The sequence below is a fragment of the Halichoerus grypus genome, chromosome 14 (assembly GCF_964656455.1).
Source record: "Halichoerus grypus chromosome 14, mHalGry1.hap1.1, whole genome shotgun sequence".
Taxonomy (NCBI): domain Eukaryota; kingdom Metazoa; phylum Chordata; class Mammalia; order Carnivora; family Phocidae; genus Halichoerus; species Halichoerus grypus.
In genome coordinates this window covers 40,097,609-40,385,966 of record NC_135725.1, presented here as the reverse complement: position 1 = coordinate 40,385,966, position 288,358 = coordinate 40,097,609, and the positions used below count along the sequence as shown (strand labels likewise).

General features: G+C 37.9%; 1 protein-coding gene, 2 long non-coding RNA genes and 1 pseudogene across 12 annotated transcripts; 3 read left to right on the top strand and 1 right to left on the bottom strand.

The window, feature by feature from the left end:
- Window positions 1-61,615: 61,615 nt before the first annotated feature.
- LOC144380168 (uncharacterized) lies at window positions 61,616-73,344 on the bottom strand. Its single transcript, XR_013444004.1, has 3 exons — window positions 72,831-73,344; window positions 66,197-66,321; window positions 61,616-62,037 (listed from the first exon to the last, which is right to left on the bottom strand). It is a non-coding gene; the product is annotated as an uncharacterized LOC144380168 (long non-coding RNA).
- A 76-nt stretch (window positions 73,345-73,420) lies between these two features.
- Window positions 73,421-234,957, top strand: MPDZ (multiple PDZ domain crumbs cell polarity complex component). 10 transcript variants are annotated; one of them, XM_078062314.1, is made up of 48 exons: window positions 73,421-73,568; window positions 99,966-100,042; window positions 102,411-102,577; window positions 125,734-125,943; window positions 126,354-126,493; window positions 127,147-127,360; window positions 128,090-128,218; window positions 130,215-130,424; window positions 132,967-133,081; window positions 133,630-133,718; window positions 141,285-141,468; window positions 142,462-142,533; window positions 144,211-144,320; window positions 146,781-146,927; window positions 147,801-147,965; window positions 149,784-149,969; window positions 151,319-151,528; window positions 153,224-153,340; window positions 155,706-155,873; window positions 162,829-163,113; window positions 163,371-163,494; window positions 173,089-173,287; window positions 179,262-179,366; window positions 181,614-181,706; window positions 190,762-190,939; window positions 193,732-193,842; window positions 198,371-198,469; window positions 199,206-199,277; window positions 201,761-201,926; window positions 203,687-203,883; window positions 205,222-205,313; window positions 205,536-205,626; window positions 207,751-207,831; window positions 216,931-217,023; window positions 217,109-217,183; window positions 219,049-219,208; window positions 221,165-221,310; window positions 222,263-222,346; window positions 222,490-222,683; window positions 224,749-224,896; window positions 225,806-225,892; window positions 226,714-226,804; window positions 227,698-227,741; window positions 228,602-228,724; window positions 229,945-230,049; window positions 230,611-230,723; window positions 231,528-231,651; window positions 233,533-234,957. In XM_078062314.1, exons 2-48 carry the CDS (start codon window positions 100,027-100,029, stop codon window positions 233,677-233,679), a joined length of 6,276 nt encoding a protein of 2,091 aa, XP_077918440.1. In that variant the 5' UTR covers window positions 73,421-73,568; window positions 99,966-100,026; the 3' UTR covers window positions 233,680-234,957. The 10 variants fall into 10 exon arrangements, with proteins under 10 accessions (XP_077918440.1, XP_077918439.1, XP_077918442.1 ...); XM_078062313.1 differs by having other exon boundaries at window positions 142,462-142,551; XM_078062316.1 differs by lacking the exon at window positions 199,206-199,277.
- Window positions 163,561-167,053, top strand: LOC118520731 (large ribosomal subunit protein uL6-like; annotated as a pseudogene).
- LOC144380169 (uncharacterized) lies at window positions 193,856-196,368 on the top strand. The gene is made up of 2 exons (XR_013444005.1): window positions 193,856-195,309; window positions 195,493-196,368. It is a non-coding gene; the product is annotated as an uncharacterized LOC144380169 (long non-coding RNA).
- Window positions 234,958-288,358: the final 53,401 nt, after the last annotated feature.

The following is a 288,358-nucleotide window of genomic DNA, read 5'->3' as shown; positions in this document are numbered from 1 at the left end:
CTAGGGGTGCCTGGGTGGCTCAGTCGGTTAAGCATATGACTCTTGATTTTGGCTCAGGTCATGATCTCAGGGTCCTGGGATCTAGCTCCGCATCAAGTTCTCTACTCAGCAGGGAGTCTGCTTCTCCCTCTCCCTCTGTCCCCCCTGCTCATGCTCGCTCTCTCGTGCTCTCTATCTCAAATAAATAAATAAAATCATAATAAATAAATAAATAAGTAAATTAATTAATTAAAACAGAGTTTAATATCAAAAAAGGAGAATGAATGTGAAAGGAACAAGAGAGGGAAGTAAAAAGTATTATATATAATCAAACTTTTTGTCATCCCAATCTTTTGCAAATTAAATTTTAGGAATAGAAGAAAATGGGCCAAAGTTGTGTCATAACAGGCTGTTTTGTTTCCTTCTTCATCAATCCTGTTTGTAGACTGAACAAGAATAAATAGAGAACATATTGTATTTTAATTCAATATCACATCGCTATGTCTCGTTCGACTTTTAAGAAATATTTCCAAATTTATGCTTATTTTGTCCTAATTTCCATTAATTATCCATTTATTAAGCATCGTCTATATTTAAGATGCCATGCTAGGTGATTTGCAGAGCAGTTCGTCTACATGTTAAATTTAAATGTAGTTATTATCCCCATTCATAGGTGAAAAAAGAGACACTCAGAGATTAAATGACCTGCTCAAGATCACCCTGCTAGTGAATGGATCTAATTCTTCACTTCTCTAAGCCTGTGGGTCCTCATCTATTAGAAAAGGGTAATAATAACTACTTTGTAGAAATGTTCTAAACCTTACAAAGAATAGCTGAAAAGGTGCACTGGTGGGGCCTGGCACATAGAAGGCTGTCCGAGAGCTGAGAGCTATCCTATCATACATCCCAGGTGTCAACTGAGGATAACTTGTACCCCCAAATTCCATTATTTGTCCTGCTGGAAATTCATTGTCCTCCCTAATATTTCCATAATTAACCAGTGGTGGATATTGCCCTCTGTGATTTCCTGATTCTGGTAAACTTGTTGTTATAGTTATTCCATCACTGGAACAGCATAAACTCAAATATTCGACATCTCTGTTCTTATTATTTTTAAGATTTTTATTTATTTATTTATTTATTTATTTGAGAGGGAGAGAGAACGAAAACAAGCAGGGGTAAGGGGCAGAGAGAGAGAAAAAAGCAAACTCCCCGCTGAGCAGGGAGCCCCATGCAGGGCTCAGTCCCATGACACTGGGATCATGATCTGAACCAAAGGCAGACGCTTAACTGACTGAGCCACCCAGGCGTCCTTAGACATCTCTGTTCTTAAAATTCCCTTAGCCATTCCAGCCAATATAGCTCCAGTTCTACTGCTCAAACCATGTTTGTTTCTTACACTGAACAGGAGAGCTCTCCGTTTGTCCCCTAACTACTGTCCCCTCAAGGCTTCAACCCCAAGCGAGCTATCAAGGCATTTTCCTAAGGCAAGCAATTTCTTTTTTAAGAATGCCCTTGTAACTACCTGACTATTATTTGCTAAAGTACCCAGAGGGCCCCCCCTTTATGCACAATGGAGTGGATGTGTGGCCTTGGCACTGAGGCTTGCTGGGTGAACAAGAGTGGACAAGTCATTCTGGCATTCCTCTCAACTGTAAAATAAGAAAGTCTGGACTAGATGGTCAGCAAATCTCTTTTTGCTCAGTAATTTTATTCTGCTCAGAGCTTTCAGATAACTTCCTTTCTCATAAATTTCGGCACACAGGGTGGAGTTTGGAGTGGAACTTGAGAATATTTCATAACCAATCATACGTGAAAGATACTTTATGCATAAGGAAAAATCATCAATGTTGTTTTCGCTGGTTCACCAAAGAATGAAATGAAAGCCACAAACTCTCCTTTAGCACTTCCAGTCAGGGTGGACTACATGACCGCACTAATAAAAACAGGGGCAAAGGAGATACAGTGTTTTGGAAATGATGGGAAAGGGCAGAAATGTAATTGTTAAGGATAAAATGTGTTAAAATAATATTGATGAGATCAGGAAATGTTTTCCTATCTAGCCACTGAAATTCAGAGAGATAACCGTTGTTATGCTGAAGCATTTGGCGGAGCTCGCAGCTCCTACCGCGATGCATTTTTCTGGTTCAAAAAGAAATACGTGCTCATTGTAAGGAAACTGGAATATTCAAAAGAATAAAAAAGAAAATGTAAATTACACATTATATGGCCAGCTAGAAATAATCACTGTTAATGTTTTGATTTCTGTCTTTCTATTGGGCTTGATTGGAACCATGGTAGATGCACACCATTCTTTTCTGCATTATTTTTCTTAGTGTGGGTGGCAATTATATCTTTCACATCAACCTAGCACTGTTTTATGAAGCGCTGAGTCATGACTAAGGTCGTATGAACCAGAACCAGGGTGGATTAATGGTTTAGTTCACAGAATTCAAATTATGACTTTATTTTCAGATGAAATAGTAACGTTGAGCACTTGCTTTCAGAAACTCTGCAGGAGACTGAAAACCATCTTAATGTTTGAAGATTGTTTTCATTTATAGTAGCCATACTTTTTAGTTGTATGTCAGAGGCACTTGCTACAATACACCTGAGCGAGCACCTCATAGCTGGCCCCCAGAAGAGCCCATTTTTGAGTGGGAGGCTGACACAAGGAGGCTCAGAAACAAAGCAACTGGGAGCATGGGGAGTTCAGGTTCAAACCCAGTCTCAGTAAAATATAAGCAGGAAAGACTTTCATTTTTCTCTGGTCACAGCTTTTCGCCACTCTTCTTGGTCTCCCTTCTCCCATCCCTTAGCAATGTCTTGAGTGAATGCTATTTGATACTTCCATCTCAACTCCTGACCATCTCTTCTCATCTTCTTCCTTACTTCCCCAACTGTCCTCTCCTCCAGCTGCCTACCGGGGATCTGATTTCATAGAGTGAGGGCAGGTGGTATGGCCCCAACTCTTGCCTGCATGCCCTTCAAGATGCAGCAACTCTGATTGAGACAAGCAGGGAGAAGGAAAGAGACAAGTGTTTATTACTGTCTCATTTCTTTACCAGCTGCTTCCATGGACCTATCCCTGTTGGTTGTTGCTTCTCTGCATGGTCATGACTGGCATCCTGTACCGCACACCATGTTGGCTCCCTATAGGATGTTGGTTCCCTACGGGATGCTGGTTTGAGTTCTCTGGGTGGAGTCACCTGAGGCTTCTCCCGAAGCACAGTCATCTGACATGGTATTCTGGGGCAATGTGTTGGTTTTCTAGGGCTGCCATAACAAAGAATTGCAGACTGGGTGAGTTAAACAGCAGGAACTTTTGTCTCAGTTCCGGAAGCTAGATGTCTGAGATCAAAGTCTCAGCAGGGTTGGTTCCTTGGCTTGTGGCTGCATCACCCCTATGATTTTCGTCTTCATTGTCCACATGACATTCTTCTTGTGTGTATGTGTTTCAAAGATCAAATTTCCCCTTTAGAAGAACACTAGTCATATTGGATTAGGGCCTACCCTAATGACCTCATCTTAACTGATTACACCTGCAACAGCCCTATTTCCAAATAAAGTTACATTCCAAATAAAATACTGGGAGTTGGGACTTCAGCATTTCAATTTTGGGAAGACTAGATCAACCCACAACAGACAACATTAACCATTCCCCTGCCAACCAGCCCCTCTCTAAGCTCTTGCTTCTGCAGGAGTGCATGGGATGACCACCATGCTGTTCTACCTATGTTTTTTAAGTGTCTAGAATTCACTACCTATGCTCTATGACTCCCAGTCATCCCAATTCAGGGAGGCACCTTATATACACCCAGCTTGAGCTCCCCTGCCTTGTGATTGTGACTGAGCCTGTCATGCCTCGCAGCAGATATTCTGACAGGAAATCTACTTAAAGTAGTCCCCAAACTTTGTTTAACCTTCCGTATTTATTAACTCCTTTTTCTAAATCTGGTACCCCAAAAAGATTGTCATGAAGTAAATATTTTGCTGCCCCTCTCCCTAGATCTTGTCTGTGGGAAGTAGGAGAAATATACAGAAAGAAATAAAAGCAACCAGGTAGCTTAGTGATGCTTTGGTTAATTTGATTAACGCAGGCTTTCCTCTGCTCTGGTGTCCCAGCATGACCCACGGACTTATAGGATATGCTCTTTATAGACCAGAACATGTTTTTCATTTCTTCATTTTAAACTAAATCTTCTTTTCCATATATTGCCCCAATACGCTTAGAGTTCAGAAAATGGGTTCCATTATAATTGGATTACCAGTAAGCACTATGGCAGGTTGTAGGCAGAGGCTTAACTGACAGAGATTCACAGCCTTAGATCCCATTACCTGCACCAAATAACTGATAGCTGCCGTGATAGGCACTTCTGGGCACTTCCGGGCATAGGAATTATATTTTTTTCAACTCAAAAAAGGGTAGAGAAAAGCAAACCCAGTGGAAGCGAATTTTATTTTCTCAGCTCTCACCATTTCTCCCAAGCAGTGGTTCTGACATCTATTCCCTGAATCAAGAGCATCAGCATCACCTGGGGTCTTATTAGAAATGCAAATGCCCGGGCCCCACTCCAGACCTACAGAATCAGGAACTCGGGTGGGGTCCAGCCAGCTGTGTCTTAACAAGCTCCCCGGGGATTCTGATGCTCGCTCTTGACCAGGGCTGCACATGAGAACATCTGGAACTCTGAATAAAACAACTGTTAGAGCCCTCTATCCAGGGTGGGTTCTGAGCAGGGGTATTTTTAAGAAGTTCCTCCAGGAATTCTAGTGGGTAACCAGGAAGAGAACCACTGCTCCAAAGCAACAGATCCGACCTGGCTCTAAAGAGCTCTTCTGAGGCCCCTGGCCGGTGGGAACGGCCTGCTTCCAGAGCTTTGGGCCCCCACCCTAATTCACCTGGACCAACTGAACTCAACATTTATCTGTTTTCCACACTTGGCTTTAGTGCAATGTTTTCTTTGAACAAAGGTTTCTGTGGCTAAACAGTACAAACATTAATCCTCTGAAGGATAATAAATTGTAAAAGCCAAGAGCCCCTTATTTCCTTCTAATTCCATTTTATGGAGAAGGTGAGACAGTAAAATAAATATATCTGGAGCTTATCAGGAAAGAATAGCAGCAGGAGGCTCCTCGTGAGGTTATAGGAAATCTGAGGTTTTGGAACGGACCGAAGTGCATGGAAACATTTGTGTGGGAAGTTCAGGAATGTGGTGTGCTGTTCCAACGGCTCAATGCTCCACTAATCTGATCCTCTAAAACTCCTTGCTCGTTGGAACATAAATTATACTATCACAGATTAAAAACATGTTCACCTTTTGAAAAGGAACTCATGGTATGAAAGTACGAAGCGAACGTTTCTTTCCTGATTTGGGTGAGCCAGCATCATCAAATCTATACGTAAAACATTAAATACGAAATACAGAGATGCTTAAAGTAATGAGATGGACCAAAAGCATACGCAGCACACACAGACCACATTGGATGTTTCAGTAGCAAATGAAATGCTGTGACTGAAACTGTTTGAGAATTTTAGGATATCTATTTTAAATATATTTATTTTAATCGAGGCAGTTTTGGTCCATGACGAAGGAAGAAATCTAAAAAGCGAATAACTTCGAGGCACCTGGGTGGCTCAGTCGGTTAGCGTCTGCCTTCGGCTCAAGTCATGATCCCAGGGTCCTGGGATCGAGCCCCGTGTTGGACTCCCTGCTCAGCAGGGAGCCTGCTTCTCCCTCTGCCACCCCACCCTCTCTGGGGGCTCTCTCTCTCAAATAAATCAATATAATCTCTTAAAAATAAATAAATGAAAGGTGGATAACTTCATTAATCAAGGTAGATAGGTATTTTAGAAGACAATTTGACCATCTCTCTCTATATATCACACACACACACACACACACACACACACACGGGCGCACGCACACACTGAAAGACTTCGCCAACATTCATGATTAAGAGCTTTCAAAAATCCTCTAGGTCCCTAGAATAGGAAGCCCTACTAAGAATAAAGTCTAACATGTTACATGCAGCTACTGTTGTTGCTGAGGGACATGAGTTCTGAGTAAGCACAAAAACTGAAAAATATATGAATCTGAAGAGTATGAAAACAAAAGCCTGATGAGTGTCATAAATGTCAGTTGAACAGATGGAGAGAAAAATGAACCTTCACGGTGGGGAGGCCGAGGTGGCTGTCAAAGGTGATGAAAACAGGAAACTCTAGTTGGTGGGTGTGTGGTTAGAATTTTAATAATAACAGTGATCATCATAGACACCTCCTTCCTCCTCTGCCCTCCCTGCAATTGTATAAATAAGGAACTAGAGTATGTCAAACACTCCATAATACACTATAAAATCACATTGTCTCTCCAGCTCTCCTTATGGGCACCCTGGCTCTAAGAACTTAACAAAGAGGCAGCCGTACCCCCGGCAGAGAGGAGAGTTGAAGAGTTTTCCTTTACTGGGACTGAGAAGTCAGGACTGACGACAAAAGAGAAAAAGTACAACACTTCTTTCGGCCTAAATCTTTGATATTGGAAGATCAGAAACACTGTGGCTTGATCTGAGGGCTTGTTGTCATGGCTTTTAAACTCCTTAACTCCTCCTAGACATCACTCTCCAGGTTTCCAACACTCCACTGCAAGCATAGGAGAGTTAGTTGGAGGAGGAAAGCAAACATACTTCGAATTCTGTTGATTCTCAGAGTTACTAGTAGGGCTTCAGTAAAAATTCCCAATGGCCCCGTGGTGTTTTTTTTTTTTAATGAAGTTTTAGATCACACATAATCTATGTATATTTTAGGTAAAACTTCCTACAATATCTTCAAACACTTCCAGCAGTGGAATCTGTTTACCTATTAACTCTTATGGCCAAGCCACAAACTATAAAACAGATTAAATTAGAACCACACTGGCCAATACAGGGACAGGGAAGAGCAGGGAGCTCAATCTCAGGCTGCTGGGTCACCCTCCCTTCACCCCACACAGTGATCCTGAGCATCCTCCATGAGGCATTGGAGGTTAGCAAGACACTTTGAAAATCATCATTCTAATGTATATATGTTGCAGTCATGAGTGTATGTGAAATATATTTGTAAAATTAGTACAAATGATAGGTAGTTCACTAATAGTAACTACTCACCATGTCAAGCAGTTAATTATCCCAAGTACCTGCTTTGAAACAATCCATTTATCTGTCTCTCATTGAGCGGGCATCATCCCCATAGAAACTGCTTTGCCTGAGGCCTTCAGTTTTCGCCCTATTTTCATTTTGAACAGACATTTTTCTCTTTTTTTGTTTAGTTAGAACCTTCATTTATTTTTCTTTGCAGTTGAGGTGCAACTTACAATAGTAAGGTGCACAAATCTTAAGTGTATGATGCTCCATTACTTTTACCTATAGACACACCTGTGTAATTCCCACCTAGATTAACAGAGAGGACATTTCATCATCCCGAATGTTCCCTCCAAGTCAATACCATCTCCAGAAGGTAACCATTCTTGTGATCTCTAATTCAGAAGATCTGTTTTGTCTATTTTTGAACCTTATATAACCCTAATCATATAGGCTACCGTTTTTGTGACTGGCTTCTCTCACTCAGCATGTGAGACTCTTCCCTGTGATATTGGTTCATGAAGATGACCTTGACTTCTATTTTCCTAAGATCAAAACTGATCTGACATATATACATTTTCCCTACAACCCCTCATCTCAGCTTGTAACCTCATTAGGATGTAGAGGTGAAAAGGATGTTAGGACTTTACATTTATCTAGCCCAGTAACACTAAGAGACTGGACAAAGCTCGTGCCCCTTGTTCTTGGGCCAGCTGGGCATAGAGAAGTCTCGACTTCCTGTCCGGTAGCCTCTCCGTGACCTCATGCTCCTGTCTCTGTTTCTCTTCTCTCATTCGTTGCCCCCACTTGGTTTTTGAGGAGCAACAGGAAAGCTGTCCTCCCTATTAGTCATCCCTGAGGAATCCCCAGCTTCAACTGTTTCTCATTTCTCCACCATTGATCTGATTCCCTCTATGGGCTCTTTCCTCTCCTCTTCCAAATTTGTACTCATCTCTAATATCCTTACCAAGTTGCCACTCCCTGTTCTTTTTGTTTTTTACTGCCTGCTTTTCACCCTACATTTCTCTCTAGTCCTTGGTACTTTGAAATCTCCCTTCTAGTGCATCATACTATGAGAATTGCCACCACCATGCTGATCACTGATACTTCTCCAGGTCTCTTTTCCAACCCGTCTTTCTAGCTACCTGTTTGCAGATTTCTGAGACTTCTCATTTCCGTCTATAGGAAATATTGTTCTAACTCTTCATAACTTTCCAATTTTATTGTAGCTTTATCGTTTTTCTCGGGATATGTGTTCTCTATTTGCACCCCCTGCTGCTTGGTTCTTCCATCATCTAATTTTTTGGAATGGTAAAATTATGAACACATCTGACAGCATCAGCAACCCAGGGTGAGTTATCATAAATAAGCAATAATATGGCGGCAAACATTTATATAACATTTACTATGTGTCAAGCATGATTCTAAGCATGATTTTACACATATTAATGACATATTAACGCAATCACCCTCTACAGTAGGTAGTGTCGTTAAGAATCCTGCTTTACAGATGAGAACACTGAAGCGAAAAGAACTAACTCAACTAAGGTCATAGAGAGGGTTAGGATTTGAATTCAGCCGGTCAGGCTCTGGAGCCTTGATCCCCCAGAGATGAAGACGGTACAGGTACAGAATGCAGGCAAAAATAGAAAAGAAAAAGTCAATTTAGGATAAATTTGGGATACATTTAGAAGTCAATTTAGGATAAGTCTGGAATAAATTTTTAAGAAAAATTTAGAGAGACTTCCAGGATGGGCAATAATACAGCAGATATGGGAATTTAGTGTGGCAAAGCCCCCTGGAAGGACATAACAGGTGGATAAAGTGAAGATTCCATAGGGTTCAAAATAGCTGCCTTCAGGGGCGCCTGTGTGGCTCAGTCAGTTAAGTGGCTGACTCTTGATTTTGGCTCGGGTCATGATCTCAGGGTTGTGAGATCAAGCCCCACGTGGGGCTAGCCCTGCTTAAGATTCTTTCTCTTCCTCGCCCTCTGCCCCTTCCCCCTCCTCTCTCTAGAAAGAAAGAAAGAAAGAAAGAAAGAAAGAAAGAAAGAAAGAAAGAAAGTAGCTGCCTTCATGTACAGAATAAATGAAATTGAGCTTTCAACCAGTGTTCTAAGGACAAATTGCTGATGTGAACATGAGACTCAACTGGAAAAAGGAATAATAATGTTTGGGGTTAGTCCAGAACAATTGCTTAGACCAAGTTGGTTCTTACAGATTACATAATGAGAGCCTATATATATATATTTTTTAATTAAAAATGCTAGTTCCTTGCTTTCTATAATACATCAAATTAGATTAATTAAATGGGCAAAATAGTTGATTTGGCAGAAATCAAACCACATGTAATTTCTTCAAGAACATAGACAGTATTTAGTTATTTCTTTATCATCCATGGTGACTAGAATATTTTCTATACAAGATTTGCTGTGTCCATATGAAAATATAGTGGGATTAAAATAGTGATGGATGGTTGCAACCTATTGGGAAAATGATAGGTAGTCAGTATTTATTTAATCTTTACTATGTGTTACGCCCTATTCTAGGTGCTTTATGTCATTCAGTCCTCAAAAAATTCTTGAATGGAAGGTGCTATTCCCATTTTTAAATATGGAAATTGAGACTCAGAGTGGTGATGTAACAGGCTCATGATGACACAGTTAAGTGGTGAGGCCAGGGCTTAAACTCAATCTGTGTGCCTCCAAAACCAAAAGAAAAGTAGCATCCACCATGCTAGAGAGAGACTACGAGAGACAGAGAGAGAGGACTGAAATTTGCACCTATATATAGAAGCAATACTATTTAACTGATACCAATGAAATGATAATTCAGAGCTAAGAAATGTTTCATTTGTGATTCTCAGAAAATAGTCCCGCTTTCTCTCACACACACACTTCTATTGCGAGGCTCAAGGGCTACAGGAAAGGATCTTTGGTCAATGATTATCCCTAAAACAAGTCCACTAGGAATGAATAATGCCGAATATTTTGTCCTCTGTGCATTGCAAACCACTTTATCTTATTTAATCTCATTTTATCCTCACAATCATGAGAAGTAGTATAGAGATTATTGTGCAGAAACCAACTCATAGGGAAGGACTCATATTTCATATCTTACATCAAGACAGTAACAGCAGGTCTCTGCAACAGAACCCAGATCTGCTGATCTTAAGTCCTGACCTAGGGCTTGCTCCTCAGTTTCATTTCAGCTGACTCCCCTTCCTCATGACATGCCTCCAATATTTACTCATCTCTGTGCCTGACCCCAAGAAGTTCTACAGAAAATATAAATTGAAGGAAGACAAGCTATTCTGCCTTCATAGGCTGATACTTCCCGGAAAAGTAGATGCGTTTTACCACCTAATAATGCCATCACTTTATTACCGTAGTGAGAATGCTATGCAGAATTGACAATGCTTTCCAAATGGAGGCTTTTGGACGAAAACGGACATGAGTTGCTACGTTTGAAGTTGGTTCATTGTGCCCCTCTTAAAAGATCAAGCTTTGGCATCAGGCAGACCTACATCCGAATCCTAACTTCAACATGTACACCCAGTGACATGGACAAGTTATTGTCAAATTCTCCAGGCTTAGCTCCTCATCTGTAAAAATTTACTAATAATATCTGGTTTTCAGGGTGGTTGTGACTATTACGTAAGGTCTGTAAGGTACTTGATGCAGGACCTGAGATAGTGTAAATTCTAAATAGTGGTTATTATACCATCAGCACTATCAGATTCATTCTGTATTTTATCTTAGCTTTACCATAAAGAAAGAAAAAACTGCCAATTCAAGTATGCCTTGACATTAGTTATAAGATGCATCAAATTTGAGTAATGTTAGGGATGTGAAAAAAGTTCCATCTTAGCTATATAAAGTATAGTGTGTGCAGGTGTGTTTGTGTGTGTGTGTGTGTGTGTGTGTGTGTGTGTGTGTTCAAAGAGTTAAACTTCAGACTGCGTCAAGTTTAATAGTGGAAAGTTTTAACTAAATTTCCCTAAAGAAAGTTTAAAAGAATTCTCCATTCAAGCAAGTAAAATTCTTTTAACAGTACAATGAAAATGTTCTGAAGTAGAGAACTATGTATGCTTCTCCAGTTAGTATATTTTTAAACTTATAAATGATGTTTTAATAATATGTATGTGTTCACAGATTTCTGTGATGGGCTAATAATGTATATTGCAAATACAAATAAATATTTCTGATGTATCCCTTGAAAAAGTAAAATGTATTTTTGTTTATAACCAGATAAATACACTTGTAGATGTTTTCCTGTAAAAAGAAGTGATATCTAGTGAATTTCAGGAACTTTATTGGAATGACGAAGTTCAAGCTGCTGCCAAAGCCAACACACAAGGTTTATATATACAGAGAGAAGAACAGACTTCACTGTGTTGATGAGATTTTTATTTCTTGGTTCCCGTTTTCCATTACTGCTTGGTCAATAGCCATGAAGGATTCAGGGTGGTTTTGCTCAATAAATGTCTCAAGTCTCATATCCTTCTCTCCTAACTTTATTCAAAGCCAAGCACAAATCTTAACAAAGATTAAATACCTAGAGAACCTAGCAAGTCACTAGAGAACTATACTAAGATCACTGTGCATATTTGAAGAAAATCTAATGTATAAGCTATCTTTGGAACAATGACTTTAAGGTTTAATAATATCATGACTTTAGTATAACTAAATCAGTCATGACACAGTTAATTCAGAATTTCAGACACTTGCACTATTGCAGTAATTGATCAGATCAAATACATCGATCCAATTCAGGATGTGTTTTTTTGCTGGAAGTGAAGATTAATGATACATCAGCAGTTATTTGACTACAATGGCTTACCATTTGCAAAGAGAACTCATTTATTACGGGCACTTGAAGTGAGTGTAAAAGGAAAAGAGCTCTCAGTCCAATAGCTCATAGTAAATGACAATACATTCAAATGTTAAATGTTTTCTAACCTTCTTAGTTTTGTTTTTCATTAATTTCTTTTATTTTCAATTTCACTTTCGAATATTCTTGCTACACAGAATAGAATACAGAGATGGCTAAAGTTGCTATTCCTATTGCAATTCCAGATTTGAAAGGTAGGACCTCTTTGAAGGTACACTTAAAAAGGTGTATCATAACTCTTAAATTTAAGACGACTTTGACTGTAAAATGGAATATTGATTTTATGTACCCTTAAGAACAAAAAATACTGGCAATCAAGCTATGATGCACCATCAATTTCAAGATGCATTCATTTCAGAGAAGTTAAAATGTGAAAATATGGACGACTTAGAATTGATAAAATATGGTAGTTTCCATGATAAAATGTAGCCATTTTATCTCAGGGGCATTCAAAGAAGACCACATATTATGCTACAGAGAAAATCTGGCAAGTTGATAACTTTAAGAGGCATAATGGAGCTCCTATATCGCTCTGGTTGCTTTGGGATTATACAATGAAATAGATCCCTAATTCTGTACTCCAGAAATTCAAGGGATCTCCAATACCACCCTCTCCCCACCTGTCAATGCAAACTCCAGAGCAAAGGAAATATTCACAGCTTGCAAGATAGGTGTTTGAATGTTCCTTGCCAGTGTTGCACAAAGAAGTTCAAGAAAGAATTCTAATGTTCATTTCAACAAATTGCTGATAAAGGTATTACAATGGGGGATCTGGGGACAACGAATTGCTGAAGTCTCAGAATAATCCATGACCTATAGGCTCTCATATTGTGAGACAGTATGAGATGCTGTCCCTCCCTCCCCTCTCTCCACCAGCGCCAGTTTTTTTTTAAGATTTTGTTTATTTATTTATGTATTTATGTATTTATTTATTTAAGAGAGAGAGAGTTGGGGGGGGAATGGTAGAGGAAGACGGAGAGGGAAAACCTCAAGCAGACTCCACGCTGAATGGGGAGCCCTACATGGGGCTCAATCCCATGACCCTGAGATCATGACCTGAGCTGCAATCAACAGTCGGATGCTTAACAGACTGAGCCATCCACATGCCCACCAGCTCCACTCTAATTCATTAAGCCACATTATGACAGAGTAAACTACTGGGACAGGGAGATGGAGGACAAATACCAGAAGCTATGTTCCAAAGAGTTCTGGGGTCAAATCAAGATAGTTAGTCCCAAAGTTCAAGGACTAGACTGAAAACAGTAAAAAGAAAAAAAAAAATCGGTCATGGAAACAGAAAAGTGAAGAAGCAGTAATAGAAGAAGCAAACTGAGTTTATCTGAATGCATTTTAGAGATACATGCCAATATCTGAGAACCTTCTTACATACTGCTAGCATGTTTGGGGATGGATTAGCCCTGTTTTTCTACAGAGTGAGACAGGAAGCAATCAGCCCCATCGTCCTTGACTAGACCCTTCTTAACTTCCAGTGATAAATGAGGTTTCCCAAGGGAAGGAAATTCTAAGGGCATTATCTCTCCAGGGTATACCAGAAAAAAAATTATTCTAAATGTTATAGACATTCAAGAGGTTCTGTTCATGCCCAGGCATTTTCATATCTGGATACTTCAGTTGAGGAGAAAGACTAGGAAAGTGTAATCTAATGTCATATTTATGTTGTCTGCCAAATCTTTTTAAAACTATTTTAGTGGGAAATCAAAAAGTTGCCCCCAAACTGTGCTGGATTCTTTGCGTTTTATTTTTTAGTCTCATTGAGCGTTGTTCTCTCTTTTGAAAGGAGAAAAAGGAATCAGGAGAAAATGTGCAGGAATGGTGTGCCTACATGATCTGCACGTAACCACAAATTACAAAGAAACCCAATTTCAAGTGTGCCAAGCTACCCAAAAGTGAAATAACTGAAGCCAAACTGTGAGGCAAAAAGGTTTAGGTAGTTTTTAAGTTTAATCTTCAAGGAGTATGTGAACACAGAAGAAGGACAGAATAAAGTTGTGTGCAATTTACTTTTTTTTTTTTCAGTTTATCTTTAAGCTGTTTCTTATTCCAGAATGTATACATACTTTAGATGTGTGATTCTACCATTTTGGATAGATTTCAGAACATTAATTAGGCTTTGGGGCCTGAGGATTTCACATGTATGTGGAGTGTCTGTCCTTTAACTCGGTGGGTGCTCCTCAGAGAGCAGCTGCAACAATTTGGAAGGCATTTCCATTGTGAGTTGCTCGCTGTGGTCCTGAGGACTGGAACTGAGGGAGTTTACCCGCCCCGCTCCCTGGCTTTATGCTATGTGGGCGCACCTTCCTTTATGGAAAGAGCTTATACTCTGAATAGGACCAGAAAGCAAATTTTGGCTCATGGCCCTCAATTTGTTATTAGTAAAATCAGTACTATATTCCTATATAAAGAATTTTAGCCCTGATAAAAATTCCTCTTAAGACTGGAGCAACTTTTTTTTTGTAATCACATGATGAAAGGGACAAGATTTCTTGCAATTCGTTAACGGTAATCCTCCTAAAAAACATCTGTACAGACTAAAATGAAACTGATGATTGTCTCTAAGAAACAGAGCCCTCCTGGGGTTTGTTCCACATAAAAGCAATTGTCTTAGTCTTTAAATATAGAAGATATTCCTTTAAACACAGTTGGAATTCATGCATTCCATGAAGGGCAGTCAGTGTCTTCCCCCCCCTTAAATGTAATGGATCTCCTTAATTTTGACAGGAAACCTCCTGTCATAGGTCAGCGTTTAGTTATTTGGTTGTTTGAAGTTTACTGAGCACCTATTATGTTCGAGATGCTTTGTCATACTTTGATTTTATTTGATCTTCTCAACTTTGAGATACAGCTATTAATATCACCATTGTTAAAGAAGAGGAAACAAAGTTTCAGGGAGATGAAAGAAATTGTTCAGAGAAAAATGGAAGTGAGAGAATTAACATTTGGACCCAGAGTTGTCCAATTCCATAATCTGCCCTGTTTCCATAAACTATTGCCTTTATCAAGGCATGTTTCAGTGCGATTTTGTTCAGAACCACAGGGCACAACTACCCTTGGGCAGCCCCAGGTAAATCCTTCAAGATGTAAATTTAGGAATAAAAAATAGGGAGAATGGAAGGGAAGGAGGGAGGGAGAGAGATAGAAAGAGAGAGTATGAGAGAGAGAGAGAGGGAGAGAGAGAGAGATCAAGAACTGTAGGGATTTGTTCATACTAGAGAAAACTAAGAGCCAGCCCTGAGAGTTAGCCTCTAGGCTGTACACCTGACGAAGAAGAAAAGCAGAGCCTGAAGTGTTGAAGACCAGCCCTGCTCTGGGATACTTACGGTCTCTAAAGCAGTAGCTTGCATGCAAATAAATCTCTGCTGTCCTTCCACTTAGCAGAGGTCTGACCGGGCAGTGGTGTGTTCCGTAGCCCTTCTCAACTTTAATCTGCACAGGAATCGCCTGGGTATCTTGTTCAACTGTAGACCTGACCTCTGTGAGTCTGGAGCAGATTCTCCAAGATTCCCCAAGATTCTCCATGTCTCACTAGCTTCCAGGTGAGGCTGATCCCACTGACTCAGAGACCACACTTTGAGAAGCAAGGGTGTAGAACAATCCTTCAGCAGGGTGTCAGACCACTACTAGAAAGCAAGCTCCACCACTTCATAAGCAAATGAATTAAGGTGAGCGTCCTCTGTTTCCTCATCAGTAAAGTGGAAGTGCTAATACTTCGTTGGCACACTGTGTCAGGCCCTGTTGTAAATGCATTATGTAAAGTCACTTATTTTATACTTACAATAATCTGATTTTACTCTTCATGATGACGAAAGTGTTAACAAAAGAAGCTTAAATAACCTGCACCAAAACTACACGGCTGGTACGTGGCCAAGACGGAGTATAGGTCCAAGGCAGCTTAGCTCAGAAGCCCACTCATTACCACAACACCGTAGAGGAGCACACGGTGGAGGTCTTGCTATCATGCATGGGAAATACCAGTTAGTGCTCAATAAATCCTAGTTCCTCTTTCCTTCCTTCCCTCCTCATCCACCAATGTTGGTTGTCCTTAAGCAGAATCTACTCATGACATAAAACTCAGAAGCTGATACCACTTCCTATGATTTGTTTTCCACAATGAGCCTCTCTCGCAGACTTCTCTTTAGTTAAGGAAAGCCTTCAGTGTTCAGAGATTTGCGTGAATTGCTACTGTTGACAGAAGGAGTTGCTTTGATCTCTCCTGCATTATTGCTTGATCCGTTTGCTGCTTTTCTTTCCAGAGGTACCAAAAAAAAGTCCGCAAGAGATAGGAAATAGCATTTGCTACAGCTGAGAGCTGTATAACGGTATCTTACCTTTAGCAAAATAAAAATCTAGATTTATCAAACATAAAATAGCGGTAGTTCATTTAACAAAGAGATTTACCAAAGTCTTCTTTGAATAGTAAGCTCCCCTGATGTTTTTAAATTTTCAATTAAGGATTTTTTAAAATAAAAAAAAACACCCTTTTAAAAAATGTAACTATTGTGTTAAAAATTGGAAGCAATGCAAAAACTACTTTACATACACTGGTAGGCAGATAAACTTATCCTACCATGAGAAGAATTATGTAGGAAAGATGAATGGATGAAATCTATTTTATATTCTGTAGTGGCAGGATAGTTTGCTTTAAGAAATAGCTTCAAATATTTCCTATTTAAACCTAATTAATAATGCATTCCAAAGCATGAAAGCTCTTTCTCTTCCTGGTATTAATACTAAAGAATGATGTGGCACTTCTGACAGAGGGAACTTTCTATAATCCAGAGCTTATATTTCTGGAAATACTTCTTTCATATGCTAGAATAGTTTTGTTTCTTTTTCCCCACAGTAGATCTGCCCCTTGTTTTATCTGTCACTTGATAAAGCACACTGTGGGAATTCTCAATTTTTACAGTAACTATGTTCTGGGTAAATGCTTATGTGGTTAAAGAGGTAATGAGGATCCAGTCATCAGGCTATCATAGCATCTGGTTGACCCTAGGGGAAAAGATGACAAATAATAAAGAACTTGTCTTTTAAGAGTGTGGGGTGTGGAGATGGGCCAGTTACTATCAATACCAGGTTTGTTTGTTAATTTAAATTTTCAATGATTAAAACAGTATGGTACTGGTGCATGACTCAACAGACAGGGCAATGACATACAATAGAGAATCCAGAAATAAATCCAAATACAAAAGGAATTTAGAATATAAAAGTGGAGGGAGGACATCTTAATCCAGTTGAGAAAATATATATTATTTAAAAAATGGTATTGAGGCAACTAGTTTGCCAATCGCCTGAAAAACATAACTTGGACCCATACAGGGCACCTTACACTAAGTGTAAATTTCAAATAAATCATAGATTTAACTGTGAAAAGATCTACCACAAAATTTAAGGAAAAAACAATGGAGAATTCACGAAGAAGTGTGCTATAGGAATAAAGCATAGCAGCCTCTTGAAGACTTGTGACAAAGGAAGAGATGTTCTTCTTGACTCTCCCATCCTCATCACCCACACCAATGAGCCAGAGAACTCTGATGGCAGATGTAGGCTCTGAAGTCTCTTACTTCCTAGTTCCTGAGCCAATCTTGACCAAGACAGAAAGCATATTAAAAATGCCTGTTCTTGACTCAATCTTTTTTTTTTTTTAAGATTTTATTTATTTATTTGACAGAGAGAGACACAGCGAGAGAGGGAACACAAGCAGGGGGAGTGGGAGAGGGAGAAGCAGGCTTCCCGTCGAGCAGGGAGCCCAATGCCAAGCTCGATCCCAGGACCCTGGGATCATGACCTGGGCTGGAGGCAGACGCTTAAGGACTGAGCCACCCAGGCGCCCTTTGACTCAATCTTTTGTTTGGTCTACATTTGGGTGCATGTCTAATGTCCCCATACCCACCAAAACATAGCCTTTCTTTTAGCTTTGATGTATTTGATAACCTTCTACATTTTTTCTTCCATTCTTCCAAGGTAAAGTCTTTACTTAGATTTTAGGAAAAATATGTAACGTGACACTGATCATCACTGTCACTGGTACACGTAAACAAAATAAGAATCTGAATACTGATCTGATTCTCCAGGTCAATATCAATCTTATTCCTCTTTGTTCCCAGCGAATGAGCTTCCTACAACAAAAACAAAATAATTGTCCATCTTAATGAATTGAATCCAAAGACCCCAAAGTGCATCTGGCTATTCAGTTGTTCATACAAAAACCGTTCATGCTAATATTTGGTTGATTACAACATGGATTATTTGGTCATAACATGTAGACAGCTATAAGATGAGGTTGCATGTAAAATTTTGCTACCTTTTTTAATCTTCTAGAAAATAAAAAGTCCGGCCTAAATGAAACCTGGTTCCCTTAATGAGTTCACTCAGAGAGTCACCCTGACCTGCTTTGTTTGATTAAAAGAGCATAAATTGGGATGCTTGAAGGTTCAGAGGCATTTCCTATTGTAATTTAAATAAAGCAGTCTTAGGGTAGTAGACTTTACTGATGAGAGCTTAGAAAGGGATTAGTAAAAGTTTCCTGAGTGAACCCAAATTCACCAAATATCCAAAGTTTTTAAATGTTACTAGAATCTACTGATACCTTTTTTTTTTTTTTCTTTTTGTAGAATAAACATTCAGGGGCTAAAGAGTGCTTGAAAATGAAGGCAGATGCAAAATTAAAATTTAGAACGAGTAAAAGAAGTTATTCGTTTTTAGAAATCACTGCACACATTAAAAAGAGCCCTACAGTTCATGGTAAGTCTAAATTACAGTTGGAAGAGTGCCAGCTAGTTACAGAGCACAGAAAAGGTGAAAATCTCCCAAACTAGAGTACAATTAATGCTGCCTGGGCTCTCTGGAATCCTTTCCAAATGTATTTCCAAATAAAAGTACTCTGTTTCTCTGTTGGATGCCAATAAATGGTAAAACTTAAACTTGGGAACTCAGTGCCCAGCAATAGCCAAGAGCTCATTTACAAAACATCATGGAAGGATCCTTTTTTCCATGTGACATGAGGGAGAAAATGTTCACTTTCTTAAAAGGGTCCTTCCACTTTTTGGACATTCTACCCGCTACTATCAACACTTTGTCTCGTGGTAACAGAGTAGTTAGTAATGACTAGTGGACAAGTTTTACTACGACACTACATCATGAAGTTTCCACATCTCCTGACTGTACTAGGTGTCTTCTTTGGTGGGTGTTAGACTTTTTTTTTTCTTTCTTTCCTCAAGTGCCTGCAACATGCTCAAGTGATAAACAATGCCCGAAATCACTGATCTTTAAAGCTGCAAGTGAGCCTGCAGATTCTAGCATACCTCCCTCCTTTAGCAGATGTGGTAAATGAGGCCCAGAAAGTTGAGTGTCTTAGCCAAAAACACACAACTAGCTAGTGGAAAAAGCAGGCCTTAATTTCCAATTAAGACATAAATTTTGTTCTTAGTAACTAATATTTATTGGACACTTTCTCTGAGTGACACTGCTCTAAATTCTTTACACAAATTTCCACATTGTATTTGCAAACACAGACAACACACACACACACACACACACACACACGCACAACCCACAAGGCAGTTATTAGTATAAGCCTTCCTGGACCAATGAGTATATTGAAATCAAGTAACTTGCCCAAGGTCACACTGGTCCTGAATAATGGAGCAAGGATTTGAATCCAGGCCTTGTGAGAGATACAGCATTCCTGTATGTGACAGCATTCCTTCCTCAAGGAACAATCTAGAAAAGAAGCTAAAATATGCTTACTGATAATTCTAATGTAAGTCAGATACGGCTACATACAAGACTATTCACGTTTCTCACTCTGGGACACAGGAATTGATCCATAATTGGGAGGGCCGCCATGCCTTCAGCTTCATTAGTATTGAGCATACAATAATCTCAGAACCATACAAGGTGCTCTGTGGGCCATTTTAGCACTTGCCACACAGAATGCAAACGATTTGTCTTACTGTGTACCACAGCTATCTAATTCTTCAGTTGATATTTGAAAATTAGCTTCACTTCACTTGTCTTAAACTGAGGATCATGGTCTTTGATATCAAAGAACAACAAAAATTTCTCCAAGCCTGAGTTATCTGTGGCAGCCTTGGCAAACAGCAGAAAGAATTTGGGCTCTCTAGAATTTACCTGAGAAACATGAAATAGTATAGAGAGTTTACACTTCTAGAACTAAAGGAACCCTCATCTTAAACACTTTCTTGAGAAACATTAAGGGTTTTTATCCCCCGTATCATATCATTATGGTAGTTTTGCCTTTTGAAGAAATAATGTTTCTTAATTGGTTTCTAAAAATACATATGGGGCCCCAGACACTGTTGTTGCCTAACCAACAGTCAACTTCTCCCCTTTCATTCTGTATAAACATGCAGTAGAGTCCGAAAATGCTAGATACTTCTTTTCCCAATCTTCTTTGCAGCTAGGGGAAACCAAATGTTTTTCTGGGTAAGAAGCTAGGTCAGACAACAAAGGATTGGTCCAGGTTAAAAAAAAAAAAATTATGAGAAGAAGGATTTGGACTTGGTTCAAGGTTGCTATCTATCACTTTGGTTTACAGCTGAACTAGCAAAGAAGTGGTACAAATCACACACACCAGATACGTATACAAGAAAGGGCGCATGCAGTTTCCTGAATGAAGCCTGTGTGAGGAATGGTGCTCAATGAAACCCACACAGAATGACAACCACCAGTTCCCGGGAGCCAAAAAACTGCAGTCTCAAGCCCTTTATGTGATTAGACTGGGAGAGAGGCTACGTTGGTTATAGAAGGTCTACTTACTACTTTATAAGGCAATTCTCTGCGACATCATAGTTTCATACTATGATGGTTCTGTTTTTAACTGCATCGTGTGGCCTATAATAGACCTGGCCATAGCCTTCTACAGAAAGGACAATATTCTTAGTGGCAGGTAGAGAATGACTTGTTTTCTGGGAATGATTTTTTTTCCTAATAAAAAGGGAGATACATGTTAAACAAATTCTACTCCTCAGTTTCCGTCCTGCCTTTGAGATAGAACATGAATCCTAGAGGTCGAGCAGCCATCTTAGGAGTGAACGGACTTGAGAAGAAAGGCCAACCTCCTGAGGAGGGCTGAGGAGAAGGTTAAAAATTCTAGATTTTTTACAACTTTGTTAAACTTTAAAGTCATCAGCCAGGATTTCTGACCTCTAAACTTCTTAAGAGAATAAGGGCTGTTCTGTGACTTCCATTTAAAGCCTCTTAAGTGATGTCGTTGGCATGTTAATTCATTGAGAAAACAAGCCCTCAGAGAAGAAAAAAATACCTTAAGAGAAATGTTCTCCAAGAAGAATGTTCTCTAAAGAGAACCTTACCTTCTTTGCCTCATCCTTTGGGTCTCAGCATAAATCGCACTTCTTCCAAAAATCTGTGATATTGAATTAGGGCCCTATTTGGATACTTGTTCTTTTAGCCCTTGTGTCATTTACAATTATTTCTTAAATGTCTGTATTTCTTGCCAGGCAGTGCAACTGTGAGCTTCAGAAAAGCAGGGACTATAAGGGACACAATCTTTTTTTTTTTTTTAAAGATTTTATTTATTTATTTGAGAGAGAAAGAATGAGAAACAGAGAGCATGAGAGGGAAGAGGATCAGAGGGAGAAGCAGACTCCCCGCTGAGCAGGGAGCCCGATGCGGGACTCGATCCTGGGACTCCAGGATCATGACCTGAGCTGAAGGCAGTCGCTTAACCAACTGAGCCACCCAGGCGCCCCTATAAGGGACACAATTTATACTGAATTCATCACACAAGCCTAGCATTTAATACTTCACAGTTTTTGTTGAATAAATATTTCCAATGATATTATTTGAATCTCTGAAAGCCAACTCTAAATAAAAACCTTTAAGTACGTAGAGCTATCTTCAGTGGTTCCTTTATTTTCGTTCTGTGGCTTCCCTTTTATAAAAATGTTCTATTCCCAAAAACCTCGTTTTGCTGCAGGTCTGCCTGACTTCCTCAAAACTTCATGCTGTCCGAGGATGATAATTCTGTGTTTCCTTACGTAAGCCTACCTTTCTTCATCACCAGACCTAGTTTAGAGTTCTGGATTTTTCATGGATAGGCTGGCTGATAATAGGTTCTTAAAAGCTATTGAATAAATGAATGTATGAATAAGTCACTTAACTCAGGGTCTGTCGCTAAGTGGGTTAATATCTCTGAGCTTTATTTCCTTAATAAATGGTGGTTTAACCAACAAATCTTCATTTGGCAACTCAGATGCACAAGGTACCTAGTCATTGACATTAAGTATGTCTCCATGTCAATTTAATTGGCTTTAATTCAATGGTGGAGTTTCATGTCTTTCAAGAGTTTTATTTTTCTCATTACTTGAAAATGTTCTGAGTTTATGGGATAAAATTGGTTAGCACATTAGTATATATTTGTTTGTTATATTAATTAGGTAGTACCTTGGTCTCTGAAGGATCAAGAGAGCTTAGTCTAGGACCAGACTTTTGCCACTGGAAGGGAGCTTAGGAAAACTTAGGTTGCAATTTCCTCAATCTATAGTCATTTTAGCAAACTCGGGAATTTGAACCCAGATGTATTCATTTTCTATTGCTGCTACAGCAATTTTCCAAAAACTGAGTGGTAACACAAATTTATTTTCTTATAGTTGTGGAGATCAGAAGTCTGACAGAGATCTCACTGGACTAAAATCAAGGTTAAGGCAGGTCTTTCTTTGTTTCTTTCTAGAGGCTCTGGTAAGAATTCATTTCCTTGCTATTCCAGCTTTTTTAGAGATCACATTCCTTGTGGCAGGCTTCCTCTGTCTTCCAAGCCAGCAATGTCTCATTTCTCTGACCCTTCTTCCGCCATCATCTCTCTCTGACTGCAGCTGGGAGAGATTTTCCACTTTTAAGAACGCATGTAATTAGATTAGGCCCATCCGGATAATCCAGCGTAATCTTTCCATCTCCTAGGCCTTAATCACATACTCAAAGTCTCTTTTGCCATGTAAGGTAACGTATTCACCGATTCTGGACATTAGGACATGGACACCGTGGCACCATGGGAGGTATGGGGGAGGCAATATTTTGTCCACCACAGCATGACCCCTAACAATACATTAACTTATGTGCACAAGACACAAACTGTCTTCACATAAAGACAATATAATTGTTGAGAGGGTACTGGTAGGAATTTGAAGAGCCGGGTTCAAATTTCAGATAAATATTTCAGAGAGGAGGTTGCAGGCAGAGGAAACAGTGTGATCTAAGAGGTAAGAAAGCACAGAGTGTATTTAGGAAACACGAATTTATTCAGTTCAACCACAGTACAGCAGTAGAAGAGTCTTTGGGAGAAATAGAAAGAGGGACTGAGTACAGGCTATGGGCAGGACCAGCATCAGAAAGCAATCGAGAATCACTGAAAGTTAGTGACAATAACGGCATTTGGGTTATCCAATGGGTTAATCTGGCAGCAGAATGCAGAGAGAACTGGAAGGGAGATAGCACAGGCAGACAGACAATCTAAAGGTTATTGCCTTTTTCAGGGCAAGAGGTTTGGACATGGGATAATAGAAGTAGAATATGAAAAGAATGGGATGGCTGGCATGTTAATAGAGCTGAATGGTTCTTTTACTTAGGTTTGATGTAGCTCAACACTCAGCATCCCAGTGATGACCATCTCTGGGACATCAATATTGACGAATAACATGTGAATGTAATTTTTAATGTCATTTTTATAAGGAAACAATCTAGAATCTTTTTTTCCAAAGTATCGTGTTCATAGTTCCTGGACAACTGTAATTTGGGGGTCCTGTACCAAATGACTGGAGAAATGAGTTCCAACCACATACAGGTAAGAAACAGAGCTTCAGGTAGAGCTTTATAGCTGGAAGATGTATTGATGTCAAGATTTTCCTGGAAGGGGTATCAGCAGGCTTTGGGGAGCAAGAGGTGTGGTATAGGGTAGGGAGTAAAATATGGAAGGAGGAGAAGATGAAGTGTTGGTAGACTGGTGAAACAAACACAATGGCCAATTTCTAAAATTTAAGAAAAAATGATTAGATTTTAAGATTACTCTTAAAAGCAATCTGCATGTAGAATAACAAAACCCAGATTAAAGATGTTCCTGCTAAAAGAGATTAATTACATGAATTAGATTTAGTCTGAAAAAAAAAAATTAGTTCAGCCAAGACTAAGGCCATTGTGGTACCCCGTCAGGCTGGGATCTTAGAATATGATTATATCTTCCAGACTTCAGCTCTCTGGAATCTATTCATTCTGACATGCTGTTATTTTCCCGACCTGATATTTCAGAGTTAACTTATCCAGAGAGAAGCTGGCCTGACTCTTCTCTGTGAGCCTTGGCAAGTTTGTAGTCTGTTGGTGGTATGGCTGTAGGCCCAATTCTCATCTAGTGAATGTAGTCAATGACTATATGTTTTTGGTATGCAGGCCTGTTTGTGTGTACCAGAGAGAGAACTTCAACATAAAGGAAAAAGCCTTAAAGGTATTTGAGCCTTACAACTACTGTGAAGTGTGAGGTGGGCTACCATCTTATTACTGCACAGTTTTCTCTCATTTTGCTAACAAAAGCCAGACTCCCATTTCGATAGTTATGGCGCAGAGACGATGAGTAAGATGTGGAGGGAGCAAATGTGCCCAAGTGCAACAACAAACAGTGATACTTAATCTGTGGTACTAGTTGTCGATGGGTGCTATTAAGAGATAATAAAGAGGGGCTGAAATGTTGTCTGACTTGTTAATTCTGTGTGGCTCAGGTCAACTGGTTTCCTTCTAGAGAGTTCACACTACCATTCCACCTTGCTGGAACTGAACCGAAAGTTCAGCTGCAGACGAGTATCTTCAGAAGATTAAACACCTTTAAAAACTGAAAAATTGAGTCAAATATCCAGATGTTTGACCATATGGCACCAAACATCTGCATATTCATTTTACATTGATTCAACCAGCTTTTCTTGAAATGTTTGTGTAGGTGAACTAACTCACTGAGAATCTGAGACCTAGAGATCATCTAGTTGCTACGTTTTAGAGCTGACAGCAGAGTGGAGATAGCCTGTCTAGTAGTGGAAAGATGAAGTTGAGGGGGGGCAGTGATTAGGGCCCTAAGAGATAAAGCAATTTTTATTGAATTTTGTCAATTTGAGTCATGTTTGTCATTAAGTAGATACAGTGACAATGTTCTTAATTTTTGGTAATTGATCAGTTAGGTTTTGGGGGTGTGGCAAAAACCAAAAAGACACTGACAAAGGTCCCAGCATCCTCAGTTTGCCTCAGAAGGAAAGGAATAAAGACCTTTTTCATTTACCACTAAAGCTCGTCTACATTCCTAGGACAAACCTTCCTTCCCATAGTATACATATGAAAACGATTTAGAGTGTCTATCAATGGAAAATGTATTAGGTAAGTCCCTTGGACCTGAAATTAATAGGAGAGCTTTAAGATTAATGGGACTAGAAATATCATTGCTTTCCTTTGGCATGATCTTTACAGTCTCTTCTTACTTTTAAGGTAAAATATATTGCTGTGAATCTACTGTGTCTCCCCCGTTCAAATGATTTTTGTGATTTCTTAAGACCATGAAGACAACAAAATTTAAGGAATGTTTCGTTTTCTCTGTGCCTCCCAAATCAAATGATACCTAATCTTGTTCATGTGAATACTCTTAGGGACTAGTAATGCCTAGTAATACAGAAGTTATATATACAGATGTTCCATAAAATTCCAAAATTTAATCAGATAATCTAGGGAATTTGAGTCTATTTTGCTAAAAATACTATCAGCTTCAGTGTTATTCATTCGAAATTAAGAGCCTAAATGGAGTTTTTCATACAATCAGTCTTCAGGTATTTATTGAGGATAAAGCTGTAAGTCTAAGAATGCAGACTTCTTTTTGAAGCATTTTCTTTTCTCTTTCTCTGACTTTACAGTCTTGAGAGAGTAACTAGATTCAGGTAAAAATGATACACAGTAATAAAAAGCCTAATAGTCAAATTCTGAATTGTACATTTTGAACTTTAAAAAACTTTAGATTTTGAAGTAAACTAAAATCATTTTGGCAAATTTCTAGATTCCAAGTGTCTGTGTGTCTCTTTCAACATAGAGTGCTGAATGTACACAATTTACTCACAGAATGGGAATGACCACATAGCTGCCCAGGGTAGACTCCTGACAGTTCTGCTCGAATCAGGGTAATCTTACCTAAATGATGAGTCTCAATTAAAAATGGTAAGGTTCACTGTGGCAATTAGAGTTGGGAAAGGAACAGGAAAGGAATTACCATTTGTTTGGCATTTAAAATTGCCAGGCATTTCCCATAAATCTTCTCATTTGGTTCTCATAATAGCCTTATGAAGAGATTACTGAGATCCAGAAATATAAAGTAATTTTCCCAAAATTACATGCCTAGTAAATGGAGGGTAAAAATTCAAATCCAGATCTGTCTAATTCCAGATCCAGTATTCCATTACAGCTAACTCCTAGTAAATTTTCATGTATCATGTTGTAGACACATGAGTACTTAAAAATATAATTATCCCATAGTTGAAATGAGATTGTGGGACAAAAAGAGATGAGATGAATACAAGTTTAACTTTGTCATTGATTCAGTGAATAATTGTGGCTCGGGCACTTAAATAGAGTGGCCTCCTCTTTCTCATTTATAAAAGCAGCTAAACAGAAAATTTAGGTCGGTCATTTGGAAAATGCATGGCTTCCAAATCAAATGATTGCTTTCCTCTCTTCTGAGATGACAAATTGTAATGACTAACCCTATCCTTATGCCAAAGGGAGAAACATATTTCAAGCCAAAACTCAAATTCAAAATAGTATATTTCTCCCATGTCCATTCCATGATATGTAAGCCTAAGTAACAAATATGTGTTTTTTGCCCATTTTCCACCACCGTACTACCTCTACAAAGTTTGAGAAGCAGGGACATATTATTTCAGAAGACATTCTTAAATCTTCATATGTAATACTCTTTTTTTTTTTTTTACTTTCTTAGAATTTTATTTAAATGCTTTTAAAGAGCTATTTTTTAAAGCAGTTTTACTCTTTCAATTCTAAAGAAATTTTTATAGGCTGGGTTGAAAGACTTCAGGAAATTTATAAAATAAAGATAAGAAGAGTAAAAAGTGATCATATAAGATTATTAATATTTGTAGAAAGGGATCTTTAAATATATAAATCCTTTTCTGGAATAAAGGCTTCTATCAATCAATTGTCCAATGTGTCAATGGAACAATAAATATTTAATAGAGATTCCATTATTAATATCTCCTATCTACCCATCATTCTTACTACTTATTCTATTACTAAAATGAAAGAAGTCTTTTACTTCTATTTTGACAATCTCTTTCCTATTTCCAAGACCATTCAAATGTTTTATAAATGAAGACTAATTTCCTGTCTCCGCTTTTGCAAATGTTGCCAAAATACCCAGAGTCCAAAATCAAATAACAAAACCATAATGCTGAAAGGGGCCTCAATGAGTCACTTTCCCTTGTCCTAGCCCAACGTCTAGTCATTCTTCTCCACCCAAACCAGCCTTCATTTCCCCTACCCAGATGGTTCTCCCAATCCTCCAGCAAGCCATACTCTGAGCCTAGAAAGGTAACTCCTTTCTGGCTCAATAAAGTTATTTGCTTTTATAATTCAAAGATTTCACAGATTTCAGGCTTATGCTCATTATTTCTGTTCACTGTTTGTATGGTAATTTAAAATATCTATGCCTATATCTTTACCTCCAGCAATGGATTACTCTATCAAATCTTAAGAGCTCCTTTTCTCGTGTAACAGATGCTCTTGCTTTGAATGGAGGAAGTCCTAACCCTACGTCTTTCAAACTACCTGGAAAAATAATTACTCATGAGTTTTACCCTTCTTACAGACCTGCAAACTCAATTCTTAATACAATGTTATACAGCATAAAAGTGTAGATATTGTAGAAGGATCTTGGTGGTGTTTATTTTTCCTTTTAACTGCGGGTGCTATCTTCTTGTGCTTTTCTTGTAAATGCCACGGGTTAGGCTGTGGTTACCTATGTGAATTTTAAGTCTAATATAGGTCTATTTATTTTTGTTGTATTTTATTTATAACTTTCCTCACTTTGTCCCCCAAAGTCCCAGAGCCTATAAGCACATATAACATATGACAATACGAGGGTATAAGAAAGTAAAAAAGACTAAAAAATCAAGAGTGCTTAGAAATGAAGTTATTGTAAAAAATGTAAACTGTAAAGACCATCACACTTGCTGTAGGATCATAACTTTGGCTCTATGTTTTCTTACAAGCTGAGGTTGGAGGAGAGAGAAGAATCCGGTTACGAAACAATCTACTGTATAATGAAATTAAGTAAAAAGAATTATAATGAGGAAGAAGCAAGCCATTACTGATACAAAGATTGAAAGTTGGAACCCCATGAAGCAACAATCAGCTTTCCCAACACATCCTCACTCTTAACACAAGTTCCCAAAAAGCTATTTCCTATGCTGGCCCTCAGTAAAAGCCAAAGGCATCCCAACAGAATAAATTAAAGTAAAAAAGAATGGCACTAGGTGTCACAATGATGTGATTGAAGTTTATTGATCCCTGAAGTCCAATTTAATATAAGTTTTAGAATATCTGGAAGATTGGTCTTTGGCAACTGCTATGCGTCAGACTTCACACAGGAGTGCTACTTACTACAAACACTACAAATACAGTGATGTGTGTGTCATGAGTTGCTGAATACATTTTTGTCTATTTGTTGTGTCTCCGTTAAAGATCTATGGTGTAGGTTTAGGATGTAGGCTTCATAGACAGCAGTGTCTACATCTTGTAGTTAACATGGGCACATCGTTATGTGTTAAGAATATACACACCTACTTGGCATTGCTAAGTATTTTCCAAAGGTCTGGATTTTTAGTCTATAATATTAGGTCTTTCAGATAAACCCTGTTAGTATTATGGCAGTTCAGTAACCTAACAAGTCAAAAAGATTATCATAGAGGGGTTTACTTAGATAAGCAAAGGCAAGAGGATCACAAAGTTCCTGTTAGTCTCTACAGGAAAAAAGGCAATGTGATCTTCCAAAAATACTTTAGATGTTACAGGGACATGTTAAAACACAGGGTGTCTGGGAATGTCTTGTCTATCCTGATGAAATCAACAGAAGGAGGCCAGGGCAAGAGAATCTTTATGGCCTGCAGATACGTAATTTGTGCAGTTTTTGATTTGAAAACTGGAATGGATTTTTAATTTATGATTGAAAAGATTGAGTTCACCTTTGAACAGCTTAGGTAAATTAGATTGCCCCCAAGTCACACTTGAAAAGCACCACAACCACCACCATCAGTTTCAATTTGTAAAATGGAGCCAATGAAATTGTCGCTAGGGGCACATTCACACACCTAGCCCTTAAATTATGCATAAATAAGAACCACCAACACCTTCAGCAGGCAAATTAATTTCAAAGTGCAAGGATTTCTATTGAGAATACTCTGTTCAAAAGTTCAACTCAGCAATGCCAGCAGGATTGCACTAATGAATCAACTCTAAAACCACAGTAAAAATAGAAAGAGATCAGTGTTTCGTTATGGCCAATATTTCCCTGTAGGATGCTTGGAAGCCACTAACGTGTGCTTCTCTAAAAGAGCTTAGTGAATTTAACTTCCTAATATGAGATACTATATGTTTATAGGGCCAAGGAAACCCAAAAGAGGGTAACAAATGTAATTCAAGTTAAAATTCTTAATTTCCTTTCCTTCTCTAACAAAACTTACAAGAAGGTTATAAAGAAAAAAATGCCAATTGCACAAAGATTTAGAAGGTAGTATTTGGGTCTGTGAGTTCTCATTTAATTAGTTCTATAAATCAGACTCCATAGAATAACTCTGAAAAGCAAACCTTATCTTATCCAGGAAAATCCACTGTATATATTTAAAACCTCATAAGATTCTATTACTTTTGCAGTATATTGTATTAAGTAAGCCCATTTAAAGTATACACTTTAGCTTCCTTAAGCCAATGTTTTTACAAGTTCATGACCATGATAAAATATATTGCTTTTCAGAATAAATATCCTTTATGCCTATCATAACTATGTTCTACCAATTAAATTACACCAACATTTATGGGACAGTGTTCTCTAGAAACAAAGACTGTGTTTAATGGTTGCAGTGACACCTACTGGTCTCGAGGTACACCTAATTCTTAAAGATACGGTAAATAATAATGTCATAGGTCCATATTTTCATTCTCGGGTCCCAAATTCGCCATCCACAGCAAATTCTTTCTTTTCTTCAGCTAACTCGTTTCAGTAGCTTTTTGGTAAGAGAAAATATATACAAATAGCATTTTCTTTTACAGAGTAAGAATTTGGCATGCAGTGGTTTGTGTTATCTTCGTTGAATATGACGAAGAAATGCCCTTTTTGTTGGTAACAGATTGTCACAAATCATTTCATTTATGCTTATGCAAAACCAGATGTCTCTTCTTAGCTAGGATGCCCATGAGAGACAGTGTTTCTGACAAATGGAGGAGAAAATGAAGGAGAAAGAAGGTTTTTGCATGAATTGCAGATTTATAGGATGGCCTCACTTACCATCACCTCTGAAGGCCCCTGGATACGACCTATATATTCCACGTTGACAGTGTGGTCTTTTCTCAGAGGTCTGGCTCACCTGACATCTGTAAACTTCTCTTGTTCATCCTCAGCTCTGTGAGGCTTCCCAAAAGTGACAACACCCCTTCCCTCTGACCCACATTCCCCACCAGCAAGCAACATTTGGCCATGTCTTCCATCACACCAGTCAGCCACACCCTTCATTCCCTCGCTCCTCGAGACCAAGCTATATAAATTATAAAATCCCAAAAAGCTTTCCTGACCAGTCTTCTAGCAGCCCTTTCCCTGCTTTTGAACTCTCATTATTCTCTGGTCTCCAAGACACCACCAAGAAATTGTTTGCATGCTCATCTCTAAACACTACCAATAATAATTATAATAGAATCCATTTCCAGATGGTCCCCACAGTAATCCTTCAGGTTAGGTCCTATCATCTCCATTTCTCAGACAAAGATACTGACGCTCAGAGGAATCAGACGCTTTGTTCAACGTAACACATCTTGACAAAGTTAGGTTTCTCAATCAATCTGTCTTGAGTTCCAAACATCTTCTCCCATTGTGATATATAAGTTTGTTGTCTGAACGTGCTTTCCATCCCAACTCCAGCCTTAGGGGCTGTCTGTTGGCAGCATTCCAACCTCTGGCAGCTATAGGTTGCCCCCATCTTTTCATCCCAACAATGACAACTGTTCAGCAAGTGATCACTCTTTCTGCTAGTCAGTGGAGTTTCAGAAATATCCTGCTTTTGCCCAAAGGTTAATGGTCCTGGAGCGTGATGGACCTATTGTGATTTTGTTGACAGTCTCACACGGCAGGTTTTGGGTGTCAAGTCTGTCTTTGTGGCTCCTTACTGTTAGAGCAGTGGCCCACCAAGAGACACTTTAAATAAAAACTGCCCAACTGTATGAGGCTACAATGACAAATACATGTTGTCACGTGTTTGTCAAAACCCATAGGACGTACCACACCAAGAGTGAGCCTGAATGTACCCTATGGGCTTTGAGGGATAATGATATGTCAGTGGAGGTTCATTGATTGTAATAAATGTACCTGTGCAGTGTGGGATGTTGACAAAGGGAGAGGTTGTGCCTGTGGACGGCGGGGTGGGGTATACGAGAAATCTGTACTTTCTGCTCAGTTGTGTTGAGAACCTAAAACTGCTCTGAAAGACCTTTTATTAATTAGAAAAAAAATTGCCAGTGCCTGACCCCACTCCAGGCAATTAACTCAGGATCTCTGGGGGTCAGACCTTGGTGTTCGTATCTAGCTAAAGTTCCCCGGGTGATTCTACTGTGCAGCCGGGGTTGAACACTGTCGTGCTGTCTCCTGTGGATCCAGAGTGCAGCTGGCCCTCAGGTTGCTCGGCTTGCCTGACATACCAACACTCTGAGTCCTCCCTGTGGTGACCTCAGCTTCAGTCTCCCTTGAATTATAATGACAATTATAATATGTGTTATATTGTTATATCTAGAATATGTAATTATTATATAAAATAATCAATCCACGTCCTGGCAAATACTCAGATGTGCAGCTAACATGGCATACAACCTTCCATCTCCACTCATCTCACTTCTACATCTTTGCCCCAGAGCCCCTCACATCTGACTTCTGTGTGTGTTGCCAACTAAGAATTGGATTAGAGTTACCAACCACTCCACTGCGGGATTGATTTCCAGCCCCAGAGTCAGCCCTGAATGCTTACTGCTCTTGTCCCCTGTCTTACCGTTACCTTTCATCAAATCTATCCACATGTGTTCAAGAGATCAAGAATATCCTCCAGTGTTTCTTCCTTGACCATGGGAGCCCTGGGTATGCTGTCTTGTCTACTGGTAACCTGGTCAATGTTAATTCCAGCTTTAGTTTTCATGAAAATGTTCATTGACCTCAGTACTAAAGACATCACATGCCCTCTAAGTGCATCCTCCATATGTATATATATGGTGTATGTATGTATATATATATATGTATATAAACCTGGCTCCTGCGCATGCGTGACCATATTCAGTTCTACTCCCTTTTGCTGGATTGCAAGCTCTTGGAGGGCAGAAGACACACCTTATTTAATTTCTACCACGTAGCACAGTGCCTGATAAACCTAACTAGATATTTAAATATCGTAAATGAATAAATTAGACTTTCACTTTCCCTCCTGAAGTTCTGAAATATATTTAGAGAATTAACACTACCTACTGTCATCATTAAAATATGAACTTGGGCTATTTTTTCCAATTTGTGGCAATGAGGGTTTCTACTAAGTTATTCCAAGGCTTCATTTGAACACCCTTTTGACTAAGGTCAAATTGTGAGATAGGTACATAAATTATTTAGTTACATAAACTATTTGGCGTCCTTAGCACCTCATTCTAGGCAACCAAAAGGTGCACGTGAGGGCCATAATATGTCATTTTATTAAGTACTTCATTTAATTTGAGAATAAATGATAAGTTACTCCCCAATAAGAAAAGTTACTTAATGTCAACCTCTTTGTAGGGTTTATTATTATGTATTTGTTGTAATAAGATTTATGTGCCAGTTACAGGGCACATAACAATAATGACAATCGTGATGATGATTATTATTATTACTATTACTATTGACATTATCTTTACTTCTCCATAAAAATTTTTAAATGATGATTTAGTCTACAATTCAAATATGAACTCTGTCTTCAATATACATTTTAATTGGAAAAGTTTGAAATTTGCTAGATCCAACAGTCTTAAAATATAATCTTTCATTCCCAGGCATACATTATTTAGAAGTGAATTGGCCAACATAGCTCAGCAAATATTTTTATTACGTCAGGAAAGCTTTAATAAAGCAAATTGTATATATTTATCATCTATGCCTATCACCTAATACCCAAAGAACACCATTATGTTCTACAGATGGTTTTTATAAGGAATGGACAATCTTTAAGTTTAGCTTAACCACCAGGTCTCCATAATTTATGCCAACATCCTAATTCTCAGAGAGTTTTGTCATTTCCGCCTCAGCAGTGGAAGGGAAAGATCAAGTCAGCTCTACTTGATATAGAGGAGTCAGACTTTGGATCAGACACTGGGATTTTTAATTTGCCCAATTTGTTTTGATGCCCTCTAAGTAGAAGATTAATATTTTGGAATAGGAATGATGCAGCCAGACAGACCAGATGTTTATTTCTGTCTGTTTGGGGCTGTGATTGTTTAAATACAACCTACAAAAAAGGTCTAATGAATACTTGCTGTGGTGATGAAAGTTCCAGCAGTGTTTCCAGGGTTGCATGATTTGGTTTGAATTTCAGCCTGATGTCAGGATGCTGGCGGGGTCCTATTATGCTGTTTTATAAAACATTTTCTATGCGCCTAATTTGGTATACATGTAAATGTATATATGTACACACATAAATGTTTGTGCTTGTTATTTAAGGAATTTCAAGTAAGCTTTAAAACATTGAAACCATCTGATTTGCATTCTTCAACAAGAACCAACATTTGCATTTATTTATGGAAACATTTTTGGCATAACACTTTCTATTAAATTATAATAAAAAGCTTTCTCTATCACCCTGGGGAATATGGCAATCAGCCTACCTCCTACCCAGATCAGTCTTCTCCCACCCACTATATGCATAACTTAAAGCTGTAGTCTTGCCTGGAGCTGGTGTTGAGGAGAAACAGAAAGTTGAACAAGGGAGTATGGGTTAACATGGCTGTGATTCCCATGGTCTCAATCCACAGGTGGACCATCTATCATTTAGGTAGCTCTATTTTCATTCCTGTAAAATGGACAATAATATACTGTGTATTTATGTTTTATATTTAAAATTTTAATAACACCCGAGAAACTGATTGAATACGATCATTCTTATGGCATAAGGCTGGGGAGCCACACTCCTGTCAATCTTTAAATTTCCTGATCCACATCCAACCTATCTTTCCAGTCTCAACTGGATCAACTGCTAGTCCGCCAAATAAACACTATGATTTTAAAATTATAATTATCATTAATTACCACCACTAAAGTAATAACGATAATAATAATAATAATATTGAGTGTTGGTTATCTTTCAGGCAACACCATGATTTAGATGTATACACACTTAACATCCATTATTTCACTTAACTGTCAAAATTTTAATGGGTATTATGATGCCCATTTCACAGGTGGCAAGTCTGTGATTCAAGAGATTAAAGAGATTAATTCAAGAGGTTAAAATTACTTGTCCAAGATCACCCCATTAGAAGGTGTCAAAACAGGAAATCTAAACCAAGAATGTCTTGGGTACCTGAGTAGCACAGTCAGTTGAACATTCAACTTTTGGTTTTTGCTCAGGTCATGATCGGAGGGTTGTGAGATCGAGCCCCGTGTGGGGTTCCACGCTCAACATGGAGTCTGCTTAAGATTCTCTCTCCCTCTCTCTCTACCCATCACACTTGTGTGGTTCTCCCTCGCCCTAAAATAAATAAATAAATCCTTAAAGTACTCATTTTATACCAGGAGTGCCTGACAATAAGCCTGTATTCTTAGCAATTATCCAGCTAAGAACACAATGATAATAATACATTTTTATTAATAAGAATTAATACAATGTGTATCTTTTCCATTGGTTGAGCATGTATTGTGTCCCAATTATCATTTTAAGTGCTTTTGTGTATGTAGACAATGTCTCCGTTAATTATATATCTTCAAATTGGGCATTATTTATTGCACATGGGGCTTTTTCTCTGCCCATAATGACATGTATTTGGGGATTTTATTGGAACACTTTTTCCTGTTTAATTACTTCCATCTACTTAAGAAATTGATAAGATTGGCTCCCTCAGAGGAGAAGGAAAGAAAACAATTCACCAGAGACTCCTTTTGTATATTTTGAATTTTGAAACAGATTTTTTAAATCACAAAATTAAAGTTCTAAAATAATAAGGACCAAACATGGAAAAAATACTGCTTGACTATAAAATAAGAATACTATGGAGGGAGGCAGTAAAATACAAAGTGGGCAATATTAATAGGGAAGCTGGGTAGAGAAAGGACCACAATGAAAGCATTTGGTCATTACTACAATTCAATTAGGAATAAAAATTTTTTAAAAAGTTAAGACATAGCTTGGAAGCTACAATTCATATCCACAAATAACTGATACATTAAAGTGAAAATTATAAAATATGTAGAATAAATAGCAAAAGTGCAATTTTTAAAAACTTTAAAGGAAACCTATAGGCGATAAAAGTAAGGTACTCCCAAAAACAGACAGTAATAAACTAATAAAAAGTCAAACATAAACAAGAAAATATTAGAGAAATTTATTTGGAAAAGCTAATGCAATAAAAAAAAATTTAGTACATCAATCAATGAAAAAAAGTTTGCACAAATAAAAAATTTTAGTAGTTACAAAAAAGAAACACATAGATACAATACAATGGGAAATTTCATGTTATTATACCTGTAAACTTAAAAGAAATGACAGGTTTCTTTAAAATAATCACTAAAGGGCACCTGGGTGGCTCAGACAGTTAAGCATCTGCCTTTGGCTCAGGTCATGATCCCAGGATCCTGGGATCGAGCCCCACATTGGGCTCCCTGCTCAACAGGGAGTCTACTTCTCCCTCTGCCTCTGCCGCTGCTCATGCTCTCTCTCTCTCTCAGATGAATAAATAAAATCTTTAAAAAAATAAAAATAAAATAACCACTAATGTTGACTTAAAGAAGAAATCCAGCAAAGTTGAATAATCAATAACCAAAAAATTAATAGTCAAATCCTCCCACCCCCACCATGTACCCAGGCAAGATAGTCACTATTTTATGAAAACTGTTTCAGAATTTTTAAGAAGGAGGAAAAGTGCAAAAAGAGAGAGAGAGGGAGGAAAAGTTTTCTAATTCATTTTATGAAACTAGTTTAAGAAGCAGACAATTGTAAAAGAAAATAAAATTATAAGCTAAACTCACTTCTGAATATAAATATAAAAATGCTAATGAAATAGCAAACAGGATCCAACAGTGTATTAAAAATAATACTAATGTATCAGAATCAAGTAGGATTTATTTTAGCAATGCAGAGATGGCTTAACATTAGAAAATCAAGAAATGTTATTTAATATATAACCATATTCATGGAGAAATGGAGAAAAAATCTCATATAATTATCTCTATTGGTGCAAAAAATTCACTTGATAAAATATTACACCCATTCACAATAAAAATTATTAGAAAACCAAGGATAAATTTCTTCCATCTAATTGAGGATATCACCAAAAATCTATAGTAAACATCACATTTAATGATCAAGCAGCCACTATAAATCAAGGATGACCCTGCTGCTATCCAATACTATACTGGAATTTTTAACCAATGCAGCAAAATAAGAAAAAAAGGAGATAAGAAATAGAAAGATAATGAGAAAATTCATTATTTGCAAACAACAGAAATGTCTAACTAGAAATCCAGGAAATCTTTAGAAATTATTAGAATTTGCAAGTTCAGCAAAATTGTTGAACACAAGGTCATCATACAAAATCAATAATGCTTCTGGGGCGCCTGGGTGGCTCAGTTGGTTAAGCGACTGCCTTTGGCTCAGGTCATGATCCTGGAGTCCCTGGATCGAGTCCCGCATCGGGCTCCCTGCTCGGCAGGGAGCCTGCTTCTCCCTCTGACCCTCCCCCCCTCTCATGTGCTCTCTCTCTCTCATTCTCTCTGTCTCAAATAAATAAATAAAATCTTTAAAAAAAATCAATAATGCTTCTAATCACGATCACTAACAAAAAAGAGAATTTAATTAAAAAAAAAATGTCAACCAAAAACATAATATGTTAAGAATGAGTATAACGAAAGATATACATGACCTGTAGGGTAGAAATGACAAAATATTATTGAAGAACAATTTTAAAAAAATGAAATTAATGGCAAGAAATGATGGACAGAAGTACTTGGTATGTCAACAGGACAAATATATACAAATTATAATAAAAATTGTCATAGGATTTATCTTGGTACTTGACATACTTTTACCAAAATTCTTATGGAAGCAAAGTCCAAGAATAGCCAAATACTCTCCTGATAAAACAGAACAGTAACATTGAGACATATAAATCTATAGTAATTAAGATATAGTAATACCTGTACATTGATAGACTATAGGTAATGAAACAGATTTAAGAGCTTAGGATTATAGAGGAGACTTAATATATAATAGAAGTATCATTACAAATCAGCAATGGAAATACACCATATATATCAATATATGGTATTGAGACTATTGGTTTGCCATACAGATTAAAAAATAAGTGTAGCTCTTTTCCACAAAAAAAATTTCAAATGGAAAAGTAACTACATGTAAACACATATGCACATCTTTAAAATTGTAGGAGTAAAATATCTTGGGATTTTGGATTGAGAAATTATTTATTAAACAAGATACAAAGAGATAAAACTATAAAAGAAAGATTATTATACATAAAACATTTAAATATTTGTACAGAAACCACCCAACATACAATGATAACCCAAAGAAAGTAACAGATGAAACATACTGCACCATAATCAACATTCAAAGGATTGGTATGGGACTACAATAAAAAGACAAAAAAAAAAGAAAGAAAAAAAGAATAAGAAAAATGGTCAATTCAGAGAAAAGAAAACCCAAGAACCTATAAATATGTAAAGAAATGTTCATCTTCTCTAGTAATTAGAGAAATACAAATTTAAATATGATGCATTTCATATTCATCAGACTGAGAAGAAATTCAAAGTCAACAATAGTTTGTGTTGGCAAAGAGTGGGAAAAGGGAACTACCATACATTTCAGTAGAGGCATAAATGATTCAACCATTTAGTTATCAATGTGTATGAACAGACATTTCTCTAAAGAAGACATACAAATGCCCCACAGACACATGGAAATATGCTCAACATCACTCATCACCAGGGAAATACAAATCAAAACCACAATGAGATACCACCTCACACCAGTCAGAATGGCTAAAGTTAGCAAGTCAGGAAACAACAGATGTTGGTGAGGATGTGGAGAAAGGGGAACCCTCTTATACTGTTGGTAGGAATGCAAACTGGTGCAGCCACTCTGGAAAACAGTACGGAGGTTCTGTTAAAGTAAAAATAGAGCTAACCTATGACCCAGCAATTTTACTACTGGGTATTTACCCCAAAGATACAAGTGTAGTGATCCAAAGGGGCACCTGCACCCCAATGTTTATAGCAGCAATGTCCACAATAGTCAAAATATGAAAGAGCCCAGATGTCCATCAACAGATGAATGGATAAAGAAGATGTGGTATTTATATACAAAGGAATATTACTCATCCATCAAAAAAAATGAAATCTTAGCATTTGCAATGACATGGATGGAACTAGAGGGTATTATGCTAAGTGAAATAACTCAATCAGAGAAAGACAAATATCATATGATTTCACTTTTATGTGGAATTTAAGAAATAAAACAGGTGAACATAGGGGAAAGGAGGGGAAAGTAAAATAAGACAAAATCAGAGAGAGGGACAAACCATGAGAGACTCTTAACTATAAGAAACAAACTGAAAGTTGCTGCAGGGGAGGTGGGTAGGGGGATGGGGTAACTAGGTGATGGGCATTAAGGAGGGCACGTCATGTAATGAGCACCAGCTGTTATATGCAACTGAGGAATCATTAAATTCTACCGCTGAAACTAATAATACACTATATGTTAATTAATTGATTTTAAATAAAAAAATATAAAGTTATTGATTGTCTCATACGGTAAGAAACAAATTCCCTCTGACCTAGCAATTTGGCTTCTAGAAAAATACACTCCAGAAATAAGGAAATTTTTCCAAGAATGTTTACTGTAGCACTGTTTTTTAAAAGTAGACTTTGGAAACTACTCAAATCTCCACTATTACAAGTCAGGATAAATAAATTTAATCTCAATTAAAAGGAATAAACAATTCTACATGGATGTCAAAATATAGATGTTTAATAAAAAATAAGTTGCAGAATAAAATATAAGTGAATACATGAAAACAGAGCCTGAATATGCTCTGAATTAATGACAGGGTTTACCTTTGGGGTGGTACAGAAATTTTTCTCCATAGATGGAAGAACACAGGATTTCATCTTTGTAATTTTGAATCACTTAGGCATACAAAGAGTAACTACAGCAAAAATGACAAAACTATCATCATTAGTTAATTCTGAGTATGGATAGAGGAGTCCTAGAATATACCCTTTTCAAAGGAGAAAAATTGATATCTTTTTCTGAGTTTCATATTTTTAATTTTTATTTTATTTTGCAATAGGCACTGCTGCTCCTGATGAGTGATTTCAGCATTTTGTTTTTAAAGACAGTAAATTTAAATTATTATTTTTTTCTGAAGTAGGCTTCATGCCAGTGTGGAGCCCAACCCGGGCCTTGAACTCAAAACCCTGAGATCAAAACCTGTGCTGAAATCAAGAGTTGGATGCTCAACCAACTGAGCCACTCAGGCACCCCTAAATTAATTTCATTGAGTTTTAGTAGTTAACCCTAAAGATAACTGGAGAAATAAAGGCTGAAATTCATCAGCTTAGAAATTAATATTAAATATTTTACTCTAGCTTTTGAAAGTTTGGCACAATAACAAAGTGAAATATTCTAAACATATTTTGGGGACATATTCATTTACAGGTATAGTGATAAAGCTTTTTCCTGTGTCCTTGAAAGTGAAACGTGTACTGAGTCATGGTCAAGTGTGCTCAATACTTTACATGCAGTTTATCATTCAATTCTCATTAACACCATATAAAAAGGCACTTTCATGTCAGTCTAAAAGATGAGGAAACTGTTTTTCACATCTATGAAATAAAGTTACTGATAGTTAGGTTATCGATTTGTTTTGAAGGTTGAGTTGATGGTTATAATGGTACTTTCACATAGTAAGCTGGTATTACTGATTTGAAAAGTAAAGCTTAGAAAGGTAAAATAACTAGCCTGCAGGCATAGAGATAGTGAAGATGAGAGTCAGGGGGGATGAGGAGGACTCACTCAGTAACTATGCTTAGCCCCTGTAGGAAGATAACAGTTTATCTGCTTGCTCTCTTCGTCCATAATGATGAAATAATATTTTCATTTATTAGATTCACAAAGAACCAAATATTTCCTTTAGAAATATACAGTTTTGGTGAGGTTGGGAGAAGCTAAGTACTTTTAGGGAATGCAAATTGGTATGAGTGGGAAATTTAACAGTCTCTATCAAAAATTAAAATTTACATAACTTTTGACCCAATGGCTTTCCTTCTAATTTTCTGCTTTTATTATAGACATGTGCACGTAGATACTCACTGCATCTTTGTAGTAGGAAAAAGACTGGAACCAACATCGATGATCATCAGTGAAGGATTGTTTTTATATGATACATTCACACAGTGAAATACTCTGTACCCACTAAAAAAGCCTGCAAAGGGCAACACAAATGACAATGTAAGACCAGCCTGTGACATTGACATGGAATTATCTCTATTATATTTCACTAACTTTAAAAAGAAAGATGAAAAAAAGAATACATAGCATGCTAGCATTTCTCTAAAAACAGTCGTAAATATGTATGCTTAGATATGCCTACCTTTTCTCTATCGCTAGAAATATACATAGGAAACAGAGAACTGAGTTTCCTCTAAGGTGATGAACCGCATGAATAGGAATCAAGAGTGGGAGGAAAATGCATTTTTAACTCTACCTTTTTACCACTTTCAATTTGCACTAATTGCGCATGAACTAACTTTGTAAAAATGTAACAAATTAAAAACAAACAAACATAACAAAACAAGAAACAACCGCCCCAAAACCACCACAAAAACAATTATGCTGCACGGAAATACTTTGTATCTAAAGCCAGCACTACTCTCCTATGTCCTTCCTGGAGGTAAGATGTGGACTGGGAAAACCATGGCAAGGAATTGAGTCTGTCTAGAAGGAGCTTGAGGGAAGGAGCTGGAATGACAGGGAAGGGAGGAGCAAAAGGGAACATGGCTTCACCTGTGCAGGAGAAGATACGGATGGGGGGAAGGTGGAGTAGGGAAAACTCCCAGAATTCAGTCTCAACCCCAGCCCAGAATCTTGATGATCTTGATGGCAGGACAGATGGCAACAGTGAAACTTAAAACGGGAGGAACAGCGGGCATGGAAGCAGTGTCTGGGGAACGTGGGTGGAGTGATAGTGTCCTCACAGAAAGCTAACTCTCCTACCTTGAAGCAGGTCTTCGTATTTCTTTTTTTTTTTTTTTTTTAAGATTTTATTTATTTCTTTGTCAGAGAGAGAACAAGCAGGGGGAGCGGCAGAGGGAGAAGCAGGTTCCCTGCTGAGCAAGGAGCCCAATGCGGGGCTTGATCCCAGGATACTGGGATCATGACCTGAGCCAAGGCAGACGCTTAACCGACTGAGCCACCCAGGTGCCCTGATCTTCGTATTTCTGTGTCCAGATGGTTTTGACAAAAATACCAGACATACTTGATAAATCTATAGCTGGGAACTCAGAAACCAGATGGCTTGAAACTGGACACCCAACAGCCTTATTTGCAGCATCTGATATCATGGAGGAAAAAACAAGAGCACGAATTGTTCTAGGAGCATCTCTTTCTTCCTTGAGTGTTCCGCTTGAAGAGGAAGTACAGTGATGGGGTGGGGTGGATGTGGAGCTGATGTTTCAGGAGCCCGGACTGGGGGGCCAGCCATGCAGGTGTCCTTGGTGCCACCTGACACCGACACTGGCATGGCTTAGGGAAATGTGGTTTCAGCCTGCAAAACTGATCATGATTTTTTTTCTTACTGTTTTTAAATTTGCCACCCCATTAAAAAAAAATAAGAATTTCTTGAGCAGAGGACAAAGACATCACACCTTAATTTGGAAGCTATAGAGAAAACAATAATAAATAATAAATAGGAGAATTAGTTTAGCTGTTCCTAGATGGTAAGAGTTAAATGTGTTGCCCACAGCAACACTAGAATATGCAGGGCTTTCTGCATGCGTGTGACGTATATTCTGCAGAAACCTGACTTTTTGACAAAGCCGACAAACATTTCATTTTTCCATTGTGAGAAAAAGCTGATTGCAAATACAAAGAGAGAGAGAGAGAAGAAAGAAGAACGAAAAGCAACTTAAGAAGGCCTTAGCTGAGGTGTGGGGGGGGGGGCACTTTGTAAAAAAATAAAGCTTAAGCAAATAAACAACTTTAAATAAAGTTAAAAAAAGAAAATTTTAACTTTCTTGAAAACTTAAAGTATTTGCTCATAAAGTACATGTCAGTTGCCTTTTCTTTCTTTCCTTTCCAAGTAATAGAGTTGTTGTTAGTCATTCTCCATCTCTTCTTCTACTATTGGTAAATGCCATTCTCTAGTTCTACTCGACTGTTGCTTGGGAATTTTCTTGATTTATATTTACTTTTCAAAAGAAATTAGGGAAACTTTCCAAGAATTGCCCCAGATTCCAACTTATTGAGCCATCTGCCAAATTAATTTTACTTATCAAGCTCCTTTGTTTATTCTTTTGAGATGCTACACCGAGAGGCGATCAGATTTATTATTTTTCTCAAAGAAACACAGATTGAGTTTTAACAGATGTTCAGATGTTTTAATTTTCTGAGTTGCAATTCCCACTTGGCTTTAATGAGTTCATTCAGTAATGCTGGCTTTTACTAGATACTGTATGTTCTCACGCTTGGTTTCTAGCTCTAAACCACAAGACTGAAACAAGTTTACTGTGGGAATGGAATTTTCACGTGCCAGGAGGAGTGGGAAGTGAGGAGGGATGATAAATAAGAAAACACTTCAAAAAGTAAACTCTTCAATATGGAATTTAACAACTTGCCTCTTCTCAAACAACTGCTAAATCTTCTTTGGTATTTGTAACTACCCTTGATTATAAATCATGACATTTGTCTTTACTAGGAATTTGCCTGACAAATTTTAAATAAAAATGTAAAGTTTAATATTTGCAGATTCTATTCTTAAGTTAAATCAGATCAAATCAAATAGAATTTCATTTGAAAGTGCAGAAACAACCTTTATAGTCTTCAGTTTTCAATGCCAGACTCTTCAGGTTAGAACTAAACAGTGTTTGTTTTCTTATGTTAATGACTCAGCAATTACATTGGTTATGATTCTAATATTTCAAGTGCTTGGCACCAAATACACAATCATTCATAAAAATAGTAAATAAAATTATTCTTTTCCCTAGGGGATATTGTGCTCAGAATCATACTGTGATGGAATTGATTTATGGGAACCAAAATGAAAATCCAAGCTTGATATAATACGATATAGAACAGGTGTAAAATATTGGAATTACCAGTTGCTACAAATTGATAGTTTTAGGTTTTGACCTAATATACATTGTAATCACCTAGGAAAGATTTCTATTTCAAGCTATTGCCAGATTCAAAATCCAAGATTGATAGAGTTAGAATAAGAAACACAATTGAAGGAACAAAGTAATTTTTTTTTCAAGAAATAAAATGGTAGAAAGACACTCCAGTCATTGTATACTCTCTTCACTCTGGCTCAGACATAATTGCTAGACATTATTACATTGTCTACTTTATCCCTTGCTTCTTGCTTTTTCCCCCCAACCCCCACTCTTACCCAGGCAAACATGGCACCCTGAAAGGGTATATAAGCTACTTGCTTCTGAACTCCAAACTGTGGAAAACAACAACAACAACAAAAAAGACTGGCTGATGAAGGGCTACTAAGATTTCCAGTTATTCAAGGTGATTCATACTTAAACAAAATATGAGTTCTCGTCTAAGTTTATTGTTTTAGATGGCTCAAGGTAGCCAAGTGAGAGAGATTTTTAAAAACCGGAAATAAAATATTATCAAAATAAATTTAATTTGGATTATTCCAGGGATGAAAGGATGGTTTTTGATAGCAAACTTCAGAATATGAAATAATACATCACTGAGTTCAACTTAAAAATAATCTCAATATGTATCAAAATGCAAAGGCTAAAATTCAGCAACCCTTCCTGATAAAACTCAGAAAAGCACAGAGACGGATACTTCCTGAACATAATGTAGAACACTTATCTCACACCAACTGCCAAAATCCTAATTATGATGAAAGCCAAGGGGCAGTCTCAATAATATGAGAAAAATGGCAAGGGTATGTGCTATCCCTGGGTGCTGCTTTCTCTCAGTCAAGGTCCTGGAGGGAAACAGATGATGCACTCAAGCAGGGTAGCAGGGTTAAAAAAACACCAAAGGATTCTGTAGCATCCTAAATTAGCAAAGGCAGGGAAATTAGACTTCTTATAAGGCTGAAGGGGCAAACGGAGGGACCCATAAACAGAACCGGGATAAGGTAGCTATGTGGACAGGACGCCTGACAGTATGGAGGTTCCTTAAAGAGTTAAAAGTAGAACTACTTTATGATCCAGCTATCGCACTACTGGGTATTTACCCAAAGAATACAGGAACACTAATTCAAAGGGATACATGCCCCTCTATGTTTATAGCAGCATTATTTATAATCGCCAAGGTATGGAAGCAGCCCAGATGTCCATGGATTGATGAATGGATAAAGAAGATGTGGTATATCTATAAAATGGAATATTATTCAGCCATAAAACAGAATGAAATCTTGCCATTTCCAATGACAGAGATGGAGCTAGACAGTATAAGGCTAAGTGAAGTAAGTCAGTCAGAGAAAGATAAAACAAATAAGCCAAGGGAAAAAAAATAAGAGAGATAGAGGGAGAAACAAATCAAGAAAGAGATTTTTAAATATAGAGAACAAACTGAAGGTTACCAGAGGGGGCGGGATGAGGTGATGGTTTAGATAGGGATTAAGGAGGGCACTTGTCATGATGAGAACAGAGTGATGTATGGAACTGTTGCATTACTGTGTTTTACACCTGAAGCTAACATAGCGTTGTATGTTAACTAACTGGAATTAAATAAAACTTTAAAGGATACTTAGAAGAATCAATGAATCCTCTTTCGCCATCCTTCATGTTAGTTGACATCATAGAGGGCAAATAGAGCATTCATCTATTCATTAAGTATGTGTAATTCTTATGTGTAGGAAACTTTTTAGACCTAGGATACAGAAAAAATTTAGAAAAAATTCCTTACCCTCAAGGAGATTTTATTGTAGAGGAAAGAGAGAGAAAGAGGAAAAACAAGAAACAAAACACATGTTACTAGCATAGAACTTACCAAACAGAATAATGAAGAAGAATATATAAGTATAAAGCAATGTTACAAACCAATCAGAAAATGATTATTAAGCAAATAATGATAGATAATTAATCTATTTTTTAAAAATTCAATGTTAGATAATCACTACACTTGATTTCAAATGCATTAGAATTAAATATCTAACAAATGAAATGATAAACAAGCTAGAAGAAATTATGTGAATATGTAAATAATCTTAAGAAAGTGGAAGTAATTTCTTATCTTAAAAGAAATGGAAAAATCATGAAGGAAAATATATGTGAATTCATCAAATTTAAAGCTTCGTTTTCCTAACCATAAATTAAATCTCAAAAGCAAAATTAGAAATAGAAAAGCATTTGTGACAAATGTAGTAGACAGTGGACTATTATCCTTTATGCATGAAGAATTCTTCAAAATAATAATTCTAATAATCTAATGGGAAAATAGGCAAGTGTTATAAGATGCCAAATGTCAAACCTCATTAAGCCAACTGTAAATTAAGACAACAAACACTATCGTTCTTTTATCAAATAGTCAAGGTTAAAAAATATGTAATATTAAATCTATTGTAGTTGCCTAATTTCAAGAGAAAGTATAAACTGGAAGTATATTTCCGCAAAGCCATTTGGCAACATATGTAAAAATTTTAAGAATGTTTATCCTTTGAATTTCATGTTAGGGAATTAACCATAAGAAATTATTTTAAATGCATTAAAAACATAGATATTCACCCAACCTTACTTATGGGACAAAATTAGTAACAATTGACAGTATGCATAATAGTGTAATGGCTAAATAAATTATGATGTGTATACATGTTGTATAATTATATGGGATTCCACGGAACTTTAATGACAACAGCCATAATACGAGGCTAAGTTAAAATTCAGGGTACAAAATACGTACACAGCAGAGGCGATCCCAGTTTTGCATGTGTGTGTGCATACGTGACTGAAAAAATTAGAGCTAATAGTTCTTGAGCACTTACTCTATTCCAGGAAACTGTTCAAAGTGTTTTTACAAGGTCGGCCAGTTATCAATTGATTGCCTCTCAGCTCCAAATTTACCCTTTTTGCCTGCTTTGTGAAAATGAAACCAGACCCTTTAAATATTTTTCCTTTGCCACTGGGCACAATGTCAAGCTTTGCCAGTAGAGGGTGCTGGAGAGACATTGCAGGAGGAAAGGCTTTTTCTTTCTCCGTGGTTTCTCCAGCAGCGGGCTCCTGCCACACATGGTGGCCGGCAGGTCCTCGGCATGTCCCTCCCCAATAGGCAGTTTGTATCAGAGCCTCCGATGAGCCACTTCATGAACAGCTTTCCCTGGTATTCTAGAGGGTAGATTTCTGGTCAGTTCTGCCAATGTGCTACCACAGCAAGTTCTCTTCTATTTTATGTGCCAAATCAGCCCCTTCTAATAAGGTTTGGATGAGGGGCGGGGAAGAAATTCTTCCTTGGGTGCTCTAATTAGGTCATTTAATGCCCATAAAAACTCTCAGCAATAGCTTATCATCCCTACGTTACCAATGAGGAAACTGAGGCATTGTATAAGGTCATATAGATAAGAACTGAGGAAATCAGAATTTAATCCAAGCACTTTGGCTCCATTGCATGTATTTACAACCACTGCTATACTAACTTCTAAAATACTGAGTATATACACACAGATACATAAAAACACATTGGAAGGAAAATCTGGTACATGAATATGGTGGCTATCTTGAAGTGGTGAACATGACAGGTGTCTTATTTTGCTATTGTACAATCCCCAAATTTCCTCCAACATGCAAATATTAATTTTATAATCAGAAACATCTGCACACTTGAGTTAAGAAAGAAATTCTGAGGAATTCTCTCTGGACCAAAAATATTTCCGTCTTTACATGGAGCCATGCTACCGATACAAAAACGTGCAGCCTCTGAAACTCTGCGGGCAATCAAAGCCACTCTTCATTTCCACAGCCTCTACTTTAACCCCTTTCCTGATGTGCAGGTGCAATATACATCACTGAAAACATAATTCCAAATTTCCATAAGATCTGTGCTTACAACCCATTCAGCATGGAGGCAAGAGTAACTATAGCTAAAGTTTAATTTGCATAATTACAATCCCATTCAAATAAAAAAACATTCATTATGGTTATGCCTGGCCTGGCTCCAGTGTGTATCATTCCCCAGACTATACAGTTAATATTATTAACAGTGCAGAGCAAATTTATAATAAGTTTCAGGAAGCTCAACTATAAACATTATTTCCCAATTTTATATTATGTAAAGTTATTCATCATTTCTCAGGGAAGATTTTTAAAAACCTACTTATCCTGAATTCTTTATATCACATTTGGTGACTTGCTCTCTACCTTCCATTAACTATATTGCAATATGTGACATTTTCCCCGTTTTATTCCTCAAACACAATTCCTTCATGGGATGCTTGCCCGTCTAAGAGAATCAATCTCCTAACTTGCCTGATATTCTTATCCCCAGAAGGTTCAGTGTCAACAGCGTAACTATTACTCTTTATTTGATAAGAGAAAAAGGTCATCTACATTTTTCCTGCATACTTCTACATACATTCTGGCAACATAGTTGGAATAATTATGTCTAAGTTGAAAACAAAACATAAGCAGACATTTTAAAGAAACTTTTAATCACTTAAGAGAACTTCAGGTCAGGGGCACCTGGGTGACTCAATCGATTAAGTGTCCAACTCTTAATTTTGGCTCAGGTCATGATCTCAGGGTTGTGAAATCAAGCCCTATGTCCAGGCTCTGCGCTGGGTGTGGAGCCTGCTTAAGATTCTCTTTCCTCTCCCTCGGGCCCTCCCTCTGCTTGCTCTCTCTCGCACACTATCTCTCTCTTAAAAAAAAAAAAAAAAAGAGAGAGAGAGAGAATTTCAGGTCCAAGTTTATTGTCTTAAAACAGTGAGGATGATTAAACTTGTATATTACATATGCAAAAAGCAGATTTTAGCTTTTTCTAGTCTAATTTAGAATTCTGTACCATAGATCATGACGTTTTCAAGAATCTAATTCAAACATAGGGAATCTTGATTATTTATTCTTTATTATTAATCTTTTGTTTGTGCTTTCATTATACATTCGATTATTTAATCAACAAATATATATTGAGTTAGAAATGATGCCTGGAGAAGAGAAATATGTATTCAGTTACTAGATGGTTAATACAAACATAATTTATAGATAACAAACATGAAGACAATATAATAGGATATTTATAGTAATATCTCTATGTTAAGAAACTACTAAAATGGCTTAGTCATCTGTGACTAAAAAACTGACTTATTTCTTGCCATAGCCATATTTTTCTTCCTTTTTCATTGCCTACACTCTGCTTTTGTGGGTTTATCCATGGCTCTTGTCTTTCATCACCTGAACTAGAAATTTTTTCATATGTAAAGACCTTATTACTATTTGCAGAAAATCCTTATTCACCATATCTGCAATTACTTATTTTAAATGTAAAGTATTTTTCAATTACATTGATGCAGAGGTTTGGCTTCCTCCAATATGCTATGCTAAATGACTGTATTAGCTTCCTGTTACCAATAAAGTTTTGGTTTTTAATTGATGTAGTTGTCCCTATTATGGGTGTTCATGTATCTTGTTGTCTTCTGGGTCATCCCTTTTTCTAAGGATCTGAGTGGCATATTCCTCTTTTTTTTTTAGTTGGAATAATAACTTCTAGATTGATTCTGTATCATAAGGGATTTCCCAATGCTCAGAAATATGAATGTCATACTTTCCGTGGTAGATTAAAGGTGGCTACCCTTTGCACCCTCAACCAGATCTCTTGGAACATTTTCTCTGGAAGCACCGGTCAGTCAGGTAACTAGCCTAACTACTCTGAGGCCATCCAACATTCTGGAGATGCCACTTGTAGATGCTCTGGTCAACTGTCCCAGCTGAGCTCAGCCTTACAGTCAAATCTGCCAACGGAACAGATATGCAAATGAAGCTACCTGAGATCCTGCAGCCCAGTCTTCTCATTGGCTGAATACCACGAAGTGACTTCCAAATATTTATGATATGTGGAACAGAATAATCACCCAGACCAGCCCGAATTTCCTACCTGTAAAATCATGAAATATTAGAAAATGGTTATTGCTTAAATCAGTAAGCTCTGGGGTAGTTTGTTATGCAGTTATTGATAACTAGAGCTTTCAATCCTGATTGTGGAAGTTTGGTGGTTTTATTCTTTAAACATTTCACACCCGTTTTCATGTCAGCAACACTAATATGGTAGAGATTATGAAAATTCTACTTTCTACAGAATGAATTGGGATGCAGAAACATTTGTTAATCAGGTGAAATAAGATTTAAAAATGTCCAGTTGTCCATTTTATTACAAGAGTTTACAGATTCAGTTCAACAAGAAAAACATCTCCTGGCAGAAGAAACTGATTCTTCATAGGATGAAGGATGAAGGTGCTGCCCTTGTTCAGCTTTATTTATAAATAATAAAACACTAATACGTTTTTCCAGGGTTAGGGCAGGGGATATGAAGGAGCATTAGGGAGACAGAAAAGTTCAAAGCACATCAGGCAATTTATGTATATATCAGATAACAAAATTCCTGATTTCTTCAAGTCCTTTGTTTTTGTGATTTTTTTCCTAAGCAAGCAGTGTGTTTCTTCCCCGCACCATCATCACTATTTCATACTTGCATATGTGAGATAATATCTGGCCTCCTACACTGAAGATAAGAAGTGAAGAGCTGTGCTAGAACATCAGCTATTATCTCTATCTGAATTTGAAAGATGAGCTCATTAGAATCCTTATCAAAGAACACAGTTCATTGCTAAGGTCACTGTTCTTCAGAGTAGTGATTCCCAAACCAGACTATGCATCAAAATCACCTAGGAAGTTTTTCAAAACACTTTTTTCCAAAACGTCTTATGTGGCATCTGAGGATATGTGTGTATGTTTGGACAAGACTCTGTCAGTGTAAAATAAAAACAAGAACAAAACAAAATTTAAAAAAAGAAGAAGAAAAACTCAAACTGACTGAAGCAAGAAAAAAAGGATTTATTAATTTACATAACATGGATCTACCCTTACATGTTTCTACAGGGGTGTACTTTCTACTTCTAAATAACACACGAGTAGTTTCAGTTCTTAATACTTTGGTTGTAGGACTTATCTATTGACTTCCCATTTTGGAAGATGAGAATTTAGTTTATTTACCAATCTCTGTCCCTCCTCACCCATGTTCCCTCTCTCATACTTTCCAATATAGTTCAATATTCAGGGTTATATTTCTCTAGCTATGCAACTGCCATTCCTATGTAAGCTATGTGAACAATCATTTTTAATTCACACACAAACTTGCTTGTAGAAGTGTTAATCTTCTCTCAGTCTGTTTAAATACATTGTCTTCAGTGAAGGTTGCTTTTTTTTTTTTTTTTTATGGACTGTCCTCTAAGACAGGTGTCATCCCGGAGTCTCCCTTTGCCTCTCTTAACCAATCTCTAGCTTTCTGGCTCATATGTCTTATTCTTTCTTGATTTATTCCTTTATTCTGCTAAATGGAAGATGATATTTTGAGACACTGCACACTTGAAAAAATATTGTTAGATACCCTTAGTTGTAATAGAGAGCCGAGTTTAGATTTTTAAATTGGAAATCTTATTCTCTGGGAATTCTAAGACAAATCCCCTTTGGCTCCTGGCTCCCAATATCATTATTACTTAAGTTCAATGCCTTTGTGCTCCTTGATCTTTTATATGAAATATGTTTTTCTCTTCAGGGGCTTGTGGGCTTTTATATTTTCTCTCAAATGTCTGAAATTTCATAATTGTGTGCTTTAGTTTAAATGTATTTTGATCCATTTTGCTGTCAGAAGACTTTATAGTCTGAAAACTCATGACCTTTAGTTCTGGGAAGTTTTCTTGAATTATTTATTTGGTGATTTTTCCTCCATCTGTTTCTTTTGTTCTTTGTCTTTGCATTTCCAATTACTATGAATTTGGAATTCCCAGCCTCTAATTTTCTCCTCTTTTCTCTATTAGTTTTCATTTTATGCCTTGTGCCTTATCTCCTGACAGGTCCCAACTTAATAATCCAAAATTTCTTTTTTCTTCTTTTGGTGTAATATTCTTTTAATTTAATTTAATTATATTATGTTAATCACCATACATTACATCATTAGTTTTTGATGTAGTGTTCCATGATTCATTGTTTGCGTATAGCACCCAGTGCTCCGTTCAATACATGCCCTCTTTAATACCCATCACCAGGCCAACCCATCCTCCCACCCCCTCCCCTCTAGAACCCTCAGTTTGTTTCTCAGAGTCCATTGTCTCTTTTCTAATGCAGTTTTTCATTTCTATCATTGTTTTTAAATTCTAAAACTTTTTAAATTTTCTTTTGTTTTAAATCATGTTATTTTTTGTGAATGAAATCTTTTCTTTTTTCCTCTACCTTTAAGTGGTTTTTTGGTTTCATCTTTTGTTTTTTTCCATTTTCCTTTCCTTGTATATTTCTTCCAAGTTGCTTCTTATTCTATATGTTTAGGGTTCCTTTTCCTGTTCAAGGCTTTCATTAAACACCTGATATTTCAGGGGCACCTGGGTGGCTCAGTCATTAAGCGTCTGACTCTTGGTTTCAGCTCAGGTCATGATCTCATGGGTTGTGAGATCAAGCCCCAGGTCAGGCTCCGGGCTCAGCAGGGAGTCTGCTTGAAGATTCTCTCCCTCCCCTTTTGCCTCTCCCCCTACTCATGCATGGGTGCACACACACTCTCTCTCTTTAAAATAAATAAATCTTAAACACCGGATGTTCCAGATGTTTATATTAGCAGACTCTCCAGTGCTGGATGGTATGACCATTAACCAAAACTCCTATTTTCCCTCCCTTTTAATGTAAATGGCTTCCAATGACAGCTGCCAACATTTTTTTCCCAACCTTGTCTCTTTCTCCTCCCTTGAGTATGTATTGACCAACAGAGTCCATCAGAATTGATGCCAGTTCTAGGCATAAGCCTTAAGTGGCCTGACCATTTCCATTTTGACTGTCTTGAATGCTCTGACAACCATATAAATAAGCCCAGCCTAGTCTACTGTATAATGAGAGACCTCATGAAGGAAAACCATGATGATTTACATGATACCAACTGTCAAACATGGGAAAGAGGCCATATCGTGGCTGTTTTAGCCTCTGCTAAGTTCTTGGTTGAAGTCAGCCCCCTCAGTGAATCTGGCTTACACCATAGAGAAAAATCACCCAAATGAGTGCAGCCAACCTTTAGAATGATGAAAAGTAATACATCAATATATATTGTGTTAGGTCACTAAACTCTGAGGTAATAGATAAGTGAGGTAAAGGGTACTATATATCTCTATTTTATAACATTAGGCATAGCCATGTGATATGCTATAACCAAGGAAATGTTAGCCAAAGTGATGTCTCTCACATCTGAGCTTTAAGAGTCAGTGCACAATTTGGCATGCTCTTCTCAATCTGCAAAAGTCAGCAATATTCCAGTTAGAGGTAGTCCCCAGTAGCCTTATGTCTCATATCAAAGTTGACTTTGAGCAGAGTGTGCATTGTTATAAACAATTGCCATTTGGAGATCACTTGTTACTCCAGCATAACTTAGCTTTTCTTGCCTGATACAGACACTAAATAGCCAATGGGAAAGGTGTGCATAAGACAAATGTGGGCAAAGTCACTGTAGGCAATCTAGCAGGTGTTCCCAGCTCCTTCAAAACCAAGGGTTTAATTTCCTTAGCTGTTAGGAGTGCCATCAGTTGACAGTCACCATCCGGAAGTAGCCCTCTCTGGAAATTGCCCCCAGTTGAAAAAAATTTCCTCATCAAAGTCATGCCCCCTTCTTAGGGGCAACCTGCATCCAATGATTGATCCACATGAAGGCATAAAAGCCCATAATGTAGGGCAACTCTGAAAGACCATCCCGGCTTCAGATCTCCCATGGCATCAGCTTGAGATGTGGTCTTAGCCCAACTCCCTCCCTCCGATCCTGCTTCTTCCCTTCTCTTCCTTTTATAGATGTGGTTCCTGTGAGCACTCCCTAGTTAACTTCCTGTAAGCTAATCTCCATTTCAGAGTCTATTTCCTGGAGAACCTAACCTATGATCTTTTTTTTTTTTTAATTTTTATTATTAAAAAAATGAGTTTAGGGAGCATCTAATATCAATATCTTTAAGAATTTCATCTTAGCTTGCTTTGATTCATCGATAAAGAATTTTCTAATGCCAAACTTAAGAGTGTAGGTCAGGTTGCTATTGCTCTGTGAGCTGAATTGAAGAGGAGACTATCGGGCATTATCAATTACCTTCTCACTATTCATATTCAACATCCCTATTTTTCAGTACAGTACACTGGCCCTCAACTGTGCCCAATATTCCCCAGGCCAGAGACCTTTGGTTTTTCTCATCAGAAAGAATAAACCCCCAGTCTTTTGTCACGATGGAAAAGACACAACAGTCCAGGTGTGAGGAATGGGTTAGGGAATCTTGGGGTCTACTTCTGCTTAAAGATACTTTCAGCCAATCTACTATTTTTCCACTTTTCTTTTACTCTCATTTCCAGAACTACCTAGCACCATCAATTCTCAACTCCACAATGCAAATCGAGTGGTTTTGCAGCTCCCTATCTCTTTCCAACATTACAAATTTGTTACTGTGGATTCCTTTCCCAATATTGTTACCCTTGTTTATCTATGACTCCTTTTTATATGGTCATATCCATTTATTCTCATTTAAGAGGGGCTCAGTAGCAGAGGGAAATATGTATGTTTTTTATCAACCATCTTTAATCAATTAGAAGGTCCATGTATTTGTCCTTCTAAATATGCATTTGAATTATTGGATCATTTCCCCCCTAAAAACTTCTATGCAGATCTTTATTAGAATTACATTTAAATTCTGGTTTAACGTAAGAGAACTGACATGCTGCTCAGTCTTCTTCTTTAACAACAAAGCATACTTCTTCATTTATTTGAGTCTTTTTTTTGTGTGTACATTGAGTAACAGTCTTTTTAATGTGTGTCCTATGTTTTGAGAAGTTTATTCTTAGTTTTTTTTTTTTTTTTTTAAGATTTTATTTATTTATTTGACAGAGAGAGAAAGCACGAGCAGGGGGAGTCGGAGAGGGAGAAGCAGGCTCCCCGCCGAGGAGGAAGCCCGATGCGGGACTCGATCCCAGGACCCTGGGATCATGACCTGAGCCGAAGGCAGACGCTTAACCATCTGAGCCACCCAGGTGCCCTATTCTTAGTTTTTTTATTGTATTGATTTTATAAATGGAATCTCTTCTTCCATAATATTTACTAACTATATTTGTTTACAAATAAGGAAAAGATTGAACTGATTAAATTAATTTTGTAGTTAGAAGTCTTACCGATGATGATTTGTTCTGTAACTGGAGTGTTTTCATTGGAGGGATGGCAGAACTCCCTGTCTCAGGGACAATACAGCTGACATCTAAGAGATGGCAGATAAGTCGTAGGGGTCACATTAGATGTGTTCCTACATGCCTCCATTTCTAACCCCTAATCTAAGATACTAGAACTCAGTCACAGGATTCCACTATAGTCCATTGATTTTTACTGAGTCTAAGGACTATGGCTGGGGAGTATTTGGATCTTTCCACAGCAGCTTGCTATAGCTTAAATGGAAACTTAGGAATACCCAATATTTCCACAAAAGAAAAAAATATTTGCTTCTTCCTCCTAGCCTACCTGTGAAAGCCTTCTAACTCTCCAGTATAAGCCAACCAGAGATAAGAAAACTGTAGTCAGTTGTTTCTGAAGATTGACACAAACATCACCCCATATCACATGACCTATGTCATGTGAACTTCAAACTTCTCCAGTAAAGAGGTGGAGTCTCTTCCCCTTGTCTCCCAGTGCCCAGGCCATACCACTTGTTAAACATTTTGAATAGACTTCTGCTTAGTCTCCTATTCAGCCTCAATCAGTTGCTGATTCTGGATCATTGTGGTACATAATCTTCCTTTACTGGAAGGAAATGTAGCCATTGTAAATGGTTCATGAAAGCATCCTTTCTGGTAGCTCCTTAGGTAAGAAATAGCATTATTGTCCCTGAAGGATTTTACTAGATCAAAATTTAACTTTTAATTTTAATTTTTATTATTTTTTAAAGATTTTATTTATTTATATGACAGAGAGAGAGAGAGCACAAGCAGGGGGAGCGGCAGGCGGGGGGAGAGGGAGAAGCAGGCTCCCCGCTGAGCAGGGAGCCTGATGTGGGGCTGGATCCCAAGACCCTGGGATCATGACCTGAACTGAAGGCAGACGCTTAACTAACTGAGCCACCCAGGCCCCTAGATCAAGTTTTAAAAACATTATTGTAATTTTGAAAAACATTTACTCCTCAAAAAATAGATAAATAAACAAAAATTTTAAAAAAGGAAAACATTTACTACTCAAAAGACATCTTGGTGCTTTCAACTCAAGACTAGCTAGTATGTTGTGTAATTGCTTCCCATCTCTCATTACTCATATTGGATCTGAATTCAAAATAAATAGGTATGACTGTTTTAAATAAAATAGAACCAAATCATATTCTGTTTCATTTAGTTAGCATCTGAAAAATCTTTTGTGTTTGTTTAGGCTGCTATGTATTTTATCAAAGTTTTGCTGTGTTTCGTATGGTAAAAGCTGAAGCAGTTGTTATAAGATTGTTTTGTGCAATAGTAAAAGTATTTTAATGTGTTGTAATTGCAGAGTCTTCTTAGCAGTTGTTAAAAAAAATTCAAAAATGATAACATTGTAATCCCTGGTTCTACATTAAGCGCCATACTCATCCCAAGATACTAATGCATAAAATAGAATAGTAATAATAGGTACTTGAAAATTGTACTCAGGGAAGAATATAACCTTTTAAAATTACTTACAAATGGAAATCCATGCACTAGGATTGCCAAAACACATTCCATCACAACTAAAACTAATTTTCTATTCCTGCAAATACAATTATAAAATATCAAATGAATTCCAAATAGTAAACTTAAGATAAAGTTTTCTAATTTCACGTTCACGTAATAACATGGATGGTGTTTTATAAACTTTAGCTACCACAGTAGTTTCTAAACTTTTTTATAGAGCTGGAGTTTTTCTTTAAATAAAAACTTATCCAGAAGACCAAATGATACAAAACAGATTAGAAATAAGTCTTCTCTAGTTAAAGTGATGGAGGAGGGACCCAGAGGCCTGCCCAACAGACTCTCTGACTCCCAATTCTACTGATCGTTTTTTTCAGACAGGTCTATGAGGCACTTCTCAGAAATTTCTTATGCTTTTGAAACACTTAAAACCACCGGTATCTCATTTATTAGGCGTTCATAGCATATAAAAATTCTTTAATAATTTTGAAAGTAGGGGACCCCCCAGTACTGTAACAAAGACATAACAATTTATTCTCTCACCAAATATAACCATCTAGACAAGCAGGCAAAAGTCAGTATGAAAACTCCATAAAGGTCAGCAGGGACCTGAGCTGCTTCTATCTTTCTGCTCTGAAATCCTTGGTGTAGGCTTCTATACTCAAGATCACTGCGTGGCCCAAGATGGCTGCTAGATATCCACCCGTCTTACTTTATTCCAACAATAGAAAGGAAGAGGAGACAAAGAATAACAATAACAACAGAAGAACACTCTTGCTGTCTATCTCCCTTTAGGGAAATTTTGCACAAATTCTTCCCAGTAATTTCTACTTATGGATCCTTTGCCAGAATTCAAGTACCTGGTCATATCTACCTGCAAAATACTTTTCCACAAGTCAAATCTGGAATTTGATTTTACCTAACTTACAAGCCATTAAATTATCCTGTTACTATTTCATGGATGCTGACAGAAGACAAGAGGCTTTTGGGTCTTTATTAATCATTACACAGCATATTTGTATAGATTACGTTGGCCCCTAGGTCCCATGGGAACGATGCCATGGGCTTGGATGACAGCCTGCACCTGCAATGGGTTGTATTACAGAAGAAGAGCACTGAGTTTGGGGAAACACAATGTAAGCAAGCCTGTTCTTGGTCCTGCTTGCTGCAAAAACAACCTTAAAAAATGGTTGGGGTCAAGAGCAGTCAGGACCTTGCATCCTTGGCACACCCAACAAGAAAATGCAGGCATGCTCAGGGTCCATGGCTCTCCCAACATACATTACCACCCTGAAAAAATTCAAGATTCCTTCACTAAGAAGGGAAGAATAAAATTGTACATAAAATGAGTAGTCTCTGTCACATAATCTTACTGTATTTTGTGAGATTTCTATTATATATATGTAAATTTTATTTTAGTGAAGCTTTAAATAACCCAATATATTCTAAGGTATTAAAATAAGGTATTTTATTATAATCTAGTGTTCTGGCTAGGTTGCAACTGGAACTTGGATATTTAGGGTAAATATGTAGAAGATACTCCTTCCCAAAAAATCCTTTGATTCATGAGTTCTTTGATTTTGGATAAGAAGTTTTTTGTGCATTTTTCACTTATTTTGTGGGAGGGGATTTTTGTGGTGATGTCTTTGAGGTGAGCAGAGCAGAGCTGAGCATCATGGAGAAATTGGAATGGCATCTTTTCATGTACCCAGGCTCACTAACTGGCTTAGTTTCTCTAATCTTCAAGGTATCCCTACTGACTAATTATTGTTTATTTATTTATGCCATCTGTTTCCTACTGGAACCATGACTGACGCATTTGTCAAACATATTTCAGTTTTAGGGCCTTTCTTTTGGCTGGTCTCTCAACCTGGATATCTACAATATTTGTTTCCTTAAGTTATTCAGGTCTCTGCTCAATGTTATTTCATCCCAAATGTCTTCCAGACCACACTATCAAAACAGAGAACTCATGCACCCCTGCCATTCTTTTCTTCCTATCTTGCTTTATTTTTCTTCATTGCATTTATTACAACCTGAGATTTTTAAAAATACATATATGTTTCTTTATCCATCTCCCCACACAAGGGTGATCATATCTCAAAATGCCTGGGATTTGTCCAGTTTTAGTGCTAAAAGTCCTACATCTGGAGAACCCTCTCAGTCCTCATCAAAAAGGGACAGTTGCTTCTCCTATCCCACAATAGAATACAAGCTCTATGATAGCAAGACTTTAATTTTTTCACTATTGTATGTATCCTCAGCACTTAGAACAGTGCCTAGCACTTGGTAGTAGCACAATAAATATTAGTGGAAGGAAGGAAGGAAGGAAGGAAGGAAGGAAGGAAGGAAGGAAGGAAGGAGGGAAGGAAGGAAGGAAAGGAGGAATCAGTGTGCAAGATCACAGGGAAGGTGTGGTGGGACATAATCCCCAATAAAAGAGTTGAAAGGACCTTAGAAGTCAGTGCAAGCCTCATTTTGTGTAAGGGGACCAAAAAATTAGTGGGTATATTAAGTTTCAGGCAGAAAAATATAGCCTATGCCAGCTAGTTTAATAAAAGGAATTTAGCATGAGAAATGACCTACAAATATATTGGAAAGACAGAAAAACCAAAGAGGGGATGGTGAGACCTCCCAGATAGTAGCTACAGCGGGAAGCCAATAGTGTCCTCAGTAAGGGATTAAGGAACAAAGGAATAATGCAGATTTACCAGAACTCAAGAGCAGGGTGAATGGAAGCTCATGGATCAGTCCAGAGGGAGCAGAAATCTCCAAGGAACAAGGCATTTCTAGATGCTGCCCAAAGCAAAGAGAAAGAGGTCAAAAACAGATTTCTCCCTTTTCTTCTGTCCTTTTGTGGAACTGAGCAGGAAGCCAGTTGGCCAGGTAGCCTGAAAAAAATGTTGTTTTCCGAGATAGGTAAGAAATGCCTCTTTTGTGGTTCCACACAAATTTTAGGATTGTGTGTTCTATTTCTGTGAAAAATGTCATTGGAATTTTGATAGAAATTGCCCTGAGTATGTAGATTGCTTTGGGTAGTATGGACATTTTAACAATATTAATTCTTCTAATTCATGAGCATGGAATATCTTTCCATTTATTTGTGTCTTCTCCTATTTCATCAATGTCTTACAGTTTTCAGTCTTTCATCTCCTTGGTTAAACTTATTCCTAAGTATTTTATTCTTTTTATGCAATTGTAAATAGGATTGTTTTCTTAATTCCTCTTTCTGATATTTTATTAATGTATAAAAATACAACTGATTTTTATACATGGATTTTGTATCCTGCAACTTTCCTGAATTGACTTATTAGTTCTTACAGTTTTGTTTTGTTTTGTATTCTTTTATTGCTGGAGTCTTTAGGGTTTTCTACATATAATATCATGTCAGCTGCAAATAGTGACAGTTTTACTTCTTCCTTTTTGATTTGGATGGCTTTAATTTCTTTTTCTTGCCTAATTGATCTGGCTAGGCTATGTTGAGTGAAAACGGTAGAAGTGGGCATCTTTGTCTTATTTCTGATTTCAGTTCAGCTTTTCAGCATTGATTATGATGTTAGCTCTAGGCTTGTTATGGCCTTTATTATGTTGAGGTACATTCCCTCTATACCCACTTTCTTGAGTGTTTTTATCATAAATAGATGTTGAATTTTGTCAAATGCTTTTTCTGTATCTATTGAGATGACTATATGATTTTTATCCTTTATTTTGTTAATGGGGTATATCACACTGACTGATTTGCACATGTTGAACCAGCCTTGCATCCTTGGAATAAATCCCACTTGATCAAGGTATATGATCCTTTTAATATATTGTTGAATTCGGTTTGATAATTTTCGTTTAGATTTTGTAAGGATTTTTGCATCTGTGTTCATCAGGGATATTGGCCTGTAATTTTCTTTTCTTGTGGTGTCCTTGTCTGGTTTTGGTATGAGAGTAATGCTGGCCTCCTAAAATGTTTGGAAGTGTTCCCTCTTCTATTTTTTGGAAGAGTTTGAGAAGGATTGGTATTAATTCCTTAAATGTTTGGTAGAATTCACCAATGAAGCCATCTGGTCCTGGACTTCTGCTTGTTGGGAGATTTTTAATTGCCAATGTAATCTTATTACTAGTAATCAGTCTGTCCAGATTTTCTATTTCTTCATGATTCATTTCTCATGAAATAAACCCAAATATTAAGATGTCTCCTCTCTTTGTGTCCTTTTAAGCCATACTAACAACTTCATACACTAAGTATTCAGGACTAAATGACCAACAAAGGCAAACTGTGGTCATTGGGTGCTATTTGTAGCAATTGCTTTGTTTTTGACCTACTCTTGCACTGCTCCAGTTTCTTTCCTGCTCCAGTTTTGGTCCTGATCCTGATACCCAACTACCTTTCCTGTTTGTTAGTTACCCTGTTTCTGCCTTTAGACTTGACCTTTATACTTGCTTTCCCAGGCTTGAGTCAGTCATGCCTTTGTTTCCTTCCACTTGAGAATACTTCGATGTGCTGACTGTACCCTAACCTTGCTGTAATCAGCACTGCATTTTTTTGTACCGTACCCTTGTGTGTGGAGACAAGGAGATGTGGGCAAAACTCCCTCAACATAATTAGATTTTATATGAAAAACAACTATAGAATTAGAAAAATATCTGGGAAAGCAAATTGTTTAAGCAAAGTCCACAAAGATATAGGCAAGGATGATGTTGTTGAAACAATCTTTGGGAATAATGTTTAAAAAGTTAGGCAAATTTCATAGACTTATAAAAGGCCAGACCACTTTCTTCAAGGTGGGACAACTCTAAAGGGCCATCTTAGTTCCAGAATTCCTGTAGGATCTGCTGAGCGCTTTGCTGCAATGCTGTAACATTCTACACCTCCCTTTTCCCAGTCCTACTACTTTCATGATCCCCTCACCTAAGTGTTGATCCCTAGGGCATTCCCCAAAAACTTCACACTTCCCAGGGAATCCAAGTGATGACAAAATGTATAAACTTAAATTTTACTTTGATAAGGAGCTACAACCAAAAAGTCAAAATTTCAAAGTACAATCATTTTGATAGGGAAATGGCTTGTTTTTGTGTAAATATTTTGGAGACACTGATCTCTAGAAAGAAAAACAATACCGGTGGAGAATAATTAAAAATTTTCAACATTTTTTTTATAGAAAAAAGATTGACATGATCAAGAGAGAAGAATTACATGAAATCCAAGAGAAGAGAAAGCTTCAGGAAGAAGATATTCTCTGTGAATTTTTGTTGGATCTGAACTAGGTCAAGTCAGGCCATTTAGCGCAGAAGTCAGTTGGATAAAAATGGCTATAGGACAATTCCAAAAGTGTAATTTTGGTGGGCGGGTCAGAGTTGGGGGTTTTCTATGATCCATATCACTCTGCAGAGATGTTGGACCTGGAAAAGAAACATGACATCAAAATGTGTCAAAACGCAAGGAGATAACTAGAAAAGAAAGGAAAAAATAAATCAGGTTGGAGAAGCTCAGCAAAAAGAAACTGTAGCCAATTTCATTAGTTTCTCTGTTTTCAAGGAGGGGAAAGGAAATGTTCCAGGATTTGATTTTTGAGGTGCATATGTCCAGTTCACACTGCGTGTGTGTATGTGCACAGAATGCCATTCAGCTATTGTCCAGACACACAGTCACTACCCAAACCAGGAAGTCATGCAGGATGCTTGTGGGGGTGGGGGTGGTCCTGGGGTTGACCTTGGTGGTGTGGGGTAGTGGATGTGATTGTGAGGCTGGTGCTCATTGCGGTGTCAGTTGCAGCAGTGGTGGTATGGGGAAGTATTGACAGTAGGGTCCTTGTACATAACATGTGTGGGTATTAGGAGATATGTCAATGGAGTCCCTGAGCAGTTTTGCTGTACATATCACCCCCAGGTCTGTAGTCAACTCTCTGTGGTGGGCTCATGGCTTCCCCTTTTCCCTCAGAACTTTAAGTTTGGATAAATTTTACCTTATGCTAAATATACTAAATATTATACTAAATATTATTCATGTAAGCCCACTTTTCACATATTATCATTTATGTTACATGGAATATAATTGCAACATAAGATAAAAGAGAAAAGCCTCAAAATTGAACTGCTGTCAAATATAAACAAACCCATACTTTTTGAGTAAACTAGAGCAAGCTTCTCAAGAATTGAACTATTTCAATAGTTCAAGACCATGGCATATAATTGCAGAGATAAAGAACCAAAATTCAGACACTATTATGATGCGGCAGAGCCCTCCAAAGTAGAAACTCAAATATTCCCTTGAAATTGTATTACTGATGTGTTAGTGTGCTCTTATCAAATTTTTCACCTTCCCCTTTTCCTTTTCTTTTAAAATATTTTATTTATTTATTTGGGGGGGGGGGAGAGAGAGAGAAAGAAAGAGCGAGCATACAAGTGGGGGCAGGGGCAGAAGGAGAAGCAGACTCCTGGCTGAGCAGGGCACCCAAAGCCAAGCTCAATCCTGAGACTCTGGGATCATGACCTGGGCTTAAGGTAGACACTTAACCTACTGAACCACCCAGGCACCCCTTACCTTCCCTCTTTTCAATTTTGCAATCAGGTTACTGAACTAAGATACTAAGAATGCACCATGTTTGTTAATTTCATGCTTTTTTTTTTTTTTTTTTTTTTAGAAAATACAATCTCTACCTTCATTAAATATGTAATTCTCTTGCAAAAAGAAAGACCTTTCAAAGGTGAATTATTTAGTGTATGGATAATTTGAATCCTACACTTTTGTATACTTGATCACTCACTTGACACCTTATCATAAAGTAGGTTGATACGTAGCCTCTGGCTAACTGACTGCATTTTTAAAGGGAATGTCATGGAAAGAAACACATCTCAAAGCCACCGCTCTTATTGCTCTTATGTATTTGCCTCTAAAATATAGATTCCATAAAATCTGCAAATGTTGTTACCTGCAAAAAAAATACAAATAACTTTAGATTCTATTAAAAGAAAAAATAAACTACAAATTCCATTTGGATTGACTTTGGATTTTCTAATATTCTTAATTTCCATAAATCTAAGTAATTTTTCTATTAGCTAAGAAAAGCTATGAGAATTTTGAGGAAAAAAAATAGTAGTGAGAGGCCACCAGTTATTACAACCTATTACAAAGCAATAATAATTAAAACAATGTGATATTAATGCAAGAAATGAGACAGATGGGACATGATCCAGGAACAGGCACTATTATAAATGACTTTAATCTACAATAACAGAAGTGTTGGGTTGTCTGGCTGGCTCAGTCCTCAGTCGGTAGAGCATGTGACTCTTGATCTCAGAGTGGCGAGTTTAAGCCCCACATCAGATGCAGAGCCGACTTAAAAAAATGTTAAAAAAATTAATAAAAGTGTTAGTGATGTCAATTGGGGCATTTTTTGTTGTCTTGAAGCTTTGATGAAGTCCTAAACCTCAGGACCCAAGGGATATTTGCTCCACATATTCTAAACAGAGAAACTAGACACATGCCTACCAGCTTACTAAGAAACAACATGGATCCTGGCACACTTTCAGGCTACATTAAAAGAGAGTAGGATTTCAAACATTGTCTTCAAAGTGAGGCTTCCTTTGGAGAAAATTGCACACTTGGGAGAGAGTACTATGTTTTCCTACCACTCTTCATAGTAGCAGAATCTTGCTTCTTCACCATCTCCCCATAAAAGTGAGGGAAGCTTCAAGAGAATCACTCACCAAGTCTGGTTTGACTGATAGAGAGGAGGCATTTCATCACCCAGCCTGGATGCTTGCTGAGCTATAAAACTTAGGTCTTGCCTGGTGCTGCTACTAAAATAGAACATGGTAAGACTGTCTTAAGGGAAACTTGTTCTGGGTCATCTGGAGTTTGGGGAGCATAGAGAACACTGTTTGACTCTTCCATAGAAAAGTCTGGATATGAAAGGCTGTCTAGAATTGTCTTGATGGCAGGGCCAAGAACAATCTACAGATATGCAGTCCATAAAGACAACTTGGATGTAGTGAGTCTAGACTGCTGCCATTTTGAAAAAAATTCCCAAAAGAACTGCCTGCTTGGATAAGTTGACCCTAGCAGGAAGAGGCTGCGTGAGGGTGTATCAGGAAAGCAGGAGTTGAGGGAGAGTGTTACAAGGTCACAGAATGTACACCATCCCCATAATGGACAGAGGGCTGAGAAACCAGAGTAGAGGGGGTCTCCAAATAATTCACTAAATCACCCCCTAAAAGAGGGAGTTGGCCTTTGGTTATCTGCCCTTGAAGACTCTTTTCAACATTCAGCCAAGTAAAAAGATGTTTTTGTTCCTTTTCATCTTATCCCCAGCTTCTTACTCTTGGATGAGCCAAAAAAGCAGTGAGTGAGTGAATGGAGAGGAGGGAGTAAATGAAACCAACAATATCCAGTTAAACTTGGGGGCAACGAGGAGACACTTGAAATTGAAAGGAAGATGAATTTTTAAAAATTTTGTTGGGATAGGATTTTTTAATACTCAAAAATAAGGACTATTCACTATTATCCAAAAATGGCTATAAAAGCAGTGGGATCCATGGTGGTTTAAAAGTACATCTGCAAATTTTTTTTTTTAAGATTTATGTATTTAAGAGAGAGACAGCACAAGCTGGGGAGGGGCAAAGGGAGAGGAGAGAGAGAATACTCAAGCAGACTTCCCACTGAGTGTAGAGCCCAACACGGGGCTCGATCCCATGACCCTGAGATCATGACCTGAGCCAAAATCAAGAGCCAACCGCTCACCAACTGAAAGCCATCCAGGCACCCCTTCTGCAAATTCTTTGACACTCCTTCTTTCAAGAGACAGAGTCTATGTTTCCTCTCCTTGTGATCGCTACAGTGAATGAAATATGGCAGAAGTTGCCCTGGGTGACTTCCAAGGCTAAATCAGGTAAGAAATAGAGCTGGCCTGCTGGCTTCTCTTAGGTACCTACTCTGGGAGCCTTTAGCTACCATGTAAAAAGTTCAGCTATATTGAAGCCATCATGTGGAGAGATCACGGGCAGAGATCATATTAAGAAAGAGACAGAGACAAAGAGACAAAAACAGAGGCTCTTTGACGGCAGGACAGCAGCTAGGGAGATACAAGTAAGGTGAGTATGGCACTTGTTTTTTAAGATGGAGGACATCAAACAACAACAACTAGTAATTAGCATAAATCATATTTTAATGCAATATTTTTCTTATAAGTTAATGTACATGCTGAATAAAACATCAATATTTTACAGAAAGACAGGCTCAGTATTCCTGATTGTTCTTTTGGCTTCCAACTCCACGAGGGCTCAGCAGGGCACTGTTACTCATCTGATTGACTGGAAAGGACACAAAGCAACTTTCCAGGGCAATGGACATATTCTACATCTTGGTTTGGTTAGTGTCTATGTGGATGTATGTAATTGTCAAAACTTAATGAACGGTGCTCTTAAGATCTACCCATTTTATCGTTTGTAATTACACCACTCTATATGTGTATACATATTTAGAAGGGGCATGTGATCCAATTCAGTCTAAGGAATGTTGGAGGAAAGTTGCCGGAGGTTTGAGGGACAGAAGTTTTCTTACTGTGAAAGAGAGCAGCGGCAGCGCATGGTCTCTGGGGAGCACTCCATGGGAATGCGAGAGCTGGGACTGTGGTGGTCATCCAGCTGCCGGCCTGAACAGGATGCCGATGCATGGAGATGGCCGAGCTGAAAGAATCGGAGAGAAAAAGGGCCAGAGCCGTAAGGGAACTGTGCCTGACCACTGCATTTACTCTGAACCTTTCTAGTTATATAAACCAGCATCCTTTTTATTTTATAAGCCAGTTTGGGTTGGGCTCTCTGCTGCAAATTCAGAGGGACACACAGAGAAAGCAATAAACACAAGCGGTGAAGTCGTAGGGGCCCGGAGTAAGCAGAGTCATGAAGTGAATGGAAGCAGAGTGTAGACAGTGCTTGAGTCGCACCCCCAAGTAGGCACTGAGCTACCACTGGATAAAGGACAGGGGATGAGACAGATAAGATCTCTGATCTCATTGAGTTTACATTCTAGCCGGGCTGAGTGTGTGGGGGGGCAGGAAGGGGTCAACAATAATTTTAGATAGCGATAAATACTATAAGGAAAATAATACAAGGTAATGTGATGTGGAAGAGGCTACTAATTTTACTGGAGAGCCAGAAAAGCCTTCTCCAACAGAGGTGGACATTTGATCAGTGACATGAATGAGGAAAAGATGCCAGCAGTCTGAAGCTCAAAAAAAAGAAAGAAAAAAAAAGTTTTCTAGGTAAAGACATAGCAGAACATTCCTGGAAGACAAAAAACAGATGAAAGCATAGAAAAGATCCCTAAGATCTTTAATGTGTATATAAATCACCTCGACATCAAGTTAAAATGAAGATTCTGATTTAGTAGTCTGGGGTGATGCCTGAGATTCTGCATTTCTAACTAGCTCCAAAGTGATGCAGATGTTTCTGGTTTATTGACCATACTTGGAGTAACAAGGCCCTGGGAAATTGCTTTGTGGACAGCCTGGTCCACAAAGAAATTAAATGTTTCTTTAAAAATCTTTATAACAATGGAACACTAACCCAACATTCAGGCATCTAATTATTAGTAATTAATTTTAAGTGCATTGGTCAATGATACTTTGGAAATTAAAAGCAAAAGACAAAAAACCCGACTCTTCACAGGTAGTCCAAGAAGCACTGCCTTAGGGCCTAAAATATTACAGCGATGGAGGGGACTATACCATTCACTAAAACTGAAGAGAAGCTGGGAACATTGAAATATCAGGTATAAGGAAGAGCTAAAATAAAATTTCAGGTACAAAACATGGGGATTAAAAAAAACTGACATCACCATCATCACCACTACCGTGTACACACATGTTGACAGGCACACACACAAATAAACACACACACACACATACGCATGCATACACACACATACGCATACACACAGGCAATTTCCATACAGAACTCCTGGTCACTAGGAGTCTATTTCTCAAACATCCCCAAAATACCCTCTTTAAATACATCCAATGGTTCTGAGCAAAGACTTCTTTTTCTGGAATTTAGGGGCTCCTGAATATAATGCTGCTCCCTTAAAAGTGAAGCCCATAAATCAACAAGCCTTCCTCTGTGCATAGAACACAGAGCTGTTCACTGCCTCACTGTTAAACAATAATTGTTTAAATTGGTTCCTTGAAAATCTGGTGATCCTTCATATTCTGGTTGTGCTGAATCATAATTATGGTAGAAGTGCAAAATCTCTAAGAAAACCTGGTCTTGAGATCTGCATCATCTGAACTGACCTTCCACTTCTCTCTGTGTGCTTGTGGTATAACCGGAAAGATGTCACATTTCTCCATTTGTTTCACCTATGGAAACTCTTGTCTTCCTAATAATCCTAGCTATTTTTTAACAAACTCCCTCCAACTGAGGTAATTTTATTGTGTTCCTTGACACTTGAAAGTACCTGTCTAGTTCACTGTGAATGGCTGAATATGTATATTTCATCAGCTTAAATGATTTTAGTTGCAAATAACAGAAAACCCAATTCAAATTACTTTAAGAACTAAAGGTGATTTATTGGCTCATCTAAATGGAAATTCAAGAGATGGGGTGGGCTTCAGGTAAAATGTGATCCAGTGACACAATGGTCATCTCAAAAACTCAGTTTCTTTTCTATATTCTTATAGAACATAGAGGGGTGTTACCTAAAAGCCAACTTGAACAAATTTTCTCATTATTGTTAATTGCTTGTTAATTGCTTATTTTTCTTGACCTTTATTTGAACAACTGACTTACAGTCCTACTTTGTAGGAGAGATTCCAAAATGTCATTCTAGCTTACATGAACTTCAGTCAGAGATTCTGGAACAGTATTTGGATGTATTCCACCCAAAAAATAACCTAGTCCCAAACTTTTTGCCCAGGATTTCCTCACTGCACCAGAATTCTGTGGGTATAAAAGCAAATTAACTCAAGGTCAGATGGTCATGACCTCCCAGTGCCCTTTCTTTCTTCCTCAGAGAGATGAGACTCAACTGGACACATTGTAGGTTTCACTGTCTCTATTCTTCTATAAACAGTTGTTACACAAAGAGAGACAGATTATTCTACATGTTCTCAAAATAGATATAATTTTGCATTTTTCTCATGCCTGGGATTCTTTCTTAGCCATTCCCTCCTCCTAATGGCTTTCTCCTAGACACATATATATTCATTATCCTAACATTCTTTCCTTTCTTCTCCATATTCTCTCCTTTCAATCTTGTTTGTTTTCAATGGTGAAAAAAAGTTAAAGATTGTTTCAAATGGTCTATTTTTTCTAACATTAAACAGACTGGGAAAAAAAAAAGTATTCTCCTTTATTTGAGAAACTAGAGGCCAATTAAAACTATAAAATCAGTCAGCCAGTAGACAGAGGATAAAAATCGTTCTGCAAAGTGTAATAAATTAGAAATGGGTATTTGTTACATAGCTGATAACCCTTAGGTAGAGGGAGATGCAAACATGCCACCTACTTTGCACTTAAATGAAACATTAATAAGAGTCAGAGCTACTTAAGGTCTGGAAAGTCCATTGTCCCACAATTAGAATTCCCCCAGAGTCACTTAGTCCTTGGGAAAGGATTCGGTTTATATGAAGCTTTGACCCTGGAGCCCTGCAGGTATACCGACCAGTAAGGGACTGCCCCTCTTCCATACCTAGGCTATCCACTGTTAGGAAGGCAGAACAGAGACTGTGTGCTTGAAAGGCAACTTAAAGAGTCCTTCCTCTGTATCCCCATGGATCAAAAATTGAATTTCTACGATTTAGCTTTCTAACAGACATTAAAGATTTTTGAGCAGACAACTTGGGCCTTTCACCAGTTTTAGAGCTACAGAGGAGGAACAACAAATGGAAAATAATATTATGTATTTATGTTTGTACTTGTTGAATTTAATACAAAATAGTTTAAAACAATCCTGGAAGTCCCCCAAATCTTTTTCCTTGCAAACATGGTCTGAACATTACTCAGAATTGAGAAAAACAAATAGCTGTAGAGAATGCCTCACTGAGGATATACCTGGGACGCACACAACGTTCCTAATTCCTTCATCTTCAGATCCCAGAGGCCATGACCAACACTAAAGAGAAAGAATTCTTAATCTGTGGGTTTGGGGTGAATTTCAATCTACCCCATAGAGAAGGTCAGCTCTATTTTATCTTTCTATTTTGGCTTTCTTAGTAAGATTTTATTTAAACCTCTTGAATTTGTTCTTAAACAAGAGGAATACACCATACTGTCTTGTTACTTCTAGAAAAGCTTGGGCCCTCTGGCTTAGAATAAGCAGAAGAGAATAGAGCAATAAACTATAAGGGTTAACCTCAAAAGGGGAAGCTCCCAGATGAAATCATCCCCAAGTGTGAGATAATTTTGTGGAAGAACTAACCTAAACAAGATGCATTTTTGTCCTCGGATAACCCTACTCTTTAAAGTGGGCATGTAGGGGGTGCCTGGTGGTTCAGTCAGTTGAGCGGCTGCCTTTGGCGCAGATCATGATCCCAGGGTCCTGGGATCGAGCCTACATCAAGCCCAAACCGAGCCCCCCATCAAGCCCTGCATCAACTCCCTCCGCCTGCCGTTGCCCTTGCCTGTGCTCTCTTTGTCCAATAAATAAATAAAATCTTAAAAAAAAAAATAAAGTGGGCATGTAGGATTTGCTTTGCTAAATGAAATCAGAACAATAGTGTCTTTTTAAACAAGGTAGAATCGTTTGTTTTAATCTCATTTATACACTTGCATTAAATCAGAGAATTAAATTCCTTAAACTTGCCTCTCATTCAGTGTTACGGGCTTTTCTATAATTCAATGGAACAGACACCATTTTACCTTTTAAGACCCTCAGAACACCTGTAGTAGCTAGTTACGGAATTGTTCTCCTCCCGTGCTTTCCTAGCAGCTAGCATTTCATGCACTTACTTCCTTTGCATTTGAGAATGACCAGATTTGGAAAATGACAAATGGAAATGCTTTGCTATTCAAAGAGGAATCCTTTGGAATTTCTAAGTAACAAGGGATGCTTTGAGATGAGTCTATGGCAAGAACACAAAAGTTCTATTGATGAATTGTTCATTCTTGCAGTCATATTTGTCCCATTCCATTTGAAGACGAACTAGTTATGAAACATTTTGCTAGGCTCTGGAGATGAGACTGTGACTTGGTCCCTGCTCTCCTGGAGTTTGTGGTCTTAAGGGGCAGAGAACCACTGCATAAGTCATTATAAAACTAACTATATAATTACAAGGTAGGACGAATACTATGAAGCAATAGTTTAGAGTACAATGAGAATGTAGCACAATCGTTTTTTACTAATTTTTGGAAATCATGGAGTAATCTGAGTTACTGGCCCTCCTTAAGTAAGTTCATTTTCCCCTCCAGCTAATCATGGATTGGGTAAAGATACCTAAAATTTTATCTTTAATCTAGATTTCTCTATATATCTGAGTGTTTATTTGACTTCCTTGTTTGCCTGACTCAAACCTAGGTTATCCAAAACGGAACCATGATCTTTCTGCTCAAGCCTGGTCATCTTTCACAGTTCCGTGTCTCAGTGTATGGCCCTACCATGGACATTACTTGAGGAGCTCCATCATTTAAAGGGTAGGGAGTGGAGGTTAGTTGGCAAAGGAGATTGAAGAGTGGCCTGATGTCAGGGGCAGATCTGTCTTGAAGCTAGTGAAGCTTAAGATTCTGGGTATTTGTCAGGGATGCCTGGCTGGCTTAGTTGGAAGAGCATGTGGATCTCGATCTCAGGGTTGTGAATTTGAGCCCCACGTGGGGTGTAGAGATTACTTAAATAAACAAAACTTAAAAAAAAAAAAAAGATTCTGGGTCTTTCTTTTGCCTGGGAGGAGCCCTAGCAATGTGTTTACATGGTCACATATTTCTGTAAAGTTTTCAAAAGAAAGATATCTTTTTCTTTTCTTAAATCAGAGCCCCAAATCGTGTAAGCTTCAGGTCCCACACACTGGCCGCTCAATAAGAAGAAGGAGCAAAACTGAGGGTGTGATTATATGGAATTATGGGGTGGGGGGCAACACTTCAAGGGAGTGTTCAATAGTTACGAATGCATCTGAGAGGACAGAGAATATAGGGAGAGAAACAATTCCATTGGATTTAGTTAAGGGGAGATTATTGGTGTCTAGCAAAAGCCCTTTCAGTGCAGTGATGGGGCAGGAACCCAAGATGCAGGTGGTTGATGTCAAGAAATTTAAATGTGAAGAAAAGAGGAGAAAATGTAACTGGGGAGAGATGGGCTGGGGAGTAATGTTATTGCCTGCTTGCCTTCCTCCGTCTCTCTGTCTCTCTCTCTCTCAATGGGGAGAGTTGAGAGTGCTGATTGAGAGGTTACACAAGACAGAGATGTGTTGAAGATACAAGGGATGAGTTTTCCCTTCATCCTAACTTCACTTTCATTTTCAAAGGACCCAGAGGAGATGAATATCCACAGATGGTAAAGAAATCGAGTGAGTGCTTTTATTTCCCCAGTAGGCAAAACTACACTGATGCCTATGTTTGAGAAAGCACAATGGGTCTTAGACTGAGGACACTCTCTCCACCCAGGGCACTTTAGCTCATTTTACTCCCAGTCATTTGCAGACAACTGATCTATTTTGAAGCTTTCTGAAAATATCCATTTAATAGCTCAAATCAGCTTCCCTCTGGAGCCTCGTATGTTTTAAAAACTGTATTTCCCCTTAAATATTTGGTGAATATTGGAGAAATACACTTTTTTTTAGTAGACAAAAAATTTTACAAGTCTGCCAAAGAAATCAGAACTTTTAATTCAGGATATTAAAAGAAATTCTTGTAAATATTTTAAATTGGACTTCTGAGTATCCTTTGATGTATACCCTAATATTAGACGTATGTACTGTGAGAGGAAGCAATTTTCTTCCGCAGAAAAGATTCCTGGGACTCAGGAATTGAGGGTATCAGAAACACAATCTTAAATGGCACAAAATAGAAATGAATATGTTTCTCCTGGCACCATGCAATTCTGAACCCTTCTTTCACGTTTATTGTTTCCGTCTTTTAATTGGATATGTCTGAGAAGCACACTAATGTTCTAAAAGTTACTTAGAATGTGAGATTATTAAGCCCCCACTCCCCATGCCTCCTCATTAAAGCGCTTCTCATCACCTTCCCATACCACTTAAATAAGTTACCTGTACAGAAGGCATCCACAAGGCAGTCCACATAATGAAAAAAAAGAAAAAAATTAAGTCCTCAAAACTGGAAATAGCGGCTACCAGTTCCCACAGGTTGCCAGATTTAGAAAGGAAAAATACAGACCCCCAGGTTAAATTCGAATTTCAGATAAACAATGAACAATTTTTCAGCGTAAGTATGTCCCAAACATTGCACGGGCCATACCTGGCCAAAATAATTATTCCTCGTTATTGGACATTCGCACTTAACGGGGCGCCCTGTATTCCCCCAAGGCAACCTCACAGAACCCAAGTCCCGCACCCCAGGCCCAGCGGGCGCGGAGCTAGTTTAAAACCCAGGACCCGCGGGCTGGGCCGCGCCCCCTGATTGGCCGAGGCGCGCCCGCCGCCCCGCCGGCCGCAGGCGTCACGCAGCCCCGGCAGCCCCGGCCCCGGCGCCGCCGCCGCCGCCGCCTCCTCCTCGGCGGCCCCGGTCGGCGCAAGTGCGGCGCGCGCGGGGGGAGGGGGCGCGGCGGAGCGCGAGGCTGGCGTCGGGCCGCCGCCGGCCGGGCGGGATTAAGTTTCTCGGTCGCGCGTGAGTGTGCGCGTTTATCCCGAAGCTCCTCGCCGGGCCGTTACTTCAGGAGAGAAGAGGGCGAGCGGGAGCGAGGCGAGGCTCTCGAGTCCCCGGCGACCCCGGCTCCCCAGCCCTCCTCCCCCTCCGCGTACCCGCCCGGGGCGGCCGCCGCTAGCCGGGTAAGCGGCGCCGGGGCCCGGGCCAGGAGGCCGGAGCGCGCCCCCGCGCTCTGCGCGCGCGCCGGCAGGGAAGGTGCGCGGGCGCTGGGGGCTCGGCGCGCGGGGCAGGCGGGCGGGCGGGGTGCGTTCGCCCCACCCCGCGCGGCCGGGCGGTACCGGGAAGCCGCTGCTCCTCTGGCTCTTTTAAAAGGACGGGGTCTGGAAGTTTCCTTCGCTACTTGCATGGCCCCCGAGGGCTAGTCCCAGTCCTTTCAGCCCTCCCACCCCCCCTCCCCCTTTGCCCTTGCTTACTCTAAATGGTTTAAAAGTTTTTTTCTTTTCCTTCGCCTGGAGGGGCACAGGAATGGTGCCGGGGAGGAGAACCGCGGGCCTGGCGCGCGGGCCGGCGCTCCGGGGCGCAGGAGCCTGTTGCTCGCCGCTGGTGTGGCCGCGCCCCGGGCCGGACGCCCCCTCCACCGTTACGCTGGGCCGGGCGCTTGGGTCGTGGGGAGAAAGCCCCCCCCCCCCAGACTGGCGTCTCTAGCCTTGTCTGTCGGACCCCGAGCGCGCCGCTAATTGGTACCCGCCCCCCATCCCCCGCGGCGCCTGTGCCCTTTCATCCGCTGCCCCCCATGGTGGGAGCAGTTCGCTCTCGCCACCCTCTTCAACTACCCCGCGCCGATGGGGCGCCTTTGTCTGCGATTCGCAGCGGGGGGGATGCCGGATGTTCCTCGGGAAGCGCTGTTCGGGAGACGCTTTGTGTCTTGGGAGTTGTGTGTGTGTCGGGGGTGGTGATGGTGTACATTTTTGCTTGCGTTCTCTGCAGAGGCACAAAGGCCGGGCTATTCTTTCCCGCAGATCACATGGAAATTCAAGCTGGGACTGCCTAACGTAGGAGGGGCCGGGCGACAGCCGGGGGGAGGGGGGCGGGTGGCGGCCGCTGCGCAGTGGCTGGGGGCGAGTCGGGGGCGGCGGGACGTCTCCATCCGTCTCCGCGGGTGGGGCTTGCAGAGCTTGCTCAGCTGGCGAAGAACCCGAGCGTGGGCGCTGCGTGCCTTGTGTGGGGAGGGTGCGGGTGGCAGCTAGTGTTTCTTAGGTAGCATCAGATAAGAGGACCATGACTTCAGCCTAGAAAGAATACTACCCATGTTCGTTTGATGTCCAGAGGGGGAGAATCTGAAAAAGTGTCTAGACGCTGTCACCCAGCTTTGGTGGACAGCTGTAGTGTAAACATCCCTTTTGTGTTTCCGTAGACATTCCTCATTTAGATTACCTTTAGCAGGATTAAAAGAAAAAACACGATCTGAAAAACTAACGAGGTGATGGTTTAGGGCTTGGGAGTTTTTACATGCTGAATTTGGGTATACGTGACTACAATGAACTTTTTTAAAGGGTCGAATCAACTGTATTTAATATACGCTTTACCGCCTCGTAGAATTTAGATTAAACCCAACAAAACTTAAGGTTCCTAGGTTTGAGCTTCTAATACAGTGTTAAGCTCTGGATGGATGCACCTGTGCCCTTGCCTGAAGGAGGGACTGAGGGTTTAGAGGGTGGTGGAGATAATCTTGTCTGGGATGCCCAGATTTCTTGCTAGCTAATGAGCTAGTTTACAAATGGGCGGGTATATCTAGATGGGACTCTGTCCTTGCTCAGTTCATATTAGGGTCTTTGAAAGTGGAGGTCTCTAAATTTAAGGGCCATGGGCCAAATTGGCCAGCAGCGCCTGTTTTTTCCTCAAAGTGTAGGAGTTATAAGTGTTTTGTGCATTTTTATATGGTTAAAAAAATCAAAAGAATAGGGGCGCCTGGGTGGCTCAGTCGTTGGGCGTCTGCCTTCGGCTCAGGTCATGATCCCAGCGTCCTGGGATCGAGCCCGGCATCGGGCTCCCTGTTCGGCGGGAAGCCTGCTTCTCCCTCTCCCACTCCCCCTGCTTGTGTTCCCTCTCTCGCTGTCTCGCTGTCAAATAAATAAATAAAATCTTTAAAAAAAAAATCAAAAGAATATATCATGGTATGTGAAAATTATTTGAAAATCAAATCTCAGTGTGCATAAGTAGAGTTTTATTGGCACACGGCCACACTCACTCCTTTTGTGTATGGCGGATTCTTACTGTCTTTGGTTGCTTTAACAATAGCAGTGGGAGAGTTGAGTGGTTGCATAGTTGAGACATGGATGCATAGCCTTCAAAGTATGGAATGTTTACTCTCTTTTTCTTTACAGAAAAACTTGCCAACCTACAGCAGGCTTTAAAAGTATTGCTTAGGGTGCCTGGGTGGCTCAGTTGGTTAAGCGTCTGCTTTCCGCTCTGGTCGTGATCCCAGGGTCCTGGAATTCAGCCTGGGGTCAGGCTCTCTGCTCAGGGGGAGTTTACTTCTCCTTCCCCTCTGCTTTTCGCTCCGCCTACTTGTGCGCACGCTCTCTACCCCAACCCCTTTCTCTCCCTGTCAAATAAATTAAATCTTTTTTTTAAAAAAGTATTGCTTAAATGCCCCTTCTTTTGATGGGTGCATTGTTTAATTTCATTGTCTTTCACGCTGTTTCTGGTGTCCCCTGAACTGGCTGAGTTTTCCCCAATAGGTAGACAAATTAAGTTAATGTATTGGATTTTCTCATTTCGAAGTTTCACCCCTCAAAAAGATTTCTTAACCTTTTGGTATCTTTCTTTGTCAGAATCTAGGATAAAGTGGGTTTTCTGATTGGCAGAAATTACATGCTTAGTTACTTTAATATAGATAGCCACATTTCAAGGTGTTCTGCGGCGAGTTCTAGTGACTTCTTGCCGCCCTGCTACTTGAGCAGGTTTGAGAATTACAGTTTTGTTTATTTAGGTAGAGAGTAGCTGGGGCTAGGGGATGTCATGGATTCCCTTTTGCAGGGAAGCACTTGAGGGAAAGCTAGTTTGTGGGGGAACTTGACTCTTCACCATTCCTCTTCCCTAAATCTTTGCTAAAACAAAAAATGGTGAAGTTTATTCTCCACATATTACTGAATTGATCACATGTGTACATGCCTCTAACATGTGTTCCTTTTCTTTCTTTAGCTCCCATTGGTATTTCTTCTTTTCATTTCCCCTCTCATTTCTGGTTTTCTTTCTCACTTTACTATGCTCCTTTTATCACATAAGCCTGTTGCTTGTGGCTTAGGCAGAGCAAGATGTCAGTTACAGTGTTTGTCTGCTCCAAATTCCTATCACATAGACATTGTCCTGCTTGACCCTTAAAGACCTCTTTGCATTTCAGATACCTTTTAAATGCACATATGTTATGAAGGAGTGAAGGCTGTCCTCAGAGTTAACTATCTCTCTGCAAGGTGGGGGTACTCAGATTTGTGGAAATCCTTGGAATGTAATTTTGCATTAATGCAGGCTTTTAGCCTTCAGCTGCTGTGGTGTGGAGGCTCTGCTTTACAGAGGAAGTGGACTCCTTGTCTAGAGTTAAGATTAAGGGACTTAGAAGCTGGCTTGCAACAATGATTGCCTGGAAGATAACTAACTGCCCTGAGTTAAAGGCAGATGATTTTCTTCAGATTACATCCCAAGTCTGACATCATAGACTTGACTCCCTTAGGTTAAGTAGCAGGTTGGCTCCATTTTGTATATTTGTAATATGTACACAGTACTTTGTGAATTTCATAAAATATCTTGAAGAAAAGTTGATATATTGGACTGGAAATGTCCCCATACATGCTGGAGCAAACAACATATCTGCCAGAGAAAGATCCTATACTTCAAAATAAAGAAGCAGAAAACTTCCTATAGAATTCAGCACTGCTTGATGGCACATACGAATGATGATATATTTTATCATTATTATATTTCCCAAGCAGTTGTATGTGATTTTAAAATACATTTAGCCTGAAGTAGGAATTCATTTGATAGAGTTACATTGTTATGTACATTATCAACCCCATATTTATAACAAGAAAGGTACTATTTTCTCTTTTGAAATAGTGTCATGTGTGAGAGAGCCTCTATATAAACACAGTTGGGAAGTGATGGTTAGTATGGTAAAGTTGATATACTATGATTAAGTAATTATAGTGGGGTTCCGTGTGGGCGAATAAGAATAAGGAGATGAAGAACTACTTCTACTTATATAATCTATTGCCTTCCTGTGAAATATTTTCTGAGTAGATCTGAGGTAGTTGTTTATTTAGTAGATAATAATAGATGGATTAGGAGGTATGTTGCATTGGGTTAAGCACTGGGGAGAACATAAAATAAGATATTGCCCTAGAAACTTACTGTCTTGGTTGAAAAAAAAAATCCCACAAAGGAAAGAGTATGAAAGTTTTACACTCGGTAAAAGTTATACCATTTCAAAGAAATTAGAGATCAACAGAGGACTGCTTGCTGGCAGTTTGTAGATGGCCATCTCCCTGTGTCTCCCAGTCCTATTGGAGTAGGGGAGCCCCAACGACCTCATTTAACCCTAATTACTTCTTTAAAGACCCTGTCTCGAAATACAGCCACATTCTGAGGTACAGGGGTTAGGACCTTAACATATGTATTTTGGGGAGGTAGAGAGGAGGACACAATTCAGCCCACAATGAAGTTCTTAAAGAGACCTAGGTTATAAACTGGTAGAGACCTTGAAGAATGGACTGGTGTAGGGTTAGGGAGGGAGGTCATATAGGAGGCTCTTGTGTTAGTCTAAGCATTACTGTGGTAATTTGATGTTTGGGAAAAGAGAAACTGCTATTTGAGGAAAAAGATACTTTATCTTTGGCCTGAAGCCACTTGTTTTCTTTTTCCTGGCTTTCACTGAGAAACTGGCCCTTGCTTTTTATGGACAGAGCATTATGTTAGTTTCCTTTTTAAGTGTTTCACAAAAGCATTACTTTTTAAAGATATTTCTTTCAAAAATCAGTAAAACATTAAATTTGGCAAAAATGAAATGTTAATGTTTGTAAACATTTCGTCTGAAATGTTTTGTCTGATTGAAACAGCAAAGCTTATTCTTTAAATTACATTGACCTGAAAACTTTATATACTATGCATGTTTTGTGGGCAAGTAGTTCGCATAATCATTTTTTTCCCCAGAAATTTCTTTTTTTGGAAAAAATTAGGTTAAAAAGGTAATTTATATTGTATGTTGTAAAATAACAAAAACTTTTTTAGGTTGTTGAGATTAGTTGAGTTAGAGAAATATTAATGCAGTTTTTCCAAATATGGCCCGCTGAATTAAAAAAAAAAAAGTAAATTGAGACTTAAATTCTTCCTTATTTTCTTCTTGTTTGTGGTGGTTAAATTTGTTTAGTATAGAGAATTCTGATCTTTATTTTCCTTTTAGTTTTGTTTATATCTTAGAAAACAATATTCATTGTTACTTTCTTGTAAAGAACTCTACCTTCAGATCTAAGGTGCTATACATAAATGCATGAGGGGAAAGTGAAAAAGGAAACTCTTAGAAGAAAAACAGACATTAGCTACAAAAACAATTAGGAAAAACCTATTTAGGTGTGTTGATAATTTAGTGTTGATAATTTGAATATGTTTTGGGATACTTTACCATTTACTTTATTATTTATATTTTAAAACTATATAGTAAAATCCATAAGATAGTTATTTTCTTGGTAACTTATTTAATAATAGAAACACATTTTTTTAAAATATGGAAGAGGTAGACAAGTGCAAAGAAGCAATAAACTTGCCTGTGATTCTGTCACCCATATATCAGCCCCCCCATAATGCACATGAATAAACAGCACTGTTGATCACTGATTGCTCTTTTTCTCAGTGAAGATAATATGATCTGAGATTATTAAACATCCATATGTAGAATTGAAACTGATATCATCTTTGTGAACCAATGTCTGTTGACTCTTTTGAGGAGATGTAATATGGCTAACTACAATGTGGCACATAGGACACCAGTGGAGAATCAGTTGTTTAATCTTGATCTCTGCTTGAAAGTTAATGTTACAGTCTTATAGTTAATTTTGGAATAACTTTACATTATGTAATTGGGTGGCCCCTATCATGTCTTGCTTTGGGGAACTGGCTATAGAAAACGGTCATGAGGATCTCTCATTCTGTGCTCTTAAAAGACATCACAGACCTAACAAAACTGTGATGACAGAATCCTAAAGATTAAAGGTTATTTTGTAGTTTAAAAGGATCCTCTCTGATCTTTATAAGGTATGCCCAGCTTCCCTTAACCTTTGCTAGGCCCCCTTCACTGGTTCTGTTTGTCTAAGTTTGTTGTTGCTGTGTAGAGTTCGTGAAGCTCTAGGTTAGCCCCCCCCACCTTCTTTGCTAACCCCATTCTTCCAAGGATATTTCATTTTAGTAAGTCAGGCATGAAGTCTGCCTCTGGGCAGCATTTATGTCCTTCCTACTGTAGGGCTGCAGGGGCCTCAACTATGGGATTCAGTGGTGTTTTGTGTGCACCCCCCTTCCCACCACAGTCATGTTTTTCCTGGAAGTAGTAAACAGTCACTCTATTGCCTTTTAGAAAAGCACAACATGAGAAATGTCTCTTTGTTCTGATATAATCTGCTGAATGTATATTTTGTATCAGGCTAAATCACAGGGTATTTTTAGATGTTTTATGGCTGTGGTAGGAAAACAAAAGAAGAAACAGCCCCGAGGTCAGGCTTATTGATCCCTGGCCTGCTCTGTGAAGTTCAGTGAACATCTTTTAGGTGTTAAACTAAGAACTTTCAGACCTCACCCTTTTCTCAGGAAGGGAAGAAGGATCATTTATTTTACTGATGTGTAATTTATAATTGACATATGATAAACTGCACATATTGAAAGTGCACAATTTGTTGAATTTTGGCCTACATGTAACCATATCCATAATCAAGATAGTAAACATATTCATCACCCCTAAAAGTTTCCTGATGACTGTATGTCATACTTTCCTGTCTCTCCTACCTACCCATCCCCTGTCTCCAAGGAACCGTTGATCTTTCTGTCAGGATAGACTAGTTTGCATTCTCTAGAGTTTTAAATAAATGGAATCATACAGGATATTCTCTCATTTTATCTGACTTCTTTCACTCTGTATTTTGGGATTCATCCATGTTGCTTCTCTTCATAACTTAATAATGTTTATTGCTGAGTGCTAGTTCATTGTACTGAATGGATATACCATTCAGAGGTTTTTTTTTAAAAATAGTTTAGAATTCTGTTGCATTTTGTCCATTGTCTTGTATTTATTCTTGGTTTCAACTTTGTTGTGTCAGACTTCTGTATTTGACAGTATTATTTAGTCTTAAATTCATGCCTCTTGGATACTTAAAATTTTTTAAACGCCCTTACATAAGGTTACTTGAGGTTTCAAAATATGTAAATCATATATAATTTTTTTAAAAAGCTAACAAATGTAAAATAGAGATTTAAAGTTTCCTGATCTTTAAAGATGTCAGATGATTATGTAAAAACAAAACAAAACAAAACAGACAAAAAAAAAAAAAAACAGTCATGTGAGTGTTGAGGCTTTCTGTAAACTTTTGTATCCTACCTTGTGAAGTCAGCTTCAGTATTGAGCTCAAAGCTTTAAGACTGCTTGGCTAATTCTCTGACTTACTTGCATAGTTTTTATAGTCTTTATAGTTTTTGATAGATTTATCTGTCACTTCTTGTGACAAATTTATGTGACAATCATATAGTCAATATGATAACTTAAGTTGTAATTTGGTGCCTGAATTATCCAAATAATTGCCATTCATTATCTGTTACACCTAAGATCGTCAAACATATCAAGAATTGGAGAGAAGATGATCATCATATTGTGAAGACATGTTATTCTTGTTGGCATCACTCAGATATTTTGGGCCATTTTTAACACTTAGATGTTTGTCTGTGCTTGCTAATGACTTAACTGAAATTAAGTGGCAAAACAAAAAACCAACAACAACCAACCCAAACAATGTCAGTTAAGGCAGATGTGGTCTCTGGATTATTACAAAAGTAAAAGTTGGTTTATAATCTTAATATTAACAGTTAGTCCTTTGAGTACAATAGTAAAATACAGTTAATGAATGTAGTTAAATGGTATATGAGTTAATTAAGAAGCAAATAGTCATGTTTATTGAAAGAAAATAAGACCTCTTAAAATGTTTTCAAAGAGAAAATACCAGTTATCAAAGATAGCCCTAGTGAGTCCTATGGAATTATATGTGGTAACTAAATAGTGTAGCCTATTACAGTTATCTGTGAATTAGTAATTGGGGGGTTGAATTGGTGCATGCTTATTTATCTTATATGGCAAAGGTTCATGTTTGGATAGGTTCTTATGAATTTGGATTTCTATATATAATTTCCCCTTGTCTGTACTACTTGGAATCTTGCCAGCAGGATGTAAATTGTCATCTCTTTTGCTGACGTTCCTCAGTGTATTCTCAGGAAGGTAGACTCTCACTGACTGACAAGCTTATCTGCTGATTTAGACAATGACATCTCTTGGCCGTCAGGAATACAAGGTTCTCTCTAGCAGTTCTTTAGTACAGATTATGTAAAACATTGCTTTTATAATTGTGAACAAATTTTATTTTCTTCTTGAGTGTATGCATATTCAATTAACAGAAGATCCAAAGGTGAATTTGTTTTGGTTTAGTATGAAGTAGAATAAGAGAGGATCATGGCTGATTTCATATTTTTTTAGATATATTCTTCTCCCTACATGTAGACTTTATTTCACCTTGGTTTTGATTCTATTGGGATTTTTAATTTACTTCACAGATGATTGTTTGATATCTATCTAAGATATTTTGATCTTAGGGTGCCTGGCTGGCTCAGTTGTAGAGCACGTGACTCTTGATCTCAGGGTTGTGAGCTTGAGCCCCACGTTGGGTGTAGAGTTTATTTAAAAAGAAAAAAAAAAGGTATTTTGATCTCTCCCAATTTTTTTTTTTTTAATTTTATATATTTGACAGAGAGAGACACAGCGAGAGAAGGAACACAAACAGAGTGGGAGAGGGAGAAGCAGGCTTCCCACCAAGCAGAGAGCCCAATGTGGGGCTCGATCCTAGGACCCCTGGGACCATGACCTGAGCCGAAGGCAGACGCTTAACGACTGAGCCACCCACCCCCCCCATCTCTCCCTATTTTTAATTTGACCTTATTAAGGTTATCTTCCATAAGTAATTTGTTTTCACATTGGTCTAGGAGCCAAAGTGATGTCAAATAAGCTTTATTTAGTGTCGATATCATAAATAACCCTGCCTAGGGTGTTGGCTGTAGTGGGTGCTTTATCAATATGGTACTTAGAGTGATCAAGCATGAAGGGTTGGTCAGTCCTTCTTTCCTTCTTTCCTTCCTTCCTTTCACCCTTGTTTGTTCCCTTGTTGAAGGGCTTTATTTCTAATTGATTTTTACCTAAAATAATTCATATATATTGCATTATACTTTAAAATGTTCATGCTCTCCAGGCTTCCAACTTCATTTCTCCCTTCTTGGCAATCCGTACCTTCCTTCTGATTAATCCCCTTTATCTTCAGCAACACCTAGAGGCCAGTGATTGCCTACTCTTAGGTCTTCCAAGTTATTTTCTCCTTAGATGCACATGTGTAGTTGATTCCTTCTTTCAGCAGATATTTGGTGAGTGCCTTATCTGACCCAGCCACTATTTCTGGTTCTGGGGATATAGCCCTGGAAGAAAAAGGGACCATCACTACCACAAAATAAAACAAAACAAAAAAACCAACAAAAATTCCTATCCCCATGGAACTTAAATTTTAATATTTCCTATTTTCTAGAAACAATTCAAACTGGATATGTTCACAAGGAATGCATTTCTACCTGTTCCTCTAAAAAGAAAAGACATTTCTCTTTCTACTGTTTAAGCTATGTCCTGGTATTTCTTAGTTCCCCAAATTAGAAACATTGGAAGTCAACTTCCATTGCTGTTACTCACTCATTCTGCCTGCCCCCAGCACATATCTAGTGGTCATTGAATTTTTTCGATTCCCTCTGATGAATGTGTGTATATTTCCTTGTTTTTCTGATATCTGCCTTAATCTTGGCTTATATTATTTTTTGATTGGCTTGCTTTAATAGCCTACCATCTGATTATACTATCATAGTTCTTTCTCTTTTTCATGAGTTATTTACCCTATTATCATGATTGTTTTTACAGAATATGAATTTCAGTTACCACCTTTCCCCCCGACCCATTCCACATGCACTGCCATGCCTTCAGGACAAGGGCCCGAGGAGGCCATGAAATGTGGCTTTCCTAGCTCCTGTTTAGTTTGGTAGCCCAGTGCAATAGAACCCCCGTCATTTCAATTCTCTGGTTTCTTTATGATGACACTGCCTTAGCAGATGTCCTTCCCCCAGCAAGACATGCCTTTCCCTCTCCTGGCTGTCTCCCACATTCTCTTAGGTTGTGCATCCTTTGGGACAATTCACATGGCACCCCTCCCAGTTCTTTCTGATGCATGCTGACAGCATTGGATTTCTCTGTACTCTCACAGAATTTAGCACATCATGTTGCAGTGTAATTACTTAACTGTTTTCCATTAAATTGAAAGCTCAAAAGTTAGGTACCTGTCTATATTCTGCTCTACCATATGCTTCAGTGATAGAGGCAGATACAGACTTTGGGGGCCTAAAGTTTGTAGAATTTGGGATGTCCCTCTTAAATTAAAAAAAATAAAATTATGAATACAAAATTAGATGTGAAAGTGCCTATTTATTTGAATGAGAATAGAAGGATGCTGTGCAAGTATTTCATGTTAAATCTGCTTAGGGGAATAGAAGTGTGTAGTTAAAACTTGCTGAAATAATGCTGTGTATTTATGTAGTTTTATTTCGCTGTTGATTTTCTTAAAATTAGGAGACATTATGAGTTAGCCATTCTGATGCTAATACTGCTGTTAATAATAATACTGCCTAATGCTCCCACAGCACTTCCATTTCTACATACTTACACATACTTTATCTTACGGGATTTTGACAACTGAGTCACAAGGAAAGTGACTCAGACTTAATGATCTTTACTGTGTTTGGCTGCTTGGTGGGTGACAAAGATAGAGTTGAAGTTCTTCCTTTGAGATCGATTTCACTTTGGTGGGGGAAATGATTCAGTTCTTCCTGTGCTTTTGTAACCTCAGTTAACACCCTGCTCCACCTCCTGTTTGGCTGGTGAATGTTCAGGACTTTTCTCAGAGTTTTGTAAATGATCTTGCTGCCCCTCCATCTTTTCTGTCTCTTCCATTTCAGCTTCCTCGCCTCATTATTTTTTCTTCCTTTCCTGCCCTGTTTGTTTATCTGTGTCTTGCCATACATCAAACCTGTTTTCTCTCCATCTGTCTTTTCTGGTAGATAACATAATACTCTTAAGTGTCAGTTCTTTGACTAAGCTGACTTCTAAGACTGCAATGTTTGGATTCATTTCTACTCCTTTGAAGTACTGTAGGGGGTGATTTTGATTTTGGGTATTCAGTAGCACAAAAAGTGCATATAGTTTTCAGCAATGGGAACATAAATGTTCTAAAAGCTATGTACTTTCTTTACTGCATTTTGCAAGTCCCAAATCAGAAGTGATCAGTTTTCATTTGTGTTGAGGATTTACTGATTTAATAAGCCTGATTAATCTAATAGCAAATTGGAAATAGCAAAATGGAGAGATTAGTGTCCAGACACTAATAGAAGACCAAATAATAATAGCAATAGTTTTTGGTATGCTTATTGTTTCCAGGTGCTTTGCATGTTATTGTTAATGCCCACTTTACAACAGCCGCTCAGGATCTCACAATTAGTAAAATGGTAGTTTTTTTTAAAGTGAACTTTATAAGGCAGTCTAGGAACTCTGAAGGCATAGGTGCCTGGGGCTACATAATCTGAAGGTAAATAATTATTTTCTTACCTGTAGTAGTAGTATTAGAGTACAGAGCTATGTAGTGGAAAGGTCTTGGTTTTGCTATCAGTCAGACTTGCGTTAACTTTAAATAATAGCTCTGTTGCTGACAAGCTTTGTAATGTGGGGGAAAACACTTTATCTTTCTGATCCTCAATTTTCTTAAAAATGTGTATATCTAATAAGAAGCTCTTGGCAGATTAAAGGAAAGGCATGTGTGTGAAGCATATATGCTCTGTTTAAGAACACAGATATAGGAAAACTATTTCATAAATGGTTTCATTTCATACAGTAAAAATAATGCTAGTTCATTGCCTAAAAAACTCACTCATGGAGATTATTTAATTCCATGGAAGAATTACTGTTATAGTAGATGCAATAGCACTCAATTCTTATATGCAGTTTTATTATTAGTTTTTACTGAATAGCATTTTTTAAAGCCCCAAATAACAAATTATTGCTTTAATTTATAGATTACGACCAAGCTTACATTTTAGACATCAATGGTGAATATATATTTGGAAACTTTGTCTCTTGAAGGGAGCATTTGATGGTCAATTTATATCTGAGGAATAAAGTTGATTTTTTTTTTTTAATCAGCAAAATGACATGGAAAATTAAACAGTTTGTTACTTAGGGAATCTAGTAACAGACATCCAATCTGATTGAATAAGGCTTTTAAGCCTATTATTTCTTCCTTCTTCTCTGTCCCCAAATCCTCTTGTAACTGAATTAGATTACTTTTGGCTGATACTTTCAGATAATTGTTGATGTTTTATTACATAGACTTTTCAGTACCCCCACATAATAATGGCTATAGAAATATGATTGCTTAATAAAAGTCTGAGTTATGTGACCTTGAGAAAGTTAGTAATCTCTTTGGCCTTCTGCTTCCACATCCATAAAATGTGGTGTTAGAAAGTTATGGGAAGAGTAAAAGCTCACGAAATTTTCTTACATCTTCAAATAAGGTATTTGAAATTATAAAGCATTAATAGTTGCAAAAAATGGATTGATTTCTTCTTCCAGCTGAATTTATGGGTTCTGAATTGCTCCATGAAAAGAATTGCATAACTGGGCTCAGAGAAAGCATGCTCTTTCACCAGCCCTTCTCAATACATGCATGGTACTTCTCTGTGCAAAGAGCTGGCAAACAAACCAACAGGGGGTACCGACTACTAGTCACCCCAAGTGTAGTATAGGAGAGAAAAACAGCCACATTAAATATCACTCCAATATGCTATTCTCTTCCCAGAGGATTTCCTATCAGGAACTTGAGCCTGCCCTTTTCTGAGTGAAGTTTGTAATCTTTATCTCTATTCCTATCCAAATTCAGCAGAGGGAATTCATGAGGGCCACAAACTGAATTTAGGAGGCACTGATTGATGGGGAGGGATAAAAATAATCTAATTATGTGTAGTACTTAAAGCTCTGTAACAGCCAAGTAGGCAATATGATAGATGACAGTCCTCATAATTTTTGTAGAAAAGATTCCCAAACAGAAGAAACAATTAGGAACAATAATGGGGAAATGGCAGAAGTAGAGTTACTGAAAAGTTATGGGGAAAAACCCTAGAAAATGGATGTTGGGTGAAGAGGATGAACTTGAGGTAGTTGGCTGGGGAGATAAGTTGAAGCAACAATGAGGTTATAATATTCTGTGTGTCCTGTCCCCCCACCCCTGTCGTCTCTATATCGTCCTTAAGGGCTTTACCCTGAGGAATTGTTCCATTACAGTTGACAAAGCCATGTATTGTCCTGTCTCAGTATCATCACTGAGATCTCACAAACTCAATGAAAGTCCTATCTCTGATAGGGCAGACGAGAAATGACAGATATCTTCTGTACTGTCACCTCTGTGTTTCAGGGTCCCATGGGGATGCTTTGAGTATCCATGCTTTTTCTAAGCACCAAGGATACAGTTTGCCCCGGGCTCCCTGGAGAATTGCCTCATTCCAGGCAGGCAAAAGGGCAGGAGGCAGGAGCCCAAAGTAATTTCTTTGGAGAATTTGTTGCCGGTGTAGGAATTGCACCCGAGAATTCTGTGGCACAAGGTTAATCCTTCTGTGCATTTTTGGTTTCCCTCAAGAAAATTATGTGACTGGAGTGAGTGCTTTATGAGCGGCAGCTGCCTCTGGAGTCTGATGCCAACCCATTGTTGTTCCCCTGCAAGGGCAGCCCTTGGAGGGGTCCCCCTGCCTGGTTCTGTCCCAGAAATACGCTAGCCTGTTGCATCTTGGTCCTTAACACTGAACATGTGGTAGCAAACAGTGGCAAACTGCCCAACAGTCTAAATTCCTCTGAGCTTAGCTAGGGAGTGAGAGAACAGAAGAGGCTACATGTGCATTCTCGGGAGCATCGGAATCTTTTCCCCGAGTCACCATGTTTGGTGTGAGTTAACAATTGGGGGAAGGGTCCCTGTCCTTATAGGGATGTACTAAGAGAGAACATTATGGATGGAAAATATGTAAAAAAGGGTGCCCAGAGAGAAGGTATTGTGGAGTCCATAGTTCTGTGTGTGTGTTTTCGTTGTTTTTTAAAAAAATTGTGAGGGTAAGGAGAAAGGAAATAAATATAATACAGTGGACTATAAACAGAATTGATTTGTCTAATATATTTAAAAAGAAAGAAGGTTAGGGGGTGCCTTTGTGGCTCAGTCGGTTAAGCATCTGCCTTTGGCTCTGGTCATGATCCGGGAGTCCTGGGATCGAGCCCCGCATCAGGCTCCCTGCTCAGTGGGGAGTCTGCTTCTCCCTCTGCCCTTCACCCCACTCATACTCTCTCTCTCTCTCTTTCTTTCTCACTCTCTCTCTCAATTAAATAAATAAATCTTTAAAAAAATTAAAAAAAGAAAACAACTTACGGGAGAGCCTGGGTGGCTCAGTCAGTTAAGTGTCTGCCTTCGGCTCGGGTCATGATCCCAGGGTCCTGGGATCAAGTCCAGCTTCGGGCTCCTTGCTCCTCGGGGAGCATGCTTTTCCCTCTGCCCCTCCCCCTTCCTTGCTCGTTTTCTCACTCTCTCTCAAATAAATAAATAAATAAAATCTTAAAAAAAAACAAAAAGAAAGTTCAGCCTTTCAGATAATCAGTTGAATAATAGTAGCAGCCTAAGGTTCTCATCCCAGACACACCATTGATTTGTTAGTAACCACACCGTCGTGAGCTTTAACGTGTCTGTGAGCTGCATGTTTTTTGTTGTTCCTTTCAACACTAACATTGACTTCATACCTGGGTGTGAGCAGTAAATAGGGGAGATTAACTCAAAAGCATCACAAAATATAATTTGTGTGTAATTCTGGAAGTGGTTATGAATCTGGTAAATGTCTTTATAAAGTAAGTGTCTGTGTGCTTTAGGGAATCTGCAGTTAAGGACAGAACATGCATACTTTTTGAAAGGACAGTGAACCCTTTACATCTGGCCAACAGTCTTAAAAATAAAAGACAGTAGCTTTCAATACAAAAAAAAGTTTAATGAAAATGTTTGTTAGTATAAATATATTGTTGTGTAAGTATATCAAAAATAAAATATTCCATCTTATTTATTATATGTATTTTCCTATTCAGTAGTTTTTTTTTTCTCTATTAGGAAATTACTATGCAAAGGAATGAGATGATACTATTTTCACCAAAACTTGTTTAGAGTATGTGGATTCTTGGTCAAAGGAATGATTTTGATTTATGTATGTCTACATAATTGTGGATTAATTTGCCATTTCTCCATTTTATAGTATTAGTTTAGATATATTATGTGACTATTCATTATTTTGAATTGTTATTTGAATATACATGAAAGATAAATAAGTTTTCTCTTAATTGGAACATTTATATTTATGTGTACTCTCTTGGGTTCACCCATCATTTCCAAAGGTGGGGATTTTGGTTTGTACTGTATGTACTTTCAGAAGTAGAACAGCTATGGTCATCTATCACTTTCTGCCCTGCTGCTCTCTCTTTCACACAAAGTTGGCTAATCCAGAGCCATAAGCTTCTGCTTCTAAGGCTCTTACCTAAAACAGCTTGGTAAAACTAGCAGCTGAGTAGCCATCAGGAAATCAGAATAAAGCTTTGTTTTTAAAATGAAAATTTTAAAAATGAAAATTCCTTATGAGATATTAATTTTTGAAGAAATCTTTTCATAATTTTTCAATTCCTTTTGCTGGAGTTAAGTAATCTAGCCTGAACCAATTATTTTTCTGGCAGCATTTATCAATGGCAATTTTTTTTTTTTTTCCAAGTAACTTCATAGTTTGAGGTGAAATCTTTTTTTTCCCCCCCCCGAGGAAGAATGATAGGATTTCAAAAACATTGTGAATTATAAAGAAGGAAATGATTTAATCATCTCTAGTTCTATCCTCTGTGATTAGATATTAACATTTTCACATGTTTACTGCCATCTGTTATTTTTCTAATTTTTATTATGAAAAATTTCAAATGTGTGTTTTATAATGTACATATTACAATAAATTATTATTATAGAGAATCCTCATGTATCCATCATTCATTTTTAACAGCCTTTTGTTCATGGCCAGTCCTGTTGCTTCTGTCCTCTTCCATTTTTTGGAAGCAAATCTTAAACATTTCACTGTTTTATCCATAAATATTTCAACCCATTTACTTCTTACATATATACTTTAAAAACATTCTAAAAGTTACAGTTTCCTTAAAAAAATAGAGAAAGCTAAAGTTCCCTTTTGATCCCTCTCTGATCTGAGATTACCATTTTCATCTGTCTGCCCCTAAAAGTAACTACTACTGTAATCGATTTTAGAATGTGTCCTTTTAATTCATTGTTGAATATGATGAAAATATGTGTGTATATATATATATTTATAGGTAAGCATATATTATATATATTTTAAAATACAGGTAAACAATATCAAACTATTCCTCAACTCTCAATTTCATTTTTGAAATCTGGATTGTGAATTTATTCTTAATAAGTGAGTCTAACCCATTCATATTTATTGTGAATACAGATGTTTGGATTTATTTTAGTCCCTTTGTTTTATATTTTTTGTTGACTGTGCTTTTTCCTTTTTTCTTTTTTTCTCTGTTCCCAGCCTCTTTTAGATTGCTTGAATATTCTCTGTTGCATCTTTTTTCCTGGTTTATAAATTATAGATTCCATTTCTGGTTGTTATTTTTTTTTTTAGTGTTATTTTAAATTTTTAATGTGCATATTTGGCTTGTTTTTCTAGTGGAGTTTGAAATGAAAGTATTGTTATTCTCCTGTGACTGAAATTTGTTAGCTAGGAATATTTTAATTATTTGTAAATGTTTTTCACAGTTACTGTGGTTTCATTGATAGAATGGAACCTTGTCAGTTAGGTCTCACAGGCCTTTTTCAACAGTGGATTTGTTTTGTTTGGTTGGAACCTAGTGGCTTTTCTCCAGCTTTGATTAAAACTGAATACTTCATATTATTTTATTCACCTGCCATAGTAGCTGCTTCCCTGTGCCTTGTTTTTCTGATGTAACTATCCCTCCTATAAGGTTCTTAATTATTTCAGTGGTCCTGTTAAACTTGCCTTGGTCTGTAAGCTGCCTCAGATCTTTATTGGAAGTAGAGTGTCCAAATGAAGTAGTTAAAAGAGCAAGGGTACTTCTACAGCAGGATGCTTGAAGGGATTGGTTTGTGTGGGATGTGGTAGTGTGGTGCTCTGCCCAAGCAGGCTGTGGTAGTTAGGTGTGTTTGAATGGAATAAAGAGCCTCTTACAAATTATCTCTGTCAGAATGGGGTTCGCTGTCAGAATGGATGTCAGTGACTCTGCATCTCAGGGACCAGTTATTCCGTTTACCACGCATTGGCTATGTTGGATCTCCCCAAGGAATACCTGCCGCTCTTACAATGTCAGCTGTGTTCTGTCTCTCTCATCTGATTTATTTTGCTCTCTCATAAATCAGGCTTGTACCTTATCTTAGCCTTTCATCCTTTACTTATCTTCGGTTTATTCTTGCAGTGTTTCTCTCCTTCAGTTCCCGAGAGAGAGTCTAGCCTAGTTCTGCCTTTCCAGTCAGCACTTGGATTGTCTTCCTTTGAGTGAGGAGCCCAACCCTTGTTCTCCTGGTTATGGTTGGAAAAGAAGGACGTAGCATAGTGTGTAATAGCGTATTCCTTGGAGCAGGGGCAGTGGGAAGGTTGAAATCTGTATCCGTCACTTTGGGCTACCATAACAAATACCACAGATAGGGTGTCTTAAACAACAAATTTAATTCCTCATGGTCCTGGAGGCTGAAAGTTGAACATCAAGGTCTAGCAGGGTTTGGTTTCCGGCCTTGTCAATAGTCAGCTTCTCACTGTGCCCTTAATGGCTTTTCTGTGGAAAGGGGGAGAGAGGGAAGGAGGAAGGGTTAGATAGATAGCTCTTCCTCTTCTTATAAGGCCATCAGTCCTATTGGATTAGGACCATTCCCTTATGACCTCATTTAACCTTAAGTAGATCCTAAAAGCCCTATCTTCAAATACCATCACATTGAAGGTTACAGCTTCAACATGAATTTTGGGGGGATACAGTTCAGTGCATAGCAGCATTGTAAGGTACAAGAACTCAGCCTTTTAAACTCTTGCTCAGGACACATCTTTATATCTGGAATAATATATATTTTTTTTAGTGGTATGACTATTTCTGGCGGTCATACCATTGCCCTCTTCTTATATTCTCTTGGTGATGGGTATTCCCATCCAGTCATAAACTCAAGCAGAAACCTGGGGCTCATCCTAGACTCATCTTCCTTACTTCCACATTACCAGGTCCTGTTGCTTATAGCTTTTCATTCATTCTTGAATCTGTCTTCCATTTTCATTTATTCACTTTCATGTCTGTTTTTGAAAATACCTCTTACCTGGCTTTCTTATTTCCAGTTTCTCTTGTTTTTATAGTCTTCCACACCATTACCAGAGTGATGTTTCTAAAACAAACTTTGACCATGTCACTCACTACACCAAAATAAACTTCAAAATTAAATGTCTAAACTCCTTAAGAATGGTATGCAGGGCCCTCAGTAATTTAGCCTGTACCCACATCTCTAGCCTTATCACTTCCGACTTTCCTTTTCTCCGTTCCCAATCCAGGAATAAGAAGCTCCCTGCAGTGCTCAGAAGGAGCTGTGTGCTTATTATGATGATGATGATGATGATGAGATGATGATGATGATGATGTTAATCACCATACATTACATCATTAGCTTTTGATGTAGTGTTCCATGATTCATTGTTTGCGTATAACACCCAGGAGCTGTGTGCTTTTGCTTCCACGTGGGGAGCTCTCCTCATTCCTGCTGTGACTCCGACCTGTTCTTCAGGACACTCTGCAGGGGTATTTGCCCCCAGGAGCCTTCCCCTTTCTCTTCAGTTTGAGTTTGGTGCCCTGCTTCTGTCATTTGTATTTTTAAGTGTCCGCTCACTTGCCTTTTTCTTTTATTTCCTTGGCCCATGAGTTCCTAGACTGTTTCTTCCTATTTCTAATTCTGCCACCAACAACATGCAGGTCATGTAGTTGCCCCAGGTATTGTTGAATCGGTAACTAACAGAATTTGAGTTCTTTTCTCACCCCGTGGCCCCCGTAGCATTTTTTACTTTTGGCAGGTAATTTATCTTCCTGTTTTATAAAAGAAGGACAAGACTGTCAGTTGGTATTTCAAGTATGTTGGAAAGGTAAGGTTATTTGATACTTGATTTTTTTTCATTCTGGGAAACAGAATAGAATTAACAAATTCTATTATTATTGAAGGAATTCAGAAAGATTCATAAATATGAACTTGAAAATAATTTTGTTCACGAATACTTTTTGAATCAAGCCTATAGAAATGAAGGAGAAGTTCAAAAGAACAGATACTAAGAAGAGGTGGAGTGTTTTCTGTTCAAAGAGTGCACTAACATTGGTGCCTAGTGTGATGTTTCTTTTAGAGTACTAGTTCAGTAACATTTCCCTAGATTGTGAATTGTGATTAGAAGTGTAAGTTTTGCTCTCATGGCCAATTGATGTTATGACAAACTACCTGCAAATGACTACAGCCTTGCATTTGTCTAACTTTCAGGTAGTGCTGAGGCAGCTGTGAACGAGACAGATGTGAAATTTAAATGCAATAAATAGGGGCGCCTGGGTGGCTCAGTTGGTTAAGCATCTGCCTTCTGCTCAGGTCATGATCCCAGGGTCCAGAGATCGAGCCCCTCATCCGGCTCTCTGCTCAGCGGGAAGACTGCTTCTTCCTCTCCCTCTGCCTGCCGTTCCGCCTGCTTGTGCACACACATTCTCTCTGTCAAATAAATAAATAAAATCTTAAAAAAAAATGCAATAAATAGATGCTGAGTGACTGTGACCAGCCACAAAGCATTGCAGCAAACTCACTTAAAGGTATACCCCTTTTGGCCATAGCAACTTTTTTCTGGATCTCTCTTGAGGCAAGGGAAACAAAAGCAAAAGTAAACTATTGGGACTTCAACAAAATAAAAAGCTTCTGCATAATGAAGGAAACAATCAACAAAACAAAAAGGCAACCTATGGAATGGGAGAAGACATTTGCAGCTGACATATCTGATAAAGGGTTAGTATCCAAAATATATAAAGAACTTATAAAACTCAGTACCCTAAAAAACAAAAAATCTAATTAAAAATGTGCAGAAGACATGAACAGATATTTCTCAGAAGAAAACATCCAGATGGCCAACAGACACATGAAAAGATGCTCATCATCACCCACCATCAGGGAAATGCAAATCAAAACTACGATGAGATATTATCTCACACCTGTCAGAATGGCTCAAATCAACAACACAAGAAACAACAGGTGTTGGTGATGATGTGGAGAAAACACTTGTGCATGGTTGGTGGGAAGGCAAACTGGTGCAGCCACTGTGGAAAGCAGGATGGAGGCTCCTTAAAAAGTTAAAAATAGAAAAACTTTACCATCCAACAATGGCAGTACTGGGTATTTATCCAAAGAATAAAAAAAAACAACAACACTAATTCTAAAGGGATACGTCCACCCGGCTGTTTTTAGCAGCATTATTTATAATCGCCAAGGTATGGATGCAGCCCGTCAAGCCCAAGGATTGATGAATGGAGAAAGAAGATGTGGTATCTATATACAGTGGAATATTATTCAGCCATTAAACAGAATGAAATCTTGCCATTTGCAATGACATGGATGGAGCTAGAGAGTATAATGCTACGTGAAATAATTCAGAGAAAAATAAATACCATATGATTTCACTCATATGTGGAATTTAAGAAACAGAACAAATGAGCCAAGGGAAAAAAAGACAAATCAAGGAACATACTCTTAATTGTAGAGAATGAACTGATGGTTAACAGAGGGGTAGGGGTGAGGGAAGGGTTAAATAGATGATGGCAATTAAGGAGTGCCCTTGTCCTGGTGAGCACGGGGTGATGTGTGGAATCACTGTATTGTACCCCTGAAACTAATATAACACTGTATGTTAACTAACTGGAATTAAAATAAAAACTTAAAAAAACACACAAAAAATAAAGTTGTACCTCTTTTACAGTTAGAATTGTTTAAGATAACTAGAAAATTTTATGCATTTGGGACAGTTTCTCTTTCTGGGTTATTTTTAGCAGAAAACATATTTTTACTTGTTAGTTGCCATATAATCTGCATTGGACAGAATGATCTGTTTTATGTTTGAAGCACTGATTCTTTACTACTTACAATCTGTGCCCACACATTACCAGTACAACTTGTTGAAAAGTACAACGATTAGTCAATTAATCAGTCCCTGTTTCTAAATAAAACCAAATTTGACTTGATATTTATCCCCTTCTGAAACTGGAATTGTCAACTAGTTGTTGGACAATCATTGGGTCACAGCTAAAATCTTTAGAGCTTTGGGGCACCTGGGTGGCTTAGCCGTTAAGCATCTGCCTTTGGCTCAGGTCATGATCCAAGGGTCCTGGGATTGAGCCCCGCATCGGGCTCCCTGCTTGGCGGGAAGCCTGCTTCTCCCTCTCCCACTCTGCCTGCTTGTGTTCCCTCTCTTGCTGTCTCTCTCTCTCTCTCAAATAAATAAAAATCTTTAAAAATAAAAAAAAATAAAATCTTTAGAGCTTTGCAAAGGACTTGGCAACTCTGTCATTGCATCAATGTTCTACAAGAAGCATAAAGGCCTTAAATTAAAAATGATTTTTAAAATTTGATTTTTTTCCCTAAGGCAATATATACATAAGTAGGGTTGCCATATAAAATAATGGATGCCTGGTTAAATTTGAAATTTAGATAATCAACAAATTAGTGTTTAGTTATAAGAATGTCCCAAGTATCGCACAGGATATGCTTAGACTAAAAAATTAAATCATTTATCCAAAATACAAATTTATTTGAATTTTTCTGTATCCTGTGTTTTTACTTGCTAAATGTGGCAATGTTATATTGATATAAAATTTAAAAAACCCAAAAGACGGGGCACCTGGGTGGCTGAGTTGATTAAGCGTCTGCCTTCAGCTCGGGTCATGATCCCAGGGTCCTGGGATCAAGCCCTGCATCGGGCTCCCCACTCAGTGAGGACCGTGCTTCTCCCTGTCCCTCTGTTTGCTGCTCCCCCTACTTGTGCTCTCTCTCTCTCTGTCAAATAAATAAATAAAATCTTTAAAAAAATAAAAATTAAAAAACCCAAAAGAAATGCAGTGCAAAATGTTTCTCTTAGTGTCCCGTAGCCCCCCACATCCTACTATTAGTGTCTTTGGAAAGCTTGCAGAAACAGCCTGTGCTTTTATAAACATGTACGTATTAATTTTATTTACGCAAGTATTTCCCTTCCCTTTTATACAGATACTAACAACTTAATACATTGTCTTTCACAGTCCTTTTTTTTTTTCATTCAACAATGTATGTCCACCATATGATTTTTGCAGTACAATATGGAAAGCATGGTGTGTGATAGAGTGAGTGTGGGCTTTGAATTCAGGCAGCGTTGGATTCAACTCTATGCTCTGCTTACGAGCTGTATGACCTTGAGTAAGACCTGAGTCTCTCCCTTCCTCTGTTGTTCTCTGGAGGATGGAGAGAACAATATGCGAGGCAGTGGAGGATCCCGTGGAGAGCGTGAGGATCAGGGTCCCTGCTGCCGGGATGTCATGTGTGCAGCCTGCCCTTGTCCAGCACTTAGGGCTTCATCGGCACTGAGGTCACGGAGCCACTCATGGTGTGCGTCCTGTAGTTGTGAGCATCACGGCTGCTGTAACAGCTTCAGCTATACCCACATAGTGATGTATCAACAGGCAGGAGTACATGGGCAGTAACCACACGGGCTCGTGTACAGTGGCTCTATTTTTGAGTCTATTTGAATACGCATATTTCCATTGTGTTGAGGAATTTAGCACCTTGAAATATAACAGCCATGTTTTTTAATGTACTTTGAATATTAATATAAGGAGGCTTATCTTTCTTGGAGATTTTTCTTAAAATCTTGGGTTTCAAAGGTGATTTATTTAAACATATATGAACTTTATATTAGTGGTGACTATTACTGATCTTTCTTTGATGCACCTACCCATAGTTTCTAAAATACTTAGTTTTGAGTTGTTCATACCTTTGTACGGATTGTTGGTTGTGTTAAGTTGTCTACACCAGTCCATTCAGACTTCGTGCACATTGGGTCTGTTTCTTCCTCTGGTTTCTCCTTGTGTAGGGCAAAGTCAACACAGTTTTGAACTTGGAAAGAGGAAGGAGAATGGTAAGGTGAATCTTCCTCCTGTTGAGAGGCAGCATATTGTAGAAGTTAAATTGTTAATTGGCTCTGGAGCCAAACTGCCTGGTCCACATATACTGGTGGTATGACCTTGGCAAGTTGTGTACTCTTTCATTGCCTCAGTTAACTTGTTTGTAAAGTGAATATTAAAGGCCTTAGTTGGATAATATGTTTTGAGTGGTGCCCAGGATGTGGTAGCTGTTGAATGTTTGCTGTTGTCACCCTTGCTTCTGCCCTGGCATTAGTGCTGCTACTTGTCCACATCTCATTTCCTCTCTTTACTGCCCTTCTGACTCACCATCTTCACTGCTAGCCTGAATTGTCCAGAAGAGCCCTGAGAACTTGGCATTTCTTAGACATGTATTAGATTTTCTTTACATCTGACCCATTGGCCATGACCCACTGTTGTCACCCAGGTACCCTTCTGTTTCCACACGGTGTTGAGGGGGGTGAAGAGGGAAGGTTGATGGTGGGGTGAGAAGGAGAACTCATGCAGTTTGATGCATGTGGATTCTATCCCTCCATATCAAAACATCTGTGGTTACAAGTGAGTATCTTTATACTTAGAGCTGAATCCTTGGGATGGGGTATAGGGCATGGAAAGGAACAGTTGTTTTTTTTTAACCTCTTGTCTCTTTGTCATGGCTACTAATTGTAAAATCTGGAAAACCTCAAAAAAGCCACATGTATTTATTTTAACGGACATCAGAGCAGAGAAGAGAAACTGTGAAACTCATTTTTTTTTTAATCTCTGAAATCCAGAGGAATGGAGCTCTCATGTGGGAGCTAATTAATGTCTGACTTGCAGTTGAATGGACCTTTTTTTTTTGAAAAAAAAAAAAAAAAAAAAAAAAAGACCAAAACCTTTATGATAAGAGTTTCTCTGGGGAAAAGAAAAGTAATTCTCTTTCCACATAACTGACTTGTAGGTGAACTTTGGGATGACAATATTTTTCTCAGTGGGGAACTGCTTACTCTGTACTTTCTCTGCAGACTCCTCATAAATCAATGGGTCTCTAAATCCATAGGCTACCTCCCCCTCCAGGTCATGAATATTGCTTGTCTTTCCAAGTTAATTTTTCAAAAGGGGGAGAAGATAGAGCTGACTTTATTGTGCCTAGCAAGCACTGATTTGTATAGTTTTACCCTTCTAAAACTTTGAATGTCATTCATTTGTGGTTGGAGTTTTCTAGTTTAGGAGAGACAGACAGTGACTTCACAGGGCATTGCGGCTAATAAAGGGGCCAGCTGAAATGTTCCTTCAGGTGATCAGACTCCCTAAGTTATGTTCTTCCATTGCTAGCATTCTTCCTGCTGGGCATATATCAGTTACAGACCTTCCTTTTATTGGGGTATCTTTACTTTTATTTGTTAACTGTCAGAAGTTAGTAATTTTTTGAGGGGGACCTAATAGTATACTGTCTTATGAAGTGTCCTTGTCAATAAGAATAAAAATATGACTAGTTTATTTTAAAGATCTCCCTGTATTTTTCCCCATGAAACCATGCAATGCCTGACATTGAAATGCACATCTGTATGGGCTCAGTGTTAATTCTGAATATATATTTTACAGTGTGAGTTATACTACGATCTGGAAATTCGTATACTCTTTCTCATTTATTGCAATATACTCAATGAGTAAGTTTTCTAGGAAACTAAGGTTCAGATGGTATGGCCCTTTGCCCATACCTACACTGTTATTTAGGTTTCAATTCCAAGTTATAGCTCGTGCCCTTTTCTTGACACCAGGGCATTTTATAAAACAAGTGCCAGTAATAGAGTTGTTTGACTATTTCAAATGGAGTTGATGTTTTAAATAGTGTATTCTAAATCAGGATAAGGAAAGTCAACAAGAACTGTTCTCTGTTATTACACAGAGCTAATCACAGGCATTGATGGATAGTCAGTGCATCTGCTCATATACATCACGGATTTCCTTTTGTCCCAGATGCATTTTCTGTTAAAGAGACAACAAGGGCAACTGTTCCTTCTCAGACAAATCCTATTTTGTCTTTCAAAAGTGAGGAGATTGGGTGTGACCTTTTTCCCGCCATTGAAGCAATGACTGAGGTTTTTCTGCAAGGCAAAGGATGGGTGTGACTAGGGAGAGGATATATAAATTGTTGGACAGCAAAGATTAGGTATGGTTAGTGATTTGGACACTGTCATTGGAAATCTGTAGCTGGTACTTTAAAGAGTCTGGATAAGTATTGCCAGAGAAAGATGAGTCCGTGTGAGTCGAAGGAGTTGAGAAGGTTTATTTTGAATGAGGGAGAAGAGAATATTATAGTCAGGAGGGTAATTTGAAAACCTTTGAAAACCCTTCCTTCATTTAACATTATGTTTTTATTCAGTTTTTCATCCTTGATTTAATGTATTAGTTCCCCGTGGTTCACATCCTGCACGAGTGTCATAGTTCGTTTCTAATTGATATGTGTGTATGGTCTCCCCAGTTAGGACTGTGAGCAGTCAAGGGCAGGATCACATCTTCTGCTTTTTACGTTTCAGTGTTTTTGCCCACTGAATTTCTCATGCACAGTCAAGTAAGTTCCTTACTCTGTGGGTGAGAATCTGTACGTGAATCTGAGATTATAGTGGTCTGTGTTGAGAAGTTCTTAAAGAAGTATTTTGGATACGTCTGCCATCTTATTTAAAACAGATCGTATGCTTTTTACCTTACTATGCAGGTATTACTTGCAAATATAAGATAATTTTGAGTAAGTCCTAAAATGATTCCTTTTTTTTTTTTTTTTGCGTATTAAAAAAACTATTTTAAGTTAAATCAACAAGATTTTAATGGTCAAAGGAATTATGGTAGCATCAAGTACTTTTTAGAGTATATAGTTTTAATGTTGTGATAAAACATAACCATTCCATTTTATTTCTTTTCTTCCCAGAGTTCTGTTTTAGCTGCTGTTTAAAATCACTGTAGTGAAGAACACTGAACTTCGGAAAAAAATGTTAGAAACTATAGGTAAGACCTATTCCTTCTTATTTTTCTAAGAATCAAAACTTTTTCCATTGGGATCTTTGAAATGGTTTTTCTACATAGCAGGATTTCGTCTGGTGGCTTAGTTTTTAAAAGTTTTTATCCATTAGCATTATAGCAGGGAAATGTGTTTCTATATTTGGATGATTTAATCTGAAGTGTTATAAAAACAAACCATTTGTAAGCACAAGATAAAGACATATGAAATGTTCTACCAATTATGAGTTTTAATGAAGTTTAATGTAAACCTTATTCTAATTTATGGACCCACTTCTGGTTAATGGGTGTTTCTGGACAGCACCAGAAAGCTTAACAGTATTTTTAATACTGAAAGAAGCTCATTGCCTTCTTTATTTGTGGCAGTTGAAATACTACTGAACTTTGCTTTTAAGTTGATGATGAGCCATAACAATAATAAACATTTAGGCTGACAAACTTCAGTGATGATTTAAGGCAGTTTGATTTTACATGAGATAATGTAGGTTGAAGTACCCAAATTCACATGTTAATCTTTTTCCCCTGCTCTTTAGTTTTAGAGGAGCTGGTTTATAGAACTAGTTCTGGGCATATCAGTACACCCATCCCTCTCCTGGTGGCCTAATGCCTCATGTTTTCCCTGGAAGTTTTGGGTATGACTACTGGAAGGTATCTGGATTTCACCTTGGTGCCTTGATGATTGTGGCTGGTGCCTTAATACCTGCGTGCTTTGGGAAGCAGGATGAGAGTAGGTGGAAGGAAAAGGAAAAGGAGCTGTTTTTGTGATGGTGGGGATCATTACTCTGACTTTTCTTCCTGGTACAATGTGCATGATAAAAGTACATGGGTGTGTGTTACCTTCATCCCCCATTTTATACTAAAGTCCCATGCCACAAAGACTACTACTGGTCCACAAAGCAGAGTTCCTCATAAGAAAGTGGACAGCAAAGGGGAAATAGAGAATTATTGAAACTGTCACCTTCCAATCTTTATTTTGTAAGTTATTACTTATGTGTACACCTTCCAAGAATTGACATGGAAATTAATACTAGATTTGTATTCTGAGATACCATGGGAAATAAGACCCAGAATAAAATTCTCATGTCGTTATCATTATTTACTTTTAAAATTGTGCTTATGATGGGGCGCCTCGATAGCTCAGTTGGTTAAGCATTCAACTCTTGATTTCTGCTCAGGTCATGATCTCAGGGTCGTGAGATTGAGCCCCGCATTGAGCTCCGTGCTGGGCTTGGAGCCTGCTTAAGATTCTCTCTCTCTCCCTCTCCCCCTCCCCATTCATGCTCTCTCTCTCTCTCTCTAAATAAATAAATAATAAATAAAAATTGTGCAGATGAGTAAATTCTGTTTGTTTAAATGTGTGTGAACTCATGGTCAACGTTAATTCATGCCTTAATTTCCCCATTTCTATGTCATCCCACATTTGGTTCTATAAAAAGTGTCTGTGGTGATAATTCCCACTCTTTGGTTACTATAATATGGCAAATGAATGTTAATAGATGGCCTTATTACCATGGTGAATCTGTTAGAACATGTATTTGAATGGTCTTCATTCCTTTGAAACGAATTTGGGTTCACTTGTGAGAGAGTGAGAGAGTTTTAGGGAGATGTTTTTAACTGTGATTTGTCATAGAAAATCACCATCTGGTGGAAACACGCATGTAAGATGCTAGGATTATTAGGGATACATTTACTCAAAATACTTACTTTTGCAACTTTTATGCCTGATATATAAGGTGATCAATAAATATTTGAATTATTTTGGTTTGATGCATATATAGACATGCTATTTAATTTTGGGGAAAGACATTTAAAGTATTAAGAAGTGTTTTTGAAGGGTTATACATTGTTGTGATATATTTTCAAGTAGATTCTCAAGTATAGAATGTTTGTTCCTTAATATATGAAATTGTATTTTGGATGTTATGACTCATCGGTGACATCATCCACATCCACTTATTAGTGAGTTATATTTCTAATTTTTCTTATATGTAAATAAGATTTTTTGAAAAGTGAATATATCAGCATTTACAAGATCACGAAGTGTTTGGTTTTCAATAGTTTTTATATAAAAGAGTTGACAGCTGGCGTTGGAATTCAAATACACGCCATCTGAGTTGGAGCAACACTTACTTGCATGTGGCGTATACTATAACCAGTTCTCTGCTTTCAGACAGACTCTCTCACCAGAGACTCCAGGGTCTGAGGGACCTATTTATAGGGACATGTTACAGTCCTTTTTTCTCTGAGTCAATTTTATGCTCTCGAAAGGAATAGTTTTAGGATTTCTATTCTGTAAGCGGGGTTTGATGTGTGTCTTTTGAGTCCTGTTCATGACCAGTGCTGCTCTTTGGTTTAGACAAAAATCGAGCCCTGCAGGCAGCAGAGCGCTTGCAAGCCAAGCTGCGAGAACGTGGAGACGTAGCCAATGAAGACAAGCTGAACCTTCTCAAGTCAGTCTTGCAGAGCCCGCTCTTCAGTCAGATTCTGAACCTTCAGACTTCCGTACAGCAGCTGAAAGAGCAGGTAGGACACGATTCTCCCAAAGCCGGTGTTCATGGCATGGCATAGATCTTGTGGAGTCTTGCGTTTTTCTGAAAGGCTGATTTTTGTATGTGTTAATGAATAGTTAATGAAGTCATTTAAACCTCCAAATGAGACATTCAGATTCACTGTGACTCCCCCCGCCCAGTTATTTTTGTAATGGTTGTTGCTGTATATTGTAGATGATATGACATTGTGTTGAAAGCTGTGTGGATGCTGAAGTGTGAGTCCCTACAGGATATGGGGATGATAAAAATAAGTTTAGGGTAGATGGCTGTAGGCTTGGTTTACATCCCCGCTAAGGCTCATTGTTCACGTGATCTTGTGCATTCAGATTCAGACATTCAGCACGCTTATAAAATTTCAGATAAGCCTGGATCTGCATGTGTAATCATGTGTGTGAGGAAGGGAAATCACCTCTATTTTGACAGTAAAAGAAATAATTACATTGTCATCAGTTAGAGAAATTGCAATTCTCACTTCTTAAAAGAGTGTAAGTAGCAATTGCTTCCAATGACAGCATCAGATGGTGGTAAACATTAGAACTTCTAAATGTAACACTGTTTTTTTTCCCTGTAAAAATTAAGAGCATTAAAATTTCCTAGCATTTATATTAAAATTGAAACATTGCAATGACAGAACAAACACTCAAGTTAGATGCTCTTTGAACTAACTTAATTTAATCACATTTCTCAGGTTTTTAAAAAAATGTTTTTAAAATGGTTGTTATCCTTACAAGGCTTGAAGTCAATCTCATTTATGCCTTCAATCTAAGTTAGTTCTCATTCTAATGTTTTTAGCATTAATTTACTCACTATGGATGACTTGCTAACAAATATTCTGCCTTAAAAGGTTAAAAATGAATTTGAAGACTAGTTTCATAATTCAGTGAAAGAATAGCTCCAATTAAAAAAAAATGTGCCAAATGCAAAAAGAACAAATAGTGGCAATAGAGAAGGAATTTGTTTAATGCACATAACTTCTTAATCTAGATATTTTGGTAGCAAAAAATAAAGAAGAATTTTTAAAAATATTTTTCTCTAGTGAATTTTTACTTAATGATTTTAAAAATTGTGATCGTGAATTAAGAAAAAGAGTTGTTTTTGTTATATGTAGTTGTGTTTGGGGTTTTTTTTTTTTGCAACTTATTGAAAAGATTGGTTTTAGGTACTCCTTTTTAGAATGAATTGACAAGAGTTTGGAGAGATCAATGTTCTGAATATAAGTGTAATTATGATGTGGAAGATTATTTGGTTTTTCAGAGAGAGTGAAGAAGTTGAATAGATGAATAAGGGGAGCCCTTATTAGATTATGTGAAAATATGATTAGAATGAGAGGAAAAGTTGAAACAAAAAGTGCTAGTGTGTTAGGAAATACCACTAAAGAGATAACTGGAAATACCCCTTCTAGCCCTGAAAGCAGGGGAGACATAAGTTTACTGGTTGTTGACATTGTTTTACCATTTCCAAATGGAAGTAGGATATGGGCTCTAAAACTTTGGGTCCCATGTGATTCAGCTGAAATCTCCTTGGAAACCCTTGAGCATAATGTTATCAAGCCAGGTAGTCTGTGACCAAGTACAGTATTAGTGATAGATGTTGATATATTTTAAGACTTGGTACATTGTGAGGTTTGGGTATTCTCTAGGCATGTCTCACATGTCTTTGGACTTTTGGCTAGTTGGTCACCTCTTCAGATACTGAAAGGGACCAAGAAAACCAGCTGGCTCACACCCTGTTTATTGCAACTACTTAGTGAGTTTGAGTGACTTGTTTATAATAAGGGCAGAGCCAGAACTGGAACTCGGGTTTCTTGGCTCCCAAGGCAGAGTCTTTCCCCTTTTGTGATTCTGCAGCCTGTCTCTCATCGTTGTCGTCTTGTTTTTTTTTTCCTGAGGATAGAAACTCGGCCCCTAGAGGTCAGGAGTTCAATTTTGGTGAAAACCATCGATATCTCTCATAGTTTCTGTGACTCTTCACTTTAGTCTTCATTCTTACTGACTCAGTTACCTTTGTTTGTTGAACCGTGTTTTTCTTGTATGACTAGACTACATTTCAAAACCTTGTATTATTTTCTGTTTTAAAGTTTAAACATAAATATTATAGACTTACCATGTTAGAATTAGATATTCTATGTAGTTTACTACCTATTAATTTGTTAATATTTATAATTTAATATTTACTTAATGAACCTAGGAGTGAAATTTGTTTTGTGCTTTTAAACTAGTAGCTACACCAATCTGACCAGTGGCTAGCTTTTATTTATATTCTTTTACCTGAGTTGTGTTTTCAGATATGTAATTTTATATGCACAATGGGTACAAGTTAGTGTCTCCATCTTTTTTAGTATTGGTAATACAAATTTGAGTCCTCCAACTTTACCATTACTCTCCTACATTTTAGTAAGTGAAAGGAGTGAATAATTGAAAAGCCTGAGGTAAATGCAGCATATTGGAGAACGTGATCATATTGTTGCATTAATGACAGATGCTGACATGCCATGTTGAATTAAGCTGACTATTTTTCCCCCTCAGATCCTTCTCATTACTTCTATTCAATAATGCGTAATTTTTCCAATTTGCTTCTTCAGTATTAAGACTGCCCTTAGAAATCAAACTGTTTCCCTTTGGCAAATTAAACACTTGACAGGTGTGTAACTGAGAGGGCAAAAAAGCCATGCCCTGAAGGGATGTGCTATTTAAATATTGTCAAAAATATTAACAGGTCTGAGAGCATAATTGATGCCTCTGTTTAACTCTGCCACATTGTGTATTGTTCTAACCGCCAGCTAAAAGGATGTGTGCTATTAAACCTGAATAATCTCTAATAGCTCCAGTTCCTTTCCTATTGCATGATTCCTGTTTAAGTGAAGAGAAGAAAAAAAAAGAACTGTGACTGTGTGTCAATGATCTGTCAGATGCAAAGTCTCAAGTAGTGTCCTCACTGTCACCTCGTCATCACAGCTAATAACTGCAGGGCTCAATGCGTATTCATGACAGAAATCCAGCTATTGTGGAGGAAATAAACACGTTAGCAGTTTAATAATAGAAACTTGTCAGCCATGAGGATATTGGATTTGCATATTTATTCTGTGATGTTTCTCCAGTCCAGTAGAGGTGGATACGACTTTCCTGATTAATTAATTGGCTTGTCTTATGAATTAACCAGAGACATGAAATTAAATGTCTTTTTACCTTGAGTTATTTGTAGGAAAACTGTGAATTAAAATTATTAATTTCAGTAGAAATTTAGGACTAATACTTAGAAATTGACATTGCTGAGATTTTTTCTTTTTTAAAGCTATGGCAACCTAGACCAATTCTAAGATTGAAGAAATAATGTACATAATTCAGTGCTGACGTGGGAAACAAGCCTCAGGACTCAGCATATTATGGAGGTTTCTCCATGTCTGTGATTTCTGGCCTTTTTGGAGTATGATATTCTATTATTTTGCTGTTGTTCTTGTTGTTTGATATTTCCAGGCTCCTTGTTCATTCACCTTTTTCCCAGAAAAGTGTTAGCTTATATGCTTATTATCCAAATGCATAATGTATACATATATACATGCAAATTTAAGCCAGATTTTTTTTCTAAGTTTCTCTTTGGAAATTTTATGACCTCTCTTGAAGTAATTGGAGAGATGTTGACTTAACGTAGAATAAGTTTGGAAATTATTGTTCATGTTGATTAGAGTAAGTGGATCCTTCTTTTTTTTATTTTGAAATACAGTGTTCATGGTATAAAATTTTTGTCTTGTATTTCTATGCTTTTAAGTTTTACCTGTTCACATTCCCAAAAGAATTTCAAACAACTTCTGAACGTATGGACTAGTGGGTGATTCAAAGGTAAATCTAAACAAAGACTAAATAAAAATATCAGAGAACTGGATATTCCAAGGACCTTGGGTTACTAAAATTGAGTATTATCATTTAATTTCCATTTCTCAGGAGCAAAGTCAACAATAATTATATAAATATAAATATGTATATAAATATACACATACACATGCACAGAGAGAGAGTGAGAGAGTGCTGGAGGGTTATATATTGCTCAGTGTGAGACATCATTCAGTGAGCTAAATTTTCCTTGGCAATGGGAGGGTTTTCTCTTGGGTGCTTTTTTAGAAGGCTTATAATCATTTATTAATAAAGTCGATAAAAATACTATGAATAAATAGGACAGAGGTTCTCATTACCTAGAGGAGGAAAGAGAACATACATTTGTTTTATGTAACTAAGTAAGTGAGTGGGATAAGAAAGTGAGCAGGATAAGGAATTATTAACTTTGACTACAAGAAAACTTTACATTGAAGGTAACATATAAGATGGGTCTTGAAAAATGAGTAGGGGGCACCTGAGTGGCTCAGTCGTTAAGCGTCTGCCTTTGGCTCAGGTCATGATCCCAGGGTCCTGGGATTGAGCCCCACATCAGGCTCCCTGCTCGGCGGGAAGCCTGCTTCTCCCTCTCCCACTCCCCCTGCTTGTGTTCCCTCTCTCGCTGTATCTCTCTCTGTCAAATAAATAAATCAAAAAAAAAGAAAAGAAAAAAAAAATGAGTACGACTTTTCTGCAGTGAATGGGGAAATTATTTCAGGTAGGGGAAACAATGTTTACGAGGAGAGAGAGAAGTTGTTCTCAAGTGAAGATGACTGGGGCATATAGCAATACGTGGATACATTTTTGACTGTTGTAATTTGGGGGTGGTAGGGGCCATGCTACTGGCATGTCAATGAGTAGACACCAGGGATATTGCTAAACATGCTCAGTGCATAGCCCAACCTCCTAAAGCAAAGAATTATTGGGTTCATGATGTGTGTTGTGCTGAGGTTGAGAAATCCTGATACAGAGTCCCCTCCAGATCTGTGTTATCAGGGCAACAGCTTGCTATGTGTGGGTTCTTGGCAAGGGAGGAAACTTGGGAGCCAGACTGTGAAAGATTTATTAAGGTAGAGTTTTTTTGGTTTTTTTGGGGGGGAGGTTGTGTGTGTGTTTTTCATCATTCCTCTTTTGCATTCAGCATTCTGTATCAGACTTTATTGTATCAAGTTGAAAGTTGTATCAACTTTATCTTTGAACACTTCTATTAAATACAATATTTAACAATCATTTATTTTGTTTCTCTCCACATTTTAAAAATTATGGTAAAACTGCCTAACACAATTAAGGTGAATTGACATTTTGATAGATAAGACCTTTAATTATAAGCATAAAATACATGAATTGTTCTTCAAAGAAATGCTTCTTTCATCTTTCTACGAATGAAGTATACTGAGAGTCCACACTAAGAATACAGCATCACATCCTAATTTAGGGATGGCTTTTCTGCTAAAGTGTACTGTGCACCATGTATGTTTTTCTGATGCTCTGTCTTAAAAGAGGAACAACTTTCAGAGAGCCTGGAGACATAAGTAGTCGATGTATATTCCATAGGGTTACTTTCAAATATCAGATGTAAGCAGGGGCGTTGGCTGGAGCAGCACTATCCAGGGCCATGCCTGAAGAGTCACTCTTCTGTGGGTACTCATTGATAAAACTGCTAACTCAGGTTCATAGCCAAACTGTTGAGCTATGTTGCTTTTAAGCAGTGGCGTTAGCAGCACTGGTAATTTTTTACAGTTATATTTTGTAGATTGATGGAAAGATGAGAATTTTGATAACTGGGCATGTTGTTGCTCTGTTCTGACTTTGGTAATCAGAAAGATACAGTTTTGTAGGATTCGTGGTAGGGAGCAGAAATGCCTGTGTTTCCTCAGCTTTATTTCTTATATAAATGGACAAAAAATCACGCTTCTCTCTACGGTTTCTAATTTGAGACTGAAATGGAAAAGATTCATCTGTAAGCATGCTATCAGTAAAGGGGGAATAACTCCTGTCTTTCAAGAATGCCTCGGTTAAATTATGACTTGGCAGTGGTGGGGGGAAGAAGTACAGAGAGAAAGAAAAACCTGCCTTGACCCCATTAACAGGAATTATCTAAAAATGGAATGGAATTCTTCCAAGTTGATGTTGCTTGTGAAAATGAAAAAATATTTTTCTTACCCCCAAAATGTTTTTTCTTTTATGATAGAGCATTGCAACTGCCTGACAGGAAAGTATCTGTTTCTTGAGACTTTAACATACATTATCTAGGAGAAGTTAAAAGAGAAGGAGTGATTCTTATGTTTTTACATTTACCATAGAGTTTATTTACTGTAGGAATTTCAAATACTTTATTTTTGGTACAATAACAGCTTTTAAATGTTTGTTCCTTTAACCAAAAGTTTGTAAATATAGAGCCTTTGAGGGACTAAAATTCTTGTTTTATCCTGGGCAAGAAGGCACTGTTCAGGCTTTTTATACAGTGCTGGATTAAAATGCAACACCATCTTGCTATTGGGTATGCATGTGTGTCTAAAACAGCAAATGGTGCTAATTGTATGGTGTTTTTGTGACAAACTTAAATGGTCTTTGGAGAAGAGGGAAAAAATGTGAGATTTACTGGGTATAACCTACATGAGTTTTTTAACCCAAGAGTTTAAAAACAATAGAGGTTGATTTACATCTGAAGCTATATAACAAAAATAACTACCATCACCTTTAGGAAGCTCTCATGTGCTGTGGACGTTGTCCCATTTCACTAGTCCATCAGCTACATGAGGTGTGCATGATCCCATTCTGTCCATGAAGAAATTGAGGCTGAAATGTCGTGTAACTTAATCTGGAGCATACAATTAGTCATTGGTAGATTTAGAAGAAGAATATACGTCTGTCTGACCCAAAGCCAGTGCTTTTTTTTACTCTTAATTTACACTGTTTCTAAACCCTTGGTTCTCTGCTATAAAGGAACAAATAGGTTGGGAAAACCGTTATTAGCATTACTAAAGAGAAATGCACTTAATGTTTAGTAAATTCAGGTTCATTAAGATTTGCCATTTCCCTTAAATTCTCCCCCAAATTTTAATCAGAGGACCTTTTTAGTATAAACCAGAACTTTCATTCTGCTTTTTAAATAATTATGCTAGCTTTTACAGTAGATGTGAACTGAGTAGGATAATAGTGGAAGGAGAGACAGTGTGACAAAGTACCATCAGTCTTCATGTGCCCATTTCTGTATATTTAAACTTGTCTGTAAGGTTTGGTTTTATTTTTCTCTAAGCAGACTGTGAACTGTGAATCAGTTTTATTTGTCTTCTGTAAATGTGGGACTGATAGGAAAAACACTACAAACACTCTAACATGTTGTTCATCTAAGTTTCCAATTTCTCTCTTTTTTAAAGATTTTATTTATTTGAGAGAGAGAATGCGCGTGCAAGCTGGGGGGAAAGGGCAGAGGGAGAGGGACAAGCAGACTCCCTGCTGAGCTCAGACCCTTCCCCCACCCCCCATTCACTGCTCAGTCCCAGGACCCTGAGACCATGACTTGAGCTGAAGTCAGACACTTAACCAACTGAGCCACCCAGGGGCCCCTAAGTTTTTAATTTTAAATTTCTATTTGTCTTGGCATTTAAGGTATATTAATTTACTTAATTTGAATACTTTCACCCCTTTGATGTAGAAAGTTTCAGCATGCTTTGATAAGAATATTACTTTTGGTCAATCTATGTTCTTTAAATTTTTTCTCTTGGAAGTTTTGCTAAGAAAGCACAGAAGTGTTGAGATTTAAATAAAGAAAAGACATTCTGCAAATACACATCAACACACATGCCTAGACCATGGTGTGTATGCGGCGTTCCACTTGCCATTTGTTCTTACCAAGCACAAAAAGGAGTTTTAGAATTAAGTGCATTTCAGATTTGTTTGAAAACCATTTACTACTTTTGGGATAAAATCATGCCATATTCATCTTTGTCTACTTTGTACCTAATCTGATATTTTACTTGTTAAATGATTGTTTAATTAAGAGATATGTAAATGTTCATGAAAATTCAGAACTGTTGTGCATCAGTAGTTATCTTTTCTTGCCAGAGAAATGATTTTTAGTATAAATAAATTAGCCAAATAACTGAAGTTACTTTGAAGACCTTGTGTTTTTCCTAGTAAACGTATTGGAAAGAAGCGCCACTCATCACCATCATCATCATCATGGTGATTACCACATATGAAATTCTTACTGTGTGCCAGGAACTATTGTCTCTGTTTCATCATTGCAACAATACTCTCCAGTGGTAGATAATAGTAGATAGATGTACTAGATAATGTTATTTTCCTTATTTTATGGATAGGGAAATGGAGGCACAGGGAGGTTAAATGCTGGAGCTAGTATTTAAATGTAGGCTGGCTGACTTCAGACCCCAGGTCTTAATCATAGGGCTCTGTAGTTTTTGTTTCACTGGCCTTGTAAACAGCGGAATGAACATGATTTCAGGATATCCTGGTGATTTGAGGCCTTCGTTATGATCTGATCTCAGTTGCTGGCAGTGTAGTCTAATACGATTTGGAAAGAGACACAACCCAGATTTGTGTTGTGTCATTGATATTTATTGGTAGGTGACTCTATTTATATATGTATTTAACTTCACTGAACCTCTTTTTTGCCTCTCCATTAGTTGTAATGTGGGAACTAAATAACATGGATCTAGAAACTCTAAGGCATAAGCTGGGTGCTTACCAAGCACTCAATAAATATTGATTCTCTTCTTGGTGCTTCTTCCTCCTATTGAAATTTAATATTCTAAGGCAGCAGATCTCAAATATTTTGGTTTTAAGACCCCATTACATTCTTAAAAATTACTGAAGACCTCAAAGAGCTTTAATTTATGTGGTTTTATGCATCGATATTTTTCAGGTTAGAAATTAACATTGAGAAGTATTTTAAATATTTATTAATTCGTTTGAAAATAGCAGAATCCGTTGCTTTAAAAATTAGAAGAGTGGCACTGTTTTACCTTTTTTCATATCTCTTTAATGTTGTTTAATAGAAGACTGGATTCTCGTATCTGATTCTGCATTTGATTTGTTTGGATTTGTTGTTTTAGTTGATGTATATGGAGAACATCTGGCCTCATGTAGCTATTTAGCTGGCAAAGGGAGGAGGATAGCATTTTTGTGGATATCCTTCTTTGATAGTGCACCAAAACTATTGGTATTTTCTTTTTTTTTTTAAGATTTATTTGAGAGAGAAAGCATATCCGTGTGAGTGGGCAAGCAGACAAGCAGAGGGCGGGGGTAGGGGCAGAGAGAAAGAGAATCTCAAGCTGGGTCTCGAGACCACTGAGCATGGAGCCCAACATGGGGCTGGATGCAGGGCTTGCTCCCACGACCCTGAGATCATGACTTGAGCCCAAACCAAGAGTCAGATGCTTAACTGACTGAGCTACCCAGGCACCCCTATTGGTAGTTTCTTAAAATTAAGTTATAAGGTGGAATCAGAAACCAAATCAATGAACATTTTGTACTCTATTACAGTAAAATCTATCTTGTGCTTTGAATTTTTTTTTTTATTTTTTTATTTTTTTAAAGATTTTATTTATTTGAGAGAGAGAGACACAGCAAGAGAGGGAACACAAGCAGGGGGAGTGGGAGAGGGAGAAGCAGGTTTCCCGCCGAGCAGGGAGCCCGATGCGGGGCTCGATCCCAGGACACTAGGATCATGACCTGAGCCGAAGGCAGACGCTTAACGACTGAGCCACCCAGGCGCCCCTGAATTTTTTTTTAAACATGTATAATTTTGTAATAAATTGGTTGTCTGGAAAATTTGAAAAACAGGAAAATTAAGTTTCACATTTCATTATATATCATAAATTTATACTTGCTAATATTGCTTCTGGTATTATCAATAGTCTTTAAATTGTGGAAAGGTGTCAAGCTCAGAGTGGCAGCTAACAAGTTTTCCAAAATTCTGATTGTCACTTGAAACCTCAGATTTTACTATTGGCAACAATTACTGTCAGTTGTTTTCCTTGAAATGAGAAGCTTACTTTATTTTTGAGAAATTATCTGCCATATATCAAGTTTGTACAATCATTTTTTTGACTTTCATTTGCTTTTTCAAGTAACATGGCGCTCATGAGGAAAGTAGCTAGTTCCGCTTGCAACTCAAACAATAATACTTTTCCTCTAGATGAGAGTTATATTTTTTTCTTTTTTAAAAGATTCTATTTATTTGTCTCAGAGAGAGAGGGAGCACAAGCAGGGGGAGCAGCAGGCAGAGGGAGAGGGAAAAGCAGGCTCCCCACTGAGGCAGGGAGCCAGGCACAGGGCTTGATCCCACATCCGGAGATCATGCTCAGGAGGCAGACATGCTCAACCAACTGAGCCACCCAGGCACCCCGACCAGAATTGTATTTTTTATACACCAGAACTGTGTTATGTTCACTTCTCATTTTGAATCACAGAATATTAAAAAGATGTATACCCAAGAGTCAAGATTGAAAAAAACTAATTTTAACTACTGCATCAAGAACTTTTTTTTTTAAGATTTTATTTATTTATTTATTTGAGAGTGAGAGTGTACCACAAGCAAGAGAGCACAAGGCAGGGGGAGGGGCAGGGCCAAGGAGGGGAACAGGTGGGGTGGGGCTGAGGGGGGAGAGGCAGAAGGACAAGCAAGACTCCCTACTGAGCAGGGAGCCCAACCGGCGCGGGGGGGGGGGGGGGGGGCCCTTGATCCTAGGACCCCGGGGATCGGGGATCATGACCTTAGCCAAAGGCAGCTGCTTAACCAACTGAGACATCTAGGTGCCCCCTTCATCAAGAACTTTTTAAAGTGACTTGGGCGGGGGGGGGAGGTAATAGACTATTGCTCTTGATGAGAAGAGCTGATAAGAATAGTGTCTTTTTCTTTCAGCCTATCACAGACACCTCTCCCCTAATAACAATAAAAAGTAAAGTCCTATCAAAAAAGATCAAACAAGTATGAAAAAGAAACCATTGCTTTTGAAATTAGAGGACTTTAATTGGAATTTCAGGAACTCAGGGGATAGGTTAAAGAGTCCTGTAATATCTTACTTCATTGTAGAACCTAACATTTTTTTAAATGGTAAACTTAAAATTTATTATATAACAATAATGAAAAAAGTTTAAAGCAAAACTGACTGTTTTAAGTTCAGGTTATTTTGCAGTCTTGATACTCAAGTATTCATATGCGTTTTAAGGAAATGGGGGGGATTTGAATCTTTTCAACTATGAGTATTTCTATAGATTTTAGTGAAATTCAGACCTTTAAAAAATTAGTTTATGGAGGCGCCTGGGTGGCTCAGTCATTAAGCGTCTGCCTTCAGCTCAGGTCATGGTCCCAGGGTCCTGGGATCGAGCCCCGCATCGGGCTCCCTGCTCAGCGGGAAGCCAGCTTCTCCCTCTCCCCCTCCCCCTGCTTGTGTTCCCTCTCTCGCTGTGTCTCTCTCTGCCAAATAAATAAATAAAATCTTAAAAAAACAAACCTTATAAAAAAATTAGTTTATAAAATACACATGGAATACTTTGCATTACGCTGACTGAGCCTGACATTTTAGTGCATTATGTATTGTGTATTAATTCTAATTATGATGTAATTTTAAGAATAAATAAAATTTTCATAGATGCAGCTCTGAGTGAAGACTAGAACATTCTAAAATAGCATAACCTGCCATGTGGCCATTCATTTAACATGATGACATCACTTACATTGTATAGACTTTACAGTTTTGTACTTGATCTTGTCATTTAATAGTCTATGACAATAGGCATTGCTTTAGGTAGATTACTGGTCATTTATATATGCCTTTCTAAATATCAAAAGGGAGAAGATAAGAGTCTTAGGTACTCTTTAATTCATTTTTTTCTTTGCCTTTCATCTTGAGTTTCTTGGTTGATCATTTATCCTTTTTATTTAGCACGTGGGAATTTTAGGACAAATGTGCCACTGAAACTTTACAGAGACAGATGCAGAAAATTTACATTTTATTACTCAGAATGACTGCTTAACCATCCTTGGGTTAAGGAATTATTTTCTAAATTCAATAACCTTATATTTTAAATTTATCAGCCAATGATCTTCAATGGCTACTTTAAGAATATCCACAAATTCTCGTCCACTATCTGCTTTGCTATTCAACAATTCATAGCTATTAAAAGAAAGGTATTCTATCTTAGTAGGTGGGTGAACTATGCCTGGTGGAGCAATTTTATAGGATATCTAACATATTAGTGATTATGCAAAGCATTTTATCTCTTTAATTACTGTCCCACCCCCTAGAGCCCAATGTCTTGGACATTTGAAGTGCTCAGTAAGTATTTGAATGAATGAAAAGAAATTCACATGGACAATGTGAAATTATGCTTATTCCATCAGAAAATGCACCCCTTCCCGCCACCTTATAATTTGCTGCTCCATTTTCTATCGTGTTTAGTTCAGGAGCTGTGGAGGTACTTTATGTCCAAAATAGTCTCGTCACATTAAGCTAATCCCCTTTGAACATGCAACTCAATTTCTTTAATTAGCTTTAAAAATAAGGATCATTAAATCAGAGTGCCACCATCAATTACTGTGTAAGGGTTTGCCTGTTCAATAATGCATCAGAGTTGTGCTCTAATCAGTATTTCACTGAAAAATTTATGGAAAAGGAGGCCTCCCTTGCTTCCAAACTTGAAATACAGTTCTATTATGTATAAATTTTTTTTTCCTGTGATTGCTACCATTTTAGGTGCTGTATTTCATTGAATACTCTTGGTATCCTATCCATCTTTGCATTTCATATTTGGGATCAGTTCCAGAGAATGTTTTACAGCATTTTTGTAAATTCACAAGAAAATAAGCACTTTTCTTGTTCTGCAAGAAGAAAAGACAAGGTGCAGATTAAAAAAAACAGTCTGTATTTCTATGAGGTGCACCTGTTACGGCAAATTCCCCAGAGAGTGCCTTATTTCTTATTTCTCATTACGTTAGGGAGTAACAAACAAAAAACTGGGAAATTGAACTAGCAATATATGTTTATAAATTTATTTAAAGTCTACCAAAACTAGGATTGTAAAAGCAGTGGTCATTTTTCTTGCTTAATGCAAGATAACACATATTTTAGCTTTGAAATGATAGAAATATCCATCAAATTATATAAGCATTTGGGTCACTTTATTGTCATTGCTATTCTGTGCTTTCAGAATAGGTCAAAATAACAGGACCAGAAAACAGGTTTTGATAATCTGTATAAAAATGCTTTAGGAAATTCAGTTTGAACATAAGCGATCATTTTTCTAGACAATTATACAAGTACTTCTGGAAAGATTGATGTTAGCCATTAAAATAGAGCTAATAATATTAATTTCCTTTTCAGTTAACAACCCAGAAGGGATAGATGAAACATAAGAAGTCAATATTTCAATATTTTTAGCAGATTTAAATCGTTTAGCAAATCTATATATTTGAAGACGTTATATTTGGTTAAACTTAAGTACATAGGTTATATGATCAAAATATTTAAGACATTGATCTTTTCAAGTAGTTTTGGAAAGAAATTAATTTTATATAATAGGTATTGAAAAAATTTATAATTTTGAAATCTCAGATATATCAACCTTGTATCAGGGTGGGTCAAAATACTTCAGTATAAAAGTATTAGATGGCATAATGATTATTTTTTTCTTGTTGTTTGGTGTGCAATTAAATGATTACAAGTTGTAAAAACTCATAATCTTTGAGAAAGAAAAATCTATGTGTGCTGCAGAGGTTAAAATGCACTTGCTGAGGATTCATCTTGACTTGAGCACTTGTTGAAGGATTTATTCTGTGGATGGGAATTAGCCAGTTGAATCCATATCAAGCCTGCAGAGAGTCATACATCACAGTAATAGTTTTGGCTTCATCTTCAGATACCCAGTTTCTATATTCTCTTTCACTTAAGGTGAATGCCTGGTAATTGAACTTTAAATTCTGAGTTTCTGTCAGAAGATTTAGCTTGATAATACAGAGGCTGTTCAAAGCACCTTCTTTCTTTCAGAGAAGTGTATGTTTTATCAGTCATTGGAGTGCCCCAGGTTCTCTGCTCTGATTTTATCACTTACCTTGCAAACTTCAAAAAAAAAGAGAGAGAATTAACATACAGTAAAGGGCAAAATTATATAGTTCAAGGATTTTGTATAAATTGAATGTACACATATAACTCTTCACCTAAATCAAAGTATAGAAAATTATTAACACTCCACAATACTCTGTATCCCCTTAGTTGATCCTCATCCTCTCCCCAAAATATTCACTATTTTTTTCCAGCCTGTGTGAGATAAAATTGACATATAACTGTGTAAGATATACAAAGTGATATTTGATAAGCACATATACAGTGAAATTATTACCGCAGTGAGGTTAGTTAAGATATGTCACCTCAGTAATAATGTTTTTGTGTGTGTGTGTGTGTGTGTGTGTGTGATTTAAACATTTAAGATCTACTCACTTAGCTTTCAAATATACCATAGAGTATCTTTAACTATAGTGACCACATTGTATGTTAGATCTCAAGAACTTACTTATAACTGGAAGTTTGTACCCTTTGATCAACATTTTCCCACTTTCCCTAAGCTCTGGCAACCTCCAGTCTACTCTCTGTTTTTATGAGATTGGCTGTTTTAGATTCCTTGTAGAAGTCAGATCAGACACTGTTTTGACTGTTATCCCATAAATAAGTATTTGAATTTTATTTAAATGCAATCTGAGTATACATGCTTTGTTCTTGGCTTTGTCTTCACTTTGTGTCTGTGATATTCCTTCGTGTTGTTATATGTAGCTGTAGTTCTTTTCCATCTTTCATTGTATGAATGTACTAGACTATATCTGTACTTTATTGATTGTAATCGTTTACTAGTTTTTGGCTATTATAAACAAAACTGCCATAAACGTTCTAACACATGTCCTTTGATGTTCATAAGTGTACATTTCTCTTGGATGTTTACTTAAGAGTGAAATTTCTGGGTCTTAAGGTACATATTCAGCATTTGTAGATTCTGTCAAATTGTTTTCCAAAATAGTTGTAGGACTATGCTCTCAATATAATGTAAGAAATGTAAGAAAATTCTCATTGTTCCACATCATTGCTTACACTTGGTACTGTCAGCTTTAAATTTCTCTTTTTCCAATTCTAGCCACTCTGGGGGGTATGTTGTAGTATCATAAGATGATTAATGATACTGAGCACCTTTTCATGTGCTTATTGATCATTTGGATATCCTCCTTGGTGGAGTTCCTGTTTTAAGTCATTTGCCATTTTTTCTATTGGTTTTTCAGTGTTACTGACTTACGAGAGAGTTTTTTTTTTTTTTAATTTTCTGAATAAAACTTCTTTGCTGGACATTTGTATTGCAACTGTCTTTTTCTGTTTTGTGTCTTGCTTTTTGACTCTCTTAGTTACATGTTTTGATGACCAGAGGGTTTTTTTTTAAATTTTAATAAAGTTCAATTTTTAAAACTTTTCCTCTATGGTATTGCCTTTTTTGTCCTACTTAAGAAATTATTGATTATGCCAAGGATATATAGATTTTCTCTCAGAAGCTTGCTTTAGCGTCTAAATTTCAGCTGTGGTATGAGGTAAAGTGTGTATGTTAGTTAATTTTCCATTTGACTGTCCGTTTGAACCAGAACCATTTATTGTAAAGATCATTCTTTTCTCCCTTACATTGGCACACTAAATCATGTGGTCAAATATATGTGGCTCTGTTTCTAAACTTTAGGTTGTATTCCAGCTTTTTAAAATAATTTTATCATATCTTAGATGCAACTTTTTTTAAGTTTTAGTTTGTGGTTGTTTTTTTCTAGGAAATAGAGCTGCTTTTTTATATTGACTCTATCAACTTTATTTAGAATGTTGTTCAGATCTTTCATATCCTTATTGATCCCCCCATTCTATCAGTTACTGAAAGAGATAAATTATAATCTCTACTTATGTTGTGAATGTGTCTGTTTCTCATTTAGATTCTGAGTCCTTTTGCCTTACATGTTTTGAGATTATATTTTTGTTTTTATTTTATTTTTTTAAGATTTTATTTATTTATTTGACAGAGAGAGAGAGCACAAGCAGGGGGAGTGGCAGAGGGAGAGGGAGAGGGAGAAGCGGGCTCCCTGCCAAGCAGGGAGCCCTATTTTGGGCTAGATCCCAGGACCCCAGGATCATGACCTGAGCCAAAGGGAGACGCTTAACCGAGCGAGCCACCCGGGCGCCCCTGAGGTTATATTTTTAGGTGACTAAGACTGTCTTGTCTTTTACTGAATTAACCCTTTATCTATATGAATTGTCCCTCTTCATCTCCAGTAACGCTTCTTGACTTAAAGTCCACTCGTCTGATACTAGGGCAGGTGTACCAGGCTTCTTCTGGTTAATGTAGGGTGGATCTCTCTACTTTCATCTTTATCTTTTTTATTATTAACTTGTATCTTTGGTATATAGCATGTATTTGTGTTTTGTTGTATTATATAATCTGAAAATTATAGTCATTTAATGTAATTATTGATAAATTTTATTTTAATTTACCATTTATTGTTTTCTTTTTGTCTTGTTTATTCATTTTTTCTTTTTTGTATTAGTTCACTTTTTATTTTATTTTGTTCTATTAGCATGCTATTATTCTTTTAGTGGTTACCCTAAAGATAATAGTAAGTATCCTTGGCCTATTTGAGTCAACTTTTTAAAAAAATGTTTTGTAATTTTGTAATAGTTTATTTTGTAATAATGTAGTAATAATTATAGATTCTCAGTAATTTTTCAATATTGTATAGAGAGGTCCTATATGTACTTCACCAAGCTACCTCTAGTGGTCACATCTTGGTAATTAAAGTAAAATATCAAAACCAAGGAAACTGATAATGGTTCAGTGCCTGTCAGTTTTTTTCAGTCTGTGTCATTCTTTCTTTTGCATAGATCTGTGTAATCACCATCACAGTCTAGATACTGTCCCATCACCACAGTGATCTCTCTGCGTTACTCATTAATCGCTATACTCTGTTCCCTCCCCGCCACCACCCCTGTCTTTTCTGTCTTTATAATGAAATAATTTCAAGAATTTTATAAAAATATAGTCATAATGTATGTGCCCTTTAGAAATTGTCTTTTTTTCATTCTGCATAATGCTCTTGTGAACCATCCAAGTTGGTGTGTCTATTCAATATTTTGTTCCTTTTTATTGGTTAGTATTATTCCATGGTATGGACACACCTCTTAAGAGACTCTCTGTTTCTTTCCAGTTTTTCACTCTTGTAGATAAAGCTGCTGCATGGTTTTGTGTGTACATAATTTTCATATCTGTATAATAAGTGCCTAAGAGGTAATTGCCATGTTGTATGGTAAATGCATGTTTAGTTTTTTTCAGAAACTGCCAAACTCTTTGTCAGAGGGGCTCAACCATTTTACATTCCTGCCAGCAGTGCATGAGCAGGCCATTTTCTCCACATTCTCACCAGCATTTGGTGTTGTCACTTTTTTATTTAGTAATTCTGATAGGTATATAGTGATATTCTTTGTGCTTTTAATTTGCATTTCTCTAATAGATAATGATGCTGAACATTTTCTATGTTCTTATTTGCCATCTACATATCCTCTTTGGTAAAATGTCTTTGTTCCTTTTCTAATTGGATCTTCTTTAACATTGAGGTTTGTGTTTTTTTCTTTTAGGCCAAACATGAGTCTTTTGTCAGATATATTACCCTTAACTTATTTTGATTTTACTTTAATTGGAACTTTTGCTACTTCCTGGAAAATGAAAGGAACTTAGTACAGTTCAACCTTCTGTACCCTCCTTGTGTCTTTTGTGTAATTATTATGTACTTTCTTTCCTGTCTATATTTAAAACTCCACAGATTTTATTTATTGTTTTAAAACATTACCATTTACTCCTTTAAAAAAAAAAAGATTTATTTATTTTAGAGAGAGAGAATTCAAGAGCCAGTGGGGGAGGACAGAGGGAGAGAGAGAATCTCAAGCGGACTCCCTGCTGAGCGCAGAGCCCGAGGCGGGACTCGATCTCATGACACCAAGATCACAACCGGAGCTGAAACCAAGTTAGATGCTAAATAGACTGGGCCACCCAGGTGTGCCCTGATTTACTCAAATCTTTAAATCCTTTTTTGTTCTCTTCAGTCTTTTCTGCATTAGGGAAATCCATGAGGGATCTTTTGTATTTCTAAGAATTTACTTGTGTATTTCTTTAGTAGAATTCTTTTTTTTTGACAGAGAGAGACACAGCAAGAGAGGGAACACAAGCAGGAGGAGTGGGAGGGGGAGAAGCAGGCCTCCCGTGGAGCAGGGAGCCCAATACGGGGCTCGATCCCAGGACCCTGGGATCATGACCTGAGCCGAAGGCAGACGCTTAACGACTGAGCCACCCAGGCGCCCCTCTTTAGTAGAATTCTAAAGCAACACTGTGTGTATGTGTGTAGGGAATGTATTTTGAAAATGCTAAATTGACAGTTTTTTGTTTTCATTTTTAGGTTTTTTTTTTATTCTATTGTCTTCTGTTTGTCATTGATTAACTTGAACGATTAGGTTGTCAGTTTTATTCTTCTTTGAAGATAAGGTGCCTTTTTGTTCAGGTGGCTTTCAAGATCTTCCCTGTGTCTTGGCTTTCAGCAGTTTTACTATGACGTGCTGTGGTAGTCCGCCTCTGGGATGGACACGGATAATCCCTGCCTTCTAGTGTTCACGCTCTTGTGTGATCTCTTCTTGAGTGTGGGGTGGGTTTATTGATTTGCTTCTGATGAATAGAATATGGCAGTGATTATTTCTTTTTGATACCTTTACAGATTTTTTTTCACAGCACTTTATATAAAGTTTCTGATTGATCCAGTGGAAGGGTTACTCTGATATAGCTATGCCCACAGGGTGAGCTTAATTGTATATAGAACTAAAGAGAATTTTTTGTCTTCTTGGAATGCTGTTACAGAAGCAGCTTTCTTAGCCCACCTCCAAATAGTGACTTGCTAAGTGAAAGGTTACTGTCCTGCGAGGCGTATGACTGATGCTCAGAGCACAAAACACTTATTTTCAGACATTTTCTTGTGTGTGCTTCTGCAGCTGTCACCAGGTGAATGTGCATTTATCAGTCATTTTTAGAGATGTTTTGCCTGTCATAATTATTTTTATAATTACGTGTCTTTGTTACGTAATATAAAAATTGATGGCAAAGGATTTTTTCCATGAAAACTTACTTAAATTCTTTTGAAAGACCACATAAATGAATTGATAAAACAATTGTTGGTAAATTGGTTGTGTGTAATCAAACTGTAAAACACTGAAGAAAGAGCTCATAAAAATCCAGATTTCTTTAATGAGATTATTTTTCAGGAGTCCACATTCTTGCTTCATCTTAAAGAGACTGAAATTGAAAATAATGTCATATTAAATGAGTGCAGTTCGTGCAAGAAAGAAGTGGGGAGCTCTCATGCATCAGGATATTTGCGAATGAATACATTCATGCTTTAAATTAAAATAAAGTACTTAAGTTATGTATTTGTCCTGTGTTATGATTTCTGCTTTATCTGGCCTTTTGAAATAACTGAACCAATTTCTGTTCTGACTGCATCCTTTTTTTTTTTTAAGATTTTATTTATTTATTTATTTGTTTGTTTGTTTGTTTAAGAGAGGGAGAGAGAGAGAACACAAGTGGGCAGAGGGGCTAGCAGACTCCCTGCTGAGTGGGGAGCCTGACCAGGGAGGATCCCAGGACCAAAGTCAGACACTTAACTGACTGAGCCACCCAGGCCCCCACTGACTGCGTCTTAAAAGAGGACTTCACCTATACTTCTAAATACTGAAGGGTGTTTCATCCTGCCTTATTACAAAGAATTTGGCTTTTTAATTGAGTAATTTACATAATCTTCATTTTAAGTTATGTTTTAGGTATTAGCATTAATTCAAATCCATAAATTAATATGTTTATTTACTAAGAACATAAAAGACCTTTTTAGATTGAAATACTCAGCCAGAACTTAAGCAGAGAACAGGTAATTATTTGGTGACTCTTGCTCATTTACTAGCAACTTCCATAAATTATACAGATTGTTTATCTGTATATAAAAATACCAGATAGTTGTGTTTTCTTCTGTTTATTTTATATTTATAAACCAAGATGGGAGTCAAGCTTTTTTTATTAAACATTTATGCTGTGTCTGCTATGAGCAGGTCTATCAAGACAAATAAGATCCATTCCTGTTTTGCAAGGAGATTATAGTTCAGAGAGCCATTTTGTTAAACAGTTACAGCAGAGTCAGAAGGTGCTTTGTGCTCTTTTCTGAGTGTAAATCTGCACATTTAAAACCAGCCCTTTTGTATGATGATATGATTAAATTGTAGTTTTTAAATATGTGATCTCTTTAACCTCTGCTCTTACATTTACCTCAAGGGCCAGGAGGAGACAGGAGGAGTCATTGACATTGGTTAAAGCTTTAACAAATTTGGAAAAAAAACCACTGATATTCAGTACTTTTATATGATTCTCATAGTACTGTACTTTTTCTGGTCCTGTAACTTTACTTCTAGAGTGCCTTCACACCCAGTCTTTCATAAAATCAGAGCTTCTGTTTCACCAGTTAACTTCATATAGATAAAATCTTTATTCTTGGAATGTGGTTTGTTCATTCTGGCTTACTGTAGCACAAGTCCAAATATTTTTCTCCTATGCAAACATACTATAGGCATTAGGTCTTGGTGTGTGGGATCCTCAGCCTGTCACAGATTTCATTATGCCATCTGCTTCAACCTGAGCGGTGTATCTTCTGCTGGCAGACTTTATTGAAGTTGCCATGGCTCAGGATAAAAAAAAAAAATCAAGTTTGGCATAAGGAGCTTGCTTTTGAAAAAATAATAATTGATCATGCCTGCTGTAGATTTTAAAATAACCATTTGAAAGGATTCCCAAAACCCTCTTCTCAACACAATGATCTCTCTTCATCGGTGGTTGTAGATAGCCAATATAATATAAGCCAATATAAGTTGGATTATTGGTAACTTTATTAATTTAACTGAGTCTTCTGTTTTAAGGACAGGTAACAAACTCTTAGGCATGGATTGGTGATGTGTTGTAAAATATTTTGATTGCCCTGTCAATGTAAATTTTACCTAATGCCTTATTCCCAGAAATGATACCTCAAGTGACTGTTATGTGTATAGTACAAACATAAGAACGCCATGATGAAAAAATCCTGGTCATAATCTACTTATTAGATGTGTGACTTTGTGTAATTTTGTCATCTGAAAAATGGAAATAATGATAGTGGGGGGGTTGTTGGGGAAATGAAATCAAAGTAGATCCCTAAGAAAATAAACACTTGTTCTGCAAATGTATAATGAATGCCAACTCTGTTCAAGGCACTCTTATAGAGAATGAAGGATATAAGAGAGAATAAAATAGTCTAATTCCTCCACTGGGGAATTCTACATTCTAGTCTGTCCACACAGATTTGGATGGACGCTCCATTACAACAGGGTCCATGGCAAGTGCCAAGAAGAAAAATAGAACAGGGTAAGCTCATGGAGCATAATGGTGGGGTGCTGTCTTGGGTAGGGTTGTCAGGGCGGGCTTCTCTGGCATAAAGTTGAGCACACCTGAATGAAGTAAAGCAACAAGCATGTAGATGTTGGGGAAGGATGTACGTGGCTGATAGAGTGAGCAGTTTGGTTTGAGGAACTGTGAAGGGGTCAGTAGGGCTGGATCCTGCTGGGTGAAGGACATAGTGCAGGAGATGAGTTCAGAGAGTGATCCAAAGTCATCGTTGATGTACTCTTTCTGATAAAAATTGTGGGTAAAAAATTACAGTACAGACGCCCTACAGAAATGGGAAATTATTTAGCTTTAACTTGATGCTCTGTATAACAGGCACATACAAGTAATCATAGAATGTTTTTTTCCAGAATGGAATGATCTTTTTTGTCATTGTTGTTACTTATGCCATTGTACCCAGAGTTAGTCAAATGGCAAGGCTTGAGGGTACAATCCTCCAGACTTCCAAGTCCGTTGGAGACTTTTGACACCAACAGCAAAGAGTTAAGGTCTAACTATGAAGTTAGAGGGAAGAATGCACAAAAGACCACCCTCACTTCTGAGATGAACTGCAAGTTCTGGATGTTCCCCAACCCTCCTCAGGTTCAATAATTCAGTATAAGGACCTACAGAACTTACTAGAAGCTTTTCTACTCATGCTTACGGTTGATTATAAAGAAAGGATACAGGTAAAAAATCAGCCAAAGGAAGAGACACATAGTGCAGCCTGAGGATTTCAAATATGAAGCTTCCATTTTCCTCACAAAGTGTTTCCTTTTCAGAATTGATGTGTAACAGTATGTATGGAGTGTTGCCAATCCAGGAAGCTCACGTGAGTTTGGTGTTCAGAAACTTTATTAGGGTATCATTTCATAGGCATGACTGACTGCCTATGTGATTTAACTTAGTGTCAGTTTGGGGCTGATATCTTGTGGCCTTGGAGCCCACCATGAATATCTGGAAACTCCAAGGGTTTAGAGGTTACTTCCTAGGAGCTGGGGGTAAACGTCAGACCTCTCTTCAGGAAAGACCAAATTCTTTTCTTTTAAGATCTTATTTATTTATTTGACAGAGAGAGACACAGTGAGAGAGGGAACACAAGCAGGGGGAGTGGGCGAGGGAGAAGCAGGTTTCCCGCGGAGCAGGGAGCCCGATGTGGGGCTCGATCCCAGGACCCTGGGATCATGACCTGAGCCGAAGGCAGACATTTACGACTGAGCCACCCAGGGGCCCCAGGAAAGACCAAATTCTTTACTATATATATTGTTCTAAAAATTCAAGAATATAAAAGATTAAATGGCCCTCTGTCTCTCAGGGACAACTAATGTTATATTGGTTGGTTGGTGTATATTCTCCCAGACGTTTAATACAAATATAAACATCTTTTTTGAATGTGCATTGTGTCGTACTGTACACATGGGTTGATAACTAGCCTTTTTCACTTTTGTGTGTATGTGAATGTGTGTTTGTGTGTGTTTTAATGAGTACCTTAAAGGTGAACACTGGAGGTAGGTTTTGAAATTTTTCCCATCTACTAAACAATGCTGTATTGTGCATCCTTATACATATATCTTTGTGTGTTATTCTCATTTTTCTCTTTGAAATTAATTTGCTAAATCAAAGGGTATGGGAATTTTGAAATTTCATATGTACATCATTATTACCACTCGGGATGTTTTCTGTGAAATTGTTTATGGAATGTCAAAATTGTTAATAATCTTCATATTGCTCTTAGGTAAACACTACAACATTGGCAATTTCAAATGTCGAATATGCTCACATTCCACATCTCAGTCCAGCTGTAATTCCTACTCTGCAAAATGAATTGTTCTTATCATCCTCAAATAATGGGAATCTGGAAGCATTTACAGGATCTGGTACTCCACACATCAATGGGAAACCTGCTTGTGATGAATTTGATCAACTAATCAAGAATATGGCCCAGGTAAGAACATTTCTTCTTGTTAGTTATGATAGAACAGTGTAAACAAGTCCTGAATAATTGGGAGAGTATGTATATGTTTACATTACATTATATAAATATATAATATATATGGTTAAATATATTTATGAGGACATCTATAACATCTGAAAAAATTGAAATGGAAAAGAAGTGGATTTTGTGTGAGTTTGGATGGTTCAGAAATTTTTCTATTTATTTATTTATTTATTTATTTTTATTCTTCAGGATTAATAATAAAATACGTCACTCTAGGTGATGCGTGATAAATGTTATCTGAGAAAATTCTTTTAAATTTTTTTTTTTTAAACTCAGTAATGCCACTAATAAGATAACTGTGAATGGAGTGATTAACGTTTAATTAAAAGTTATTTCTTGCTTTGTTTCCTGAACAGGGTCGCCACATAGAAGTTTTTGAGCTCCTCAAACCTCCATGTGGAGGTCTTGGGTTTAGTGTTGTGGGACTCAGGAGCGAAAACCGGGGAGAACTGGGAATATTCGTGCAGGAGATCCAAGAGGGCAGTGTGGCCCACAGGTACAATTCTTACGACGTCTTCTCCGTTTCTGATACTGTATTCAGAAGGTGTTGATGACCTTGGGAGAATTTAGAGAAAGAAAATGGATAAAAACTGAAACGTAATATAATCTGTTACTAATCAGTTTTTAGAAATCTTTAACATTACTGTGATAAAAAGCAAGTCCTCAGAAGGGAGAATGTCTTTTAAATATGGTTATAAACACTTTTTAGGAAGGAAAGGAGAATTTGAGTAGGACATTATTCTCATTATTATTAAATGGGCTCATTTTGGTCGGATTTAAAAGTTGCAATATAGAAAAGTATACGAATGACCCATGATAACTTGAGCTATATTTTATTAATATACTCACAACAACAACTAAATGTATACACCTTTGCTTTTATTTGTAGTAAATAGGAACATCTAAGACAAAACATATAGGTTGAGTGAGTAGCTGTAAAGAAGGTGGCTTTTAAATGGGAGGGATTGATTAGGGGTAGATAACTGGAGCCCAAACTTAACATTTTCAAAAGTAAAATTGCAGGGAAAAGCTTAAAAAGTGTGGACATTAGAAAACTGGCTTAAAAATAACCTGAAAATATATGCAAAGAAGCTGTCATTTTCTTGAGAGCTGTCAGATGTCTTTTACCCCTTTTTTCATTCCTGATAGAGATGGAAGATTGAAGGAAACCGATCAGATCCTTGCTATCAATGGACAGGCACTTGATCAGACAATTACACATCAGCAGGCTATCAGCATCCTGCAGAAAGCCAAAGATAATGTCCAGCTAGTTATTGCCAGAGGCTCGTTGCCTCAGCTCATCAGCCCCATAGTTTCCCGTTCTCCATCTGCAGCCAGCACAATTTCAGCTCACTCTAACCCTGTAAGTACATAAGATTTGTAAAAGGGACAGATATTATTTTTCTAGTCCTTTTTGGTTGTCTACAGATTTCCATTTCCTGTAGGTCCTTGTATTTCTTGAGTTTTTCCCATTTTATTCTTTTATCTCTCCCTAGCTTGGAATATTAGTTATTTAATTATGATTAAGTTACTACCTTCTAAATCAACTTTTACCTTTCTTTGTGTATTCTTCTAGTTGACCACATTCCTCAAAAAAAAAAAAAAAATTCAGTTTTTCAACAAACCTGACTCTATCTTTAGACAGAAAATAGTCTTGATTTTGCTTTATAAATTACAGAATTATACTGTTTGAGTTAGCTGTCAGTGACTTCAAGGAGTCCTCTAATTAGAAATCCTGTGAGGCAAGATTTTATAGAAGATAATCTTAACAGGTGATGATTTCTCCTTGATCTTTTTCTTTTTTAGAAGTTCTACAAAGGATCTTACAAATCAGTGCCTATCTTCAACTGGTTAAATGCGGTCACTATAAAGATGTATTGATAATTTCAAGAATGATTATATCAATAGCAGTAACAATCTGTTGAAAGGGAATTATACTAAATCAAAGGGACATTCTTAAGACTTATTATTTTTTCTGAACTCCATTATTTGATACCAATCACAAAATAATATTCACAAAAATCTCAACTATAATAAAATTTTAGTTTTTCCACCATATTTTTTCAAATTCATATAGGAGTTTTGTTTTCAGGTTCACTGGCAGCATGTGGAGACTATTGAACTGGTGAACGATGGATCTGGACTGGGATTTGGCATCGTCGGAGGAAAAGCAACTGGAGTGATCGTAAAAACCATTCTGCCTGGAGGAGTAGCTGACCAGGTAAGCTACTCCAACAGGTGTTTATGCTGTTTTATCAAATTATATGCCTTCATCTTTTATATTTTCTGTTAGAAAGAAGAAACTTTGGCCTTACATAATGTCAAAGAAGCTGAGTTAGAACTTCTGTTTTGCTGGGCTTTTCCTAGAGTGTTTTCTTTTAGCCCTGGGAGAAAGATCTTTGAAGAGGGACATTGATCTTAAGTTACAATTCTATTTATTTATTTTTTTAAAGATTTATTTATTTTAGAGAGAGAGAGAGTGCAACGGGGAGGGGTAGAGGGAGAGAGAGAATCTCAAGCAGACTCCATGCTGAGCACAAAGCTGGATGTGGGGCTTGATTCCAGGATCCTGAGATCATGACCTGAGCCGAAATCGAGAGTCAGATGCTTAACCAACGGAGCCACGCAGACACCCCTTAAGTTACAGTTTTAGGCAATGATCTTAAGACTCTTGTAGAGCCACAGACTAAGGCCCAAGTTATGGTTTTGATCATTGTAGAGGTAGCTACCCTTTATTTTATGATCATAAATCATATTTATAAACCTAGTCTGCTGTTTTATAGTCACAAGGTATTATGGAAAGAAGAATACTTTATTATTGAGAGAAAAAACAAGATTCAACTTGTCCCTTTAGTGATGGTGTCATCTTTGTAAATGAAGCACAGCCTATTTTTATCACTCGGAGTAGTTTGTTAAAGCGTTGCCATTATGCTCTGTGACACTGTTGGAATATATGTGAGAAAAATTGTTGTAAAGTTACTGGTTATGATTTATATTTTAATTTGAAAAGTTCTAGTGTTCAGTAACTTTTGCTTTGGTTGTAACATTTTGTTTATAAAGTCTGTTTTTGCATGTGTGTTTGAACTTAAACTAGAAAGTCAGTTCATCAAATATTTCTCCTATTCATATATGAAAGGCCTGTTTAATGGCAGCTTTATCAGTATTGACAGTAGCACAATAATATGCATATTTTCTTCCTTTTAAATAATAGCCAGCCTTTAACAGTATTTAATGAAATTCCCCTAGTTGACTGGTTTGCAATAAATTAAGCCTTGTCTTCAGTACAGACTTGCACTAACACTATAGCTACTTGTAGCTACTTGCTACTTCTAAAATTCAAATTTAATCAAAATTAAATAAAATGAATGCCTGGGGTGCCTGGGTGGCACAGTCAGTTAAGTGTTCGACTCTTGGTTTCAGCTCAGGTCAGATCTCTTGGGTCATGAGATCAAGCTCTGAGTCGGCTCCATGCTTAGCACAGAGTCTACTTAAGATTCTCTCTCCCTGTCCCTCTGTCCCACCCGCCCACCCCCGCTCAAGCTCGCTTTCTCTAAAATAAATAAAGAAAATTTAAAAAATTAAATAAAACAACAAATTCAGTTCCTTAGCTGGATTGAACACATTTCAGGTGCTCTGTAACCACATGTCAGTAGTAGCTGCCATGTTGGATGATGCAGAACATTTCTGTCCCTGCAGAAATTTCTAGTGAATAGTGCTCGTATGGAGGATAGTAAGACTCATCCATCTAAATTTTCATCTATTTCATCTGAAAATTATTCTTTTAGGGATATTTTTAATTGAAAGTGCAAGACAGAAATGTATTAATTCACTGCTTTTTTGTGGTCTTCCTATATTTTTTGAGTAATATGTATTTGCATATGCTTCATCTTTGCTTAGTGGCATTTTCTTTTTTTTTTTTCTATTTCTCAAAAAACTTATAAAAGGCTTATTATTTTCCTGTATATAATGGGTAGAAATCAAATTGAAAAGCTCTTATCAGCTGTTGATTTAAGGAATATTTGTGAATTTCAGTTACTTGTATCACATTGAATAATGTTAAGATGCATCAAAAGACAGTTAAAGTAACAACCACATGTTTAATGTTCCGTGATTGATAATTCACATTACTGTTTTTAAATTATTCTCTTTTCCTCATTTAGGATTTCTCTGATGAACTTAAAATATTAGTAGCCTGATTAACTGGTCTCTTTATTCAGCATGGGCGATTGTGCAGTGGAGATCACATTCTAAAGATCGGTGACACGGATCTAGCAGGAATGAGCAGTGAGCAAGTAGCACAAGTGCTCAGGCAATGTGGAAACAGAGTTAAACTGATGATCGCAAGAGGGGCCGTAGAAGAACCAGCAGCACCCTCCTCTTTGGGCATCACCCTTTCCTCATCCCCATCTTCTACACCAGAAATGCGGGTAAGTAGGTAGAAGCAGTTACTAGGAACCTCATAGACAATAGCATTTAGATGATAGTGCTGTTTAGAAACTAGACTTAATGATACTCATTCATATATTAGTGCTAAAGAAAGAAAATTCAAGTGTAGATGTGTTTCAGCACTAATAATATCTTATTAATTAGGAATTACGTGTAACATGAAAAATAGGTTTCTTTAAGAAATTCTAGGTTACTCTTTTACATCTTTCTCTAAGCAGCATGTTTATGAGGATAATCTTTTGCAAGATGATAAAATTTTAAGGAATTATTTGCTACTAATAACTAAAATGTTTAATTTTATTTTTCTTCTATCTAGAAGGCTCTCCGTTAGGCAGGCTGTGAGTTCCATCATTCTCTTTCAATACCTTTCCTTTTAGTGTCTTTTTTGGGGGGAAGAATAGGGGTGGGAGTATCAATGAAATAATTTTATCCAAAAATCTCTTAAAGATTTAAAAACAGAATTACATCCAATTTCTAGATAAGCTTTATAGCAAATGCAAGTCCTGCATTCCTTTTTCATAGATCTAAAAACATCTATGATATTTTTCTGTTAAAGTTTTTTCTAATTAGTTGCTACGGATTCTTTTTTAATAGCCTAACCTCCTCTACAAGCCCTTTAAAACTTTATTAGAACACTTGAAATTTCCATGATTCTGTTGTTTTAGGATTGAGTTAGTTGCTATTTTTTGCAGAGAAAAAGAAGTAAAGAAAGAAAGCTTGTGTATGAAAGTATTTAAATCACATTCTTTTGTGGTAAACAAAACATTTTATTCAGCAATATATAAATGAATGCAATACCGAAAACCACTTGATGTAATTGAAAGCTTAGAAAAATATCTATTCTGTGCATATCATCATTTCTGAAGCTTGTGCCCCTTTTAAAACCATTCGATAGTCAAATTGCCACCCTCTAAAATAGCACTCGCATAAGTCTTATTAAAAATAGAAAACACATTTGTTTCAATTGAAGCAGATTTCATCCTGTCATTTTCTTGTAATTATCTAAACTTTAAACTTTTGCTAAGTTTGCACAGATAATTATGTGCAATGAAAAAAATAAATCAAACTTTACTATAAAATTGTATCTCACTTAGATGGACTATCAGTGAGATATAGTCAGAGTTTGCTTAAAGAAAATAAAAATAATATTACCAGCTAGCCCCAACCTGTATGTCCATCCGACCTTCGTTCTGTTGTGATCTTTGTAGGGTTCTCTGGGGAACCTGCTGGTACCATACAAGTACATAATGCCAGAAGCTTGCTGATGACTTACTGTGCTAGTCCACTAATGCTGAATTCAGAGAACCTTGCCCTTCAGCCCAATGTGTAATTAAGAATAGTTTTACGTGTGGGGCACCTGGGTGGCTCAGTCGGTTGAGTGGCTGCCTTCGGCTCAGGTCATGATCCTGGGGTCCTGGGATCGAGCCCCACATCCGGCTCCCTGCTCAGCGGAGAGCCTGCTTCTCCCTCTCCCTCTGCCTGCCACTCTGCCTACTTGTGCTCTCTATCTGTCAAATAAATAAATAAAATCTTTAAAAAAAAAAAAAGAATAGTTTTACGTGTTAGAGGAGCCTGCTTTCAGCTGTCTTTTCAGGGATGAAGATCAATGCAGAAAGGCATGCTTTCCTTATAAAGAGCTTTTAAGTTAAAGTCTGAATTTACAAAACAAATACAGTAACAATTTTAAATAGCTCTTTGTTGCATTTCACAGGTTTTCAAAATCATCATCAGTGTATTAATAAAATGTCTGGAAGATAGATTAACTCCTATTCCTGGTGTTAGAATCAGCTATCCACTTAAGGTAGTAGTAGCAGCAAGTTAGTGGACAGTGTCCTGAGTGGACACTATGGCTCCTATATTCTACTAGGGATCTTACACACTGCAGAGCATTTTAAGAGCAGGGGTTTTGCAACCAACTTACCTGTATGTGAATCCTGCCTCTAATAGACTGCTTACTGTTTGTCCTTGGAAAGGTTTATGTTCCTCAGTTTCCCCAGAGAAAAACTGATAGGAATTGTACCTCCCTCATAGGCTTGTTCTAAGGAGTAAATTAAGACATCTCAAGTGTCTGTTACATAGAAACTGCTCAATAAATGTTACCTGGACTTGTTATTCTTATTCCTGATAGAGAGTTGAGCAAAGCAATGATTAGAAAAATTCAGATTTGAACGTGTTGACCTGAATTCAAAACATGAGTTCTTTCAATTGTAGAAACGAAGATAAGCCATCCCTGAAAATAGAATTTGTTAATAGGAGACTATTTGATTTTTAAAATTTTGTATACACAAATCATAATGCATTTTTCTGATAAGTGGGTGTTCAGCCTTACTGCTGACATTACTTTTGAGTAACAATGTAATGCTCAGTTCATGTTGTCAAGATTGAAGGAGTAGTCTCTTCCGTAGTTTCTTTGCCACCTAATGATATTATATTATTCCTAAACATAGGTTGTTGCTTTTTGAGTTTATCTTGTTTGTATACATGTTTCTTGTTCTGCATATTTATTTACTGATTTTATTTTAGGTTGATGCTTCTACTCAGAAAAGTGAAGAAAGTGAGACATTTGATGTAGAACTCACTAAAAATGTCCAAGGATTAGGAATTACCATTGCTGGTTACATTGGAGATAAAAAATTAGGTAGTTTTAAACACTTTCTTTTTTTTTTTTTTACTTGGGAATTGCCTCTGATATCTCTGTCTTGTGAAATATTGAATCAATATGGGGCAGCTGGGTGGCTCAGTCGTTAAGCATCTGCCTTCGGCTCAGGTCATGATCCCAGGTCCTGAGATCGAGCCCCGCATCGGGCTCTGTGCTCAGCGGGAAGCCTGCTTCTCCCTCTCCCACTCCCCCTGCTTGTGTTCCCTCTATTGCTGTCTCTCTCTGTCTGTCAAATAAATAAATAAAAAAATCTTAAAAAAAAAAGAAATATTGAATCAATATTATGTATTTTCAGATTGTTGGATGAACTGATCAAAAACTTCCTTAGGAATAATTCAATGTCAGAAACTCTGATACTGTGCTTGACAGACAAAAATCATTGTCTTATTCTCTAGACTAAGTTTCTATTGGTTTTCTTCCTGTGGCTTGTTGATTTATATTTATTCAAAATTAGGACTTTATATTTGGAGAATGAAGGATGGATAGTTTTTGACTGTGCTTTGCAAAAACCCTGTTTCTAATCTTAGAACCTTCAGGAATCTTTGTAAAGAGCATTACAAAGAGCAGTGCTGTTGAACATGATGGAAGAATCCAAATTGGAGACCAAATTATAGCAGTAAGTAACACATTTAATAAGAGATTTGTTAATTTTCATGGTTGAGAAATGCATTCTCCTAGTTGACTCAGTTTTGAGAACTACAGTTAGCTCCATACTAATTTAAGCTTTTTGGTGATTTGAGGCTGTCATTACAATTACCCGTTTTGTTATTTTGTAGAAGAACATTGGATAGAAGCTTCACTGATCTCAGTTCTAAATAATAGAATAATTTCTGATATATCTGATTTCTGGTTGTAATGAATTTGTTACATTAATATACTTATACTTTAGTTGCAGACAATCTAAAGGTAAAGACCAGATATCATAATCTTTAGTGTACTTGAATCTGAATTTTGGGACGTGTGCTTTTTTTAATATCAGCAGAATGACACTGTTGTTGTTGGCTCCATGTCCAGGCCTCTTTTTAGCTCTAAGAATATACAGGAATAAAAGAAATAGATCTTAACTCCCTCTTAATCAGATCAAGCCCATCATTGTTATTGTAGTGACCTCAGTATGTTTTGAGCATATTGGTATTCAAGGCAGTGTACAGAAGAATACAACTTCACTTCAGTGTTCTCTGCAAACTGGGCTACCCTAACTACTCCTTGAAACACACGTCTGAGAGACCCTACACCAGGGGCTTCCTGGTCAGAGAAGTTTAGGAAAAACTTACAAGGTCTCTTAGGGATTCATAATGCACATTGAAAAATCTAAGACTCTGAGAAGTTATACAGTAGAGAAAAAGCTATTTTACTTTGGGTTTTCCTAAACTTTTGTAATCATGGGCTCTTTCTTTCCTCAAACATATATTAACATTCTTTGAAAGACATTTTGGAGAATACCAATTTATCTTAATATGTATTTATGTTTAATTAAATCTCTGTTGTTTCCTTGGGATCTTATTATGATAAGAGTATAGAATGTTAATATAAGATTCCATGTTCATAGTGGCTTTATTCATAATAGGTGAGATGAGGAAGTAACCCAAATGTCCATCCATGGATGAATGGAAAAACAAACTGTGATGTGACATATATATATTATATATATATACAATATATATAATATATATATATATACCTATATACACTAAAGTTTATGATATCTGGTCTTTACCTTTAGATTGCAACTCAAGTGTAAGTATATATATATGAAATGGAATATTATTTAGTCTTATAAAGAAGGAAATTCTGTCATATCCTGCAACATGGTTGAACCTTAAGGACATTATTCTAAGTGAAATAAGTGAGTCACAAAAAGACAAGTACTGTATGTTTCCATTCGCATGAGGTACTTAGAGTAGTCAAACTCATAGAAATAAAAAGAATGGTTGTTGCAAGAGTGAGTGGAGGGGAACATGGGGAGCTGTTGTTTAATTGTTACAGAGTTTCAGTTTTGCAAGGTAAAAACATTCTAGAGATCTATTGTATGACACTGAATAAACTTAGCACTACTGAACTTTATAGGTAAAAATGGTTAAGATGTTAATCTTTTTGTTATGTGTCTTCTACCACAATTTAAAAAAAAAGAGGTGCCCTTATTTCTGCCTTTGCTTCTACATTACAATTTTGAGTCTTCTTGGGCTTAGTTCTGTAAAACTAAGTACACCTGTTCACCTCTTGAAACCTACTGTGAAGATCAAGTTGTGCTTGCCACTTAAGTTGGCTATAACCTGGGAATGAGTTTTAACCACTGTATCTTCATTTGTCATACAAGGAAAATTAACTACTTTTTTAATTTTGGAGAAGAAGAGTGGAGAGAGAGTACATAGATACAGACTCTAAATCCATATCCAATACTGAATTAAAAATTAAAAACATAGCTAGTGTACTTTTTTCCCTAAGATATATATTTTAATCCATTAAAAAAGTTTTTTAAAAAATCAGCTTTATTGAGATATAATTCACATAGCCTACAATTCACCCATTTAAAGGGTATAGTTCAGTAGCTTTTAGTATTTTCATAATTGTGCATCCATTATCACAGTCAATTTTAGAAACTTTTCATTACCTAAAAAGGAAACCCCATACCCAGTAGCAGTCTATCCCTAATTCTACCATCCTCACTAGAGAACCACAATCTTTTCTCTGTCTCTGTAGATTTGCCTACTCTGTATATTTCATGTAAATGGAATTATACAATATGTGGTCCTTTGTGACTGGTTTATTTCGCCTAGCATGTTTTCAGGGTTCATCCATGTTGTAGCATGTATCAATTCTTCATTTCTTTTTATAGCTGAATGATTTTTCATTGTATGGATATACCACATTTTATTTACCCATTCATCAGCTGATGGACATTTGGGTTGTTTCCATTTTTTTGGCTGTCATGGATAATGTTGCCATGAACATTCATGTACAAGTTTTTGTGTGGATGTATGTTTTCATTTATCTTGGGTATATACTTAGGAATAGAATTGTTGGATCCTATGATAACTGCTTAGTAAGCTGCTTTCACATACAAAATTGGGAAAAGGAAACTTCCCTTGTATAATTTTTAGGCAGACCAAATGAGTAATTAATTAAAATACTTGGTATAACACTTGGCACATAAGTACAGTTTAATTACGAAGCAGATCCTTATTAAAGGCCTGAAATAATTGCACATTTAAAAGCACAATAGTGGGGCGCCTAGGTGGTTCAGTCATTAAGCGTTTGCCTTTGGCTCAGGTCATGATCCCGGGGTCCTGGGATTGAGCCCCGCATCGGGCTCCCTGCTCCGTGGGAAGCCTGCTTCTCCCTCTCCCACTCCCCCTGCTTGTGTTCCCTCTCTTGCTGTGTCTCTCTCTGTCAAAGAAATAAATAAAATCTTAAAAAATAAATAAAAGCACAATAGCTTCCCTCCAAACTTGTCATTATTTTCTTTTTTTTCCTTTTATTATGTTATGTTAATCACCATACATTACATCATTAGTTTTTGATGTAGTGTTACATGATTCATTGTTTGCGTATAACACCCAGTGCTCCATGCAGAACGTGCCCTCTTTAATACCCATCACCAAGCTAACCCATCCTCCAACCCCCCTCCCCTCTAGAACCCTCAGTTTGTTTCTCAGAGTCCATAGTCTCTCATGGTTCATCTCCCCCTCCGATTCCCCCCCCTTCATTTTTCCCTTCCTGCTATCTTCTTCTTCTTTTTTTTTTTTTTGAGTGAGACTGTTGAATCACAGACCCGTACCTCTGAAACAAATAATACATTATATGTTAAAAAAAAAAAAAAAAAGAACAAACTTGTCATTATTTTCATTAGGTGGAACCTCACATAGGGTTTTGCTTAGGTAAGATCAGTAATAAAGGGAATTGTTGACTCGAAAGGAGAAACCCCCTTCTTCTGAAGGGTTTTCTTGTTTTCAATAAAGTCACTTGTCTTCACTGTCATCAGTGTTCTGAGTTTTAACTTTTAGCAATATTCTCTTACTTCAAAGTTAGGGGCCTCTTAGACTCTAAGGAAACATCATGCAATGCTTTTGGCCATGCATTAAGGGTTTGTGAAATATCACCATCTTGTGGACTTCTGAGATACTTGTGGTAAAGTTCTTCACACTGGTTGCATTTTCACAACTGCAGTCTTTGTTTTTTCTGGTTTTGTTTTGGCAGCAGCTGTTTGGAGCTATACTCTGTTTTTATTTTGTAGTTGTCCAGGCAGTGAGAAGATTGAGAAACTATTTCTTGCTATTTTGAGGAGGTATTGTTTTATAACAATTAAACTTACTTTGTTATAAGATTCCTGTTTTACAAATTGTGCTCTGTTGACCCCTAGGGTTTCGCTGTAGACATTACAGGGGACACAATAGAGCGAATGATTCCATTTTATTCCCTTTGTATATTGGTATCCCATATAAGAATTATTTGATCAAGGGATTCTATTGTAGTTTAAAAAGTTGACCAAACTGGTCATCAGATGAAATCATATATTCATTCTTCTTAGATTGATGTATAGAAATCCTTGCTAAAGCAGAATGGAATTATGATTGATTAAAAAAAAAAAAATATCGGGAGCCTGGGTGGCTCGGTTGGTTAAACGCCTGGCTCTTGATTTCAGCTCAGGTCATGATCTCAGGGTCATGAGGTCCAGCCCCTCGCCCCCTCTCCTTGCTCAGTGCAGAGTCTGCTTGAGATTCTCTCCCTCTCCCCTCGCCCCTCCCCCTGCTCACCCACGTGCATGCTCTCTCTCCCTCTCTCTCTAAAATAAATACATAAATAAAATCTTTAAAAAATTATTAAACAGGCTTGTAAGTAAGGGAAAGTGTCAAATGTTGCCTTTGATATTCTGACTTTGTTAATAGGCTCAAGTTCTCTCTTAATATCTGTAAGCTGTGGTGGAGGGAGGGCTTGGCTGGCTAGATTGAGCGTACTCAGGAGCTGGGGGTTTCCACTTGTTTCAATTAGTCATTCTCTGCTCCGTTATTGTTCCTGCTAATTGTGGTGTCTGCACTGAGCATTATGAGGTTAGTGGAACTTCCCTTGAGAGCACACAGGCAGCCTCCTGCCATTGCATCTAGTTCCAGAGCACTCTTGTCTGTGGTACCACTGGGTCTGAAGCCATGTCTTAACACTCTCTGTGATCATAGCAGACCAGAGCTGCCCGGGGCCCCGATTTGGGCTTTGGTGACCTTACCTCATACGTATGACAAATGTAATGATATTTGAACAGAAACTTGTCTCAAGAGGGCTTGAAATTTTCATGTTTATTAATCATTTCTTCAGTCTGTTAATAATACCAGCTTCTGAGTTTCTTCCCAGTGTAAAGTGCTGGGTACTGTAATTTTGGGAAAACAGGTACCATTATTCCCATATTACAGATGAAGATACTGAGAAATTTGAATTGAAATCCAGTTTTAAAAGTTCATGGTTATTCCCTTATACCAGTTTCTTCTGTGCTGGTACCACCTCTGACATTTGGGTAAGGAGTATGTTTTTAAATTCAGGCCATCAAATTTTGAAAATAAAGGAAGAATGCAGTTTTTAAAAATGTATTTGAACTTTATTGGTATTAAATTGACAAAATCATATGCATTTGAGTTTTTAAAATTAAATTGGATTTTTCCAAATCAAAACCCCAATGAGATACCACCTAATACCAGTCAGAATGGCTAAAATTAACAAGTCAGGAAATGACAGATGTTGGCGGGGATGTGGAGAAAGGGGAACCGTCCTACACTGTTGGTGGGAATGCAAGCTGGTGCAGCCACTCTGGAAACAGTATGGAGGTTCCTCAAAAAGTTGAAAATAGAGCTGCCCTATGACCCAGCAATCACACTACTGGGTATTTACCCCAAAGATACAAATGTAGGGATCCGAAGGGGTATTGCACCCCGATGTTTATAGCAGCAATGTCCACAATAGCCAAACTATGGAAAGAGCCAAGATGTCCATCGACAGATGAATGGATAAAGAAGATGTGGTGTATATATATATATATATATATATATATATATATATATATATATATATATATATAATGGAATATTATGCAGCCATCAAAAGGAGTGAAATCTTGCCATTTGCAAAATGTGGATGGAACTGGAGGGTATTATGCTGAGCAAAGTAAGTCAATCAGAGAAAGACATGTATCATATGACCTCACTGATATGAGGAATTCTTAATCTCAGGAAACAAACTGAGGGTTGCTGGAGTGGTGGGGGGTGGGAAGGATGGGGTGGCTGGGTGATAGACATTGGGGAGGGTATGTGCTATGGTGAGCACTGTGAATTGTGCAAGACTGTCGAATCACAGACCTGTACCTCTGAAACAAATAATACATTATATGTTAAAAAAAAAAAAAGAAGATATTAGGAAGGGAGAAATGAAGGGGGGGAAATCGGAGGGGGAGAGGAACCATGAGAGACTATGGACTCTGAGAAACAAACTGAGGGTTCTGGAGGGGAGGAAGGGTAGGGGGATGTGTTAGCCTGGTGATGGGTATTAAAGAGGGCACGTACTGAATGGAGCTCTGGGTGTTATACACAAACAGTGAATCATGGAACACTACATCAAAAACTAATGTTGTGGGCGCCTGGGTGGCTCAGTTGGTTGAGCAACTGCCTTCGGCTCAGGTCATGATCCTGGAGACCCAGGATCGAGTCCCGCGTCGGGCTCCCTGCTCAGCAGGGAGTCTGCTTCTCCCTCTGACCCTCCCCCCTCTCATGTGCTCTCTCTCTCTCTCAAATAAATAAATAAAATCTTTAAAAAAAAAAAAAAAACTAATGTAATGTATAATTAACATAACATAATAAAAAAAAATAAATTGGATTTTTAAAGAGTTGAACAATAAAAATCTATTGGAGATAAAAAATTGTACTGTGAATTTTAAGAATGTTTATGGAAACTTAAAGTTGAGATTTTTATGAGTTTTTTCTTATTTCTTTTACTATCTGATAGTAAATAACATGTTCATTTATCTTAAATTAATTTTTGTCTTTGAGGTTTAAATTTAAAATAATGTGCTATAATCTGCATTTATTCCTTCCAAAAGGTAATTTGCTTTACAAATAAATCCTTGACATATGGACTGAAGGCTCTATATTCCCATTTTGGGTGACTATCTATTGTGCAGACGACAGTATGTTTTGGTGACATCAGAACCTGTCCTCTTGGAGCATGCAGTCACAAAACTAATAATGACAGAAAATATAAAATTAAAATTATGATAAATGCTGGGAAGGAGAAATGGTAAAGGGGGCTTTGACTATAGTCAGAGACCTTAGGATAGTTCAGTTATGAAAGTATTACACTGAGATCTAAAGCAAGCACAGGTGTTTTCTGGGTGGATGGATGAGAAAGAGCATGGGCTGGAGGGAGTCCAGAGAGTCTAGACTGGGGGGAGCAAAACCTGCAGAGGCCTCCTGGCTGAGGGGAACATTGCAGGGCAGGAGTGGAAATGAACCCTCGGGGGCTAGAGGGCACAGGGATAGGCAGCACCATGCCAGAAGAGATTGGTGGTAGAGCTGGGGACGGTTGACACAGGTCTTTCTACGCTGTGTTCACGGTATAGAAAGTTGGCTTAAGGAGTGTCCTATGGAAGGTAGTCTTGGGATAATATGATCATATCTATATTTGGGAAGATCACAGGGACATCTTCAAATATTTTATCCTTTGTGAACTAGGAAAAAGGAAAGTCACGTGTATTTTCTGAAGAGGCAAAAAAATAAAAAGGAAGATAGTTTTGTCATCTTTCTTTTTTTAAAGCCAGGTAAGTATGTTATGTAATACATCAGCACTCTCAGAGACCACTCTTGTCACTGTCTTCTACACTTTTATATCCTGCATAGTACTAGCTTCCAGACTTGACTGTGTATCAGGATCGCCTGAGGAATATAAAAGAATATCCCCACCCCGGAACTATTGGTTCATAATATCTAGAAGTGAGACACCATCATCTGTAATAAATAAAACAGAACTCACCTGGGTAATTCTAGTGCATCTAAGTTATTACTGGTCCCCAAACAGGTTTTAGTTCATTCTCCAATTAGGGGAGTACTCAGTCCTGTTCATTTCCCACTAACAAGCAGTAAACATGCATTTGGTGAATCGGTAATACAAATATTCATTTATTTTTTAATACGTCTTGCTCTGATCACAGGTAGATGGCACAAACCTTCAGGGTTTTACCAATCAACAAGCAGTAGAGGTGTTGCGACACACAGGACCAACTGTGCACCTGACACTAATGAGAAGAGGAGCGAAGCAGGAGGCTGAGCTCACGTCAAGGGAGGATGTCACAAAGGGCGCAGTCTCGTCTCCTGTGAGTGCCAGCGGAAGCAAAGGTAATGCCAGGTGAAACTGGTTTTCAGTTAGACCCTTACATCACTTAGATATTTTTCTAATTCTGAAAATACTTAAAGAATGGTATTTAGTCTTCACTATTCATTATGAGCCAAATAAAAAGGAAATTTGGTGAAGTTGGGACTAACCAGAACTAGCGATGTGTCCATTCACCGTAGAATGTGCTTCCGAATAAAGCAGGTTTCTTTCTTTCCTGATGATTCAGGTACCATTTCAGAGTTAGAAACGTGCATTTACCTTTCCATCCCTGCCTTACTTTTAGGTGCCATTGCCGTGTTTTCCTCTTTAGGGAGGACCTGTTCTGCCCGGGCTAGATCTGCAAGCCTCATGTGCCTAGATGTCCAGCCTTCCTTGAAGGAATCTACTTTAATAGCACATTTAGAAATGTCATTCATAAGCTGTTGGTACATGAATATCTCTGAAAATTAGTGAAATCCCCCAGTAGCTGACTAATGTAAGAGTTTGTTGGTAGAAGTCAGGCTTTTGGTTTGAAAATGCTGTGTCATTTCTCAAACTATTGACCATTCTGGTATTTGTGCCAAATACTGTTTATTACAGCAGTAGGAGACAGGGAGGCAAATCACATGAGAAATTTATTCTTTTTTTTAGAGAGAGAGAGTGGAAGACAGAGTGAGTGGGGGAGGGAGAATGGGAGAGGGAGCGAGAGAGAATCTCAGGCAGTCTCCACACTCAGCACGGAGCCTGACGTGGGGCTCCATCTCACGACCCTGAGACCGTGACCTGAGCTGAAATCGAGTCGGACACTTAACTGACTGAGGCACCCAGGTGCCCCAAGAAATTTATTCTTTGTCATGTTAACAGGAGAATTTCCCTTTTAAGTACAAGTGGTTATTGAAAAGTTTACCTACAAAGAATATTCATCTTGGGGTTCAGATAAATACAGTGGGATTTGAAAATTTTCATGTGCTTGATTATATTATAAATGTAACTACTAAAATATTCTTATCTTTAAGAAAATTACGAAAAAGATGAAGATTCTTCATCTTTGAGTAGAAACACCAGCATATTACCAATTGAAGAAGAAGGTAAACACCTGGAGCCAGGTTATTACGTTCTTTATTTTTGTTTGTTTTTTAGAGAAATGATTTTTGTGAATGTGATTAAGCCTCTATGGATATAAATTACTAAAAAAAAACTATCAAAAAATAAAAAGATACTTTTCAGTCCTTATATATAGATGGGATTAATTTCTCTAGTAGAGTAAAATAGTTCATTTACACCTGGCGTATTTTCTAGCTGTACATTTTTCTTTCTTACAAATTTTTAAAACCCTTTAGGAATCAATCAGTTATGTACAAGGTTTTATGTCAATCCCCTTCCTTCAGTACAGCCAACATGTCCATATCTTATTGAGCAAGCAATAATAAAATTACCAAGTGTTTTTAAAATAAACATGAGAATCTTTTTTAAAGCATAAGCTCTTAGGAATGAAACTGTCCAGTTTTGGGAGGCTTTTTCTTGTCAATTTTTCAAAAATTTGAAATCTTAATATTGGGAAGTTGGTTTGGGAAGGAAATGTATGGAGAAATTATTAAACCTTTCTGAGATTTTTTTCAGTATAAACCGAGACTCCATCAAGCTGTTTAAACATTTTTTAGAGCAGTATTGTTTTACTATATAATTATGCCAGAATATTACTGCCATCTTTAGGCTGGGAGCTGTGTGCTTTCCTTACCTGTCACATTGCTTTAGGTGCTTTAGTAACTTAAATCCACTGAACAGAGTCCAAGACTGATCTTTCATGTGTATGCTATCCTTCACTAGTTATATTGATGCTTTGTGGTTCTTTAAAGTATCTACTTCGTTATTAACGTTTTTTTTTTTCTGTTGAAAATTTTGATTTATTTTTATTACTTTAAAGGACTATTTGTGTTTGCCATAATACCCTGGGAGTGTGATATGTAACGCATTCATATGTGTTAATTGCATTCTGCCATTTTTACACTAGTAGGTGAAGAAATTATTTAGGCTAAAGTGAGTATCAAGAGTAGTGGGAAAGAATACAAAGGTTTTAGAGCATGAAACTTTATATAAAGTAGGGATGGGTGTAGGGGAATCACCTCGAAAGCCCAGATCATGTCTTTGCTTTGGTGAATGTGCATATGGGAGGGTTGGGGTGGGGAGACGCTCTAGACTTAGAATCAGAAGTCCCCAATTCTTTTTTAAACAAACTAAGGAAAAGCTTCTAAATGATTCTAATGCATCTACCCTAGTGCTGGTCCTCAGACAACAAACAAACAAAAGAAATTAAATAGACTCATAGATACAGGAAACAACTGTTGGTTACCAGAGTGGGGAGGTTTGGGAACAGGCAAAGTAGGTGACAGGGATTAAGATGTACAAACTTCGGTTATAAAATAAGTAAATTATGGGGATGCATTGTACACATAGGGAATACAGTCAATAGTATTGTAATAACTTTGTATGGTGATAGATTGTAACTAGAGTTATTGTGGGGATCATTTCATAATGTATGGAAATATCGAACCACTATGATATATTCCTGAAACTAATAGGATATTGTTTGTGAATTATACTCTAATATAAAAAATGTGTAGAGAAATAAGAGTAACTCATATACTGGGTGAAAAGTCAGACTTGCTACAACAGACAGGTTCTGATCACAGTGTCTCTGGAATAGAATGTAAAAATATGGAGGTTTTTGTAGTTTGTCACTGACTTAATTGTGTTGACTATTTCAGGTTATCCGTTATTGTCAGCAGAGATAGAAGACATAGAAGATGCACAACAACAGGAAGCTGCCCTGCTGACAAAGTGGCAAAGGATTATGGGGATTAATTATGAAATAGTGGTAGGTTAGCTCAGCCTCCCTAACTTCCTAACTTGTAACTGTGGTTGAGCAGGAAGTTGATGACAAAAATAAAGATGATCTTCCTAAAGAGGGCTAGAGAAGTAGCAAATGCCCAGGACTTTTTTTGAAGACCGAAATGATTGAGGTATTTAAAAATTCAGGTTGGAGAAAGTTGGATAGTAACAAAGGAACTGAAATAAATGGAATGAAAATTTTAGGACTCGTAATTCATCAATATTTTAATATTTTGAGCAGTTTTGTATTATTTAGACAAAAGGAATGGTTTTTTTTTTTTTTTTGATTCTTGAGTCTGGACTTTATGGAAAAAACCAGAATAGAGTGACAGAATATACTTAAAGATAAAATAAAACTCATCATGATCTTATATATAAAATTCTAAGAGGATTTTTTTCCCACTCTATCCTTACATATTTATTTTGCTTAAGGGGTTTAATTCTGCATCCTCTTTTCATACCATTTATTCCGTAGTGAATGTTTTATGTTTATTAATAGTTTACATACCTTATATAGCAATCATGACCTGCTATCCTAAAAAGAGACTTAAGAAAGGTAATGCAAATTACCAATCTTGAGATGTATACCAGCAAATTTTAGGGATTTCAAAAGGAAAAATAAAACACTAGGTTAAGTAGAGTTTTTCATATTGCTTATAATATTCAAACAACTCTAGATTAGGAGAGATCAAAGAACAGATGTCATGTAATAATAACTAGCATTTATTGAGCACTTTGTGCCAAGCAGTATTCTTGGTGTTTCATTTAATCTTTGTGACAATGATCTTTTTTTTTTTAAACACTCAAGATGGTTAACAGTCAAGTAAGTAGTAAGTACAGCTGTTTTTACCATTTTAATCAAGTCAGGGAAGAATAAAATAAGGTCCAGCTTAACTGTAGTTAATTTAGCATGAAAGGTTGGGGGATTCCTCCTGTGGGGTAGGGTTAACATGCTGGGACATATCACTGAGACTGCACTTCTGTGGTGGTAATGGAATAGTGAAGGGAACTGTTTAACGAACCACTTTGTCATAGAGGTGAGACCCAGGACCATGAACTCTTGGCTGTCCTTTGTGCACATTGTCTCTTGGTGGCACCCCCAGTAATCTGTCAGGGGCGAAATGTGCTATAGGTAAGAACCAAGCTGTTTATTGGCCTTCATCAAACAAAAGTGAGAGAGCTCTGACTTTAAATTGTTTGCTGTGTAGCTGTGTAGCCTAAATGTAGTCATGAGAGCAGTGGTATAGTGGAAGGAAGGATTGATGGATGTTATCAGGGAGGGACTTGGAGGGCTGCTCAGATGCAGTGATACTTACACTGGGTTTTAGGGAGTGAGGAGGATTTCATCCACAGTAGATTTCAAAATTGGATGATGTAGCTTCTGATAATAACCCTGCACATATTAGCAAGATTTGAAAGATATCTTTTTTAATTAAACGCTGTTTTTCTCAGTTCCTCTATCCCTATCCCTATAAAATACAAGGGATGAAGTAGATCATCTTTAGTATTCCTTCTGATTTTAATATAGTTATTGGATTCTTTGTGAAAATGGGTGATTTCCTAACATTCTTCATTATTTAATGTAACAGTAGGAAATAAGTTCATTCTCCTATTTGAAGCTCTGGTTCACTTTTAATGACCAGTGTTGTCCGTTGATACCAGCATAGGATCAGGAGTGTGGGCTCTAGATGCAGACTGCATAAGTTTCAAAGTTCTTGTATAGCTATGTGACTCTGGGTAAGATACCCTCTTTGAACTTCATTTTCCTAATTTGGGAAACAAGGATAGACATTGGAATGATTTATGAGAAGCACGAGATAAACTCCGTAATGGGGTTAGCCCAGTCCCTCGCACATGAGTGAAGTGCTAAGTATGTGTCTTTTCTATACTGTTGTTCGAGCGCAGGCATTTGATTTCATCTGTGGCCATTTAGGTTACCCTCCATCTGTTACTAGTTTCTTTTCTTTTTTTTTTTTAAAGATTTTATTTATTTATTTATTTGAGAAAGAAAGAATGAGAGAGAGAGAGAGCATGAGAGGGGGGAGGGTCAGAGGGAGAAGCAGACTCCCCGCTGAGCAGGGATCCTGATGCGGGACTCGATCCTGGGACTCCAGGATCATGACCTGAGCCGAAGGCGGTCACTTAACCGACTGAGCCACCCAGGCGCCCCCTGTTACTAGTTTCTGTAGGTGCTGCACTGCACAGTATCTCAGGGGCTGGCGTCTGGCTCCTTCCTCTGCATTTGTGTTGGCTCATGAAACTGATAGATAATCAGTACTCTTTCAGAGGCGAAGCTCCAAAGCTTTGCAGCTCCACAATAACATTTTGGAACCTTTTGTGAGAAAGTTGACTTTTTGGGTGGTGAACATAAAATATATACATGAGGAAAAAAAAAAAAAAGCAAATGAAAAAAATACTAGATTCATGATGATTTTTTTCCTTTCAGGTGGCCCATGTGAGCAAGTTCAGTGAGAACAGTGGGTTGGGGATAAGTCTGGAAGCAGCAGTGGGACATCATTTCATCCGATCTGTTCTACCAGAAGGTCCTGTTGGACACAGCAGGAAGCTTTTCAGTGGAGATGAGCTGTTGGAAGTAAGGAGCTATGCCATTCCTCCATCCCCTTAAATAAAGTTCTGAAAAGGCTGCAGGAGGCTTAATGTGTAATAATAATATGCATAGTAAGTAAGTTCTTATTTTAAATTTCCTCTCCAAAGGGTACTTGAGAGAGAGATGCAAGTAAAAATCCACCAAAAGTAGAAATTTCAAATCTGTCTGTACATTGATCTTCAGACCTAATTCCATGCTGGGTGTTTTTGTTTGTTTTAGTCCAGAGAACTATAAAAACTTTCTTTTAAAAAATTTAAACCAGTTATTCAATTTTTAGACCAGGTATCACTTTCACATGATTCAGAATCACAAAGAACATAGAGAGACCCTGAACAGTCTCTTTCTTGTGCTAATCCAGCCAGTTCTCATCACCTTTCATTAAGTAACTACCGTTACATTTGGTACTCTGCAGTCTTCCCGATATGTTTAATGAAGAACTAAGAAAATTTGGATATACTCTTTCCCCCACTTTTAAAAGCATACTGGCATACAATATGTACTGTTTTCCATTTTGATTTTTTCACTTAGTGATACAAAATGTCAATTTGTAGAATAATCTGTTCCTTTTCCCTTCATCCCTGGGTATTTTTTTTATTACTTCTCCCTTTCCAAACTACTACTCTGGCACATGAAACAGGGGTGAACGATGGTGATTTTTCTGAGTGCTTTACAAGTCCCATTTCCAACACAACTCTAACATTGTTCTAGGTCATACTACTGTAGGTAACTAGTTCTGAGCACAGTAGAACTATGGTAAACACCATCGTAAAATTCATATTTATTTAATAAAAGATTGGTTTCAAAAGAGTACTCATATTATGAAATGTTCTTTCTTGGGCAACTTCTCTTTTTGCACAGGTGAATGGCATAACTTTGCTTGGGGAAAATCACCAAGATGTGGTGAATATTTTAAAAGAACTGCCAATAGAAGTGACGATGGTGTGCTGTCGACGAACCGTGCCACCCACCAGCCAGTCAGGGTTGGATAGCCTGGACTTATGTGATATTGAACTGACAGAAAAGGTATCAGGTTTGAGACTAGCCAGAATAAATAATGGAAAGTCTAAATGGCATTCTAAAATTTTTTAAGCCTTTTTTTTCTTTCATTTGGCATTTGATTTCCTCAAAATCAGTGGCTTGTAGGAAAGACCTCGGAGTCAGACAAACGTGGGTTTGAGTCAGGCTTGGCACTTACTAACTCTGTGACCTTGGGCAAATCACTTCGTCTTTCTGAATCTCACTTTTCTCCTCTGTAAAATCTACATCATAGTGCCTGTCTTCAGAGGGTTGTTCTGTTGTTCAAATAAGTTTATATAATGATATTAGATATTATGGCACCCTTTATGCTTGTATAATTTATTAATAGTATCCCTATGAAAAATATACTCATAATGTGCCCATTTATAGAAGAGAAAACTGATGTAAATAGTATGTAGTACAAATGTGGTAAACAAAAGATACTTAATGCCTGGCACATGGTTACTGCTCTGTAAATAGCTAACGTATGGATGGACACATCCTCTCTGTGATTTTAGATCTTACTTGCATATTTTTGTACTTTTTAAATGTGAACAATTTGAGGTCATAATACTGCATGTCAGATAATATTCTGTGACATTCAGACCTCCCATTTTCCTGTTTGCTTATTCTTTTTCATTCACATCAAAATGTCAAGAAATAGAGTGCATCAGCTTTTCTGAGGACTCATAATAGATATCTAAAGTTAAGATTTGGACTTTACATAATTTGCAGTCTAGTCAAATCTCATTTAAGGTATAATGAGATATGATGCTAGAACTTGACTTACATTATACTGCAGGAATCAGTACAGTAGAAGAATTTTGAAAGCTTTGAAGAATGTAATATTCATATGAGTGGAGTAGGTTCAATAAGAAACATAATTCCAAATTGTGTAGAACTCACTCTATCACCATACATGTCCATACACATTTTTTATGTGTTCTACATGGGATTATTACAATAAAGCAGGTGGACAGATTTGTATCCATGGTCCTAGGATGTGTAATAATTAACAGCAAAGATAGTATATAAACTAGAATTTCATCATCAAAAACATGTCTTTCTGAAATTTGATACGTTCATACAGATGAAGAAAACTGAGTTAACTTAGATTCACTTTATTTTTGCTGAAAGAAGCCAACATTTTGTATTCCTATTTTTGTGCTGAGTGCTTTATAAATGTTATCTCATTTAATTCGTAACAATTCTATCAAATGGGTAACTGTGAAATTCAGGTTAAGAATATTGCTCAAGGCAACAGTTAAGAAATCATAGACCTGGTCTTTAAGCCCAGACTAATCCGACTTCAGATCTTGTCTTGCTATTGTGCATGCTCATTTATTAATGAAATAATCATGTGCACAAGTCACAACATTTGAGAACCTTTGTTTGCAGAGAGTACATTTACATAGAGCCATTTCCTCTTGAATTGTTATATATCATAAGAATTTTTTCTTTAATATCTAAGTAGATTTACAATTTTTTTTTTTTTCTGACTACAGAGGTGACTCAGACACTGATGAAAAAAAGTGAAAACCACCCACAGTCATGCTGCTGAGATACAACCCTTGTGTATTTTTATAGGAGACCTTTGAACCATACATTTTTAATGCCTGTTCCATGTTAGGTATTTCTGCCTCTTTAACAACCTTCAGTAATTACTACCTTAATTTGTAAAAGTTTCATGATAAGCTCTTGCTCCTTTTATTTGTGAGTGGTTTGTTCTGGACAGATGCTGGGACTCTCCCTCTCCTTGTGGTGTTGGTATGTGTCTGCTGGTCTAGTGCCCCTGAAATAAGAGCTGTGTGGTCTGTTACGCAGCCTCATGTAGATCTGGGCGAATTCACTGGGTCCTCGGAGACTGAGGACCCTGTGCTGGCGATGACCGAGGCGGGTCAGAATGCGGAGGAGGTTCAAGGACCTTTGGCCATGTGGGAGGTTGATGTGCAGCATATCGAGCTGGAGAAAGGAAACAAAGGACTTGGTTTTAGCATTTTAGATTATCAGGTAAATATGTCCATTTTTAACAATTTTTTTTAAAAGATGATATATATTCAAGGTATATTGTAGATAAGAGAAAAAGCAGTTAATATTTCAGAGTTATCAAAGACATTTCTTGTTTCTAGCAAATCTTCTAAAATAATAATATATATGGTTTATTTATCATGAAGCATTTCTTTTAACATTGAGTTCATTGAACTCTTTCTAGATTTCAGCTCTTGAAAATTTGAAGAACATACAAAATACATTTTAGGAATATCATAGAAATACAGTTTTTTTGTTATTTGGGGAGTATGTCTAAATTATTTTTATTTCCATGCTCATAATTGATAGTTCATATTTCAGTGGTAAGACTCAAAAGTATTAAATACTTATTTCTTTTGTCTGTAGTGAATTATAGAGTTCTAATTGAAAATGGATTCTTGTCATTTGACTAAATGACTAAATTTATGAAGAAACTTAAACTGGTCAAGTGTAACGTCCTTACCCTGCATTGCACTCTGTGCTGGGTAACTGAGGAAATGCTTATGCATGTGTGAGAGAGCCTCCTCATTAATTAAGACTGGACCAGAGAGCCATCTCCAGTGACTCCCAGGAGCTGTGTTCTTTATAGGGCTTGATTGTGGATCCTTGTTCTAATATTAAGGTTGCTGTGTATCTGAAAACACTGCATCATCACATACTATATGGACTCTTTCTGTTTTTCTTCATTTCAAAAAGATAGGCCTGACCTTCTAGTACACTCACATCTACTGATGTCCCACAATAGTAACATCCTATTTAACAAATGCTGTTGTAGGGACACCTGGGTGGCTCAGTCGGTTAAGTGTCTGCCTTCGGCTCAGGTCATGATCCCGGGGTCCTGGGATCGAGCCCCGCATCAGGCTCCTTGCTCAGCGGGGAGTCTTCTTCTCCCTCTCCCTGCTGCCCCCCCCGACTTGTAGTCTCTCACTGTCAAATAAATAAATGAAATCTTTAAAAAACAAACAAACGCTGTTGTCGGTAATTCCTGTATCTGACGTCCAGCCTCAGAAGACAGTTGTAAGATTGGACAATTTATCAAAAATTAAAATTATAATTTTATAGTGATCTGTACAGTTGAAGTGGTCTACTCAGGAACAACTTGGTACTTAAGGATGCCATCCTTTAGGGGAACTCTTCCTAAACTCTTCAAAATGGAGATAGCCTTTACCTAGATAATTCGTTTAGACGTGTTGCATGAAAATTCTTTTTTGAGGCACTTGAAACAATTACCCATCCATTATAACTCAGTGGCCAATCTATAAAAACATTTTTTCAATAAAAAGGAGCTACCTTCTTTTTTATTTATTTTTTTCCCTTCCCCATTCTTTCAGGATCCCATTGATCCAGCAAGCACTGTGATTGTAATTCGTTCTTTGGTGCCTGGCGGCATTGCCGAAAAGGATGGTCGACTTCTTCCTGGAGATAGACTCATGTTTGTCAATGATGTTAACTTGGAAAACAGCAGTCTTGAAGAAGCTGTGCAGGCTCTGAAGGGTGCGCCAGCAGGATCTGTGAGAATCGGAGTTGCTAAGCCGTTACCTGTAAGAATTCGGATTTTATCAATTTTCTTTATCAGTTTGTAAACAAAATGGCTTTTAGGGTTACTTTTAGCTTCAGAAGGTGTTCTCATGAGTGAATCATGACTTTTGGTATGGTTATTGGCTGTGTGAGTGTAAAGATATAATTTTGAGTAATGGTTTTTAAAAAAATAAAGGAAAGAAAACGAGATTCAGAAATAAATTTATAACTTTAAATTATGCTTTTATAGTATGCTTTTGATCTTTTTTATTGGATAATAAGGTCATGATGAATATAGAATTGAATATTTTAAAAGAAATATACCTTAAAATGTCTATACCAATATAGTAGGGTATTAGAGAAATTAATAGCATTCACAACTAACAGTGCAATCTTTAATTACAGTGGAATAGAGTAGAATCTCTGTCAGTGTGGTTTAAGGTCCTGCATTCTGTTGATTTCAACACATTTCTTATCTAATTACTGCAGAGCAAGAAATTGAACTTTTCACAGTGGGTTCATCAGCTTGTGGCTCTTCTCCTGGGAGGCAATCACCCTCCTGTCCTTAATTAGTGCGGTATTAAAAACAACTAATCAGTTCATGCTACATAATGTCAGTAGTTTATTAGGTGTAGTGATTACAACATAGCACTTATCACTGAATTGCAAGTAAGAGAGACATTCTCAATATTTATGGGACTTTTTAAATGTATAAATATATTTTTAAGGCAAAGGGCAAATACACCTTTTCTTAAGAAAACACAAACACATAGGTACATTTGCATGAACATCAAATAACAATTTGTTGGCTTTATGAAAGAATTTGTTCAAATAGTAAGCTTTGTTAATACATTTGCAATGTTAGATTTTCATGCCTCACTTTGTACTCCACAAAGAATTTTGGTAACCTATGAAAATATATTTATGACAACAGAGGAAAGGAGAGAAGTTCTGCATGTGTTGCTAATGCAGGGTGATGTAGGCAAGACAATCTATTTTAGGCTATTTTATTTGAGATTGGAATAAATATGTTAGGTTTTCTGTCAGTGTGATTCAGGTTGCAATATAATAGATTAGGAATGTAATTTAAGTAGATTCTGTACCTGTAGAGGTTTTTTTTTTTTTTGCTGTTTTTTAAGCTATGCTCAATTGAGAGACTCCACTGTAGGGTTCTCTGACATTCCTTATCAAGTAAATCACATTCTTTAAAATGATATTCTAGTAAGGGATGACAGAGAGAAGATGATCCTTCCTTTTTAATGTTTTTTTTTTCCCTGCAACTTCTTTTATATCTTAACACCTAAAAGGTGCCTTACTTATTTTTATATTAAGAAGTCATTATTTAGCCAGAATATTTGGCAGATAAAACTGACCAGAAGATTATTATGTAATATTAAAAAATTATTGATTTTGATGATCTTTTGTAAGGAGAATGAAAAATTTAGAAGGGATTTTCATCTAACAGATGATGTATTGGTATTAGAAGAATGTCCTTGTTGTATCTTAACAAATAAAAACATTAAATATGAATATTTATCGTATTTCATGTTCATCATTCTATGTCTAAGTCATATGTTATCATTTGAAAACGTTCCCATTTTTTCCCTCTCTTCTCCTTACTTGTCTTCTTCTATCACCCCCCCCACCTTTCCTTCCTTCCCTCTTTGCTCTTCTCCCTCAAACTCATCCTCAAACACTGAGCCTCCTTCTCCCTGCAGCTTTCACCAGAAGAAGGGTATGTTTCTGCTAAGGAGGATTCCTTTCTCCACCCACCACACTCCTGCAAGGAGGAAGGGCTGGCTGACAGAGCCCTCTTCAGGGCTGACTTGGCTCTGGTTAGTGGCCACAACGTATCAAGTCTTCTTTCAGAAATCTCACGTGTCTGATGTTTTGCCTTCCAAAATATTCTAAAATCTTACTGTATACTCTTTGTTCATAATGTTTTGGAAAACCAAACATTTTCGTTTCAACTCTAGTGGTTCTCATAGTTCAAAATAAGAAGAAAAACCGTAACGTGTGAAAACTATTTGTTGGACTTAGGGAAGAAATTCAGTTAGCAAAGCATTCTGACAACTAGTAGAATTAATCTTTACATCATACCAAAAGTTGTTGAAGTAGTCGTTTGCTCTGATTTCATACTTGGGCCATTTCTAGGCATTATTTAGCTGTTTTCAGCTAATCAGTTGTTTTGGCTACCTTTTAATGAGGTAACTTACAACTATATTTTTTCCATTCAATACAAATAATATGAAAACCACATAAATTGGTTCAGTTATTAAGTAACACAAAAGCCTCCAAAATAGTCAAAACCCATGTTTTCTAAAATTACAAAATGTAATAAACATCACTGATTTACTAAAAAATTTTAAATTAAAATTTTATTTTTACTTGATCTGTATAAAATCATTCATTAGAGTAAATGTATTTGTGGCCCACTGGAGACCACTTTGATGAATAAATGCATGCATCTTGCTCCCAAGAACCTCACTGTCTGGTAGAAGAGACAATACTATAGCAATAATTAAGATATAAAGCTAAACACCAGATATAAGTAAATATGTGACATTTATACAACATAAATATAACAAATTGTACATCCTATTCCATTACTCCTATTAAAGCCATGTTCCTGGCCTAACTTTCCTTTTCGGCAAATAATGCCCAGTGTGACTAGAAAGGATATGCCCAGCTTTTGAAATCCTTGTTTCAGTTGTATCAGAATAGAGAGTGAGGTTTAGAACCCATGGCTTTCTCCATTACGTATTTATAACCAGTTGTGCACATCTTGCTTGAGAACAGAGTATGAATTATTTCTTTGATTTTGATGGTCCTAATTTTTGGGAGATCAGTTTTTCTTGTTAATATTTTTCAATTAACCAGCTCCTGAAATTGTCTTTTAGAAAGTTTTGGTGTATATTATAATAAATACAATAATATCACATTACAATATAATTAACAATCCATGACACAAAGCTTAGTTAATGCCATCTGCCTAGATAGCGATGTGAAGTATTTACTGTCTAGATTGTTGTACATGATAAACATTTGTGAAGGGTAAACCTCCACAAAGTAATTCACTAGTGAATTTGAACATGTATTTAAAATACATTATTAGAGAGAGGGTCACTTGGAAATGGCGTGTATTCTTAGCATGTTTTTGCAAGAATGTGACCTGGTATAATGTTATAATTCTCCTGGCAAAACAAATTGAAATCACAAAGAAGTAGAACACATAGGATTTTGCCATCAAAACAGAAAATGCCGATAATATCAGAGAAGGGTAGTATTTATGTTAGTTCTATCTATTCTAAGGTGTAACTGTGAGTGAATTATAAATAGAGCTTTAAGCTCCTCATGAGTTGATTCTTTCACTTGGTTCTGCCACAGAAGATAGTATTAGGAGTTTTAGATAATATATAGTGAAATGTTCTACTTTATATGAGTTTTCCAAGAATAGGAGTTTACAAGTTTATAGCTTCCCCACAACCATCATTAGGCCCCTTGTCTGTTAGTATAATTTCAGTATGAAATCACAAATACTCTTTTTGGTTTCTGATGATCACCAGCAAATTCTGAATCTGCAACTTGAAAGGTTTTTAAAATCTAGTTTAAAATAACTTAAAATAGGTGTGCCTGAGTGGCTCAGTCAGTTAAGCATCTGACTCTGGATCTCAACTCAGGTCTTGATCTCAGGGTCATGAGTTGAAGCCCCTCATTGGGCTCCATGCTGGATGTGGAGCCCGCTTTAAAAAAATAACTTAAAATACATTGTTTTAGTGAGCTTTAAAAATAGGTAATTGCCTAGCTGCCTTGCTGAATAATAGTTTATTTTAGTTGAATAGGAAAGGTGTTGACCTTATTCATTTTATTATAAAATTCTAGGAGTTGGGCAGGTGGTTTTAAAAAATAACGTGAACTAGAAAAAGTAAATATTTTCCTTAATTTATGGAACCACTTAAACTTGGAATGGATCCAGGCCCTTTGTTAATTGTTACCGTTGTCCTTTTATTGCTGGAATAAGGAACTGATGGCACCAGTCTGTCCTCATTCTGTTGCCTTAGTCAGTCTCTGATGTGTTGAAGAGGGTGAAGAGGTCATGTTGAAAATAGGATGAATGCCGGTATGCTTTTTAGTCTCGAGTGGAGACTTGTCATACATGTAACCAGAATTTCCAACTGATATTATTGTTTTGATTCCTAGGTGGACACAAATGAGGCCGACTTAGCAGATGAATCGACACTGGAGTCTCAGTACTCTCCTGATAATGACGGTATCTACTCCACTCAAGCCTCTATTTTATCTCTTCACGGCAGTGCTTGTAGTGATGGCCTGAACTATGGTCCCTCCCTTCCATCTTCTCCTCCCAAGGTACGAAGGAATTGCATTTCATTTACGGGAGAGCCTTGTGTGTAATTCTCTAGAGGTCAGTGTTTATGGGGGATGGTGGGAGTAGTATGGTAGAGGCGTTATGTTTTTCCAGTCGTGGATTCATTATCAGATTAAAGTGTAGTTCCATTTAGGTAGTGTTGATTGAGCATCTTGTAGACCACTAGGTACTATTTAAATCTAGGATCTGTTGTACAGAACGAGAGAGACAAGGGTCCAAGGCTTTGAGTAGGATTTATATGATAGAAAAGTTTTAATGAAATGTATTTCTCAAATTGTGTATTTAGCTGTGTCTGCTTTAGAGAAATCATGAGGATTACTTTATTTTCTTAATGGTTTTAAAATTGATTTTCACGCAGAGTTGGATAGTAAAATATTTCTTGCATTAATTTAATATTTACTAGCAAGATAAATTTAATACTGTCATATTTTTATATAAAATGATGCCAAAAAATACTTTACATAGAAATCACAGTGAATGGCAAAGTATGGTTAAGTCTCTGGATATGAATGAAGACTTTTGTTACTATTTGACATATCTGTGCCATGTATATTTTAGAAATAGATTATTGGCATAAATGCCCCAGCTCTTCTTCATTTTCTTGGTGATGTACTTTATAATGCTTAGTAAGTAATATTTTAAAACCTACCCAATCTTTTGGGCATGAAATGGTATCTTACTATTTGCATTTGAAGTTCTGCTTTTTAGTGGGGTTGAACACTGTTTCATATATTGATCCTTCGGTTTTCACTTGTGTCAGTGACCTCTTCGTGTCTTTTGGCAATTTTTATATTGTGTTGTCTGTCTTCCTATTGATTTGTTGGAGTTTTTTTTTTTTATATTTTCTAGAAATACAAATACAAATACACAAAACAGTTCAGTGTATTTTATGAGTATGTGTGTGAGTATGTGTATTAAAAAAGCTAAAAATGTGTAGGAATGACTTTTTTCAACTTCAGGAAAGAAGTTATTCTTTGAGAAAGAAGGAAGCATGGGAATTCGGCTGTAACTGTAATACATTATATCCTTTTACGAGGAAAGAGAGATTGAAGAAAATATGGCAAAATGTTAACATCTGGGCAAAGAGTTCATGTATGGATATAATTTCTTTATTCTTCCGTGTTGGAAATATACCACAAATAAACATTAAAAATCAAGATAAAACAACTAGACAGTAACTTTCTTAAATACATGAAATATATATTTTCCATATAAATTAAATTCAGCAGGAAGGAAATCTGCATTTTTGAATAAGATGGAAAATAGACTTTCCACAGGTCTAGCACAGTTTTCCTCCTTTTCTGATTAACAAGTAATTTTTTGGCCAGAACCTTTTCAAAGCATTTTCTTTTATGTTCAGGGTGCACCTGTTATCCTTGCAAATGATGCTGGGAAATCTCCTTGAATTGGTTTGCAAGGTATAATCTTGAATGGAGCAGCTGCTCCTCTCTCGCCACACCTGAGACTGTCTGTGTGCCTGCGTCCTGTCTGGAACGTGTTCAGGCTTTACTGGCCTCGGGGCTGGAAGCTGAGTTCATCTCCTAATGGACTCTCCTAATCCACAGCGGAGCGCACTGCTTCCTGCCAGTGGGACAGATTGCATTGTTTAACTTAGTAATTGTTACTTAAAGGGATTACACAATCTGCATACTGAGAAGCATGTATTTTACAGGGCAAATGCTGGTTGTACGCAGCACAACATATTGGCTTACTGAAGTCTAGTTGCCTCCTTTTTTTTTTTTTTTTTTCTTGAGCAGTTTACTCTTTTGTTGAAGCAGATTTTGGCAAGCTGGCCTATCAACTGAAATATTTAAACTACAAAACAACAAAGAAGACATTAATGAGGATGTTTTAAAACACACTGAAACTACTCTGTGTACTTCCAGTTTTCTTAGAAAGTAGGACTGTTTCTGCATCGTGGTAAATCTCTGCAACATTGTTTTTTATTTTTGTTTTTGTTTTGTGGTGTCTTTATAGCACCAAGATATTTACCAGAAGATTATGTGTAAATAAAAAATTAGATGATGTATTCATTTTCCTATTTCTTTGCACTAAATTTATTTTAAAAAGACAGAATGGCAATTTGTTATGGAATTTAGAACTGGGCATTTTTTTTCTGGCCATTTTTCTTAAGAGTGCGCTCACTTTGGAACCCTCTAATTGATAACATAAAATCTTGTATGATATTTAAGACAGAGAAGCCTCCATACTGATTTAAAGAAGTGTAAAATTGAGTTTGAGGATCTCAGTGATTCCTAGGTTTTTGACTTTGCTAGATATGTAATAATCTTGGTGGTTGGAAATGCACAGATAATTTCACCTTTCTTCTTACCTTAATGAGAAATCTTTGATCTTGGTCAGGTACACTGCCAGAAGTTTTAAGAACTAATCACCCAGAGCTGGGACTCATCCTAGGAGGGAGGCCTGACTCCTAAAAGCAGAGTGTGGGCCTGACAGCAGCTTACATACCAGAGGCTCCTAGGCATATGTTGGAACTCCTTTGTCCAGAATTCTCCCATCTGGGAGACCATTCTGATTTTTTTTAAGGAGTGGTGTTCACTTAATTTGATTAATTATCATTTAAGGAAAATAACCATTACTCAAGAATCTGAAAAATACCGTAGAGCTACTTCTATGGCATTTGGACTAATAGAGGCAAGTCATTGAGATGTGAATTTTAAAGGCAAAAACCCAGTGGGTTTTCTCATTGTTGTAGGTTTAAATTTTTTTCTTTTTATCCCCCTTTCCTTGTCACCCTTAACGACAACAAAATGCAGAAATAATTGTTTTCCAAACTTAAACGCTTGTAGACTTCTGTTTAAAAGCTCAACATGGTTTTGGGGAGAAGATGCTTTTATTTATTTTTTTCTGTTTTGGATTTTTAAATACACCCAATAAAGATTATTTATGTAATGAGTCTCCCCTTCTACTCCTTATCCACACTCCCAAGCCCCACCCTCCGTTGTATATCCACACTCACTGTCGCTCCAGGGATGAAATGACTACCAGTTGGGTGCATGTCCTTCGTTCCTCATATTGGTCCACTAGGAAATGCTGTTGATTCTAGTGCAAGTTGAACTCAGTGTTTGTCAAGCTAGAAGCCCCTCCTTGCACCTTGCACACAAAACATAGCCAGTGGATTCCATGATTTAAAAAAAAATCTCCCTGTTCCTAGAGACCTCTACCTACTGTCATTCTGTAGCATCAGTATTGCTGCCTTCACACCCATGCTTAAAATGTTTGCTTGTTTCTTTTTTTGGAGAAACAGTGTCAAAAACTAATGAAATCACTCTAGTCAAGATGATGAGAGTGATTGTGGAAGTCTTGGTGACAAAACTGCAAGCTCTCAAAGTATAAAAGAAGTCCCTTTTTTGCTCAGTAGGGTGGGTACACAAACAACAGAGGAAGTACTATACCTTACCTCAGAAAGAGTGGGAAAAGGACAGTAAGTTGAAGTGGCTGTGCTTTTAGTATGTTTTCCCACAGTGTGGAAGGCCTTCTGTGGTAGACCGCTTATGAAGAAGATCAGGATGTGTCCAGTGAATGTTTCAATACTTGGCTAGTCTATATAAATAAATCATCTGGGTAAATAGCGTGCCCAGGTATCATCCTAACTTACTAATCACCCTTAAACAGCTCTTTTCAAGTGTATTTGACATTTTTATTTAACCTGTCTCTCATTTTTTTTTTTTTTCCGGAGAACAAGAATATATCAAGTAGAGGGGCGCCTGGGTGGGTTCAATTGTTAAGCGTCTGCCTTCGGCTCAGGTCATGATCCCAGGGTCCTGGGATCGAGCCCCGCATCGGGCTCCATGCTCCGTGGGAAGCCTGCTTCTCCCTCTCCCACTCCCCCTACTTGTGTTCCCTCTCTTGCGCTGTCTCTCTGTCAAATAAATAAATAAAATCTTTAAAAAAAAAAAAAAGAATATATCAAGTAGAGGCACGTGTTAATGTGGATTTTTGCAAGACTTCAGTTTAGGTACCAAGTTGCACTGGGAAATTATAGAGTTCTTTTCGAACATCTTACAAGGGAAGAACTTTTCTTTTAGATCCCTAAGACTTTTAAAAATAAAACTCAGTTGGTTGTTCAGCAACCAGAAACGTTTCTGAAGTAGGCGTATGTTGTCTGCTGTGTTGATTAGCTCTTTCTTTTCTATGTGTCTGTGTTAACTCCTTTATGAATAATGCATGGAAATTTCTGTCACACGATTTATAGTAAACCCTAGCTAACAAGGGCAGCTTGACCTCCTTTTGTGATGAAAAGCAGTTTTAATTGTTATCTTTATTTGAGGCCTGGAGAAGATGATATACTGCTAAATATTATAATTAATTTAGTAATACAGAAGCTAATTCTGTAGTAAGTGCATTGTTATTTTTCATTAGAACAAAGTCATCAAATTTGGGTGAATGGGCCAACAGGTTATTGTCTAGGTTCCAGCAATGTGGAGGATGATGGTTTCCTGTCGTTGTTCCTGAAGAGTCTAAAGATGTTCCTGGCTTGTACAATATTCCCACTTGCCTCAATTCTTTGTACCAGGAATATTTGATAATTCCAGAGAGATAACTTATGCTGATAAGAGGAATGTAATTAACTCTGTTGGAAAAATTGATTACCCTTCTAGAAAAAATAGAAAGATCCATATCTCACAGCACACCCTGAAATAAATTCTAGAAGGATTAGAACTGAATCTGAAAAGAAAGCATTTATAAAACAGAAGAAAAATACTAGAAAGCATTTCATTTTCTTTGTGTGGAAGGACTTGTTAAGCACCTTTTGAAACTCGTAGCACAGAAAATTTTGACGAATTTGATTATGTAAAGAATTTCATAAAGAGTTACATAAAGAATTCTTGATTACATAAATAATTTAATTTCTGCAAATATATCTATATAACGTACAAACTGAAAAGATAAGTAACAGGCTGGGGAAATACTTGTGGTATGTATTACAGACTTTACCTACAGAGTATATCAATGACAGGAACAAGTGGAAACCCCCTGATGAAAAGTTGGATATAATATATGAAGACAATGTTGACAGGAGATATATAAATGGCATGTCCTCATTAGTTGTCAGGGACATGCATAGTAAATGCTAAGGTTTATATTTATTAGAATATATTTCTTTCAGATCAAATTACCAAACTAATTTAGGGTTGGCAAGATTAGTTCACAGGTAGTCCCAAATTTTTGTGAGAGAAAATTGGAAGACTATTTGGCAATATGTACCAATATTTTAAGTGCCCGTATTATTTGGCCCATAATTTTAGGAGTTTATACTAAGTAAATTTTCTCACATGCACAAAGATGTGTAATAAAAATAACAGTAATGGCTAACAGTTACTGGGCATTTTCTGTTAAGTCAGACGTGTTATTTAGTACTTTGTGGTATTAACTCTCTCTCTCCTCCCAATAGTCCTGAATTATTTTTATGTTCTGCAATTAATAGATGAAGGGACCAAGGCACAGAGGATGCTAGTGGTGCAGTGAGCATCTGAACATGCACTCCAGAGTCTGCACTCCAGGGCCCTTCAGACTTAGGAGTAGTTTTGTGGTCATAAGAAGATTGAGGTTGACGTTTATTTACTGACATGGAAATCTCTCATGTCTAGATACAAAGATACCTCAAAAAAGAAAGTAAAAACATTCTACTTAATTAATGGTTTTGGTTAGTTTTAAAAATGTATAACTGCATGTATATGTGAGTGTGTATTTGTACTTGTACATATTTAGTATGCAAATGAATAAAAAATTCTGATAGACATTCAGCTGATTCCAGCTGTTTCTACCAGGGAAAAAATGGAAGTAGGACCCATAGGGAGAGCTTTCATATTACACTCTATATGTACACACATATATATACCTGCATGGCTTGAATCTTTTCTGATGATAATGTATCCATATGCTACTTTCATACTTTAAAAATATTAATAAGAGAATTGTAGGACAAACATATGTTTATTCAATAGCAGTTGATGGAGCAACTGCTTGCCCAAAGCACATAAGTGATAGAATATATCTGTTGTAAATAGATGTATACATATATGTCAAACTAGAATTTTAGCGTTTCGGGGAATTTTAGAAATTAAATAAGTCAAGAGAGGTTCTGTTATGAAGTAAGAGAGCCTAGATTAGAGCCTACATCTTATTATACACCTTCTTAGTATTTCCTTTGTTTATCTTGCAGAATATTTATGAAAGTTTTCCCTATAATAATTTGAATTGCATAGCTTTCTGTTCTCCTTAAATACCTAGAAATACCTATCAAAATAATTTTTCCTTGGGCGCCTGGGTGGCTCAGTTGGTTAAGCAACTGCCTTCGGCTCAGGTCATGATCCTGGAGTCCCTGGATCGAGTCCCGCATCGGGCTCCCTGCTCGGCAGGGAGTCTGCCTCTCCCTCTGACCCTCCCCCCTCTCATGTGCTCTCTCTCATTCTCTCTCTCTCAAATAAATAAAATCTTTAAAAAAAAATAATAATAATAATTTTTCCTTGGAGATTCTTGTAAATCAGAATCAATATTCTCTTTACGTTCTTGATCTTACATAGGAACTTCATACTGATTGAAAATGAACTACTCTTTAAGACTTGAAAGTAGACGTTACTTGCTTTCCTATGTGGATTGAACTATAATTTTATTTGTGAATAGAACATAATATTGTATCTAAATGATCTCATGTACAATATATAGTACAAGTATAACCCACTTGAACATGACATACATGATCTGCAGGAAAGGCATACAAAAGCATTTATAAAAATAAAATATGCAGAATGTCAGCTAAGAGAAGAATTTGTATGTTTGCTAATACTTCTTGAGTAATGAAAATTATATTGTGTTTTCTTTTCCACTAGTTATTCATTAAGAAATGGTCTTGCAAAATACATTGGTGTAACTCTGGCTGTGATTTTTTATTGTTTGTTCTTTAATCATCAGGATGTTATTGAAAATTCTTCAGATCCAGTACTTGATCTGCACATGTCCTTGGAGGAACTATACACCCAGAATCTCCTGCAAAGACAGGATGAGAGTCCATCTTCAGTAGACTTGAGCATGGGGCCTGCCTCTGGCTTTACTGTAAATGATTATACCCCTGCAAATGCTATTGAACAGCCATACAAATGTGAAAACACAAGAACGTGGGCTGAATCTCACCTACCAAATGAAATGATATCAAGTGCAGAACTTACTTCTCCCATGCTACCTGATTCAACTGGAAAGGTAACATTTTAAGACATGTATTGTATATGATGATGAGGTTGGAAACAGTGACACGTTGGAGTATTCTGGCTGATCTCTGCATTTGGAGCAAGTGCTCTCTTGACATTGAGATTTTCAGAATCCAACCTATGAACTTATTGGTTATAGCTTCCTGCTGAAGAAGGCATAACCAATTAGAGAACATGAGTGATGTTGAAATACTCCAAAGTCTTGTTTTCCTTTCCATGTGAATTATTTATTTATTCATTTTCTGTCAGGGCTCCGAGTTCTTAATTCAGCAGAGCTCCCTGACCTCAACTGCGGAGTGCGTCATGCTCCAAAACCTGTCCAAAGAATCGTTTGAGAGGACTATCACTATAGCAAAAGGCAACTCCAGCCTAGGTAAGTGCCTTCCTTTGCACACCTATCTTCCCTCTCAACTCCCTTGCCAGACACAAAGTCTTGAGCATGGTTTCAGCATTGTTGGCCGTAAGCAGTAAAATAGATGTCATAAATGTTCCTGTAGTTTTTCTGGTTTCTCTTTTTATGTACTCTTCATTTTTCCTGAAATGGTTAACAGGTTTGTTTACTTCAGACTAGCTTAAATCCTCACTCTCTTAATTATTTAAAAGTATTCATGAGCCTCATTCACATTCAAGTAAAAGATATATGAATTGTTTGTGTATGAAACAGCAAATCAGAAAAGGAATTCTTAGAAAATGAAAAGTCAGCAATTTGGAATTTAGAATTCTTTGAAAAAGTAAATTATTAGTTTCTTTGAATGTTACCAGTTATGCATAAGTCAGTTTGTATTTAATTTATCTCATTCAGTGAAATAAAGACTAAAAAGACAGCCAGGTGTGCCACCACCAAACTATAAATGCAAGTTATTCAATATTTCTTTCCAGGTGGCAGGATTTTTGTGTCCTCTTTTACCCATAAAGGGGTTGAGGCTGGTTAATAATCACAAAACCTACCGAATTGGGCAAAGAAGATTTCCTGTAGAAATGAGATCCTAATTACAATAGCTAAAACTATATGGAGGCAGAGCACATTTGTTCTTTTGCGTTCATGACTCAGCTCTGTCTCTAGTGCTTGGTGCTGATAAATAGGATGTAACTTAGTTGCTCTGGATGCCCAGTCGTAGCCCAAGACACTGTTTAGCTCTACATCAGAGATCTTGTTCCTTCTATCATGTAACCAAGCAATGCCCTTTGCATTGATATCTTATGGCAGAGTCTTGTTTCCTTGTTAAGTTTGAGATTTGGCAGTGAAGTCTAACTGTGCTTACTTGGTGAGTAGAATTCCAGTCTCTGTCTCCTTCTAAATTTTGTTCCATTTGGTGGCAGCTGGGTACTACTAACAGCAGCTAAATGGAGAATTATAGCAGAGAATTTTTACTTAACTTTACTATTTGTTACATATTACACTGAATAGAGTAATATAAAACTTAAGCTATAGAACTTTCTATAATTTGTTAATTATGAGACAGATATCATAGATACCTAAACATGTCAGAAATATTTCATCTGTTAAAGTGTTTCTGAAAGCATGTTACTTTGAATACTAGCTCTATGGGATATTAATGGAAGTTATAAATGGGCTACAAGTTTAGAAGTTGGGAATGTGATTCACTTAAGGAGACAGGTTTTTGTTTGTATTACTTCTCAGTATCTTTGGTATTCAAATGTGCATTGTGGATGTCTAAGAAGTTATAGAATACAGCATTTCTTACATTTAATTGACCATGGAACCCATTTTTTTTGACCTTCTTATAAGGCAGAGATTTTGCAAAGCCCAGATAAAAATTCCTATTCTAATGTATTTATTTATTCAACTATTGAACATTTTTTGTTTTCTATATTCTAGTCACTATGCATAGACACCATGATTTAACCACTTTCCTCAAAGATCATGAGTTTAAGAGAGTAAGCAAATTGACATATCAAGTCCTAAATGCATTAAAATACCATACATGCTCTCCTAGACATTCATAGCATGAACATGGAAGGCGTAAAGGAGGGAATAGCAGATCCCTACTCTGAGTGTGGAGGAGTTTAGAAAGATTTCAAGGAGATTTTTATCCCATAATTGGGAAAAATTGGAAGCTGCTAGTGCTGAGGCAGACATGTGAAGCACTACTGAACTTTGTGTGGCGTGGATGAAGTGAGGTGTTACAGGGGGCGGGTGAGACGTGATGCTGACGGCATGGTGGGTGGGACGCAGTTGCTGGAGGGGTTCATGTGCAGGACACAGGACTTCTGTCCGAGCACCCTCCTGCGGGAGGTTCCTATAGGCAGCAGTTGCTGAGGGCAGAAGAGTGACAGGGTCAGATTGGGTTTTAAGATGGTTCTGGCTTAGACCGGTGGAGTATTTTGGAAGCCGCTGGGAGCCTCAGTGAACAGTCATGGTTTGACCATACCCGGTTTTACAAGCCGACCCTTTGGATTGCTTGCCTATTTGTAGTTTGCTGAGAGAATGTCGAATTTTGTCAAATATTTTTCTTCTTCTATTGAGACAGCCAAATGGGTTTTTGTTTGTTCTTTTAGTATGTTAGGCTACATCATTCTTCAGTGTGGTCTAAGATACATAAAACTGACCATTTTAAATATTTCTAAGTGTACATTTCTGTGACAGTAAGTCCATTTACATTGTTGTGCAGCTGTCACCACCAAACATCTCTAGTACTTTTTCATCTTTTCCTATTGAAACTCTATACTCATTAAATAATAAATATTCTCCCTGTCCCCTAGTTCCTGGCAGCCATTCTACTCTCTGTCTCTATAAATCTTGACTATCCTAAGTACCTCATGTAAGTGGACTCATACAGTATTTGTCCCTTTGTGACTAGCTTATTCACTTAGCAGAATGTCTTCAAAGCTCATCCATTCATAGCATGTGTCAGAATTTCCTTCCTTTTTAAAAAAATATTTTCAGAATTTCCTTCCTTTTTAAGGCTGAGTATTCCATTTGTTTATTCCTTCATTTGTTGTTGGACACTTGGGTTGCTTCTACCTTAACTTCTGAGTTTTGACATAAAAAAAAATACTAAGATGATTAAGCTCTTGGGGAAAAAAAGTAGTGAAAGGTGAAGTGTTCTTGCTTTCTATTACATCAGGATATTCATTTAAACCTTTATTTTATTTTTAAAATTATTTATTTATTTAAAGAGAGTGTGAGCAGGGGGAGGGACAGAGGTAGAGGGGGAGAGGGAATCTTAAGCAGGCTCCATGTGCAGTGCAGAGCCCAACACGGGGCTCGATCTCACGACTCTGAGATCATGAACTGAGCTGAAATCAAGAGTTGGATGCTTAACCAGCTGAGCCACCCAGTCACCTCTGATTTTAAAATTAAAGCATAAGAGTTCTTTGCCACATCTACTGTGAGAGTGAAAGACCATTGTCAACACTCTGTCAACACAGAAGATGTCGACCTCACTCTGAAGGGATGCACTGGTATTGTGAAGGGTCCCAGAGAAACCCTGCGAAGGGACATCAGTCACATCCATGTAGAGCTCAGTCTCCTTGGAAAGCAAAAGAAGAGGCTCTGAGTTGACAAATGGCTGGGGACTGAACAGAATGGGCTACTGCCCGTGGTAATCTGTTGTCATGCAGAGAACACGACCAAGGGCGTTACACTGGGCTTCCAGTACAAGATCAGGTCTGTGAATGGTCAATTCCCCATCGATGTTGTTATTCAGGAGAATGGTTCTCTTGTTGAAACCCAAAATGTCTTGGGTGAAAAATACATCTGCAGGGTTCAGATGAGGCCAAGTGTTGCTTGTTCGGTATCTCAAACCCAGAAACATGAGTTAATTCTTGAAGGAAATGATATTAAACCTGTATCAAACTCAGCTGCTCTGATTCAGCAAGCCACAACAGTTAAAAGCAAGGATATCAGAAAATTTTTGGATGGTATCTATGTTTTTAAAAAAGGAACAGTTCAGCAGGCTGATGAATGAGATCTAAGTCATCCAGCTATAGAAACAGCAAGATGCCAGATGATTTTTCAGACTTATTTATGAAATCTTAAAGATGCAATAAAAGCTGTATTGATTTGGGGCTTTTTCTTAAAATTAAAGCCTAAGGAAGCCCTTTCATTTGCTTTGTGAGACTAAACCACTTACTTGTAAGTGTGACATTATACCATCATTAGTTTACCAACTAAATTGTAATATCAAAAGTATAAGTAACTTTTAGTGTTATTTCTCTGGTTCATTGACATTATTTGAAATAATTTATGTATGCAAAATATTTACAGGGCTTTGTCCCAGGATGTTAGACTTTCTGGAACCCAGTGAGGTTTCTTTAGCATTTTGGGGTTTGCATTCAGTATGCCAAAGAGAGAACATTTCTCTATGATCTCAAATGACAGATGTTCAATATTCAGATTTTTATAGCACTTAGAGTAACTACATGTGAACGGAATCACAAAAAAGGACTATTAAAAAAAGTCTATGTAAAGCATTAAAATAATTAAAGCATTCATTTAAGCTTTTAATGTAAGAAGGTGTTGTCTTTACAACTTAAAGTAATAAAAAGCATGTTTATGTTTTAGAAAACCTAACTAGAGGCTGGCTTTGTGTTGGTAGGAGAGTATGTTACGATAGGGTCTATCACTGAACACATTTTTCTTTTTTTGACAGAGAGAGACACAACGAGAGAGGGAATACAAGCAGGGGAGTAGGAGAGGGAGAAGCAGGCTTCCCGCTGAGCAGGGAGACCAGTGCGGGGCTCGATCCCAGAACCCTGGGACCATGACCCGAGCCGAAGGCAGACACTTAACAACTGAGCCACCCAGGCGCCCCTGAACACATTTTTCTTAGATTCAGGTTCTCCCTTTAATCAACTGTGTAAGGTTGTTTGCAGCTTTAGCCTTCTGGATTATTTGTTTCTTTCTCAAGGGTTAACCAGAGAAATTATTAATAAATGACAGGTTTCCATAAAAGCTGCCACATTCTGTTTGCTTTGATGTCACAAATCACTTTTTTTTTACTTTGTTAAATTTAAGGGAGGAATGTTATATGCAGATATACTACACATGCATATAGTGATTTTTAAAAAAAATTTGATCTTGATGATTTTTGATAAGGTTTGTGGTCCATTTGGATAATTATGTTGTATTAGGACTTAGAAAGTAAACAGAAAAGGTAAAAAAGGTGAGAAGGAAAGAAAGGTATTATCCTCTTTTCACTGATTAGGATTAGAAACATAGACAGACTCAGGAATTTCTCTGTAGGTACTCAGCTGTTAGAGAGTAGAACCAGTACTCAAACCTTAGTCTGTCTCTGATTTTCATGTACCGTATAATACATTTCAGTGCTTGAGTTACCCAAGGCTACATCAAGATTGCTCAAAGAAGTTTCATTTTGAAGCTGAATTAAGATTTGCGTTTAGCCCATAGAGAGCAATGTAGCTTTGGATTGGGATAGAGATGCATTTAAAATACATTTTGTGAGTTTCCTTTTGTTTTTATTTTGTACTTTATTGAGCACTTTGTGCCAGGCACTTTGAAAGGAACTCCACATGTTTTTCTCAGATAATTCTCTAAACAACCCTAAAAGGGGGCATGAGTCCCATTTTACAGATGAGTAAAATGAAGCCAAGGGTGACATTAAGTCAGCTCAAGGCCACACTGATTAAAAGTGGTGGAACTCAGATTTGGAACCAGTTCTCTGGTTCTACCGTACATGCTTTGGGCTATTCTATTACACTTCTTCCAGGAAAAATTCGAGAGATCTTAGAAGTTACAACCAAAATCTAATTAGTGGCTATTACATCGAATTTGTTGAACCTACAAAATTATCATTTGGTGATAGGGGATTCTAAGCTGAGCAAACTGTGCCAACTTCTGGTTTATGTAGTTGATGTGACCTGGTGGCCTTAATAGTGATAGCTGGTAGAACTGTGAGTTAAACATACCATTAAAAATGAACTTAGAGGTCATGTTTACTATAGCTCACAGTGACTTGTCCCACGTCTGTGACTTGCTTTGTTGTAGAGTGCATGGTGCTAGTGAGAACAAGATGATGGGTTAGAATCCTGGTATAGGCCACCAAATTAAATTTTGTTTCATAGTCATGCATTTTAGTTTTACTATAGTACAGTTATTTGGTGGGTCTTGGGGGAAGGGTGGCAGTATCCAGGCAAACTAGAGTACCTATTGAAACATTTCAGAGCCACCTGTTTGCTCATAAGAAACCCATCTTGGATGAAACAGTGTCTAAACTTGTTTGTTGGTTTATGGTAAGCAGAGGTGTTTTCTTGACAATAATACATTTAAAAGTCATTAGTATTTGTCTTTCTCTGACTTATTTCACTTAATGTTCCATCCATGCCATCACAAATGGCAAGGCTTCCTTCTTTTTGATGGCTGAGTAATATTCCATTATATATATATATATACACACACATACACATTATATATACACATATACACACATTATACACACATACTCTCCACATCTTTATCCATTCATCAGTCGATGGGCACTTGGGCTCTTTCCATAGTTTGGCTGTTGTTGATAATGCTGCTGTGATTTCACTTATATGTGGAATTTAAGAAACAAAACAGATGAACACAGGGGAAGCGAAGGAAAAATAAAATAATATAAAAACAGAGAGAAAGGCAAACATAAGAGACTCTTAACTATAGAGAACAAACTTAGGGTTGCTGGAGGGGGATAGGTAGCGGGAAGGATGGGCTGAAATGGGGGATGGGCATTAAGGAGGGCACTTGTGATGAGCACTGAGTGTTGTATGTAAGTAATGAATCACTAAATTCTCCTCCTGAAACCAATACTACACTATATGTTAACTAACTTGAATTTAAATAAAAACTTGGGGAAAAAAAGAAAATTTCCCAGAAAACAGTTCTTAGGAACATTAAAATCAATAAATGTGCTTCCAAAAATTAATACAAAATAAAAAAATAAAATGTCCATTATAGTGGACTATTATTCAGCCATGAGAAAGGAGGAACTCCTGCCATTTGTCACTACATGGATGGACCTAAGTGAAATAAGCCAGAGAAAGATAAATACTGCGTGATCTCATTTATGTGTGGAAACTTTTTAAAAAAGTTTAACTCACAGAAACAGAGTAGAATAGTGTTTTCCAGGGGCTGAAGGATGGGGAAAATGGGGAGATGCTGGTCAAAGGATACAAGCCTTCAGCTGTGAGATGAGCCGGTTCTGGGGATCTCATGTCCAGTACGCTGACCATAGTTAGTACTATATTGTATACTTAAAATGTGCTAAAAGAATCAATCTTAAGTGTTCTCATACACACGAAAAAGGTAACTATGTAAGTAACTGAACTGTGGTGGTGACCATTTCACAAGGTATACGTCTATCAAATCATCACATTATATGCTTGAAATATATAGTTTCTTTGTCAATTATACTTCGATCAAGCTGTTGGAAAAAAAGAATCTCCATGGCTGGGAAAATTGAGGTAGAACTAGCAAATTTCCCATGATGATGTAAAACAGGGGTCAGCACACTTTCTCTGTAAAGCACCAGACAGTAAATACATTCGATTGTGTAGGGGATACAACCTCTGTTGTGCCTGCTCAGCTCTGCTGGTGCAGCATGGACACAGCCATGGAAGATCCATCAGTGAACAGCTGCAGTCAGGTTCCAATACAACTTCATTTGTGGTTGCTAAAAAAATAAAGATAAAAATCATTAGTGTAAGTCTTAACAGAATATTTTAAATACATTTGATAATGGTTCATTTCTACAAGAGAACTATAGCTAGATAACTAGAGCTCAGATGTCCCATATCTAGACATGAAATATCAAGTTGGAAACATATTATAGTCAGGATTGTTCTTAAAAAGATACTTGAAACACGGGGCACCTGGGTGGCTCAGTCGGTTAAGCATCTGCCTTCGGCTCAGGTCATGATCCCCAGGGTCCTGGGATCGAGTCCTGCATCGGGCTCCTGGCTCAGCGGGGAGTCTGCTTCTCCCTCTCCCTCTGCCCCTCCCTGCTCATGCTCTCTCTTGCTCACTCTCTCCCTCTCAAATAATTAATAAAATCTTCTAAAAATTAAGAAAAAAATATTTGAAATATCATGTCTAATTTGGTATTGTTAAAATTAATATTTAGAAGAATTTCTTTATTTTTATATAAAAAATATAAACCTAAAAAGGAATTTGTGATGTCTCTCAAAGCCAGTTTTTATAAACTACGGTTATAGCTTTATAGCTCTCCTTACATTATTTAATTACATAAACTTGTTTGGAAGGAACTTTTAGCACTTGGTTTTACGTGAATTTACTTACATTAATTTTTTTAAAAAAATTTTTAGAGATTTATTTATTTGAGAGAGAGAGTGAGAGAGAGAGAGCACAAAAGGGGGTAGGGCCAGAGGGAGAAGCAGACTCCCTGCAGAGCAGGGAGCCCAATGTGGGGCTCAATCCCAGGACCCTGGGATCATGACCTGAGCCGAAGGCAGTTGCTTAACCAACTGAGCCACCCAGGCGCCCCTCCTTACATTAATTTTATGTAAAGTTTTAAACATAATTTCAAAAGGTTTTATATTTTTGAAGAAGTAGAGTGAGGGTAGGATGAGAAGGAAACATAAATTCAGAGGGTGTTTATTGAGAAACCCTTTCTCAGGGAGTGGTATTGAAGAGTGAGAAGGAATTGGCTGTGCGAGAGCTGCAGGAAGAGGGTGTCAGGCAAAGACTGAAGTGGGGAGAGACTGGGTGTATTTCAGAAAGCAGTCCCTGAGGCTGGAGGCCGGGGAGCCAAGGGCATGGTGCTCAAGACGGGTGACGTCGGGAGGGCCAGTCCATCAGTGCCCTACATCTGTGCCAATTAGGTGTGCTGTATATGAAGCACCACAGGACACCGGTAAAGGATTGTTAGCAAGGGAGTGATGTGATCTGTCTCTTTTGAATGGTCGCTGTGTCTGTTCTGAGAAGAACACATTGGCAGTTGTCAGGAGACCAATTAGGAAGAGCAATTAGGAAGCTCTTTCAAAAAGTGAGGCAAGGAGTGCCGGCTTGGTGTAGGGTTAGTGTGGAAACAGTGAAAGGTGGATGCATTCGAGATAAATTTTGGAGCTAGAAATGACAGGATGTGGTGATGGATTAGAGATAAGAGGTGAGCAAGGGAGTTAGGAATGAGGAATCACTCCAGCATTTCTGCTTTGAGAAATGCAGAGGAGCGTAATGATGCCCTTAGCAAAGAGAGGAAGGGACCTGGTGAAATAAGGGAAGTGAAAACTTGGAAATTCAATTTTATATATACTAAGATTGCGTTTCCTATTAGCCATCTAGGGAACATGTCAGAAAGGCAATGAAATATCCAGATCTGGAGCTCCTAGAACTTCAGATTTAGAGATGAAATGGGAAGAGGTTAGAATTAGGTCCACATCACTTCAGTTAAACAGACTACTGTACGTCAGGCACTGAGGATAAGACTTGAATACAAGCTTCTTGGTGTTAGCTATGCTTTTTTCAAAGAAATCATCATAGAACTTGGCACATAGTAAGTATATAGTAAATATATAGTGAATGAAAAAATGGTGTAGAAATAAGGTGATAGCATGAAGTTTCTTAATTTATACAACTCATTTTCCATTTGTAGTCTTGCTCTTTATTCTCTTCTGTGTATAAGAGATGAACTGCTATACAATTGATTTGTTATTGTCAAAATATCTTCCTTGGGAGAGTTTTCTATTTAGGGGGCAACACATCAAATAGCCTGAGTTATATTCACTCCACAGCGTAGACCTTTTTCATCTCCAGTATGTTCAACATAGAATGTCTTTTTCTAGATACAAGTTCAGAAACATTTTAAAATGTACTTAAAATATATTTTGTGTTAGAAACTTTTTTCTTTCCTTTTGATTGTTTTTTTATTGGATAAAAAAGTTACTCCTATTCTTTTATCTATGAATCCATAGGGATTATTAAATTCAAGTTAAAATGAATTTGAGGGTCACGAATTTGATACATATCTGTGCTCCTCCTTTACCATAGGGATGACAGTGAGTGCTAATAAAGATGGCTTGGGGATGATCGTTCGAAGCATTATTCATGGAGGTTCCATTAGTCGAGATGGCCGGATTGCTGTTGGGGACTGCATCTTATCTATTAATGAAGAATCTACTATCAGTTTAACCAATGCCCAGGCACGAGCGATGTTGAGAAGACACTCTCTCATTGGGCCTGACATAAAGTAAGTATCATTTGGACTCCAGTTTGGCTTGGGAAATTCGAGAATTTCAATTCATGAGTCAGAATTTTTTTTCAGTATGTACTTCTGTTTAATATGCAAAAATTATCACATATTTATTAAAAATAAAACCCTCAGGAATTTGACTATTCCTGAATAGTTCTTGATTGTAGATATAGTTTCTTTAAGACTATATGATGTTGAAATATTTGAAAACGATTTGCCTCCTGTGTTTAATTTTACTCCAGTGCTTTTGCAAAAACCTGAGACATCTCTCACGGAGCAGGAGGGTCCACTCAGGATCTTACAAAGAAGTTGGCCTCAATGTAAGGGACTGTGTACTACCTAATTGATGTATATGAATCCTAGGACTAAGCTAGTTCTTTAACGGCCAGTCATGGAAAAGACCATATAGAACAGCATCAGTCTGACCCATAATTTACCGTTTGGTCAACTACCTCATGATCCAAGAGCATTCACCAGTATATTGGTATAGTCCAATTGTAGGTCACGTAGGATATTTTGTCAGGAAGTGCTTAAACTATCCCATAATCCCATAATGTGCTAAAAGCACGTTATAGATGTGGCTTGGTTTTTAAAGTTACTAAACATTTCTTGAGCCAACATAAAAATCAGTTCATGACTCTGTCACACCTCATCAGTGTAATAGCTTGGCTTTTTTTCTCTAGCATTAACCATTGAATATTTTTATATAATGTATAAGGGATAAAATAGTAAAATAAGAGCTCAGGGAAAGATTATTTACCTTAAATTAATGTAATGATTACCATTATGGGAAACTTTGCTGTATTAATGTTATTTTACTGACTGCATTCTGTATTATTCTTTTGCAAAGTATATATTGCTGGAGCTGAGATAAGAAAAAATATATATACAGTCTGTTTTTCATTCTGCCATCATTAAAAGCCGAAAAATATATACTGTTTGAAGTGGATTCTGCCATCTTATACAAAAGTAGTATTATTTGGGGGCAGAATTTCTCTAATGGGCTTTCATAATTTTGCATGCCCTTTTGACTTTTATAATGGAATAGGTCATTTGATCCTGTGACAATTCCTTAATTATCTTAATAATGTGAGTCCAAGTACATTAAAAATTTCAGTGCCTCTAAGAAAAAATAAAAACTTTAAGAGCTTTCTTTACCACTTGTGGGCCGGTGTCCATCCCGCTAGCTTCAAAGATGAAGGATGTAGACCACATGGGGATCCCTTACTGCAAAGCTTTTAGCTTACATAGTTTAGATGTAGTATAAAACACACATGGCCTGGTAATTGGTCATTTGATTTATTGTGTGATAATGCATGTCTTCTGCTATGAGCACGGGTGCAGGTCCCCTGCCCACTTTTTGGCACTCTGAGCACCAGAAATGGTGCTTGGTTATCTCACTGTCCCCCTCAGTTCTAATGTACTGCAACACTTAGAAAGTGACCAAGAAATAAGACCATTGTGACATTGATTTAGCATAGTTAGGCATCTAGTCAACTCTAGGAAAGTTGTCAGGTACTTTTTCAAGCTCCCAAAGTCCTTTTTCTCCTTTCCTTCTTTCTACTGCTATTGTTATTTGCTTTGTTTGTTTTCCCACCTTCTGAGTCAGCACCAGGATGGACCCATTCATGCTTACGGCAGCTTTATTAGGACCTTTAAGGATATCTGAGGTAACTTCATAAATTATTGCCTTAGGATCCCAGGAGTCAAAATGTAATATCTTAAATTAAAAAAGAGAATAAGAAAAATCCTGCAACTTTCCCTCCTCTGGAAATCAATTAGCCAATCAATCTCTTTCTCACATTCTCACCTGTGTGTGGGCGCGCACACACATAATTCATAAACATAATCACAAAACACGTTAATTTCTTCCCACGTGTCCTACTAAGGCTGAGATTCAGATGGTTATAGTTTGACTTAGGGGGTAAATGGTAGAGAGAATTTCGAATCATATAATCCTTTTTCAGAAAAAGTGTGTGAAATGATAAAAATAAATAGCCATTTAGATTGACCAGGGCTGAGCAGCATTTTGCATGAAGTGTTTTGGCCCTGTCCCTTCCTTATCACTAGCTTTTATGTAGCAGAAGGTTTAGAATTACCTTAAGAGCTATGTGAATAATTCTCCCAAAAGGAAAGTCTAGTCCTTCCTTTACTCTGAATGGAACCATATCATTGCCTCTGGCCAATTAAGCTTTGTAGTCATTACGTGGATCTAGGCTCCATCCACATCTCTTCCTCTTTGTCTCTTGTTATGAACCTAGTTTAATGTGGGATGGTAGTGGAGGAGTGTATTGGGGGGACTTAAAAAAAAAAGACTCTAAATGGTTCATTTTTGTAACTGATTGGTTTTAGGAAAAGCATTGCTTATTGAAGACAACGCACCCCATTTCTTTTTTGCCGTTTGCGATAGATAGCAAGGAACTTTGTGTGTGTGCATTCATGTGTGCCTGGGTAGATAATTTGAGTTTCAAGAGTTCAAGAACAGCCAGTTTAAGTTCCAGGTTTCATTATTTTGTATGGAAAACCAGATGTGAAGCCTCACCAGAATGCATTCTGTTTCACTTCTCACTCCACCTTGCCAGGAGCTCTTATATTTCTGTAATAATAGCCAGGGTTTTGTGCTTAGCAGCAGCTGCTTCTAACATCTGCCAGATAATTACTGAGCTGAATCAGAATTCACCTGCCTTAACCTAAAGTGTGGGATGAATTCCTGATCAAGGAATAAAAGATTGATTGCAGTTACATTTTTCTATGCTTGTTAATAATCACTGCTATAGACACCAGTAAAGAGCAGATGCTTTTCTGGGGGAGGTGTCAATGGGGAGGGAGGTGGAAAGGGGAAAAAAAAAAAACAACCAGGAGCACCCACTTGTAACTACATATGTATGCATCTCACATTCCACACAAGACACTGACATTTGTTAACACCATTGTAAAAAGATGCCGCCGCGTATGCCGCACATTCTAGATTTTCTGCAGCACCTGCTGATGATCGAGCCCCCTTTTATGTGTGAATATCGGTGATTCAAAAGCTCATTATGGCTGTGTGTTACAACTTGTCTGTGAAAACCATTTCATGCTTTTGTAACTTCCCATTGCAGGGATAGATCCAGATAGAGACTCAGTGTGAACAGTTTGGCTTTCTTTTCTTCATTTATGTGAAAATGTAAATACCAGCAGAACTATGAGATTGTTACCTGTTCACATTGCACTGATGATTGGGAACTCATTTGAAAATCATATTTTCCAACTACTTAGCTTTCAAGCTCCTTTGTAGGGAATGATCCCGCCTGTGTGTGCAGGCACGGTCTCTGGATTAATAGCCGGATCACATTTCAGCATCACTAATGCTGTTCTTCATCCTTTCACTCCATTTGTAACCAAAGGTTAGTTTACGTGTAAGAATCTCTAATACAGCTCTCAAAGAAGCTGTTTCAGTGTGTTTATTCAGTTCATAATTCATTTTTGGTGCCCTTCCTGGGATTCGGAGGTTTTATGTGCCGTATGACCAGGCGTGTATTAAAATTGCTTTGCATGTGCTGTTGCATTGTGGGAATCTTGTTCCGGTGTCCTCACTGTCTGTATTGGGGTAAATATTTATGAAAACTGCTTTCTTTCCTCTTTCTCACTGCTGTCTAAAATATCAGAAAAATATTTGTAAAACTCCCTGTCCCCTACCCTTGGTAAAAGGAAAAACAGTTTGGGACAAATATAGAGGAAAATTCATTTTTGGCATTGTTTGGGATAGAAACATTTTTTTCCTTCTCAAAACATTTTAAAAACACAATCCTTTGAACTGATTATTATTATCTTTGCTAGTGTGTTCTGGCTTTCCCCCTCACCTCTTCCTGACTTTAAATTATATGTTTTACCTTTATTGAATCTTCAGAAATAATACTTTTTTCTAAGATTTTATTTTTCATTTATTTAAGAGAGAGAGACAGCAAGAGAGAACATAAGCAGGGGAAGAGGCAGCGGGAGAGGGACAAGCAGACTCCCCGCTGAGCAGGGAGCTTGATAACTTGGGGCTCCATCCCAGGACCCCCGAGACCATGACCTGTGTCGAAGGCAGACACTTAACCTACTGAGCCACCCAGGCGCCCCAATACCAGTTTTCTTGAATAGGCTTTTTAGGTTTATCTTTATTTGTCTTTGTATAAAATAGAATCAATCTTCCTGACATAATGTGTTATACATTTTTTTACTCATTATTTTGGGAAGGGATAAATTCAAATTTACTATTCAATATATTTTTAACACCATAGAGAAGGTGTTTTTGTAGATGAATAAATTAAGTAGGACCAGATTTAGAATGTGACTCTGTCTCCCAGTGTACTCCTAAACCCTCTGAACTGTGCTTTTTGTTTATTTTTTGGTCCTGGAGGTAAAAGTGTCATGAAGAGAGACTCCCAAGTGTCCACAGAGTCTGCCCAGAGTGATCAGGCATGACCAGGCTAGCTTATGCCCTGGTAAAGCACTGTCTTATATTTGTTTTATGCTTTTCAGCTACAATAGCCGCATGAAAAGTGACATCCTTCTTGTGATTGAGGATATGGAGATTTGGTAGTGGTGATTTACCCTCCCATTACACTCTGATGAGCACACAGAGCTGTGTCTTCTGACTCCAAATTTAAGTGACCTCACAGAGTGAATGCTTTTTATGGAATATCCAGTATGTCTGAAATTACGTATCTTCCTCTCTTAGTAAATTATACCAGTGGCATAATTCGGATTTTATTATGACATAAAAGACAGTCCTTTTATCCGTGCCCTCCCCTGCTAAGGTTTTATGTACTTATTGTCTTCATGGGTAAGGTATGGATAGCTAGTTTAATAGTCTTCATGATTTTTATATTGTGTAATTTTGATACATACTTCTTTTTTAGTTGCACAAGTGCAGAACCAGTTTGTAATTCAGTGTTTCTCTTACCTAACTATTCCTTAAGTTGAGGATCTTGGAGGTATATTGGTTATCTAGCCTTTTATAGGACAGCAGTAAACTTGAATTTTCAAGTATCAGTTTCTAAACATTCTCGCTGTAGTCAACATCTTGCTCAGTGCCTTCCACATTACAGGCATTCAGCCAGTACTTGTTTAATTACTAAGTGACCATTCAAGTGTAAACATCAGGCTTTTCTCTAAAACCAAAATAACTTATTACAGAGTTGCTACAAGTTAATAAGAGAGTCTTCCCATAAACTTATGCTAGTTTGAACTTCAGACTTTTGGGTTCATAACTTAATAGAGCTAACATATAATTATTATATATTTGTTAATGCCCATAATTAATTATGCATTATGGAAGAATGTAAAGTAATTTGGGGTAGCCAGTATTTTAGCAGAGTATGTGTAATTTGTTCCTGCTAAGGAACCCCAAAGTCTTTGGATGAAATTAATGTTATTACTGACAGTTATATTTGTAAGGATTAGTAGATCTTTTTTAAAAGATTTTATTTATTTATTTGAGAAAGGGAGAGAGAGCACGAGCTGGGGTTGGGGCAGAGGGAGAGGGAAAAGCAGCCTCCCCCCTGCTGAGCAGGGAGCTGCACGAGGGGCTGGATCCTAGGACCCTGGCAAACGCTTAACCAACTGAGCCACTCAGGTGCCCCAGGATTAATAGATCTTTCTAAAAATTGCTGTTAGTTTTGTCATTTGGAAATTGAAATAATGCTGCCTTTCTCCCCCATATGATTATGGGTAAACATATAGTTTATCAGCATTTTAAAGTTTAATTGTTGTTTAAAATTTAAAGTAAAAACTTTAAACTTTAATCTGTTATTTTTGCATATAGGATGCTTTATCCTTTCGAAGTTTGGAGTCTCTGCTGAGTAAGCTGATTAAATGAGTTGTGTGAAAAAGTAGGGATGAAGGGACAAGATCATTTTATTTCTGTATTTTGGAATCTTTTCCTGTTAGGCACAACTTTGCTTTCCTTCTTTTTTTTTTTTTCATGGACTGTGTTCTGTTCCAGAATTACTTATGTGCCCGCAGAACATTTGGAAGAGTTCAAAATAAGTTTGGGGCAACAATCTGGAGGAATAATGGCCCTGGATATTTTTTCTTCATCCTCTGGCAGGTGAGTGAAGCAGTGAGCTTGGTGCAGGGAGTGAATGATGCAGCAAGCTCCAAAGGAGACTTTGAAGCCAGAGTCAGCAGGACTAGCAATGAAAAAGAATGATTTCCTTTTGTCTCTTTCCAGATTTAAAAAAAAAAAAAAAATTCACCCCATCCTCTCCATTACTTAAGGAAGTATCATACAGTGTGGAAAATATATGAAAACTCAAATCAAGAAATTAAAATCATCTTAAGCCGCACCACTCTGCATAGTACTCTTCATATACTAAGTTTGGGGAATTCTCAGATCTCAGTATTATTTCATTAATTCACTGGCGCCTACAGTTTGTATGATATTGTATCATGCCTTTTCCTCTCTCATAAATGTTTTCAAACATGTTCAGAAATTTTATTTTTTTATTAACATACATACAGATTCAGAAACATTTTTAATGGTTATTTCTTACTTTTTTGGAAAGTGTTGAGCTGAACATCATGAGCATGAACAACATAAGGAATGACCAACACATTTATAGGGACTTATCTGGGTTGATGAAAGGATTCATGGATTAAAGAATCGTTTGAAGAAAATGGGGGTTTTGTATCAGAGGATTCAGGATGTTAGTCTTCTTATAGCTAAAAAGGCAGGAAGATGTAATCCACTATATCTGAGAGTGTGTCCGAGTAGCTCCCTGAGCTTGGACTTGATGGGTAAGATCCTCCCCCTCCCCGCGGCTGTCACTGAATATTTTCGGAACTCATTTTAAGTTCTCATTATTGTCTGTATTCCATACCTTGCTCCTTCTCTTCTGTTCCCTCCAGCTCTTGTTTCCCGAGGGTTAGGCTCCTGTTCACCTCTCTGCCCTGCATCTTCAGGATACAGCTTCCCTCAGTCTATCTTGTGCTCAGTCTGCTTCTTAACATCCTTTTTAAAAATCCCCTTTTTGAAAAAATAAAATAAAATTAAATCCGTTATGTGGATCCATTCCCAAAAGTCTTGTCCCACTGTCAGGCTTAGGCTATTGGATCCCAGCCTCATTCAGAACCTTCTTCCTCAACTTGCTCAGGAGAGGAATTCAAACATACAACAGTAGGTAGTACAGCTAGGCAGATAGATTTTCCCTTAACAGTTGAAAAGCAAAAATCTAACATTTAGGTCAAAGGAAGAATGACATGTTTAGGGAGACCCTGGACAGTTAGTTGCTTTCCAAAGATGTTGTGAAACATATTCAAACACAGGCGATTATTGGGTTTATGACTTCTGATCTCAGAGTCAAAAGGTTATGTGATTTGACAGAGTTCAGTATTCCTGTCACTGGAGAATAGATATAATTTGAGTGTATACTTTCTTTAGATTATTCAGTTTCTATAAAAATCAGTTGCAAACATTTATTAAATCAGAATTTTTATAGCCTTCTTTGCTTTCAAAGGAATATGTGGACATTCATCTTTAGAAAGCCAAGTTTAACTAACAGCGTTAAGGACACACCATAATTGCTTAACCATTCTCTATTGCCCTTACAATGTCACTCATTAATACAAAGTATACCTTTGGGAAAACAAAGTATTTATCAATATGATTATTTATAGTTTAATTTACAATTAGTTAACAGACTGGACACATTTTGTTATGCCTGGCATTTGGCAAAATTGAATTCCTACAGAAATTGAAAAGTGACCTTAAATAGAAGGACATCGTGAACTGCTTTCTGTAAGGAGTATTCTGTGTGTGGTCCTTCTGGCTGGAGTGAAGTTGGACTTTAAGCATTTTATATTTTTCTTGAAGGGAAAACACTGGCCCATCCTTAGGAGACAGAGATGCTAAATTTCTGCCTTACTTGACGATAAGTTCTTTCAAGTCAGGGATCGATCAGGGCTGTGTAAGCTTATAACCCATATGGTGCTTCTACCTTTTGTATGTTGTGTTTAAGAAATACTTGTTGAAGTTTTTTCTTTAAAATTCTGATATTTTCCCCTTCTTGTTCCTTTTCCTTATTCTCCCACGTTTCCTTGGGAAAGAAACAGACTAGCTAAGAATTTTAGTGTTCAGCTCTACCTCCAGACTAAGTTATGGTAGATTGATTCTAATGTCAGGTTTTTATTTTCATTTGATTAGGTTTTCTTTCCCCCTTAATGTAAAATGGGCCAAGTATGGTGAAAATAATGAAGTAGTTCTGATTTTTAGCAAATCAGTAGTAAAGTATATATAAGACAAACTTGCACAGTTTTACTAGGATTTTGGAGTATTCACTGTGTAAATTTTTAACAGAGACATTCCAGAACTACCAGAGCGAGAAGAAGGAGAGGGAGAAGAAAGTGAGCTTCAAAATTCAGCATACAGTAATTGGAACCAGCCCAGGCGGTAAGAACTATTTCTGTCTTCTGCCTACTCAGTGTTTAAAGATAGGGAGGTGTGGTTTTAAGTACTGGATTACAACTTGGCACTGTGACATAGGGCAGGGCGTTCTAATATCCCTTACCCTCCATTTCTTCCTGTGTGCAGTGGAGAGGATACTGTGTTATTACACAGGGTCTAAACTAAACACGTATACAAGGGTTTGGCACGTAGTAGGGGCTAAATATGATTAACTAGAGAAAATTATGCATAGGTAGTTAGAATGGATAATATTTTCTATAGAGTTCAATCTTGGGTTTACCACCAAATGTTAATTTAAATTTTCTCTAGCATTTGTAACATATATATTCAAAACGTGTGTGTGTGTGTGTGTGTGTGTGTGTGTGTGTGTAAGCATCTTGTTATCACAGCCTGCAGTTATTTTAACCCATGCTCTGTCTGGAACCAATTTCATATATAGTAGAAAAATAGCTTTCCTAAATATGTTCAGATATATCGCTATGCATCACTAAAGCATATTTTTGTGTTCATGCTGAGTAAAATCAAATTCAGTTTCATAGGAATTTATTGAGTCCTGATTATGGATGCAGATGATTTTGTGAATAACAGGCAAGTATGAGACCTAAATCCTGCCTTCAAGGAAGTGTCATGTACTGGGATAGGCAAGATGTGGAGACACACAAAATAATTAAAGAAAAATGTAAGGTAAATGTAAAATATATTAAGTGTAAAATATTAGTCGTCTTGGCTATCCCCTCTAAACAGATCCACAGGTGACCATCATAATGGTTTCTTGTACTTAGGAAACACTTAATATTTATTCTACAATAAATACATAAAATACTCCAGAGAGAAAAATTTCTACTCTTCAGAGATGTAACATGGTTCGATGGTTTTCCTTGCTTACATTTAAACATTTTTAGGTTGAGTCCTATTCAAGGTATAGAAAACATACTATGTTGCTTTCACAAAAAAACAATAAGCATTACTGGCCATTTAAAATGACTCTTTGATTGGAATTCTTTAAAAAGCTATTAGCCTACTTAAAGAAATCAAGGTCTCTCTACATCATTACTCACATTGAGAACAGAATATAAATGCTAGATCTGTGGCAGAAAATATGTCATTTCTTATTTATATGAGGATAAAGGCAAAAGGGAGTTAGATGAAATTATTTTGTAGCTGGTGATCATAGTGATAAACTTGAATTTTGTTGGAGGACAGTAATCACAGGCAAAGAAAAAGATAGATTTTTCAGTTTTAATAATGCTGTTGGAGGAAAAGTAGAATTTAGAAGGCAATATGCAAAATGTTTGGCATCCATAAGAGCCATGTTAGAATTCTAACTTCGACAGTTTTTAAGATAAATTTCTTAATCTCTGCTAGCTCTCAGTTACTTCACCTGTAAAATGGGATTAACAATAGAATCTTTTAAATTTGGAGAATTCACTGTGATAAAGCATGTAAAATTTTTAGCATAGTTCCTGGTGCAGAGTGAGCACCAAGTCTCAGGGGCTGGCCTGGTCGATAATCACCATCATCACTAATAACTAAGCAAATAGAAAATGTTGGACACAGGAATCACTTTGAAATTTTATTATGAGAAAAATTTGGGTGTAGTTTCTGAACTGGGAGATTTTTATACTTTTAGCCTCACTTTAATCTTCATATCAGCCTGAGATATCTCTAAAGGTGGTAACTACCTTATGGAGAGAATATGTGTGGGAGCTTCAAGAAATCTTAGAAGATACCCTGCACTCACTAACAAACGTACTTTTTTGGGAAAAGTTCACAGAATAGTAAGTGGATGCTTACCAAAATAACCAGAACTTTTAATAAATTAAGAGCAAGTGTTATGAATATGCTTTACAACATGGGAAACGTGATGGGACATTCATTTATACTGTTAAAAGAAGTTTATGTGGAAATAGAGAATATTTTTTAGAAAATACAAATTTTAAGATCGTAAATAAGCTGTTACTTTTATTTTGCATGTGATTTCCATATACAGAATAGGTAGCATACTCTGTGTATCACTTTCCAGCTTGTTACTTTTCGCTCAGTCCAGTGTTTTGGATGTCTATCGTGATGACACTTCATTCAGTGTAGTTGTTGCAGTGAATTTCAATGTATGAATACACCACCCTTTATTCCCAGGTCAATATTTGACTACTTAACACTTACTACTATAATAATTCTGTGCAATAAATATCTCTATTTCCTTATATATATATCTATGAGAATTTATATAGGTATGTATCCATAAGAGGAATTGCTGGCTCATAGATTTATTTATTTTTTTAAAAAAGATTTTATGTATTTATTTGACAGAAGGCACACAAGCAGGGGGAGAGGCAGGGAGAGGAAAAAGCAGGCTCCCCGCTGAGCAGGGAGCCCCACACCAGGCTCTATCCCAGGATCCTTGAGATCATGACCTGAGCTGAAGGCAGACACTTAACTGACTGAGCCACACAGGCGCCCCTGACTCATAGATTTAAATGTACTGTTTACTTTATCAGAAGTTGTCAACTTCCTTTTTATGGTGGCTGTACCAATTTTTACTTCAATTCTCAATATATGCGAGTTCCCTTTTCCTCACATCCTTGTTACCACATCATATGATCATTGAAACAACACGTTTTTGTCAATCTGATAGTTAGAAAATGGTATCTTGTCTTAATAAACAATGAGCAAAACAGGATTAAGGTGGTGGGGTGCACATTTTCTCACTTGTCCATGTGGATTGAATTTTGTATCTTGCTTACATTGCTTCAGTAATCATAATCTCAATCATCATAATAAGAGTAATAAAAGATTGATTGATTGCTGTATGCCAAAGCTTCGTGTTGCACTTTGCATACATTCATTAATTTAATCCTCACAGTGAACCCTGATGTAGAGCGACTTACTGGCTCCATTTCACAGAGGAAGGTAAGAGAGAGACTAAATAAGTTGCAGAGGGTCACACAACTGTTAAGTAGTAAAAAATCAGGACTCAAACCCAGGGACTCAGTTCAGAGCTCAGGCAGCCTGGCCTCAGAGCCCTTTTACCTTTGTTTTTCTGAATTTCATTCTTTGTAAGCCCGTGTATAGGGCTCAAGAAAGGCTGCCATTTTTCCATACAACTAACTCTGAACATGTTCTATAAAACTTTACTTTTATAGGTCTCCTTTTTCTGTCCAAGGAATGTTTCCCATGTTCCGTTCAGTGAGGGAGTCTGGTTCCTCAGCACTGTGGTCATTTTGGCAGCTCTGTGTTCCTCTTCAATCTTCTCCAGTATTTTAAGTAGTTATGGCCTTTCTTCCAGAGAGTACACTGTATTTGAAAACACTTTGCTGTCTGCCAGACCCCATGTAAGCGTACAGGGCTATTATCCAAAGATTGTTTAACCTCTCTGCTCCTCTTCCCTTTATGAAATGGGGCTAATAAGAGTATCCATCTCAAAAAAAAAAAAAAAAAAGAGTATCCATCTCATAGGGATGAAGTGAGAATTAAATGAAAGTATGTGGAATTCACCTAGAGAATAATGCTAAGCACATAATAAGCTCTTAAGTGTTTGCTGCTATTATTTTTATTATTTAAGAAATTATAAGAATCACTTTCCAATTCACACTAACTACAGAGAACCCTAGGAGACATTTTCTTTCATTTTTTTTTAATTTATTTTTTCCTTTATAAGAGAAGGGTTAAGTAGTCCTACGAATGTATTCTGAATTCTTAAATGTTTACTACAAATGGCTAAATATACTGACTTCTTTATTTCGCCTTGTTATCTTAGGAACTGCTTTCAGAAACAAGGAAGGATTTTGGTTCTTGTCTTTCACAGAATTCCCATAGTGAAAGAAAATGATGACTAGGATTTTAACTAGTTTAAACTATTCACACAAGATTCAGGAACATGGTGACATCCTTTCAAACTAAATAGAGTTTCTAGGATTTTAGATTTCTAATAAGGAAAAAAAACTCTGACCTCGGGTACCTCCATCTGACTGGGGACTGTCATCCCCCCAGCCCCCACCCCCAGTGCTCTTTTATCCCCAGCCTTTTCTTACTGGATCGCCCTCACCACACGAGAGTCCTTACTCCAACCTTTCCTCTCCTCTGGGATCTCCTCAGAGCTCCTCAGATTGAGGGCATCTGTTTGGACCAGGCTCTCTTCTCCTGTTTAACGTCCAACACTGACTCCCTTCCTGCAGCACAGAGCCGATTACAGTCTCATTATCTCAGAGCTCTCAGCTAGAGTTCTCTGCATTTCTCCTCGCAGCCAGACACCTCACTGCAAATGTCCTTATTCTTCTGTCCCAGCCTTTTCATAAGACAGGAACTTACTGCATTCATAGCTCTTACAGCTATATGCAGTTATTAACTCTGAGTGTCTGTGTGTGTTACACGGGTGGAGGAAGTACATTCAAGGCAGAGGAGGTTAGCAAGCACCAATGCCCCAAAGCGGGAGAGCATGCCTGATGAACTTCAGGAAGAGTAAGAAGATGCTGTGGTAGCTGGAGTGGAGAGCGGAGGCCAGAGAGCTGTGGGAGATGAGTTTAGGGGGGTGGTGGTGGGATCAAATCATGAAGGGTGCTGTCAGCCCCTGCTTTCCATGCCCTGACTGTTAGTTACTGGGTCTGCCTTGGCAAAGAAGACTTCTACAGGGATAAGCCTCTGACATAGCATGTGCAGGAATGTTCTTTTCCTTGATTTGATTGCCAAGCTTAGAAGTTACCATCTGTTCAGGAGTCGTTGAATTTTTTGATTACTTAATGTCTGCAGTATTAGAGCTCCTGGAAAATGGTACTTTTATATCGGTCCACGTCCCAGCCTGGAGTGTGAGTCCAGTATTTACTTGTAACAAATCAGCTTCAGAAATACATTAGTGTTTATCAGACCCTATAAAACACATAATTGGGAAACTATTTAAAATGATTTTGTTGGGGTGCCTGGGTGGCTCAGTCGTTAAGTGTCTGCCTTTGGCTCAGGTCATGGTCCCAGGGTCCTGGGATCAAGTCCCATATCGGGCTCCCTGCTCAGCAGGAAGCCTGCTTCTCCGTCTCCCACTCCCCCTGCTTGTGTTCCCCCTCTCTCTGTCTCTCTCTGTCAAAAAATAAATAAAATCTTTAAAAAACATAAAATGATTTTGTTTTACTACTGTTAAAACCTTAATAAATTGATAAAATTGGCAAAAATTAACATATTACATTTTATTACATTTTTAAAAAATTTAGTTATAATTTTTGACCATGTGAACCATTTTTAAGTATGCAGATCAGTGGCATTAAGAACATTCACATTGCTGTGTCACCATCACTACCATCTATCTCCAGAACACTTATATCATCTTACAAAACTGAAAATCTGTCTGCAGTAAATATTAAATAATAATTCCCCATTTCTGCCCTCCCCACTTGCTGGCAACCACCATTCTACTTTCTTTTAACCCTAGTTTTACTGAGAAATAATTGAACATACATCACTGTGTAAGTGATGTAAGGCATATAACATGTTGGCTTGATTTTATATATATTGTAGAAAGATTATCACTGTAGGTTTCAGGTCTTACATTTAAGTCCTTAATCCATCCAGTAGGTTTCAGGATTTACATTTAAGTCCTTAATCCAAGTTAATTTGTGAGTGGTGTAAAATATGGGTCACCTTCGTTCTTTTACATGTAAATATTCAATTATCTCAGCACCATTTACTGAAGAGACTGTCTTTTCTCCATTGAATATTCTTGCCTCCCTTGTCAAATATTAGTTGACCTTATATTCTTGGGTTTATTTCTGGGCTCTTGATTCTATTCCATTGGTCTGTGTGTCTGCTTTTATGCCGGTACTAGACTGTTTTGATGACTTAAAACTTTATAGTATAGCTTCAAATCAGGAAGCGTGATGCCTCCTGCTTTGTTCTTTTTTTCTCAGGGTTTCCTTGACTATTCAGTCTTTTGTGATTCTATATAAATTTCAGCAGTGTTTTTTCTATTTCTTTAAAAAATGCCCTTGGAATCTTGATAGGAATTGCATTGAATCTGTAGATGGCTTTTGATAGCATTTCATGTTTTAGCAATATTCTTCCAACCCATGAACACAGGATACCTTTCCATTTCTGTCTTCTTTGATTTATTTTATCAATGTCTTGTTTTCAGAGTAGAGATATTTCCTCTTTAAGTGTATTACTATTTTATTATTTTTGATGCTATTGTAAATGAGATCGATTTTTTTTCCAGAAAGTTTGTTATTAGTGTATAGAAGTGCTACTTATTTTTGCATGTTAATTTTGTATCCCACAACTTTACTGAATTCATTGATTAGATTTGACAGTTTTTTGGTTGAGTTTTTAGGATTTTTTAATATATAAAATTATGTCATCTACAAATAGAGACAGTTTTACTTCTTCCTTTCCAAGGATAGGATACTTTCTGATACTTTTTATTTTTCTTGCCTGATTGCTGTAGGTAGGCTTTCCAGTACTGTGTTGACTAAGTGTGGTCAAAGTGGGCACCTTTGTCTTATTCCTGATCTTAGAGGAGAAGCTTTCATCCTTTCGCTATTGAGTATGATGTTAGCTTCAGCCTTGCTATATATGGCCTTTATTATGTGGAGATATGTTCCTTCTATGCCTAATTTGTTGAGTTTTTATCATGAAAGGATGTCAGCTTTTGTCAAATGCTTTTTTTCCCTCTGTCTATGAAATGTTCATATAATTCTTTTATTTTTGTTCTATTAATGTGATTTGTCACATTGGTTGATTTGCCTAGGTTGTACCATCCCTGCATCCCAGGGATACATCCTGCTTAATCTTGGTGAGTGGTCCTTTTAATGTGCTGCAGAATTCTGTTTGCTAATATTTTATTGAGAATTTTTGCATACATACTCACCAGCAATATTGTGTACTGTAGTTTTCTTTTCTAGTACTGACCTTTTCTGGTTTTGGTATCAGGATAATGCTGGTCTTGTACAATGAGTTTGGGTGCGTTCCTTCCTCTTTGATTTTTGGAAGCATTTTAGAAAGATTGGTGTTTATTCTTCTTAAGTGACTAGTAAAATTTACCAGTGAAGCCATCTGGTTCTGGACTTTTCTTTGTTGGGGACTATTGATTACTGATTCAATCTCCTTACTAGTTATTGGTCTATTCAGATTTTCTATTTCTTTCTGATTCAGTCTTAGTAAGTTGTATGTTTCTAAGAATTTTTCCATTTCTTCTAGGTTGTCCAGTTTGTTGGTGTATAGTTGTTCATAATAGCCTCTTGTGATCCTTTGAATTTCTGTGCTAACAGTTATAATGTCTTATTTTTCATTTATAATTTTGTCGATTTGGGTCCCTTTTCCTTGGTTAGTGTAGCTAGGGGCCTGTCAATTTTGTTTATCTTTTCAAAGAACCAACTCTTGATTTGGTTAGTCTTTTCTATTATTTGTCTCTTCTCTATTTCATTTGTTTCTGCTGTCATCTTTACTCTCGCCTTCCTTCTGCCGAATTTGGAGTCAGTTTATTCTTTTTCTAGTTCATTAAAATATAGTTACGTTGCTTATTTGGGATCTTTCTAGTCTCTAAATGTTGGCATATATTGCTATGCATTTCACTCTCAGAATTGCTTTTGTTTCATCCCATAAGTTCTAGTACATTGTGTCTCCATTTTCATTTGTCTCATGGAACTTTTTACCATTCTCCTTTCTGTCTCTATGGATTTGACTATTTTAGATACATCATATAAATGAATTTGTGTAGTATTTGTCCTTTATTTCACTTAGCTGGCTTATTTCACTTAACATAATGTTTTCAAGGTTCATCTGTGTTGTAGCATGTATCAGAATTTTTTCCCCTTCTAAGGCTAAATAATATTCCATAGTATGTATATACCATTTTGTTTATCCATTCATCTTTAGATGGACACTTGGTTATTTTGAATGATTTTTCTTATGAACATAGCTGTACAAATATTTCCTCAAGACCTTTCTTTAATTTTGAGAGGATATATACCCAGAAATGGAATTGTTGGATCATAGGGTAATTCTATTTTTAATTTTTTTTAGGAACTTCCATACTGTTTTCTGTAGTGGCTACAACATTTCACATTCTACCAACAGTATGCAAGGTTCCAACTTCTCCAGTTTCTCCTTGCCAACACTTCTTTTCTTTTTTTCTTTTCTTTCTTATTTTTAAGATTTTTATTTATTTATTTGTCAGAGAGAGAGAGACAGAGAGAGCATGAGACTATGAACAGGGGAGAGGGGGAGAGGGAGAAGCAGGCTCCCTGCTGAGCGAGGAGGCTGATGCGGGAAACGATCCCAGGACCCTGGGATCATGACCTGAGCCAGAGGCAGACACTTAACCAACTGAGCCACCCCGATGTCTGTTTTTTGTTTTTTGTTTTTTTTGTTTTTGTTTTTGTTTTTGATAGTAGCCATCCCAGTGGGTAGGTACAAGGTGGTATCACGTTATGGTTTTGATTTGCATTTCCCTAATCATCGGTGATGTTGAACATCTTTTCATATGCTTATGGACCATTTGTATATCTTCTTTGGAGAAGTGTCTGTTTAATTCCTTTGCCCATTTAAATCAGATTGTTTATTTTTTTTATTGTTGATTTTTTGGTGTTCTCTTTATATTCTGGGTATTAATCCCTTATGCAGAAAGTGATTTGCAAATATTTTCTTCCATTCTGTGAGTTGCCTTTTTACTTTATTGATAGTATTTTTTGATTAACAAAAGCTCTTGGGGCACCTGGGTGGCTCAGTCGTTGGGCGTCTGCCTTCGGCTCAGGTCATGGTCCCAGGGTCCTGGGATCGGCCCCGCATTGGGCTCCCTGCTCCGCGGGGGGCCTGCTTCTCCCTCCCCCACTCCCCCTGCTTGTGTTCCCTCTCTCGCTGTGTCTCTCTCTGTCAAATAAATAAAATCTTAAAAAAAAAAAAAAAAGCTCTTAATTTTGTTGAGGTTTAATTTGTCTGTCTTAATTTTGTCTTAATTTTGCCTTTGGTGTTCTATCCAAAAATCATTGCAAAACCCAGCATTGTGAGGCTTCTCCCGCCTAAGCTTTCTTATAAGAGCTTAATTTTTTTTTTATCTTTATAGGGTTGAACTTTGGAGAGAACCAAGCAAATCTTTGGGCATCAGCATTGTTGGTGGAAGAGGCATGGGGAGTCGTCTAAGCAACGGTGAAGTGATGAGGGGCATTTTCATCAAACATGTTCTTGAAGATAGTCCAGCTGGCAAAAATGGAACCTTGAAACCTGGAGATAGAATAGTAGAGGTACCCTCTAGTGAGCTTTCTGTGCCAAAGTTCTTCTTACTAAGGGAATGATCATCTTTATACTGGTCACTTGACCCAACGTGAAAGTAAAATGTTTTATGGTTAAAGCATTTCTTTCTTATATGTCCCATTTCATCCATAATTTTTCTCTTTAGTGCATGGTGACAGATTATATATCTTGATTCGGAGACTGATGTTTGGAGATACAACCATTTTAAAAAACATTGGCTCTGAGTTAAAATAATGAAGTTCTATTTGAAAGAACAAAGCAAATTTCCTGGGGAAAAAATGGAATTGTTTGAAATTATGTATACATGCACAAAATATATACATCTTAACTAAGTTCTCCAGTGAGATTTTATTTTAAGAAATGCTTTGTCATGATCATTTCATTGTAGATTAACTTTGTTGGGAAAGATTGTTTTCCAAGTGAGTCTTTATGGTAAATCTTTTATGCTAATTACCCTGATTATCTTTTACATAAATGCTCCCACCCCCACAATCCAGGCTCAGATTTTCCTCCTCCTTCTTCTCAGTGCTGTGCCCATTCATCACTGAGGAGTGTGTGTGTGTGTGTGTGTGTGTGTGTGTATTTACACACTCATGTATGTGTAACTTTGGTATGTGCAAGAGAAGTATTTGGTTAAATTGTTCCTAATCTCTTAATTCAAAACAAAATATAGTATTTTAAATGGACTTTTCTCCATGGTCACTACTCATTTGCTCAGCAAATATTCCTGGAGCACCTGTTGCGTTCCAGATGCTATGACATGCTCGGGGCATTCCGCAGGAAACAAGCACCATGCTTGCTGTCAAGTGTGACAGACTTAACAAGTCATCGAGTCACTTCAGAACAGTGTGATAAATTATTTGATCAGGGAAAGTGTAGTTTTAGTTAAGAGGGTAGAGGGAGGGTACCTGATTTGCTAAGTTGTCAGGATTTATAGAGTAGAGTAAAAGAGTAAAAGAGTAAAAGAGACAACTTCCCAGTAGAAACCAATCACTTTATTGCTATAAGAACCATTATATTTACTTTATACAAGTGATTGTCTCTCATTTTCTAAATCCATATAACTTACCATTAAAATGCACTAATTTCGTAGAAGAAGGTTACAACATTTTAACCACAACTTTAAAATGAACATTTTTAGGATTTATTTATTTAGTCCTTTACTGGTTGATTGTGAGAGCTGAAGACGAGGAAGATTGAGGCTTGGGAGGACACAAGGGTCATGTCTGTTTTGTCTTGTTTTTATCTCCAACCATTTGGAAGAAGAATGATGGGCTTGTTCTCTCTTCCTGCATCCTTACCTTTCATTAGGGGATATCTTAGCCCCTTTTTAAAGAACTCTTATTTAGGATACTATCTAAAGTTCCCAACTTCAGATTATCACAGGGCAGTTTATTTTATGGCTAATTCACTGTTAAATTATCAGCACCTTTGACCTAAGGAGAAAAAGTAAGAAATATTTATAATTATTTCTGGAAAGGATTGATCACAGTTGGCACCAAAATGTTGTTTAAATGTATTGAGGGAGTTAAAGCATCCTTTCAAATTGAAAAGGTATTTTGTGTGTGTGTGTGTTGCAAAGTACTCTGTGCTATTTAGCAGTGGTTTGTTGAGGGCTGTTATGTAGGGGGTCTTTTCTAGTAAGTAAGAAAGCTTAGGCCTCTGTAATCCTGGGGATTCTGAAACCTACGTCTGCCAAGTATTTAGACTAGACTAGTCGAGACCTACAAGGTATTCCATTCTAAGTATATAGAGTTCTTGGACTTGAGCAAAGATATTTAATGTCCTATTAAATGTTTCCACAAATGGAATATATAATAGACATGAGTACTAACTTTTATTCTACAAAAAAATGAAAGCCATTTTTAATATGCACTGAAATGCATATTACATTATCCAAGTATCAACCTGGGTGAGGTTTTCAGTTAAATGTATGTAATTCTTTTAAAGGTGACAATGTTCTACGCAGAGATCTAATAATTAATTTTCTTTTCCAGAATTGTGTCTACTCTGATTTTGCTATTTTGTTATATATATCCTATTGTGTGATAATTGGAAATGATAAAATGATAATAGTATCCTATAGTTTTCTGGCAGGATTAGCATTTGGCCTTTCAAACTATTTTCCTTCCTATTCATATAGTATGTTAGCTGAGCTGATTATCACCCAGGCAATCCATGGTCAATAAAAAGTTACAAAATAACATTCATTTTCAAGCTATTTATAGAAGAATTACTAACAAGCACAATTTCTTGGCTTCCAGCTCCTATCATGTCTACTACAAAGATTCTTCTGCAAAACTAATCTTGCCATAACCTGATTTTTCTGAACATCAGAATTTTATTTTTCACTTCAAGCTTCCCTGTACAGAGAGAAACACACAAAGCATCGCCCACCCATTTCCCAAACTAGTCTATAATGGATCGGGAGAAAATGTGTACAGTGACTTTCATGCGAGGCAGTTCCCTTATATTATTTCTTTAATGATTTTGATTTATTGAAGGAACAACGGATAGTGTAAAGAAAGCAGAAGCAGAGCCTTCATGTCAACTGATGATTATTTCAGTTGGTTATGGGGACAGAAATCAGGGTCCAAAATAAGGGACCACAATCTGCTGGACAAATGCAAAGTTCTGGAATCTCACAAGTAGTCTCAATTATTTTTGATTCTGAAACAGATTTTCCAGGAGCCTCACCCAGGATCCTCAGAACTACAGATCCACAAATTGTTCTGTTGTTCTATAGCTTCTTGAAATGTTAAGCTGAGGCCTTCCATTGCAGGTGGATGGAATGGACCTCAGAGATGCAAGCCATGAGCAAGCTGTGGAAGCCATTCGGAAAGCAGGCAACCCCGTAGTCTTTATGGTACAGAGCATTATAAACAGACCAAGGGTAAGCAAACAAAAAGGGCAAGGTAGGCAAATCCAAACAATGTTCAACTTGGAGTCTAATGTATCAAGGGCCAAGTTGTCTCTAGGAGCAGATATCCAGTCTTGAAATCTCAGGAGACTTGTTAAAACTTTATATTGTTTTTTTTTTTTTTTTTTTGAGTTGTCCTGGAAATCCCTTTTACCGTGTTTAATAAACACTTCAAGCCTATTAAAAACATACAGAAGTAGGATCCATTGGTGGCCATAGGTATCTAGATGGATAATTATTAGTATTCACCGTAGTCACAAAATATATGTTGTTAAGAGGAATGTGGTAGAATGACTTAGCTTACTAGTGTATGACCTCTGAGTTCCTGAGAAGCCAGAGAGATTACATTTTCTTATGTATATATCCTCTAGACAGAATTTCCAATGTATGCAATCCCATGATCACCTGTGAATCATCTTGAATGTATTTACCTGTCCCACTGAACATTCTACCTAGTGGAAATTTAAGCAGTATGTTTATATAGGAATGATTTCCTAACTGCTGCTTCCCAGCCGTGATCACTGTATAGCTCTTCATCACTGGATAGCCCCCTGTGGACAGAAACCTACTAACCCATTTTACCATCAGGCATGACAGGTAAAATGGCTTTAAAAATATTTTAGAAAGTACAATGGATGCATTTAATTAATGTTGTTGATGGAGAAGATACTAAGCGAGTCTTTGTGTATTTGATATGCCCTAATGATTCTGAAGATGAAGATTATGCCAAGAGTTTAAAACTATTTTTTTACTATTCCTTCTTTATGTCTCAGTGAAAAAGATTATTTGCTTATGCAGCAGTTCTTAAGCATATTTGGGCCACATACCCCTTGGAAAGTTCTTCAGAAACATACGTGTTCACTGAAAAGTTTGTGTATCATTTTAGGAGCTTCCTAGATATTCTGAAACTCATAGAGGTTCTACTTCTGGATTTTAGTGAAAACAAAACAACCCCTGTCATAGTGATTCTCTTTGAAATAGCTGCTCATTAGCTTTGAGGTTTGGTTGTCTTTAAAAGGAAAATGTCAACATATGTGAGGGAAATTAAAAGAACCATCTAAAACTTTAAAATATATAATTATTTTGTAGTTTATCATTTTAAAATTAAGAATATAAGAAATCAGTGCTCAAATGATGGAAAGAGAGTAGCAAACAGCTCTGTAGCCGAGATCAGTAAAAGTAACTTGTCAGTCTTCTGTGCAATGGAATTCACAGTGACCAAATTTATCCTGTTGGTCCTTCCTTTTGTTGTCAAGACAGGTGTAGCTGTGGTCTGGGTTTACTGTAAGAAATGAATTTAGTAGTTCTTAATGTAAGCAGTTATCTTCACATCTGCAGTTGTTAATCATTCAGTTGTTTATTGTTAGGTAATAATTATCCATTCAGATGAGAAAATCTGCCAAATGGTCGGGCTGCATCATGCTGCATTCTCTTCAAATGGTATTCAGTTTGTTTAAATAACTACAAATCTTTCCACATTTGTTTCCATTTGTTGTGTCAAACATAGATACAGCACGATGGTATTGGTGAATGGCTGTTAAAGTTAAAACAGTTTTTTTGTGTGTGTGGGTGGGTTTTATTCCTTTTGTTTTATTTCTAATTTCCAACTTTTATATCATGTAGGACAATACTGTAAACTGCTGAATAGGATTCTTCATAGTACTTTTAGAAACTTAAACTACAAACATTTCTTTCAATGCCAGTCACATTTTCTAATGAGCTGGGAAGATATTTTTCTCATACACCTGGAAAATATTCCTGTTTTACTGTCTGAGGTATAATGACACTTGATTTTATAGCAACTATTCCAGGAGAAATCTTGCCTAGAGTGACATGTTTAGTCAAGTTACATGTGACAGGATTCAGGGCACACTGCCCCAAAATAGGGCACACTGGCATATTGAATATTTTAAGCTGAAGGAATTTAGGAAAAGAAAGCTGCTGGAATGATTCTGACCTCCCCCTTCTCCCCTGATTCAGGTCATAAAAACCCTCATGTGAAAGGTGCCTTCCCCGTACCTGGAGGAAAGGAACATCCTTACCTTCAGAGATGCAGGGGTACTGGGAGGGACCCGAATGAACACACCTTGCTAAGTTTTCCCCCGTTTCCCCACTTAGCTCATATTCTTTTGTCCTATCAAATTTCCCTGACTTTCCACTCTTCAGCAAACCTAGTGTCAAAATACTCCTGTTTAACCATTTCTTCAGGTCTTCACTATCTTTTGAAGGCTGTGTGTCACATAAAAGTTAACATTAAATCAATACATATATATACTTTTCTCTTGTTAATCTGTTTTTTATTACAGAGATCCAGCTGAGAACCTAAGATGAATAGAGGAAAGATATTTTTCCTCCTCTGCATATGCATTCAGCTTTGAGAAATCAGAATTACTTTTGCATTTAAAACGGGATATACTGGATTTTCAGTGATTTACTTCCTTGTGAAATAATCATGTCTCCAGTAATCTAAAGGAAAAAAAAAAAAAAACAAATACATAAGTCTCTCAATGGAAAATGTTTTATTTGTAGATGCAATAAAACTTCAAAAAGAATCTCATAGATAGGCTGAAAAGACAGTCTCTTTGGCACATAGACTATTCAAGAATCAGAACTTCGCAGAACTGAGAATAATAATAATAGTAATATTTAGTAATAAATTCCATACTTACTGATTTATTACTGACCATTCCATCAGTTGGACCGCATTGTCTTCCCAAAGGGTAGGCCCTATTAATATGGGCCAGAGAATGTTTTTGTCTTCCCTGTGCTTCTTCTTAGTTAATAATATTTCCATTCCTATCAGCCCTTAGAACTATAAACAGGAGTTTCATCATTGATTTTTTAATAAGAAATATGGCCTGTTTCTATAATTCTTTTCATAGTAATAGATCTACCACTTCATTTGCTGTGCTCATGCTGTACTTTTATACTTTGCTATCAGGGCCAAATTCTAATCCTATAAGAGCTGGAAATTGAAACAAATAAAAAAGCAAAACAAAAAACTAGAGCTCTCTCTAAATATTCCATTTCTTGCCATTATGGTTCTATTTTTTTATTGTTCTACAGAATTATAAAGGAAATATAAAGCCTAAAAATTCTATGTATGAGGATTGGAAATAATTTTCACCTTCCATAGCATTGAGTTATTTTGCCTAGAATATGTTTTTAATCTCTGCCTAGTCATTTTTTCCACCTTAATAAATGGTCGTGTTCCTTGGCATTTGTGATCTTTTTCTTTTGTAAAGCAGGAGTTGACATTTAAACTGAAAAGCAGAGAGAAAGTTGAGATGAGCAGAAATGTCATTGTGCCCATTTCTTTTTCCCGTCTTCCCTCTGTAGGAAAAACATTGCAAGAAGAGCAGATTGAAAGGGTAATGTGGCATAAGCTTTAGTGCGGGCGTACGGAGGATAGAGGCTTTCCAGAGTGTTCTCCCAGACAGGGTGGTGTCACATGACAGCCTCTCCCTACTCTTGATGCTTGCCAGGAGGACTTTTTTATAGACAGAAGTAACACAAACATTTAATTGGAGCCAAAATGAATTTTAAATGTCTGCAATTTCCCCTGAAAGATACAGTCAATAAAAGAAAAAGATAGCGGGTATGAAAAGAAGGAGAAGAATTTATTGTGCTGAGGAAATTACTTTCCTTTTTTTTTTTTTTTTTACTATGAAAATGCTAAAGTCTATCTGGCAGTCATCCTGCCTTTAATATGTATATTCAACTCCAATAGTCCTAGCTCAGGGCATATCTCAAGCAAGCACAAAATCTATGAGAATCACTCTAAGCCAGGACTTCTAATATATTCAAAGCCTCATAAATTCCCCCTAATATGGGAACTTTTATACGTAAATTAAAAAAAAAAAAAATCAATGTTTCTACTCCACAAAAAGTGGGTAGAAATCGAGAACACCCACTGAACAGTGGTTCATTTCTTTAAAATTGTTGATTTCATTTTTTTTTTAAATGAAAAACTACCATTGATTTGAAGCCACCTTAATCTCTAGTCTAAATATGAAAATTTTCCTTCCTGGGAAGCAAGATAAAAGAATCATGAAGGTTACCAGTGAACTAGCAGACAAATGTTTAATTTGCATTCTGGAACAGATAGACCATCTTTTTATTTTACAAAAAAAGCATAATTTGCTTTTAAATGTAAACCAAAAAATTATGGCTTTAATTTTGATACCTGTTTACTGATATGCGTGGAACATAGATAAATACATAAAGTGGGCAAAATTTATGTACATCTCTCTGTGATAGTGAAAATAAAAGAAATTTGGTATCAATTTCCCAAACTCCTTTCCTTTGTGGCCAGATTGAGATTCAGGTGTAGATGCAGATCACTAGAGGTAAACGACTGTTTAATATGACGTTGTTATTAATCTCTAGATCTGACAGGATCTGGTTTCACACTGTTATTTCAATCAGTACTTTGTTCTTAAAACTGAGTTGTGTTAAATACATTTCTTTTGCGCTCAGCGCCTCTTATGTTTCCTTTTAGAAATCCCCTTTGCCTTCCTTGCCGCACAACCTTTACCCTAAGTACAACTTCAGCAGCACTAACCCATTTGCTGATTCTCTACCGTTCAACGCTGACAAGGTTGGATAATGCCATTGTCTTGCCATTGCCTTTTGCAAATGTTTTGTTCTTTGTTACTATGCCTTTGTCCTAGTTCACTGTTTACTAAATTTGGGCAGGGAAGAAAACAAAACAAAACAAAACTGTGTGTTTGGAGTGGGCATGCAAATCCTTTCTTAAGCACATTTTTTTTGCCAGAGCATATTCATTTTTATAGCTGAAATTAGATGGCCCTCCTGAACAGTAAGGGAGAATCGTGAGTCCAATGCCTTTCCTCAATTTTGTTGTGAGTTAAATTTTCTGATATTTAAATTTTTGCTAATTGCCAAATATATGAACTACTTTCACACAAAAGTTATTTGAAGCCTTGTATTGGTTTAATCCTTCTCAGACTTCTACAAGGTGGTCCTAAAAGCCCTTCTGTGTGTTAATCACTCCACAAATAATTGCACCTATGCAGGAGTGTGTTGAATGTTCATAAAGTGTGTCCATGTAAATGCCTGATTCAGGAAATATATAACTGTTTCAATGCTTGTAAACCTAGACGTGGATATTCTCATATAATGATGAAATTTCAAATCCAAAATTGAAACAAAAACTTACAAGAACTTGTATATTATAATTTGATCATGATAAGGAAGAAAGCTTTCAACAATTTCAGGAAGCACTTTATGAATATTCATTGGATTTTCATGTTACTGTAATATGGATAACCAAAGATGCTGTATCTGAAGGAGTATGTTTTCTGTTACTGTAGGAATTACAGAATTCAAGTAGAGTTACCTTCCGTTGTTCCCCAACTAACCCTTTTGCTCCCACACCATTTAAGGTTTGTCTCAGTGTGAAATGCTCGTGAATAAGTAGGTGTGTTATGGTGTGCTATGTGTGTGTGTTACACCTGTATGCATACACGGCATGGAGTGATTTCAAGCGCACTTTGTATATTTTTGCCGATGAAGGCTAAACGATCTTTGTTAAAGAGTTATATTTTCATTAGTAATTTTTTTATGTGACAAAATTTTTTTATTTTTTAATTTTCAATTAGCCAACATATAAGTACACCATTAGTTTTTGATTAAGAAGTGTCAACAATAAACTAATTACATGATCTCATTGAGAATGAAGGTTTAACACCTAATTGCCCCTTTTTGTAAGTACAGGCTCGTATTTTTTTATGATTAGTCAGTAATGTTAGGATGCCATTTTAGTTTACTCACAGTATGAAAACGTTGTGCCTAAGAAAAGTCCTGAACAATTTTTTAGACGGGCAGGTTTTGTTTTTGTTTTCGTTTTTGTTTTTTAAGGTAAATGGCAGCTAAGGAAAGTTATGAAGCAAGACCTATTACATTTGCATCCATAAATTTATTAAAATTATGGGAAGTTTAAATCAGATTTTGTTCCCCTTTTTAAAAATCAAATGGGCTTAATTTATTCTTGCTAACATTTTCTGTTACTATAGAGAAGTATTTTTTTTATTTTAACCAGAAAAAATGTAAATTACATACTACCCCCTGTCCCAACCTTAGTATGTTAAATGAACCTGGATTGGATCAAATGAGGTTTCTTGTTTTTTGGTCATTTCATTTGTACATTGTTGATTTGAGAGTTTTATGGCACAGCATTTGAGAAGATGACAGGGTTTTGTTTGCCCTGGTACTTTATGTGTGTATGGCCAGTTGTGTGTAAACCAAACACTTTAAAACAGTAGATTCTGTAACTTGAAAATCTGTTGCCTGTAAGTCTCTACCATTCAGCTCTCCTTTACTTTACTAGAAAAACAGTACTTGATGTTTATTAGGTTCATTTTGGGGCAGCTTAGAATCCTGAAGTGGTTTCTGAATCAACAAAGAAAGATCACATTCAGTGTTATATAGTTTTAGTATTAGGTATATTTTGTGGTATTCTGATTCTTGACACCAATTAATAATTCCTAAATATTTGTTCATGATTATCGTTTGATGTGTTCTATAGGAAGTTTGTTTATTTATTTATTTTTAATCTTTTTAAGATTTTATTTATTTATTTGAGAGAACAGAGGGAGAGGGAGAAGCAGGCTCCCCGCTGAGCAGAGAGCCCGATGCAAGGCTCGATCCCAGGACCCTGAGATCATGACCCGAGCTGAAGGCAGACACCCAGGCTCCCCGGGAAGTCTTTTTAAATTGCAGTCTTTTTCCACATACACACATGTAAATCAAAATGAGGTATATCAGAGGGATTTTTGTATGTTTAAAAAGTAAAGAAGGATAGGGAAAATGTAATTTCAGGGTATCAGGGATAGCTTCATACCACAGCTAGAGCTTTAATTGGGTATCTCTGTTGAATTCGGTACTCTCTTACTATGGAAATTGGAGGAGATAGCATGGCATAATGGAAAGCTCATTGGATTAAGAATTAAGGCAAAAGAAATCTAGTACCAGTGTGATTTTGAACAAAATCTTCTCATGGCCTCACGTTTTTCATCTGCAAAGTGAATAAAATGAACTCAGTGACTTACGGGCCTTTCGAACACTAATATTCTATTTGATAATTATAATATAAGAACTTGATACCAAGTCCTTTTTTTGAAATAGGACCCATAGCCCTCAGTGACAGCAAGTATGCCACACTTTGGGTTTGTAGCAGTGGTCTCTCATGTTTTCTCATTTACCTTGCGAGCTATATTGGCAAGGGAAGAATGGTGTTGTTCCTTAAAACCAGCTCCTCAGATCTGAGTCTGTGTGCTCTGTGCTAACAAACTGGCTCCCCTGGTTGATGAACCTGCATGTGTAATGCTCATTTTCATGGGTTTGTTAAGGGAGTCATTTGGAGAGAAGATTCAGGTATCAGTGAAGAATTCTTTATATATATATGTGTATACACATATATATATAAAGTCTGACCAGCAACCTCTGAACTTCTTTAATTGCTTGATTAACTTATTTGTTAATTTTGTTCTAGTTTCTTGGAAGACTTTTCTAGACCCACAAAATCTTACCCAGACCCCTGCATATTTATGAAGACTTTTGAATGAGAGTTTTTTTCCAAAGGGGGAAGTTTGTACAATTTTTTCTATCTTAAGTCATTTAAGCCTTCAAATTGAAGAATTCATTGGCCTAAAATACCAAGTAACAGTTTAATGAATTATGCTCTGAACATATATTTTGTTTAGTATATTTAAACTTTACCTGAATCCTGTCTACCATTACATATATATTTTTTTCCATTATTTATGTGTCAGATATTTTAAAGCCAGTTTTTGTCATTATACTTTTATTTCTTAAATTTTTCTTCCTTGGACTGCGCATATCCACTGCATTCTTCTTGTTCCCACAGGCACCCAGTCAGTCAGAATCAGAGCCGGAAAAGGCTCCATTGTGCAATGCGCCTCCGCCCCCTTCTTCAGCATTTGCAGAAATGAGCGGTGATCATACACAGTCGTCTTCTGCAAGCAAAATCCCAGAAGACGTGGACAAGGAGGATGAGTTTGGTTACAGCTGGAGTAAGTTGTCTTTTGTGATGCATTGAGTTATAAGAGACATTAGAATAGCTTTGGGTTTCTCGAAGCCTATGTCCTGGATGGATAAGCATGTTTCAGCTTTAGTTATACATACTGCAGTTTTGTGTGGAAAAAATACTGTTTGTTTTGCCTGAATACAGCACACGTTCCCAAGGCATGAAATCGTGTTCTTCCTTTCCTTTAAATGACCCTTCCTGCTAAAGCCCACTTTGCCATTGTGTGAGCATTAAAGAGAGCTGGGCACTCTCTCAGAAGGATCCGCCACCTGATGATCCTGAACAAGTCATTGCCCTTCTCCAGACCTCAGATTCCTCATTGTAGAATCTGGTTGCTGGTGATATTTTGCCTTGAACTCTGGCATTTTCTGTACTAGAGTGGTAACATGGAATAATTGTTGAGAGGAAAACTTGGAGCGTTTGGCAAGTTGTATAACTACTTCTAAGTCTTTGCCTGGTGGCTACCCTTCTTTTGAAAACGCAGTCCTTACCCGAGGTTGCTAACATTAAATTGAAATGTCTGAGGAGTGCTAACCACAATGTCTGATGCACAGGAAGCATTCAAAGGCAGCTGTTATTAGGATCATTGGGGTGTCTCTTTTTTTTAATGAAATAAGCCTTTTTACAAGGAAATGGTAAAAATTTAGTGAAAAATTACCAATATATCAGTGCTTTAAGAGTTTCATTTTGAAAGTATAATTATTTCCTTTAAGAAAGCATGGTATATGCTTTTAGGAAGTGTACAGGATGTGAAATGCTAGATTCTAGAAGGAATCAGGAAATGCCAGTTTATAAAGTGGTGCAGTTAAGAATCAATATGGCGTGTAAGACATCAGCTGCATAGTAACATTTTCTAAGAGATGATTTGTAAAGTTTGCGGTTTTCTAAGTCGATTTTCAGTTAAATAAGAGTATATTGCTAATCTATTGAGGTGGCCAGAATGTAGTCTGAGGAAAACACGAGACAGAATGTCATGTCACAAGCCACCCCAAAACTTAATGCCATAAGGGAGAAGTTTATTATGGTGTCATGGTGTTGTGGTTGGCTGGCCCAGCTGGGCCGGGCCTTCAGGCTGGCGCACTCACGGGGCTGGAAGCCAGTGTTGGCTCGTGTGGGCCAGGGCACCTGCATGCAGCCTTGCCCTCTCAGATTCAAGAATAAATTCCACCTCTTGAACGTGTCGGATGGGAGAGATTAATGGTCTCATCTAATGTGTCCTAAAGCTGAGACAGGGACATTGACTGTCCTGGCCTGATGGCTCTGTGCAGTAGGAAAATGCATTGCCTTTATTCTGGATCTACGTACCAGCCCAACTGCCCAACACGACGTGACACACACGCCAATCTTCCTGTGGGAGAAAAAGTTCTGCTGATCAACGAAGATAAATCCTCTGAGTGCTTCTCTTCTTCTCTGCAAATGATAAAGTGGCGCTCCATTTTGATCAGAGTCTTTGGAGAGTTTGTTAATGTGAATCACCCGGGTGAACTGATCAGTCAGACCCTCCACGCTCTGTACTCTGGATGGAAAGAAATTCCTCAGAGTTTGGGTACTCCCGGAAACCAGTCTTGATGCCTAGGTGGCCAGATTATTTGGCTTTCCTTAGCTGCCAAGGATTTACATTTTGGTCCAAGTAATGCCCTTTTGAAGCTAAATAACCTTCCATAGTAAAACATTGGCTGTAAATTAACTTTATACCTATAATTTTGTTGTTGTTGTTACTGTTGTTGTTGTTGTTGTTTTATGTAGAAAATATCAGAGAGCGTTACGGAACCCTAACAGGAGAGCTACATATGATTGAGTTGGAGAAAGGTCGTAGTGGTTTGGGTCTAAGTCTTGCTGGGAACAAAGACCGATCCAGGATGAGTGTCTTTGTAGTGGGGATTGATCCAAATGGAGCAGCTGGGAAAGATGGTCGACTGCAGATTGCAGATGAGCTTCTAGAGGTAAGTTCTTGTGAAAGTTGCTAAATTTACTCTTGCTGAATTGGTGCACTGGAATCATCAGTTTCCAGAAAATCCACCCGGGCCTCCTGTGGTGACTGAGAAAACTATTGCTTGCCTAATAAAATAGATGCACTGCAGCAAATTTGGCTGTAAACCAAATCTCTGCTAAGTAGAGTCCATGTTCCCATTAACTTCCATTAAAAGGTTGTGACTGGGTAGCACCAGAAACAATTTTTGCCCCAAGACAGTAATAAAGATCACACTTCAAAAACATTTTTTGGTGTGCTGTATTTTTATTAGTAGGTTTTGAAAAGCCAAATGACCAATCACTCCTCAGTAATGAGATTGACCCACTGGACATTCTGGAAGCTGAATTCCTAACGGTAGAAGTGATGGGGGTGGGGTGCAGTGGGGTCAAGGTTAAGGCTAAATAATGAAAACAGTAACTCAGCTGTCCAAACTGAATAAATTTCTGGACCATACTTTAGAGTGTTTAGAATTGCATTTGCTTGTTTTGTTTGTCCTTGCCTTCTGGAGACTGGGACCCACATGCCTTTATATCGCCTTAAAACTCTTCCTTCCATTCTTGTTTCTCCATTGGCTGGGAAGGCTCAGTCAGCAATGGCTAAATGACTAGATGACTGGCAGTTTCCAGTAGGTACTATTCTGCTTCAGTACTTTCTGCTTCCCAAATCCCGAATCTACCTGTGGTGCTCCTCCCTGTTGCCTAGTCCCAGGGCCTGAGTTTTGAGATTAACTAAGACCTATGACCATAGCGGGTTTCCCAGGTTGATCTGTGCAGGTCATTAGTGCCTCCAGGAGAGCCTTTGCTTTGTACAGAACATGCTGGAAGCCCGGTGCCTGCCAGGAAGTTTATGCTCTACTTTTCTACAGTCAGTCCAAGTGGTTCCTCTGTCATCTGTGGAGATCAGACCCACCTGCACATCATTTTAATGTTGGCTTTAAAACATGGGCTTGTCTTTTTTAAAGATTTTATTTATTTATTTGACAGAGAGAGACACAGCGAGAGAGGGAACGCAAGCAGGGGGAGTGGGAGAGGGAGAAGCAGGCTTCCCGCGGAGCAGGGAGCCCAATGTGGGGCTCCATCTCAGGACCCTGGGATCATGACCTGAGCCGAAGGCAGATGCTTAACGACTGAGCCACCCAGGCACCCCGGGCTTGTCTTTATTCACCATCTCAGGTTCATGTTCTGGGAAGGAAAATACATATAATATTTTAAAAGAAGAAAAAAATGACCTTTTTATTAGCTAGATAGGATGATGAAGAATTAGCAAAACTAAAATTTCAGGCTCAATTAATGCTATTTGTTTCTCACAGATCAATGGTCAAATTTTATATGGAAGAAGTCATCAGAATGCTTCTTCAATCATTAAATGTGCTCCTTCTAAAGTAAAAATAATTTTTATCAGGTAAGCATTTTCTTTTTTTAGTTTACTAAATACTTTTTGTTAGTCTTTCAATTCAGAGTTCTTTTAAATGAAAATAAAACATTTCTAAATGTTGGAGTGTGTTATAGTCCCAGGTCTTTGGGGTTGCAGAATTTTCTCTAATAATCCTTCTGAGTCTTCAAGTAAAAGAATGAAAATAATATGAATCATTATGCTATGATAGGTCATTGCTTTTTCTTTTAGAAATAAAGATGCGGTGAGTCAGATGGCCGTATGTCCTGGAAATACAGTAGAACCTTTGCCTTCTACCTCAGAGAATTCTCAAAATAAGGAGGTATGTATCTTGTGTTTGTTTCTCTGGGAAGATTTGATTGATACACTATGTATTAATTCAGCGAACAATTATAGAGCCCTTACAGGAATGTTAAAGATAAATGACTCCTGGTCTTGGCCCCCAAGGAGCCTAGTACAAGAAACGCTCATGTAAATAACCACACCACTTCCATGAAGAGTCTGCATAGGGAATAATGAAGGTAGAAAAAGTTGTTAAGTTTCCTTCTGCAGAGATAGTGACAGTGAATCCCTAGGTGAGGTGACATGTGAAGTATGTGTTGGAAGTAGAAGACGCGGGGGGCAAAAACATTCCAAGCAGAGGGCATGGACTAAGGGATGGCATGCAGGCTCTGGAAGATACAGGGAAGGAGAATTGCAGGGCATCACTGAATAGTGGGGGAGGCGGGGAATGGGGAGCTGGTGAGGAAAAGGTCACTGAGAAAGGGAGATAGAGTCAGATCATGGGAAGTGTGATGGAGACTTTGTCTTTGAGGCTTAGGGAACTCAAAGAGTAAGAATTGTATTTTTAAGCACTTCTCTTAGTGCAGAGAAAAATCAAAGGTTTCAAGGAAGAGAAGTTAAGGTAAAGGGAGTAAGAAAATTATCAGAGTAGTTCAGGAGAAAGATATTGAGGGCCTGAACTAATGCAAAAAAATAAAGAAGGAAGAAAGAAAGAAATGATTAAGTCAGAAGTTGCAGAAGTTTAGGATCCAACTTAGCATTACCTTATCCCTAACTAAATGTACTCCACGAGAAACAACAAGTGGTTGAGAATCGGTTTACCTGACACGTTTTTATTATCTGCCCTGTGCCAGGTACTGCTTCTTGGGCTGGGAATAGGCTGGTGAATGAGACAGACAAGATGTGGACAGCTTCCAGAGGACTGACGTGGTGACTTAGGGGATGGCCGACTTTTACCAGAATAGAAAGAATTAAAAAGCAGATATTTGTAAAAACAGAAAACAGCTTTAGGGTGGAGTGCGGGTTGAAGAGCCTGGTAGAGATGTACATTGGGACATTTAGTCTAGAGTTTAGAGACGAATTCCCATAGACGCATATTTGTCATTTGTTAGCCATGGGAGCTTAGGCTCTTCCGTACAGAGAATACTTAGAAAGAAGAGGGCCAGTGTCAGAATTCTTTAACAACAGCAAGGAAGAAGCCTAACAAAGAGTGGTCAGAGGTAACAAGGAAGGACCAAGCACGCACAATGCCCAGCAGCCAAGGAGGGCACATTTCAAGAGGGGTATATTCTACGATCTCGAATGCCGAGGAGAGGTCAAGTAAGGAGATGAATAGAGCCCATTGGACTTGGCAACCAGCTGATTACTAGTGTTTTTTTTAGAAAGCAAGTGATGGATAAAAAATTAAGAAAGAGAAGGCAGCAGCTAGAGGGTAACATAGAGTTTTTTGGTGGGAGTTTTGATGTGCCAAAGCCTCAGATCCTTGTTAAGGATGAATAAAAGGCATAGAGAATGAAAAGCTTAAAATGAGAGGAGCCATATCATTACAGTGCAAGAAGGTGTAGAAGCAGAAACACTCTCCCCTAAAGCAGTGTGTAAGCACTGGGCTGTCTACATGAGGAATGTCACTCGTTCTGGTGAGCTGAGAAATCATTCGTAATGGTGAACTGAGTTGAGTGGTTTTTCAAGATTATAAAGGAGAAAATTTTACTTTCATACAAATGGTACCACATAGAAAGTCCTTAAGAAAATGGAATATTTTTTTTCTTTTTTAAGATTTTATTTATTTATTTCGAGAGAGAGTAAAACATTTAATAGCTCCTAAATTCCTGGGATGACTAACATAGGGAAGAATAGTGGATGGGGCTGCTGCTAGTGTCCTGTGTTTCAGTGAGTCTCACCGTCGGTAGCTGGGCTGTGATTAGATTTCATTAGAGAATAAATCCAGGAAGTCTTGAGAACCGCTTTGTGTCTCTGTGTTCTGAAATAATTTTTGTCTAATCATACCTTATTAGTATTTTGAAGAGACTGTAATGTTCATAAATGTCATGAAATGTTAATAATTATAACACATGAAATAATTTTGATTAAAGTGGCCCTTATTAAGCAAACAAAAATACATAACACTCAGTTGCCCATTTTACCATTTCTTCCCCTCTGTCAGGCTGAGCCAAGTGGTACTACTTCGGATGCAGCTGTGGACCTCTGTTCATTTAAAAATGTGCAACATCTGGAGCTTCCCAAGGTAAATCTGCTTTGAATTGGGATTTTTACACCAGTGATCTAATTCGCTGGTTCTCAGAATTGTGGTCTCTAGACCAGCAGCATCAGCATCACCTGGGATCTTGTTAGAAATGCAGATGTTTGGGCCCACCAAAACCTATTGAATGAGAAATTCTGGGGGTGGACCCGCAGTTTGCATTTTTATAAGCCTTCTAGGTGATTCCAATGCACACAGACACTTGAGAATTACTGTGTTAATTGATACTTTAACAGGAACTAAGCTTTTCCTGCCTTTATGATTATCCCAAGGTATGACATTTGGCAGTCTTTCTCTTTTTTTTTTAAAGATTTTATTTATCCATTTGAGAGAGAGTGAGAGAGCACGAAAGTTGGGTGAGGGGCTGAGGGAGAAGCAGACTCCCCACTGAGCAGGGAGCCTGATGCAGGACTGAGGGATCATGACCTGAGCAGAAGGCAGATGCTTAACCGGCTGAGCCACCCAGGCGCCCCACTCCTTTGATATATTTACCAAGGGCCTGCTATGGAGGAAATAAAAAGAAGAAAGAAACAAATTATAGTCTTTGTCCTTCATAAAACTCAAAGTTCGAATAGCTAGAAGTTTCACTGATAAGCATCAGTGAAGTATTTACTTTTGAAAAGATCTGGACCTTAGGTTCAAATGACCACTTTAGAGAGGTGGTTTGCTGAACAGAAACCTACAAATGCTTTCAGGTTCTGCAGGCTCATGCTGAAATGCAGGCAGGGACAGGGGTGGATGAAGGAGAATATTTGCAGAGAGAGCAGCAAAGTGCTCAGGGAAAAGAGGAAGACAAGCCAGGGGGTGGGCGTGGAGCAGGGGTATATTTACTGCAGGCAGAAAGAAGTGGCCAGAGGCCATGTCCAGTTCTGAGACAGTGCAGCATGGTGCTTATAGGCCTTGACTCCAGAATCTGAGTTCAGCCCTTGCTTCCTCAGGTATACATCTGACACATTATGTGATGTTCTTTTGCCTCAGTTTTTTCACCAGTAAATTGGAGATGATAATATTACCTTTGACCTAATTGTAAAGATTAAATGAGTCCTTTGTAAGTAGTTGGCATAATGCCTGACACACAGTCAGACTTTGTTAAGCAAAAAAAGACTGTGATGCTATTGATTTGGTTTTGTTTTTACAATAAATGTGTGCAAAATGGATTGCCCTGGTCTTTCTTATAGTACATTTAAAAGAAGTCGTTATTACATACACTTTGTGTTGTAGGTAGAAGGAAAAGAACAGAAGTCATTAAAGCCTTTTGCCTTTTCTACCAAGAAGTTCATACACTTCAGTTCAGGATCCCTCACTCTGTTGCCATTTGAGAGAGAAGATACCTTCCTTTTTCCCCTGTTGATTACAGATTTTTCCTTTTCCCCCTAAATCCCAAAGTATCAGAATTTATTTAAGAGTACAGTCATTTCCCTACAATTTGTGAATTATGAAGCATTTAAATGTATGCTGGATTCATTATAATAAATGTTTTTTTTAAAAAAAAATATATAGGTTTATGCTTATCTTTAGAAAAGCCCAAAATAAGATCATTTTTTTTTTACATGCCTTTCATGGCATTGGCCTAATTTATTTACCTAGAGTTTAGAACATCCTAGAATATAATGAGTGCCCAGGAAATGTTGGGAGAATGACCCTGTTAAACAGTTGCAGTATGAGCAAAACACTATAGTGGTTGAGCTTGTAGACTAAAGCCAAACCTTCTGGGTCAGAGCCCTCCTTTGCCTCTTACAAGCTGCTGGCTGGGACCTTGGACAGGGTTCTTAATCTGGACAATTTTCCCTCTACCAAGTGGAGATAATAGTAGTACTCGTCTCCTACATTTGTAGTGAGAATTAAATATATATTGTGTGAAGAGTCCAGTACCTTGCACTCATATATAAATACTGCCTGTTTTTTTTATTGTTATAATTATTAGGAAAGAATAAGCTGGCAGAGAGATGTCTGACTGCTTCCTGGTACCAGTTTTCTGTGATGCTGTCTCCTCCTGTCTTAGGCTACCTGATTAAGGTGTTCTGTAGATGTTTAATCACCCTAATCCCCTATTCAGAATCTTTCAAGGACCTCCATTCTCAAACAGATAAATTCAAGTCTCTTGGCCTGGCATTCAGCAGTGGGGGGCTGTGGGGGGGGGGCGGGGACAGAGGCCTGCTTTGTCTGTCAGAGGCCCTTCTGAGTGACCTCTGATAAAATATTTGGAAACTTGGTCTCATTGGTCCCCACTTCTCTTCTGTAAATGGGGCTGCCTGTATCGGGGTTACTGTTGGGATTCTTTAAGCTGATGAGCAAGCTGCCTTCATTCTACAGCTGGTCTCTGCCTTTAGCCTCCTGCTGACTTAATCAGCAGGTGTCTATTATGGGCACTTCCCTTTCTGAAGTAGTTGCTGTAGGGGAATCCAAGAACTTAAAGAAACTTCAGATTTTATTGCTCACAGAAAGCTTCCATTTATACATAGATTTCAAACAAATCTAAAGCTCAGGTAACAATGTATTTTATTGATGAAGGCCAAAGTGAATAAGGGGGAATATTCAAGAATCTTTTAAAATCAGCTGACATTAGAATCAATCAACTATGACTTCAAGTGTGGGCTTTTGGAGCCACTTAACTTTTCTGGGTCTCAGTTTCCTTGTCTGTAGGATAGGGAAATAATGAAACCTTTATATTAGAAATATTTTTGTAAGGATTAAATGAAAAAATCTGTATAAAGCACTTCGTGTGGTGTCTCTCCCAGTTGGATGGGAGCCCCCAAATGTGGGGCAACAATCCTGTGGAAGCCAGTGACTCAGGAGGTGAAAGAATTCACCTGAGGCAGAACAAGGGAGATAGAAGTTTCTTGAACACACCACAAGCAAGCAGCGGCCAGGGCTGCAGAGGAGAGGTTATCTGCCAGGAAGCAGTGGGTGGGGCTGTTTTTAAAGGGGGAAGGTAAGGAGGTAGGCACAGAGGTATGGAATTTTCCCTTTTTTTTGGCAATTGTGCCTGGTTGTGAGTAGCCCATTGGTCGGGTAGGGCTTATGGATATTTTGAGATGGGTCACCTGATGAGTCCATCTGTATTCAGTCAGGGGGTCGCTGTGGGCCCTTTCTACATTCCATCGCTCAAGCCTATTTGTCTGAAAGCGGCCTATGCTTCACACTGTTCAAGTCATTATTTTCCTTAATATTTTAACCATGAGGTTCTGAATGCTCCACAGAATGTGTGCTTAAAAACATCCTTTGAGGAGGCCCTTGCTAAAAATGACAGGTTAATGGGGCACCTGGGTGGCTCAGTCCTTAAGCGTCTGCCTTCGGCTCAGGTCATGGTCCCAGGGTCCTGGGATTGAGCCCTGCATCCGGCTCCCTGCTCGGCGGAGAGCCTGCTTCTCCCTCTCCCTCTGCCCCTGCTTGTGTTCCCTCTCTCAGCTGTCTCTCTTTCTCTGTCAAATAAAATCTTAAAAAAAAATGACAGGTTAAAAGACACAGCGTACTATATAAGCCTGTCCACTCCAAACCCCATTATAAGTGGACTCTGCAAACAAAACTCAAGAAAGCAAAGAAGGGAGAATCAACCAGCCTGCTAACATTCATACCTCATCCGCAATTCTTTGTCATTTATAGCACCCTGTGTTTTTAAAAGATTATGATTATTTGGAAAAAATTAATGGTGAAGTCTCACGTGCATTATGTTGTTTACTTCTCAGCCACACTGTGAGATTGCTTTTATTTTCCCCACTTATAACAGTTCTCATAACTCAAAATGGTAGAGTTAGAACTTAAACTCTGGTCTTAAAGCTCCAAGTCCCATTTTCCATTCCTTGTTTCAGCTCGCAACTGGGGCCCATTTACCTTTCCAAAACACCTATATGTTTCCTATAAGAATCTTCTACTTCATTCAAACTGACTTGTATCAGGAGCCCATGGCGATTTATTTTAAGAATTCATCCCTCCTTGCCTTTGCTTATACAACTTGGGGTACCCTTCTGCTTTCTTTTAGATTACCTAAATCCTGTATGACTCAAGATCTAGCTTAATCTCATGTCTGTTTATTTTGAAATGTTCCTTCAATATTCTGGCCTATATAATGCTTACTAGTAATGTCTTCACTTATTTGTCATTTAACTGTGCCTGGCTCAAACATGTCTCTTGTGATAAACATTCATGTGGGTAAATTTTCTATACTCTATATTGAAAACATGTTGAAAAAGAAGAAGCTGTTATATTTTTTCTACCATTATCTCATATAGTATGGGGTAGCATAGTTCATACTAAGTATGCAGGAGGGTGGAAAGGATGAAGGCTTACATGCTGTGTGCACAAGGGAAAAATGTCAGGTACAGGGGGGTCAGGAAGGAGAGAATGGTTTTCCTAACAGTCTTAAAACAGAAATTGTAGTAACAGGTCATTTGTAGTTAAGTTCTGACTCCTTAGAAACTCTCCAGACAGGTCAATTATCTTTTTTTTTTTTTTTTTTTTTTTAAGACAGAGAGAGTGTAAGGCTAGGGTGAAGGGGGTGGAGTGGGGCAGAGGTAGAGAATCTTTTTTTTTTTAAAGATTTTTTTTTTTAATTTATTCATTTGAGAGAGGGACGGAGACAGAGACAGAAAGAGCTCAAGCAAGGGGGAGAGTCAGAGGGAGAGGGAGAAGCAGGCTCCCCACTGAGCTGGGACCATGACATGGGGATATGGGGGCTCCATCCCAGGACCTGGAGATCATGATCCGAGCCGCTAAGGGCAGACCCTTAACCATCTGAGCCACCCAGGCGCCCCTGTAGAGAGAGAGTCTTAAGCAGGCTCCACGACCCTGAGATCATGACCTGAGCCGAAATCAAGAGTCAGACGCTTAACTGACTAAGCCACCCAGGCACCCTGATTATCTTTTTTTCTTTTTAATCCCCTTTTTTAAGTCGGAAAATAGAAGTGTAAACAAAAAGTTTATAATGTGTATAATCTGAACCCTTAGTGACTGACTGAAATGCTAATTCAATTTATCAGACAAAATAATATTGAAGATTTGTTTTTAAGCAAATTTTATCGTAGGAAAGTACCTGTAAATCAAAACAACCTTACACAATTTTCAGAGATACGTTTCATGTCCATACAGTTTTATAGGGTGAAAGTCTTCAAATAGCATTAAGAAGTTTTCTTCTGGGGCGCCTGGGTGGCTCAGTCGGTTAAGTGGCTGCCTTCGGCTCAGGTCATGATCCCAGGGTCCTGGGATGGAGCCCCGCATCGGGCTCCCTGCTTGGCGGGGAGTCTGCTTCTCCCTCTCCCACTCCCCCTGCTTGTGTTCCTGCTCTCACTATCTCTGTCTCTGTCAAATAAATAAATAAAAATCTTAAAAAAAAAAAAAAACAACAACAACAAAGTTTTCTTCTGAATTTTTGGGGAATCTTCCAACTTCAGAATAGCTCTCCTGATAATAATGGTGGTTTACTTCGTCCCACTTTTAATTCTTGTTCATTCTTTTCTAGCTATTGAATGATAGAAATGTTACTCCATAAATAAGTTTCCTTAATTTGTTTCACATTCTCTATATGGTGGTGTTTTAATAACTGGCTCAGAACAGTGTTTCTCAGACCTTTTTCTGTTACAAACTGGATGTCCTGTGGTAGCTGTGAGGTGGAGAGCTAAGCAGTCAGCTGGGAAACTGTACTCACACCCTATTACCCTTACTCGTATTTCATCCTACTCTTCTGATACCAGTAGATCATCTGTAGATGTGTTTATATGTGTTTGTTTTTGTAGTATTTTAAGTGGGATTGGGGCATATTATATATACAGATACGTGGCTTATTGCTCCTTGTAGGACCCTGCCTGTTGCTAATAACAAAAAACCTTCCTCCTATAGGCTTAGTGAAAGAAGGGGATTTAAGGGCCCAGGTTACTGGGCAGCGATCTTCCAGGATGGTTGGTGTGTGGCTCAGGAGGGTCATCAAGAGCCAGGTCTTTTCCTCTCCCTGCACAGCCATCAGTGGTCAGCTGTATCCCAAGGCTGGTCTTCCTCTCAGTTTTAGAATGGCTGCCAGCCATAGTTAGGGTCATGTGCTGCTTCTCTCACCTGTGGTCGGGGGGGGAAGTGGCTGTCCCGTCATTCTGAGTAAAAGTCCCGAAATCCATGCTAGTTGAGCCAGCTCCGTTCACCCGCCTACTCCTGAGCTTGGGACTGTGGCAATGGGAATAGAACTGTACTATTGAGCCAAGTCATTCAGACTCCGTCCTTGGAATTATTTATCCACTGTTACATAACAAATTACCACAAAATTTAGAATCTTAACCATCTGAGCCACCCAGGTGCCCCCAAAATTTAGAATCTTAAAACAATAGACATTTATTCTCTGTTTTTGTGGGTCATGGGTTTGGGAGCTGTTCAGTGGGTGGTCTGGTCAGACTCCATGTAGAGTCAACAAACCGCCAGCGAGGGCTGCAGTCATGCGCAGGCTTGACCGGGGCCAAAAGATCCACATCCAGGATGGTTGACTTAAATGACCACTGATAGGAAGCCCCGTTTCCTCTCTGTGGTGCTGCTTTCATGTCCTCATATATGGACCTGGCTTCCCCCAGAGCAGGTGGTCCAAGAGAGAGCAAGGAGGAAGCCCTGCTGCCTTTGACATAGGTGTGAAATTGCATACCCTTCCTCCTGCTTTATTCTGTCTCTTACAATCAGGTAACCCAAGTCCAGTGCACATTCAGGATCCCCTTCTTGAAGGGAGGAATATTAAGGTATTTGTGAGCATATTTTAAAATCCCCACCCAAAACATAGGCAGAGAGAGAACGAGCAAGAGCGAGAGCATGCTCCTGTATGTTGTTTGAGGCAGCAGGGGGAGAGGCCTGGATATTCTGACAACAATCTGTGAGCTTGCATGAAGGAATATGATAATGGTGGTAAGTAAAGAACCAGTAAATGCCCACTGTACCACTAAAGTACTTTCCTGACTACAGGTAAGTGAATAGGCAATGATAGAACCAAATCTCAGGGTTGCATACATACAGTCATCGTAGATGTAGAGCATTACTTGTTCAAACAAATATTTCTTTGTGGTAATAAGAAAGGCCATTGGTGTACAAAATCCCAAATAGAGTGTTTAGCTATTAGATCATCAAATTAGATGTATTTGGCATTGGGATTTTGTCTTTTTGGTAGCACATTCACCTTTCTGTTCGTTAAACCTGATTCTTTCACCAGCTAGATCGGGATTTGGGGTGTAAAAATCCTGGCAAGTTTAGAAAATGTATCTGAAGTATATTTGATTATATCCTGTAGGGTAATAAGTAGAAGGAAGGCATGTGTAATAACAACACTGTATATAGCACATCAAGTTTTCAATCCCTTTCTTATTATACCTGATCCTCACAGCAGTCTCATGGTTGGGCGAGAACAACATGGTTTGAACTGCATGGGTCCACTTCTCTGTGGGAATTTTTGATAAATACAGTATAGGACTGCAAATGTATTTTCTCTTCCTTATGATTTTCTTAATAACATTTTCTTTTCTCTAGATTCACTGGAAGAATACAGTATATAATCCATATAACATATAAAGAGTGTTATTCAGCTATTTGTTATCAATAACACTTTCAGTCAAGGCTATAAATAGTTCAGTTTTTGAGGAGTCAGAAGGTATGCATGGATTTTCAGCTGTGCAGAAGGGGATCAGCATCCCAACCCCCACATTGTTCAAGGGTCAGCTGCATTATTACTCCTTTTTTAGATAAGAAAATTGAGGTTTAGGGGCGCCTGGGTGGCTCAGTCGTTAAGCATCTGCCTTTGGCTCAGGTCATGAACCCAGGGTCCTGGGATGGAGCCCAGCGTTGGGCTCCCTACTCTGCAGGGAGCCTGCTTCTCCCTCTCCCACTCCCCCTGCTTGTGTTCCCTCTCTCGCTGTGTCTCTCTCTGTCAAATAAATAAATAAATAATCTTAAAAAAAAAAAAAAGAAAATTGAGGTTTAGACATGTTATATGGCGTATCCAAATTCCTACAGCTAGACAGGAAGTAAATGAGAACCGAGCTCTGTTCACCCTACAAGTGCAGTTTTCTCTGCTTTACACATGTGACTGATTCTGCAGAAAGAGAGTGTGGTAGAGAGAGATGCATAATGACAGTCTGAAAATCATCAAACATGAATAATCTACCTCAGAAAAGCCACGATGTTGATAATCTTTAAAATGATGGTGCAGCTTTACCTTGATGTCATAATCATGATCCTAAAAGCCTGATGGCAAGTGTGGCTCTCATGTATACATTTCATAGAAACCATGGCAAAATTTCCTTTTTCTCTCTTTTGCTTTACATTTCCCTGGGTAGAAACTATAATGAAAATGGTTGCTAGCTCTAACCAGAATGAAAATACTCAAAATCCTATTTTAATTTTATTAATGTAAACATTAAAGAAACGCAAAAGCCAATACTACTGAACATTTGGTCTTGATAAAAGAAAATGTGGAAAATATAGACAAAATATATATAGCTCTCTAGGCTTGGCAGGTTTTCAGTGCACGTCTTTGGGCTCAGAGTTGAGAGTGTTTTCACTCTGCACCAAATCAAAACACAAGTGTCTGGGGAAACAACGCTGTGTATTCAGCACCAGAAAGGACAGAGCAGGCAGAAGTAATTGTAGTCTGTCTGCTAAGGGAGAAGGGTGGGATGAAGGGGCCAGTTTGGGTTGTTATTTCTTAGCTGTAGGCCAGAAAGAGGAAGCAGGATACTTTGATTTGGTTTTAAATGATTTATTTCGTCAGCCAGTTCCCAAAACTACATTGGCAAATGTATATTCATTGAGTTATTGAATGCATTTTGTTCTCTGGATATTTTGCTAAAGTTACTAGAGATGTGTAACTGGATATATATGGTAAAGACGCTAGAAATAGTAAACATATGGGAAGAATGAATACATTTGAATATTTGATAGAAGAGAATTTATTTCCATTAAAAAGTTTGAGAGTTTGCTTAAGAAGAGATTTCTATTAATGAACTTTAGAATGGTTTTAATCCGTTTTCTAGCCCTTGGGTAGAAGATGATGTTCAGAAGTTATGGTCATATAGCTTTCTTTGGATAAATTTAATCTGCTTCAAGTTTTCTAAGTTGTTACTATTTCTCTAGGATCAAGGGGGTTTGGGCATTGCTATCAGTGAGGAAGATACGCTCAGTGGAGTCGTCATAAAGAGTCTAACCGAGCATGGGGTGGCAGCCAAGGTGAGGCTTTCTCACTGTCATACAGTGGTGGGGAAGGGAATTACTTCTATAAAATCACCCCAAATCCTAACATGTTTCCATTTAGGATGGACGGCTCAAAGTTGGAGATCAGATTTTGGCTATAGATGATGAAGTCGTTGTTGGCTATCCTGTTGAAAAGGTGCGTTTCCAAAAGGAAGCAAATAACACTGTGAACCCATCCGTGGGCATGGCCAGCACATGTGTGTGCCTGTGTGTGTGTGTGTATGTGTGTGCCTGTGTGTGTGTGTCCATGTGTGTCTGTGTGTGTGTGCCTGTGTGTGTGTCCATGTGTGTCTGTGTATGTGTGCCTGTGTGTGTGTGTCCATGTGTGTCTGTGTGTGTGTGCCTGTGTGTGTGTGTCCATGTGTGTCTGTATGTGTGTGCCTGTGTGTGTGTGCCTGTGTGTGTGTGTATGTGTGCCTGTGTGTGTATGTCCATGTGTGTCTGTGTGTGTGTGCCTGTGTGTGTGTGTCCATGTGTGTCTGTGTGTGTGTGTGCCTGTGTGTGTGTGTCCATGTGTGTCTGTGTGTGTGTGTGCCTGTGTGTGTATGTGTGTGTGTGCCTGTGTGTGTGTCCATGTGTGTCTGTGTGTGTGTGCCTGTGTGTGTATGTGTGTCCATGTGTCTGTATGTGTGTGCCTGTGTGTGTGTCCATGTGTCTGTGTGTGTGCCTGTGCCTGTGTGTGTGTCCATGTGTGTCTGTGTGTGTGTGCCTGTGTGTGTGTCCATGTGTGTCTGTGTGTGTGCCTGTGTGTGTGTCCATGTGTGTCTGTATGTGTGTGCCTGTGTGTGTGTGTGTCCATGTGTGTCTGTGTGTGTGTGCCTGTGTGTGTGTCCATGTGTGTCTGTGTGTGTGCCTGTGTGTGTGTGTCCATGTGTGTCTGTATGTGTGTGCCCATGTGTGTCTGTGTGTGTGCCTGTGTGTGTCTGTGTGTGTGTGTGTGTGTGTCCATGTGTGTCTGTGTGCGTGTGCCTGTGTGTGTGTGTGTGTGTGGTCATAGGGAATTGGAACCATGTCGCTATACTAGACGTTATATTAGACAGATATCATTAAGGAAAAGAAGAGATTAGAAGTTCTTCAATTTCTATTTTCTATTTTCCAATCAAATGATATTGAGGTATTTTCTATTGCCTAGAAAATCCAGTGTTCAGTGGGCATTTTTGATAAATATCATTTCCTATTTTCCCTTAGAAAAACTTGCAACTTCTAAACAAAGGTCAACTTAGTGTTAAGACCAAAGGAATCTTTATGAATATTTGCTCCAATAAATATCCATTTTGTCTGTTGTTTTATAAACAGACTCAGTCATTAAATGCATTACTTTCATTGGGATTAAACAGTTACTTGTGAGTTTTCTTGTCCTCAAAAGTGGTAATACTTACTAGTAGTCTCACTTGAGGCATTTCATAGATAAGTATAAGAAAAAATGCTATGTTTCTCTTGAGATTTGGTGTGCAAATGTTTTTTATTTCTACATTGGCCAGCAAGAAGCTTAAACCATTTTTTTAAATTCAGCTTTAATAATTGTATAGGTTGAACCCTTTTAACCCATATGTCTATGTTCTAACTTTCCATTTGGCTTGACTCTTCTGTTGCATAGTTTTCTTTACCCTTCTTTTAACATAAGTGTTTCCATTTTATTAAAAGTGTCTGTGTAAGTTGTTTCAGATTCTCGGTAGAATCAGGAAGTGGGAAAAGTACCCCATATATCTTCTAAGTTTGTAGGGATCCAGAGAAAAGGATGAGATTAATTAGAAATGTCAAAAATGGAAAACACTATACTTATATAAAGAAGAATATGGCCACAATTAGACTTACGATAGAAATTAACTTTGGCCTTAATATCAGGCAACTGAGAAACTAGAAAGAAAGGACAATCATTCTTTCTTGACCCCTCAAGTTCTGATAAGGAAAGGGATACCAACTGTTAACAGTGACTTACTGGTATAAGTCTACTAATCTGCTTTTGAATTTTGTTTCCTTGCCACACCAACACCCTCCCAGTTTATTAGCCTTTTGAAAACAGCAAAGACAACAGTGAAACTTAGCATTCATGCTGAGAATCGCGACCCCCAGGCTGGGACGGCCAGTGGAGAACAGAAGAGCAGCTCCTTGTCTCCGACGGCCCCGTCTTCTGGCTCCCCAGAACCAGAGTCCATCCCAAGTAAGGGCCAGTCTCTTGTGATTCCTGCTTCTGTAGCATATTCAAACCCCCCAGTGGCAGCTTCCTATGTGGGAGCCCCCTGCCTGCATGTAACTCACTGTTTGAAGGCCGTCAAGTATAAAGAGAGGGGCTCCTGAAGAAAGGTCACTGGGCTGTTAGGCAGGGGATCTGCGTGCTGCACCAGCCATAGGACCTCAGGGAACCCACCCACCCACTCTGAGCCTCTGCTTCGTCGTCTCTAAAGCAGTGGACTGCTACTCTTTGCTCACCAAGGATCTTTTGCTGAAGGTAGCTGTGATTCGGGTATTTGACTAATGATGTAACAACATGATTTTGAATATTCCTTTTTTATATTGAGCAAGTAATTTAACTTCTCTAAAGCCTCAGTATTCTAATCTGTAAAATGGATACAGTAATGCCGCTTTACCGGTGACATCAACAGTGCGTTGCATTACAAGAAACTCTTTAAAAATAATAGTCATTGCTGTAGTAAGCATAATTGATCTGAGTTCGTCATTTAGGTCTAATAGATCCTGTCAAAATAGATGAAATGGTTGTATGTGGACCATGGAATGAGACTGGTGTGTATCATTAAAATGCCAGTATAGCAAATTGAGGCAAATTATTCCTTTAAGTTACTTCTTGACAAAAATTACACTAGTGTTTAATAAGACAGTAAATTTCAAGCTTTGCAGCATTGAAAAAAGTACTTAAACACATAGGCTTTTTCTGCGATGGGAGAAAAAATTCTCTTTTGGCCTCCAAACTGAAACATTAAGTTCTTTTGACAGGTTTTTAAGGAAACAGCAGTTTAAAACATATGTAATATAGTTAGACAAAAAAAGTCTGAAAGTAATACATATCTGATGAGTGTAATCCTTTATTTAGAAAGACTGGGTAATTCACTGACATGTTAAAAGGTTTTACGGAAATTGTCTCCTTTTTCAATTTTATGTTGATCCCAAAATAGCATTGTCTATAAAAATGTAAAATTCTAAATGAAAATGTAACATAAAAGAAAATATCTTACACCTGCTCTTACCATTTCAGGAGCGAGAATTAGTCTGTCTCTGGTTTCCTAAAAAGAGAGCCTCTTGCCTAAAGCTACTCTACCAACTGTCTCAGCTTTTTCAAAACATGACGTGTGCTATATGCTCTTTGGTATATCATAAAACATATGATATGAAGACTATCGTAAAACAAGGTGTGAAATTATACTCTCCTTGTTTTCTCATAATCTATTCTTATCTCTTCAGTCCTGAGCACATATGCACCAGGATTTAATATCTGAGTTTATAAAACATCAAGTGAGACATGCAAAGAAAGAAACTGCATGTGAGTCTCACTTGATGTTTTATAAACTCAGATATTAAATCCAGTTGCATGTGTGCACAGATTTGATTACATAAGAAGAAATGCTCTAGGATAAGAAGAAAAGGAAAACCAAAACCAAAACATAAAAAGCCTTGACATGCAGGTACCATGAGCAGAATTATTGATGTGCTGATGTGCTTTGTGTTTTGTAGTCTTCCCAGAATGTGTTTTTAGATGACCACTATATACCTCAGTTCTGAGTTGTACAAATCATAATTTTATAAGAAGTTTTTTGGCTCTAGTGAAGTGTGGAATATCAGCATGAAACTAGAGGTTCAGTTCAACTCTCTGCTCTTATTCCTTTATACATATCATCCCTAGCAATTTAGAAAATACACCATAGTGCGAAACGTAACTTTGTACCCACCTCCCTAAATTAACGATGATTGAATCATTTTGTTTGATGTTTTTAAAATATAACTAAAAGATTAAGGTAAGTCTGAAGTCTTCCTTGTCTGTAACCTTGGGCCCTTTTTCTCCTCCATCCCCCATAGGCAAGGGGCAGCGGGGCTGTGAGTTTGTTGTATATACCACCTAATCAATTTGTATTTGTATTTCATTTCATTTTAAATTTATTTTTAGGTACAAGCAGGTCATCAACACCAGCGATCTTTGCTTCTGATCCTGCAACCTGCCCCATTATCCCAGGCTGCGAAACAACAATTGAGATTTCCAAAGGGCGAACAGGGCTGGGCCTGAGTATTGTTGGAGGGTCGGACACTCTGCTGGTGAGGACACTCCCTGAGATGCTTCAGATCCAGTGAGCCCTGAGAGATCGCTATCTGGGAGAGTTCTGTCTGTTTTATTAAATGAAACATTAAGGCCTAGAAAGTTGCATCATTCGTTGTTATTTTAATTCGTAGAGCAAATACCAAAAATTGATTACTGGGACTTTTATTTTGCGTTGAGTACTGACTCAATAAGATAGTTACACTTGTGATTGTGACCTTTAGGTTCAAAATATTTCTGTTAGTTTACCTGTCTTTGCTACACTTTAATTGCCTATTTACTGCCTGGATATGGTTGGGTTGGGCCCATATTGAGAGGAGTCTGAATAACTGGATAATTATAGACAAAATTTTCTAAATGTCAAAAATCTTTTAAAATCTAATTATTGCATTTGTGGATAGGAAAAGTGATGTATATCTATCAGTTTCATTTGCAGATAGGAAAGGTGATGTATACCTATTATATGTATGTATGTATGATTTATATGTTTCATAATTTTTTCTTTAAATGTCCCTGTCATTAGAAAGATATATATAAACTTCTTTGAGCCTTGTAGCAAAAATTGCATTACACTTTTCTTTGCATTTTGATATGACTCCCTATGGATCCAGTGAGTATATAACCCTTCACATTATCTTTAAAAGTACAGTGTGGTTTTTTTTTTTGTTTTGTTTTTTTAAGATTTTATTCATTTATTTGACAGAGAGAGTGAGAGAGGGAACACAAGCAGGGGGAGTGGGAGAGGGAGAAGCAGGCTTCCCGCAGAGCGGGGAGCCCGATGTGGGGCTCAATCCCAGGACCCTGGGACCATGACCTGAGCCGAAGGCAGACGCTTAACCGACTGAGCCACCCAGGCGCCCCTAAAAGTACAGTGTGTTTTGACTTCATTTCTGCTCACCAGTCCTATGGAGGATGGGCTAAAGCATGAGTATGTCTTGTCTGGGCCCTTAGGGTGCCATTATTATCCACGAAGTTTATGAAGAAGGAGCAGCTTGTAAAGATGGAAGACTCTGGGCTGGAGATCAGATTCTAGAGGTACAGAATACCTTTATAATTAACAAAGAAAAAGCTACTCTGGGGAGGGCGGTCTCTGTTTCTTTCTTTGTTTCTTTCACTTCCTCTTTGCTCTTCCTTTATTTGACTCACCTGGCTCCTCACAGTGTCCCATTTCCGCACAGGTGAATGGAATTGACTTGAGAAAGGCCACGCATGATGAAGCAATACATGTCCTGAGACAGACCCCACCAAGAGTGCGCCTGACGCTCTACAGAGATGAGGCCCCATACAAAGAGGAAGATGTGTATGACACCCTCACTGTCGAGCTGCAGAAGAAGCCAGGGAAAGGCCTGGGATTAAGTATTGTTGGGAAAAGGTACGACTGAAGAGGGCAAACCTCATGATCTTTTGGAAATGACTGAATTTCAGTTCTTATAAAGAATATCATCAGTAGTCGAATCTTTATCAGCTGCTGTGTTCTGTGGGTGGCTGTTGTGATCCCGCTCAGCATCAAAAGACCTCACTTTTGAACTTTTTAAGTTAGGATTTTGGGGGATCTTGAGAATATTAAACAAAAAACTGTTTAGTATTTATTTTTTTAAAGGTTTTATTTATTTGAGAAAGAGAGAAAGCACATGAGCATGAGTAGGGTGAAGGGCAGAGGGAGAAGCAGACCTCCTGCTGAGCGGGGAGCCCAATCCAGGACTTGACCCCGGGACTCCAGGATCATGCCCTGAGCCGAAGGCAGACACTTAACCAACTGAGCCACCCAGGTGCCCCTGATTGATATTTCTTGAACACCTGCTGTGTGCCGGGGAATACATTATGTTCTGGGGAACAAAGTTAAATAAGACATGGTTCCTGACTGGGGCACCTGGGTGGCTCAGTCATTAAGCATCTCCCTTCGGCTCAGGTCATGGTCCCAGGGTCCTGGGATCGAGCCCCACATCGGGCTCCTTGCTCTGCGGAAAGCCTGCTTCTCCTTCTCGCACTCCCCCTGCCTGTGTTCCCTCTCTCACTGTCTCTCTCTCTCTGTCAAAAAATAAATAAAATCTTAAAAAAAAAAAAAAAGACATGGTTCCTGACCTCAAGAAACTCACAATTTAGTCAACGAGAATTAAATATGTTCTTGCAACAAAGGATTCCATTGATGAGAGACAGAGACATACTGTGGGGGAGCTGTGGCAGCAGAGGAAAAGGGGACAAGTGACTCTATTTGAGGAAGCAGATTAGAGAAACTTCTCAGAAAAGAGGTGCCTGCGCTGAGGCTGAAAGTGATCAGTGATAGTTGGTCTATTCGTAGGGAGCAGAGGATACTCTAGGGAGAAGGATTGGCTGGAACATAAACAGGGAACAGAAAGTAAGAGGCCAGGGTGGTAAATTGGTGAATAGGTATAAATTTAGTACCTAATTTAGTTAAGTATTTATAGATAAGTAATATTAACAAATACATGATCCAGTAATATCTTTTTCCAATATTCCAATATCTTTTTTTTTGAAGATTTTATTTATTTGTTTGAGAGACAGAATGAGCAGTGGGGAGGGGCAGAGGGAGAGAGAGAGAAGCAGACTCCGTGCTGAGCAGGGAGCCCGATGTGGGGCTCGATCCCAGGACCCTGAGATCATGACTTGAGCCGAAGGCAGACACTTAACCGACTGAGCCACCCAGATGCCCCAAGTTCCAACACCTTTATCTAAAGATGGGAAGGCAGAGGATCAGAAGGTGAAATGATGTGTTTGAGGGCCTGACCTTGGCAAGAAGAAACACAACCACATTTTCACTACACATTTCTACTTACAGTTATCTTTGTCTCTTGGCAAGAAAATCCTGGGTTGTTTGTAGTTTCCTGAATGAAAGGAAGATTGGAATAAGAATTGTATTTGTTCATTTTGCATGAATCCATCTTGCTTGCAAGTTAGATCCATAATAACTTAAAAGACATCACAGGAATGGTTCTTAAACAAATGGTTTCGGTTAGAGGTACACATTCATTGTTTATTTTCAAGAACATTAATGCTGGTGATAATACCAACATAGTTATGTAGCCACTGGTCAGTATTCATTCAGGGCTTCGTTACGGTGTGGAGAGGACCATAGACTTAGCACCCAAGAACTGACTCTTACGTCCCATTTTTCCTTTAACTGTGTGACCCATAAAGTGAGACAACAGTAGTGGTCACTTCAGCTCACAGTGCGTAATTGTTGAAGAATAAATATGCTTATGAAAGATCTGTTTAATCCATGAAATACTATAAGACATAAGCTATTATCACAGAAAATAATTCTAATAATATTGCCCCTATGTTGCTGAAAACAAACTTTTAAAGTCACAAGAATGGAGGTCACGTTTTCAGTTAAAAATGTTAGCTTTTCAATAAGTAAGCATTGCATTACAGTGGAGAAAAAATAGTCATGTTGAAATTCCAAATCATGTTTACAGAAATGATACCGGAGTGTTTGTGTCCGACATCGTCAAAGGAGGGATTGCCGATGCTGACGGCAGACTGGTGCAGGGAGACCAGATACTGACGGTGAACGCAGAAGATGTCCGGCACGCCACCCAGGAAGCTGTGGCCGCTTTGCTGAAGGTAAAGGTCAAACGCCGGCAAGGACTCTGTGCAGTAGGATGGAAGGAGGAGGAGATACTAACTGGGCCACCGCGGTCTAATAAGCACTGAATCCTCCTTATTTAAAAGGTTATCTCAAATAAGACACATTTCTGAGTAAGATGCCAAATTTTAGTGATAAATTTCTAACTAATAATAGCTTTATTATATTATGTATTTTCTATTATTAAATGTCAAGTGAAAGACTTTTCAGTTTTCAAGGTAGACACCCCTTAAGGCCCCACAGCTGGTAAATCACGCAGGAGGATTTAAACCTGTATGTCTAACTCCAGAAACCCGGGATCTCAGAACACCTCATTGTGCTTTCTCCTTAGACAATATAGTATTTTTTGCATGCCTAGGACTTATTTGTTAGAGGTCACAGGGAAGTTGTCTTCAATTCTTATTTTGTGTTTATAGCATTACGGCTTCTTTCAGCATTGTGTAATAGGTCTGTTCAGGTGCCATGTGGCAATAGAGTTTGCCCAGTTATCTGTTAAGGACAAAACAAGTTGTTGCGGTCATTGTTGTATTGTTTCAGTTTTGTTTTTTAAGCCCTGAGTTAGTTAGTACATTTGGCATATCTAACCCAGTATGTTTCATGAGACAGTTGCTCGATTCTCAGTTTCTCTTTAGCTCGGCACCAACAGTCTCCCTGTAAATCATGAGGCCATGAGACAGACGCTGGGTGTTGCCCCTGCTGCTGCTTGTTGTTACTCTTGTTTATGTTTTAGAAAAGCCTCCTTCCACAAAGGATTGGAGGTATCCTTGACTATGGAAATCCCAAAAGGAGGAAGCCTTTCAAAAACCTAATCCTAAAGAGTGTATCTACTCCCGAAGATGATTATAGCATCTTGTTTGACCATTTTCCTAAAACAACCACTCCCCTAGTGTTCCCTAGGCACAGTGACCTTAGAAGTTGGAAGAATCAAAGCCGGTCCATTCCATTCAGAGAGGAGGCCTTCTCAAAGCAGCCAGGTGGGTAGCTGTGGGGTTCATCAGGGTGGTGCAGTCCACGCACTGGAGCAGCTCCGAGATGGCCCTGACAGTGGTCCGCACGCAGGCCGGGCCTCCGGCAGCTCGGCACAGTGGGCTGCAGACTCTTAGGCGGGGAAGAGCATCGGGTGAGCAGGGACAGGTGAACGAAATGGAGCTCTTGAGTGGTTTGCAAGTCATTCTCAGGAACTTCATTTCAGCCATTCTTTTCTTTTTCCATAATTGTACAAGTTAACCAATTAATATCTGTAACGCCTACCGACGAGATATATTTTTAAAGTATTTTATAACAAGCATTCAGCTGAAAAAAATCCCACGTAAGGTGAACTGTAGAAGCTCACCACCCTGTCTGAAGCTCACCGCCGTGTCGGTTCAAGATTGCTGGCACACTGCTCTCTTCACTTTTGTCTTCATCAGCCTGTCCTTGGAGAACCTTTACTCACCCCTTCAAGACTACCATTCATTTCCTGTTGACTGGCCCTAATTTTACAGTTTTTTCATAAGCCCCGGTCTATGTACAACATCAGTTTAAATTTAGCTTGAATGAAACTATGAAAATCCACTAAAATTTAAGTTGGTTGGAATCAATCTCATCCATTCTTTTAGCTTCAATTTATTTATGTCACTAGGCAAATTATTCCATAAAAAGAAAAAAATCATTAGATTTCAAATTATCAAATGCCACTGTTGCTTCACAGATATTTCTCTCTAGATGCATTAAAAGAATTGAATTCTGAAGTAAGTGGTATTTAGGGGATATTATTACTTCAAAACTTTCTAAAATAATTGTTGTGTGTTTGTAGATGAGTGAAGGCAGCCTGTCATCATTCACTTTTCCACCTTCTGGATCCAGTACCTCTGAGTCACTGGAAAGTAGCTTGAAGAAGAATGCATGTAAGATTGGTTTGATATTTTAAGCATGATTTACTGGTTTGAATTTTGGTAACCGACACTGATTTTTTCCCCTGTATCAGTTTACCTCTGAGCTCTCATTCCTCAAATCATTTCATATCCTAATATGGGTGCAGAGGTGCATGTCGGCAGAAATTCTGAGCAATATGAAGCTGCGTCTTTGTTGTTTAGTTTTTCCATTTGTTGTTTTTTCTGTAAGATATACTAAACGTTAGAATCAGGATTCTGTAACTTTTTCTTACTAAGCAGACGGGTATGCTTGATTTTTATTTCCTTTTTCTGTTTAATCTAACACCAGTAATTCAGAAAATGCCATTAAGTGAAGCCTTCTTTTTCCATGAAGACTGCAAAAATTTTGATTGAGAAAATTAGTATGATCCTCCTGTGTTTTAATTACATGAAATCATGATGCAGAGGGTTTTTTGGCTTGGAGTATTGGTTGAAAGTTGTTCAAATTGAAGAACTAACCATATGGCAATCTCTGTTTGCAATGTGACTAATATTCTAGAAATTTAGCCACTTAAGTCCATGAATTCCTTTTAATGTGTCCATGACTTTATTTTTCTCAGCTGTGCACTTTCTATCCAAAGCCTATTCTGCCCTTGACTCATTGAAAGTGGATTATGCAGTTATATAATCAATGATTAAAATAAGAAGGAAGAAATGGGGTAGTGTGCACATTTTTCCAAGTGGAAAAATAAAGATTCCCTATGTGAGACAGATTTAATCATGTGTACTGGCAACTTCGAGCACCCTCTTTAAAAAAGAAACAATTAGTGTATCTCATTTAGTCCTATTCCAGCTTCAGGCGTTGACTAAAATTTAATTGAACATAAAAATACTTTAATAACCGTATTTTTTTTTTCACTTTACAGTGGCATCTGAAATACAGGGATTAAGAACAGTTGAAATAAAAAAGGTAACTTGGGGAAGAGAAAACAATATAAACTCTGTTGACCTCAGAGGCATCTCCATATATATTTTCCTATTAGCTGTCTCACTGTTTTACCATACCATCATAAAAATTATGTGTTGTATACAGTGGAAATACCACAGTAGTCTTCACTGAATTTCCTGGTCACAGGACCTTGTATGAAAAATCATTGTCGGTGTATCCTGTGTTGCCAAAAATGGCATCCACCCAACCCCACACAAAGTGTCACCCCACCTCTCACCTCTCATACTGCAAAGCAAGCCTCTGCCTTCCACAGATCCTTCTTATTCTCGTGAAACAGATTCCCCTGACAGCCGTGCACAAGAGAGAACATAAAAGCAGCTACAGTTTATTGAGCCTTTGCTCTCTGCTGAGCATTCTTGGAGATGCATCATCGTGCTGTCACCGTCTCCTGCACTATCTTCTGCAAGCCCCCTGCTAGGGCTCCTCTGATCTCCGTTTTGTTACTGAAGGTCTAGTGACTCATTAAGAGGGCTGAACTTGGTCAGGTCCCAACATTTGTAACTGTGGGTTCCTGGCTTTGAATACAGATCTCTCTGATTCCAAAATTGGGGTCTTTCTCTTCATCAGTGTACCCGCTTTTCATCACCCCCACAGCATGATTTTCATTTAATGTGTTTTGATTTCTTTTATTTCCTGGACAGATGCTTATTTTCCTAAGTCACACTAAGGACCCGTGTCAAATGAAGTAATACAGTTTTCTTCAACTTCATTTTCCTCACACCTCAAAGACCTGAGTTAACTGTAGGGCATCGGGCCAAAGACACCAAACATCAATTTAAAATACCACATTGACTGAAATATTTTGATCTCTTGCATGACAGGGGCCTACTGACTCACTGGGAATCAGCATTGCTGGAGGAGTGGGCAGCCCACTTGGGGATGTTCCCATATTTATTGCAATGATGCACCCAAATGGAGTTGCAGCTCAGACCCAGAAACTCAGAGTAAGTTCTACTAATAACGGAGGCAGCCCTCACAAATCTGGCAGAAGTTTTATAAACCCTTTGGATGTGCCACTTGCTGCAGCCAGTTTTCAATGTCTATATCTGCTTTTAAATACGCTAATCCGACCACAGCAGGGTTTGCTTTGAGTAAAGGTGAAGAAAAGGAAGAGAGGAGAATTTGCTGTGGAATGCAGATTGATAAGTAAATGAGACGGGAAGATCTCCTGTTGCTTCTTAGTAGTTTTTACTTGTTTACAACTCTGAAAGAAGGTAAAACGAAGTGTTTCAGAACACCAGTATGAGATGAAATTTTCTCCTTATATGTGTCACTGGTTTAAATGCCAGTTTAACATCATTAAATTGAAAACTATCATTTATGTTGCAATTGATCATCCATTTTGCAGAAGTTTAATATAAATGTGACTTACATTGTGAAACTATACAAAACGTGCTTCAAAGTTGAGGGATTATGCTAAGGTAGAGCCCTATTTATGCTGACTGTCCAGGTCTGGAATCATGTGAATGTTCCATTCAAGCCTCAATGGCGTAAAATCTGCGTGGCCTCATGGGTCACAAAGCATCTCAAAACATAACCACCTCTTAGTTTAGTCCCTAAACTAGAAATGGTTCAATCTCTTTTGATATCTGAACTTGTGACTGACTGACACTTAAAAATTGATTGTTGCAGGTAGCAGAAAACTTTTCTGTGCGGGACCTATCATGTATACTTGGGTCTTTGTGGGACAAGCAGGTCTCTGTGGCAGCAACTCAGCTCTGCCCTGTGAAAGCAATGAATAAGCAGGGCTGTCTTCCATCCAAACTTTGTCAACAAAAACAAGCAGTGGGCCAGAGGTGGCCTCAAGTCACAGCTGACTTAGAGTCCCAGCTAACGTGTGTAATAATAACATCCAAAGAAATTCTGGTTTTTAAATGCTATCAGGTATTTTATTCTTTAATAAGAAGCAATGTCTTACCCAGGAGAAATGAAGAGAAGGGAAGAGTGATTTTCCCCCCGGAGACTACCGAACTCCATCATCATGGACTGCTTCTTTTCATTGTGGCCACTTCTTGAAATGATTGGCTTCCTTCGTTATATTTCAGTTGCTGAGGGCAGTGTGTATGTGATGTGCCAGGTAGAGAAGGAAGTGATTGTTCAGGTCTCAGGGTCCCACTCTCCATGGCTGCTCTAGCAGATGGCTGGTTTCTTGCCTCCCTTGCAGGTTGGGGACCGGATTGTCACTATCTGTGGCACTTCCACTGAGGGGATGACTCACACCCAAGCAGTTAACTTACTGAAAAATGCCTCGGGCTCCATTGAAATGCAGGTAAGAGTTGTATCCCAGGCACTCTTCACGGTATGGGTGGCTTGAGGACACAGGAGCTTTAAGCATTAAAGCAGTAAAAGTCCTTAAATCTCCTGATAGCATTTTATTCAATATTTCCTGTGAACATAAGTGATTTCACTGAGAGTTCCAAGAAAGTATGTATGAAACATTTTATCCTGATGCATTCTTTGTTTCATACTTTATATCTAAAGGGAAAAAAATACAAGGTCTTAGCAGTAAATGATTAATTGCTAGAATGTTAAGTGGTATGAGTGGCTGTGTATTCTGAAGTTCTTTAAAAAATAATTGCATGTGAGACCATGTTTGAAAAAGATCAAAGAACTTTGCAGAATTGAATTACTAAAAGATTTTTCCTGTCAGTTGAAGAGGCCGCTGGACCTTGTGAAATTTCTCTTTGGTTGTATATCAGGTTCACAGAAATGATTAAGTGGACAATAAAGTACATGTTTTAATCCAAATGTTGTTTTTGAGGGAAAATTACTGATGTCTCCCTGGCCACATGAACACATGTTTTTCTCTTTCTGTTTCTCCCGCACACAGGTGGTTGCTGGAGGAGATGTGAGTGTGGTCACAGGTCATCAGCAGGAGCCAGCCACTTCTAGTCTTTCTTTCACTGGGCTGACGTCAAGCAGTATATTTCAGGATGATTTAGGGTGAGTGCACATATTGTGGCTTCTATGTCCCTACCACTCACATAAAGGTGAAGAAACAGGAGACGAGGTATGAGATACGAAAACCAAGTGTTTCTAAACTGTTAAGTAATTGTGGCATGGATTTAGTTTATCAGGTGGAGACAGACAGCATGCCGCTACCCTTCCCACGGTTTTGGCTCTGAGTTTTTTGGGGGACATTTTAGTCTTGACGTCACTACCCTATGTGACATGGAACAGATCAAACCTATCCTTTTGAAATTCCAACATTGCCAACTCATTTAATAAATCATCCTTTTGATTAAAAAATTCACAGTTCCCCAACACGTGAGTATAAAAGAGATCATAAAGAGGGGAAGAGAGGGACATATGAGAATTTTTAAATAATTTGATGTAGTCTTTACATTGCTAGTAGTGGATTTTTCTCTCTGAGCTTGGGAGTCCTGATGTTTGTGATTTACTCCACGGTAGACCTCTGTGCTGTAGCCTTCTTCCTTTAAATAACCTGGGAAAAGAATGTGCGTGCATGCAATGAGAACTTGTCGTGAACATGTTAGTTCAGGGGAACTGTAAATGAGTAATAGAAGTAGGGTGTTAAGTAGGATTTTTTTGGATTATGTAAATTTAAAATACTGAGCACAGCATGCACGGACAGTTCAAGCATCCCCAAAATACCCATAATATACTCACTGTCAGTAGCACTGAGATTTATACTGGTTCTAGGTGGATGTCAGATAATCCGTAACTTACAGATATGATTTTAAAAATCGAAAACCTCTTTTTTTTTCTTTTTTCCCTTTACTGTAGACCTCCTCAGTGTAAATCTATTACACTAGACCGAGGACCAGATGGCTTAGGCTTCAGTATAGTAGGAGGATATGGCAGCCCTCATGGAGACTTACCCATTTATGTTAAAACGGTGTTTGCGAAGGTAAGCTTGCACATTTTAACCACCCCCTTGCCCCCTAAACATTCATTAATAGTGGTCAGCAGCTGGCTTATTAGTTTATGGCCTGAGGTAACGCCAAATGGTTAACAGTTGATCATTTTCTTTTGGAACTCCCTTCAGTAACAGGTCATTAAATATTTTTGTCCAATTTGAGCTTTAGTTATATTTAAAGGAAAATAGGCTCAAATTGAAATTCCATGGGAACTCTTGACAATATGCAATAAAAATATTAATGAACTTTAGTTCGACAGTAAGACCTGATTTTTTTGTCCTTTGAAAACAGGTTGCCTATGATTGATTGTCTTTTGAAAATGGGACATTTTAAATATGTATGCTGTAGAGTGCTGGCATTTCTTTTCCTTTGTGGTTTTTTTTTTTTTTTTTTGGTTGTGAAATATAAAATAGACATGGAAAAGTACAGAAAATAGTTACACAGGTTAAATAACTAATAGGGCATTTATTTTGCAGTTTAATGTTATTGAATAAAATAGAAAATTTACAACTGAAAAAATTGCAGAGTATCCAGAAGCTCTGTCACCTGCAGTAAATCAGCTATTTGCAATCAGGGAATTCAGTTTTTTAAAAAATTGCATTTAGTTGTAATGATACAGTAAGTATTCTATTTTAAGGATGTTTAGAATAAGAATAAATTTATTGCAACATTGGTGAAGCCGTTAAAATAATTCAAACCCTTATAATTATTGTTAATATGTTCTTAAGACATTTTTTCAGGAGCTCCAAAATTGGACATAATTTCCTGCAGGAGAAAATCTGGAATCTCAAGATTTTACAGTGCAAAGAAGCAAACAAACCTTATGGCTGACCTATTAAACAGTTTGATCCAGGGTTTTAGATTAGTGCTGTCGTCCTTTAAAGTGCCTACCTGTGGAGGTTTCATTCCATTATTTTGAAAAAGAATTATTATTTTTAACCAACTTAAAGTGCTGTATCTACAGCAACCTAGTTATAGGCTTAATTTATGAGATTTTTTAAAAGCCATTGGTGTGTCCAAAAATACAAACAGCATTTGTCAGTGAATAGAAGAGTCATGCAGTCCTTTTCCTCAGCCTTGGAACAATTTATTTAAGGCATGCTAGTTAGAACATATTTTAAGAATTTCATCATTATGGATTCCTCATTAACTTTTCCATATTTTTAATCTTCTATTTAATTGCATAATTGCCTACTCTAAGCATGCCTTAAGACGGGATGCTTTTTCACACAGCAATGTCTGTGTTTAATCTGAACCATTTAAGGCCCATAAGAAATATGAAGACTCCACACGCCCTGGGGAAGTAAAGAACAAGCAGCTCGAGCAGCCTATTCAAAGCCACAGAAAGAATTACAGTTAGACTTTGTAGGACTCGCGTCCTGCCCTGCCCTTGTCAACGTGTGTGTGGGCTTCATGCTTCTGCAGACCTTCGGGTTCCGTGGCCTCATGCCCTTGTCCTGTAAAACTGCTTTTGTTCCTGTCTAGTCCTTTGTCGTCTTCTGTAAGCCTTCTTTACAGGATAAAAAACCCTGGATTCTATGAAATCATTCCTGCTAGGCAAATTCCCAAATATTCTTTATTAATTTGAGTTCCCACCAACTGCTGTGCTGAACAGCCAAAAACCGTCCAACTAATCTATTGACTGCTGAATTCTCTCTGAAACTGGAATCTCGGTGCTAAAACCATTTAGGAGCGAGACCTCCTTTGTGTCTGTTCATCATTGCTTAATGGCTGTGGAGCACCCAGGGAGCACCGAGAGCAGTGTGTGTGTACATGCAGAGCAGTTTACATTCTTGTTTAGATCTTTTTCTGTTGTGTAGCAGCGAGGCAGCATTTTTTGAGAAGCAAACAAGCCTGCTTTATAATTGCAGGGAGCAGCCTCGGAAGATGGGCGTCTCAAAAGGGGTGATCAGATCATTGCTGTCAATGGGCAGAGTCTGGAAGGGGTGACCCACGAAGAAGCTGTGGCCATCCTCAAGCGGACGAAGGGAACTGTCACTTTGATGGTTCTCTCCTGAATTTACTGCAGAGTGGGGCCAATTCAGCCCCCTGCTCCCATCCCACACTGTGAAGGGAATGGAACTGCTCTTGCGGATGACTTTCCCCCGCGCCGTCTTCATCAGGCTCTTCAGAACTCTGGGGGGAAAGTACCATTTAAGTTTTTTTTCTCATGTGGAAATGATTTTCTGGCAACCTAGCATCACTTTTCCTTTCTCCTTGGATTTTGTGAACATAAACTCAAAGGGAAGGACTGTGTGCATAGGTAAACCCAGTCTTCTAAAGATGTCTGACATTCGGCAGTCACATGTGCAGAAATTATGATGTGCTGAACTGGTTAGTAGAGAAAGAAAAAAATAATTCCAAAGCGAAAACTAAGAGAAATGGCTTTAGTAAATTAGGGTGAGAATGAAAATATAAAAGAAAAAGGAAAATCTCAAGTTTTATATAAAAAAATGCTTCATTTTTGTCAGTCCAACTCCTCCCCATTTCTAACTAGAAAAGAAAATAAAACATTTTTCTCTATTGAAAATCCTTAAAAATACTCTCAGTATTTAAAATATTTGAATATTATAAAAAATTGCATATCCCCTCCTTTAATATACCCATACATATTTTCCTCCTAAAATGGGTTTCTAAGATTGAGTAAACAGCAATTATATGAAGCAATGTCCCTAAGTTGGTAAAGAACACAGCTGATGCAAATCTTGATGTTCATTTTTATTTTTGACCTGTTATGAAATATTTTCATGTTTCCGTAAGTAAGATGGTGATGCCACCCACTATTGACTGTGGTTTCTCTAGAAAGCAGCCGTGCTAGCCACGGAGGAACATGGAAGTCTCTCAGAATCTTTAATGCTGGTTTTAACCGATGCAACACTAAAAATGCGTGCTGTGCAATTGGTTTTCAATTACTATTAATCTTAATGACAGAGAAAAAAGCAATGTGTTAGTAATTATTTTGGTTGTGTGCCATTAGTAAATTGATAGAAAAATTAAGGGGATTAACATAACTTCATTTCATTGCCTTATATTAACATCTTATAATACAATAGTTTAAGACTAAGGGAAACAGATGGAGCTGTTTATTGAGACAACTGGTGAGGAATTATCATGTGTTCATTCCCATTTTAGAGCGTGAAACTCCTACATTAGAATATATAAAGTCACTTTAAATATTATCTATATTTGTAACAGAAGTAGTGTACAGATATTTTATTACAGCACTTTTGTGTAAATGGAGTACCGAAGTGAATAAATAACAAGTTTCATGGTGCACAAATAAAGAAACAGGCGTATTTTTTTGTTCTTTTTACTGGGAAAAAGCTTCACTATATTGTTCAAGATTTACAATTTAAAACTGGTTTTTATCATGTCTAACTGAACATATGGGGTCCATAGTTACCATCAGAACTTTGGACACCATCGTTATGAAAAGCTCGATGTTTCTTACATCCAGAAGTTTTACTAATACCGAAGTGTCCGGTCTGTATCTTTCTGACGTGCTATGTTAATGCAGTAATATTCTAAATTGTTCTTGGGGGTAGTCAAGAACTAAAGCGATTTCAGAAAGGAAAAGTCATAATGAAGTTATTTATGTTAATAGAGGCAAAAAGTCTGATTTGAACACTGAGCGAGGAATTGGGGAACATTTGTTCTGCTAGTTCTTGCCCTGCACTAGCTAATGCATGTGTGCATTCCGTCTGATTCACTCATCTGTAAAATGATAGGTCATCTTACCTCAAAGCTTGCATCCAGTTCTAAAATAGAAGCATTCTATGATTCTTATACAGAATGGACAGGACTACACATTGCAACAGTTCAGGAGGTGTTCTCCCCAGCACTCCATGGTAGACTCGAGAGGAGCAACTTAACCAACCAAATTAAAGTTTCAGTAAATATGTGGGAGTACCCCAAGGAGAACAGTCCCAGGTAAGTGTCTGTACTTGCCTGAGTAGCGTCTCCCCAAAACTCACAGCCACGAGGAACCATAGAATGTGATCTCATTTGGAAATAGGGGCTTTGCAGATACAGTTAGTTAAGATGAGATCGTGCTGGGCCCTAAATCCTTAAGGCCTTATCAAGACACAGAGACATAGGGAAGGAAGACCATGTAAAGATGGAGCAAAAAAAACCCGCAAGACCACCTTGGTTGCTACCAGAAGCTGGAAGAAGCAAGGAAGGATTTTTTCTAGTGTTTTCAGAGGGAGGTTGTCCCTATTGACACCTTGATTTCAGACTTCTGGCCTCCAAATCTGTGAAAGAATAAATATCTGTTGTTGTCATCCACTCAGTTTGTGGTACTTTTTTATGGAGGCCTGGGAACACTAGTAACTGTGTCTTAAATGTTTTTATATTCATAGCTACCATCATTGGACCTGGCTAACAGGAGAAGAGCCGTACATGTGTGTTGAGCATGCAAATGATTAAATTATAGGTCATGATTCATTTCATGGTATTAATATTGTTTTAATTAGCTAGCTGCAGCCTTTATGCTAAATGCAGAAACAAAACAAAACAAAACAGTGGGCATGCCACTGTAAGGATATAGAAACACTGAGGAAAACCTAACCTCCTGAATTGCTACTCATTAACAAAGTCAGCACAGGAAAGAGGAGGGAGGGAGGGAGGGAGGAAGGAGGAAGGAAGGGAAAGATTGAGAGGAATATATAGATGCATTAGCATTGGAGAGACGTGACAAAGGCTTATGCTTCCTGTATTATTATTTTGTGTAAATATAAGAGTTCTCTGCGGAAGAAAGTGTTTGAGCAAAGAGTTTGAGGACTTGAACCTTAACTCAAGACAGTGAATTACTCATAATAGGTGGCATATAATTGCTCATGTGATTAAATCACACTGGTGAATACTACACATTTCTGGTGTTCTTTGTGATCCCTCCCAAAGGACGATGATGATCTCTAACACTAAGGATAACAATAATAATAAGGGGTTTCATCTCAGCACCACCTAGTCTGTAGCTGCGGGAGTCGTCGAGATGTGCTGTCCAAGTCCATGGGCTCCATACATCAGAACAGGGATGGAGTGGGGAGCATGAAAACATGAAAATTCATGAAAGACGAGACAAGATTTGGGACAGGTTTTTGTTTGTTTTTGGGCATAGTGGTAAAGCAGAGCGTGATAGGTTTGGTGAAGCAAAGGAACCTCTTCCTTGCTCTGAGGTGACCGGCCCTATGTTGCCTTAGGTCTGGTCAGCTGGCTTCTTGTCTGAGGATGGTGTGCACTGATTGACGGGCTTTCTTGGTGAGTAGAGAAGTTGAAAGGATGCCTGCAGGGAGACAGGACTAAACAGCTTTTTTTGGGGGGGGGGTCTAGGTGTGGGAATATCAAAACTATCATCACCTGCTTCCAGCAGCCCTGGTGTGTTGTTTCATGCCAGTGACAAGTATTCTGGAATGCACGTGATTTATGCAAAGATGTTCCTCAATTTTGTCTACTAGGAATTAATGCTTAACTTTGCCCTTTTCAAAAGAGAGTTATTTGTAAGGCAGGATTAGCCTCTGTCACCTCAAATGGAAAAAAAAAAAAATTGTAGGCGACAAAATTTCTAAATGAAAGAGCATGAAAACTAGACAGAGCAAATGTTTTAAAGGTGACTTTTGTATACTTGATATTGCAACTGCTTTTTCCCTTCAGAATATAGGGAGGTAGTCCATATTCATTTTGATGTAAATTAGAAAAAATTGTATTATCTGAGAATTTTACTTATTGGAGAAGTACTGAAAGTTCAATAGCGGGCCCTTAGAATTCTGTCAAAAAGGAGGCAAATCTGTGGCAATGATCTCAAAATTCTCTCATTAAAAATGTTTCTTGAGGATTCTGAAAGTACTACCATCAAAAGACTGCTTTGGGCGGCTTCTAGGAGGAGCTTCAACTTGTTCATTTAACACTGGACATTTTTTCAGAGGGTTGTGTCCTTTGGGAACACTTTTTGGTGATCCTTTCTCCTTCCCTCCCCCTCCCTCCTCCTCTTTGCATGCATACATATTTTCAGAAACAGCACACTTGTCCTTGGAAAACGTACTTTCTCTCTCATTTCTTTTCTTACTGATGTATTAAAAACTACGATTTTTTTTTCTGAGTCTACCTTGAATGATTTCATGTCCAAAGTTCCACTCCCCTGAACTTCATTAACCCAAAGGCACTTTATTCCATTCGATGAGACGTACAGATTTACCTTGCTTTGGAAAATCCAATGAAATAACTCTATATAAATCATTGATACTGTGCATAGGATAATCTATCAAGAAATGGTAATAGTTGTGCATGTATTTTATATCCTGGTAGACAGAGGGTAATATAAATTCAGTAATTTTCTTTAATAGCTTTCACTTTTCATTTTTGTGTAACATTGTCCTTTTCCTCTAAAGTGGGGGCAAATCAATTTATACCAAAATTTCAGTTGTCATACAATCCATGTTTTCCATATCCTTGTGTAACTCGTTTAATATTTAGTAATTAAAAGTATTTTTAACTTAAATGTGCTTACAAGAGGAATTGTATCTCAGTACTTTAAGTGGAAAACTAATATCATTTGCCATAAGTATAAAGTAACTACAAGCAAAACTCACTTTATTAAATTCCATCAGGATACTCTTGCCTACGAAGGGTCAGAAGGCCTGCTCACTTTGCTGGAAAGGGAGAAATAAATGTTAAAATGGTGGTAATGACTCAGCAGGTAACTTTTTTCTTAAAGGAACTGAAAGAAAATACCTTTTCATTATGTGATTCCGTATTTTCTAGTGCCTTGTGATTGCCATCTACAACAGTGATCTCAGCAAACACGCCCTCTTTGGGAAAACTCTGTGATACCAAAGTCAGGAAGGTTTTGTTTATAGGCTCCTTTTTTAAAATGTGAAAGCAAGCTGGTCAATTCCTGTTCTTAAGAATATTCTTGCTAATGAGGTTAAAATTTTGTTTACAAGGCTTTCTCTAAAACCAGAATTGGGTCATCACCTCCAATGCTTTTGTTTTGGCAATCTTGAGTTTGAAATAAGGAACAAATGACATAAATTAATGGAGTAAAATTAATGTTGTGGTAATATTAAATAAAGCTAATGCCTCTTGCACCTGGAGGGCTATGCAGATGGCAGGCATACCTAATTATGCACCCTGCTGCCTTTAAGTGTATTGATAAAAATCTCTCAGCTGAGTTTAAAATATGTTCATTCACTGGCTCCAGACAAGTTTGAGTGAGGCAATACAATACAGAAAAAATACAGCCTGACATACTTATTTTTTAAGGAAAAAAGGCAATTCTCTAAGTTAAATGAAATAATTAAATATTTACCTGATTTTAAAAATAGGTCATTACTACAGTCATGGTCTCTTGTCCTTTCTGTGAGTATTAAAATATATGTCCACTCCATAAGAAAAAGATTGCTCTCAAACCAGTAAGGGAATACTTAAATTTAAGTTTACATTTTACTGGCTGCACATTAGTTAAAAAGATAAATTTACTAAGTGAATCCTAAAAAAGTTTACTTGATTTCTCACTGTAGGTACAAACTGGATTGGCCAAATATCACTCAGATATTCAGAAACTTGTTCAATATTTTAAGAAGTAGCTACTCTGGGAAATATGTCAGTATAATGCAGTATTGAGACAATTTGTTTTGCTACAGGTATTTCAAAGATGTCACTGAGCTTTGTAGAACTTACTGTGAGTACTCTTCATTTAAGGAATGCGAATTCTCATGAACTTCAGTTTGTGGCCATCGGCTACCTATGCAGTTAAATGGACAACCAGCATCTTCTAGTTTTAGCTTCAGAATGATTTTTTAAGTGCCTTCATGAGATTTGTTATACACACCTATTATTTCTCTTATAATCAGATATATATTTGTTACCCACATTTTAAAAATAAGACAGACTTTTCTTTTGCAGACATAGTTCCCACCAAAATAGAAGATGTGGTGCCAGGCGTTCATTGTATGATAAAGGATGCTGGCCCACTTTTGAGAAAAAGTGTGGGGGTGGGGAGAAAAGAAGTGTTTTTTTTAGTCAAAGGAGCATATAATTTCTTCATCTTTTCATCTCAAAGTTAATAAATAAAGGAACTGTACATTTAAAATTTATATTTGTAATTTTATTGCCATTTGGATAACAAGTTAGGGATTATTTACATCCTATCTACCTTAATTTCTAAGTCCCTCGCTCTTATTCCTTCTATTTGGTAGTTGATTTTTTTCTGAAGTTTTTTCTCTCTGTACGTTATGGGTATTTATGCAATGAGGTCCTCAACGTCTCAGCACCCACTTTGCCTTGCATGAATGTAAGTCATAGCTGATAAATATCTTATGCCAAAGGAACTCTAGATTTCTCGGAAATGGAGTATAGAGTATGGACCTATGGCTCCCAAGCCCTGGATTCATACCCTGGCATGGCTCCCAACAAGCAGGCAGCTGATCTCTCTGAGCCTCTGCCTCCTTGCTGTAAAATGGGAATAATAACATCTTCTTCGCAGTTCTTTTAGTATCAGATGAGATGAAGTGTCTGTACACGATGGCAGTTGATAAATGGTAAAGCCCGTGAACTCAAGGGTGATGATGATACCCATAGTGGAATCGTGGGGGTCATCTGGAGTACGCTGTCACTGGTATTCATTTATATTCTGACTTTAAAGATAAACTTGGAAAGTGCCTCTTACTTGCCCATTCTAGTAATTTCCTCATAATTTCTGCTAGAATGGGAAGCAAAAACAATTCAGGAGAACTGAGAACTGCAGAGTCTCATTGATCAGTGAAATGGATGTGCCACTCCTTCATATTTAAAGAAGATGTATTTGGGATGGGAATGACTTAACCCCAGTGGGAAGTTTTATCAATCTAGCCACATCACTTGCATAATAAGTATCTAGTTTTAAAAGTAAATGGAAAATTATACAATATCCGTCACTCACATAATCTATCTTCCTCAGTCGTTTGTGTTAAATTAATTGGGATAGATAAATTTTACATTCATCCTCCTTTTTATGTGCAGTTCCTTTTCAGAAGGGAGGAACAAAGCAGAAATTAATATGGTGGAATATGGGGTGCCTGGGTGGCTCAGTTGGTTGAGTGTCGGACTCTTGATTTTGGCTCAGGTCTTGATCTTGGGGTCATGAGATCGAGCCCCAGTAGGGGGCTCAGCGGGGAGTCTGCTTGTCCCTCTCCCTCTCCCACTTGTGCTCTCTCTCTCTCAAATAAATAAAATCTTAAAAAAGTTAATTTGGTAGACCGAACAGTCTTCTAGAAGGAAGTTGGTGAGATCAGCATGTCTGGCAGGTACTCCTTTCTTCTATGTTAGATCTTATTTCTCAAGTGACTGATACTAAATCAGTTGGAGAAATGTAAGGTGGAAATTGTATGTACTACAAATGGTTCAATTCTTTTTTAAATTTTTAATGGTTCTTTTTTTTTTTTTTTAAAGATTTTTATTTATTTGACAGAGAGAGCACAAGCAGACGGAGAGAGAGGGAGAAGCAGGTTCCCTGCTGAGCAAGGAGCCCGATGTGGGACTCGATCCCAGGACCCTGGGATCATGACCTGGGCTGAAGGCAGCCGCTTAACCGACTGAGCCACCCAGGCGTCCCACTTTTTAAAATTTTTAATGTTTAAATTTCTAAGGAGTCAAGGAAAGGGGATTTGCTTTTAAGCAGGACTTCTCCCAAGTGATGATCACATTTGACTATAAAATAAACTTCAGGCTGTATGAAAGTTCATACTGTTTAAGATTTAGGTGAGGGTTGGGAAAATAGAAACTTCTCCTTGGGATACTACAGCACACTTTTCTTTGGGTGTGATGAAGAGTGGTGTTGTTCTGACCTGGAGAGCAGACTAGTCATTACTAAGTTTGTACATCGAATGGGGTAAGCTTATAAACATTCTCAATACCCACTTGCTAATAAAATAGTTTATGAGGACTTATAAAAGAAACCATATTTTTCAGTTATCTAAATTTTGGGAACTGTGAAGGGCCAAGAATCACCCTTAAACATTAAAGCATTGAGATCCCAAAGAATACAGTGTTTATAACCACCTGTGCAGAAGTGATCACTGGCAGATAGATGTGCCCATGTGAAGTTGTGATGGCAAGTCCTAAAGTGTGCAAGGCTTTGGTGAGCTTTCCTCTCTGACCGTGCAACTTTTTTTTTTTTTTGGTGACATACTTACCATGATGTTACTCCTGAAGAGCCTCTCTATTTTTCACCTTCCACATGAAAAGAAGAAAAAGGTATTAAAAGTAAGTTAACTTTCCATATGGGGATTCTGAATACTGGAGAGAATAGAAATTTAGTTACTAAAGAATTTGAATGGGATTATGAAAAATGTTCCAAAATTCAAAGGAGGAAAAAATGGGATTGGATCCATAAATTTTTACTAACCAGATACTTAGTTTCTCTTAACGTATTTCTTCATGGGAATAATATCTTCCACCCACGTTTTTGAAAGTCAAAAACATGTAATGGATATGAAAGTTTTTAAAGTTTTAAAGCATAGACCATTGTTATAATTAGCTAAACCATACATTTATAGGTATTTTGATTAAAAAGTTATCAAATTGACCAATGCTGCCTATATATGCTGTCATTTTCCTATTACATAGTCTTAGAAATGAAACATTCCTACTGATAAAGTGCTTTATTAATAAATCACATATATGCCATTTTTCCAGTGTATGAGGTGGTATATATTTTTTATTTTGTTGTACATAATTTTTTAAAAGATTTATTTTTTTTTTAGAGAGAGAGAGAGAGTGTGTGTGTGTGTGAGCATGAGTGAGCACAGGGTGGGGGCAGAGGGAGAGAATCTTTCAAGCAGACTTCCCGCTGAGTGAACAGCCAAATGTGGGGTTCCATCTGATCCCACAACCCATGAGATCATGACCTGAGCCAAAACCAAGAGTTGGACGCTTAACCAAATGAGTCACCCAGGCATCTCTGCAGTACATGATTTTTAAAAAGTATTCACCATAGATTCACTGAAGAACAAACCCACATCCATTCCCAAGTATGAGATTTCCAACATTTTTAAAAATCTTCGCTGTGTCTTGGACATTCACATTTTATAGGAAATGATTGTACTTTGTTGCTTTGTTTTGTCCACATTATGGACTCTGTTACTATATTGAGAATAATATTAGCTCAGGAGTTCTGCTCAGCAATGGGGAGAGAGGTGAGGGAGAGGCAGAAGGATGGGAGCAAGAAGGAAAGAGTTATTTTTTTAGAAAGGAAAAAGTTCAGAGGAAAGGGGAAGATCATTAGCCCCAAGCGTATTCTGATAAAATTTCTATCATTATGTATAAAGGCTAAATAGGGGCTTCCTCAGAATCCATGGAAAACAAAAGAGGGTCAATTCTAATTCTAATTTGAGGACAAAAAGCAGAGTTTACAAAATTTCACAAATTGCATATAATTACCAAGAGCTTCATAAGTCTTTAGTAATTATAAATAAATGAGTGTATCGCTTAATCATTTAATAAACATTTAATAATCATTTTGGGACAGACTTGGACAGATCAAAGAAAAACAAACCAAGAATAATGCCAATGGGGTACATTGTTGGTTTTCATCTTCTGTCTCTTTCCCTTCTTTTAAAACTTTTTGTTTAACTTTGGGAAAATGAGACTAAGAGAACAGTGAGAAGTCATGGATATTTTTTACTCTCTGAGGAAATAGAAAAAATTGCTCACAGTCTCAAGGGCATGAAGGGCAGGTTGTAACTGCTGCTTGTCTCTGTAGGTCTCACCAAAAATTAGGTCCAGTGGTGCTTTCCAGGGGAACGGATGGTATCTAGCTGGCAATATGGTTTAAATCTTTCTGGAATTTAATCAATTGGAGTTGCTCACTAAGATAGTCTTTATCATAAAAAAGAGTATTATGTGTATCTTATCAAAATGGGTTCCCCATCTGCTGGACAAATAATAAATCTTTATAAAAAGTAGCACTTAGGCCTTCTTAATCTCCTTGACATTTACCTTAGGTAATATTAATGATAATCAGAATAGTCAATTCCAATGGTACTTGATATCATGCAAGGAAAAGGTTATTTCCTCCCTCCTTTAGCCTGTGAACCACCTGAAGTCCTCTGAGAAGCATCATGACAGATGGCGTGAGAGGAGAAATGAAGTAAAGCCAAAATCTAGATATTTCAGATGAAATTTGTTTTCTGGATTAAATTGCTAAGTAAGTGTTCCAGTCCCCCAGATAGTTTTCTAGTGTAGGTTTGGCTAGAAGTATAATCAAACTAAAGTACTAACAAAAAACTGAACACACAGGGCTATGGATTGTATATTTGATAAATAAGGTAAGAGTTGATAACCAGAGTAGTCTTTGGTTCAGGAAATATTTTTTTTAATCTATAATCTGTATGGAGTCTCTAGACAGTGAACGTTTTCTAGAAACAGATTGATTGGTAGAGGCTCAGTGACTGTAAAGATATCCTCTGTGGGATCTTCCCCAGCTTTCTCTTCTCCCCACACCAAACAACTCTCCCTTTAGTGAAGGATATTCATGCATTCTTCCCATCCCGTTAGAGCAGTACCCTTGTAATACGGACATGATTATCATTGTTCAAGACTGTAGGAGGAACGATTCCTTGCCTCTCTCAGACAAATAAGTAGGAGCTAAGTTCCTAGAAATGAAAGGGTGTGGTCTTTGGTTTGAATCAATAGAAGTGGAAGATGGCAGTGATGGCAAGCCTTTTCCTAAGAAGGATCACAGCGTTAAGGACGCCGGTTTAGATGCGTGGACTGAGAGCTCATGGCCTAAGGCTGGGCTCAGAGGCAAGGGGCAATCTGATTGTAGCAGTCAAGGGGAGGCTTCAGTTCCAATCTGTTGTCTGACTACAAAGGCTGAAGACCACAGCTCATTCTCAGAATTTCACTAACATTTCATCTAGAAGAGGTACTTGCAACCCCTGCTTGACAAATATAAAGCAAACAAAACCCATGCAAGTTAAGTGAGTTAGATGGAGAGTTTCATGAAGTCGTATTTTCCCCCAGTCTTCCTGACATCTCTGATGACTAAGCCTTTTCTACCCATAGCTTATTATCACCTTGCCAATCTCTTTGGCTTTTTTTTTTTTTTTTTAAGATTTATTTATTTTAGAGAGAGAGCACGCATGCGAACGGGGGGAGAGGGAGAGAGAGAATCTCAAGCAGACTCTGCACTGAGCAGGGAGCCCCACGAGGGTCTCCATCTCACGAGCCTGAGATCATGACCTGAATTGAAATCAAGAGTCGGATGCTTAGGGCGCCTGGGTGGCTCAGTTGGTTAAGCGACTGCCTTCGGCTCAGGTCATGATCCTGGAGTCCCTGGATCGAGTCCCACATCGGGCTCCCTGCTCGGCAGGGAGTCTGCTTCTCCCTCTGACCCTCCCCCCTCTCATGTACTCGCTCTCTCTCATTCTCTCTCTCTCAAATAAATAAATAAAATCTTTAAAAAAAAAAAAAAAAAAAAAAAAAGAGTCGGATGCTTAACCAAATGAACCACCCAGGCACCCCAATCTCTTTGGCTTTCTTGTGGGTCCTCTCCAAATTTCCTATACAAATTTTATGGTAGACTTGAAATCTAAAGCTGATTTTCATAAAGGCACGATCAATAGGTAAACCACAATTTACCTGTGGTACAAATATAAATGAGCGATATTCCAAGAAGCACAGTCTGGGAACCGAAAGGAGTCTGTTTATTGCATTTATGAAATCTTAAATGTTATGCTCATTAAACCTTCTTAAAAATCTTTTGATTGACTTTTATCCTAATCTTCTTCTCTCAAAGAAAGGATTAAAAATTACATCACCTCCCCTACTCATTCTCCAGCACTCTCCTCACACTACATGCTGCCCCATTTCCTTCCTCCACCTTCCAACTAGAATGGCCACTTGTGCCTGCCAGGCATTCTAGGTTGACCTAGGACTTGTGGATGACCCAGAAGTTCCATACACTCCTTGACTATCAGTGGAGGGCAGCGCAGAGTAACCCTAGGAAATACATTTAATCTCTAACCACTGTTCTTGGTAAAATCATCCCCTGGTTTCAGCACATAAATAAGTGATAGCAAGCAAAAATAAAAAAAAAATCTGTCTATTTGGGAGACTGTAGGGAAGGCAAGGCAGGATATGTGAGTAGAGTCATGCGCAGGACTGTGAGGGGATTGTATCTGGAACTGTAAATATGTGTGTTTTCTATACATTGCTTAGCTCTCCGCCCCTCCCCCTTTTCCACCCTTCCTCTCTCTCCTAATCAAAAAGCCATTTTCCCTTCCCCAGACCACACTGAAACATAAGCAGAGTCTCAGAGTAGCTGCTGGAAAAACTGTTAGAGGAAAATGCTTGGGTGCCTACCGCACAATGTTTTTACTCCCCAAAGCTACATCAGAATAAGGCTGGTGAGGGGGAAGGAATAGGGGATGAAAGACCCGAAGTGGGTTGTATGTGTTGGGGGGGAAGAAACCTCCAGTATAAGGACAGAAAACTATGAGATAGAGACTAAGTGCCTGCTTGCCAGCTCACGTGCGGCTGACCAGTAGCGCCCTGACTCCCCCACACCATCACCCGTGGACCACCCACCATGTGCCAGAACTAGTCACTGAGAGTCCCCCAACTGATGGAGGCGGCATGGGATGACTTGGGTGAGTTTGGTGACATGGAGGGAAAAAAATCTTCCTCCCTTTGGTTAAGGAGGTGGGTGTATTTCATTACCGGGTGGGAAGTCCTCTGAGAGGTAAGACGACAAGATTTATGGCCCTTCTGTTTCCCACAGGGCAAACTTTTAAGTCCCAGTGCACAGAGGCTATCTCCAACTCCCAAGTGGCTGATGTTTCACAATTTTACTTGGGGATAGTTAGGAATGAAGAAGGTTGAAGATAGGACTTGGGACGTATTTTACCACTGCTCTAGCCGATGGCTAGACTGTCTGTGTCCAGACTGGTTTGTTAAGGGAAGAATCTTCCTTCCTCGAACTGCCCTCCTCCCCTGAGCCACGTTATGTGGTCACCGGCAGAGATCCAGCCTTGTTCCCCACAGGTGCCCTGAGCAGAGACGAGAAGGGAAAGAATTTACTTTCATTCTGCAATCTGCAGATCAAAATGGATATCCTGGCTACCAGTCTTACCTCGATTCAAAACCCTACTTCCTTTATGTTCCACATCTCTTTTGTCTAGCACCTGTTGTTCCTGTCCTTGGCCTTGGCCTTCATTTTCTAGTCTGTTTATCTGCTTGTCTTTGTTAGTTCCCTATCCAAGGACGGTACAGAATTCTGTCCAAAATACCAAGTCTCACTTAACCCCCAGATACAAGATGTTGTACACTTTCCAATATGGCCTGCCCTGCATCTGTCATCATCGTCATGTGCCCAGGCTTTGAATGAGATACACCTCTGGCTTATCTTAGGGTCTCTCCCTTCTTGCTGTTTCTTTATCTGGATTGGGAGTGCAGATTGCCACGATGCCATATGGTTGTCCGCTGACCCAAACCTGCCTTTGGCTCTTGCACGAGTGTCCATCTTTCTGAACAAGAGGGTCCTCCTGCCATTTATCTGGCCACTCCTCTCTGGTGCTTTATAAAATGGGTTCCCTCACCTCCAAATATTTAACTCACAAAAGGGGTTAAAATGTTTGCAGCTTTTATCAAAAAAAAATAAATAAATAAACACTGCTAATACTGTATTCTGTTACTATTTAAGATAAATTGCCTGAAAAGCTAGTGTTAAGATGTGTCAGATGTGAGTGTTTGAGGGAAATGGGGCTTCACTGAGGAGGAGGAGTAGAACACTTTTGTGGAGAATTTGAAGAAAACTGCTGGACATGTTCAAGAGCTCTAGAAGTGAAAAAAGTACTGGTTCTTTGTGAGTCCTGATTTTTACTTCCCAGTGTGTGGCTTCTATTGTCTTCGATCTATTATGTATCACTGATAATACATGGACCAGTCGTTCAAACATACCACTTGTTGCTCAGATGCGTCTCAGGATTTCCACCCGTTAGAAAAATAAGTCCATACCTTGCTTAGGATTTGAGACATCTACAACCTGGCCCCAAATTTTCCCATGATTCCTGAGTTTTATTCTGATGAAACCTGGGCCTACTGCTCACTTTCTAATTTTCCAAATGTGATTGGCATATGCTGGCCTTCATGTTTCTATTTATACTTACCTTTTCCTCAAACATGTCCCTGGGTTACTCATTCTTCAAGACTTAGCTCAAATCCTGTATTTTTCACAAAGTTTTCTATTTAATGGGCTGGTATGCATTAAAGTGCTTCTTATGGAAGGTGTACCTAGAATATAATGCACACTCAGAAAACAGTAGCTATTACTAATCAGAATTCATCTTTCTTCTTCTTGTGCTCATAAAATTTTATCTCTGGCACAGTATTTTTCAAATGTTATATATTCACAAATCATGGTCCAAAAATAAATTGCTGGAACATTGGTTAAACCCAGTAAAAGAGATTTGTTTTATGTCCAATTTATCAGAATGTCAAATATAGCAGTATACTGTAAATCTTTACTGGGTGTAGAATACCATTTACCAAACCCATTTGACCAAAAATATCTAGTGAGATTCAAGTTGTAAGGAATATCTGTGTAGGGAGCATACCTCTACCACACTAGACTTTGATTTGCTAAAGTGATTTAGCTATATATTCCCTTCCCCAACAGATTTTGAGCTTTGGGACAGAAGGATTGGGTTCTCATTCAGTTTTTTACTCCACAAAACTTAACAGGCCATAATACTTTTTTTTTTTTTCTTTTTGAGAGAGAAAGATTTTTTTTTTTTTTTTCCCTAAAGGAACTGGACAGGAGTTGTGTTTTTATTTTTGAGGAATTAGCTGAGTTGTGAGTGGTGAAAAGGAAACCCTCTGTGCATGGTCCAGCCTGCAGGAAGCTTGGAGCTGGAAAGGGAAATATTAGGTTAGCATTTGGCGTACCCACTATGTTACAGCGAAAATAAGTTCGTTGATATTGGAAGGTTGGGTGTAAAGTACAAGCCAGTCCGTTAATGGTAAAATGTTTCCAAGTTGGCTGTTCTTACTTGGTAAGTTCTTGTGCTTGGGTATATTTTCATATTCTAATTATCTATCACCTCTCTAGCTTGTTACCTTTGACCAAAACATTGACCATATCCTATGGCCCTGGCATGGTATCGTTCCAGAGGTGATCCTAAATAACATGCCTGGAACTTCTGATTTTCAATAAGATTAAAAATTTTAAATTAGGAAAGAATCCACTAATATTGTGGATGAGTCATCTTCAAAGTTAGCAGTAGTCTATGGTAAAACTAGGACTAAAACTCAAAGTTTTCTGATGATGAGTCACTGACTCTTAATTTAACACAGGTTGATGCAAATGATTTTTTTAAAAGAATTCAATACTTTAAATATAACAATAGTATCTGAGATACTTAGATATAACAATAGTATCTTACCATATTAGCTCAATTGAAGGAAAATTATCCAGATTAACCTTGGCTCACCTTGTACAATTTAAGTTCGGGTAAAGAAGATAAATAAATAATAGTAGATTGTTATCATTAACTTATTGAACTGTCCTATCAAAAGTTCAGACATTAAACCATTAAGAGTTCGTCACCAATATATAGAAATTTCCAGCAGGAAACTACTTGAAAGATCTTTCCAATTCAGCTCTTTGGCAGAAGAGGAAGCTACAGATGAGCAGCTTGCTCAGCAAGTATTAAATAAAGTTCATGGTTTCCTAAATTCTGTCTGTGAGTTGGGGTTAATTTAAACTTTATCTGCCCGACCCGTGGCAACATAAGGCAAATAGCCCTATCTGTTTCTTATCATGCCAACTACTAAGTCTTAGGACAGTTACATAAAAGCAAAACGAAGCAAAATTATATTTTGATTACTACTGTGGTTATTATTGGCAAGAGTTCCCTACATAACCTTGATTAAATGTCTATGTGACAATATCAGGTTACCAGACAGAACCATTGTGTGGTAATTTAATACTTTGTGCAGCTTAAAAAGCCCTTGTGCACATACAGTCAGTTGGAATTACATGTGATTATATAGCACATTCAATACATGGAGACGCATTAGAAATCGGTAAGTATAGATTAGCAATGAACACTATTAAGATGTTTTAGTGTTTCTATTGATGGCTGCATAAAAAAAGCGCAAGTCCTATTTGAAGGGAAAATTTAGGAATAAAAAAATGAAGGATTAACCTATGATTTTGAGAGACACAGTAAATAAATGTAAATGATGAAATCACCTTGCACCCACATTAAAATAGAAGGCTTACCCCGGATCATCACCATTTAGCTTTCAGCAACCAAGCCTGGTTCAGGTACGCACGCACGAACAGTGCAACAGTGACGCCCCTGGGCCAGAGTTATCTTCATTCTTGAGCTTCAGAGTGTGAAAAGGACCTTAGATGTTTAGGAGAAATGAAACTAGGCTATTGAATTTGGGGGGAGAGGGGGAGAGCACTTTCCGGGAATGCTTTTATAGTGCTGATTCTGTGCTTGGGATGCTTCCTCAGTGGTCAAGGGCCAGATGATAACTATGACTGATGCAGTGACTATTCCTGAGACTCCAGGAAATACTGTCAATCGGTTAAAGACCTTTCCATTGAGTTTAAATTCTCAAAGGGCAAATAAAGCCACTAGAGAATAAAGGAAATCGGCGGAACAGTTGAGTTTTCTCTGGAGTGCATCCCCACTAGAGGGCAGTAGAGTCCACGCTCCTTTGCTTTATCTATTCTACCCTCCCCACCCCGGAGCCCCCACCCCCCCACGCCCCTCTCTGTCCCCAGCCCATCCTTCTCATTCTGAGTGGCTAAATGGATTCTTCAGGAAAGGGGCTGTTTCTCATTTCTAAAGTACTGCAACATTATATTTCCTCAGAAACATAGCCAAGATACAAAGCAGAGTAGAAAGTGATATATACACCCTTTCCCCCAAATTTGAGAGTTTGATTATATTCTTTCTGTTTCTGTTAAAATTAGCTCTTTTTTTGAAGTAAATGCTTAGGGCAAAAAGAAGAGTATATCCCCAGGCTTTTCAGTGGTTATTGAGAAAATACCAAGCACTAAATCAATTAATTGTTCAGTCAGTTCTTAAGAAAATCTTCCATTCCTGAAATCTAACTTCATGTCGGAAAATGTATGTGATAAAGCCAAGCTCCTTGTATTCCGAACAAGAAATTCTATATGAAGAACATTAGAACAATGGCCACATGAAATACTTGATACTTAGAAGGCTGCCTTTTCACTGATGCTATTACTGCACATAATGGCTAGAATTTAAAAGGGAAAAGATGACTTTTTTAAATCATTGTTTTCAGTTTTCTTTATCTTTCTCTCCTAACAAAAGGAAGATTTTCATTTCTGGTAAAAAGAAAGATTTGGTTGAAATTTTTCTTTGACTTAATTTAGACAGATTTTTATAAGTGCTTATTTTTGTATTTTACACAAGAAAGAAAGGTTATATTGTAATAATTCACTGATAAAAATAAAATCATTTTTCTGATTTCTGCTTTCAGCATAATCCGTGATCATCACTGCAGTCTAACATTTTGTGCATAAAATTTCCTCTGCAGAAAAAAAAAAGTAAACTTAGCTAGTAGTTTTGGCCTTGGAACGCTTAGAATTGAATTTTTCTGTAAGCATAATTACAGAAATGGTAATTTTACCATTTGAGAAATGGAACACCATAGAGAAACATTTTGAACCAATATGAGATTTCCTTAGAAAACTCTATTAGACATGGTTAGACCTTTAGCCTATACTTTTGAATAACTGTTTATTCCCGAAAGCAGGACTGGGCATAGAGCAGAGAGTCCATTTGTTCAAAAAAATTAGTACATTATTAAGTATATCTAAATTCTAAACACTATACTGGATACTCTTATTTCTGCCTTATGGGAACCAAAGTCTCTAGATTAATAAATGTTTGACATTGATAACTCTAAGACAAATTAATTTTAACACTCGTATTTGCTAATGTTAACGTTTCTACTCTGCAAACGAAAGTGCTCTGTGACACATATTTTTTCTTCCAGTTAAAGAGAACTGAATTATTTTAGTGGAGAATTTTTAAACAGACACTGAGATTATTGCAAGCAAACTACAGTGTCTCAAAGACAGTACTATCAATTGCTGGCTTTGGTGATGAATTTTCTCCAAATTTCCCATACGTTATCACCAAAATTTGCTTTTAAACTCCCACAGATAGTTTTGGTATTCTGCCCCTTCTGCGTAAATTCACTTTGGAGATTTGCAAAGGATTTAATTCTGGATGTGGCCTAGGGCTTGACAGGTAACTTCCTGGAAAGGCTTTGCAAGAGGGGTTTTTTTAGACGAAAATCCTCCTGGCTCGGTTTAGCTTTCTCCTTGGTGTGTTAGTCTATTATTACTCAGACAGTGCCTGTCCTACATTGGCCCTTCTTAAGGAACTACAAGGACATGATCTTCAGGTGACAGCGTGCTCATAGCAAAGCAATCCAGTAATAATATTTTTAGAAGGGATTCCTTGGGAGACAGCCACAGTGGATTCTGACACTTCTTTCTTAAAAAAATACAAGTTAACCTCAAACATGTTACTTTTATATCTCCTTGGTGCAGAGGAGAAATCCTTAGACCTTAAAGCAGAGCCTTGGTATTTCAGGTATGAAGATCCGTGTTTGTACAGTGACCTTTCTGGAATTGGAAACCTGTCAGGACTCCTATTTATCTCATGAATGTGACCCAATTTGAATGAGATATTTTATCTGGCAACTTTTAATGAGGAAGGTGTTTTTGGTGGGGTAGAGAGATCTGCAAAGGAGCTCTTTTCCTCTCCATCATTAAGATTATGCTTAAATGAGATGCTTGATAACACTAAACTAGAAAGAGGATAACCTTAGTTAGCCCAATGTTTAAGCCAGGTCAACTCACATCCCAACTTGTACGACTTGGCCAAGTTTCTCTCTGTTGAGTCCGAGGGCCAGGCTGCCCCGGAGAGTAACAGTTGATGACTCCTCTTGTGGTGGGGCCACAGTGGGGCACCTCAGCCATCCTGTTGTCTGCGGCGTTATTTCTGGGGGGCCTCAACATGGCAGCTTTTTGCACAAGTCTCTGATTTCCTATTCAACCATGATTTCCTCAGGGCTTAGGGATGACTCGATTCACTCAAATATGTTATGAAATGGAATGAAAATACTCATGTGACAGGGGCAACAATCTCCATATTACATATGAGGAAAATAAAGATCAGATAGTTAAACCATTGGTCTGAGGTCATACAGTTTCAAGAGAGACAGAGTACGACTCAAAGCCACATCTTCTGACTTCGTATCCACGCTTGTGTTTGCCAAGACTGTCGCTGTAGCTGCGTTCCCGGAGGCAAAAAATGGTATAAACTGGACCAAAACGGGATTGGAAAGCACAAGCCAGGCGAACTGCATGGGAACAGTGGCATCAACCCCCAATAAGCCTTCTTGTCCCTCCAGACCCTGTCCTGCCCTCAACCACATCATTAGGGCTCGGAATGCAACTGTTCTGCTCAAGTCTTTACACAGGAAGGTTGCGCCACCATCTCCTCCAGGTAAGTGCCAGTGATACTCTTTTATAGAGCAGCATAGCAAGTTTCAGCAGCCCAGATCTTTATCGGCTTCAGCTGAAAAGGCCAGTTACATTTTCGTCTCAGTCATATAAATGTTTTGAAAGCAAGCTGGCACATCTCTAGAAGCCTTTTTTTTTTCTTCCTTTAATACCCATTCATTCTTTTCTTTTTTTTTTTTTTTTTTTTGAAGTCAAGAACAAATTGAGGGACAGTAAGCAGAGAAAATGATGTAGATCTCGCTGTTGAACGGTGCTCTGGTCAGGATGTTTTATGGACTTAGACAAACTATAGCCAAAATCACCTTGAACAGGGCAGAACTGATATTCAGTAAAATGCACCAGGTTTAACTGTAGATCTTACTGCAGTTGGATATACCTAGATGCCAGGTCAGATCCAATGTCCTCTAAAGTTCGATTGTGTCCCTTTTCAGGCAAGTTCCCTTCCCCACGGTGACCGCATCTGGTCACAGGCAACCATGACCTGTTTTCTGTCACCAAAGATTAGTTTTTCTTTATTAGAATTTCTATGAATGAAATCACATAAAGTATGTATGCTTTTTGTAATGGCTTCTATTGGTCAGCCTGTTTTTGAGATCATCTATATTGTATGTATCAGCAGTACATTTCTCAGTGGTGTTTCACTGTTGGGGTATCTACGGTCTATTTATTCATGCCACTATGATAGACATTTGTTTCAAGTTTTCAGCTATGATAAATAAAGACGCTATGAGGATTCATGAAAAGGTTTTTGTGTTGATATAACATTTTTATTTCTTGGGTAAAACCTCCGGCTAGAATTGCTGGGTCATGAGGAATGAGTGTGTGTGTGTAAAACTTTATAGGCAATTGCTAAGCTATACCACTTTATATTCCCACAACCAAGTATGAGAGTTTCCGTTTCTTGATATCCTCACCAACACTTGGTATGGTCAGGCTTTTTAATTGTGGTCATCCTAATAGACGGGTAGCCATTTTACATTGCAGTTTTAATTTGCGTTTCTCTAATGAGTAATGATGTTGAACAACTTTTCATGTGCTTATATACTCTTTGTACATCTTCTCGAGTGAAGTGTCTATCCAAATCTCTCTTGGGCATTTAAAAAATTTAGCTTGTTTTTCTTATTATTGAGTTTTGAGAGTTCTTTATATATATTAGATGCAAGTCCTGTATTATATATATTTTCCCTCCTCATCTATGATTTTTCTCTTTCTCTTGGACTGTCTTTGAGAGAGCAGAAGTTTGACTTTGATAAAACCCAATTATTAATTTGTTCTTATATGGATCATGCATCTAAAAAAATTTGTCAAACTCAAAGTCACAATGATTTTCTTATATCTTGTTTTGTACATGTATAATAGTTTGAAGTTTTACATTTAGGTTAATGATTCATTTTGATTTAATTTTCATATATGGTGTGAGGTATATATATCCAAGTTCATTTTTTACTTATGGATATTCAGTTGTTCCAGCACTATTGTTGGAAAAAACTGTCCTTTCTCCACTGAATTATATTTGTACCATTGAGGAAGATCAGTTGTTCATATATGTGTGAGTCTATTTCTGTTCTCTTGATTTATTTTATTATCTTTACATTAATGTCACACTGTTTTCACTATTCTAGCTTTAAAAGAAACCTTGAAATATGGTAGTATTAATCCTCCAACTTTGTTTTTAATTCCCTAAGTGCTTTTGGCTATTCTGAGCACTTTTTATTTCCATAGGAATTTTAAAATCAAATCTTCAATTTCTACAAAATAAGCCTTTGATGATTTTGAATGAATTATTATGAATATATAAATGAATTTATAAATCAATTTGAGGGGCGCCTGGTTAAACATCTGCCTTCAGCTCAGGTCGTGATCCCAGGGTCCTGGGATCGAGCCCCGCATCGGGCTCCCTGCTCAGCAGGAAGCCTGCTTCTCCCTCTTCCACTCCCCCTGCTTGTGCTCCCTCTCTAGCTGTCTCTCTGTGTCAAATAAATAAATAAAATCTTAAAAAAAAATAAAAAAAGGTAAATCAGTTTGAGGTGAAGTGGCACTTTTTTTTTTTTTAAGATTTTATTTATTTATTTGACAGAGAGAGACACAGCGAGAGAGGGAACACAAGCAGGGGGAGTGGGAGAGGGAGAAGCAGGTTTCCCGCCGATCAGGGAGCCCGATATGGGACTCGATCCCAGGACCCTGGGATCATAACCTGAGCCGAAGGCAGACGCTTAACGACTGAGCCACCCAGGCGCCCTGAAGTGGCACTTTCACAACATTGAGTCTTTTAACCCATGAACCAAGTATATTTCTTCTTCATTTAAGTTTCTAAGCAATCTTTTATAGTTTCCAGAGTATAAACCTTTACATCTTTTTTAGGTTTACCTCTCCTAAATGTTTTCTGTTTTTGACACTATTGTAATTGGTATTGTTTTTTCAATTTCTGTTTCTGGTTGTTTTTTGTTGGTATATAGCAATGCAATTAATTTTATGTATTGATCCTGTATCCTGTAAACTTACTAAATTACTTATTCTATTACTTATTACTTATTCTAATAGCTTTTTTGCAGATGTCATTTCATTTTCTATATAGGCAATCATATCATCTATAAATAAAAGCAGTTTTATTTTTTCCTTTCCAATATGAATAATTTTAATTTATTTTTCATGCCTTATTGCATTAACTAGAAGGTCCAGTGTAATGTTGAATAGAAGTAGTGAGAGCTTATATCCTTGTCCAGTTTAGTTTTTTACTATTTAGCATGAAATTAACGGTAGGTTTTTTGTTTATGCCCTTTATTAGGTTTAGGAAGTTCCCTGTTTTCTCATTTACTGGGAGTATTTATAAAACTTGGATTTTGTCCAGTGATTTTTCTGTGACTGTTGAGTTGAATTTTCTTTTAAGTGTATTAATATGGTGAAGTACCTTAACTTATTTATTTTCAAATGTTCAACCAACCTTGAATTCCTGGGATAAAGCCACCTTTAGTTATAATGTATTATGTTTTTAAATATTATTCAACTCAACTTGCTATATTCTATTTAGAAGTTTTGCATGTATGTTCATGAGGGATATCAGTGTATAGTTTTCTTTTCTTGTATGTCTTTATTCTTTGTTATCAGAACAACATGGTCCTCATAAAATAAATTGAGGAATATTCTCTTTTCAATTTTCTGGAAGAGTTTATATAGAATTGGTATTATTTCTTCCTTAAATGTTCAGTAGAATTTATTAGTGAAGCCATCTGGGGCTTGTGTTTTCTTTGTGGAAAGACTTTCAACTACAGATTAATGTATATTCCACTCTTGTTAGGTGGAGTGGTCCGTAAATGGGTCAAATTGGTTGATAATGTTCAGATAGGGAGATTGAAATCTCTTACTCAGACTGTGGATTTGTCTATTTTTTCATTGTAGCCTATCAGTTTTTGCTTCATGTATTTTGAAGTCATATTATTAGTTGCAAGGACAATTAAGATTGTTATGTCCTCTTTTTTTTTTAAGATTTTATTTGTTGATTTATTTGAGAGAAAGAGTGTAAGAGCAAGGGGAGGGCCAGAAGGAGAGGGAGAGAATCTCAGCAGACTCTGCCCTGACACAGGGCTTGATCCCACAACCCTAAGATCACAACCTGAGCTGAAATCAAGAGTCAGACATTTAACTGAGCCACCTAGGAGCACTTGCTGTGTCCTCTTGATGAATATCCCCTTTGTCATTACTAAATGAAACTCTTAATCTCTAGTAATATGCTTTGCTTTGAAATCTATGTCTGATATTAATATAGCTACTTCAGATTTCTTTTCATTAATGCTAGCATTGTATCTTTCCTTCTCCTGTTACTTTTAACCCAATTGTTTCTTTCATTTGAAGTACATTTTTATAGGCAGCATATAATTGGCTTTTACTTTTATATCCAATCTGATAACCATTTTTTTTATTGGTGTATTTAGACTATTGTTAAGATGATAATAATATGGTTAGTTTTAAATCCATCATCTTGCTATTTGTTTTTTCTCCACCTCATCTGGTCTCTGTTCCATTTTTCCATGTTTATACATCCTTTTGCACTAGTTAGATATCTCTTATAATTACACTTTATCTCCCATTATACATTATAACTCTTTATTTTGCTATTTTAATGATTTATGATATTCATTTTTAAGTTATTACACATCTTCAAATTATATGATGTCACTTATTTTTAGTATAAAAACCTACAGCAGTATGTTTTCAGTTCTCCCCTTCTGACTTCTGTGCTTTCTCATATACTTTACTTTTAAATATGTTATAAATTCCACACTGCATTGTTATTATCATTAAGAAGTCAATTATCTTTTGAAGAGATTTAAATAGTTAAAAATAAACCTCATATATTTGCATATGTAGTTATACTTTCCATTGTTCTTTATTCATTTTTGTAGATCCATATTTCAATCTAGTATCATTTCCTCATGTTTGAAGGAACACTTTCTTTAACATTTCTTGTAATGTGGATTTGTAGGTATTTAGTTCTTCCAGGTTTTGTAAACCTTAAAAAATGTGTTTGTTTTTTTTTTTGCTTTCATTTTTGAAAGGTATTTTTACTATTTTTACTGGATATAGAAGTCTAAGTTTGAAGCTTTTTTTTTCTTTCATCACTTTAAAGATGTTACTCCCTTTTTTTCTCACTTGCAAGGTTTCTGATATCTACTGTTGTCTCTGTCTTTCTTCCTGTGTATAGACTGTCTTTTTTTTTTTTCTCTCTTACTGCTTCTCAGATTTTTTCTTTACTACTGGTGTTGAACAATTTTGTTCATGTTTCCTGTACTTAAGTTGCATGGGTCTATAAGTTTATAGTTTTAATCAAATATGGATAAGATTCTAGACATTATTTCTCCAAGACTCCAGAACTTTGAGGAACGAGATTTCTATTGTTTAAACCACCCCATCTGTGGTACTTTGTCATGGCAGCTCTAACAAACTAATATCTGGCTTACATATTTTCTGAAATATGAAATCTGACACTGTTTTCATCTTTATTGCCCAATATGTGGTGTGTCCATTTTTTCCCTAGTTGCATTTAAGAATTCTCTTTATGACTGCTTTTCTGCAAGTTGATTATGGTTTGTTTTGTTGTAGTTTTCTTTGGGCTTATCTGCTTAGAATGTGTTAAGTTATACATTTCATCAGATTTGGGGAAAAAATGGTCATTATTACTGAAATAGTTTTGTCATCCATCCTTTTTCTGGGACTCCAATTATATGTATATTAGGCCACTTAATATTATGCCACAGGTTCCTCAGTCTCAGTTCATTTTCCCAATTTTTTTTCTTCCTGTGCTTTAGTTTGTCGTTCTCCGCTGCTAGGTCTTTAATTTTAGTGATCCTCTGTCTATCATTGACTGTGTCCAGTGAATTTAAGATTTCAGTTATTTTTCAGTTCTAGAAATGATATTTATATATCTTTTCTTTCTTTTTGATGTCAGATTTTCTTCTAAATCTTGAGCAGATTTATAATAATTCATTTAAAGTCTTTGCTAAGGGGCACCTGGGTGGCTCAGTCGTTAAGCGTCTGCCTTCGGCTCAGGTCATGATCCCAGCGTCCTGGGATCGAGCCCCACATCGGGCTCCCTGCTCCGCGGGAAGCCTGCTTCTCCCTCTCCCACTCCCCCTGCTTGTGTTCCTTCTCTCGCTGTGTCTCTCTCTGTCAAATAAATAAATAAAATCTTTAAAAATAAATAAATAAATAAAATAAAATAAAATAAAGTCTTTGCTAATTCTACTATTACTTTCATTTCTGCATGTTTCTATTTACTGATTTTGCTTTTTTCCTGATTAACAGCTATATTGTTTAGCTTCTGTGCATGTTTAGTAAATTTTTATTGTATGCTGGACATCTCAACATTATGGTTTTTATTTCTAGAAGTTTCATATAAATTGTTTATGCATATAAGTGTTTGGTTTTATTGTCTTTCTTTAAACAATGGTGGATGTGGTTCTGACAAGTAGTTAAATAATTTACACATCAGCTTCATTTTTTACGTCTTGCTTTTCAGCACTGTTAGGGCTGGCATAGAGTAGCTTTTATTCTACAGCTAGTTTAACTCTATTACTAAGCAACATTTTTTTTTTTTTTTAGAGTCAATACTGAATGCCCTGGTTTTATAACAAGGACTCCACAAATTTGTTTCTCAGCTCTCCGTGAGCCCTGGGAACTTTATTTTACAGGGCTTCAGTGGTCCCCCTGTGGAGTTTCATCCTGTGCACGTGCCATGTAATATTCAGCAACAGATTCAACGCAACTCCTATTCAAACTTCTGGAGATCCCTTCTGCACAGTTACTATCTCTCTTGTAATCTGCCTGAAAACTTCAGTGGTTCTAGTCTCCCCAAACTCTGATTTTTGTTGTCTGTGCTCTGTCCTGCACTAAGGTCCAGAAAAAATATCTTAAGGCTATAGTCATTAGGGAGAGTGTAGGAATGATCTCAATTATTTTTTTCCTCCTAGATCATAGTACTGCCCTGCCCATTTTCCACTATCTGAATATAACTGTCTCTTATATTTTGTTAAGTTTTATAGTTATTTTTTTTCTATAACAGCAAGATTGTAGGTCTTATACAAGTTATTTAAACATGGTCAGAAATTAAAAACCTATGCTTTGGATTTAATTTTTAAAATTTATGTGTAAGTTATACTGGGGAAATACAATAGTTCTATAGAAAGTCTGTTTTATGTCTTTGTCAAATTTCATATTTTATTTCTAAATACATTGACACGTGTCAAAATATGAATCAATGCTGAAATTGAAAATGAACCTAAGTGTTGATTCAAACAGAGTAAATGGGAATTCTAAAAATTCCACATGATTATGTTATAATAGCCATCTTCACACATTTCTTGAGCATGTATGTATACAGTAAGTAGCATATGACATTAATGTGATGAGATTTGTAATAATCTTGGTGAAAATAAAAAGAGAAAGGAGGTTATGTTTATTTTGATATAGTTTTGCAATAAATTTAAAAGAATAATACATTCAAAAAGGAAAAGGAGAAATACAAAAAATTTACAACTGGCACCCTATATGCTTTTGAATATCTACTCACATGTAAATAAAACCTAAGTGAAATAAAAAAAAATTAAAAATTAAATATTTTTTAGCATATATTATGTCCAAGGCAGTGTGGTGTTATGAGCCAAAAAAGAAGACATAGCCTTTCCCAATTAAAAAAAAAAAAAATTACTGTTTAGTTGGGGAAATAAGTAACAGGAAAAGAATGGCAGGTCGTGCCAAATGAATGCTAACGTCAACAGTATACCTTGGTCTCTGTAGAGACTCAAAATTATTAATATACATTATATTCACAAGACTCCAGTGGGATTCAGTTATTTAAGGCACTTTCTTGGGACCCTAAGCAATACAAATCATGATACCTCAAATCCGCCATGGCTGAATGCCATTCTCGTTTTTCAGAAAAGACTTGTTCTTCTCAGTGGTATCGTCTCTACTGTTCCTGGGCAAAGAGAGACTGCATTTCTCAGACAGAAGCTGCATCCTGAGCCGTCTGTCCAAGCTTGTGTTTCAGAGAGCCACGGACATGCACTGGGTAACACCCTTTGTTGGGTTAATCCATTTCTAAATCACGTATCTAAAGTCTTGCTGTGTGAAGACTTAAGAGGCACTCTAGGGCACCTTGAAGAACAGAAGGCGTGGCTCTAGGTGCGCAGAATCTATGAGAAAGAAGAGTTTTGTGAACAAAGGATATATAAAACTTGTCCCTCAGGCCATACTAAGCAGTAGAGATGATCTTATACATGTAACTTATATTCCCATAATTAGCTGCGTATCTTCTGTGTTCTGTAAGAAAATAATTTTAGTATACATATTATACATATTAAATTTTAACCTATTCCTAACTTTATTTATTTATTTATTTATTGCACCAGTAAAATGAGTAAGTAAAATGCCCTATAAATAAACAGCTATTATTTCCCTTTTTCTTATTGGCACTATTATCCCACACATTTTTTCTCTTGCTGCCTTCAAGTTTCTGATTCCTGACCCCCTCCTCTCTTGTTTTCCATTCTTTCCTCCTCCTTATGTATGTGCCTGATGAAACGGGTTAATATTTCTGACGGATTTTATGAGAATCAGTATTATGCATCTGAATGAAGGCAGTCTTCCACAACACTTACCTTGGGAAACTGTGCAATATGCTAATTATATTGTCATTGTTCATAATCTTTTTAAAAATCTATCTTTCACAGATCTGTTTTACCATAAACATAGTTAATTCTAGTCTTTGAAACACAAATTTATTTCCTAGATTTATAAACAGAAGTTTTCACCTATGTTACCTCTTAAGGACTTTCGTTTATTTCAGAAACTTATAGTAAAAGTTTATTTCAGAAACTTACAGTAAAAATAATGCTTGTCAGCACTGAAGATGTTCAAAAAAATGCACCACATCCTTTTAAGGAAGTACAAAAAAGAATTTTCCAAAGACTTTCATTTTGATAGCATCATCACCCAAAACTCTGGCCTCTCAAAATAAATGTGATGCTTTAAAAATGCTTTTTTTAAAAAAAGAGTTTATTTACTGTTTTAGAGAGAACATACGCACAAGTGGAGAGAGGGGCAGAAGGAGAGAGAGAATCCCAAGCAGACTCCATCCTGAGTATGGAGCCTGGCATGGGGCTTGATCTCATGACCCTGAGATCATGACTGAGCCAAAATCAAGAGTCAGACTCTTCACCAACGAAGCCACCCAGGCGCCCCTAAAGATACTTTTTATTTGAATAGATAGTACAGAGTTTCTATATATGGCTCCCCCACCCCACCTTCACACAGTTGTCCCTATTATTATGTTGCATTGGGGTGGTACATTTGTGCTAATTAATGAACCAGTACTGACACATTATTATAACCGAAGTCCATAGTTTATATTAAATCTTATTCTTTATGTTGGATAGTTCTGTGGGTTTTTTTTTTTTTTTTTTTTTTTAAGATTTTATTTATTTGCGAGAGAGACAATGAGAGACAGAGAGCATGAGAGGGAGGAGGGTCAGAGGGAGAAGCAGACTCCCTGCTGAGCAGGGAGCCCGATGTGGGACTCGATCCTGGGACTCCAGGATCATTACCTGAGCCGAAGGCAGTCGCTTAACCAACTGAGCCACCCAGGCACCCAGTTCTGTGGGTTTTGACAAATGCATAATATCATTTTCCACCACTATAGCATCCTGAGGAATAGTTTCATCATTCTAAAAACCACCGATTAATAGCTCCCCTCTCCCCCTGGCATCCACCGACCTTTTTACTGTTTCTATGGTTTTGCCGTGTCCAGAATGTCAGACAGTTGGAATTATACAGTATGTGGCCTTTTCAGACTGTCTTCTTTCACTTAGAAATAGGCATTTAAGATTCCTCTATGGTTTTCGTGGCTTAATAACTCAGTTCTTTTATCGCTGGATAATATCCCATTATATGAACATACCACAGTTTAACCATTCACCTATTGAGGGGCATCTTGCTTTCTTCCAGATTTTGACAAGTATGCACAAAGCTACCTAACACTCATGTGTGGGTTTTTGTGTGGACAGAAGCTTTCAACTCCACTGAGTAAATACCTTAGGAGTATAAATGGTGGATCATGTGTTTAATTTTTCTAAGAAACTGCCACACTTTCTTCCAGACTGGCTGTACTATTTTGCATTCCCACCAGCAATGAATGAGAATTCATGTTGCTTTATATCTTTGCCCGCATTTGGTGTGGTCAGTATTTTAGATTTTAGCCATTCTATTAACTATGTAGTGGTATCTTGTTCTAATTTGCAATTCCTCTCATGATGTATGTCATATGACATTTTCATACATTTATTTTCCATCTGTATATCTTCTTTGGTGAGATGTCTGTTAGGATCTTTTGCCCATTTTGATAAATGGGGTTATTTGTTTTCTTATTGTCGAGTTTTTAGGGTTCTTTGTCTATTTTGGATACAAGTCACTTATCAGATATGTGTTTTACAAATATTTTCTCCCAGCCTGAACTCGTCTTTCATTCTCTTAACAATGTCTTCCACAGAGCAGAAGTTTTTAACTTTAATAAAGTCCAACTATCAATTTTTTTCTTGCATTTTCTCATGTTTTTGGTGTCATATCTAAAAACTAATTGCCAAACTCAAGGCCCCCTAGAAGTCCTGTGTTATCTTCTCTAGGTCTTATAGTTCTGCATTTTACATTTAGGATTATGATCCATTTTGAGTTATTTTTTGTGAAAGATATAAGGTTTGTGTCTAGATTTATATTTTTGCATATGAATGCACAGTTATCCCAGTCCCATTTGTTGAAAAACGTATGCTTTTTTTTTAATTGCCTTTTTTTTTTTTTCTTTTTAGACAAAGACCAGTTGACTGTATTTGAGCTTACCTGGTGTTTTTTCTCTATTTAAAAAATAACACTTATTAGATTTTTAAAATAGAAAGAAATATAAATATGAAAACATAAATGACCTATAAAGAGAAGGTTTTCACTTAAATTTGGTAGAGGATTGAATAAAGTTGGTTTTGCTCCCTTGTTTCAGAAATCACTCCAAGTAACAAGAATAATGGCGTACACAGACACAGGTTTTAACTTTGATGACAGCAGGAGATTTTCTTTTTTTTTTTTTCACTCTAAATTACAATATCTAAGGAAAGGATTGCCAATATACTGCTGGTTAAGTGAGGATGCCAGGAGACACCTAGATTTTCTATGTGGGGCTGTGACTTTGGAAACAGTTGGAATTCCCCAAAGCTGACGTACCTCCTAGGAATAATGCCTTCTTGGAACAACAGAAATGGGTAATTGAGCTAGTGGCAGAGTTTCTCTGGAAGCTATTTTATACACACACACACACACACACACACACACACACACACACACACTCTCCCACACTCAACCCTGTGCCATAAGCAATTCAGTATAAACCAGAAAAACATTTCTCCTGTCTTGGAATGTTGGCCTCCCATGCATGAACTTTCATTTCCCCTCCCTGACACTGGTGCAAAGTCTCTTAACTAATATGGGAGGGCAAATCAATTAAAGATTTGGGTCTCCAGTTTCCTCATCTGTGAAAAGAGAGAGTTGGACCAGATAATCTGTAATGCCCTTTCCAGAATACTCTGATTTATAACCTGGGTCCCATTTAAACCTCTTACTGTGGTAGAGTTGCCCACAGAGAGGAAATCTTGGTCTCAAAATGACAATGAAATTCATTGAACATAATTCCCAGAGGACGGGGAAAATGGGCCAGACTTCTCTACAAGGATGTGGCATCTAGTCCTTGGCAAGAAAAGGAAGTTGTCAGACTAAGCTTAAAATATTCCTCTTCCCTGATAAAGTGTTAATTAAATCTGCTTAATCACTACTGCACTTGCTTAGCAGAGAAAATATAGGTACAGAGCGCTCAGGAGGCAAGTAGATTCCCGGAGAGTATGAGAAAATCAAGGGCAGAATGATGTCTGTAATTAAAATAGGACTTCCTCCTCTTCATCTTCCTCCTCCTTTTTAAAAATGTTATGGAATTGAGCAATTGCTCCAAGACCTTAGAGAGTGGGCTGGAGCTCTGTCCAGTTGAATGGTGCTTCATTCCCAGCTTCCTGGTGATTACCCACGGTAACTAATGCCGACTGAGAACACACACACTCAAGTCCCTTTCAAAGGGAGGCCATCCCATCCACTCCCACTTTCCTAACAGGTTTTCTAAATCTTCAATAAATTTGTATTAGCTGGGAATGAATGTCTGAATTTAGGCTTCAAAAATGTTCCTTTCTCCCACTCCCCCCCCAATCTGTATAATTACTGTTTTTTTCCTGAAGCCTTTCAAAATACTATAATTAACAGATTGGCAGATAACCCATATAACTGCAGTTAAGGCAAATATAGTATGCAGCTGTCTTTGCATTAAGTGATTAAATCAAATAGCATAGTTTTGAAGTACATTTATAAAGCATAAATTTACCTCCTGGCAAAACTGTCTTAAGTAACACACCCTACGCCATCTGTTCACTCAGTATTAATACCATATTTCCCAGGACTATAGCTACGGAGAGCAGAACTACCAGCTGTGCAGAACCAAGAGGTGCTGAGGGATCCTTTGGAATACTCAGCAAATTTGGATCCTCTTAAGGATGCTCACAGTGATTGTGCATCTGAAACACCCACCCATGACGTGCATATAGATGCACCCGCACACACATGCACACGTATACACATACCACCTCAAGTTATGATGACTGTATGCTCACTTTCCACGAACAAGACAATACACTGGCATGACTTTAAATGCATTCATCCATGTACTTATTTTTCCATTAAATTATTCAACAGTGATTGATTCAATGCCTCTATGTGTTTAACTAGATACGAGGTAGTAGGATACAGTGCTTAATACTGATGGCCCTGCTCGCATGGAGCTTCCAGTCCAGCACAGGAGTCTCATTAATGGACTAACTACAATAAATGGTGATGGTCTTAAGGTCATTTAGGGTTTATACAATCAAAAGCTATAACTGTTTTGCAATTCAAAATATGTCCAATAAGCAAAAATGGTTCAATCATCAAAAATCTATTTGGCACCTTCCATGAGCAGCAGTAGACTCAGTGGACAACACAGGAAAAGTCATTTACAATCTGGTGAGGAAAACAGAAGGTAGCACTCAAAAAAGAAATGCTAAATTGGATGATTCAGACTATTGTGCACGGTTTCAGGGATATGGCGTAAGCACTAAGAAATGGGAAGCCTTGAGAGGGTTTTATGGAGCAGTGGTTTTCAACCCTGCCTGCACATTAGAATCTTCAGGGAGCCTTTTAAAAATAGTCATAGCCAGGTCCTACCCCAGCTTGATTAGGACAAAAAATCTCAGGACAGGGTATGGATATCTTGCTCTCATTTTTACATTCTTGGGGTAGTTTTAATGAGCCTTGGGTGTACCGAGCTAGGGCTGACAAAGTCATAATCTACAGTTAAGAGCGACCATACGGGTCACCCAGGTCAACATTCTCATGTCATAACCGAAAACACAGAGATGCAGAGTTGCTAAATGAATTCCCCATGCTCTCACAGCTAACTCAAGCTGGATATGAAACCAGTGTCCAGGTTTTCCAGTTTCCAAACTGAGGGTCTTTTGATTATATACCATTTCCAGATTTTCAGCGTGTAATAAAAATCAAAACCAATCACAAAAAGTCAGCTTTTCCGTCAAAGTTTTCAAAATGGGAGCCTTCTGGGGAGGAAAGCAAAGGACAAAGATGCAATTAATCAGTTGGGAGATAAAAATATCGATAAAAATATAAAATAATTTTGTGAAGTAAAGGGAAGGTAGGCTCTTAAATTTTGTGGTTTTACTTGAAGCACCAAGAAGGAAAGCATCTAAGCTCATCTTTTATTGCTGTCATATGCTAGTTTCGTTAGAGGTACCAATTATTTGACCTTTAGGGGGACTTAGCATTATAAAATATCTTGTCTCCCCCAGAATCCATTCCTCTCATGTGAACTGTAATGCCTCCTTATTATATAGACATCCAGCTTTGCATTGTTGTTGTTTAATCTAAAAAAAAATAATAATAATTTCCCCTTCATTAACGTCTGGGTAACATAGAGCTGTCAGACTGGACTGCAAGATTCAGGCTGCAAAAGAAGGTATTCTGAGTTTTGTTTTACATCAATATTTATTACTGTATCAGCAGCTACATTGGATGTGCTTATAATTTATTAGTAGACTTTATCTGGAGGCAGAAACAGATTCCATAATTCTTGTGAATCACATATCCTCCAGGCATTTTTTTTTAATCCAACTTTTGTTTACTGTCACTTGTACTGAACATTTTGCATTGCAATTCATAAAGAAGCAGTTCACAGAAAACTAGTATCTGGCCTACCCCAATATTTTCCATTTTATTAGTCAATGGGAGTTGGCTTTAAACTACCCAGCTTATAATTTATAACCAGAACAGACAATTTAATCATTTTAGGATGTGTTCGAGCACAGCTCAAAGTTTTAACAAGGCTGCTCTCTTTATTTCAGAGCCCCTCCCTGTCAAGAAGGCTCTTGTATTTTAACAAAGACAACAGTCCTTCTTTTCAGTTTTTCCTTGAGTTAGAAGGTGTATTGAAAGAACCACTTTATGAGAAACATAAAGTGGGAAGTAAAGTAAGTCTCCAAGAAGGAAAAAAAAAACTGGGAGGTCTCTTGAGGTCATATAAAAATTAAGTGAAAAGATGGTGCAATTATTCTGACAGCAGGTGGGATCTCTAAGCTGTTAATTAAGAGACTAGCCACTAAGAACATGAGGGCTCAAGTTTCTATACATTTACCGATTCTTTTCTGGTATTTTGAAAAGATTTGATTATATGGTACTATTTTTAAATGTCACTTTATAGCTTTAAAAAAAATGGGAGGAAGCACCTTAAAATGATCATCCCTAAGGGGACAAGAGTAAAAACCACTGTGTGCCAGGTTTTGATTTTACATAACTCAAAACTATTTACCCCATGGACAAAAGACCATTCATTATGAGAAATAGGCGATACGATGAAACATGCTTATGTGTTAGGCCAACTACTAAATTGGACAATTCGGTGTCCTAGACAACAGAAGGGTATCTTCAGCTGATAGAGTAAATAGATGGAGGGACAGATGAAGAATGGACTGATGGATAGATGGGAAGACAATATTAATGTTCATGTCAACAAATTATAGCTCATGTTAACTAGGCCATGTCATGTCAAATAGAAAAAAGTCAAGAACTAAGAGAACTGCAAACTGGTGGATGGATTGGACCCTCAATAATGACAGTAGAAATAACTCAAGGAGTACTTTGAATTCTTTCTGGCAAGAATTTTGTCTTACTCTTCTTTATATCCTCACCATCTACCATAGTTCCTCTCATTCAGTAGGAGTTCAATAATGTTGGATAAATGGAGATAAAAGAAAAGGAATAAGAAAGGAGCTCTCCATACAAATGCTATCAAATTGCACTTCAGTCAACAAGAATGGGGTTTTCCCATTCGAGTTCAATCTTAATATCACAGAAGGAAAACGAGAATGGAAATAAGTACTTCAAGACGTGATTCTGAAGCAGCCTGTCTAGAAAACCCTGAAGAGACCTCGATGAGGAGAAGGAATATTGGAGACAAGGCCGTGGAATGGTCGCTATGTGCGGGGCCATGAAGTAGGACGATGTCAGCAGCAGGAGCAAGGAGGCCAACGATGACCCAGATGTACTATCTGTAGCTTAGTGGTCCTGGGCAGACCTTCTGTGGGCCTCAGTTTCTTATTCTATAAAATAGAGTTAAACTGAATTAACTCGTAGATCCTTACCTGGGTCTGATATACATTTTCACAATCCTGTGTTCCATTGTTGAAATCTCTTCTCTCACTCCCCGGAAATAAAGGTGATTCATTATTTTCTCTTTTGGGGAAGGAAGGCAGAACACAGAAATATTGGTCATCATATAATCTTCCAGTTAGTTATGGTTCAAAAAGTTTCCCTTGTTCCTCAGATATCGTTTTATTACATGAAACCCTGAAATGCTAAGGCTACATAGGATTTCGTAAGAGGAACACCTGGAAAAAACTGTATTTGAGACCAAAAAAAATTACTTCAAAAGAAACATCTCTAAAAACATTTCTGAATTTTGGTGTGTATTTGCAACCGCATAAGCCAAGTGCCAAAACCTTTGTATTCTTTCCTTTTTAATAAAAATCATTTGGTAATATTTCGCATTGGGCTACATGATAGAGCCTCATGTTTTATTGTCTCCAACTTTTTTTTTTTTTTTTTAAAGATTTTATTTATTTATCTGACAGAGAGAGACACAGCGAGAGAGGGAACACAAGCAGGGGGAGTGGGAGAGGGAGAAGCAGGCTCCCCGCTGAGCAGGGAGCCCGATGTGGGGCTCGATCCCAGGACCCTGAGATCATGACCTGAGCCGAAGGCAGACACTTAACGACTGAGCCACCCAGGCGCCCCTGTCTCCAACTTTCAAATTGGGAGTTTCCATTGTCTTGATCAAGAATCTGGTGAAGCACACCCTTCATCCCCAGATCTGGTGGTCTGCAATTTCCAAATGCAGGTCATACTCTCTGTGCAGTCATAGATTTCTTTCTAGACGGTGACAGTGACGTACATAGAAAGGAGGAGTGGACACCTGCCCCTGAATATTGGTTTCTGTTCTGTAGGAGGCTGGCAACAAAAGGTGTCTGTTAGTAGAAAATGACAACTATCAGTTGATTTTCAGAGAGGAAATGAAGAATAAGAGAAAAGTACCAAAACAGGAGGCACAGTAAAGACAACACAGGATTGGTATATCCCAATGTAGAAAATCTTTGAAGAGAAATAGAATTTAAGTGAAATCTGCTTAACCCAACACTGGGAGGGGACCTAAAAGAAGAGACAAGCCTGAGGTGAAAGGGCTCTGGAGGACGGCCAGGGGCAGGCGGAAGTGCGGTGCGGTTGGCTTGGAGGGGTCCGCGGCAGATGGGCATTCCGAGACGGTGATATTGACACACAGAAAGAAGAGAATGGCGCGCTCCATCTTGGCAAGAATCAATCTATGGGCTTGTAGGACTGTAGCCTACGCATTATTGAGCTGGGAGCTGTGCCAGATGCACTCAGAAAAATTGGGATCTTCTGAATAAAGACATTTCAGGTCTGCTTATCTCCTATTGATTCCATTAGTATTCTTAATCACAGCTACTATTTATCATGTGATCAAGGATTTTTATCTGTGCTTTCCCGAAAAAGAAACTGAAAAAGAAAGAGGTAAAATGGCATTTCCCAAGTCACACAGCTGGTACGTTACAGGGCAAGGTTTTGAAATCGTGAGATTAATGTGATTCTCTTGGTGTCTTTATATGTAGTATGTGTTTTTATCCCATTTGCCTTTTTTTCCAATCTTTTTTTTAAAACCCGTGTTGACAGTGTTACAACCACAGTTGTAATAAGATGATCCCAGTGTTTTTGCCTGAGATAGAAACCTGATAAAACTGTTTAAAAGTTGGAAATCCTCAGTTTCAGGATTTGGGTGTGAGCGTGATGGTGGTGGACATCAGTCTGTTCATCTCAAGGGGTGTTAAAACTCAGTGGGACTGATCAGTGGGCCATTTCTTAAAACCGTTTATTAGGAAACAATTTGCAACTTACAGAAATGTTGCAAGAATGTCCTAGTTCTCTTTACCCAGATTTACGTAGTGTTTATAATTTGTCCCTTGCTCTCTTTTTTTCTCTACAAACATTATTCTTTGTCCCAGACTTTTGAAATTCAGTTGCATACATCCTGGCCCTTTCCTCCTAAATACTTTGGTGTGTGTTTCCTAAGAAAAAGAGTATTTCCTTACACATCCAAAGTACATTTATCAACTTGTGTAATTTGATGTGAACACTGGATTTTTATAGTAGCTACCATCTCTGTTTCAATTTTGTCAGTTTATCTACCCAGCAATGTCCTCTACAGCGTATTTGTCCTCCAGTGCAGGAACCAGTTAAGGATCATATATTGTACTTACTTACCGTGATCTTTCAGTCTCCTTTCGTTTGGAACAACTCTCCAGATTTGCCTTTTATGACTTTGACATTTTTTAGGAATGCAGCTGCTGGGCCATTTTTTTTTTTTTTTTAAGATTTTATTTATTTGACAGAGAGAGAGATAGCGAGAGCAGGAGCACAAGCAGGGGAGTGGGAGAGGGAGAAGCAGGTTTCCCGCTGAGCAGGGAGCCGGATGTGGGACTCGATCCCAGGACCCTGGGATCATGACCTGAGCCGAAGGCAGACGCTTAACGACTGAGCCACCCAGGCGCCCGCTGCTGGGCCATTTTTAAGGCCCATTCTTCTACCTGGAAATCGTTTTCTTAGAGCTTGCTTGTGCTCAACCTTGAAAGAGTACTTAGAGATATGGAAGCCCTCTGGCCGTTAAGATCAATCAGGGATAGAGTGAGGTCACAAATGACAATGGCAGAGACACTAGGATGTTCCGAGGGACTTTTCTGAACAAAGATGTATTTGTTTTACTGACGGGAGAGTAGATAAGGGTAGGGCACAGGTTGAAATGTAAGCCTTTTGTGGGCGGATGACTCTGGAGAAGTTAGTGATGCAGAAGGAAACTGAAAGAGAGGAGCTTCCACCTCTGGTGGGGCCACATCCCATGGCTGGGAGAGGTTTGGGAATTCTGGGCAAAGTGACTTGTGCACATTAACAACAGAATGGAAGAAACCAAAGTGAGGAAATGTTATAGTGCTGAAATTCTCCAGTGTAAAATCTTTTTTTTTTTTTTAAAGATTTTATTTATTTATTAGAGAGAGAGCACAAGTAGGCAGAGTGGCAGGTAGACGGAGAGGGAGAAGCAGACTCCCTGCTAAGCAGAGAGCCCAATGCAGGGCTTGATTCCAGGACCCTGGGATCATGACCTGAGCCGAAGGCAGACACTTAACCCACTGAGCCACCCAGGCACCCCTCCAGTGTAAAATCTTAAGAATGAGGCCATAGTAGTATAAATCTCTTAAATGTATGGCTAAGGTGTATACCACAATATCAACTAATTTTTAGTGACTTCATGAAAGGGTAATTGACATCCAAGTAACTGCACATACTAAATGTGTACAGTTTGGTAGGTTTGAACATAGGTGTACATTTTTGAAATCATTAGCATGATCAAGGTAAGAAACAAATCCATTTCCTCCCAAAGTTAGCTCTTGGCCATTTGGTTTTTGTTGGGGTGGTGGCTGTTTGTGGTAAGAACACAACTGGAGATCTACCCTCTTAACAAAACTTTAAGAGTACAATGTTATTGTTAACTGTAGGCACTGTGTTGTCCCTCAAAGTTCTAGAACTTACTCATCTGGCATAACCGAAACATTACAACTGTTAAACACGTCCCCATTTTCCCTACCCTCCAGGACCTGGTAACCACCATCAATTATTTTTAAAAAATATTTATTCATTTATTTATTTATTTATTTATTTATTTATTTATTTATTTATTTATTTTAGAGAGGGGGAGGAGGGTCAGAGAGAGAATCCTCAAGCAGACTCCCCACTGAATGAGGAGCCTGACATGGGGCTTGATCCTAGGACCCTGAGATCATGCATGACCTGAGCTGAAATCAAGAGTTGGCTGCCTAACAGACAGCCACCCAGGTGCCCCACCATCACTTATTTCTAATAAGTATTGAAAGACCAATAGGGATTTTGGTGAAAAGTTAGCAAGTTGATGGGAAAGATAAAACGTTTATAAAAGAATTAACTTATAGATGTGATTCAAAACAAACTGAAAATACTGCTCTAAAGGACTCCAAATACTCTCTTTAAAAGTTAGTTATGCTAAAGTGAAGGCCTCACTCACCCTCCAAATCAGGATGTGTCTGGCTATCTAAGTTTGGGTAGGGGGTTGAGAGAGCTGGTTACTCTATACAAAAAAGAGAAACTTTGAAATATTGTGGTGGTGATGGTGCAGGGACCTGGGAGAGACGAGAGAACCAGCAGGTCAGGACACTGTTCAGGTGGAGGGAAGAGAGCTGAGAGCCTAAAATGCATAAAGGTCCAAAAAGCACTTTGGATATAAAACAATTTCCAAGAGAAGAATGTATATTGTTTGCAGTGGGATGGGTTATCCACACTTTATTACCTGTACGGAATCTTTAGTAAAGGCTATTTTGCTCACTGAGGCTTTTTTGTGTTCCTTTGGAGATGCTTGGACGGGAGGCTTTGGAATGTTTGGGTTGATGCAAGGCTGAAATTCATTATATGGAGAAACTGGCATGAAGAATGGAGGAGATTTCAAGAGTGTAAATTCCAGGGAATTAGCAGAAATTCTAGAGTAAACAGCAGACTTTCAAGGCTGTCATAGAATTGACAAGTTCAAAGCCAAGATCGCCAAGGGTAAGAGGTGGACCCAGCTAGCATCTGGGCTATATGTGGAATAAATAGAAAATTGTACTAGTGTATATATATGACATGGAGAAAGGATGGAGTGGAAAATGGTAAGGTCCAGAAAAGGGTAAGGGATCTAGTGGTCTGGATAGTGGGTGCACATTTCCCCTCCTGTCATCTCCCGCACCCTTAGGAACCTTAGTGACAGTTCCATAGCCATGTGATACAGGCCTAGAACCCCACTCTGGCATGTGTGTTCCTCAGTGCCCGGTTACCTGTGGACTCAGGGTGCTTCAGAGGTTGCAGAATGAGCTCCTTTATCCTGTGGACACTTTTTGTCCTATGGGTGAGCTCAAGTTCTACTTCCTGGGGAATTTTGATTTGATTTTCAATGTTCTTTTGGGAATATGGCTCCTCTTACTGTTTTGTTTTTTTTTTTTTAATCAATATTGGGGAAAAAAACCTAAAGCAGATAAGGGAACTCTAGACCTCGAGCCCTCGAAGAAGTTGAGTCTCATTTTTCCTCTTCTTCTCACTTGTCTAAGTCATGTTGGAGCAGAGAAACACTTGGAAACTCTCAGGAAGGAGTAGAACACCGTCCTTTGAGGGAACAAGCTGGATAGGGCAGAGGTTAGAGTGGGGACTAGGATTTCATGCAGAATTCACAGACCATCTGCCTGGGTGTGACAGAGGGTCCTAGGGTCAATCCCAAATACTATTACTCATGGGTGGTAATTTGACTTTGCAAGGTATTCAGGACACCTGAGGGGAACAGTTTCTTAACACTGTTCATCAGCTGTCTTTCATGGCACGTGTCTTTGGAACAATCCTCCCCCTTGTGTTAGGGTTGACTTGGAGAGCCTCTGAAAGACTCTGATCAGACGCTATCCCAGCTGTGTTCAGGGAACAGGGTCCTACTGAATGGAGCTAGATGTTTCTAAAGATCTGAGGATCTGTGTCCTTTTGCGTAAAACTGGTGGTGGGAATATCAGCTGAGGACTTCCTAAGGGAAACCTCGGTTACTTGAGTTTTTTGGAGAAGAAACAATGGAAAATTATTTTATCCACTTTAAAAATGAGTAACAGGGAGGGAAAACTGGTCTTAAGTCATTCAATTCAGAAAAGCATATTATTCATGAATAATGAATGTCCACAGCTTGCCCAGGGAGAGAAGAGTAAGAATTAAGTCCCGGGATCTCATTCTTTCTTGTCTCAAAGCATCAACACAGATCCAGGAAGAGGACCAAAGGTGGAACATTAACAGGAAAGGTTCTGCCCATTTGACTTTGCTTTCCAAGGGTTGATCTTACACTTTCCTTTCTATGAAGATCCAGGTCCGTAATCCCCGAGGATGTCAGTTTCCAGCATGAGTCCTTCTCAGAAACAGAGCCTTCAGAAGGGAGATCCAAAGAAAGGAAATGAGGAAGTTCTGGAAAGTTCTCAGATTCCCTGCTCTGGCCATTGTTAGGAATGAAGTAATGATGGAGCAAATTGGGCAAAGGGGCTTGCCTACTTGGTGGTGGTGTGAGGTGCAGTGGGCATTAGTCAGGGTTATCCAGAGAAACAGAGCCAACAGGATGTGTTCATGTAGAAAGATTTATTTATGGAATTGGCTCCCGTGATAATGGAGGCTGGCAAGTTCAAAATCTGCAGGCTGGGCCGGCAAGCTGGAAGCCCGGGAAAGAGCCTGTGTTGTGGTTCAGGTTCAAAGGTCAAATGCTAGGAAATTCCTTCTTGCATGGGGAGGTCAGTCTTTTGTTTTATTCAGGGCTTTACCTGATTGAATGAGGACCACCAGCGTTATGGAAGGCAATATGCTTTACTCAAGTGCATTGGTTTAAATGTTAATCTTTTTTAAAAAAGATTTACTCATTTATTTTAGAAAGAGAAAGAGAGCATGGGGTCGAGGCACAGAGGGAGAAGTGAATCTTAAGCAGACTCTGCTGAGTGCAGAGCCCCACACTGGGCTTGAATTCACCACCCTGAAATCACGACCTGAGCCGAAACCAAGAGTCGGTCACTCAACCAACGCTGCCACCCAAGTGCCCCGATTTAAATATTAATCTTATCCAAAAGCGCATTCACAAAAACATCGACGCTGCATCATCATATCTTAATTTTTAAAAATTTTATACAACAAACAGCTATTTTATTTTGTTTTGCTCCAACAAATTTCAGTTTCCACTTTATGTATTTGTGACAATTCTTATTTCTTCTTTTTTCTTTATTGGTCCAATCATAATACTTACTTATCTCTACTCATATGTCTTTATTTTAAATTATAAAATTTTTCCATACTTACGTTGCTCAACTAGAAAAATAAGTTGATAATATTATCATTGTAAAAGCATTAATTTCAATTTAATTACCAATTAAACTTACATAGATATCATAACCTGTGGTGTTTTCTTAAGATGTTCAAATAAACACATTATAATGTTGCATTGGTGCATAGAAAAAGATTTTGAACTAAATTAATCTGTTGGCACTGACTAGATCAGTGATGTGCTTATTATATAAGACTCTAGAAAAGATGTACTAGCACCTCACACATAGTACAATACATTAAAGATGCAACAGTTAGAGCGAAATGCAAGACTAAAATTGTATTAAAGTAAAAAATAGCCCATCGATGTACATTTAGGTTGTTTTCATGGCTGTTGTGAATAATGCTGTGATGAACATGGGAGTGAAAATATCTCTTCGAGATCCTGATTTCAATTCCCTTGGATATATACCCAGAAGTGGGATTGCTGGATATGGTAGTTCTATTTGTAATTTTTGGGAGAGCCTCCCTATTGTTTTCCATAGTGGTTGCACCAATTTACATTCCCATCAGCTGTGCACAGTGTTCTCTTTTTCCACGTCCTCACCAACACCTATTGTCTTTTGGGCTTTTTGATAATAGCCATCCCTCTCCAAAGAAGAAATACAAATGGCCAAGGGTACACGAAAGGGTGCTCGGCATCACTAATCATCAGGGAAATGTCAATCATCGGCTTTGGGCCAGGGCCACGAACTTTCTGGAAAGTCCCCAGTCATGTCTGAGCATGGAGGGGATTTCAGGACGTGGCCATTTTGGCAGGACATGTCTAATCAGCACTCTTCTATTGTACTTCCCGTTGGGTTGGCCAAGTTTGTCCAAACTCCCCTGGCCCATCCTGGCCCTCCCTCCCTCCCTCCCTCCCTTTCATAGGGTCCGATCTGCACTTTGCCTGATTTAATGGCTTTCCTTGCTCAACCAGCTTCCTTCTCCTTTTGCCTCTCTTGGGCATCATCACCCTTTCTCCCCAGTATAAATCTTTTACTTTCCAAATTTTGTTTTCATGTCTGCTGCCCAGTGACATAGTTTCTTAAATCATTTCCCTCTTCTTCCTGTGATTGCTTGAAAATTTTAGTGTCTCCCATCATTTCTTGGGGGGACTGTTAGGTTCTCTGGCAGTAGAATCCCACGTTTCTACACATGACTTACTGAAGTCTACTTAGCGAAAGTCTATATTATCCAGAGCTCTATGATGATATAGCTATGTCCCCATCTTCTGAAGTCTTTTGTCCCTTTTTGGGTAATAATGACAAATTTTAAATGTGACCTAAATCAAACAATTCTAGAGCTGTAGTCACCAGTCCCAACCCTGTTCTTTTATAGATGCTATGATAGAGCTGAGGGCCAGAGGGGTTGAGTGATTCATCTCAAATTGCAAGAACTATAAAATGAATTTCCTTCATAAGTTAATTGTCTCAAGAGAATTTCTTCACTTTCATGACATTTCTAATCAGAAAGTGTCAGATCTTAGCTCTCTCTACACTGCTCATTTACTAATCTTATTAAATTACTTCCTAATGTCTTTAACTAAGATTATTTTACTCCTCTGAGGTTTGATAGATTAGTTCTTTACATGTGATGAGTGCCTTCTCCTGGACAGTACATATTTCATATATCCCTGGGAAAGTTCTTTGTCACTGGCTAGATTAGCAAGCAACAAGATGATCATGGAAAGCCCACTCATATATATTTTATTTAATTAGGCTATGCCAGCACGTTAATATACAGGGCAGTATCAAAAGACATAAAAGTGTTAATTAATAATGAAAAATGCATTTAGATAATCTATGGAATGTGTTCTGAAAGTCTCTTTTTATTCCTTTTTCTATCCTGAGGCCCCCCTCCCCGCTCTTCATCCAAATGCTCTGATTGGCCATTATTCGATCAACAATTAACCCCAGGGAACAGCATCTAGAATTTCCTAGGAAGGCATTATTAGCCTCCTTTCCTGCAGACACTGTGGTGCATCTTGGGAAGAGAAACTCAAATTAGTTACCAAAAGGTAAGATAGGGCTGGGGGGTGCCTACTCAGACTTGGGCAGGAGGCAAGGAGGGTGGCAGTTTATAACAATTATACTTTACAGTCTTGAAAGGATTAAACACATACACACCCAGTTAATTTGCCCCCGGGAGGCATGCGAGCGATTTTCTTCCCCTAAGTAATTCTGTCAAATGTATCCATGTTTTCATTAACTGCTGAAATAATTTTTTCTATTCATCATAGGGTTATACTGTACTTTTTTTGTGTTAATAAGTATTTATCCTCTTACCTTATACTATTACAATCATTAACTGCAGTGTGTAAATGTACTAGTTATTACTGTCTAACTTTTGTTGAAAAAAGCACAATAAGGGAGTGAAGGTGAAAAAAACATTATATAAAAAGCATGCAGCCAGAGTTTCCTGCCAAGTAGCAGGGCACTGAATTCATGACATTTCGTTTCTGTGCCCAACAGCTATGTCCTGTGGTTTTATTGAAAGAGAATACTGATCAGCCCAGGGAACATAATATTCTTGAGAATTGCACATCTTGGAATTGAAGAAAATGAGAAATCCATGAGTTTCTTTCTGTCTCTCTTTCCTCCCTCCCTCCCTCCCTTCCTCCCTCCCTCTCTCCCTCCCTTCCTGCCTTCCTGCCTTCTTCTTCTTTATTCTAATGGAAAAAAAAAAAAAAAAAAAAATTAACCTTGGGCCAGGAAGGCATGTCAGATGTAAGATACAGGGAAAATATGGTAGCTTCCAGGGGCACCTGGGAGGCTCATTTGGTTGAGCATCTGCCTTTGGCTCAGGTAGTGATTCCAGGGTCCTGGGATCGAGCCCCGCATCGGGGTCCCTGCTCAGCTAGAAGCCTGCTTCTCCCTCTGCTTGTCTCTCTTTCTCTCTGTCAAATAAATAAATAAAATCTTAAAAAAAAAATATCATCACTTCCAGTCAGCAGTATCCCTTTGGAAAGTTGGTTACCATGCAGAAAAAAATGTACCATTTAAGAACTAACCATAAGGAAAAGTGAAATGCTGGTAAGTGATACCAAAAAACACAAAAAAACCCCAAACCAAAACAAAACAAAAAAACCCATGAAGGGTGAACAAATGCATGTATACATGGCTCAGTGACTTAAAAAAAAAAGAAAAAGTCTCTTAGCTGTCAAAGCACTTCAGGGATGTTGTGGATAAGCAATATCTTGAAAATGACTTTTTTTGTACACAATATTTTAAATGAAACAAAATCTGGGGAAAATATAGCAAGTGCAGCCTCGTCTCTATGCAGTATGTTAATGTGTCAGATTGGTGGTGCAGTTGAACAGCTTGAGGGAATGACAGTATTTTAATAATATTATATGGTAACCTGGCCTTTATAAGTAATCTCGGTTTACCTGCAAGATGTTATCAGCTTAAGTACATGAAATATAACTTCTATAGGTATTCAAATCCCCTTTTGTATTTGTATTAGCAAAGTAGCATTTAAGTCTTTTTCAAGGAGAGGAATTAGGTTAGATTGGGGGGGAGGGGAATGTTGATTAAAATACACAGGTGAGGGTAGATTTGTGATGGTGGAATGTAGGTCCTGGTAATCCTCGATCATTGCGTGTTTTTTGACCAGGAGAACTAAAAAAACAAACATTGGCTCAACTTATTAATATTTGCGAAGTAAAAGGCAACCAAAATGGAGCATCTTGGAAAGAGATACACGCAGTCCTGTTTCTTTCTCTTGGATCCTTCTAAAAGCCGTTTCACACATTAGGAAAGAAGGGCCGTACTGGCCCGGGGTAACAGTCTGAAGTACAGGAAGGTTGTCTACGATTAGCTCTGAGCTGCACTTCTTTGTGCCTCTTGTGTAGGGTGTATTCAAAAATTCCACATATTTTTACTCCGTTGGCATGTTTTTCCTTCAAGTAATTTCTGTCTCTATAGAAGCAATCTATGTTGATCGATTTAAAATGCCTGACTCCAGATGGAGGGCGCCTCGCCGCCTGCTTCTCCACATCCCCCCCAAAGCACGTCCTCTCAAACTGCTGTAGGTCTTGTCCACCTCGATGAATTATGCATAACCGGAGGGCGATTTCTTGGCATGGAAAAAATGTGGCATGATAGATTAAAATTAAATATTGAGTAGGCTTTCTCCTAGAGACATGAATTAAAGAAAGGTGCTTCTTTCCCACCAGCGAAGTTTCGAGGCCTCCAGCTGTGCGTGTCGCACACGAAGGGATGGGCCGGTCCCAGCGTGGTGAATGCACGCATGCCGGCTCAGCCCTCCGTGCCGGGCTGGCTGCGGAAGGAAGTCCCAGCAGTTCTGAGCAAGGACCTGGTGATCAGGGGCTTCTGGTAGGCCTTGCTGTTTTTCCCACGTGCCCCTTACGGTCTTTGGCTGAGCTGAACCCCCAGGCTGTCATTAGGGGCAGTCCTGAAGCAACTTACGGCAGTAACGATGTCAACCACGAACCTGAGACTGAGCGAGGCCCCTCTCCCCTCCTCACCCGGGAAAGCCCAGGGAGCAGGCTCGCTGAGGCGCAGGTGCCTATTGACGATACGCAGAAACAACTGGAAGTCACTCGGACGGGGCCTGGGAAGGGAAGACATACAACGGCCACCGGGCAAACTAACAAACCTCAGAAAACAACTCCAAGTTTAGCTTCCGCGTGCTGGTTTATTTCCTTGTTAGTTCCTTCTTCCCTCTTTGTAGCAAGGCTACAAAGCACAGCCTCTACTCTTAGAAGCAAAATCAACCGAGCACCAAAAAAGAGGTTATTTAGGGTACACCAGCTGCAAACTTGACTTTTCCAAACGGAACCAGTCTTTTCAATTTCCTGGATTAGAATCGCTCAGGTCCTTCTCATGATACCTGAGCTGACAGTAAATCCTGAGACTGGGCGAGACCTGGGTCATTTCTGTGGCAGGGACGGGGACGGGGGCGGGGGCGGGGAGCAGGGTGTTTATTCCTCAGTAAACGAGAGGTCCCTTTGCATCTACAGGGCTGCTCTCTCTGATGGTGTTCCAGTGCCCCCTGAGGGCTTCTAAGTGTAATAAAAGCAAACAGACTGCGGCTTCATACGAAATAATTCACTATGCAGCAGCAAAGCTGGGTGTGTGACTCAAAGGATCTCTGAAGGAAAGCTTAACTGCCAGTCATCAGGAAGCCCAAAGTCATTTAAAGTAAAAGGTGCCACAAGCCAAAAGATAGAAGCCATAAACACATACAATATTAATAAAGCAATTACAGTAAGTGCTATAACATTCTGCTTTGCAAATCTCTTGCCACTTCAAGAAACATCTGTCTCCGCCACTGGAAATTACTGTTAAAAAAAACGAAACCAAACAAAACAAGCTGTGCTTTGTGTTTTCGCTTTTCATTCAGTATCCTGATCAGGCCGTCTGCTGCCAAAGCTTCAATACCAATTTCATAGCCTATTCCCTGGGTTGGTTTTCCAACCAATGTAGCCAATTGTGCTTATAGTAAGCAGAGGAGTCATTAGCTGATCCACCGCATTGTGCAAACTGCCTGAATCCAATCACACATAATGTCTCTGGAGGGCGAGTAGGAAATTCAAGTGACCAGATGAATCCTTATTTAATAGAAATTGGCTTGAGCCTTAGCTTCCCCAGATCTTGAAAGTTGTTGGTGCCCTATTTTTTAAAGAACACATTCTCATGCTAAATTGCAAGGCCCGTGTCAGTTACTTTGTTACTGGTCAGTAAAATTCAGGTCTGGCTGGGAGAGGGAGGAGTCCTAGAGACCAACGAACATGTCTTCAATAAGCTGCAACCAGGGCTGTATCCCTGTTTGGACGGAAACCGCACAAGCTCTCTGAAAGTTCCCTTTTCTTCATTTCAAAATAGGGAATTCAGTTCCTCCCCCGCTGTCTCAAAGGGGATCGAACTGTGTTCGTGGAGATGCTGTGTACACAGTGGAGAACTGTAACAGTAGAAAGAGCACCACGCGGGTAAGCTGTGGAATATTTTATCCTGGAATAGCACCCAGATTCATAGAGAATAATTGGGAAGGGAGGAAAACACGTCCATAGTTATTATTGAACTCAACTAGGCCTTCCATTAAAAGAGAAACAACAACAAGCAATGTGATTCAGAAACGAGAGAGCGAGGGTTGGCTTCAGTGTGAAGAAAAGTGATTGTGGTTTCTTAAATGGAAGATTATAACAGAAGGTAAAATTTGAAAGGTCAACTCAATTGGGGTTTAGATTGGGAGTGACAAATTTGGTTTAAGGACCATTCACTCAAATATTTAACTTAAAAACCTTTAGAGTCTATCCAGATTCCTTTCTTGCCCATCACAAAATCCTGATTTAATTGGACACCAAATCTCTCTTCTTGCTATGTATTTCTTAAAATGGGCTTCCTCTTTTCTTTTTAGATTTTATTTATTTATTTCAGAGAGAGAGAGCATGAGTAGGGGGTGGGGCCAAGGGAAAGGGAGAAGCAGACTTCCCGCTGAGCAGGGAGCCCGATGCGGGACTTGATCCCAGGACCCCGAGATCAGGACCTGAACCAAAGGCAGACACTCAACCGACTGAGCCACCCAGGCACCCCTGGGCTCCCTCTTTTTATTCTCCTTCCCACTGACTTTGTTCAGGCTAACTTAATTTTTTTGCCTACAATTACCTGCTGAACAATCTTTCTACTTGCAGTCTCTTTCTCCTTTATTCTGTTCTCCAAATTCAAAAATTCAGACCTGATGTATCATTTCCCACTTAAACCTTCTCAGTGCCCCCTCACCACCCACTGAATAAAGTTCAAGCTCTTTAGATGGCCTGTAAAGGCCTTATGGTGTGGCCCTTCGCCTACCATTTGGCTCCATATGACACTAAGCCACACGTGGTCCTTTCCTTCCAGACTACTCGCAGTTCCTAGAATCTGACATTCTTTGGAGACCGGCAAAGTGTTCTTCCTTTGGCATGCCGTCCCTTCATCCTTCACTCCTGTCCAGGGGGCCAATCACTTTTTATACTCTTGTATCATTCTATAACCGGGGATAAAGTTTGCTGGTTACTTCTCTTTGTACGTATCAACTTGGGAGTACTATTCTCAATATATATGAGGAACAGCATCATAACATGGTAGAAAGACCAGAGCTTTGGGATCAAACAAACTTAAATCCCAGCTTGTCACCCACTATGGCATGTTATTTATATACGTGGAGCCCCAGTTTTCCCATTTATCAAATAGGAATAGGAATGTATGAAATCCCCAATGCTGTACTTGACTCATAGGGGCTTAGTACACGATAGCCACAGTGTGTTACATTGTAATCACCTTGTTAACTGAATCCTTTTCTTCATCTCCTTTAAACTATGACCTCCTTGTAAAAAGGGATTATAGCCTCTAATTTTTTTTCTTGTTCATCTTCCTGGCCTCAGATCTAGCAAAGTGCCCAACACACAGTAAGTGTACAGGGAAGATTGCTCGAAGGATCAACAAACACATAACAGATGTAGGAATCAGGAAATCTCTAAATCTTAGGACATTTGAGGATTTGTACCAGGGTGGGATTAGAAATAATGACATTAATAGTGTCTACAAATCTCAAGCACACTTGAAACATCATTTGATTTTCTGGTCCTTGAGTTTCCCTGTGCTGACGAATTACCACGTCCGGTAGCTGTGTATCTCCCGAAAGGACAGACTACTAGCGACGAGAAATCAAGTCTGTGTGTAGAGCACAATCCAGCATCCTCTCACTTTCTCTCTCCGCTTGTCTGGAGGTTGACTCCATGATATCCAAATGGCACTGCTTGTTGACACCGAGCAGAGCACAGCGTGTGAAAGCAGGAAGAGCTGGGGGTGGCCAGTCAACGAGAGGCCAGGGGGATGAGTGCTTCGAAGCTCGTGTTGTAACTTGGACATCACCCTGTAGGGGGTTTACCAAAGGGTTTTTGCGGGGATGGGACAGAACCAGATGCCTACTTTAGGAATATTTTCTTTAGATGATTCTGAAGGAAGCAAATCTAAAGAAGGACCATCAGTTAGGAAGTTGCTGAATCACAAGGTACGTGATGGAGACCTGGATGGAGCGGGGGTCATGGCCAGCTCCGGGGGTGTGTGACCTGCGCCGGCACAGAGGGCCCCACGCTTAGAAGGTTCCACACTCGGTTTAATGCTCTGCGGTCACCTCTTGCAACTCTTAATAATTTTAGAAAAAGAGACCCTGCGTTTTCATTTTGCACTTCACCCTGCAAAGTATGTGACTGGTCTTGGCAGAGGTGCTAGGAGAGAAACCGTGATGAATGGAGCTCTGCTCCTCTTTGCTTTTCTGTTTGCGTGCTTCCCTCGGTGTCCTCAGCCTAACCCCTGCCTGATCCGAGGGAGGTGTGGGCGTTGGGGCCAGGGGAGTAGAGAAGATTTAAGAATGTTATTATAGCAACACAAAAGGAACGAATTAATATTTAGTCTCTATCCTTCAGTAAGGAGGTTTTGCAGTCTCATCCAGGCAAAGGCTAGTCAGGATTTATTGAGAGTGGAAAGAATTATCCAGGTTCTTTTATCGTTCCCTGATTAAAACATAAAATCGTATTCTATGCCCCAAATAGAGGGAATGCCACTGAAGGAATATGGGAAGCTCAGAGCCAATTCCTTTTAGCTTGAGGGACTGTGGCAGCAAGATGCCAGAGAGGAAGCTGACGGGGAGAGTGGCCTCCCGGCATCCCTGGCATCGAGGTTCCCATGCTGGACAAGTGAACCGGCATCGAGGTTCCCATGCTGGGCAAGCGTTTACATACCTCAAGAATGACACAGAAGCAGTCATGACCGATTCAGCATCTGAGTAGCTGTCCCTGTTTCCAGAGGACTGGTGCTCACTCTTTCCCCGTGCCCCATGCCAAACAGAACTCCTAAGCTTTGCTGCAGCAAATATGACCTTGGAGCGGAAAAGAGAAAGTCCCAATACTGATGGAGTCTGGATTTCCCGACAGCCCGTTGGGATGGGTGCTTGGAATCAAACTTAAGTCAGTTAAAGACAATAAAGTGTTCTATTTCTGTATCTGAAAAATGAAGTTGCAAATTCATATATGCATGTGGTTGTAAATTTATATATGTAAATTCATAGATGCATAAACCACTGGCTGTAAGAAGATGAAATATTAGGACATAATCTTACTCCCAAGTTTAAGCATATAAAATTTCCCCATTATATTTATTCTTTATGTGTAAGTTTAACAGGTCTTTGCATTATTAGGAGTTGTACAACCACAATATATGGGAACAGTTACATATTGTTAAAATTGATACCTTTTGCCATCTCCTAACTGCCTTAGTACGGGGTTTAGCATTACAATGCTTTTCCATACCTTTCTAACATTTTCTTTATTATAACTTTCCCTTTTATCTTTGCATAATTAAGGATTATTTGTTTTTATGGGATCTTAAACAAAAATTGTAACTACCAGCATGAGAGATTTATTCCCACCTTCCTGATGGGCATGCATAAAACGCGTTAGGAAATGCTAGGCTTGCACAATTCTTACTTACGGAAACCAAGAACATTATCTCTTGCTGCAGAAAGTACAGACCCATCACTTTTTTGCATTAATTACTTTGTGCTTTTGCAAAACTCCTCACAGAAGATTCTGACAGCAGGGCCTCTCCGTCCTGAGGTTCCTAGCTGTCCAGTGTTTTGAACGGAGCCCACTGCATCTTTTACAGACAGTCCTAATTAGGACTAACGTAAGATTGGCCTGGGAGTGGCTGCACTTCAGATAGCTGGTCTACCACGCCTGAAGCTTGCTTTGGAGCCTGATGATGGTTAGAGTCTTCTTGTTATTTGTAATTGCCCCATTGGCCTGTAAGCACTTCCCTTAATACTTGTTGTTTTGATTTCTACTTTATTTACCTGATTATTGACATAAAATATTTTCACACTAGAAAATTAGGAAATGCCAAAATCCTTAATGGAAAATGGAAAATGTCTCTCAAAAATTAACTTTTGATTTTTGGCCTGAGTTATCTTATTTTTCCTATATACTCACAAATATTTCCACTGGGAGTGTAGTCTATGCCAGGGAGTGTTCTAAGAGCTTCACGTTCATTTAATTTTCACAACCTATGAACTTTGTAATTTTCAACATTTTTTTGATAAAGAAACCGAGCTCAGGGTGATTAACTTTTCCAGTGTCAAGTGGGAAATGAATGGCAGAGGTAAGACTTGAACCCAAGGCTGCTAAATCCTTCATTCTTAACCAGGATGCAACAGTGCCTTAGTCTGAGCTTAAACTGTATATACATTTTGTCTTTTATTCCCCATTAGTATTATAATGATATAAACAATTTTGTTTTCATTAAGCATTTTTATAAACATCATCCTTAATAACTGTGAAACATTGATTATATGGATTTTTTAAATAATTCATTCAATTAATTTCTTTATAAATAGTCTTTATACCATTCCCCAAACCAATCTAGTCTCACAATCTTTGTTGCATTGATTTAATTATAGTTAAACTCAGTTATATATTTCTTTGATTGGAGGAAGAAACACTAGTCACTATGTGAAGTCTTAACACAGGTTTTCCAATACATCCTAATTTCAGGAAATATTATACTGAGGGGAAAAATACATTTTCTGGTGGAAGGAATATAGGAATCACCAATGGTGTCTCAGTGAGGGAGACACAAGCTGAATTCTGTGCTTCCTGACAAGTCCAGCAGATGGACCTGCAACATGGAGAGCAGCTTCCCAGCTATCTGTTGAGAGCAGCGGGGGTTCTTCCTTAACTTTGCAGCTCTCATTTTGCATTTGCAAAGATAAAAGACAGTATGCTGCAATCTAGGTATTTTAGTCACTGAAAAACCAGGGAGAGGTTGGGATCATGTGAATAGTAGTCTCTAGGACAATATGGCAGTCGGATTGCTTTCTTTAAAATGCGTCACTGCCATGGAACAGGGTATTTGAAAGAAATGTCAGGCTACCACAATAATCAACACTCTGTTTTCATGGATTTACCTTCTGACCACTGAAATATTCCATTCGGAGAGGAACACAAATAAGAATAAGAATAAACTAAAATTGAGAATATTTGAAAAGTAGACTATGCCAAATGTTTCCTTCAGTGGGGTTTGTTTTTTTTCAGACTTTCTGTACATACATACTGCAAATATGTAATTAAAGTGCTTGGTGGACTAAGAGAACAATGTGGATAAAACTAGTTTGTTTTTAATTTTCAATAATTTTAATACACTGCATTAAAGTAACCACACAATATATTTTTCTATCAAATCTAGTCCACGGAGAAGTATTTAGAAGCTAACAAATAAAATGAGAATTAATTTTTTTTTTAAATAAAACTTCCAAAACATTTTTAAAGTTATGGTTTTACTTGTAAGTATGTACTTTTTTTTTTTCCTAATGTCAGAAAAATTCTTTCTCAGGCTTGAATTATTGAAGTTTTCATTTTATTATGTATATCCAAGGAAGAGTAGCTTAAATTGGACTGGATGATTTCCAAGATTTTCAAAATAAATTCTGATCTGGCTTAAGACTGTTATACATATTTTTCAAAGACAGGGCAATTTAAGGAAAATTTTAAAGATTAGAAAATGAGATTTTCTTAATAAGAATGGATTTTACAAATTAGCTATTAAAAAAGCCTGGTTACTATATATTAAATTAAATTCCAATAAAATCCAAACAAGGGTTTTTTGAGGTAGAAATTGAAAAGCTAATTCTGAAATTTATTTGGAAAAGAAATGTACCTAGGATAGCCAAAATTATCCTGAGAAAGAACAAAGTTGGAAGACTCATACCATCTTGTTTCAAGACTGATTATAAAAGTACGTAATTAAAACAATGTGGCAAGAATAGGCAAATAAATCACTGGAACAGAACATGTCCCATCAATCAATTTTCAACAAAACAGTCAATTTTCAGACAAAACTGTTTAATGGAGAAAGAAGAGTATTCTCAACAATAGAGCCAAAAGAACTTGATAAATGTGGGGGGAAAAAATGAACATTGACTCCTACCTTGCACTATATACAGAAATTAGTTCACTACAGATCAGAGACCTCAACATAAAAATTAAAACCACAAAGCCTCTGGAAGAGAATATAACATCTATGCAAACTTGGGTTTAGGTAGAGGGGGCAGAAGAAGCACAAACATAAAATAAAAAGTTGAAAATCAGACATTATCAGAATTTAACTCCCATTCATCAAAAGACACTGTAGAAAATCACTGGGAGAAAATATTTTCTATACCTATATTTGACAAATGATTTATATCCAGTTTATAGAAACAACTCCCACAAATCAATTAAAAAAAGGAAAACCCAATTCTTTTTTTAAAGGTTTTATTTATTCATTTAACAGAGAGAGAAAGGGAGGCAGGCAGAGGGAGAGGGAGAAACAGACCCCCCGCCGAGCAGGGAGCCCGATGCAGGACTCGATCCCAGGACTCCAGGATCATGACCTGAGCTGAAGGCAGTCACTTAACCGACTGAGCCACCCAGGCGTCCCAGGACAACCCAATTCTTAAATGGGCAAACATCTTAGACACCTTACAAAGGAAGATTCCTAGATGACCAATGCGTATGTAAAAAGATGCTCAACATCAATAGTTATCAAGGAATTGCAAATTAAAACGAAAATAAGATACTGCTGCACACATACCAGAATGGTTAAAACTTTGAAAATTGACAATACACAGATTGGCAGGGATTTGGAGCAACCCGTATCATAGATATTGGCAGGGGATGGAGAGGGGGGAGAGTGGGTAAACTCATTCAACCAACCACTGTTCTGGGCCCAGCAGTGTCCCCCCAGATCCATGTCCACCTGGAATCTCCGACTATGACCTTATTTGGAAATAAGGTCTTTGCAGGTATAATAATAAGGTCATAGGGAGTTAAGAATGATCCTAAAGCCAGTGCCTGGTAGATTCTTATAAGAAGAGGGAAACTAAAACACATGGACACAGGAGACATAGAGGGAAGAAGAGCAGATGAAGAC

Excerpts from the sequence above, each read along its gene's own strand:
- MPDZ (XM_078062313.1), top strand. Across the intron at positions 133,082-133,629 it reads CATTGGAGATAAAAAATTAG|AACCTTCAGGAATCTTTGTA; the intron begins GTAGTTTTAAAC and ends TTCTAATCTTAG. Across the intron at positions 190,940-193,731 it reads CTGGAGATAGAATAGTAGAG|GTGGATGGAATGGACCTCAG; the intron begins GTACCCTCTAGT and ends CTTCCATTGCAG.